Source organism: Carcharodon carcharias, chromosome 10, assembly GCF_017639515.1.
Source record: "Carcharodon carcharias isolate sCarCar2 chromosome 10, sCarCar2.pri, whole genome shotgun sequence".
Classification (NCBI taxonomy): Eukaryota; Metazoa; Chordata; class Chondrichthyes; order Lamniformes; family Lamnidae; genus Carcharodon; species Carcharodon carcharias.
The window spans coordinates 140,443,771-140,683,596 of record NC_054476.1 but is presented as its reverse complement, the minus strand read 5'-3'; the positions used below and the strand labels follow the sequence as shown (position 1 = coordinate 140,683,596).

Genomic DNA, 239,826 nt, shown 5'->3' with positions numbered 1-239,826 from the left:
GGTGAGGGAGACGGGGGGGTGGGAGGGGTGAGGGAGGGAGACGGGGGGCGGTGGGGGCTGAGGGAGGCGGGAAGGGTGAGGGAGATAGGGTGGGGGGGGCGGGAGGAATGAGGGAGACGGGGTGGGGGCAGGAGGGGTGAGGGAGACGGTGGGTGAGGGGTGGGGTGAGGGGTGAGGGGTGGGGTGGGGGGGTGAGGGGTGAGGGGTGGGGTGGGGGGGTGAGGGGTGAGGGGTGGGGTGGGGGGTTGAGGGAGACGGGGGTGGGAGTGCTGAGGGTGGGAGTGGTGAGGGAGACGGGGGGTTGAGGGAGACGGGGAGGTGGGTGGGGATGGGGGTGGGTGAGGGAGATGGGTGGAAGTGGGTGGGTGAGGGAGGTGGGTGGGAATGGGGTGGGTGGGGGGGTGAGGGAGATGGGTGGAGGTGGGTGGGTGAGGGAGGTGGGTGGGAATGGGGTGGGTGGGGGGGTGAGGGAGATGGGTGGAGGTGGGTGGGTGGGGGGGTGAGGGAGACGAGGGGGTGGGTGGGGGGGTGAGGGAGACGGGGGGGTGTGGGGGGGGGAGGGAGACGGGGGGGCGGTGGAGGGGTGAGGGAGATGGGTTGCGGTGGGGGGGTGAGGGAGATGGTGTGGGGGGGCGGGAGAGGTGAGGGAGACGGGTGAGGGAAGGGTGAGGGAGATGGGGGGGGGGTGCAGGAGGAGTGAGGGAGACCGGGGGCCAGGTGTAAGAGAGGGAAGGGAGGATGTGGCAAGGGAGGGGATGGAAAGTAGGAGGTGAGGGGAAGGGGAGGAGAGAGGGTGCAGGAGTTGAGGGGATGAAATGGGGTCAGAGAAAGGGGGAGGAGATGGAAGGGAGAGGGAGGAGGAAATGGCGAGTGGCAGGAAGGGTGAGTAAGTTCCCAGGGAGAACGAGGAGATGCCTGGTGGGGCAGGAGATGGTTGGTTGAGGGGAGTGGAGCAGTATGGGAGTGATGGGGGAGTGTTGGTTCTGGGGAATGTTTGTGGTTTTTGTTGGTTCCTGCTGCAGGGCGTGAGGACTGCTTTTTTTATTCGTTCTCGGTATATGGGCTATCGCTGGCTGGAGCTACATTTATTGCCCATCCTTAATTGCCCTTGAGAAGGTGGTGGTGAGCTGTCTTCTTGAACCGCTGCAGTCCATGTGGTGTAGGTACACCCACAGTGCTGTGGGGGAGGGAGTTCCAGGATTTTGACTCAGCGACAGTGAAGGAACGGTGATATGTTTCCAAGTCAGGATGGTGAGTGATTTTGAGGGGAACTGCCAGGTGGTGTTGTTCCCATGTGTCTGCTACCCTTGTAGAGATTGTGGGTTTGGAAGGTGCTAGCAAAGGAGCTTTCATGAGTTGCTGCAGTGCATCTTGTAGATGGTACACACTGCACTGGTAGCAGATGGAGTGAACGTTTAAGATGGTGAATGGGTGCCAATAAGAGCTTCTTGAGTGTTGTGGGAGCTGCACTAACCAGGCATGTGGAGAGTATTCCATCACACTCCTGACGTGTGCCTTGTAGATGATGGACAGGCTTTGAGGAGTCAGGAGGTGAGTTACTCGTCACAGGCTCCCTAGCCTCTGACCTGCACTTGTAGCCACAGTATTTATATGGCTAGTCCACTTCAGTCTCTGGTCAATGGTAACCCCCAGGATGTTGATAGTGGGGGATTCAGTGGTGGTAATGCCATTGAATGTTAAGGGGCGATGGCTAGATTCTCTCTTGTTGGAGATGGTCATTGCCTGGCACTTATGTGGTGCAAATGTTACTTGTCGTTTGTCAGCCCAAGCCTGGATATTGTCCAGGTCTTGCTGCATTTGGATATGGACTGCTTCAGTATCTGAGGAGTCATGAATGATGCCCAACATTGTGCAATCATCAGCAAATATGCCACTTCTGACCTTATGATGGAAGGAAGGTCATTGATGAAGAAGCTGAAGATGGTTGGGCCGAGGACACTACCCTGAGGAACTTCTGCAGTGATGTCCTGGAACTGAGATGATTGACCTCTAATAACCACAACCATCTTCCTTTGTGCTTGGTATGACTCCAAGCAGCAGAGAGTCTCCCCGCACCCCCCCCCCCCCCCCCCCCCCCCCCCCCCCCGCCCAACCTCCGACTCCCATTGACTCAGTTTTGCTAGGTGTCTCTACTCTTGCAGCTTGCTGCTGACAGACCAATGCTGGAACTAATGCTCAGAATTTAAATCCGCAGCATGATCAGAATGGAAGCTGGAACTCCTGATGCTCTGTCTATGGTCCTGAGACAAGAGGGAAGGCAGGCTATTCAACTGCATCATGCATCTAGACTACATGCTACAGCAGTGTTGGGAATATAGGCAATTAGGACTTAGCAGCAGAAGTATGCCACTCGCCCTTTGAGCATGCTCTGCCATTCATTAAAATCATAGCTGATCTGGTTGTGGTCTCAACTCCACTTGTCTGCCCCCATAACCCTTGAGTCTCCTGTTTATCAAAAATCTGTCTAACTCTGTCTTGAATAAATTCTATGACCCAACTTCCACTGCTTTCTGGGGAAGAGAATTCCACAGACTAACAACCTTCTGAGAGAAAAAAAATTCTCCTCATCTCAGTCTTAATAAGGAGACATATGAATTGGGAGCTGGAGTAGGCCACTTGGCCCCAAGACTCTGCTTCAACTGTCTTTTGAGGAAGAGAGTTCCAAAGACTCATGACACTCGAGAGAAAAAAAAATCTTCATCTCTGTCCTTAATGAGCAATCCCTTATTTTTAAACAGTGACCCCTAGTTCTAGATTCTCCCACGAGGAAACATCCTCTCCACATCCATCCTGTCAAGACCCCTCAGGATCGTAAAGGTTTCAATCAAATTGCCTCTTTTCTAAACTTCAGTGGATACAAGCCTAACCTGTCCAAACTTTTCTCATAAAACAACCCACCCGTTCCTGGTATAGTTTAGTAAACCTTCTCTGAACTGCTTTCAATGTATTTACAGCTTTCCTTAAATAAGGAGACGAATACTCTCCACTGTATTCCAGACGTGGTCTGTTATGATATGGCAGGTGGTAATTGCCGGGCTGACCAAAGGGAAACTTGGTCAAGCTATCACAATGATTTGCAATTTGCATTTTTATTATGAGTAGGTATATGTACTGAAGTCAGAAGTAAAGATTCCACTACCGCTTTTGGAGATTTTAAATATTAAATTAAAACATTTATTAACAAACTTAAACACACAAGATTACAGATACACAGTTAAATTTAGTCTTATATTTCCCAAAAGATTTATATTTAGCTAGACTCACAAATAAACACCCTTTTCAAGGCAACAATCCCTATAGATTGTTAATCTATAAAATATCCATGCACACACTGTTGCTATAGGGGAGATATCTCACAGGCTTCTTTCTTCTCACTGGACAATCGAAATCCAATGCTTGTGACAAAAACTTGCTTTCTGGAACAACCAAACACTTCTCTGGAGTGGCTAGAGGCTGCTTCCTTCACAGATCTGTCTTCACGCAGCACACTCTTCAAGATCTCACATGGCCATCCACTGTACAGCTTCCAATCTTAAATATGTTTTTTTTCTTTTTCATCTTTAAACCCATTATTCTTAACTTTCTTTGGAAGTTACCTTTCCCAGAAGACAAAAAATCTTTCATGTTGTCTTTATGGCCACTACTTTTGGGAAATATAAACTTAATAACTTTGTTTTTTTCATTTATGACCTTTGCCAGTTGTAAGACCTCCTTTTGTCTCTCCTTGAAATTCAACAACTAAAAATTGAACTCCTCATTTATCTCCTCATGCAAATTCCTATTCATGTTGTATTGCACTTTAGTTTGTCCATTTCCATTTCAAAATGCCTGCTTTTACATAACCCTTTGATGAATTAAACCTTGCAGTCTTACTGTCTTCAGTTTAATTAAATCAGTCACACACATACAAATATACACAAAACCACCATAAGCTTCACAGTGTCCCATATTAGAGTTGGAAAAAATGATCTTTACAGGTCTCATCAGTGCACTGTATTACTGAAGCATAACCTTCCTACTTTTACAATCAATACCCCTCACAATAAACGATAACTTTCTTTTAGCTTTCCTAATTACTTGATGTACCTGCATACTAGCCTTTTGTGATTTATGCACTAGGACGCCTAGATCCCTCTGAATCTCAGAGCTCTGCAACCTCTCACCATTTAGATAATATGCTTTTTTTTAATTCCTGCCAAAAAGGGCAATTTCACATTTGCCCACATTATACCCCATTTGCCTGATGTTTGCCCATTCGCTTAATCTATCTATGTTACTTTGTAGCCTCCTTACATCCTCTCCACAACTTACTTTCCTAAGTGTTGTAATAACGGTTCTTTAGTTGTCTCAATGATGAGATCTTGAGATTTGTATATTTAAACATGAATCATCTATTGTTAACCTTTAACTATTTACAGATCCCAGGTTACTCTTATGCATGGTGCCATTCTCTCCATGCAGGCTCCAGAGTGTCCTCTCGAGACTGTTCTCTCTGTGTCTATTACCATGTGACTCTATACATCATACCATGGGCAGTATATTCTCCAATCCCAAATTAACCCTTGCCCTGCCGAGCACCTTAATGTTTCAATGCCATGCACGCACATACAACATCCTAGAACACTACCTACCTTTGTGTCATCAATAGATTTATCAATGATACCTTCAGTCCATTCATCCAAGTCATTTATATAAATTGTAAACATTTGAGGCCCCAACTCTGATCGCTATAGCACACCACTCATTACATCCTGCCAACCCAAAAAAAAGACCCATTTATGGCTACCCTTTGTTTCCTGTTAGCTAGTCGATCTTCTATCCATGCCAATATGTTACCCCCTGCACCATGAACTTATATTTTCCGCAATAAACTTTGATGTAGCACATTATCAAATGCCTTCTGGAAATCTAACTACAGTACATCCACCTATCCAACCTATCAAATCCTCTCAGGATCTTATATGTTTCAATAAGATCACACCTCATTCTTCTAAACTTCAGTGGGTATAGACCAAACCTGTCCAACTTTTCTTCATAAGATAAACCCTTCATCCCAGGAATGAGTTGAGTGAACCTTCTCTGAACTGCTTCTAAAGCAATTATACCCTTTTTCAAATAAGGAGACCAAAACTATACACAGTACTCCAGATGTGGTTCCCCTTTATCCACAGTACATGAGACTCCTTCAAAAAACTCCAATAAATTGGTTAAACATGATTTCCTTTTCACAAAACTCTGTTGACTCTGCCTGATTGCCTTGGATTTTTCTAAGTGCTCTGCCATAACATCTTTAATAATAGCTTCTAACATTTTCTCTATGACAGATGTTAAGCTAACTGGCCTGTAGTTTCCTGCTTTCTGTCTCTACCCCCACCACCCCACCCCCCCTCCCCTCCCCTTCCCTTTTTGAATAAAGGAGTTACATTTGCTATTTTCCAATCTAATGGAATCTTCCCTGAATCCAGGGAGTTTTGGAAAATTGAAACCAACGCACCAACTACCTCACTAGCCACTTCTTTCAGGACCCTGGGATGAAGTCCATCCAGACCTGGGGATTTATCAGCCCGCAGCTCCAATAATTTGTTCACTACCACTTTCCTAGTGATTGTAATTTTCCTGAGTTCTTTCCTTTGTCCCCTGGTTCTAGTCTCCCCCACTAAAGGAAACACACTCCCGGTATCCACTGAATCAATCTCCTCAGGATCTATATGTTTCAATAAGATCACTTCTCATTCTTCTAAACACCAATGGATGGGTACAGGGCCAGCCAGTTCAACCTTTCTTCATAAGATATGCCCCTCATCCCAGCAATGAGTTGAGTGACCCTTCTCTGAACTGCTTCTAATGCAATTATACCCTTTTTCAAATGAAACCAAAACTGTACACAGTATTCCAAATGTGGTCTCACCAAGGCCCTGTACAGCTGCAGTAAAACTTCCCTACTTTTATATCCCATTCCCCTTGCAATAAGTGGTAACATTCCAATTGCCTTCCTAATCTCTTGCTGTACCTGCATACTTACTTTTTGTAATTCATGTACCTGGACACACAGATCCCTCTGCACCACCAAATTCTGCAGTCTCTCTCCATTTAAATAATTTGCTGCTTTTCTGTTCTTCCTGCCAAAATGGACAGGTTCACATTTTCCCACATTATATCCCATCTGCCAAATTTTTGCCCATTCATTTAACCTGTTTGTATCCCTTTTCAGGCTCTCCACCTCCTCTTGACACTTACTTTCCTACCTATCCTGGTGTCAATGGCAAATGACACCAATGTGTCATTTGTTCCCTTTATCCAAGTCATTGATGTAGATTGTAAATAGCTGAGGCCCCAGCACTGATCCCTGTGGCACTCCACTAGTTCCAGCTTGCCAACCTGAAAAATATTCCTTTATCCCTACTCTCTGCTTCCTGTTGGCTAATCAATCCTTCATCCATGCTAATATGTTACCCCCTACACCATCTTATCTTCTGTAGTAACCAATGATGTGGCACCTATAAGCCTTTTGGAAATCTGAGTCCATCTTGCTTGCTACTTCCTCAAAAAGCTCTAATAAATTAATTCAACATGATTTCCCTTTCACAAAGCCATGTTGACTCTGCCTGATCACATTATGATTTTTAAGTATCCTGTTGTAACCTCCTTAATAATGGATTCTAGCAATTCCCTATGACAGAAGGGTCATTCGGACTCGAAACGTTAACTGTGTTCCTCTCCGCAGATGCTGCCAGACCTGCTGAGTTTTTCCAGGTATTTTTGTTTTTGTTTTGGATTTCCAGCATCTGCAGCTTTTACCTTATGACAGATGTTTGGTAACTGGTCCAAAGTTTCCTGCTTTCTATCTCCTTCCTTTCTTGAATAATGGTGTTACATTAACTATTTTCCAATCCACTGGATCCTTCCGGAATCTAAGAAATTTTGGAAGATTATAACCAATGCATCTGTTATCTCTGCAGCCACTTCTTTTAAGACCCCAGTATGTAGACCGTCTGGTCCTGGGAACTTGGTAGCATTTAGGTCTAAGTTTTCCCAGCACCTTTTCCCTGGTGATGGTGATTGTTTTAATTTGCCACTCCCATTCACCTCTTGATTTTCAAGTATCTTTGGGAAGATTTCTAAGCCTACAGTGAAGACAGACACAAATTACCTGTTTAACACCTCCACCATTTCCTTGTTTTCCATTATCAATTCCCCAGAATCACTCTCCAGAGGACCAACACTAGTTATTTTCCTATTTAAATACTTGTGGAAACTCTTACAATCTCTTTTTATATTTCTGGCTAGCTTTCTCTCATTCTCAACTTTCTCCCTCTATTTTTTTTGCTCATTGTTTGTTGGTTCATAAAATCTGACCAGTCTTCTCACCTACCATTAATCGTTGCAGATTTGTACAGTGTTTCTTTCAATTTGATACTATCTTTAACTTCTTTATTCAGCCATAGATGATGCATCCTTCTTAAAGAGTCTTTCTTTCTTACTGGGATAAAACTTTGCTGAGAATTATTAAATATCACCCTAAAACTCTTACACTGCATCTCTACTGTCCTATCTTTTAACCTAGTTTCCCAGTTCACGATAGCTAGCTTTGCACCTTTATTCAGGTATAAAACACTAGTCTTAGACCCACTCTTCCCCCGTTCAAACTGAACATGAAATTCTATCATGTCATGATCGTTGTTACCTAAAGGCTCATTTACCATGAGGTTATTGATTAATCCTGTCTTATTGCACATTCCCAGGTCAAGAATAGCCTGCTCCCTGTTTGGCTGTGGTGCATCTTTTAGATGGTATACACTGCTGCTACTGTGCATCGGTGGTGGAGGGAGTGAATTTTGTGGATTGGGTGCCAATCAAGCGGGCTGCTTTGTTGATGGTGTTAAGCTTCTTGAGTGTTGTTGGAGCTGCACTCATCCAGGCAAGTGGAAAGCATTCCATCACACTCCTGACTTGTGCCTTGTAGATGGTGGAGAGGTTTTGGGGAGTCAGGAGCTGAGTTACTCGTCGCACCATTCCTAGCCTCTGACTTGCTCATGTAGACACTGTATTGATATGGCTAGACCACTTCAGCTTCTGGTCAATGGTAACCCCCAGAATGTTAACAGTGGGGGGATTCACTGATGGTAATGCCATTGAACGTCAAGGGGCAATGGTTGGATTCTCTCTTGTTGGAGATTGTCATTGCCTGGCACTTGTGTGGCGCGAATGTTACTTGCCACTTGTCAGCCCAAGCCGGGATATTGTCCAGGCCTTGCTGCATTTGGACATGGACTGCTTCAGCATCTGAGGATTAACGAATGGTGCAATCAGCAGTGAACATCCCCACTTCTGACTTATGATGGAAAGGAGGTCATTGACAAAGCAGCTGAAGATGGTTGGGCCAAGGACACTGCCCTGAGGAACTCCTGCAATGATGTCCTGGAGCTGAGATGACTGACCTCCAACAATGACAACTAACCTGTCTTTTCAAAATAGCAAATACTCTTCCATGTTCAGGTCCCAACCTTGGTCATCTTGCAACCATGTCTCTGTGGTGGCTGTCAGATCATTAATTTCTATCTGTGCTAACAACTTATCCACTCTGTACGAAAGCTGCCGCATACAGATACAGAGCCTTTAACTTCGATTTTTCCATTTCTGCACTGTCTGGCCTTATCCGCTGAAATTATCCTTACATCAGGGACATGTGGATAACTGGGAATACAGATGCAGCTGATTACACTTTTGGGCAGTAAATAATTCAGGAATCAGCTGCATCACTTTTACAATCTGAAGACTCATTCTCACACACTGCAGATGTGAACTTGAACCATTTTCATTTGTTGGCAAAACAATTGAACAGAAAGCAGAGCAACAATGTTTATTGATCATTTAGGCCATTTAACCTTGAGCATGTTCCATCATTCACTGGGATCATGGATCATCTTTGTCCTAACTTCATATCACCCACCTTCCCTCATCACTGCCCATAACACTTTTGGGTTGACTGGGCCTGTATTCACTGGAGTTTAGAAGAATGAGAGGGGATCCCATTGAAACATATAAAATTCTGACAGGGCTGGACAGACTGGATATTGGGATGATATTTCCTCTGGCTGGAGGTGGGATCTAGAACAAGGGGTCACAGTCTTAGGATATGGGGTAGACCATTTAGGACTGAGATGAGGAGAAATTTCTTCACTAAGAGGGTGGTGAACCTATGGAATTCTCTACCACAGAAAGCTGTGGAGGCCAAGTTAAGAAGGAAATAGATAGATTTCTGAACTCTAAAGGTGCCAAGGGGTATGGGGAGAGAGTGGGAGTATAGCATTGAGATACAGGATCAGCCATGATCATATTGAATGGCAGAGCAGGCTCGAAGGGCTGAATGACCTACTCCTATTCCTATTTTCTATGTTTAACACTTAATACTTCTGGATAACAAAATTCTATTAATCTGTTTTAAAATTAACAATAGATCTAAAATCAATTGCCGCCTCCAAAAGAGAATTTCAAACTCTTTGTGTGCAGAAATGTCCCCTAATTTCGCTTCTAAAAGGTCTGGCTCTAATTTTTGTATGGTGTCCCCTATTCCCAGATTCGCCAACCGGCAGAAATAAATTTCTCTCTACTGATCTTCTCTGTTCGTCCAGTAGCTTGAAAAGGTCAGAGTCAGGCCGAGAGCAGGGCAGGACGGTGGTGAGGGGCCATCTCGGTCTTTTACCGGCACTGGCATCGGTTTTGGTTTTGGTGGGAGCAAGGAGCCGGAAAAAGGCTTAAACACGTTCTAAAATCAGGAAACGATGCAGCAAAAACAGTCTGGAAAAATAAAATACTAAAAAATTCCGTATAAAAAAATGCTGTGCCTGAGCCAAGCCCCACTGATCAGAAGCGAGAGAGGATGCAGGAGAGTGGGGAAAGGGAGCAGAGACAGAGATGCGGGAATGCGGGAGAGACAGAGAATGCGGGAGAGTGGGGAAAGGGAGCAGAGACAGAGATGCGGGAATGCGGGAGAGACAGAGAATGCGGGAGAGTGGGGAAAGGGAGCAGAGACAGAGATGCGGGAATGCGGGAGAGACAGAGAATGCGGGAGAGTGGGGAAAGGGAGCAGAGACAAAGAAGGGGGAATGCGGGAGAGACAATGCGGGAGAGTGGGGAAAGGGAGCAGAGACAGATGCGGGAATGCAGGAGAAACAGAGAATGCGGGAGAGTGGGGAAAGGGAGCAGGGACAGAGATGCGGGAATGCAGGAGAGACAGAGAATGTGGGAGAGTGGGGAAAGGGAGCAGAGACAGATGTGGGAATGCAGGAGAGACAGAGAATGCGGGAGAGTGGGAAAAGGGAGCAGAGACAGAGAAGTGGGAATGCAGGAGAGACAGAGAATGCGGGAGAGTGGGGAAAGGGAGCAGAGACTGAGAAGGGGGAGAGATTGAGAACAAAGACGGATAGAGAGACAGGGAGGGAGAGGGGGAGGGAGGGAGAGGGTCGTGGTAGAGTTTGAGAGAGAATGTGGGACGAGGATGGAGACAGAGAGAGGGAGAGGAAGGGGCAGAGATTGAGAGAGTGTGAGGGAGACTGCACAGAAAACAAATGAGTTAAATCAGACCAAAGGTATTGTCTTTTGTGCAAATATTACGTTGTCAATTTTTATTTATCATGAATTTGTTGCCCACTGAGGGTCAGAATAATCTACAGATGTAAAACAACATATATCAAGCAAAAAGGTTGCTAATAATCAGAGGAGTGTATGAAATGCTAATCACAATTGACAACAACAATTGAGGCATACTCCAGAATCAGGCTCCGGAATCAGATCCTTACACAGCGACGTATCCATCGTACTCCTCCACTGACGGTCCCTGCTTGGTTATGAACTGTTAGCTGCCCCAGCAGAGTCACTTTGCCTACTGAACCACAGCAGATCCAAGAGCAGGAGGTTGGAGCATTTGGTGAATTTCTCACAGCTCCGGGAATAAACAAGACAAATGCACCATGCAAGGGACGGAGTGCGAGGGATGGACAGCCAACAGTGCTTGTACACACAATACATAGGACAGGACTATACAGAGGGTGTGGTCCCCATCTTGCTCCAGGCACACAGCTGTATAAGGGTCACACCTCAGAGGGGAGTCGCTCTGCGATATTTCTTCACTTTGATTTAATTTTGGTCAATGCTCGATTGAGTTGAAGGATTCAGAGGTCATGAACCCTTTCTACACATCAGTGGAATAGTAGAGTGTGTTTCGCTTGAGTTCGGTGATGGAGAGCGGAGGATGCTGCAGGTAATACAAGAGAACCTGGACCTGTGTGAACACAAACAGTGTCAGTGCCCATACCTCATACTGCCCACACCACCCCCATGGGCTCCTCCCCCCTAAACAAAACCCTCTGCGCCTAGGGATTAGCAATAAATTCTGGTCTTGCTAGTGACGCCCACATCTCATGAACAAAGAGAAGATGGTGCTCTGTGCCCATTCAGCCCAGGGTTCTGATACAAGAACTCAGGCACAGCCTGGCTAAAGCTTGCTAACTCATTGCGCCCCATTCTCTGCAGCTTCCTTACCATCTGCTGTTCAATTCTAGTTCTGGCAACTCAGCCTGGTGGCCACCGGGGGCATTACGGTCATGCCTGGTCCAATTCCAATATCAGACATGCACTGACTATTGGGAGCCTTCGGATGGTCAAGAGAAATCAGAACCCTGATGGTCTCATTCCCAAGCTAGACACTGAGGCCAATTTGTAGTCCCAACCCTGATCAGACCACAAACCTCTCCACCACCTCTTACTTTGTGCCTTGCTGAGTCCGGGGACACCTCTCTCCCCATCTTTACCCCCAGGGAGTGGCAGCAAGCCATAGAGGCTTATGTCCATGGTTTTCTCACCCAAACTATGAGAGGGCTCACTGATTTCACGTACCTGTGCCATGACTTCATGAGACCAGATATCGGACACAATGTTGGCATGAGCTTTGTGTTCTGTTTCTGACGGTCTCAGCAGAGTTGGACCAAACACCGTCGCCAGGTTGTGTAGAGACATTTTATTCACAGGTTCCTTCTCTGCAACTCTGCAAACAGTGAAATTATTAAGACCCAACACACACCTCACCCTGAATAAACAGCGAGTGATCCTCACCCTGAATAAACAGCGAGTGATCCTTACCCTGAGTAAACAGTGACTCTGTACAGTTACACAGAGAATGATCCTTACCCTGAGTAAACAGTGACTCTGTACAGTTACACAGTGAGTGAGCCTTAGCCTGCTGAATATACAGTGACTGAGGGTGGGGTGGGGGGGGGGAAGTTTGCTGAGGAGGAGGAATTTACTGAGGGGGGTAGTTTGCTAAGGGGGGTTGCTGAAGTGGGTAGGGACAGGGTTTGCAGGGGGTACAGAGAAGATTTACAAGAATGGTTCCAGGAACTTCAGTTATAAAGTTAGATTGGAGAAGTTAGCACTGTTTTCCTGAGAGGAGATCTGATTTTTAAAAATTCATTCATGGGATGTGGGCTTCGCTGGCGGGGCCATACTTCGTAGCCCTTGAGAAGGTGGTGGTGAGCTGCCTTCTTGAATCGCTGCAGTCCATGTGGTGTAGGTACACCCACAGTGCTGTTAGGAATAGGAGTTCCAGGACTTTGACCTACTGAAAGATAGTAGTATTCAAAATCACGAGGGGTCTAGACAGAGTAGAAAGGGAGAAAATGTTCCCAATTGTGAAAGGATCAGAACAAGAGGAGCACAGATTTAAAGTATTTGGCAACGAAACCAGAACAATAGTAGAAAAATCTTTTTACACAGTGAATGTTTAGGGTTTGGAATGCACTGCCTGAGGGTGTGGTGGAGGCAGGTTCAATTGAAGCATTCAAAACGGAATTAAGACTTATCTGAAAAGGAAGAATGTGCAGGGTTATGGGGAGAAGGCAGGAGAATAGCACTCGGTGAGTTGCTCATTCAGAGAGCTGGTGCAGACATGATGGGCTGAATGGCCTCCTGCTGTACTGTAACAATTCAGTGAGTTTTCTGGGGTGGGGGGAGTTTGCTGTGGGGGGGGATTGTTGAGGGACAGGGTGGCTGAGGAGGTGGGAGTGATGGGTTGCTGAGCAGGCAGGGGGAGGTCGCTGAGAGGGGTCAATGCAGGCCCCAAATCAGCAGCAAATGGAAAGGATGATTTCCTTATTAACCAGGGCAGGGGTTCTATGCAGCCAGCCAGATGCTGTAACCCTGTAACCTCTGGAATAAGATCATAAACAGGAACAGGAGAAGGCCAATCACCCCTCAAGCCTGCCCACCATTCAATAAGATCATTGCTGATCTGATTGTGGCTTTAACTCCATTTCTTGCATGTCCCCCATAACCCTCAACTCCTTGTCTAACTCAGCCTTGAATATAAGTTCAAAGACTCTGATCTCCACTGCTCTCTGGGCTGGAGAATTCCAAAGATTAATGACCTGAGAAAAGAAATTCCTCCTCATCTTTGTCTTCATTGGGAGATCCCTTAAACAGAGCCCCCCTTAATTCTAGATTCCCCACGAGCCCCCTTGAAACCTTATATGTTTCATTAAAGTCACCTTTCATTTTTCTAAACTCCAATGGATACAGGTCCAACCTGCTCAATCTTTCCTCATAAGACAATCTCTTCATCCCAAGAATCAGCTCAGTAAACCTTCACTGAACTGCTTCCAATGCAACTATATCCCTCTTTAAATAAGGAGACAAAAACTGTAGACAGTACTCCAGGTGTGGACTCTCACCTGTAAAGTTGGAGCAAGACTTCCCTACTTTTATATTCCCTCCCCCTTGCAATAAAGGCTAACACTCCATTTGCCTTCCGAATCACTTGCTGTACGTACATGCTAATCTTTTGTGATTCATTTACAAGGACACCCAGATCCCTCGGTACCTCAGCATTCTGCAAAGTCTCTCCATTTAAATAATATTCTGTTTTTTTATTCTTCCTGCCAAAGTGGACAAGTTCACATTTTCCCACATTATACTCCACCTGCCAAATTTTTGCCCACTCACATAACCTATCCAATATTACTTTGCAGACTCTGAATACCCTCCTCACAACTTGCTTTCCTACCTATCTTCACATCATCAGCAAATTTGGTTTCAATACAGTAGGACCCTTCATCCAAGTCATTAACATACTTTATAAATAGTTGAGGCCCTAGCAAACTTCCCTACAGCACCCCACTAGTTACAGTTTGCTAACCTGAAAATTATCCCATTTAACCTGATTCTGTTTCCTGTTTGTTAGCCAACCCTCTGCTCATGTTAGTGTATCACCCCCAACAGCATGAGCTCTTATCTTGTGTAGCAACCTTTTATGTGACACCTTTTCGAATGCCTTTTGGAAATCCAAATACACATCTACAGGTTCCCCTTTCTTCACCCTGCTTGTTACATCCTCAAAGAACTCCAATAAATTTGCCAAACACAATTTTCCTTTCACAAAACCATGTCTCTGCCTGATTGTATTCTGATTTTCTAAATGTCCTGCCCCTACATCTTTAATAACCTCTTTAATCATGTTCCTTATGACAGATGTTAAATTAACTAGCCTACAGTTTCCTGTTTTCTGACTCCCTCCTTTCTTGAATAGTTGTGTTTCATTTGCGGAGCTGGAACCTTTCCAGAATCCAGGGAATTTTGGAAGATTACAACCAATACATCCATTATCTCTGCAGTCACTTCCATTAAAACCCTAGCATGCAGGCCACCAGGTCCAGGGACTTGTCAGCCTTTAGTCCCATTAGTTTTCCCAGTACTTGTTCTCTCGTGATAGTGATTGTTTTAAGTTCCTCCCTCCCTTTTCCCCCCTGTTTTTCTACTATTCTTGGGATACTTTTGTGTATTCAATTGTGAGAATAGATATAAAACACCTGTTCAAAGTCGCTGCCATTTCCTTGTTTCCTATTATTAATTCCCCAATCTCACCCTCTAATGTTTACTTTAGCAATGTTTTTTCCTTTTTATATACTTGTAGAAGCTTTTATTGTCTAATTTTATATTTCTTCCAGTTTTCTCATATTCCATTTCACCCTCTTTATTATTTTTTTTAGCTATCCTTTGCTGGTTTCTAAAATGTTCCCAATCTTTCGGCCTGTCACTAATCTTTGCTGCATTGTACATCTTTCTTGCAATTTTATACTGTCCTTAACTTCCTCAGTTAGCTACGAATGGTGCATCCTTCTCTAGAGTCTTTCTTTCTCAATGGAATATATATTTGTGACCGTTATGAAATATCCCCTAAAATGCCTGCCACTGTATCTCTACAGTATTACCTTTTAACCTATTTTTCCATTTCACTTTAGCCAACTTTGTCTTTATACATTTGTAATTGCCTTTATTTAAGATTAAGACATTAGATTCAGACCCACATTTCTCATCCTCAAACTGAATGTGAAATTCTATCATGTTATGATCACTCTTACCTAAAGGATTCTTTACTATGAGGTCATTAATTAATCTCACTACACATCACCAGGTCTAAAATAGCCTGTCCCCTGGTTCCTTCCAGGAGATATCGTTCCAAGAAACTGTCCTGGAAATATGAACTCATCCTCCAGGCTATCTTTGCCAATTCGATTTGTCCAATCTATATGAAGATTAAAATCTCCCATGATTATTCCAGTACCTTTCTCACAATTCTCCATTATTTCTTCCTGTATACTCTGCCCTACAGTGTAACCATTGTAGAGGGGCCTATAAACCACTCCCACCATTTGTACCCCTGCAACCTTTGTAACGCTGTCCTGTTGCACAGGAGATGGCCCTGAACCCCAAGCAGCTTGTCGAGCCCCAGATGATGAGCACTGGATCCCTGTTTTACCAGTTCTGCTTCCCCCACTGCTATCCAGACTCTGTTATCTGTGATTCCAGTCCTGGTTTTGACTCCTCATTCCCCACCATTTATACATGCCCCCAATGCTGACCACAGCCTGGAGTCTCGCAAAGACATAGCACCAGGAGAGGTTTCTGCAGGTTCACTGTGCCCCTGGCTCTCTGGCCAATCAGCAGGTTCTCCAGCCTGATGCAGGAACTGACAACCACAGAGGATCAATACTGTGGGCTCCAGGACTGAGCACCTCAGTGCATTAAGCAAAGTGCTGCTGTGTTTGTGGTTCCTGATTTATTTATGTGCTATTCCGAGACCCCCTATTAGGTCTTGCTGGGAATGGGGCCGAGTCCCTGTTAGACCTTGCTGTGATGATGAATGTTGCTGAGTTTAACTCTGCTCAGTGGGTAAAACCCTTGGTATCACCGAGTTACCATATTTACAGCACAGAATCAGCTCAATTTGGCATCACCTCTTACCCTCCATCTCACCTGATCTCGTGTCTTTTCATTCCTTTCTCCCTGGTATACTTATCCAGTTTCCCCTTAAAAATATCTATTCACTTCAACCACAAGCTCCACATTCTAATGACTCTCTGGGTAAGGAAGTTTCTCCTGAATTCCTGAACTTTTTAAAATTCATTCACGGGATGTGGGCTTCGCTGGCTGGGCCAGCATTTATTGCCCATCCCTAATTGCCCTAGAGAAGGTGCTGATGAGCTGCCTTCTTCAACCGCTGCAGTCCATGTGTTGTAGGTGCACCCACAGTGCTGTTAGGGAGGGAGTTCCAGGATTTTGACCCAGCGATAATGAAGGAACGGCAAAAATTTCCAAGTCAGGATGGTGAGTGGCTTTGGAGGGGAACTTACAGGTGGTGGTGCTCCCATCCATCTGCTGCCCTTGTTCTTCTAGATGGTAGTGGCCATGGGTTTGGAAGGTGCTGTCTAAGGAGTCTTGGTGAGTTCTTGCAGTGCATCTTGTAGATGGTACACACTGCTACTACTGTGCGTTGGGGTGGAGGGAGTGAATGTTTGTGGATGGGGTGCCAATCAAGCGAGTTGCTTTGTCCTGGACGATGGCAAGCTTCTTGAGTGTTGTTGGAGCTGCACTCATCCAGTCAAGTGGAAAGCATTCCATCACACTCCTGACTTGTGCCTTGTAGATGGTGGAGAGGCTTTGGGGAGTCAAGAGGTCAGTTACTCACTGCAGGATTCCTAGCCGCTGACCTGCTCTTGTAGCCATTGTATTTATATAGCTAGTCCATTTCAATGGTAACCCCCAGGATGTTGATAGTGGGGGATTCAGCGATGGTAATGCCGTTGAATGTCAAGGGGCAATGGTTAGATTCTCTCTTGTTGGAGATGATCATTGCCTGGCACTTGTGTGGCACAAATGTTACTTGCCATTTGTCATCCCAAGCCTGGATATTGTCCAGGTCTTGCTGCATTTGGACATGGACTGTTTCAGTATCTGAGGAGTTGTGAATGGTGCTGAACATTGTGCAATCATCAGCAAACATCCCCACTTCTGATCTTACGATGGAAGGAAGGTCATTGATGAAGCAGCTGAAGATGGTTGAGCCTAGGACACCATCCTGAGGAACTCCTGCAGTGATGTCCTGGAGCTGAAATGACTAACCTCCAACAACCACAGCCAAAATTCCTTTGTGCTAGGTATGACTCCAACCAATGGAGAGTTTTCCCCCTGATTCCCATTGACTCCAGTTTTGCTGGGGCTCCTTGATGCCACACTTGGTCAAATGCTGCCTTGATGTCAAGGGCAGTCACTTTCACCTCACCTCAGGAATTCAGCTCTTTTGTCCATGTTTGAACCAAGGCTGTAATGAGGTCAGGAGTTGAGTGACCCTGGCAGAACCCAAATTAGGGATCAGTGAGCAGGTTATTGCTAAGCAAGTGCCGCTTGATAGCACTGTTGATAACCCCTTCCATTACTTTACTGATGATGGAGAGTAGACTGATGGGGCAGTAATTGTCCTGCTTTTTGTGTACAGGACATACCTGGGCAATTTTCCACATTGCCGGGTAGATGCCAGCATTAGTAGTGACTATCTTATATTGATGTTCCATAGTTCTGGTCTGACTGGCAAGTGAAAGGAGCTTCCCTACCTTTAACCAATCAAACTCTTTTATGATAATGACCTCTGTCAGGTCACGTGCAGTCAGGGTAGAATCAGTGGTGATGGTGCGGGACTTAATGATGGGAGCCTGAGGGTGTGGGGATGCTGCAGCAGAGATGTGGGTGGGCATTCAAGCAAGATCTGTAGGTCACGAGCCATGAACTCAGGGAAGTCATTGCCCTACAACCTGTACACACACACCCGATTGAAGCTAAACACCTCCTGCCATTGATTAAACACTGCTGAGTCCCTGGGAACACAAATCACGTGATTCCCCTGAACTCCTTCCTCAGGTGAGGGGTGACTCAGGATTGGAGTTGGGGTGGCACCGGAGTTGGGAGTTGGGGGTGGGGGGTGTCACGTGATTTGTGTTCCCAGGGACTCAGCAGGGTTTAATCAATGACAGGAGGTGTTTAGCTTCAATCGGGTGTGTGTGTACAGGTTGCAGGGCAATGGCTTCTGTCAGTTGACAGCTCGTGACCTACAGATCTTGCACTTGAGGAAGGAGGGAGGGAGGGAGGTGGAGAGTGAGAGCGAGAGGAGCTTTAGGATTCCATACCTTTTCAGATGATCCAGTAGGAAGAGCAGGGTGTTGAGGTTTGGGTCCGGCAGTGAGCGCAGCAAGTGTAACATACAATTCTCCTTGGCCGCTGGGTCAGACAGTGCTGGGGAAGAGAATGATAGCAGTTATCACAGCAACAGGCCTCTGCCACTAATTCAAGACAAAATCCCAAACCACAGCTAGGCATGTGTCAGCCTGTACCCCAAACTCTATTCAATAGCTAGTATTGGTGTGATATTCAACTACAGCAGCATCACTGCCAAGTCAGGTCTGGACACACACACACACACACACGCACCAGGAGCAGCAACCCTTCCTGGTGCAGGGAACTGAGGACTATTACAGGGCAGTGTGAGGCTTTGAAATCAGATGACAGCACGGGCCAAAGGGGCAGGCCCAGCTGGTCTGACAGTGATCCCTGGAACAGCCTCATCACCCATTCAGACCCGTTTAATTTAATTCCGTCAGTCAGGGTTTTAGCCTCCTTCACTGTGACATTTAGTTTCCGTGTTAATAATCCTGGCAGCCATTCCCAGTGCCAGCGTGGCTCAGTGAATACATCAGAGACCGGAGAACAGAAACCAGGCCAACATTCCCGGGTCAGTGCTGAGGGAGTGCCGCACTGTTGGAGGGTCAGTACTGAGGGAGCACCGCACTGTCGGAGGGTCAGTACTGAGGGAGTGCCGCACTGTTGGAGGGTCAGTACTGAGGGAGCGCCGCACTGTTGGAGGGTCAGTACTGAGGGAGCACCGCACTGTTGGAGGGTCAGTACTGAGGGAGTGCCGCACTGTTGGAGGGTCAGTACTGAGGGAGCACCACACTGTCGGAGGGTCAGCGCTGAGGGAGCACCGCACTGTTGGAGGGTCAGTACTGAGGGAGCACCGCACTGTCGGAGGGTCAGCGCTGAGGGAGCACCGCACTGTCGCAGGGTCAGTACTGAGGGAGCGTCGCACTGTCGGAGGGTCAGCACTGAGGGAGCACCGCACTGTCGGAGGGTCAGCACTGAGGGAGTGCCGCACTGTCGGAGGGTCAGTACTGAGGGAGCGCCGCACTGTCGGAGGGTCAGTACTGAGGGAGCGCCGCACTGTCGGAGGGTCAGTACTGAGGGAGCACCGCACTGTCGGAGGGTCAGTACTGAGGGAGCACCGCACTGTCGGAGGGTCAGTACTGAGGGAGCACCGCACTGTCGGAGGGTCAGTACTGAGGGAGCGCCGCACTGTTGGAGGGTCAGTACTGAGGGAGCGCTGCTCTGTCGGTAGGTCAGTACTGAGGGAGTGCCGCACTGTCGGAGGGTCAGTACTGAGGGAGTGCTGCTCTGTCGGAGGGTCGGTACTGAGGGAGCGCCGCATTGTCGGAGGGTCAGTACTGAGGGAGCGCCGCTCTGTCAGAGGGTCAGTACTGAGGGAGCGCTGCTCTGTCGGTAGGTCAGTACTGAGGGAGTGCCGCACTGTCGGAGGGTCAGTACTGAGGGAGCACCGCACTGTCGGAGTGTCAGTACTGAGGGAGCGCCGCTCTGTCAGAGGGTCAGTACTGAGGGAGCGCTGCTCTCTCGGTAGGTCAGTACTGAGGGAGTGCTGCAGTGTCGGAAGGTGATTGATTGGTGATGTGACCCCACCCATTGGTGATGGGAGGTGATTGCCAATATCTAATTTCACCCCCACCCATCCCCTTCATCGTCCCCTCTCTAACCCTCCTCCCCCTCTCACTCTTGTGCAGGGTATTTAACTTAAACAAACAGCCTGTCGTAATCTTGCATTTGATGTGGTCTACTTGGACTTCAGCAAGGCTTTTGATAAGGTCCCACATGGGAGACTGATAATGAAGGTAAGAGCCCATGGGATCCAAGGCAATTTAGTAAATTGGATCCAGAATTGGCTGAGTGGCAGGAAGCAGAGGGTGATGGTCGAGGGGTGTTTTTGTGACTGGATGCCTGTGTCCAGTGGGGTTCCACAGGGATCAGTGTTGGGTCCCTTGCTGTTTGTGGTATATATAAATGATTTAGACTTGAATGTAGGAGGGTTAATCAGTAAGTTCGCAGATGACACAAAAATCGGTGGGGTGGTAAACAGTGAGGAGGATAGCCTTAGATTACAGGAGGATATAGACGGGCTGGTCAGATGGGCTGATCAGTGGCAAATGGAATTTAATCTGGATAAGTGTGTGGTGATGCACTTGGGCAGAACAAACAAAGCACAGGAATACATGATGAATGGTAGGACCCTGGGAAATACTGAGGATCAGTGGGACCTTGGTGTGCATGTCCACCAGTCCCTTAAGGTAGCGGGACAGATAGATAAGGTGGTTAAGAAGATGTATGGGATATTTGCCTTTATTATCCGAGGCATAGAATATAAGTGCAGGGAAGTTATGCTGGAACTGTATAAAACACTGGTTAGGCCATAGCTAGAGTATTGTGTGCAGTTCTGGAATCTGCATTATAGAAAGGATGTGATTGCACTAGAGAGATTGCAGAGGAGATTTACCAGGATGTTTCCTGGGCTGGAGAGTTTTAGTTATGAGGTGAGATTGGATAGACTGGGGTTATTTTCCCTGAAGCAGAGGAGATTGAGGGGGGACATGGTTGAGGTGTAAAATTATGAGGGGCATAGATAGAGTAGACAGGAAGGAACTTTTCCCCTTGGTGGAAGGATCAATAACTAGGGGGCAGAGATTTAAGATAAGGGGCAGAGGTTTAGAGGGGATTTGAGAAAGAATTTTTTCACCTAGAGGGTGGTGGGAATCTGGAACTCCCTGCCTGAAAGGGTGGTAAAGGCAGAAACCCACATAACATTTAAGAAGTATTTGGATGTGCACTTGCGATGCCATGGTATACAAGGCTATGGACCTAGAGCTGGAAAATGGGATTAGAATAGTTAGGTACTTGTTTGACTGGTGCAGACTCGATGGGCTGAAGGGCCTTTTTATATGCTGTGGATCTCTATGACTAAAGGTCAGTACTTAGGGAGTGCTGTACTGTCGGAGGGTCAGTACTGAGGGAGCGCCGCTCTGTCAGAGGGTCAGAACTGAGGGAGCACCGCCCTGTCGGAGGGTCAGTACTGAGGGAGCGCCGCTCTGTCAGAGGGTCAGAACTGAGGGAGCACCGCCCTGTCGGAGGGTCAGTACTGAGGGAGCGCCGCTCTGTCGGAGGGTCAGAACTGAGGGAGCACCGCTCTGTCGGAGGGTCAGAACTGAGGGAGCACCGCTCTATCGGAGGGTCGGTACTGAGGGAGCGCCGCTCTGTCTGAGAGTCAGTACTGAGGGAGTGCCGCACTACTAGAAATACAGTTGATGGCCTGTTAAACCGAGGCACTATCTGCCCTCTCAGGTAGAGGTAAAACACCTCTCTATTTGTGGAAATGGAGGGGAGATCTGGCCCATATTTATCCCTCAATCAATATCATTCAGTCATTATTACTTTGCTGTCTGTGGGATCTTGATATGTGCATATTGGCTGCCGTGTTTCCCCCATTACAACAGTAACCACACTTCCAAAGTACTTCATTGGCTGTAGGGCATTTTGTGATGTTCTGAATTGTGAATGGTGCTATAGAAATGCAAGTTTTTTCTATCTGAGGTAATCAGCGAGATTGTGTTGTTTGTGGGTAATGGTGAAGGAGGTGTTGCGTATTGGAGTGTTACATGCTGGAGGTGTTGCGTGCTGGAGTGTTGCGTGCTGGAGTGTTGCGTGCTGGAGTGTTGCGTGCTGGAGTGTTGCGTGCTGGAGTGTTGCGTGCTGGAGTGTTGCGTGCTGGAGTGTTGCGTGTTGGAATGTTGTGTGCTGGAATGTTGCATATTGCAGTGTTACATGCTGTAATGTGTGCTGCAGTGTTGCATGCTGCAATGTTGTGTACTGCAATGTTGCTTGCTGTGATGTTGTATACTGCAGTGTTGCATCTGTGATGTTGTGTGCTGCGAGCTGCAGTGTTGCATGTTGCAGTGTTACGATGTTTGCTGTGATGTTGCATATTGCAGTGTTGCATGCTGTGATGTTGCGTGCTGTGATGTGTGCTGCAGTGTTGCGCACTGTGATGTGTGCTGCAGTGTTGCGCGCTGTGATGTGTGCTGCAGTGTTGCGCGCTGTGATGTGTGCTGCAGTGTAGCGTGCTGTGATGTGTGCTGCAGTGTTGCACGCTGTGATGTGTGCTGCAGTGTTGCGTGCTGTGATGTGTGCTGCAGTGTTGCGTGCTGCGATGTGTGCTGCATTGTTGCGTGCTGCGATGTGTGCTGCATTGTTGCGTGCTGCGATGTGTGCTGCAGTGTTGCATGCTGCGATGTTGCATGCTGCGATGATGTGTGCTGCAGTGTTGCGTGCTGTGATGTGTGCTGCATTGTTGCGTGCTGTGATGTGTGCTGCAGTGTTGCGTGCTGTGATGTTGCGTGCTGTGATGTTGCGTGCTGTGATGTGTGCTGCAGTGTTGCGTGCTGTGATGTGTGCTGCAGTGTTGCGTGCTGTGATGTGGCGTGCTGTGATGTGTGCTGCAGTGTTGTGTGCTGTGATGTTGCGTATTGCATTGTTTTGTGTTGCGATGTTGCGTGCTGCGATGTTGTGTGCTGCGATGTTGTGTGCTGCGATGTTTCATGCTGCAATGTTGCATGCTGCGATGATGTGTGCTGCAGTGTTGCCATGATCTATGTTGCCGTGTTCTGTTTTGCCATCTGACTCACCAATCCCTTCCACAAAGGCTGGGTAGAATCTGTCGGTGAGAAGTGGCTCCGGTAACTCTCGGAAATACAGCTTGAGTGTCCCAGCGATGGCATTTATGTCCATGTCACTTAACATCACCAGCACATCCTTGGTATCTGAAAGGACAGGGCATTAAGGTCAGACAGGGTGTGACTAGGGGGTTACACAGGGCATCCCAGGGACCCAGCACCTGATTAATAAACTCCAAGCAGCCGGAACTCTCTCCCACCCTGAAAATTTCAAGCTGGCAGGATCGGCAGCTCTACCCATGTCAGTGGTCCCGACATTCGCTACATCCCTAGGGAGGATCCACTCTCTACAGGCACTCTGAAGGAGAGCGGGGCCAACCTCTGTGTAAAACAACCAACCCTTCCCAATCAACAGTGGTTACTCTGAAGGTGCAGTGGAATTTTATAGCATTGGGCTGGGAACGCTGGTGATTCTTTCACTTACTCATGTCGAAAGCAGCTTTCAGTGTTTGAATATCTGTGGCTACTCCAGAAACCCGATAGATTCCCACTTCCTCAATCCCCCGTTTCTCCACCTCCTCGATGCACTGACGGACAATGTACGGCACCTTCGAGCGTTCCCGCCTAAAACAACAAAAACAATGATTAAAATAGCAACACATCCTGGACTCTGGTTAGTTACACTGGGAATGTCCAGTCAGTTATGGGGGATGTCTCTTTAGTTACAATGAAGTGGCCCATCGGTTACAGGGGGTGGCTGGTCACTTACAGGGGTTCCTATAACAGTGGAATCCAGCCTCACACAAAGTGTACTGAGAGGAAACAGGGTCCAAATCCCTGCCAGACTCTCTGCTGTTTCAAGTCATGCCTAGCACAAAGGAAGATGGTTGTGTTTGTTGGCGGTCAGTCATCTCAGCTCCAGGACATCACTGCAGGAGTTCCTCAGGGTAGTGTCCTCAGCCCAACCATCTTCAGCTGCTTCTTTATTGATCTTCCTTCTATAAGAAGGTCAGAAGTGGGGATGTTCACTGATGATTGCACAATGTTCAGCACCATTTGCGACTCCTCAGATACTGAAGCAGTCCATGTCCAAATGCAGCAAGACCTGGACAATATCCAGGCTTGGGCTGACAAGTGGCAAGTAACATTTGTGCCACACAAGTGTCAGGCAATGACCATCTCCAACAAGAGAGAATCCAATCACCGCCCCTTGATGTTCAATGGCATTACCATCACTGAATCCCCACTATCAACATCCTGGGGGTTACCACTGACCAGAAACTGAAGTGGACTAGCCATATAAATACTGCGGCTATAAGAACCAGGTCAGAGGCTAGGAATCGTGCAGCGAGTAACGCACCTCCTGACTCCCCAAAGCCTGTCCACCATCTACAAGGCACAAGTCACGAGTGTGATGGAATACTCTCCACTTGCCTGGATGTGCAGGTCCTTTAGGGAAGGAAATCTGCTGTCCTTACCTGGTCTGGCCTACATGTGACTCCAGACCCACAGCAATGTGGTTGACTCTTAAAAATGCCCTCTGAGGGGTGGGTAATAAATGCTGGTCCAGCCAGTGAAGCCCACATCCTGTGACTGGATAAAAAAAGACCCTGGGTAGGAGGTTGGGATGAGGAAGGAGGGGACTTACTTTGTGACGACATTAATTTTCACACCAAATACCCCACTCTGTTTTTTTGATGGGGTGCGTTTCAGGCTCAAATCTCGGGTGGTGAATTTCATCGACAATTCCACCTCAATCTGCAACAAATGGAACCCTTAATTCATTAAAATGTCATAGTTACAAGTTCCTCCCACTCTCCCTCCCTCTGCTCCTTTGCAGACGAAGCCAATCAGCATCAATGTCCAGTTCCTGTCCAGTAGATGGACGCTGGGCCAAAGGGCTTGGAGTCCAGACCAGGAGTGCTCTTGGGCTCAGCCCCATCAAGGCATGCCCGGGATTGACCAGTATTTCCTGAACAGATTTCAATCACCTGTCCGAGATGTTGGTCAACAGTCTCCAATGTAACCGTCACTCGCAACGTAACCGTCACTCGCAATCCCGAGTTGCGGATCTGACACGATTGGTGGGTCCGGAAATATGGGTACATGTTCAGAATCTCAGGCATAACAAGCACTCACCCCGTTCATTTCAATCACCGCAGTCTGCCAGTTCCTGCTTTGGGCTGTCTGTGTGTCCAGCTGCCAGAGGAGAGAACAGTTAATGGAAGGTATGGGACGTGACTCTCACCATCCCAGCTTTACAACTACAGGCCGTGGCTCAACCCAGGTCTCAGGCCCCCAGCAACTCCCAACCCAGAGAACAGAATCACAGTGACAGGTCAAACTGGAGGTGACATTCCCATTACTCCCAGGCTGAGAGGGAGGCTTCAAACAGTGGGGTTCGCTGATCCAGGTGGCTCACTCACTGGGCCCTCATTACTGGCTCCGGGTCATCGACTGAGGGCACAGGCTGATAGGAACGACAGGGATGTGGAACGACAGGGACGCGGAACAACGGAAATGTGGACCGACTGAAATGTGGACCAACAGGAAGGCGGACCGGCAGGAACGCGGACTGACAGGAATGCGGACCGACAGGAATGCGGACCGACACGAACGCAGACTGACACACACAGGTAACAGGTAGGGTTAGGGTCAGCTGTGATGCTCCTACAATAACTGCCTGAGACTCTCTGTCTGGGTCCGCAATGCTCGGTAGTGTGAGGTATTGAAGCTTTGGATACCCTTGGCCTGGAGTTTAAATCTGTGCTCAGTCTGAGGAAGATGAAACTCTGGGAATCGGGGGAAAAGTGCAACGAAGTTGGTTCGGGCTGACACATTATTCTGTAATTTTGCATGTTTGTTTCGCTGGCTGCCCAGTTTCTTTGGCAGACAATTTCACTACCTGCCCCCAACCCCAGGAACTGGCTGCAAACTGGCAGTGCCCTCTGCACAAAGCCTGCCCCACACTGCCCCCCATAGAGCTCCTGCAGGGTCTGAGTAGAAGGACATGACAGGAGCTTTCCATTTCCCTGTCTTTCCAAGTTTAACTTTGCTCCACTTTGCTGGAGATACAAACACGCTATTAATCCAGCCCTCAACCATTACAGTCCATAATCCAGGCACAGCAAGATCCCAGGCTCCACACATTTGCCTAAACCACCCCATCCTGTATGTGAATGAGGTTATTCCACAGTGTGTGTGTCTACCCGACAAGGATATCTGTGATTGAGGTGTGAGCCCTGCCTGACTTGCCCCCTCTCTAAACAAGGGGTACTGAGGCCAACCTGAGGCATCTAAGATCAACACAGCCCAAAGGAATGAGCCCCAGGCCCTTTCTCCTCTGATCGGCTCGGATCTGGCTGTCTGGGGGATTGCTGAATGATTGTGAGGGGGGGTCAAAGAACTGTGGAATCATGGGGGTCTGGGGTCAACTCAGGGTCCAGTGCTGGGGAGGGGGGGAGAACCGAGCAAGGGATTGGGGAGGGGGCTGGGGGGGCCGAGCATGGGATTAGATTGAGTGCAGGGAAAGTGCAGTTTTTGCTTTTTATGCTCAGCCATTATCGTTTGGTTTTAGAATTTGGCGAATGGAAGAAAGGTCACAACTAAACACTTCTCAAAGTTGTTTCTGTGGGTAACAGCCTGGTCAATACCAAGAGCAGCAGACCCTGAATCTTGCTGGCCAGTCTAGGGGTGGGGAATGGGGAAGCAGCGTGTGAATCACTGACCGGCAGCTCAGAACAGGAGGAGGCCATTCAGCCCCTCCAACCTGTTCCCCCATTCACTCAGATCACTGATGATCTGTAACCTAACTCCATCTCCTCACCTTTGCCCAATATTCCTGAATACCTCTGGCTAACAAAATACTATCAATCTTAGTTTTAAAATTTACAACTGATCTAGCATCACTTAGTGTTTGTGAGAGAGTTGCAAACTTTTCCCACCCTTTGTAAGAGGAAATGTGTCCTAATCTGACTCCCGACAGGACTGCCTCTATTTTTTGACTCTGCCCCAATCCTAGACTCTCAAACCACTGAATAAGTTTCTTTCTATCTACCCTATTTTGACAACTTAGATCAAATAACTCCTTAAGCTTCTAAATTCCAGGGAACACAACCCTAGTTTGTAGTAATTGCTCCCTGTAATTTAACCTTGAAATCCCAGTCTAGGCTGCACTCCCACACCACCATATCCTTCCCAAGGTATGGTGCCCAGAATTGCTCGCAGTTCTCCAGGTGTGGTTTAACCAGGGCTTTGTATGGCTGAAGCACGATTTCTATTCTCTTGTATTCTAGTCCTCCTGTGGATATAAGGGACAGCATGCCATTCATCTTCTTGATTATTTTCTGTTCATGATGTTTTAATATTCCATGTACACGGACCCCAAAACCACCTCACCCCAGTCCCCCCGTCTAATCCAAAGCGATTTTTTGGACCTCCACTGTTTTGAGCAGGTGAATAGTTTCAGCAGTGACTGTGATTGCCTACCCAATTACAACAGGGTTAACACCAAAACATTGAAGAGTTAAATGTCAAGATGTTTTCCCCTGTTCATCCGGCTCTTGGTCAATAAATCACATCCTATTTCTGACCTTCCATGAGCTGCAAACCACAATTTCTGAAACAGAAGAGTGTAGAATAAACACTGCACTGTCAGTCAGTAGGTAAAGGGTGAAAGAAATGGTTCAGTGTTTTACAACATTACTAATTCAGTTGAACGATGATAGAGAATCAGCGAGGACACTAGACAGAGAGAGTCAGCGAGGACGCTGGACAGAGAGAGTCAGCGAGGACACTGGACAGAGAGAGTCAGCGAGGACACTGGACAGAGAGAGTCAGCGAGGACACTGGACAGAGAGAGTCAGCGAGGGCACTGGACAGAGAGAGTCAGCGAGGGCACTGGACAGAGAGAGTCAGCGAGGGCACTGGACAGAGAGAGTCAGCGAGGGCACTGGACAGAGAGAGTCAGCGAGGGCACTGGACAGAGAGAGTCAGCGAGGGCACTGGACCGAGAGAGTCAGCGAGGACACTGGGCAGAGAGAGTCAGCGAAGACACCGGGCAGAGAGAGTCAGCGAGGACACTGGACAGAGAGAGTCAGCAGGAACACTGGACAGAGAGAGTCAGCGAGGACACTGGACAGAGAGAGTCAGCGAGGACACTGGACCGAGAGAGTCAGCAGGAACACTGGGCAGACAGAGTCAGCGAGGACACTGGGCAGAGAGAGTCAGCGAGGACACTGGGCAGAGAGAGTCAGCAGGAACACTGGGCAGAGAGAGTCAGCGAGGACACTGGGCAGAGAGAGTCAGCAGGAACACTGGACAGAGAGAGTCAGCGAGGACACTGGACAGAGAGAGTCAGCGAGGACACTGGACCGAGAGAGTCAGCAGGAACACTGGGCAGACAGAGTCAGCGAGGACACTGGGCAGAGAGAGTCAGCGAGGACACTGGACCGAGAGAGTCAGCGAGGACACTGGACCGAGAGAGTCAGCGAGGACACTGGACCGAGAGAGTCAGCGAGGACACTGGACCGAGAGAGTCAGCGAGGACACTGGGCAGAGAGATTCAGCGAGGACACTGGACCGAGAGAGTCAGCGAGGACACTGGACCGAGAGAGTCAGTGAGGACACTGGACCGAGAGAGTCAGCGAGGACACTGGACCGAGAGAGTCAGCGAGGACACTGGACCGAGAGAGTCAGCGAGGACACTGGACAGAGAGAGTCAGCAAGGGCACTGGACCGAGAGAGTCAGAGAGGACACTGGACCGAGAGAGTCAGCGAGGACACTGGGCAGAGAGAGTCAGCGAGGACACTGGACCGAGAGAGTCAGCGAGGACACTGCACCGAGAGAGTCAGCGAGGACACTGGACAGAGAGAGTCAGCGAGGGCACTGGACCGAGAGAGTCAGCGAGGACACTGGACCGAGAGAGTCAGCGAGGGCACTGGACCGAGAGAGTCAGCGAGGGCACTGGACCGAGAGAGTCAGCGAGGGCACTGGACCGAGAGAGTCAGCGAGGGCACTGGACCGAGAGAGTCAGCGAGGGCACTGGACCGAGAGAGTCAGCGAGGGCACTGGACCGAGAGAGTCAGCGAGGGCACTGGACCGAGAGAGTCAGCGAGGGCACTGGACCGAGAGAGTCAGCGAGGTCACTGGACCGAGAGAGTCAGCGAGGTCACTGGACCGAGACAGTCAGCGAGGACACTGGGCAGAGAGAGTCAGCGAGGACACAGACAGATAGCTAGCAGATATTCTGGGGTGTAAAGGAATTGGAATTTAAGAGAAACTCTTTCTCCCCGTTTAAGGTTTCTGTTTAAGATTACTGATGTAGCTCAGCTCCAGGAGATTGTCTGCAAGACTGCAAAAAGATGAATGAAACAACCTTTGTTCCCAGTAGTTTATTGCGGACTCGGCCCCACAGTTTGGCTCCAGTGTTTGAGTGCCTCTTGCTCACAGCTTCCTCCAATATACAGGTCTGCTCCAGCTGCTCACACACAGAGTCCAGAATATCCATCCTCCCAATAATTCTAAACAAAACTCACACAGAAAGGCCTCGGCAGGACTGAGCCACAATTACAAACCCTCCCTACTGTGTGGACCAGGGATTCAGGATCCATCCATTCTCATAGTGTCCCAGTTCACAATCTCCCACACTGACAGCTCCCTGTGGACAAAGCCAAGAACACCCGAAGTGCCAGTACAAACTGTTTCACCAGCTAGAATTCAGCCCACACTCAGATCTGGGATGCCTGAGGAATGCCGCAGTCTGCTCCTTGACCAATGGAGTAAGAGAACGAGGATCCAAATTTCCCCACAGAGCGGGTGAATGAGAATCTGAATTTCCCAGCAGAGCGAGCGAGTGAGAATCTGAATTTCCCAGCAGAGCGAGCGAGTGAGAATCTGAATTTCCCAGCACAGTGACCGCAGCAGCCTCACTGACTCCGAGAGGATGGTTGTGGGTCTGACATAAACTGGGAGCAGCCAGCTCCGATCCAGATGGTCTCCACCCCTCCTCTCCTTCTGTCTCTCTGCCTCTCCGTCTCTCCACTTCTCTGCCCCTTTCTCTCAGAGTCTGGCTCTCATTCGCTGAACGCTGTCTGTGATCACTGAGATCTGACCTGAGGTTAAGCAGCAATTGTCAGCTTTAACCCTTTCAGTGCACCAGGAGCTCTGCTATCACTGGGAATGACCTCCTTTCGCTTGGACGGCAGATACTGATTATCTTAAAGATAGATTTTTTTTAATTGATTTTTTTTTGTCTCCCTCTTTATAATTCTGGATAAAACGTTCTAATTTCCACAGCCAAGCTGAGCTGAGCTGAGGGAATGACATTCAATCGGCTGTCAGTGGCTGAAGGACAGAGGCTGATGGTTCCAGCAGAGTCTGTAGCAAAACTTAAACTAAATGTTAGGGTTGGGGGAGGTGGGGGTGGGAGTGGGAGTGGTGGGGATGGGGGGTTGGGGTGGTGGGGGCAGGGGGGTGGGGGGTAGCGGGGAGCAGGGGCGAGGTGTAGTGGGGGTGGGGGTGGGGGGTAGCGGGGGGTGGGGATAGGATGCTGTGGCCGACCCTGACACCATCCTGGGACCAGCAGAACTTTTAAAAACTATTCTTTCACAGGATTTAGGTGTCACTGGCAAGGCCAATATTTGTTGCCCATCCCTAATTGCCCTTGAATTGAATGTCTTGCTAGGCCATTTCAGAGGGCAGTTAAGCGTCAACCACGTTGCTGTGGGTCTGGAGTCACATGTAGGCCAGACCAGGTAAGGTCGGCAGATTTCCTTCCCTAAAGGACATTAGTGAACCAGATGGGTTTTTACAACAATCAATGAGATTTGTAGACCAGCTTTATATTCCTGATTTTATTAATTGAATTTAAATTCCACAAACTGCTGTGGTGGGATTTGACCCTTTGTCCCCAACGTGATAGTTTGGCCTCTAGATTACTAACCAGTGACATTACCATTACAGCACCGTCTCCCCGGACTCTGACTAATTATCCAGGGAATTGTTGGGGAATTTAGGTTCCCTTTAAAAAAGTTAGATATTAAAATCTGGTCTCAGTAAAAGTGACTGTGAAACTACAGAATTCTCATAAAAATCCATCCAGACCCACAACAATGTGGCTGACTCTCAGCTACCCTCTGAAATGGCCACACGCAGTCGTTTCAAAATCTCCAGGAGAAGATCCTGCACCACCCCTCTCAGGGCAATGAGAATGAATACAGGCCTGGTCAATGAGGCCCATAGCAAGATAGTTGATAAAAGCAGAACATAAGAACCCGAGGGTCAGTACTGAGGGAGTGCTGCATTGTCAGAGGGTCAGTACTGAGGGACCGACACACTGTCAGAGGGTCAGTACTGAGGGAGTGCTGCACTGTCAGAGGGTCAGTACTGAGGGAGTGCTGCACTGTCAGAGGGTCAGTACTGAGGGAGTGCTGCACTGTCAGAGGGTCAGTACTGAGAGAGTGCTGCACTGTCGGAGGGTCAACACAGAGGGAGTGCTGCACTGTCAGAAGGTCAGTACTGAGGGAGTGCTGCACTGTCAGAGGGTCAGTACTGAGGGAGTGCTGCACTGTCAGAGGGTCAGTACTGAGAGAGTGCTGCACTGTCGGAGGGTCAACACAGAGGGAGTGCTGCACTGTTGGGGGGGCAGTCCTTCTGTGGGACGTTTAAGCTGGGGCCATATCTGCCCTCTCAGGTACACATAAAAGATCCTGCGGCACTGTTGCTTCATGATGGAGAGTTTGACCAATGTCCTCACCGAAATTTACACCTCAACCATTATCATTATAAACAGATTATTAGTGTACTGCAGTTTGTGGGATCTTACTGTGCAGAAATTGGTGCTGCATTTCCTACATTACAACTGTAACTACTCTGCAGAAATATTTCATAGGCCGTAAAACGCTTTGGGATGTCCCCAAGTCACAAAAGGTGCTATTTAATCACAAGTCTTTTTTTCAGGCTGATTCACATCCTTGTCTGCAAATGTACTTTTACAGCGAGCCTGATGGTTAAAGAGTTAACGATTAATGTGCGGTTGCTGAGGGCGGGGGGAAGGGTACAGACTACACATCAATCTATTCTCGTATGTGAAGTGACCTCCAGGCCACTGATCTCTAACCTCTTTCCATCACAGATTGTTCACCAGGGAATCAGAGGAACAAGCAGGAGAAACTCTCCCATGGAATATTGTTCGGAATTTCCCCGGCCTCAAGGTCCCATCGAGTGAAAATTGGAAAATTGTCGTGAGCCCAAAGGAAAAGATTGTGTGACTGATGGAGCAGCTCCTGTATATACACCCACCTCGATGCCCCACACCCACCTCGATGCCCCACACCCACCTCGGTGTCTCACACCCCCCTGTGCCTCACACACCCCTGTGCCCCACACCCCACTGTACCTCATACCCCCTTGGTGCCCCACACCCCACTGTACCTCACACCCACTCGGTGCCCCACACCCCACTGTACCTCACACTACCCTGTGCCCCACACACCCCTGTGCCTCACACACCCCTGTGCCTCACACCACCCTGTGCCCCACACACCCCTGTGCCTCACACACCCCTGTGCCTCACACACCCCTGTGCCCCATACACCCCTGTGCCCCATACACCCCTGTGCCCCATACACCCCTGTGCCTCACACACCCCTGTGCCTCACACCACCCTGTGCCCCACACACCCCTGTGCCTCACACCCCCCCTGTGCCCCATACACCCCTGTGCCTCACACCCCACTGTGCCCCATACACCCCTGTGCCCCATACACCCCTGTGTCTCACACCACCCTGTGCCCCACACCCCGCTGTGCCTCACACCCCCCTGTGCCACATACACCCCTGTGTGCCACATACACCCCCGTGTCTCACACCCCCCTGTGTCTCACACCCCCCTGTGTCTCACACCCCCCTGTGTCTCACACCCCCCTGTGTCTCACACCCCCCTGTGTCTCACACCCCCCTGTGTCTCACACACCCCCCTGTGTCTCACACACCCCCCTGTGCTCCATACACCCCTGTGTCTCACACCCCCTGTGTCTCACACCCCCGTGTCTCACACCCCCCTGTGCCCCATACACCCCTGTGTCTCACACCCCACTGTGTCTCACATTCCCCTGTGCCTCACACTCCCCTGTGCCCCATACACCCCTGTGTCTCACACCCCCCTGTGTCTCACATTCCCCTGTGCCTCACACCCCCCTGTGTCTCACACCCCCCTGTGTCTCACACCCCACTGTGTCTCACACCCCCTCGGTGCCCCACACCCCCCCTTGGTGCCTCACACACCCCTGTGCCTCACACCCCCCTGTGCCTCACACTCCCCTGTGTCTCACACCCCCTCGGTGCCCCACACCCCCCTGTGCCCCACACCCCCCTGTGCCCCACACCCCCCTGTGCCCCACACCCCCTCGGTGCCCCACACCCCCTCGGTGCCCCACACTCCCCTGTGCCTCACACTCCCCTGTGCCTCACACTCCCCTGTGTCTCACACCCCCCTGTGCCTCACACACCCCTGTGCCTCACACCCCCCTGTGCCTCACACACCCCTGTGCCTCACACCCCCCTGTGCCTCACACACCCCTGTGCCTCACACACCCCTGTGCCTCACACACCCCTGTGCCTCACACACCCCTGTGCCTCACACTCCCCTGTGTCTCACATTCCCCTGTGTCTCACACACCCCTGTGTCTCACATTCCCCTGTGTCTCACATTCCCCTGTGTCTCACATTCCCCTGTGTCTCACATTCCCCTGTGTCTCACACACCCCTGTGCCTCACACACCCCTGTGTCTCACATTCCCCTGTGTCTCACACACCCCTGTGCCTCACACCCCCTCAGTAACCCCCACCCCACCCCTCGGTACCCCACACCCCCCTCGATACCCCACACCGCCCTATGCCTCCCACCCCCTCACTCCCCCGCACTCCCATCACTCCCCGCACTCCCCCGCACTCCCCCACAGACCCCGCACTCCCCCACAGACCCTGCACTCCCCCACAGACCCCGCACTCCCCCACAGACCCCGCACTCCCCCACAGACCCCGCACTCCCCCACAGACCCCGCACTCCCATCACTCCCCAGCAGACCCCGCACTCCCCCACAGCCCCCGCACTCCCCCGCTGCCCCCTCACTCCCATCACTACCCCGCAGACCCCGCGCTCCCCCGCAGCCCCCGCACTCCCCCGCAGCCCCCGCACTCCCCCGCAGCCCCCGCACTCCCCCGCACTCCCCCGCAGCCCCCGCACTCCCCCGCAGCCCCCGCACTCCCCCGCAGCCCCCGCACTCCCCCGCAGCCCCCGCACTCCCCCGCAGCCCCCGCAGCCCCCGCACTCCCCCGCAGCCCCCGCACTCCCCCGCAGCCCCCGCACTCCCCCGCAGCCCCCGCACTCCCATCACTCCCCCGCACTCCCATCACTCCCCCGCACTCCCATCACTCCCCCGCACTCCCATCACTCCCCCGCACTCCCATCACTCCCCCGCACTCCCATCACTCCCCCGCACTCCCATCACTCCCCCGCACTCCCATCACTCCCCCGCACTCCCATCACTCCCCCGCACTCCCATCACTCCCCCGCACTCCCATCACTCCCCCGCACTCCCCGCACTCCCCCGCAGCCCCCGCACTCCCCCGCAGCCCCCGCACTCCCCCGCAGCCCCCGCACTCCCCCGCAGCCCCCGCACTCCCCCGCAGCCCCCGCACTCCCCCGCAGCCCCCGCACTCCCCCGCAGCCCCCGCACTCCCCCGCAGCCCCCGCACTCCCCCGCAGCCCCCGCACTCCCCCGCAGCCCCCGCACTCCCATCACTCCCCCGCACTCCCATCACTCCCCCGCACTCCCATCACTCCCCCGCACTCCCATCACTCCCCCGCACTCCCCGCACTCCCCCGCAGCCCCCGCACTCCCCCGCAGCCCCCGCACTCCCCCGCAGCCCCCGCACTCCCCCGCAGCCCCCGCAGCCCCCGCACTCCCCCGCAGCCCCCAGCCCCCGCACTCCCCCGCAGCCCCCGCACTCCCCCGCAGCCCCCGCACTCCCCCGCAGCCCCCGCACTCCCCCGCAGCCCCCGCACTCCCCCGCAGCCCCCGCACTCCCCCGCAGCCCCCGCACTCCCCCGCAGCCCCCGCACTCCCCCGCAGCCCCCGCACTCCCCCGCAGCCCCCGCACTCCCCCGCAGCCCCCACAGCCCCCACACTCCCCCACAGCCCCCACACTCCCCCACAGCCCCCACACTCCCCCACACTGTCGGAGGGTCAGTACTGAGGAAGCATCGCATTGTTAGCAGCCACGCCTATTAGATGAGCCAAGGTCCCATCTGTCCTGTCAGGTGACTGTAAAATATCCCATTGCCACTGTTTTCCCCCGTGTCCTGGGACCAATATTTATCCCTGAATCAACATCACAAAAACAGGTTATCTGGTCATAATCAGGTAGCGGTGTGCAAACTGGCTGCTGCATTTCCTGTATTGCTACAGTGATGCCACTTCAAAAGTTATTGAGGACCTGAAAGGTGCTATATAAATGCAGGTTCTTTCTGTCTTGAGCCTTGCTGGAGAGCCTGCGATTACACTTTGCTGTGGAATCCAGTATTAAGCTGCAGTGAGTCTCCCGCAGTGTCTCGGAATAGAGAGGTCTCTCCTTCCCTGCTCTGTCTATCTGTTACCATGTATGGTTGTGTGTGTTACAGACGTCCATTCCTTTCAATTCCCAGGAGATAAAAACAATCCACATCCCGGGGCAGTGCCAGGTCTGACATGGGGATGTGGGCGAGTAAAGAGGAGCCAGTGAGTTTCCCGGTCGGATAAGCAGGCAGCTCTTCTCAGTTCCGGCTCACATCCCATGTGACATTTCCGATGTCGAGGAAAAGTATTTCCTTGGATTTGTGCCAATGGGAAGGAAACAATTTATAAAAACAATTATACCTGACAGCAACTTGCCAGCCAGCCGTCTGGAACGACTGGCACCCGCCCACCGTCTGGACCGACCAGCACCCAGCCCCACTGTCTGGAACAGTCCACACCTGCCCCACCGTCTGGAACAACCTGCACCCACCCCGCCGTCTGGACCGACCAGCACCCAGCCCCACTGTCTGGAACGACCAGCACCCACCCCGCCGTCTGGAACAGTCCACACCTGCCCCACCGTCTGGAACAACCTGCACCCACCCCGCCGTCTGGACCGACCAGCACCCAGCCCCACTGTCTGGAACGACCTGCACCCACACCGCCGTCTGGAACAGTCCACACCTGCCCCACCGTCTGGAACAACCTGCACCCACCCCTCCGTCTGGAACAGTTCACACCTGCCCCACCGTCTGGAACAACCTGCACCCACCCCGCCGTCTGGACCGACCAGCACCCAGCCCCACTGTCTGGAACGACCAGCACCCAGCCCGCTGTCTGGAACAGTCCACACCTGCCCCACCGTCTGGAACAACCTGCACCCACCCCGCCGTCTGGACCGACCAGCACCCAGCCCCACTGTCTGGAATGACCTGCACCCACACCGCCGTCTGGAACAGTCCACACCTGCCCCACCGTCTGGAACAACCTGCACCCACCCCGCCGTCTGGAACAGTTCACACCTGCCCCACCGTCTGGAACAACCTGCACCCACCCCGCCGTCTGGAACAGTTCACACCTGCCCCGCCGTCTGGAACAACCCACACCCACACCCGCCGTCTGGACCGACCAGCACCCAGCCCCGCCGTCTGGAACCACCTGCACCCAGCCCCGCCGTCTGGAACGACCTGCACCCACCCCGCCGTCTGGAACGACCTGCACCCACCCCGCCGTCTGGAACAGTCCACACCCGCCCCGCCGTCTGGAACGACCTGCACCCATCCCGCCGTCTGGATCGACCCGCACCCACCCCGCCATCTGGAACAATCCCCCCGGGGAATGATCCACACCCACTCCCGGAACAACAATTATTTTAGTGAGTGATTCTCTGAGATGCAGTTCCTATGGTAAAATCATCTTAAAATTTCATTCAGAGGAACAGGAGGAGGCCATTGAGCTCCTGGAGCCTGTTGTCAGTGTTCAGTGTGACACTCACCTGCAGCTGCCCCTTGCCCATAATTTTATCCACAATTTCATTGTTGTCTTTGTTGAGTTTGATCTTGTCGTACAGCTTCTCATAACAAAGGATCCGCAATGACTGTGAACCTTCCAACTCAATCTCAAACTCCTGTCAACAACAAATCCAACAAAAATTCATTGCATAAGGTAAATAAATCTCTAAACACACCCCATCCCAGGAACTTCAGCCCCTCAGCTCTGTTACAGAGGGGCAGGAGGAGGCCATTCAGCCCCTCAGCTCTGTTACAGAGGGGCAGGAGGAGGCCATTCAGCCCCTCAGCTCTGTTACAGAGGGGCAGGAGGAGGCCATTCAGCCCCTCAGCTCTGTTACACAGCAACAAGAAGAGGCCATTCAGCCCCTCAGCTCTGTTACACAGCAACAAGAAGAGGCCATTCAGCCCCTCAGCTCTGTTACACAGCAACAAGAAGAGGCCATTCAGCCCCTCAGCTCTGTTACACAGCAACAAGAAGAGGCCATTCAGCCCCTCAGGCCTGTTACACAGGAAGGGGAGATCCATTCAGCCCCTTGGGCCTGTTACATAGGGCTAGGAGGAGGCCATTCAGTCCCTCTGGCCTATTACACAGCAACAAGAGGAGGCCATTCAGCCCTTTGGGCCTGTTACAGTGGAACAGGAGGAGGCCAGTCCGCTCCTTCCTGTCTGATCGGCCATTTGATTAGATCAGGGCGTAGCTGCATCTGAACTCCATTTACCCATCTTCCATCTCCCTCTGTATCCTTACCCAATAAAAATCATCCATCTCAGTCTGGAAAGCTCCAATCAACCCCCAGCAGTGACAATGCCAGATTTCTGCTCCCCTCTGTGTGAAGAAATGCTTCCTGACATCCCACTGAACGGCCTGGCTCCAATTTTTAAGGTTCTAATCCAATTGTTCTGGAGCCACCCTCCACCCCAAGGAAAACAGGGAGATTTACCAGATTGGTCCCAGGGATGAGGGACTTCCGTTCATGTGGAGAGAGTGAAGAAGCTGGCACTGTTCTCCTTGCAGCAGGGAAGCTTAAAGGGAGATTTAGTCAAGGCGTTCAAAATCAGGAAGGGATTTTAATCGAGTAAATAAGGAGAAACTGTTTCCAGTGGCAGGCTGATTAGTAGCCAGAGAGTCAGACTTAATGTGACTGGTAAAAAACCAGAGCTGGGAGGAGAATGTTTGTTTTTTACACAGCGAGTTGTTGTGATCTGGAAGGTGCTGCCTGAAAGGGCGGTGGAAGCAGATTCATTAGGAACTTTCAAATGGTTGAAGAGGAAAAGAATTACAGGAGTGTGGAGAAAGAGTGGATGCATGGAACTAATTGGATTCCTCTTTCAAAGAGCTCATATGGGCTTGATGGCCAGTATGGCCTCCTTCTGTACTGTATGATCCCATGCTCCATTGAATCATTTATTTCCCTCAACTAATCAGCCAGAGAGTCAGCACCTTCAGGGGAGGGGGAGAGAGAGTCAGCACCTTCAGGGGAGGGGGAGAGAGAGTCAGCACCTTCAGGGGAGGGGGAGAGAGAGTCAGCACCTTCAGGGGAGGGGGAGAGAGAGTCAGCACCTTCAGGGGAGGGGGAGAGAGAGTCAGCACCTTCAGGGGAGGGGGAGAGAGAGTCAGCACCTTCAGGGGAGGGGGAGAGAGAGTCAGCACCTTCAGGGGAGGGGGAGAGAGAGTCAGCACCTTCAGGGGAGGGGGAGAGAGAGTCAGCACCTTCAGGGGAGGGGGAGAGAGAGAAGAGTCAGCACCTTCAGGGGAGGGGGAGAGAGAGTCAGCACCTTCAGGGGAGGGGGAAAGAGAGTCAGCACCTTCAGGGGAGGGGGAGAGAGAGTCAGCACCTTCAGGGGAGGGGGAGAGAGAGAAGAGTCAGCACCTTCAGGGGAGGGGGAGAGAGAGTCAGCACCTTCAGGGGAGGGGGAGAGAGAGTCAGCACCTTCAGGGGAGGGGGAGAGAGAGAAGAGTCAGCACCTTCAGGGGAGGGGGTGGGGCTGTGGTGCTGCTGAATTTACTGACTGTAACGTGCGAATCTGATTGAACCTTTCAAGCCCAGAGGAAGTTCCAATGAACCAACCAACCTGATCCTGTTGACCTCCCTCACACACCTCGTTCCAGCCTGATCCTGATGACCCCCCTCACATACCTCGTTCCAGTGTGGTTCCGTCGTATCCCTGAACACTCTGGTCTTCGCTTTACTGACAAAATAACCAAAGGAATCGACTTCGAGAGTGCAGTATAAACCTGGAGAGAGAGTAGATTAATAAATTATAGAGAATGTCTTCACTCAAACAGAACCAGGCTAGGGCCAATTTCAAAGAAAGAGATTCACAAAGGCTGATGTCCACCCCACACCTTTTATTAATCTCTGTTTATTTTCTACTGATTCATCATTGGAAGATTGGGTGAGAGAGAGGCCAAAGAGGGGAGGGGAGAGAGAGAGAGGGGGTGACAGGGTGGAGGGATGCTGGGAGAGATCTGAGAAGGCGGGGGGGGGGGGGGGGGGAGATGGGGGCGGGGGGGGAGGAGATGGGCCGAAGGGGAGAGGGAGAGAGAGAAAAGGAAAATAAAGAGAAAGTTGAAAAGTATGAACGGCGATAATGGAGGTGGTCAAAACCCAGGCTAACGGGAATTTCCTGGAAAAACACAACCGTCCACCTGATTGAATAATGAGCAGACACTACTTATCCAATCAGACATGGAGGCTGGACACAGTGAGGACAAGTGACCAATGGATTCACTGTCGTCAAGGTCGCCTGTTGCCAGGGTTGGTGGAATGGTTGAGTTTGAGGAAAGGCTGTGACTCACTGGCCGAGTTTTCGAATCCCTTCGCAGATCGGACGATGACGTGGAGAAAACCGTTCAATCCGGTTGGTTCATCATCTAGAGAGAGAGGTCAATCAGGGGTCAGTCAATGCCTGGGGTTTGGTTCTGATGGAATAAACCATCTAAACACTGAGACAGAGATCATCCACTCTCCTCCCCACCTCCCAAAACCCGGCGAACACCCTCGCAAACCCCCCAACACATAAACTGAGCCCTCCTTCATGACACTGACCCCTCACCCCCCACACTGACCCCTCACCCCCACACCGACTTTTCACCCCGACACTGACCCCTCACCCCCCACACTGACTTTTCACCCCCGACACTGACCCCTCACCCCCCACACCAACTTTTCACCCCGACACTGACCCCTCACCCCCACACTGACTTTTCACTCCCGACACTGATCCCTCATCCCCCCATACCGACTTTTCACCCCCGACACTGACCCCTCAGTGATTCCTCACCACCAACACTGACCTCTCACACCAACTTTTCACCCTTGACACTGACCGCTCACTCCTCAGTGACTCCTCATCCTCGACACTGACCCCTCACCCCTCAGCGATTCCTCACCCCTGACACTGACCACTCAACCCCCACAATGACTTTTCACCCCCGACCAACTGACCCCTTACATCGACTTCTCACCCCCGACACTGACCCCTCACTCCTCAGTGACTCCTCGCCCTTGATACTGACCCCTCACCCTTCAGTGATTCCTCACACCCAATGCTGACCCCTCACACCGATTTTTCACCCCCGACACTGACCCCTCACCGCTCAGTGATTCCTCACCCCCGACACCGACTCCTCACCCCTGACACTGACCCCTCAACCCACACACTGACTTTTCACCCCCAACACTGACCCCTCACCCCCACAACGACTTTTCATCCCTGGCACTGAGCCCTGACCACCCAGTGACTCCTCATCCCCTCACACTGACCCCTCACCTCCCCAGTGACCCCTCACCCCCCACAATGAGAGGTCTCCACCATGAGCCAGCCTCAGGGTGCTGGACACTTACCCTCTTTATTGCTGGTGACGGGAATATTGTGGATGGTTCTCAGCTTCACACACGCACCGGTCAACATCTGTAACTCGAGAGAACTCAACACAAAACCCTGCAGATCTGGGAGGGGTAGAGTTGGGGGTCGGGGGAGAGAAAGGGAGGAGCAGGGGAGAGAGAGGGGAGTGGGGAGAGAAACACTTTAACACGGGATTCATTCATGGCCTCATGTCAATGCAGAGTCAGAGCTGATCCAGCCCCTTGTCAACATAAGACAGGAGTTATACTTTCACCGTCAGCGGGTGACCCACTTTGGGTGGGGGATGGGATGAGAGTCCCAGAATTCAAACTGCGCACCCACAAATTGTCTGCTTGAGGAGATTGGGGCTGGGATTTGGCGTCGGGTCAGATTTTGGGTCGGGATCAGGTTTGGGATCGGAGGCGGGTTTTGGGGTTGGAGTCAGGTTTGGGATTGGAGGTCAGGTTTGGGGTCAGAGGTGGGTTTTGGGGTCGGGGATCAGGTTTGGGTCGCAGGCGGGGTTTGGGGTTGGGGGTCAGGTTTGGGGTTGAGGTCGGGCTTTTGGGTCAGAGGTCAGGTTTGGGGTCAGAGGTGGGTTCTGGGGTCAGTTTTGGGATGGGGGTCGGGCTTTGGGGCTGGGGTCAGGTTTGGGGTTGGAGGTGGGTTTTGGGGTCAGTTTTGGGGTTGGGGTCGGGCTTTGGGGCTGGGGGTCAGGTTTGGGGTCGGGGGTAGCTTTTGGGGTCGGGGATCAGGTTTGGGTCGCAGGCGGGGTTTGGGGTTGGGGGTCAGGTTTGGGGTTGAGGTCGGGCTTTTGGGTCAGAGGTCAGGTTTGGGGTCAGAGGTGGGTTTTGGGGTCAGTTTTGGGGTTGGGGTCGGGCTTTGGGGCTGGGGGTCAGGTTTGGGGTCGGGGGTGGGTTTTGGGGTCAGGTGTCACTCCTTTTGGGTCGTTCAGACATGCTGACCCCTCAATCTCAACCTACCTTTTTTCTGGAGTTTCTCGATCGCCTCTCTCCACTCACTTCGCTCATAATCTGAGGAAAGCAGGAAGAAGAAACTCTGCGATGGAAGAATGAAACTATCAGCTCCACGTAAGCAGCCGGTCCTTGACCCCAACAGCATCACCGACCATCACTGTCCACACTCCCACCCTCACACTCAACCCCTCAGCCTCACCAACTCTCAGTCCAAAACCCACTCACCACACTGTGCCCTTGCTGGCTTGGTCACTCACTGACCCCTCAGTGACCTGGTCACTCACTGACCCCTCAGTGACCTGGTCACTCTCTGACCCCTCAGTGACCTGGTCACTCTCTGACCCCTCAGTGACCTGGTCACTCACTGACCCCTCAGTGACCTGGTCACTCACTGACCCCTCAGTGACCTGATCACAAATTAACCCATCACTAACCTGGTCACTTGCTGAGCCCCAGACATTTGCCGAGCCCAGTCACTGACCGAGCCGGACACTCGCTGATCCGGACACTGACCGAGCCGGACACTCGCTGATCCGGACACTGACCGAGCCGGACACTCGCTGATCCGGACACTGACCGAGCCGGACACTCGCTGATCCGGACACTGACCGAGCCGGACACTCGCTGATCCGGACACTGACCGAGCCGGTCACTCGCTGAGCCTGGACATTGACCGAGCCGGACACTCGCTGATCTGGACACTGACCGAGCCGGACACTCGCTGATCCGGACACTGACCAAGCCGGACACTCGCTGATCTGGACACTGACCGAGCCGGACACTCGCTGATCCGGACACTGACCGAGCCGGTCACTCGCTGAGCCTGGACATTGACCGAGCCGGACACTCGCTGATCCGGACACTGACCGAGCCGGACACTCGCTGATCCGGACACTGACCGAGCCGGACACTCGCTGATCCGGACACTGACCGAACCTGGACACTCGCTGATCCGGACACTGATCTAGCCTGTCACTCGCTGATCCGGACACTGACCAAGCCGGTCACTCGCTGAGCCTGGACATTGACCGAGCCGACACTCGCTGATCTGGACACTGACCGAACCTGGACACTCGCTGATCTGGACACTGATCGAGCCGGTCACTCGCTGATCCGGACACTGACCGAGCCGGAATCTCACTGATCCGGACACTGACCGAGCCGGTCACTCGCCGAGCCCGGACACTGACCGAGCCGGTCACTCACTGATCCGGACACTGACCGAGCCGGTCACTCGCCGAGCCCGGACACTCGCCGAGCCGGACACTCGCCGAGCCGGACACTCGCCGAGCCGGACACTTGCTGAGCTGGTTACTCGCTGAATCGGACACTGACCGAGCCCGGACACTGATCGAGCCCGGACACTGATCGAGCCTGGACACTGATCGAGCCTGGACACTGACCAAGCCAGACACTTGCCGAGCCGGACACTTGCCGAGCCGGACACTGACTGAGCCTGGACACTCGCTGAGCTGGTTACTCGCCGAATCGGACACTGACCGAGCCCGGACACTCGCCGAGCCGGACACTGACTGAGCCTGGACACTCGCTGAGCTGGTTACTCGCCGAATCGGACACTGACCGAGCCCGGACACTCGCCGAGCTGAACACTGACCGAGCCTGGACACTCACTGATCCGGACACTGACCGAGCCTGGACACTGACCAAGCCAGACACTTGCCGAGCCGGACACTGACTGAGCCTGGACACTCGCTGAGCTGGTTACTCGCCGAATCGGACACTGACCAAGCCCGGACACTCGCTGATCCGGACACTGACCGAGCTTGGACACTCGCTGAGCTGGTTACTCACTGAGTTGGACACTCGCTGAGCCGGACACTGACCGAACCTGGACACTGACCGAGCTCGGACACTCGCTGAGCTGGTTACTCGCCGAGTCGGACACTGACCGAGCCCAGACACTCGCTGATCCAGACACTGACCGAGCTTGGACACTCGCTGAGCTGGACACTGACCGAGCCTGGACACTCGCCGAGCCAGACACTGACCGAGCCTGGACACTCGCCGAGCCAGACACTGACCGAGCCTGGACACTCGCCGAGCCAGACACTGACCGAGCCTGGACACTCGCCGAGCCAGACACTGACCGAGCCTGGAGACTCGCTGAGCTGGACACTCACCGAGCTGGACACTTGCCGAGCCGGACACTGACCGAGCCTGGACACTCGCCAAGCCGGACACTGACTGAGCCGGACACTCGCCAACACCAGATACTCGCTGAGCTGGTTACTCGCTGAGTCGGACACTGACCGAGCCTGGACACTCACCAAGCCGGACACTGATCGTGCCTGGACACTCGCCGAGCCGGACACTGACCGAGTCTGGACACTCACCAAGCCGGACACTGATCGTGCCTGGACACTCACCAAGCCGGACACTGATCGTGCCTGGACACTCGCCGAGCCGGACACTGACCGAGTCTGGACACTTGCTGAGCTGGACACTAACTGAGCCTGGACACTTGCTGAGCCGGACACTGACCGAGTCTGGACACTTGCTGAGCTGGACACTAACTGAGTCTGGACACTTGCTGAGCTGGACACTAACTGAGCCTGGACACTTGCTGAGCCGGACACTGACCGAGTCTGGACACTTGCTGAGCTGGACACTAACTGAGCCTGGACACTTGCTGAGCTCTCACCTTTCCGTTCTTGTTATGTATCCTGAAGGGAATGGTGGGCGAGTGCAGGAGAAGCCAGGATTCCTGTTCACACAACTTCTTCTTTAATCGTTCCACAGCTCGACTCTGTCCTTTGGGAGATTTCTAGGAACGGAAAGATAGAGAGAGAGAGAGAGAGAGAGACAGAGGGGGGGAGAGGGGCGGGGGAGAGAGAGAAAGAGACAGAGGGGGAGACAGAGAGAGACGGGGGAAGGGAAAGAGATGGAGAGGGAGAGAGACAGGGGGAGAGAGAGAGACAGGGAGAGAGAGCATCAGCACCACAGTGTCTGAAAAGAAGAATTGCCAAACACGAATTCTATTGCCATCGCCTTGTCTCTGCACCCCAACGTCTCCGTGCCCCCCCCGCCACCCCCTCCCCCCCCACTGCCACCCCCCCCACCCCCCGCCACGTTCCACAGGTGTTGCATCTGCATCCCAAGCAGAATCTTTGCCCCCACCGACAACCCCTCACCCTCCCGATGTGAGACTGACATCACCCCACCCACCTCAGGAACAGGACTGCATCTCCCGGCCGCTGTCAGAGGAAGAGGTTCCCCAGTTGTGAGGGGGTTTGACAGGTTCCTGCTCTGCTCTTTACCTTTTCTCTCTGAATTTCGTTCTTGATGTGAGAAATCTTCATCTTAATTTCCTCCAGGTCGTGCTCAGGTACCGTGTGAATCTGTGGGCTCGGTTCCAAATCCTCCACAGACAGGAAAGTGAGGTCAGCCAGCGGAATATACCACTTACAGTCATACTGCAGCTGTTTCCTGGAAAAGAGTTTATGAGGTCAGAGAGAGAGAGAGATACAAAGCCACAGAGAAAGAGAAAAGGAGAGAGAGAGGGAAAGAGAGAGAGAGGGGAGAGAGAGAGAGAGGGGAGAAAGAGAGGTGGGGAGAGAGAGGGGGAGAGAGAGAGAGAGGGAGAGAGAGAGAGGGGGAGAGAGAGAGAGGGGGAGAGAGAGAGAGGGGGAGAGAGAGAGTGGGAGAGAGAGAGGGGGAGAGAGGGGGAGAGAGAGGGGGAGAGAGATGGGGAGAGAGAGGGGGAGAGAGAGGGGAGAGAGAGGGAAGAGAGAGAGAGGGAGAGAGAGGGGGGAGAGAGAGGGGGGAGAGAGAGACGGGGGAAGAGAAAGAGATGGAGAGGGGAGAGAGAGTGAGGGGGAGAGAGAGGGGAGAGAGAGAGAGGGAAGAGAGAGTGAGGGGGAGAGAGAGGGGAGAGAGAGAGAGGGAAGAGAGAGTGAGGGGGAGAGAGAGGGGGAGAGAGGGGGAGAGAGAGGGGGAGAGAGAGGGGGAGAGAGAGGGGGAGAGAGAGGGGGAGAGAGAGGGGGGAGAGAGAGGGGAGAGAGAGGGAAGAGAGAGAGAGGGAGAGAGAGGGGGGGAGAGAGAGGGGGGAGAGAGAGACGGGGGAAGAGAAAGAGATGGAGAGGGGAGAGAGAGTGAGGGGGAGAGAGAGGGGAGAGAGAGAGAGGGAAGAAAGAGTGAGGGGGAGAGAGAGGGGAGAGAGAGAGAGGGAAGAGAGAGTGAGGGGGAGAGAGAGGGGAGAGAGAGAGAGAAGAGAGAGTGAGGGGGAGAGAGAGGGGGAGAGAGAGAGACAGGCAGACAGAGGGAGAGTGCGAGAGAGACAGAGTGAGTGAGAGAGGGAGAGAGACAGAGAGGGAGAGAGACAAAAGAAAGGGAGAGAGACAAAGAGAGAGAGAGAGACAGAGCAGAGGGAGCCAGAGAGATATGCAGAGAGAGAGAGAGAGAGAGAGACAGGGAGGAAGACAGAGCTCGGGAGGGAGACAGAACGCGAGAGAGAGACAGAGAGCATGAGAGGCATAGGGCGAGCAAGAGACAGAGAATGCGAGACCGAGCGTGAGAGATTCACTAGGCTGATTCATGGGATGAAGGGGTAAACAGGTTAGGCCTTTATTCATTAGAGTTTAGAAGAATGAGGGGTGATCTTATTGAAATGTACAAGGTTCTGAGGGGCTTGACAGGGTAGATGTTGAGAAGTTGTTTCCACTAGTGGGGGAATCTGGAACTAGGGAACACAATTACAGAATAAGGGGACACTCATTTAAAACTGAGATGTGAAGGAATTTCTTCTCTCAGAGGGTAGTGAATGTCTGGAATTCTCTACCCCAGAGAGTTGTGGAGGCTAGATCATTGAAAGTATTTAAAGAGGAGGTAGATAGATTTTTGAAATATCGGGGAGTTGAGAGCTATGAGGAGCTGGCTCGAAATAGGAGTTGAGGCCTGGGGCAGATCAGCCATGATCTTATTGAAAGGCGCGCAGGCTTGAGGTGCTGAATGGCCTACTCCTGCTCCTATTTCTTATGTTCTTTGCGAGAGAGACCATGCACGAGAGAAACAGACAGACAATGGGTGCAAGAGAGCCTATAGGTGAGAGTGGGAGTGATTTGGACAGGGTGACAGAGAGATGTTTAGAGCGGTACACCTTATCGAATGCCTTTCAAAAATCGAAAAATAAATCATCTACCAGACCTGCCCCATCACTCCTCTCTGTTACTGTGTCAGGTTAACAAAGCTGTGTTTTTGCCCACTCATTACCCTCTGCCCTCCACAGTGTACCTCAGGAATATACTCCCCTCTCCACAGTGTACCCCAGGAATATACTCCCCTCTCCACAGTGTACACCAGGAATACCCTCCGCCCCACAACTGTGTGTACCCCAGGAATACCCTCCCCCCTTCACAGTGTACACCAGGAATATCGTAGCCCCCTCCACAGTGTGTACCCCAGGAATACCCTTGCCCTTTACCCAACAGCCTGTTTTTTCAGTTTGCCGCACAGCAGGAGGTCGGTGAAGAGGAAAACGTGTCGCAGTTTCCTGGTTCCCTCTGAAACTTCGACAATAAAACCATCCCTCACCAATTGCCGATTCTGAAACAGAAAGTGAAATAATAATTTCAAGAATACGAACAGGTTCACGTCTTACAATTTTCAGGAAAACCAACCAGCTCAGGTCTTCAGTTCACCTCAGCAATATATCCAGTTACCAGATGTAAATATATAAATAATAGTGCTTCACATTAATACTATGTATTGTTCGCAATTAAACTCTTCCAATGACTGGCTCAGTGTGGGGAGGCAATTACTGACACGGGGATAATTACCGACATGGGGGTAATTAGTGACACGGGGCTAATTACTGACACAGGGTTAATTACCGACACGGGGATAATTACTGACACAGGGCTAATTAGTGACACAGGGCTAATTACTGACACAGGGTTAATTACTGACACGGGGTTAATTACCGACATGGGGGTAATTAGTGACATGGGGTAAATGACTGATGCGGGCTAATTGGTGACACGGGGATAATTACCGACACGGGGATAATTACCGACATGGGGGTAATTAGTGACATGGGGTAAATTACCGACGCAGGCTAATTAGTGACACGGGGATACTTACCGACACGGGGTTAATTACCAACATGGGGTAATTACTGACACGGGGCTAATTAGTGAGATGGGGGTAATTACTGACACGGGGCTAATTAGTGAGATAGGGGTAATTACCGAAACGGGGCTAATTACTGACATGGGGCTAATTAGTGAGATGGGGGAATTACTGACACGGGGCTAATAACCGACACGGAGTAATTACCGACAAGCGTGTAATTGCGGACACAGGTGTGATTACTGACATGCAGTTAATCACCGTCACGGGGTTAATTACCGACACGCTGTTAATCACTGACACGGGGGTAATTACTGACACGCTGTTAATCACTGACACAGGCTTAATTACTGACACGGGGTAATTAGGGGTAATTACTGTCATGGGGTTAATTACTGACAGCGGGTTCATTACTGACACAGGGTTAATTACTGACTCGGGGATAATTACCAACACGGGGCTAATTACTGACTCGGGGCTAATTACCAACAGGAAGGTAATTACTGACTCGAGGTTAATTACAGACATGGGGTAATTACTGACAAAGGAGTAATTAGGGGTTAATTACTGACACAGGGTTAATTACTGACACGGGGTAATTACTGATGCAGTTAATTGCTGACACAGGGGTAATCACTGACGCATTAATTACTGGCACAGATATAATTACTGACAAGGGGTTAATTACTGACAGGGTTAATTACTGACACGAGGTAATTAGATATTAATTACTGACACCGGGTTCATTACTGACTCGGGGTTAATTACTGACACGTGGGTAACTACTGACACGGGATTAATTACTGACAAGGGGTTAACTACTGACAAGGGAGTAATTAGGGGTTAATTACTGACATGGGGTTAGTTACTGACAACAGTAATTAGGGATTAATTACTGACAAGGGGGTAATTACTATCAGGGTTAATTACTAAAACAGAGTTAATTACTGACACCGGGGTAATTACTGACACGGGGGTAATTACCGACGCAGTTAATTGCAGACACGGGGTTATTAACGACGTATTAATTACTGGCACAGGGTAATTAATGACAAGGGGGTAATTATGGGTTAATTACTGACATGGGGTTAATTACTGACAAGAGAGTAATTAGGGGTTAATTACTGACACAGGGCTAGTTACTGATAAGACAGTAATTAGGGACTAATTACTGACAAAGGGGTAACACAGGGTTAATTACTAACAGGGTTAATTACTGACAAGGGTGTAATTACGAACAGGGTTAATTACTAAAACAGAGTTAATTACTGACACCGGGGTAATTACCAACGCAGTTAATTGCAGACACAGGGTTATTAATGACGTATTAATTACTGGCACAGGGTAATTAATGACAAGATGGTAATTAGGGGTTAATTACTGACACATGGTTAATTACTGACATGGGGCTAGTTACTGATACGACGGTAATTAGGGGTTAATTACTGACATGGGGTTAGTTACTGACAAGACGGTAATTAGGGTTTAATTATTGACACAGGGCTAGTTACTGATAAGACGGTAATTAGGGGTTAATTACTGACTCTGTGTTAATTACTGACACGGGGGTAATTATTAATAGGGTTAAGTACTAAAACAGAGTTAATTACTGACATCGGGGTGATTACTGACACGGGGGTAATTACTGACACGGGGTTAATTACTGACACGGGTAATTACTGATGCAGTTAATTGCAGACATGGGGTTATTCATGACGTATTAATTACTGGCACAGGGTAATTAATGACAAGGGGGTAAGTAGGGGTTAATTACTGACGGGGTTAATTACTGACAAAAGAGTAATTAGGGGTTAATTACTGACACGGTTAATTACTGACAAGGGGCTAGTTACTGATAAGACAGTAATTAGGGGTTAATTACTGCCACGGGGTTAGTTACTGACAAGATGGTAATTAGGGGCTAATTACTGACAAAGGGGTAACACAGGGTTAATTATTAACGGGGTTAACTAGGGACAAGGGAGTAATTACTAACAGGGTTAATTCCTAACACTGGGGTAATTACTGACACGGGGATAATTACTGAGCATGGGTTAATTACTGACATGGGGGTAATTACCGACGCAATCAATTGCTGACACGCGGGTAATCACTGACATATTAATTACTGACACAGGGTTAATTACTGACAAGGGAGTAAATTAGGGGTTAATTACTGACACGGGGTTAGTTACTGACAAGATGGTAATTAGGGGTTAATTACCGACACGGGGGTAATTACTGACAAGGGAGTAATTAGGAGTTAATTACTAACACGGGGTTAGTTACTGACAAGACGGTAATTAGGGATTAATAACTGACAAGTGGGTAACACAGGGTTAATTACTGACATGTGGTTAATTGCTGACACGGGCGTAATTACCGATGCGGTTAATTGCTGACATGGGGGTAATCACTGACGGGATTAATTCCTGGCATGGGGGTAATTACTGACAAGGGGGTAATTAGGCGTTAATTCCTGACAGGGTTAATTACTGACACAGGGTAATCACTGACACAGGGGTACTTAGGGGTTAATTACTGACACGGGGCTAGTTACTGACAAGACAGTAATTAGGGGTTAATTACTGACACGGGGGTAATTACTGACATGGTGCTAATTACCGGCACGAGGTTAATCACTGGCACAGGGTTAATCTCTGACCGGGGTAATATCTGCCACGGGCTTATTACTGACACCGGGTTCATTACTGACACGCGGTTAATTACTGACACGGGGTTAATTACTGACAAGGGCGTAACACAGGGTTAATTATCAACATAGGGTTAATTACTGACAAGAGGGTAATTACTAATAGGGTTAATTCCAACACAGGGTTAATTACTGACAAGAGGGTAATTACTGACACGGGGTTAATTACCAACGCGGTTAATAGCTGACATGGGGGTAATCACTGATGTATTAATTACTGGCACAGATGTAATTACTGACAATGGTTAATTACTAACACGGGTTAATTACTGACACGGGAGTAATTACTGACATGGGGGTAATTACCGACATGGGGGTAATTACCGACATGGGGGGTAATTACGGACATCGGGTTAATTACTGATATGGGGGTAATTAGGGGTTAATTACTGACATGGGGGTTAATTACTGTCTGGTTAATTACTGACAAGGGGATAATTACTGACACAGGGTTAATTAGTAACACAGGCTTAATCACTGACAGGGTGGTAATTACCGACAAAGGGTTAATTACTGACATGGGGCTAATTACTGACATGGGGCTAATTACTGATACGGGGGTAATTAGGGCTTTATTACTGACATGAGGTAATTATTGACATGACATTGGGATAATTACTGACACTGAGGTAAATAAATTACCGACTCGAGATTAATTACTGACACTGGAGTAATCACCGACACGGGGTTAATTACAGATATGGGGTAATTACTGACAAGGGAGGAATTAGGGGTTAATTACTGACATGGGGTTAGTTACTGACAAGACAGTAATTAGGGGTTAATTACTAACACAGGGTTAATTACTGACACCAGGGTAATTACTGACACGGGGTTAATTACTGACGCGGTTAATTGCTGACACGGGGGTAATCACTGACATATTAATTACTGGCACAGATGTAATTACTGACAAGTGGCTAATTACTGACACAGGGTTAATTACTGACACGGGGTAATTAGATATTAATTACTGACATTGGGTTAATTACTGACACCGGGTTCATTACTGACTCGGGGTTAATTACTGACACGGGAGTAATTAGGAGTTAATTACTGACATGGGGTTAATTACTGACTCGCGGTTAATTACCGACATGGGGGTAATTACTGACACGGGAGTAATTAGGGGTTAATTACTGACATGGGGCTAGTTACTGACAAGACAGTAATTAGGGGTTAATTACTGACACGGGGTTAGTTACTGACAAGACGGTAATTAGGGGTTAATTACTGACGAGGGGGTAACAGGTTTAATTACTGACATGGAGGTAATTACTAACAGTTATTTACTTACACAGGGTAATTAACGATGTGGTTAATTCTGACACGGGGGTAATCAATGACGGATTAATTACTGACATGGGGGTAATAACTGACATGGTGATAATTACTGGCACGAAGTTAATCACTGACACGGGGTTAATCTCTGACAGGGGTAATAACTGACACAGGCTCATTACTGACACCAGATTCATTAGTGACACGGTTTAATTACTGACATGGGGTTAATTACTGACAAGGGTGTAACACAGGGTTAATTATTAACTTAGGGTTAATTACTGACAAGAGGGTAATTACTAATAGGGTTAATTCCACCACAGGGTTAATTACTGACAAGAGGGTAATTACTAACAGGGCTAATTACTGACATGGGTTAATTACTGACACGGGGGTAATTACTGACATGGGGGTAATTACTGACATTGGGTTAATTAGTGACACGGGGCAATCATTGACATGGGGTAATAACTGACACGGGGGTAATTACTGACATGGGGAAATTACGGACATGGGGGGTAATTACGGACATTGGGTTAATTACTGACACAGGGCAATCATTGACATGGGGTAATTACTGACACAGGGCTAATTACTGACATGGGGGTAACTACTGACACGGGGTAATTAGGGGTTAATTACTGACATGGGGTTAATTACTGTCTGGTTAATTACTGACAAGGGGATAATTACTGACACAGGGTTAATTAGTAACACAGGCTTAATCAGTGACATGGTGGTAATTACCGACAAAGGGTTAATTACTGACATGGGGCTAATTACTGACATGGGGCTAATTACTGATGCAGGGGTAATTAGGGGTTAATTACTGACATGGGGTAATTATTGACATTGGGATAATTACTGACACTGGGGTAAATAAATTACTGACTCGAGATTAATTGCTGACATGGGGGTAATCACTGACGGATTAATTACTTACATGGGGGTAATTACTGACATGGTGCTAATTACCGGCACGAGGTTAATCACTGACGAGGTTAGTCTCTGACGGGGTAATATCTGACACAGGCTCATTACTGACACCGGATTCGTTAGTGACACGGGGTTCATTACTGACACGGGGTTCATAACTGACAAGGGGGTAACACAGGGTTAATTAATAACAGGGTTAATTACTGACAAGAGGGTAATTACTAATAGGGTAATTCCAACACAGGGTTAATTACTGACAAGAGGGTAATTACTAACAGGGTTAATTACTGACAGGGTTAATTACTGACACGGGTGTAATTAGTGACATGGGGGTTAATTACGGACATCGGGTTAATTACTGACACGGGGCAATCATTGACATGGGTAATTACTGACACCGGGCTCATTACTGACATGGGGGTAATTACTGACATGGGATAATTAGGGGTTAATTACTGACATGGGGTTAATTACTGTCTGGTTAATTACTGACAAGGGGATAATTACTGACACAGGTTAATTAGTAACACGGGCTTAATCACTGACACGGCGGTAATTACTGACAAAGGGTTAATTACTGACAAGAGGGTAATTACTGACGTGGGCGTAATTAGTGACATGGGGGTTAATTACGGACATCGGGTTAATCACTGACACAGGGCAATCATTGACATGGGTAATTACTGACACCGGGCTAATTACTGACATGGGGGTAATTACAGACATGGGGTAATTAGGGGTTAATTACTGACATGGGGTTAATTACTGTCTGGTTAATTACTGACAAGGGGATGATTACTGACACAGGGGGGTTAATTAGTAACACAGGCTTAATCACTGACACAGCGGTAATTACCGACAAAGGGTTAATTACTGACATGGGGCTAATTACTGACATAGGGCTAATTACTGATACGGGGGTAATTAGGGATTAATTACTGACATGGGGTAATTATTGACATTGGGATAATTACTGACACTGGGGTAAATAAATTACTGACTCAAGATTAATTACTGACAGGGGAGTAATTAGGGGTTAATTACTGACACGGGGCTAGTTACTGACAAGACAGTAATTAGCGGTAAATTACTGACAGGGTTAGTTACTGAGAAGACAGTAACTAGGGGTTAATTACTAACAAGGGGCTAGTTACTGATAAGACGGTAATTAGGGGTTAATTACAGACAAAGGGGTAACACAGGGTTAATTACTAACACAGTTAATTACTGACACGGGGGTAATTACCGACGCAGTTAATTGCTGACACGGTGGGTAATCACTGACATATTAATTACTGGCACAGGGGTAATTACTGACATGGGGGTAATTACTGACACCAGGTTCATTACTGACATGGGGTTAATTACTGACAAGGGAGTAATTAGGGGTTAATTACTGACACGGGGTTAGTTACTGACAAGATGGTAATTAGGGTTTAATTACTGACGAGGGGGTAACAGGGTTAATTAAAGACAAGGATGTAATTACTAACGGTTAATTACTTACACGGGTAATTACTGACACGGGGTAATTACCGATGTGGTTAATTGCTGACACGGGGGTAATCACTGACGGATTAATTACTTACACGGGGGTAATTACTGACATGGTGCTAATTACCGGCACGAGGTTAATCACTGACACGGGGTTAATCTCTGACAGGGGTAATATCTGACAGGGGTAATATCTGACAGGGGTAATATCTGACACAGGCTCATTACTGACACTGGATTCATTAGTGACACCGGGTTCATTACTCACACGGGGTTCATTACTGACAAGGGGGTAACACAGGGTTAATTACTAACACAGGGTTAATTACTGACAAGAGGGTAATTACTAATAGGGTAATTCCAACACTGGGTTAATTATTGATAAGAGGGTAATTACTAACAGGGTTAATTACTGACACGGGTGTAATTAGTGACATGGGGGTTAATTACGGACATCGGGTTAATTACTGACACGGGGCAATCATTGACATGGGTAATTACTGACACCGGGCTCATTACTGACATGGGGGTAATTATTGACATGGCGTAATTAGGGGTTAATTACTGACATGGGGTTAATTACTGTCTGGTTAATTACTGACAAGGGGATAATTACTGACATAGGGTTAATTAGTAACACAGGCTTAATCACTGACAAGGCAGTAATTACCGACAAAGGGTTAATTACTGACAAGAGGGTAATTACTGACATGGGCGTAATTAGTGACATGGGGGTTAATTACAGACATCGGGTTAATTAGTGACACGGGGCAATCATTGACATGGGTAATTACTGACACCGGGCTAATTACTGACATGGGGGTAATTACAGACATGGGGTAATTAGGGGTTAATTACTGTCTGGTTAATTACTGACAAGGGGATGATTACTGACACAGGGTTAATTAGTAACACAGGCTTAGTCACTGACACGGCAGTAATTACCGACAAAGGGTTAATTACTGACGAGGGTAATTACTGACATGGGCGTAATTAGTGACATGGGGGTTAATTACGGACATCGGGTTAATTACTGACACGGGGCAATCATTGACATGGGTAATTACTGACACCGGGATAATTACTGACACGGGGTAATTACTGACATGGGGTGATTAGGGGTTAATTACTGGCATGGGGTTAATTACTGTCTGGATGATTACTGACACAGGGTTAATTAGTAACACAGGCTTAATCACTGACACGGCGGTAACTACCGACAAAGGGTTAATTACTGACATAGGGCTAATTACTGACACGGGGCTAGTTACTGATAAGACGGTAATTAGAGGTTAATTACTGACATGGGGTTAGTTACTGACAAGACGGTAATTAGGGGTTAATTACTGACACGGGGCTAGTTACTGACAAGACGGTAATTTGGGGTTAATTACTGACACGGGGTTAGTTACTGACAAGATGGTAATTACTAACAGGGTTAATTACTAACACAGGTTAATTACTGACAAGAGGGTAATTACTGACATGGGGGTAATTACGGACATTGGGTTAATTACTGACACGGGGCAATCATTATCATGGGGTATTTACTGACACCAGGCTAATTACTGACACAGGGGTAATTACTGACATGGGTTAATTAGGGATTAATTACTGACACGGGGTTAATTAATGACAAGGGGATAATTACTGACACAGGGTTAATTAGTAACACAGGCTTAATCACTGACACGGCGGTAATAACCGACAAAGGGTTAATTACTGACATGGGGCTAATTATTGATACGGGGGGGTAATTAGGGGTTAATTACTGACATGGGGTAATTATTGACATTGGGTTAATTACTGACACTGGGGTAAATAAATTACTGACTCGAGGTTAATTACTGACACGGGAGTAATCACCGACATGGGTAATTACTGACGGAGGGGTAATTATTGACACGGGGTTAATTACTGACATGGGGTAATTAGGGGTTAATTACTGACATGGGGTTAATTACTGACAAGGGGATAATTACTGACACGGTTAATTAGTAACACAGGCTTAATCACTGACACGGCGGTAATTACCGAAAAAGGGTTAATTACTGACATGGGGCTAATTACTGATATGGGGGTAATTAGGGGTTAATTACTGCCATGGGGTAATTATTGACATGGGGGTAATTACTGACATGGGGCAATCAATGATACGGAAGGAAAGCACTGACACGGGGCAAATCACTGACATGGGTTTAATTACTGACACGTGCGTAATTACTGACACTGGGTAATTACTGACAAGGGGGTAATTACTGACACAGGGTTTATTACTGACATGGGGGTAATTACTGACATGGGGGTAATTAGGGGTTAATTACTGACATGGGGTTAATTACTGTCTGGTTAATTATTGACAAGGGTATAATTACTGACACAGGGTTAATTAGTAACACGGGCTTAATCACTGACACGGCAGTAATTACCGACAAAGGGTTAATTACTGACATGGGGCTAATTACTGACACGGGGCTAATTACTGACACGGGGCTAATTACTGACACGGGGGTAATTAGGGGTTTATTACTGATATGGGGTAATCAATGACATGGGGGTAATTACTGGCACTGGGTAAATAAATTACTGACTTGAGGTTAATTACTGACTTGAGGGGTAATTACTGACTTGAGGGGTAATTACTGACACGGGGCAATCATTGACTCAGGGGCAATCACTGACACAGGGATAATCACTGACAAGGGTGTAATTACTGACAAGGGAAAATTACTGACACGGGGCAATCATTGCCATGGGGGCAATCATTGATATGGGGGTAATTACTGACACAGGCGTATTACTGACACAGGTGTAATTACAGACACAGGATTAATTACAGACACAAGATTAATTACAGACACAGGTGTAATTACTGACACAGGTGTAATTACTGACATGGAGGTAATTACTAACACGGGTTAATTACTGACACAGGAATAATAACTGACACAGGGGTAATTACTGATGCCGGGTTAATTACTGACACGGGAAATTACTGAAGCCGAGTTAATTACTGACATGGGGTAATTACTGACACTGAGGTCATTACTGACACCGTGTAATTACTGACACGGGAGTAATTACTGACATGGAGGTAATTACTAACGGGTTAATTACTGACACGGGAGTAATTACTGACATGGGGTAATTACTGACACGGGGTTCATTACCGACATGGGGTTAATTACTGACGTGGGGTTAATTACTGACATCGGGTTCATTACTGGCACTGGTGTAATTACTGTTACGGGGGTAATTACTGACAGGATTAATTACTTGCACAGGAGTAATTACTAACACTGGGCTAACTACTGACACGGGGGTTAATTACTGACACAGGGGTAATTACTGGCACGGAGGTAATTAGGGGTTAATTACTGACGTGGGGTTAGGTACTGACAAGACGGTAATTAGGGCTTAATTACTGACGAGGGGGTAACAGGGTTAATTACTGACAAGGGTGTAATTACTAACAGTTAATTACTGACACAGGGGTAATTACTGACATGGGGTAATTACCGATGTGGTTAATTGCTGACACGGGGTTAATCACTGACGGATTAATTACTGACATGGGGGTAATTATTGACATGGTGCTAATTACTGGCACGAGGTTAATCACTGACATGGGGTTAATCTCTGACCGGGGTAATATCTGACACAGGCTCATTACTGACACCGGATTCATTAGTGACACTGGGTTCATTACTGATACGGGGTTAATTACTGGCAAGGGAATAACACAGGGTTAATTACTAAAACAGGGTTAATTACTGACAAGAGGGTAATTACTGACAGGGTTAATTACTAACACGGGTTAATTACTGACAAGAGGGTAATTACTGACATGGGGGTAATTACTGACATGGGGGTAATTACGGACATGGGGGTAATTACGGACATTGGGTTAATTACTGACACGGGGCAATCATTATCATGGGGTATTTACTGACACCAGGCTAATTACTGACACAGGGGTAATTACTGACATGGGGTAATTAGGGATTAATTACTGACACGGGGTTAATTATTGACAAGGGGATAATTACTGACACAGGGTTAATTAGTAACACAGGCTTAATCACTGACACGGCGGTAATAACCGACAAAGGGTTAATTACTGACATGGGGCTAATTACTGACATGGGGCTAATTACTGATACGGGGGGTAATTAGGGGTTAATTACTGACATGGGGTAATTATTGACATTGGGTTAATTACTGACACTGGGGTAAATAAATTACTGACTCGAGGTTAATTACTGACACGGGAGTAATCACCGACATGGGGTAATTACTGACGCAGGGGTAATTATTGACACGGGGTTAATTACTGACATGGGGTAATTAGGGGTTAACTACTGACATGGGGTTAATTACTGACAAGGGGATAATTACTGACACAGGGTTAATTAGTAACACAGGCTTAATCACTGACACGGCGGTAATTACCGACAAAGGGTTAATTACTGACATGGGGCTAATTACTGACATGGGGCTAATTACTGACACAGGGCTAATTAGGGGTTTATTACTGATATGGGGTAATCAATGACACGGGGGTAATTACTGGCACTGGGTAAATAAATTACTGACTCGAGGTTAATTACTGAATTGAGGGGTAATTACTGACTTGAGGGGTAATTACCGACACGGGGGTAATTACTGACACGGGGGTAATTACTGACACGGGGCAATCATTGACACAGGGGCAATCACTCACTAACACGGGGATAATCACTGACAAGGGGGTAATTACTGACAAGGGAAAATTACTGACACGGGGCAATCATTGACACGGGGGTAATTACTGACACAGGCGTAATTACTGACACAGGCGTAATTACTGACACAGGTGTAATTACAGACACAAGATTAATTATAGACACAGGTGTAATTACTGACACGGGGGTAATTACTGACATGGAGGTAATTACTGACATGGAGGTAATTACTGACACAGGAATAATTACTGACACGGGGAATTACTGATGCCGGGTTAATTACTGACACGGGAAATTACTGAAGCCGGGTTAATTACTGACATGGGGTAATTACTGACACTGAGATCATTACTGACACTGAGATCATTACTGACACTGAGATCATTACTGACACCGTGTAATTACTGACACGGGAATAATTACTGACATGGAGGTAATTACTAACGGGTTAATTACTGACACGGGAGTAATTACTGACACGGGGTAATTACTGTCGCTGGGTTAATTACTGACGCCGGGTTAATTACTGACACCGGGATCATTACTGACACCGGGATCATTACTGACATGGGTGTAATTACTGGAAAGGGGGTAATTACTGACACGGGGTTCATTACTGACATGGGGTTAATTACTGTCATCGGGTTCATTACTGGCACTGGTGTAATTACTGCTACGGAGGTAATTACTGGCACGGAGGTAATTACTGACAGGATTAATTACTTACACGGGGGTAATTACTAACACTGGGCTAACTACTGACACGGGGGTTAATTACTGACACAGGGGTAATTACTGGCACGGAGGTAATTAGGGGTTAATTACTGACATGGGGTTAATTACCGATACGGGGGGGGGTAACACAGGGTTAATTACTAACACAGGGTTAATTACTGACATGGGGGTAATTACTAACAGGGTTAATTACTGACATGGGGGTAATTACCGACTTGAGACTAATTATTGTCACGGGGGGGGCAATTACAGCACCGGGAGGTAATCGCTGGCATGGGGGTGTGAAGTGCAATCACTGACACCAGGGGGAGGGGTTAATCACCCACACGGGTGAAGTGAGAGGAAACATTCTGAAAGCAAATATCTCCCCACCCTGACACAGAGCAGCATCATCCCTGCACCGTCACTCACCTCTCCCTTTGCCAGTGACACTTGTGTTCGCCGCTCAGAAATTTCCTCATTGATGCTGGACAGGAAATTCTGTGAGATTCGCAGTGCATGCTGCAGTAAGGGATAGTCGGGGTGTTCTGTGGGTGTATGTTTCAGAAGATCCTGCAAACACACATAGCAGCTCCATTACAACAGCACTCATCTCCAGAGTCTCACACAGGGCTCCCGAGGTCAACTCCAGCTTCTGCAGGAATATGCAGCCCATGAGAAGCTTTTCCTGCAAGGCAGCTCTCTCACCCGTAAATCAGCAGATTGTGCACGAAACCCCAACTCCAGAGGCTGAGCAGCAATCCAGATTAACATTTCCAGTGCACTACTGAGGGAACACTGCACTGTCAGAGGGTCATTACTCAGGGAACATCACACTGTCGGACGGTCAGTACTGAGGGAACACCACACTGTGGGAGCGCTGCACTGTCGGAGGGTCAGTACTGAGGGAGCAACGCATTGTCGGAAGGTCAGCACTGAGGGAGCAACGCATTGTCGGAGGATCAGTACTGAGGGAACACCGCACTGTCAGAGGGTCAGTTCTGAGGGAACACCACAATGTCGGAGGATCAGTTCTGAGGGAACACCACAATGACGGAGGGTCAGTTCTGAGGGAACACCACAATGTCGGAGGGTCAGTTCTGAGGGAACACCACAATGTCGGAGGATCAGTACTGAGGGAGCGCTGCACTGTCGGAGGGTCAGTACTGAGGGAGCGCTGCACTGTCGGAGGGTCAGTACTGAGGGAGCGCTGCACTGTCGGAGGGTCAGTACTGAGGGAGCGCTGCACTGTCGGAGGGTCAGTACTGAGGGAGAAATGCTCTGTTGGAGGATCAGTACTGAGGGAACATCACACTGTCGGAGGCTCAGTACTGAGGGAGCGCTGCACTGTCGGAGAGTCAGTACTGAGGGAGCGATGCACTGTCGGAAGGTCAGTACTGAGGGAGTGCTGCACTGTCGGTGGGTCAGTACTGAGGGTGTACCGCACTGTCGGAGGGTCAATACTGAGGGAGTACTGCACTGCGGAGGGTCATTACTGGGGTAACACTGCACCGCCGGTGGGTCATTACTGAGGGAACACTGCACTGTCGGAGGGTCAGTACTGAGGGAGCAATGCACAATTGGAGGGCCAGTACTGAGGGAGCAATGCACTGTTGGAGGATCAGTACTGAGGGAGCGACGCACTATTGGAGGGTCAGTGCTGAGGGAACACCTCACTGTCGGAGGGTCAGTACTGAGGGAGTGCCGCACTGTTGGAGGGTCAGTACTGAGGGAGCAATGCACTGTCGGAGGGTCAGTACTGAGGGAACACCACACTGTCGGAGGGTCAGTACTGAGGGAACACCGCACTCTCGGAGGGTCTGTAGTGAGTGAACACCGCACTCTCGGAGGGTCTGTAGTGAGGGAACATCGCACTGTTGGAGGGTCAGTACTGAGGGAGCAATGCACTGTCGGAGGGTCAGTACTGAGGGAACACCTCACAGTTGGAGGGTCAGTACTGAGGGAACACCTCACTGTTGCAGGATCAGTGCTGAGGGAAAACCACACTGTTGGAGGGTCAGTACTGAGGGAGTGCTGCACTGTTGGAGGGTCAGTACTGAGTGGGTGCCGCACTGTCGGAGGGTCCATAATGAGGTAGTGCCGCACAGTCGGAGCGTCTGTACTGAGGGGGTGCCGCACTGTCGGAGGGTCAGTACCGAGGGAAAACCGCACTGTCAGAGGGTCAGTACTAAGGGTGTACGGCACTGTTGGAGGGTCAGTACTGAGGGAGCGATGCACAGTTGGAGGGCCAGTACTGAGGGAGCCCTGCACTGTCGGAGGGTCAGTACTGAGGGAGCGCTGCACTGTCGGAGGGTCAGTACTGAGGGAGCGCTGCACTGTCGGAGGGTCAGTACTGAGGGAGAAATGCTCTGTTGGAGGATCAGTACTGAGGGAACATCACACTGTCGGAGGCTCAGTACTGAGGGAGCGCTGCACTGTCGGAGAGTCAGTACTGAGGGAGCGATGCACTGTCGGAAGGTCAGTACTGAGGGAGTGCTGCACTGTCGGTGGGTCAGTACTGAGGGTGTACCGCACTGTCGGAGGGTCAGTACTGAGGGAGTACTGCACTGCGGAGGGTCATTACTGGGGTAATACTGCACCGCCGGAGGGTCATTACTGAGGGAACACTGCACTGTCGGAGGGTCAGTACTGAGGGAGCAATGCACAATTGGAGGGCCAGTACTGAGGGAGCAATGCACTGTTGGAGGATCAGTACTGAGGGAGCGACGCACTATTGGAGGGTCAGTGCTGAGGGAACACCTCACTGTCGGAGGGTCAGTACTGAGGGAGTGCCGCACTGTTGGAGGGTCAGTACTGAGGGAGCAATGCACTGTCGGAGGGTCAGTACTGAGGGAACACCACACTGTCGGAGGGTCAGTACTGAGGGAACACCGCACTCTCGGAGGGTCTGTAGTGAGTGAACACCGCACTCTCGGAGGGTCTGTAGTGAGGGAACATCGCACTGTTGGAGGATCAGTACTGAGGGAGCAATGCACTGTCGGAGGGTCAGTACTGAGGGAACACCTCACAGTTGGAGGATCAGTACTGAGGGAACACCTCACTGTTGCAGGATCAGTGCTGAGGGAAAACCACACTGTTGGAGGGTCAGTACTGAGGGAGTGCTGCACTGTTGGAGGGTCAGTACTGAGTGGGTGCCGCACTGTCGGAGGGTCCATAATGAGGTAGTGCCGCACAGTCGGAGCGTCTGTACTGAGGGGGTGCCGCACTGTCGGAGGGTCAGTACTGAGGGAAAACCGCACTGTCAGAGGGTCAGTACTAAGGGTGTACGGCACTGTTGGAGGGTCAGTACTGAGGGAGCGATGCACAGTTGGAGGGCCAGTACTGAGGGAGCAATGCACTGTCGGAAGATCAGTACTGAGGGAACACCGCATTGTCAGAGGGTCAGTACTAAGGGTGTACCGCACTGTTGGAGGGTCAGTACTGAGGGAGCGATGCACAATCGGAGGGCCAGTACTGAGGGAGCAATGCACTGTCGGAAGGTCAGTACTGAGGGAGTGCTGCACTGTCGGTGGGTCAGTACTGAGGGTGTACCGCACTGTCGGAGGGTCAGTACTGAGGGAGTACTGCACTGCGGAGGGTCATTACTGGGGTAACACTGCACCGCCGGAGGGTCATTACTGAGGGAACACTGCACTGTCGGAGGGTCAGTACTGAGGGACCGATGCACAATTGGAGGGCCAGTACTGAGGGAGCAATGCACTGTCGGAGGATCAGTACTGAGGGAGCGACGCACTATTGGAGGGTCAGTGCTGAGGGAACACCTCACTGTCGGAGGGTCAGTACTGAGGGAGTGCCGCACTGTTGGAGGGTCAGTACTGAGGGAGCAATGCACTGTCGGAGGGTCAGTACTGAGGGAACACCACACTGTCGGAGGGTCAGTACTGAGGGAACACCGCACTCTCGGAGGGTCTGTAGAGAGGGAACACCGCACTCTCGGAGGGTCTGTAGTGAGGGAACATCGCACTGTTGGAGGGTCAGTACTGAGGGAGCAATGCACTGTCGGAGGGTCAGTACTGAGGGAACACTGCACTGTCGGAGGGTCAGTACTGAGGGAACACCTCACAGTTGGAGGGTCAGTACTGAGGGAACACCTCACTGTTGCAGGATCAGTGCTGAGGGAAAACCACACTGTTGGAGGGTCAGTACTGAGGGAGTGCTGCACTGTTGGAGGGTCAGTACTGAGTGGGTGCCGCACTGTCGGAGGGTCCATAATGAGGTAGTGCCGCACAGTCAGAGCGTCTGTACTGAGGGGGTGCCGCACTGTCGGAGGGTCAGTACTGAGGGAAAACCGCACTGTCAGAGGGTCAGTACTAAGGGTGTACGGCACTGTTGGAGGGTCAGTACTGAGGGAGCGATGCACAGTTGGAGGGCCAGTACTGAGGGAGCAATGCACTGTCGGAGGATCAGTACTGAGGGAACACCGCATTGTCAGAGGGTCAGTACTAAGGGTGTACCGCACTGTTGGAGGGTCAGTACTGAGGGAGCGATGCACAATCGGAGGGCCAGTACTGAGGGAGCAATGCACTGTTGGAGGGTCAGTACTGAGGGAGCGACGCACTATTGGAGGGTCAGTGCTGAGGGAACACCTCACTGTCGGAGGGTCAGTACTGAGGGAGTGCCGCACTGTTGGAGGGTCAGTACTGAGGGAGCAATGCACTGTCGGAGGGTCAGTACTGAGGGAACACCGCACTCTCGGAGGGTCTGTAGTGAGGGAACATCGCACTGTTGGAGGGTCAGTACTGAGGGAGCAATGCACTGTCGGAGGGTCAGTACTGAGGGAACACTGCACTGTCGGAGGGTCAGTACTGAGCAAACGACGCACTGTTGGAGGGTCAGTGCTGAGGGAACACTTCACTGTCGGAGGGTCAGTACTGAGGGAGTGCCGCACTGTCAGAGGGTCAGTACTGAGGGAGCAATGCACTGTCAGAGGGTCAGTTCTGAGGGAACACCACACTGTGGGAGTGTCTGTACTGAGGGAGCGACGCACTGTTGGAGGGTCAGTGCTGAGGGAATACCTCACTGTCGGAGGGTCAGTACTGATGGAGTGCCGCACTATCGGAGGGTCAGTACTGAGGGAGCAATGCACTGTCGGAGGGTCAGTACTGAGGGAACATCGCACTGTCGGAGGGTCAGTACTGAGGGAGTGCTGCACTGTTGGAGGGTCAGTACTGAGTGGGTGCCGCACTGTCGGAGGGTCCATAATGAGGTAGTGCCGCACAGTCAGAGCGTCTGTACTGAGGGGGTGCCGCACTGTCGGAGGGTCAGTACTGAGGGAAAACCGCACTGTCAGAGGGTCAGTACTAAGGGTGTACGGCACTGTTGGAGGGTCAGTACTGAGGGAGCGATGCACAGTTGGAGGGCCAGTACTGAGGGAGCAATGCACTGTCGGAGGATCAGTACTGAGGGAACACCGCATTGTCAGAGGGTCAGTACTAAGGGTGTACCGCACTGTTGGAGGGTCAGTACTGAGGGAGCGATGCACAATCGGAGGGCCAGTACTGAGGGAGCAATGCACTGTTGGAGGGTCAGTACTGAGGGAGCGACGCACTATTGGAGGGTCAGTGCTGAGGGAAAACCTCACTGTCGGAGGGTCAGTACTGAGGGAGTGCTGCACTGTTGGAGGGTCAGTACTGAGGGAGCAATGCACTGTCGGAGGATCAGTACTGAGGGAACACCGCATTGTCAGAGGGTCAGTACTAAGGGGTACCGCACTGTTGGAGGGTCAGTACTGAGGGAGCGATGCACAATCGGAGGGCCAGTACTGAGGGAGCAATGCACTGTTGGAGGGTCAGTACTGAGGGAGCGACGCACTATTGGAGGGTCAGTGCTGAGGGAACACCTCACTGTCGGAGGGTCAGTACTGAGGGAGTGCCGCACTGTTGGAGGGTCAGTACTGAGGGAGCAATGCACTGTCGGAGGGTCAGTACTGAGGGAACACCGCACTCTCGGAGGGTCTGTAGTGAGGGAACATCGCACTGTTGGAGGGTCAGTACTGAGGGAGCAATGCACTGTCGGAGGGTCAGTACTGAGGGAACACTGCACTGTCGGAGGGTCAGTACTGAGCAAACGACGCACTGTGGGAGGGTCAGTGCTGAGGGAACACTTCACTGTCGGAGGGTCAGTACTGAGGGAGTGCCGCACTGTCAGAGGGTCAGTACTGAGGGAGCAATGCACTGTCAGAGGGTCAGTTCTGAGGGAACACCACACTGTGGGAGTGTCTGTACTGAGGGAGCGACGCACTGTTGGAGGGTCAGTGCTGAGGGAATACCTCACTGTCGGAGGGTCAGTACTGATGGAGTGCCGCACTATCGGAGGGTCAGTACTGAGGGAGCAATGCACTGTCGGAGGGTCAGTACTGAGGGAACATCGCACTGTCGGAGGGTCAGTACTGAGCAAATGACGCACTGTCGGAGGGTCAGTACTGAGGGTGCACCGCACTGTCGGAGGGTCAGTACTGAGGGAGTACTGCACTGCGGAAGGTCGTTACTGAGGTAACACTGCACCGTTGGAGGGTCATTACTGAGGGAACACTGCATTGTTGGAGGGTCAGTACTGAGGGAGCACTGCACTGTCGCACAGTCAGGACTAAAGGAACACCACACTGTTGGATGGTCAGTACTGAAGGACCATGGCAATGTTGGAGGGTCAGTATTGAGGTACTGCCGCACTGTCGGAGGGTCAGTACTGAGGGAGCAATGCACTGTCAGAGGGTCAGTTCTGAGGGAACACCACAATGTCGGAGGGTCAGTACTGAGGGAACACCGCACTGTTGGAGGGTCAGTACTGAGGGAACACCGCACTGTCGGAGGGTCTGTACTGAGGGACTGACGCACTTTTGGAGGGTCAGTGCTGAGGGAGTGCTGCGCTGTTGGAGGGTCAGTACTGAGGGAGTGCTGCACTGTCGGATGGTCAGAGCTGAGGGAGTTCTTCACTGTACTGAGGGAGTGCTCTTCTGTCAGAGGGTCAGTACTGAGGGAGTGCTGCACTGTCGGAGGTGCTGTCATCGAGATGGGATATTGATCAAAGTCCCGTCTGCCCTTTCTGGTGATATATGAGAAAAGCATGGGATGCACCCAATCTTTATCCCTGAATCAACATCGCTGAAACAGATCAGTCAATATGGGATTGGGGAGGATGCAATTCGAGATTTTCCATGAAATTAGAGACAGGTAGGAAGAGAATCATTGCAAGTCCCCTCCTAATCTTAAACTTGTCCGCTTCAACTTTTGTCTCCATAAGTTACACACATGATGAGTCAATCTACCCACACATCACCACACCAACGTATACCATTAGGAAAGACCCAATACTCACATGCAGCACCAGAGTGCTTCGAGTTACTCGATCGATCGGTTTGTACAGCAGAGCTGAAAAACATAAACCAGAGCGAGAAAAATCTTTCACTGTCACTAAAATGCTGCTTGATCAGAGAGTTAATCTGTAACTAACCCCGTGTAGTACCTATCCTGGGAGTGTTTGATGGGGAGAGTGTAGAGGGAGCTTTACTCTGTATCTAACCCTGTGCTGTACCTGTCCTGGGAGTGTTTGATGGGGACAGTGTAGAGGGAGCTTTACTCTGTATCTAACCCCATGCTATACCAGTCTTGGGAGTGTTTGATGGGGATAGTGTAGAGGGAGCTTTACTCTGTATCTAACCCCGTGCTGTACCTGTAGTGGGAGTGTTTGATGGGGATAGTAGAGAGGAAGCTTTACCCTGTATCTAACCTCGAGCTGTACCTGTCCTGGGAATGTTTGATGGGGACAGTGTAGAGGGAGCTTTACCCTGTATCTAACCCTGTGCTGTACCTGTCCTGGGAATGTTTGATGGGGACGGTGTAGGGGGAGATTTACTCTGTATCTAACCCCATGCTGTACCCGTACTGGGAATGTTTAATGGGACAGAGTAGAGGGAACTTCGCTGACAATGATGGTATTTTTTCAGTGCTGACAGTGTTAGTACTGTTCATCAATCAGTGAAATGGTTTTTCTCTAGTTTGTTTCTCAGGATTTAGTGAGATTCTGCTGTTTGAGCTGTGTCTGGCCGCAGTGAGTTACAGATGTTCTGCTCAGTCATTCAAGAGTTAAGTTCAAATGAATGATGGGAGTTTCGTTGCGAGTGAGATAAATGGAATGTGGTCTTTGCAGAGCAACAATGGAGGGGTTCCAGCCACATGGATTGGGCAGATTCACATACACTTCCCTTGCCTGGTAACAAGAGGGTGTTTCAGGGTTATGCATGAACATTCGCACCACATGATTGGGAGGGCACAGTGCACAGATCCCGCCCATTCCCCACAGAGATCCTGCCCATTCCCAGCAGAGATCCCGTCCATTCCCAGCAGAGACCCCGCCCATTCCCAGCAGAGACCCCGTCCATTCCCAGCAGAGATCCCGCCCATTCCCAGCAGAGATCCCGCCCATTCCCAGCAGAGATCCCGCCCTTTCCCTGCAAAGATCCCGCCCTTTCCCTGCAAAGATCCCGCCCATCACCCACAGAGATCCCCCCATTACAAAGGGGTCCCATCCATCACCCGCAGAGATCCCGACCATTACTTGCAGAGATCCCGACCATTACCCGCAGAGATCCTGCCCATTACACACAGATCCCGCCCATTACAAAGTGATCCTATCCACTACCCGCAGAGATCCCGCCCATGACGGCAGGGAACCCACCCATGGCCCGCAGAGGTCCTGCCCATTACCCGCAGGGATCCAGTACATTACCCGCAGAGGTCCTGCCCCTTACAAACAGAGATCCCACCCATTATGCACAGAAATCTTGCCCATTGCCTGCAGAGATCCCGCCCTTTACAAAGAGATCCTGTCCATTACCAGCAGAGGTCCCCCCCATTACAAAATGATTCCCCATTACCTGCAGAGATCCCACCCATGACCCACAGAGATCCTGTCCATGACCCACAGAGACCCCACCCATTACTCCTAAGGACCCCACCTGTTACTCCTACGGACCTCGTCCGTTACTCGCAGAGATCCCACCCATTTCTCAGAGATCCCGCCCATTTCTCAGAGATCCCGCCCATTACTCACAGAGATCCCGCCCATTACTCACAGAGATCCCGCCCATTACTCACAGAGATCCCGCCCATTACTCACAGAGATCGCACCCATTCCTCACAGAGATCCCGCTCATTACACGCAGAGATCCCACCCATTACCCGCAGAGATACTGCCCGTTACACAGAGATCCCACCCATTACAAAGTGATCCTATCCACTACCAGCAGAGTTCCCACCCATTACCCACAGGGATCCCACCCATTACAAGCAGAGATTCCATCCATTACACAGAGATCCTGCCCATTGCACAGAGGTCTCGCCCAATGCCTGCAGAGATCCTTCCTATTACAAAGAGATCCTATCCATTCCCAGCAGAGGTCCCACCCATTACAAAATGATCCCCCTTTACCTGCAGAGATCCTGCCCATTACCCACAGAGATCCACCCTACACCCTGCAGAGATCCCACCCATTACTCACAGAGATCCCGCCCATTACCCGCACAGATCCCACCCATTGCCCGCAGAGATCCCGCCCATTTACCACAGGGATCGAAACCTTTACATGCAGAGATCCTGCCCATTATCCGCAGAGATCCTGCCCATTATCCATAGATATCCCGACCATTATCCGCAGAGATCCCTCCCATTACCAGCAGAGATCCTGCCCATTTCTCGCAGAGATCCTGACAATTAACCGCAGAGATCCCGCCCATTATCCGCAGAGATCACAACAATTAACCGCAGAGATCCCGCCCATTTCTCACAGAGATCCCGCCCATTATCCGCAGAGATCCCGCCCATTATCCGCAGAGATCCCGCCCATTATCCGCAGAGATCCCGCCCATTATCCGCAGAGATCCCACCCATTATCCGCAGAGATCCCGCCCATTATCCGCAGAGATCCCGCCCATTATCCGCAGAGATCCCGCCCATTATCCGCAGAGATCCCGCCCATTATCCGCAGAGATCCCGCCCATTAACCGCAGAGATCCCGTCCATTATCCGCAGAGATCCCGCCCATTATCCGCAGAGATCCCGCCCATTAACCGCAGAGATCCCGCCCATTAACTGCAGAGATCCCGCCCATTATCCACAGAGATCCCGCCCATTATCCACAGAGATCCCGCCCATTATCCACAGAGATCCCGACAATTAACTGCAGAGATCCCGCCCATTTACCACAGTTATCCCGCCCATTATCCGCAGAGATCCCGCCCATAATTCAGAGATCCCGGCCATTAACCGCAGAGATCCCGCCCATAATTCAGAGATCCCGGCCATTAACCGCAGAGATCCTGCCCATTATCCGCAGAGATCCTGACCATTATCCGCAGAGATCCCGCATCCCGCCCATTTCTCGCAGAGATCCCGCCCATTAACCGCAGAGATCCCAACCATTACCCTCAGGGATCTCACTCATTACCTGCAAAGATCTTGCCCGTTGCCCGCAGATATCCCACCCATTACAAAGTGATCCTGTCCAATACCCACAGTGAACTCATGCATTACCCGCAGAGATCCCTCCTCATACACGCAGAGATCCCACCCATGACCCGCAGAGATCCCATCCATTGCCGGCAGAGATCCCGCCCATTTCTCACAGAAATCCACCAATTACCTGCAGAGATACCATTACAGACAGATCCTGCCCATTACACACAGATCCTGCCCATTACACAGAGATCCCACCCATTACACACAGACTTGCACATTATGAAGAGATGCTGCCCAGTACAAAGTGATCCTGCTCACTACTTGCAGAGGTTCCACACATTACACACAGGGATCCCGCCCACTACATGCAGAGATCCGCAGGGATCCTGCCTGTTACAAATAGATCCGCCCATTACAAAGTGATCCTGACCATTACCCACATAGATCCCGCCCATTACATGCAGAGATCCTGCCCCTTTTAGATGCAAAGATCCCACCCATGATCCAAAGAGATCCCGCCCATTAGTTGCAGAGATCCCGCCTATTACAAATAGACCCTGCCCATTACCCACAGGGATCCTGCCCATTACTCAGAGATCCTGCCCATTAACCATTACCCGTGAAATCCTGCACCTTACATACAGAGATCCCACCCATTACCTCCAGAGATCCCACCCACTACCCCAAGAGATCCTGCCCAATACCCACAGAGATCCCACCTATTACCCACAGAGATCCCACCCATTACCCACAGAGATTCTGCCCATTAACCATGGAGATCCTCCACATTACCCATAGAGATTCCACCCATTACCCCCAGAGATCCTGCCCATTACCCATAGAGATTCCACCCATTACCCCCAGAGATCCTGCCCATTACCCACAGAGATTCCGCCCATTACCCACAGAGATTCCACCCATTACCCCCAGAGATCTTGCCCATTACCCACAGAGATTCCACCCATTACCCCCAGAGATCCTGCCCATTACCCATAGAGATTCCGCCCATTACCCCCAGAGATCTTGCCCATTACCCACAGAGATTCCGCCCATTAACCATGGAGATCCTGCCCATTAACCATGGAGATCCTGCCCATTACTCCCAGAGATCCCGCCCATTACCCACAGAGATCCCACCCATTACCCACAGAGATTCCGCCCATTAACCATGGAGATCCTCTGCATTATCCATAGAGATTCCACCCATTACCCCCAGAGATCCTGCCCATTACCCACAGAGATTCCACCCATTACCCCAAGAGATCCTGCCCATTACTCATAGAGATTCCACCCATTACCCCCAGAGATCCTGCCCATTACCCACAGAGATTCCGCCCATTACCCCCAGAGATCCTGCCCATTACCCATAGAGATTCCACCCATTACCCCCAGAGACCCTGCCCATTACCCACAGAGATTCCGCCCATTAACCGTGGAGATCCTGCCCATTAACCATGGAGATCCTGCCCATTACTCCCAGAGATCCCGCCCATTACCCCCAGAGATCCTGCCCATTACCCACAGAAGACCAGCCCAAGACCCGCAGAGGACCCGCCCATTACCCACAGAGATCAAGCCGATTACAAAGTGATCACCCCAACCAACCACAGAGATCTGGCTATTAGCCACAGAGATCACACCTATGACTTGCAGGGATCCCCCCATGACTGGCAGAGATCTCGCCCATTACCCGCAGGGATCCCACCCACTACAAGCAGAATTCCCACCTATTACCCAAAGAGATCCAACACAAGACCCACAGGGATCATGCCCATTATCTGCAGAGATCCTGCCCATTACATACATTCATCCCACCCATTAACTGCAGAGATCACGCCGATTACAAAGTGATCTCCCCAATCACCCACAGAAATCTGGCCCATTGCCGACAGAGATCATGCCTATTAAACGCAGAGATCTTGCCCATGACCCACAGAGATCCCGCCCAAGACCTGTAGAGATCCTGCCCATTGCAAAAGTACACCGCCCAGTACAAAGAGAACCTGCCCATTACCTGAAAAGATCCTGCCCATTACAAAGAAACCCAGCTGATTACCCGCAGAGATCCTGCCCATTATTCAGAGATCCCGCCCATTACTCACAGAGATCCCGCCCATTACCTGTAGAGATCACGCCGATTACAAAGTGATCACCCCAATCACCCACAGAGATCCGGCCATTATCTACTGAGATCCCACCGAAGACCTGCAGAGATCCTGCCCATTACAAAGATACCCTTCCCATAACTCGCAGAGAACCCACCCATTACAAAGAGACCCTGCCCATTACCCTCAGAGATCCTGCCCAGTCCCACAGAGATCCCGCCCATGACCCACAAAGATCCTACCCACTACTTGCAAGATCCCACCCATGACCCACAGAGATCCCACCCATTAGTCACACAGATCCCACCCATTACCTGCAGGGATCACGTCCATTACCCGCAGAGATCTTGCCAATTACAAAGTGATCACCCCAATCACCTGCAGAGATCGGGCCAACTGTCTGCAGAGATCCTGCTCATTACTCACAGAGATCACACCCATTACAAAGAGATCTCACCCTTTACCTGCAGTGATCCCACCTATTTCCCTTAGAGACCACGTCTATGACCCACAGAGATCCACCTCAATATCCACAGAGATCCTGCCCATTACCCGCAGGGGTCCTGCCCATTTCCCGCAGAGTTCCCACACATTACCCGCTGAGATTCCGCCCATTACAAAATGATCCCCCATTATCTGCAGAGACCGTGCCCATACCCGCAAGGATCCCCTCCCCCATTGCCCGCAGGGATCCCGCCCATTACCTGCAGAGGTCCCACGCATGACCCACAGAGATCCCGTCCATTAGTTGCAGAGATCCCCCATTACAAAGAGTCCTCGCCCATTACCCACAGAAATCCTGTCCATTACAAAGTGATCCTGCCTATTATAAAGAGATCCTGCCCGTGACCCACAGAGATCTCACCCATGACTTGCAGCGATCCCGCCCATTACTTGAAGAGATCCCACCCACTATCCGCAGAGATCCTGCCCATTACCTACAGAGATCCCACCCATTACTTGAAGAGATCTTGCCCAATACCCACAGAGTTCCCGCACATTACCCACAGAGATCATGCCTGTGACCCACTGAGATCCCGCCCATTACAAAGAGATCTCGCCCATTACAAAATGATCCCCCATTATCTGCAGAGACCATGCATATTACCTGCAGGGTCCCATGCATCACCCGCAGAGATCCTGCCCATCACCCGCAGAGATCCTGCCCATCACCCGCAGAGATCCTGCCCATTACCCGCAGAGATCCTGCCCATTACCCGCAGAGATCCTGCCCATTACCCGCAGAGATCCTGCCCATTACCCGCAGAGATCCTGCCCATTACCTGCAGAGATCCTGCCCATTACCTGCAGAGATCCTGCCCATTACCTGCAGAGATCCCGCCCATTACATGCAGAGATCCCGCCCATTACATGCAGAGATCCCGCCCATTACCTACAGAGATCCCGCCCATTACCTGCAGAGATCGTGCATATTACCTGCAGAGATCCTGCCCATTACCTGCAGAGATCCTGCCCATTACCTGCAGAGATCCCGCCCATTACCTGCAGAGATCCCGCCCATTACCTGCAGAGATCCCGCCCATTACATGCAGAGATCCCGCCCATTACCTGCAGAGATCCCGCCCATTACCTGCAGAGATCGTGCATACTACCTGCAGAGATCCTGCCCATTACCTGCAGAGATCCTGCCCATTAGCTGCAGAGATCCCGCCCATTACCTGCAGAGATCCCGCCCATTAGCTGCAGAGATCCCGCCCATTACCTGCAGAGATCCCGCCCATTACCTGCAGAGATCCCGCCCATTACCTGCAGAGATCCCGCCTATTGCCCGGTGACCCTGCCCATTACCCGCAGTGACCTGCCCATTACTCGCAGAGACCCCGCCCATTACTCGCAGAGACCCCGCCCATTACTCAGAGACCCTGCCCATTACTCGGAGACCCCGCCCATTACTGAGACCCCGCCCATTACTCACTGAGACCCCGCCCATTACTTGCAGCGATTCCCCGGGTGAGTGATCCTATCAATTATGCAGAGCAGTAAACCTGTGCTCACACGGTCACTGGTCACAATACTCAGAGAAACATTCTGAGTCCAAAGCTCTGAGATGGGTGCAATGAGTCTGGGGCGGACAGCAACTCTGACAGAGCCCCCGACTGCTCAGGGATAGCCGGCCACAGATATCACAACCCCACAGTGACCCCTGTGGAGAATTCACAATCTCACCCAAACACCCTCAGAATGCTGAATATTCCCAATGGGTTCGGATTATTCTCCTTCACATTACAGAAGGTGACTGCAAGGACAAAGGAAATTAGCTCAAATAATCGTAATAAACAGGGTAAATATGTTTGGATGAAGGCAACATAGATCCAGTGACTGAGGGAAGAGGCAGACAGCTGCTATTGTCTTTTGTATCCCTGAGAAATGATTTCTCCCTCGCACAGAAGGAGCCGAATGAATGGAATATGAATGAGGCAGAGATACACAAAGAGACAAATCAGAAACACAGAGCATTTACCATAGCAGCTGCACTTGCAGCAAAGCCTGAGGATCAGCAGCATTTCCATCGCTTCCCTTACTCTCTGTCACTCGGTACTGTACTCACCAAAGCAGTGAGTGGTACCGTTGAATGGATAGATAGGGGGAAGGGGCGGAGGTGAGGGTCTGTACAGAATGCCAGTCAATCTGGCTCATACTTGGGTACAAAACAACAAGGACACAGCAAGTGATGGGGCCACAGCTCGATGCGTGGAAGCAGCGATGCGAGTATGGAAGGTCGGAGAGTGGGAGGGTCGCAGGGTCAGAGCTATAGGGTCGCTACCTTCAAAGCAAATCTACCGAAACTTACCTTCCAGAGTGATAGAGGTGGAACATTCCTTCGAATCCTTGGAGCTTTTGACTTTCAAATCCTTGGAAGAGAGAGAGAGAGAGAGATGGAGAATAGTTGCAGCACAGGCAGGCTCTGAACACACTCTGTGAACTCATTCTCTCAAGTCAGTCAGCCCAGTGACCCCACATGGCTCCACAGCAACTCCCCATACAAACCTCGCTCGAGCTTACCTCAGAAATCTTCTTGAAGTTGTTATTGGCCAGGCTGCATTTTTCAACCGTTTCGATCGCCACTTTATAATTATCCACAAAGGCCTTGTATACACCGAGACTCTCAGCCTAGAGGGAGAGAGAGAGAGAAACAGGGAGAGGGACAAATGAAAGAGAGAGGGGAATGGGATGGAGGGAGAGAGAAAGAGAGAGAGAGAAAGAGAGAGAGAAAGAGAGGAGAGAGAGAGAGGCGGGGGGGGGAGAGGGAGAGTCGGGGGGAGGGAGGGAGAGAAAGAAAGAGTGGGGAGAGACAGAGGGAGGGAGAGAGAGGGAGTGAGAGGGTGAAAAAGGGAGACAAAGAGAGGGAGAGGGAGATAGAGGGGGGAGAGAGAAAAGGAGAGAGAGAGAGATAGAGAGAGAGGTAGAGAGAGGAAGAGAGGGAGAGAGAGAAACGGAGAGAACGAGACAGAGGGAGTGAGGGGGAGAGAGAAGGAGGGAGACAGAGGCAAAGAGTGGGAGAGAGAGGGAGATGGGGGGGGGAGAAAGAAGAGTAGTAGAGAGATAAAGGGAGAAAGAGAGAGGTGAAGAGAGGGAGAGAGAGAGAGAAGCGGAGAGAGGGAGACACGGAGTGAGGGAGACACGGAGTGAGGGAGCGAGAGAGAGAAAGGGAGGGAGAGAGAGAAAGGGAGAGAGAGAGAGAAAGGGAGAGAGAGAGAGAAAGGGAGAGAGAGGGAGGCAGCGCACAGAGAGAGAGCAATGGAGAGAGAGAGGGAGACAGAGGGGCAGAGAGAGGGGACAGAGAGGGTGGAGAGACGGGGTGAGAGGGTGGGAGAGAGAGGGGCAAGAGAGGGGGGAGGGAGTGAGTGGGGAGAGAGAGAAGGGAGGGAGGGAGAGGGTGAGGGTGGAAGAGAGGGAGAGAGACAGAGAGAGGGTGCAAGAGGGAGAGGGGGCAGGAGGAAGCAAGAGGGAGGGAGAGAGGGAGGGAGAGAGGGAGGGAGACAAAGACAGAGAGAGGGGGAGGGAGGGGGAGAGAGAGAGACAGAGTGAGAAATGGCAAGGGAAGTGAGGGAGAGCAAGGGAGGGAGAGACAGAAAGGAAGGAGGGCAGGGAGGGGGAGAGGGAGTGAGGGAGGGGATAGAGAGGTAGAAAAGGAGATAGAGGGAGGGAGGGAAGGACAGAGAGGGAGGGAGAGATAATGGGAGACAGGGAGAGAGACGGAGAGAGAGAGTGAGAGAGTGGGAGGAAGAGAGACAGAAAAAGCAGTCAAACCAGGATCAGATATGGAGAGAGGGAGGTGGCGGGGGGAGGGAGGGGGAGAGATGAAATGGGGTGGGTGGAGTGGAGGGGGAGGAAGAGGAGGAGGGGTGTGGGAGGAAGGGGAGGAAGAGGAAGGAGGAGGGGGAGGAAGAGGAAGGAGGAGGGGGAGGAAGAGGAGGAGGGGAGGGGGAGGAAGAGGAGGAGGGGAGGGGGAGGAAGAGGAGGAGGGGAGGGGGAGGAAGAGGAGGAGGGGAGGGGGAGGAAGAGGAGGAGGGGAGGGGGAGGAAGAGGAGGAGGGGAGGGGGAGGAAGAGGAGGAGGGGAGGGGGAGGAAGAGGAGGAGGGGGAGGAAGAGGAAGAGGAGGAGGGGGAGGAAGAGGAGGAGGGGAGGGGGAGGAAGAGGAGGAGGGGAGGGGGAGGAAGAGGAGGAGGGGAGGGGGAGGAAGAGGAGGAGGGGAGGGGGAGGAAGAGGAGGAGGGGAGGGGGAGGAAGAGGAGGAGGGGAGGGGGAGGAAGAGGAGGGGGAGGAAGAGGAGGGGGAGGAAGAGGGGAGGGGAGGAAGAGGAAGAGAGGAGGGTGGAAGAGGGGAGGGGAGGAAGAGGAAGAGAGGAGGGTGGAAGAGGAGGAGGGGAGGGGGAGGAAGAGGAGGAGGGGAGGGGGAGGAAGAGGAGGAGGGGAGGGGGAGGAAGAGGAGGAGGGGAGGGGGAGGAAGAGGAGGAGGGGAGGGGGAGGAAGAGGAGGAGGGGAGGGGGAGGAAGAGGAGGAGGGGAGGGGGAGGAAGAGGAGGAGGGGAGGGGGAGGAAGAGGAGGAGGGGAGGGGGAGGAAGAGGAGGAGGGGAGGGGGAGGAAGAGGAGGAGGGGAGGGGGAGGAAGAGGAGGAGGGGAGGGGGAGGAAGAGGAGGAGGGGAGGGGGAGGGGGAGGGGGAGGAAGAGGAGGAGGGGAGGGGGAGGAAGAGGAGGAGGGGAGGGGGAGGAAGAGGAGGAGGGGAGGGGGAGGAAGAGGAGGAGGGGAGGGGGAGGAAGAGGAGGAGGGGAGGGGGAGGAAGAGGAGGAGGGGAGGGGGAGGAAGAGGAGGAGGGGAGGGGGAGGAAGAGGAGGAGGGGAGGGGGAGGGGGAGGAAGAGGAGGAGGGGAGGGGGAGGAAGAGGAGGAGGGGAGGGGGAGGAAGAGGAGGAGGGGGAGGAAGAGGAAGAGGAGGAGGGGGAGGAAGAGGAGGAGGGGAGGGGGAGGAAGAGGAGGAGGGGAGGGGGAGGAAGAGGAGGAGGGGAGGGGGAGGAAGAGGAGGAGGGGAGGGGGAGGAAGAGGAGGAGGGGAGGGGGAGGAAGAGGAGGAGGGGAGGGGGAGGAAGAGGAGGAGGGGAGGGGGAGGAAGAGGAGGAGGGGAGGGGGAGGAAGAGGAGGGGGAGGAAGAGGAGGGGGAGGAAGAGGAGGGGGAGGAAGAGGAGGGGGAGGAAGAGGCGAGGGGAGGAAGAGGAAGAGAGGAGGGTGGAAGAGGAGGAGGGGAGGGGGAGGAAGAGGAGGAGGGGAGGGGGAGGAAGAGGAGGAGGGGAGGGGGAGGAAGAGGAGGAGGGGAGGGGGAGGAAGAGGAGCGGGGGGAGGGGGAGGAAGAGGGGGGGGAGGGGGAGGAAGAGGAGGGGGGAGGGGGGAGGGGGAGGAAGAGGAGGGGGGAGGGGGAGGAAGAGGAGGGGGAGGAAGAGGAGGGGGAGGAAGCGGAGGGGGAGGGGGAGGAAGAGGAGGGGGAGGGGGAGGGGGAGGAAGAGGAGGGGGGAGGGGGAGGGGGAGGAAGGGAGGGGGGAGGGGGAGGAAGAGGAGGGGGAGGGGGAGGAAGAGGAGGGGGAGGGGGAGGAAGAGGAGGGGGAGGGGGAGGAAGAGGAGGGGGAGGAAGAGGAGGAGGGGAGGGGGAGGGGGAGGGGGAGGGGGAGGGGGAGGGGGAGGGGGAGGAAGAGGAGGAGGGGAGGGGGAGGAAGAGGAGGAGGGGAGGGGGAGGAAGAGGAGGAGGGGAGGGGGAGGAAGAGGAGGAGGGGAGGGGGAGGAAGAGGAGGAGGGGAGGAGACAAGGAAGGGAATGAGGGGAGAGGGAGAGAGTGGGAGGAATTGGGAGGGAGACAGGTGGGAGGGAGAGGAGGAGGAGGAGGGAAAGGGAGAGGGCAAAGAGGAGAGAGGGAGGGGGTGGAGGGGGGAGGGAGAGGGCAAGGTGCAGTGAGGGAGGGAGAAATAAGAGGGAGGGTGTGGGGGTCAGGGGAGGGAGAGGGAGAGAGGGGATGGGGAGAGAGAGGGGTAGGGGAGGGAGGGTGTGGGGGTCAGGGGAGGGAGAGGGAGAGAGGGGATGGGGAGAGAGAGGGGTAGGGGAGGGGGGGTGGGGACAGAGGGGGGTGGGGACAGAGGGGGGTGGGGGAGAGAGTGGGGTGGGGACAGAGGGGGGTGGGGGAGAGAGGGGGGGTGGGGACAGAGGGGGGTGGGGGAGAGAGGGGGTGGGGGAGAGAGGGGGGTGGGGGGAGAGAGGGGGGTGGGGACAGAGGGGGGTGGGGACAGAGGGGGGTGGGGACAGAGGGGGGTGGGGACAGAGGGGGGTGGGGGAGAGAGGGGGGGTGGGGGGAGAGAGGGGGGTGGGGGAGGGAGGGGGGGTGGGGGAGAGAGGGGGGTGGGGGAGAGAGGGGGGTGGGGGAGAGAGGGGGGTGGGGACAGAGGGGGGTGGGGGAGAGAGGGGGGGTGGGGACAGAGGGGGGTGGGGGAGAGAGGGGGGTGGGGACAGAGGGGGGTGGGGGAGAGAGGGGGGTGGGGGAGAGAGGGGGGTGGGGGAGAGAGGGGGGGTGGGGACAGAGGGGGGTGGGGACAGAGGGGGGTGGGGGAGAGAGGGGGGGTGGGGGGGAGAGAGGGGGGTGGGGACAGAGGGGGGTGGGACAGAGGGGGGTGGGGACAGAGGGGGGTGGGGACAGGGGGGGGTGGGGGAGAGAGGGGGGTGGGGGACAGAGAGGGGGGTGGGGACAGAGGGGGGTGGGGGAGAGAGGGGGGGGTGGGGGGAGAGAGGGGGGGTGGGGGGGAGAGAGGGGGGTGGGGACAGAGGGGGGTGGGGGAGAGAGGGGGGTGGGGGAGAGAGGGGGGTGGGGGGAGAGAGGGGGGGTGGGGGGAGAGAGGGGGGTGGGGACAGAGGGGGTGGGGAGAGAGGGGGGTGGGGGGAGAGAGGGGGGTGGGGGACAGAGGGGGGTGGGGGACAGAGGGGGGTGGGGGACAGAGGGGGGTGGGGGGACAGAGGGGGGGTGGGGACAGAGAGGGGGTGGGGACAGAGGGGGGTGGGGACAGAGGGGGGTGGGGGACAGAGGGGGGTGGGGGACAGAGGGGGGGTGGGGGAGAGAGGGGGGTGGGGGAGAGAGGGGGGGGGTGGGGACAGAGGGGGGTGGGGGAGAGAGGGGGGTGGGGGAGAGAGGGGGGTGGGGGAGAGAGAGGGGGGTGGGGGAGAGAGGGGGGTGGGGGAGAGAGGGGGGTGGGGGAGAGAGGGGGGTGGGGGAGAGGGGGGGGTGGGGGAGAGAGGGGGGTGGGGGAGAGAGGGGGGTGGGGGAGAGAGGGGGGTGGGGACAGGGGGGGTGGGGAGAGAGGGGGGTGGGGGAGAGAGGGGGGTGGGGGAGAGAGGGGGGTGGGGGAGAGAGGGGGGTGGGGGACAGAGGGGGGTGGGGGAGACCTGGGGAGGGATTCAAGTGGGTCTCAGGGAGAATGCGATGCAACCTACAGCCTGGTAACAGGCCCAATAGATCCAAAGGAGTGTTTACACTGCACTCATCCTGTCCGCAGCCTCTCCCTTTGCCCTCTCTCTTCTTCCCTTTCTCCCCATCATCCTCTCTCCGTACTCCCTATCCCCCTCCGTCTCTCATACTCCCCCCTCCATCCTCTCTCCCCTTCCCCGTCCCTCTCACTCTCCCCTTTGAAACTCTCTCCCCACTCCCCTCCCCTGCCTCTCCCACTCTCCCCTCCCCCATATTCACCCCTCCACCCCAACACCCCTGCCCCACCCCTCATACTCCCCCCTCCACCCTCTCTCCCCTTCCCCGTCCCTCTCACTCTCCCCTTTGAAACACTCTCCCCACTCCCCTCCCCCCACATCTCCCACTCTCCCCTCCCCCATATTCACCCCTCCACCCCAACACCCCTGCCCCACCCCTCATACTCCCCCCTCCACCCTCTCTCCCCTTCCCCGTCCCTCTCACTCTCCCCTTTGAAACACTCTCCCCACTCCCCTCCCCTGCCTCTCCCACTCTCCCCTCCCCCATATTCACCCCTCCACCCCAACACCCCTGCCCCACCCCTCATACTCCCCCCTCCACCCTCTCTCCCCTTCCCCGTCCCTCTCACTCTCCCCTTTGAAACACTTTCCCCACTCCCCTCCCCCCACATCTCCCACTCTCCCCTCCCCCCATGCCCCCCTCCACCCCAGCTCCCCTCCCCCACCCTCTCTCTCCTATTCTCCCTCCCCCTTGCCTGTCTCTCCCCTCCCTGGTCTCCCATTTACCAGCTTCTGGAAAAGGTGTCCCACGGAATGCCGGGAATCCCAGTTCTGGATTTTGGGACACAGGCTGTCACAGAATTCCCGGTGAATCTGATGGATTTCCTGCACCTTGTAGAAGATAGTCTCTATCTGCTGATTGGTCAGAACCGGTTGGGAGGTGGTAGCAGCAGCTTTGAGTGGCTTCAGTGGCTGGAATAGAAGGTTCCGGAAAAAAATGGTCACATGGTCAGAAGGATCCTGTGTGTAACTGATGCTTTTTTTATTCATTCACAGGATGTGGGCTTTGCTGGCTGGGCCAGCATTTATTGCCCATCTCGAACTGCCCTTGAGAAGGTGGTGGTGAGCTGCCTTCTTGAACCGCTGCAGTCCATGTGGTGTAGGTACACCCACAGTGCTGTTAGGGAGGGAGTGCTAGGATTTTCACCCAGTGACAGTGAAGGAACGGCGATATATTCCCAAGTCAGGATGGTGAGTGACTTTGAGGGGAATTTCCAGGTGGTGGTGTTCCCATCTATCTGCTGCCCTTGTCCTTCTAGATGGTAGTCGTCATGGGTTTGGAAGGTTTCTACAGTACATCATGTAGATGGTACACACTGCTGCTACTGTATGTTGGTGGTGGAGGGAGTGAATGTTTGTGGATGTGGTGCCAATCAAGCGGGCTGCTTTTCCTGGACAGTGTCAAGCTTCTTGAGTGTTGTGGGAGCTGCACTCATCCAGGCAAGTGGAGAGTATTCCATCACACTCCTGACTTGTGCCTTGTAGATGGTGGATGACTTTGGGGAGTCAGGGAGTGAGTTACTCACCGCAGGATTCCTAGCCTCTGACCTGCTCTTGTAGCCACAGTATTTATATGGCTAATCCAGTTCAGTTTCTGGTCAATGGTAACCTCCAGGATGTTGACAGTGGGGGATTCAGCGATGGTAATGCCAATGAATGTTAAGGGCAATGGTTAGATTCTCTCTTGTGAGAGATGGTCATGGCCTGACACTTGTGTGGCAGGTATGTTACTTGACACATGTCATCTCAAGCCTGGATATTGTCCAGGTCTTGCTGCATTTGGACAAGGACTGCTTCAGTATCTGAGGGGTCGCGAATGGTGCTGGACGGCTTCAAACACTGAGATCAATTCATCATTGAGTAACCTCGCCCCAGACCCCCAACCCACAGCAGGAACCCCAGATATAACCCTCTGACCTTATACCCAGGCTGTGGAACAGGGTTTGGGGAATAAACCCGCATTCTTCTGACTCTAAGTGAGAACCTGAGCCGACGACATCACTCACCCAAGCAGTGACTTCAAGCCCCACTCCAGAGACTCAAGAACAATATTCAGGCTGACATCCCAGTGCAGTACTGAGGGAGTGCTGCACAGTCGGAGGGTCAGTACTGAGGGAGTGCTGCACTATCGGAGGGTCAGTACTGAGGGAGTGCTGCACTGTTGGAGGGTCAGTACTGAGGGAGTGCTGCACTGTTGGAGGGTCAGTACTGAGGGAGTGCTGCACTGTCGGAGGGTCAGTACTGAGGGAGTGCTGCACTGTTGGAGGGTCAGTACTGAGGGAGTGCTGCACTGTCGGAGGGTCAGTACTAAGGGAGTGCTGCACAGTCGGAGGGTCAGTACTAAGGGAGTGCTGCACAGTCGGAGGGTCAGTACTGAGGGAGTGCTGCACTGTCGGAGGGTCAGTACTAAGGGAGTGCTGCACTGTCGGAGGGTCAGTACTGAGGGAGTGCTGCACAGTCGGAGGGTCAGTACTAAGGGAGTGCTGCACAGTCGGAGGGTCAGTACTGAGGGAGTGCTGCACTGTCGGAGGGTCAGTACTAAGGGAGTGCTGCACAGTCGGAGGGTCAGTACTGAGGGAGTGCTGCACTGTCGGAGGGTCAGCACTGAGGGAGTGCTGCACAGTCGGAGGGTCAGTACTGAGGGAGTGCTGCACTGTCGGAGGGTCAGCACTGAGGGAGTGCTGCACAGTCGGAGGGTCAGTACTGAGGGAGCATCGCACTAATTTAGCTGATTTTGGGAACCCATGCGACACTCCCTCTGTTTATGGCTAACCTCCCTTTTTATTACTCCCCCAGCCTGATTCACCCCCCCCCCCTCACTCCCCCAGCCTGTTTCCCCCCTCACTTCCCTGGCCTCTTTAACCATTCACTCCCTCAGCCACTTTAACCCCTCGCTTCCTCAGCCTGTTTCCCCCCTCACTCCCCCGGCCTGTTTCCCCACTCACTCCCCCGGCCTGTTTAACCCCTCACTCCTCTGACCTGTTTAACCCCTCACTCCCCCAGCCTGTAAAACCCCTCACACCCCCGGCTTGCCCCCTCAGTCCCTGGGCCTGTTGCCCCCTCACTCCCCTGGCCTCTTTAACCACTCACACCCCCGGCATCTTTAACCCCTCCCTCTCCCAGCCAGTTTAACCCCTCTGTCCCCGGCCCATTTTACTTCCTCATACTCCCGCCCTGTTCCCAACCTCCCACCTCACTCCCCTGGCCTGTTTAACCCCTCACTCCCCCGGTCTGTATCCCCCCTCACTCCCCCGGCCTGTTTCCCCCCTCACTCCCCCGGCCTGTTTAACCCCTCACTCCCCTGGCCTGTTTAACCCCTCACTCCCCCGGCCTGTTTAACCCCTCACTCCCCCGGCCTGTTTAACCCCTCACTCCCCTGGCCTGTTTAACCCCTCACTCCCCCGGCCTGTTTAACCCCTCACTCCCCCGGCCTGTTTAACCCCTCACTCCCCTGGCCTGTTTAACCCCTCACTCCCCCGGCCTGTTTAAGCCCTCACTCCTCCGGATTGTTTAATCCCTCACTCCCCTGGCCTGTTTCTCTGCTCACTCCCCCGGCCTGTTTAACCCCTCACTCCCCTGGCCTGTTTAACCCCTCACTCCCCCGGTCTGTATCCCCCCTCACTCCCCCGGCCTGTTTCCCCCCTCACTCCCCCGGCCTGTTTAACCCCTCACTCCCCTGGCCTGTTTAACCCCTCACTCCCCCGGCCTGTTTAACCCCTCACTCCCCCGGCCTGTTTAACCCCTCACTCCCCTGGCCTGTTTAACCCCTCACTCCCCCGGCCTGTTTAACCCCTCACTCCCCCGGCCTGTTTAACCCCTCACTCCCCTGGCCTGTTTAACCCCTCACTCCCCCGGCCTGTTTAAGCCCTCACTCCTCCGGATTGTTTAATCCCTCACTCCCCTGGCCTGTTTCTCTGCTCACTCCCCCGGCCTGTTTAACCCCTCACTCCCCCGGCCTGTTTAACCCCTCACTCCCCCGGCCTGTTTAACCCCTCACTCCCCTGGCCTGTTTCTCTGCTCACTCCCCCGGCCTGTTTAACCCCTCACTCCCCCGGCCTGTTTAACCCCTCACTCCCCTGGCCTGTTTAACCCCTCACTCCCCCGGCCTGTTTAAGCCCTCACTCCTCCGGATTGTTTAATCCCTCACTCCCCTGGCCTGTTTCTCTGCTCACTCCCCCGGCCTGTTTAACCCCTCACTCCCCGGGCCTGTTTAACCCCTCACTCTCCGGGCCTGCTTCACACGTCACTCCCCCGGCCTGTTTCCCCCCTCATTCCCCCGGTCTGTTTCCCGCCTCACTCCCCCGGCCTGTTTAACCCCTCACTCCCCGGGCCTGCTTCACACGTCACTCCCCCAGCCTGTTTCCCCCCTCACTCCCCCGGTCTGTTTCCACCCCCGCCCCCCCCCTCACTCCCCAACCTATTTCCGCCCACCCCATCACTCCTCCAGCTTGTCTCCACCCCTCACTCCCCCGGCCTGTTGCTCCCTCACTCCCCCGACCTATTGCCCCATCACTCCCACGAACTGTTTCCATCCCTCACGCTCAGAATCACAGAATCTCACAGTGCAGAAGAGGCCCTTCAGCCCATCGAGTCTGCTCTGACACGTGAAAAACACCTGACCTACCTACCTAATCCCATTTACCAGCACTTGGCCCATAGCCTTGAATGTTATGACGTGCCAAGTGCTCATCCAGGCACTTTTTAAAGGATGTGAGTCAACCCGCCTCCACCACCCTCCCAGGCAGCGCACTCCAGACCGTCACCACCCTCTGGGTAAAAAAGTTTTTCCTCACATTCCCCCTAAACCTCCTGCCCCTCACCTTGAATTTATGTCCCCTTGTGACTGACCCTTAAACTAAGGGGAACAGCTGCTCCCTGCCCGCCCTGTCCATGCCCCTCATAATCTTGTACACCTCGATCAGGTTGCCCCTGAGTTTTCTCTGCTCCAAAGAAAACAACCCAAGTCTATCCAACCTCTCTTCATAACTTAAATGTTTCATCCTAGGCAACATCCCGGTGAATCTCTTCTGCACCCCCTCCAGTGCAATCACATCCTTCCTATAATGTGGCGACCAGAACTGCACACAGTACTCCAGCTGTGGCCACACCAAGGTTCTATACAACTCCAACATGACCTCCCTACTTTGTAATCTACGCCTTGATTGATAAAGGCAAGTGTCCCATGTGCCTTTTTCACCACCCCACTAACATGCCCCTCTGCCTTCAGAGATCTATGGACACACACGCCAAGGTCTCTTTGTTCCTCAGAACTTCCTAGTGTCATGCCATTCATTGAATACTTCCCTGTCAAATTACTCCTTCCAAAGTGTATCACCTCACACTTTTCAGGGTTAAATTCCATCTGCCACTAATCTGCCCATTTGACCTTCCCATCCATATCTTCCTGTAGCCCAAGACACTCAACCTTATTGTTAACCACCCGGCCAATCTTTGTGTCATCCGCAAATTTACTAATCCTACCCCCCACATAGTCATCTATGTCGTTTATATAAGTGACGAACAATAGGGGACCCAACACAGATCCCTGTGTTATGCCACTGGACACTGGCTTCCAGTCACTAAAGCATCCTTCTGTCATCACCCTCTGCCTCCTACAACTAAGCCAATTTTGAATCCACCTTATCAAATTACTCTGTATTCCATGTGCATTTGCCTTCTTTATAAGTCTCCCATGTGGGACCTTGTCAAAGGCTTTGCTGAAATCCATATAAACTACATCAACTGCACTACCCTCATCTACACACCTGGTCACCTCAAAAAATTCAATCAAATTTGTTAGGCATGACCTCCCTCTGACAAAGCCATGCTGCCTATCCATGATCAAACCTTGCCTCTCCAAGTGGTGACAGATTCTCTCCTTCAGAATTTTCTCCAATAGTTTCCTTACCACTGACGTGAGACTCACTGGTCTGTAGTTCCCTGGCTTATCTCTACAACCCTTCTTAAATAGCAGAATCACATTAGCTGTTCTCCAGTCTTCTGGCACCTCCCCCATGGCCAGAGAGGAATTAAAAATTTGGGTCAGAGACCCTGTGATCTCCTCCCTTGCCTCCCTCAGCAGTCTGGGACACAAATCATCTGGACCTGGAGATTTGTCCACTTTTAAGCCTGCCAACACCTCCAATACTTTGTCCCTCCCTATATCAATTTGCTCAAGAACCTCACAGTCTCTCTCCCCGAGTTCCATACCTTCATCCTCATTCTCTTGGGTGAAGATGGATGTGAAGTATTTGTTCAACACTCGACTGATGTCCTGTGGCTCCACCCATAGAATGCCCCCATGGTCCTTAATGGGCCCTACTCTTTCCCTGGTTATCCTCATCCCATTGATATACTTATAGAATATCTTGGGATTTTCCCTACGTTTACCAGCCAGAGCTTTCTCATATCCCCTCTTTGCTCTCCTAATTGCTTTCTTAAGCTCCACCCTGTACTTTCTGTACTCCACTAATGCCTCTGCTGATTTGCTTTCCTTGTACCTGCTAAAAGCTCCTTCCCTCGGTCTGTTTCCCCCGCTCACTCCCCTGGCCTGTTTAACCCCTCACTCCCCCGGCCTGTTTAATCCCTCACTCCCCCGGCCTGTTTAACCCCTCACTCCACCGGCCTGTTTAAACCCTCACTCCCCCGGCCTGTTTAAACCCTCACGCCCCCGGCCTGTTTAACCCCTCGCTCACCCGGCCTGTTTAACCCCTCACTCCCCCGGCCTGTTTAACCCCTCACTCCCCTGACCTGTTCAACCCCCTCACTCCCCCGGCCTGTTCCCACCCCCTCACTCCCCCAGGAGCAGTGTCAGGGTTGGGATCAGGATCGTCATTGGGACCGGGGTTGTTATTGGAGTTGGGTTTGGGCTGTGGGTTGGGTTTTAAATCACCTGGTGACAACATGCTCCAGCACTCGAGCCCTTTAGCAACCCCCCCCCAAGCCTGTCTGTGGTGCGCATGTGCTCTCCAAATGCCGGCAGCATTTGTGAGCCAACGCGGTCGAAGGCCAAGTCTCCGTGGATCTGGGCAGCAGGTGACCAGGTTTGATGAATTCAGCCAGCAGGGAATGAAGCCTCGGCCTGCAGAGCGCTCAGGTTGAGAAACAGGGACCAGGGTCCAAGGCAGCAACTGTTTGCATTGTCAGTAAACCACAAAATTAAAATACCAGGCATTAGATTACCCAGTACCAGACAGGGAACAGAGCAACTGAAAACCAGATTGTCGAGTATGAAGGTGCACAAATGGCCACCCTAATCCTTAGCTGCTCTACATGAGACCCCAGGCACACCACAATGTGGTCAACTCTTAACTGCCCTCTGAAATAGGAGAGCCGGTCATTATTTGATTAAGAAGGTGGTTCACCAGCACTTTCTCAAAGCCAATTATACCAGAGAACATTTGAGATGAAGTGTGAGTGTACATTGTAAATATAAGGGGAAGCGTATTGAGGCATCTCAGGTATTTTACAGAAAGAAGCTTATCTGGAAAAAAAAACATTTGGAAAAAAGAGGCAACTATTGATGGATAATATATGTTGGCCTTGTCAGCAGCACCACATCCTGTCCATGAGCTGTCAAAGGAAAGACACAATGAACGTTTTAATACACACACACACACACACACACATTGAGACAGACAGGCAGACACACACTCACACACACACACACTGAGACAGACAGGCAGACACACACACACAGGCAGGCAGACAGGCACATGCACACACACACACAAACACACACACACACACAGACACAGACACACACTGAGACAGGCAGGCAGACACACACACACACACACTGAGACAGACAGGCAGACAACACACACAGGCAGGCAGACAGGCACATGCACACACACACACAAACACACACACACACACACACACAGACACACACTGAGACCGACAGGCAGACAGACAGACACACACTGAGACAGACAGACAGGCAGACAGACACACACACACACACACACACACACACACACACACAGGCAGACAAACACACACACTGAGACAGACAGGTAGACAAACACACACACACACACACACACAGACAGACACACACACACACACACACATACACATGAACACACGCGAACGCTGTTTGTAATATTTACGTACCAGGAGCAGGGCCTCCAGTTGATTTAAGTAAATCTCCTCACTTGCCAGGATACCAGACAGCACAAAATTCCTCATTTCCAGCCTCTTCTCTGGGTCCACTGCACTCTACAAGACAGACCAATCGCAGGTTCATACCAATCGCACATTTGGAAAATTCCTCAGGGATTGGGAACCTCCTGGAAAACCAGCTGTCAAGGTTTGGAATGAAATGGTGCCACAGTCAAATGCTCTGGTAAGAGACTCAACTCTCAAACTCACTTTTTCAGAAACCCCGTCAATGATTTTCTGTTAATTCTGTAAAGGTAATGATTCCCTAATCATTGTCCCAACAGGAACCTACCCAGGAAAATCCCAATCTCATCCCTCAACTCCGAAAACCACATGCCACTCGTAATCCACTATCCAGCAACGGTCCCATTTCCCTCAGCTCGCCCTCCCCTCCCCACACTTCACGCCCATCCATCTAATCCAAATGCCAGGAAACACAATGCCCTGCGGGAATGCCGCCTGTGAGACTCCAATTCATTCTTCAGTGAGTGGAACAGGATAGAAATTAGCCTCATTCAGCAGTGTAATCTCATTCCTCCCCTCACAAACGCAGTCCTTCACACACACAAACAACGCCAGCCCCTCAAACACGCAAACAACGCCAGCCCCTCACAAACGCAAACAACGCCAGCCCCTCACAAACGCAAACAACGCCAGCCCCTCACAAACGCAAACAACCCCAGCCCCTCACAAACGCAAACAACCCCAGCCCCTCACAAACGCAAACAACCCCAGCCCCTCGCAAACGCAAACAACCCCAGCCCCTCGCAAACGCAAACAACCCCAGCCCCTCGCAAACGCAAACAACCCCAGCCCCTCGCAAACACAAACAACTCCAGCCCCTCAAACACGCAAACAACCCCAGCCCCTCACAAACGCAAACAATGCCAGCCCCTCACAAACAACCCCAGCCCCTCACAAACACAAACAACCCCAGCCCCTCACAAACACAAACAACCCCAGCCCCTCGCAAACACAAACAACCCCAGCCCCTCACAAACACAAACAACCCCAGCCCCTCACAAACACAAACAACCCCAGCCCCTCACAAACACAAACAACCCCAGCCCCTCACAAACACAAACAACCCCAGCCCCTCACAAACGCAAACAACCCCATCCCCTCGCAAACGCAAACAACCCCAGCCCCTCGCAAACACAAACAACCCCAGTCCCTCACAAACACAAACAACCCCAGCCCCTCGCAAACAACCCCAGCCCCTCACAAACACAAACAACCCCAGCCCCTCACAAACGCAAACAACCCCAGTCCCTCACAAACGCAAACAACCCCAGTCCCTCACAAACGCAAACAACCCCAGTCCCTCACAAACGCAAACAACCCCAGTCCCTCACAAACGCAAACAACCCCAGCCCCTCACAAAGACAAACAACGCCAGTCCCTCACAAATGCAAACAACCCCAGCCCCTCACAATCACAAACAACCCCAGCCCCTCACAAACAACCCCAGCCCCTCACAAACGCAAACAGCGCCAGTCCCTCATAAATGCAAACAACCCCAGCCCCTCATAAATGCAAACAACCCCAGCCCCTCTCAAACGCAAACAACCCTAGCCCCTCACAAACACAAACAACCCCAGTCCCTCACAAACGCAAACAACCCCAGTCCCTCACAAACGCAAACAACCCCAGTCCCTCACAAACGCAAACAACCCCAGTCCCTCATAAACGCAAACAACCCCAGTCCCTCATAAACGCAAACAACCCCAGCCCCTCTCAAACGCAAACAACTCCAGCCCCTCTCAAACGCAAACAACCCCAGCCCCTTTCAAACGCAAACAACCCCAGCCCCCCTCAAACGCAAACAACCCCAGCCCCTCTCAAACGCAAACAACCCCAGCCCCTCTCAAATGCAAACAACCCCAGCCCCTCTCAAACGCAAACAACCCAGCCCCTCTCAAACGCAAACAACCCCAGTCCCTCACAAACGCAAACAACGCAGCCCCTCTCAAACGCAAACAACCCCAGCCCCTCTCAAACACAAACAACCCCAGCCCCTCTCAAACGCAAACAACCCCAGCCCCTCTCAAACGCAAACAACCCCAGTGCCTCTCAAATGCAAACAACCCCAGCCCCTCTCAAACGCAAATAACCCCAGCCCCTCTCAAACGCAAACAACCCCAGCCCCTCTCAAACACTAACAATACCAAGCCTTACAACCACAAACCCCTCCCATTTCCATTAACAGAAAGGTCCCTCACCTTTCGTAACTCAAGACTGGAAGGTCCAGACACCAGAACCCCAGCTCCATCCCATTCAAACTCACTCAGGGAAATGGCATCTTCATCCAGGAGTACTTTATCCAGGAGACCTATAACTTCCTCCTCATCTTCCATCATTGGGATCATGTTCAGTGTCCAATGGCAGCAATGTCTGTTCCAGACAGGTATCTCCTAGTGTCTGCACTGGCCTGGCACCAGCGGGCTGCCAGCCAATAGCCAGTTCCTCCACCACCCAATCACATGCAGCATTTCACTGTCTCTCGACCCCAGAGCCTGGGCACCCACAATTCTGGCCCCTCCCCCACTGCCCCCCTCCAGTCACCCGTCAGGAATGGTGAGCTGAGGCCATCCAGCCAGTGCCACTCCCCAGCAACACACCTTATCTCTGAAACTGGTTAATGATTTTTTAAGGGAAGAAAAAAGACAGCCGCAGTCTGAATTTGCTGCATGACGATACTTCCTGATTTTAACTGTTCCTTATTTTTGCTGAGTTTTCACTTTGAACTCAGTGACCATTGCTGGGCTAAGCAGTAGAAATCCCCTGAAAAATTGGCAGCAATGCCAGCCACACAGTGTCTGATCACAGGGCAGCAGTGGGCAGACCCTGAACCAACCCGTTCCCCACCCCCTCCTCTGTGCTCACGGCAGAATGATGCCCTTCTACAACCAGTCAGCAACACCGAGCGACTAGTGGCTGCCGAATCCACCACGACAATTCCTGTCAGATCTTCCGTCTCTGAGCAAGGTTCTAACACGCCCCCCTAACACCTCAGCTATATATAACTGCAGCTCCCAAACTGCACCAATCACACTCTCTGCCAGCATATGGCACTCAATCCAAATGCTGCTCCACTCCTCTCCTGCTGAAAACGGATAAGGTGCAAACTAAACAAAGGGCTGGAGTCAGGCTCTGAACCCACTGGCTTCTCAATCATGAGTAAACTTTTTCTTTAACCCTATAAGTACAGGAGAGAAATGGCGCTCACACCCCTAGAGTCTGTGCTGGCCTACAGAGCAGAAAGGCCCCAGGCTCAAACCCTGGGCCTAAACTGGGTTAGTCAGGGAGAGACAGGTGGAACTGCAGAGCCTGACGATTAGCCAGCAAAATCAGGGCAGGAGGCAGAAAAGCTGATGCACCCCTAAGGAGAATAGCTCAAAACACACTCACTGTCGAACTCCACAATTGAGGCTGTAGTTTGAGGATAATATTGAGGGAGCTTTACTCTGTATCTAGCTCCGTGCTGTACCTGTCCTGGGAGTGTTTGATGGGGACAGTGTAGAGGGAGCTTTACTCTGTATCTAACCCCGTGCTGTACCTGTCCTGGGAGTGTTTGATGGGGACAGTGTAGAGGGAGCTTTACACTGTATCTAACCCCGTGCTGTACCTGTCCTGGGAGTGTTTGATGGGGACAGTGTAGAGGAAGCTTTACTCTGTATCTAACCCCGTGCTGTACCTGTCCTGGGAATGTTTGATGGTGACAGTGTAGAGGGAGCTTTACTCTGTATCTAACCCCGTGCTAAACCTGTCCTGGGAGTGTTTGATGGGGACAGTGTAGAGGGAGCTTTACTCTGTATGTAACCCTGTGCTGTACCTGTCCTGGGAGTGTTTGATGGGGACAGTGTAGAGGGAGCTTTACTCTGTATCTAACCTCATGCTGTACCTGTCCTGGGAGTGTTTGATGGTGACAGTGTAGAGGGAGCTTTACTCTGTATCTAACCCCGTGCTGTACCTGTCCTGGGAATGTTTGATGGTGACAGTGTAGAGGGAGCTTTACTCTGTATCTAACCCCGTGCTGTACCTGTCCTGGGAGTGTTTGATGGTGACAGTGTAGAGGGAGCTTTACTCTGTATCTAACCCCGTGCTAAACCTGTCCTGGGAGTGTTTGATGGGGACAGTGTAGAGGGAGCTTTACTCTGTATGTAACCCTGTGCTGTACCTGTCCTGGGAGTGTTTGATGGGGACAGTGTAGAGGGAGCTTTACTCTGTATCTAACCCTGTGCTGTAGCTGTCCTGGGAGTGTTTGATGGGGACGGTGTAGAGGGAGCTTTACTCTGTATCTAACCTCATGCTGTACCTGTCCTGGGAGTGTTTGATGGGGACAGTGTAGAGGGAGCTTTACTCTGTATCTAACCCCATGCTGTACCTGTCCTGGGAATGTTTGATGGGGACAGTGTAGAGGGAGCTTTACTCTGTATCTAACCTCATGCTGTACCTGTCCTGGGAGTGTTTGATGGGGACAGTGTAGAGGGAGCTTTACTCTGTATCTAGCTCCGTGCTGTACCTGTCCTGGGAGTGTTTGATGGGGACAGTGTAGAGGGAGATTTACTCTGTATCTAACCCCAATCTGTACCTGTCCTGGGAGTGTTTGATGGGGACAGTGTAGAGGGAGCTTTACTCTGTATCTAACCCCGTGCTGTACCTGTCTTGGGAGTGTTTGATGGGGACAGTGTAGAGGGAGCTTTACTCTGTATCTAACCCCGTGCTGTACCTGTCCTGGGAATGTTTGATGGGGACAGTGTAGAGGGAGCTTTACTCTGTATCTAACCCCGTGCTGTACCTGTCCTGGGAATGTTTGATGGGGACAGTGTAGAGGGAGCTTTACTCTGTATCTAACCCCATGCTGTTCCTGTTCTGGGAGTGTTTGGTGGGACTCCCATTTTAAACTTACTCACTACTTCGCTGACTAATTCTCCAGGGAAATTTAAAATTCTCATCCTTGTTTTCATACCTTCCATTTTCTGACCTCATCGAGCTCTCCATCCAATTCTGAGCACCACATACTCGGAAGACATCAAGGCATCAGAGAAGGTGCTGTAGAATTTTACTAGAATGATATTGGGGCTGAAGAACTTCAATTATATGGAGAAGCAGCAGATCTGGGATTATTCCACTTCTGGAGAGGCAGGGGGACAATGTTCAGAATCACAGAATTGTTACAGTTCAGAATGGCCCATTCTGTCTGCACCAGCTCTGCGAATGAGCACTATGACTTCATGCCATTGCTCTGCCTTTTCCCCGTACCCCTGCACATTGTTTCTATTTAAATAATCATCTAATGCCCTCGAGTGCCTTGATTGAATCTGCCTCCACCACACTTCCAGGCAGTGTGTTCCAGACCCGAACCACTTGTTGTGTGAAAAAGTTTTCTCTCACATCGCACTTGCCCCTATTGTAAATCACTTTAAATCTGTGGCCTCTCATTCTTGACTCTTTTATGAGCGGGACCAGCTTCTCCCTATCTACTCTGTCCAGCCCCCTTATGATTTTGAACATTTCTATCAAATCTCCTCTTAGCCTTCTTCTCTCTAGGGAGAACAGTCCCAACTTCTCCAATCTATCCTCGTAGCTGAAGTATCTCATCCCTGGAACCATTCTTGTAAACCTCTTCTGTGCTCTCTCCAATGTGTTCACATCCTCCCTATAAATATGGTTCCCAGAACTGTACACAATACTCCAGCTGAGATCTAACAAGTGTCTTAAATAAATTCAGCATAACCTCCTTGCTCTTGTACTCTAAGACCCCTTAATAAAGCCCAGGATACTATATGCTTTATTAACTGCTCTCTCCAGCTATCCTGCCACCTTCAATGATCTATGCACATGTACACCCAGGTCTTACTGCTCCTGCACCCCCTTCAAAATTTCACCCCTTATTTTATATTGTCTGACACTGTTCTTTCTACCCAAAATGCATCACCTCACACTTCTCCACATCAATTTCATCTGCCACCAATCTGCCCACTCCATCAACTTGTCTACGTCCACTTGAATTTCCACAATTCTCTCAAGTTTCGTATCATCCGCAAACTTTGAAATTGTCCGCTGCACACCAAGATCTAGATCATTAATATATCTCAGGAAAAGCAAGGGTCCCAATACCGACCCCTGGGGAAATGCACTACAAACCTTCCTCCAACCCAAAAAATACCCATTGACCATTACCCTCTGGTTCCTGTCACTCAGCCAATTTTGTATCCATGTTGCTACTGTCCCTTTTATTCCGTGAGCAATAACTTTTCTCACAAGCCTGTTGTGTGGCTCTGTTAAATGTGTTGAAAATGTTAAAGGGCTTTGCCAGTGAAAATAAGGAGAATTCTCTGCGCTATAATAGAGGGGCAATAATCAGAGGAAACAGATTTCAGATAACTGGCAAAGGAACCACAGGCGACATGAAGGAAAAAACCTTCTACACAGCGAGCTGTCGTGACATGGAAGGTGCTGCCTGAAAGGGCGGTGGAAGCGGGTCCAATTGGAACTTTCAAAAGGGAATTGGAGAAATACTTGAAGATAACAGTGTGCAGGACAATGAGGAGCAACTGGCTTGCTCTTTCAAAAATCCGACACAGACACGACAGGGTGAATGGCCTCCTGTTGTGCACCATTCTACCCAACATCACCAACTCAATGTTGACGGCAGCAAATCAGTGAGCTGCCCCTAGGGGGCACTGCCTCCTGAGGCAATGCGAGGCTGGAAATCCAAGATAAAAATGATCTCACTCGTGACGCACTTTCAGATTCAGGAAAACAGGCTTTTCAACAGTTTCAAATGGAATGCGGAGGTGTTGCAGAGGAGAAGGGAGGAGACAAAATGGATGTCAATCACAGCTCCAAAGAGCATGATGGGTAAAAAACACACACAACATCCCTGGGCAGGAGAGTATGAGGTAAAAAGCCCCAGTGTTATACAGTGACAGACCTGTACCCCAGTGTTATACAGTGACAGACCTGTACCCCAATGTTATACAGTGACAGACCTGTCCACACCAGTACTGTACCCCAGAATTATACAGTGACAGACCTGTCCCAACCAGTACTGTACCCCAGTGTTATACAGTGACACACCTGTCCCCACCAGTACTATACCCCAGTGTTATACAGTGACAGACCTGTCCCCACCAATACTGTACCCCAGTGTTATACAGTGACACACCTGTCCCCACCAATACTGTACCCCAGTGTTATACAGTGACAGACCTGTCCACACCAGTACTGTACCCCAGTGTTATGCAGTGACAGACCTGTCCACACCAGCACTGTACCCCAGTGTTATACAGTGACAGACCTGTCCCCACCAGTACTGTACCCCAGAATTACACAGTGACAGACCTGTCCCCACCAGTACTGTACCCCAGTGTTATACAGTGACACACCTGTCCCCACCAATTCTGTACCCCAGTGTTATACAGTGACACACCTGTCTCCACCAGTACTGTACCCCAGTGTTACACAGTGACAGACCTGTCCACACCAGTACTGTACCCCAGTGTTATACAGTGACAGACCTGTCCCCACCAGTGCTGTACCCCAGTGTTATACAGTGACAGACCAGTCCCCACCAATAATGTACCCCAGTGTTATACAGTAACAGACCTGTCCGCACCAGTACCATACCCCAGTGTTATACAGTGACAGACCTGTCCCCACCAATAATGTACCCCAGTGTTATACAGTAACAGACCTGTCCCCACCAGTACTGTACCCCAGTGTTATATAATAACAGACCTGTCCCCACCAGTACTGTACCCCAGTGTTACACAGTGACAGACCTGTCCCCACCAGTACTGTACCCCAGTGTTACAGAGTAACAGACCAGTCCCCACCAGTGCTGTACCCCAGTGTTATACAGTGACAGACCAGTCCCCACCAGTACTGTACCCCAGTGTTATACAGTGACAGACCGGTCCCCACCAGTACCATACCCCAGTGTTATACAGTGACAGACCAGTCCCCACCAGTACTGTACCCCAGTGTTATACAGTGACAGACCAGTCCCCACCAGTACTGTACCCCAGTGTTATACAGTGACAGACCAGTCCCCACCAGTACTGTACCCCAGTGTTATACAGCGACAGACCTGTCCCCACCAGTACTGTACCCCAGTGTTATACAGTAACAGACCTGTCCCCATCAGTACTGTACCCCAGTGTTATACAGTGACAGACCTGTCCCCACCAATACTGTACCCCAGTGTTATGCAGTGACAGACCTGTCCATACCAGTACTGTACCCCAGAATTATACAGTGACAGACCTGTCCCCACCAGTACTGTACCCCAGTGTTATACAGTAACAGACCTGTCCCCACCAGTACCATACCCCAGTGTTATACAGTGACAAACCTGTCCCCACCAGTACTGTACCCCAGTGTTATATAATGACAGACCTGTCCCCACCAGTACTGTACCCCAGTGTTACAGAGTAACAGACCTGTCCCCACCAGTGCTGTACCCCAGTGTTATACAGTGACAGACCTGTCCCCACCATCGTACCCTAGTATTATACAGTGACAGACCTGTCTCCACAACTGTACCCCAGTGTTATACAGTGACAGATCTGTTCCCACCAGTACTGTACCCCAATGTTATACAGTGACAGACCTGTCCCCACCAGTGCTGTACCCCAGTGTTATACAGTGACAGACCTGTCCCCACCAGTACTGTACCCCAGTCTTATACAGTGACAGACCTATCCCCACCAGTACTGTACCAGTGTTATTCAGTGACAGACCTGTCCCCACCAGTACGGTACCCCAGTGTTATACAGTGACAGACCTGTCCCCACTACTGTAACCCAGTGTTATACAGTGACAGACCAGTCCCCACCAGTACTGTACCCCAGTGTTATACAGTGACAGACCTGTCCCCACCAGTACTGTACACCAGTGTTATACAGTAACACACCTGTCCCCACCAGTACTGTACCCGTGTTATACAGTGACAGATGAGTCCCCACCAGTACTGTACCCCAGTGTTATACAGTGACAGACGAGTCCCCACCAGTACTGTACCCCAGTGTTATACAGTGACAGACCTGTCCCCACCAGTACTGTACCCCAGTGTTATACAGTGACAGACCTGTCCCCACCAGTACTATACACCAGTGTAATACAGTGACAGACCTGTCCCCACCATCGTACCCTCGTATTATGCAGTGACAGACCTGTCTCCACAACTGTACCCCAGTGTTATACAGTGACAGATCTGTTCCCACCAGTACTGTACCCCAATGTTATACAGTGACAGACCTGTCCCCACCAGTGCTGTACCCCAGTGTTATACAGTGACAGACCTGTCCCCACCAGTACTGTACCCCAGTCTTATACAGTGACAGACCTATCCCCACCAGTACTGTACCAGTGTTATTCAGTGACAGACCTGTCCCCACCAGTACTGTACCCCAGTGTTATACAGTGACAGACCTGTCCCCACTACTGTAACCCAGTGTTATACAGTGACAGACCAGTCCCCACCAGTACTGTACCCCAGTGTTATACAGTGACAGACCTGTCCCCACCAGTACTGTACACCAGTGTTATACAGTGACAGACGAGTCCCCAGCATTACTGTACCCCAGTGTTATACAGTGACAGACGAGTCCCCACCAGTACTATACCCCAGTGTTATACAGTGACAGACCAGTCCCCACCAATACTGTACCCCAGTGTTATACAGTGACAGGCCAGTCCCCACCAGTACTGTACTCCAGTGTTATACAGTAACACACCTGTCCCCACCAGTACTGTACCCCAGTGTTATACAGTGACAGACGAGTCCCCACCAGTACTGTATCCCAGTGTTATACAGTGACAGACGAGTCCCCACCAGTACTGTACCCCAGTGTTATACAGTGACAGACAAGTTCCCACCGGTACTCTATCCCAGTGTTATACAGTGACAGACCAGTCCCCACCAGTACTGTACCCCAGTGTTATACAGTGACAGACCAGTCCCCACCAGTACTGTACCCCAGTGTTATACAGTGACAGAACAGTCCCCACCAGTACTGTACCCCAGTGTTATGCAGTGACAGACCTGTCCATACCAGTACTGTACCCCAGAATTATACAGTGACAGACTAGTCCCCACCAGTACTATACCCCAGTGTTATACAGTGACAGACCTGTCCCCACCAATACTGTACCCCAGTGTTATACAGTGACACACCTGTCCCCACCAATACTGTACCCCAGTGTTATACAGTGACAGACCTGTCCACCCCAGTACTGTACCCCAGTTTTATGCAGTGACACACCTGTCCCCACCAATACTGTACCCCAGTGTTATACAGTGACACACCTGTCTCCACCAGTACTGTACCCCAGTGTTATACAGTGACAGACCTGTCCCCACCAGTGCTGTACCCCAGTATTATACAGTGACAGACCTGTCCCCACCAATAATGTACCCCAGTGTTATACAGTAACAGACCTGTCCCCACCAGTACCATACCCCAGTGTTATAGTGACAAACCTGTCCCCACCAGTACTGTACCCCAGTGTTATATAATGACAGACCTGTCCCCACCAGTACTGTACACCAGTGTTACACAGTGACAGACCTGTCCCCACCAGTACTGTGCCCCAGTGTTATACAGTGACAGACCTGTCCCCACCAGTGCTGTACCCGTGTTATACAGTGACAGACCTGTCCCCACCAGTACTGTACCCCAGTGTTATACAGTGACAGACGAGTCCCCACCAGTACTGTATCCCAGTGTTATACAGTGACAGACGAGTCCCCACCAGTACTGTACCCCAGTGTTATACAGTGACAGACAAGTTCCCACCGGTACTCTATCCCAGTGTTATACAGTGACAGACCAGTCCCCACCAGTACTGTACCCCAGTGTTATACAGTGACAGACCAGTCCCCACCAGTACTGTACCCCAGTGTTATACAGTGACAGAACAGTCCCCACCAGTACTGTACCCCAGTGTTATGCAGTGACAGACCTGTCCACACCAGTACTGTACCCCAGAATTATACAGTGACAGACTAGTCCCCACCAGTACTATACCCCAGTGTTATACAGTGACAGACCTGTCCCCACCAATACTGTACCCCAGTGTTATACAGTGACACACCTGTCCCCACCAATACTGTACCCCAGTGTTATACAGTGACAGACCTGTCCACCCCAGTACTGTACCCCAGTTTTATGCAGTGACACACCTGTCCCCACCAATACTGTACCCCAGTGTTATACAGTGACACACCTGTCTCCACCAGTACTGTACCCCAGTGTTATACAGTGACAGACCTGTCCCCACCAGTGCTGTACCCCAGTATTATACAGTGACAGACCTGTCCCCACCAATAATGTACCCCAGTGTTATACAGTAACAGACCTGTCCCCACCAGTACCATACCCCAGTGTTATAGTGACAAACCTGTCCCCACCAGTACTGTACCCCAGTGTTATATAATGACAGACCTGTCCCCACCAGTACTGTACACCAGTGTTACACAGTGACAGACCTGTCCCCACCAGTACTGTGCCCCAGTGTTATACAGTGACAGACCTGTCCCCACCAGTGCTGTACCCGTGTTATACAGTGACAGACCTGTCCCCACCAGTACTGTACCCCAGTGTTATACAGTGACAGACCTGTCCCCACCAGTACTATACACCAGTGTAATACAGTGACAGACCTGTCCCCACCATCGTACCCTAGTATTATGCAGTGACAGACCTGTCTCCACAACTGTACCCCAGTGTTATACAGTGACAGATCTGTTCCCACCAGTACTGTACCCCAATTTTATACAGTGACAGACCTGTCCCCACCAGTGCTGTACCCCAGTGTTATACAGTGACAGACCTGTCCCCACCAGTACTGTACCCCAGTCTTATACAGTGACAGACCTATCCCCACCAGTACTGTACCAGTGTTATTCAGTGACAGACCTGTCCCCACCAGTACTGTACCCCAGAGTTATACAGTGACAGACCTGTCCCCACTACTGTACCCCAGTGTTTTACAGTGACGGACCAGTCCCCACCAGTACTGTACCCCAGTGTTATACAGTGACAGACCAGTCCCCACCAGTACTGTACCCCAGTGTTATACAGTGACAGAACTGTCCCCACCAGTACTGTACACCAGTGTTATACAGTAACACACCTGTCCCCACCAGTACTGTACCCGTGTTATACAGTGACAGATGAGTCCCCACCAGTACTGTACCCCAGTGTTATACAGTGACAGACGAGTCCCCACCAGTACTGTACCCCAGTGTTATACAGTGCCAGACCTGTCCACACCAGTACTGTACCCCAGTGTTATACAGTGACAGATCTGTCCCCAGCAGTACTGTACCCCGGTGTCATACAGTGACAAACGAGTCCCCACCATTACTGTACCCCAGTGTTATACAGTGACAGACGAGTCCCCACCAGTACTGTACCCCAGTGTTATACAGTGACAGACGAGTCCCCAGCATTACTGTACCCCAGTGTTATACAGTGACAGACGAGTCCCCACCAGTACTGTACCCCAGTGTTATACAGTGACAGACGAGTCTCCACCAGTTCTGTACCCCAGTGTTATATAGTGACAGACCTATCCCCACCAGTACTGTACCAGTGTTATTCAGTGACAGACCTGTCCCCACCAGTACTGTACCCCAGTGTTATACAGTGACAGACCAGTCCCCACCAGTACTGTACCCCAGTGTTATACAGTGACAGACCCGGCCCCACCAGTACTGTACCCCAGTGTTATACAGTGACAGACCAGTCCCCACCAGTACTGTACCCCAGTGTTATACAGTGACAGACCCGGCCCCACCAGTACTGTACCCCAGTGTTATACAGTGACAGACCTGTCCCCATCAGTACCGTACCCCAGTGTTATACAGTGACACACCAGTCCCCACCAGTACTGTAGCACAGTGTTATACAGTGACAGACAAGTTCCCACCAGTACTGTACCCCAGTGTTATACAGTGACAGACCAGTCCCCACCAGTACTGTACCCCAGTGTTATACAGAGACAGAGCTGTCCCCACCAGTACTGTACCCCAGTGTTATACAGTGACAGACCTGTCCCCACCAGTACTGTATCCCAGTGTTGCAGAGTAATCCTACCATAGCCGCCATGCCATCTGGCGTTGATGATAGTGCATCACTGGTTTCATGGGTCCTGGCACTCAGCTGTGGTGACATCGTGGGAGACTCATCGATAAATGGCATCGTTTCAGAAGCTTCTTCTGTGGCTCTTGGTTCATCCGCAGTGTCCCCATCATAACCGTCCGTGTAATTAAAATCTGGCAAAGGAGAGAGAGAGATTGTGGGTGACCTCAGCACAGTTGCACACAACAGCAGGACCCTCTGACCGTCAGGGTCAGCACTTGGACCTAATGCACGTTCCCCGAATCCCTGCCCCGTTCCCCCCCAACCCCCCATACCCACTGCTCACCAACCTTGAGTCCAGCCTGCATCACACCTTGCTTGCTGCACACTCCCACTCCCTTCCTTGCATTCCCCTTCTCCTGCCTCATAGAAGTTCCAAAAATTGTACTTTTCCTGTGGAACATATTAACTGGGGCCTTGGGGAAAGCTTCATGTAATGAAGGGTTCCTCACAGAAGCTCAATGAGCTAATGTGGTGTATTGAGTGATAGGGAGGGGCCCAGCAACAGCTATTGCACTCTTCCTCACTTTCACCATCAATTCTGTATGAGTGAAGCCAAAAGTGTGTAGCTACCTCTGCTGCTTCCCTCCCTTTCACTAGTTCACCTGACCAAACTCCCTTTCATTCTCCCCCCAGCCCTATCCCTGAGCTCATATCTTTCTCTAGTTTCTCTCTGATCTCCCCTCATGCCATCTCTGAGCCACCTCCTGTTCCCTTGATCCTATTCCCACTAAACTGCCGATCACCCAACTTCCCCTCCTGCTCCCCACATTACCCGATGTTAGTGACGAGTTTCTCTCTTCAGATGTTGTCCGTTTCTCCTTTAAATCTGTCATCATCACCCCTCTGCTCAAAAACTAACACTTGACCCCATCATCTTTGCAAACTCCCATCCCATCTCCCAGCTCCATTTCCACCACAGTCCTTGAACGTGTCGTCACCTCCCAAATCCATTCCCACCATTCCTGGAACTCCGCATTTAATCGCTCCAATCAGGTTTCCGAAACTGCTCTTAGCAAAGTCACAAATGACATCCTTTGTGACTGTGACAAAGGTAAACTTTCCCTCCTTGTCCTTCTTGACTGGTCTGCAGCCTTTGACACAGTCACCACACCATCTTCCTCCAACGCCTCTCCACCATCACCCAGCTGGGTGGGATTGCTCTCGCCTGGGTCCATTCTTGTCTAATCATAGCCAGGGAATCACTTGTAATGGCTTCTCTTCCTGTCCCTGCACCGTTACCTCTAGGGTACCCCAAGGATCTATCCTCACATTTGACCCCACGATGAGCCTCTGACCACATATTCCCCCCATCACTAACATCAGCTATTTCCACCTCCGTAACATCTCACGACATCGCCCCTGTCTCAGTTCATTTGCTGTCGAAGTTCTTATCCGTGCCTTCATTCCTCCTTGACTCAATTATTCCAACACGCTCCTGTCTGCTCTCCCCTCTCCGTAAACTTGAGCTCATCCAAAACTCTGCTGTCCAAGTTCTAACTCACCCCAAGTCCCATTCCTCATATCACTCCTGTGCTCACTGACCTACACTGTCTCCAGGTCAAGTAAGATTTTAAACATCTCATCCTTGGTTTCAAATCCTGCCAGAGCCTCATTTCCCCCTGCCACCCAATCCAGGTATGAGTATGGTAAACCTCTGAACTGCTGCAATGTATTTAATCCTTCCTTAAATAAGGAGACCAATACTGTAGACAGCACTCCAGATGTGGTCTCACCAATGCTCTTTACAACTAAAGCATAACCTCCCTACTTTTGTAATCAATTCCCCTCACCATAACTGAAAACTGATAGGCAGCTCAACAAGGGCAAACTTCTCAAGGGCAAACTAGGGATGGGCAATAAATGCTGGTTCAGCCAGCAAAGCCCACATCCCGTGAATGAATAAAAAAAAATAAATAGCATCTTATTAGCTTTCCTAATTACTTGCTGCACCTGCATACTAGTCCTTTGCAATTCATGCACTAGGACACCCAGATCCCTCTGAATATCAGAGCTCTGCAACCACTCACCATTTAGGTAATATGCTTTTTTTATTTTTCCTGTAAAAATAGACAATTTCCCACTTTCCCACATTATACACCTGTCAGGAAAATATAATAACTTTCATAATGTTATTGGAATTTATTGTAAAGTAGAAATAGTGTTTGTCTGCATGTGTGTGTGTGTGTGTGTGTGTGTGTGTGGGTGGGGAACTTAATTGAATTAGAGATAGCTGGTCTGAAGGCTTTAACGTATCAAGAAGAGGAGCTAGGTTTGAAATGTCAAATAGGTAAACATGGCTGAAGTTTTAGAATGTGAGGTGTAAAGGGAGCATTTGCATTTACAGATAATTTAGAGCAGTGGTTTTCAAAGAGGTGGTAATGTGTTACACCTAACAGAGACTAAACTGAACTGTGTGTTTATTTTTCACAAAGCTTACAGATAAAATTGGTACTGTGAAAGATCTTTATTATTAGAAAAGTAAGAGTTGAAATGACATATCGAAACAAGAGATTTATATTGAAAATGGAGAAATCTGTATAAAGGAGACGAGGTTATGTATAAGGGAAGTAGGAATTCTAAGATCTAACACAAGCGTGAAAAGCCCCCAACATCTAAGCCTCCAGCTGCTGTCTACAAGGAACCGAAGCTAAAGAAAACTCACTTTGAATTCAACTGGCCCGGGTGTGTTGCGTTGCCTCAGTCTGTTTAAATCTGTGTTTTACTGTTGCCTTAATGGGGGTATAACTGGGAGTTAGATTAACTAGGGGAACTAGGAGTTATCATCGTAGTAATTTGTAAATCTATGTATGTGCTTAAAATCATTTTTTTAATCAATAAAGGTTTAATTTAGTTTTGTAAGAAACCTCTAAGACTCAGTGGTCTTATTACTACTGAATTCAAGGCACGCATCTCAAAATAAATACAAATTGTAAAATAATTGTGGCAGTTGTTTCAAGTTTCCTTCTGGGATTTGAACAGCTCAATATTTACCATCCACTATGCCATAACAACTCCATTTGCCAGATCTTTGCCCACTCACTTAACCTATCGATATTCCTTTATAACCTCCTTATGTCCTCTTCACATCTTATTATCCTATCTATCTGTGTCGTCAACAAATTTAGCAGCCAAACCATTTGTCCCTTCATCCAAGTCATTTATATAAATTGTGAAATGTCGAGGTCCCAGCACTGATCCCTGTGACACACCACTCGTCACATCTTGCCAACCAGAAAAAGACCCATTTATGCCAACTTTGTTTCCTGTTAGCTAACCAATCTTCTATCCATGCCAATATGTTACCCCCTACACCATGAACTTTTATTTTCCACAATAACCTTTGATGTGGCCCTTCATCCTGCCTTCTGGAAATCTAAGTACAGGACATCCACCAGTTCACCTTTATCTGCAGCACATCTAATTCTGTGTGTTATGAAATATCCCTTTAAATGTCTGCCACTGAACCTCCAGTAAATCAGTTAAACATGATTTCCCTTTCACAAAACCACGTTGACTCTGCCTGATTGCTTTTTCTAATTGCTCTGCTATAATATCTTTAATAATAGCTTCTAACATTTTGCTTATGACAGATGTTATGCTAACTGACCTGTAGTTTCCTGCTTTCTATCTCCCTCCCTTTTTGAATAAAGGAGTCACATTTGCTATTTTCCAATCTAATGGAACCTTCCCCGAATCTGGGGAATTTTGGAAAATTAAAACCAACCCATCAACTATCTCACTAGCCACTTCTTTTAAGACCATAGGATGAAGTTCATCAGGACCCAGGGATTTGTCAGCCAGCAGCTCCAACAATTTACTCAATAGCATTTCCCAGGTGATTGTAATTTTCCTGAATTACTTCCTCCCTTCCATTTCCTGATTTACAGCTATTTCTGGGATGTTACTTGTATCCGCTATTGTGAAAACTGATGGAAAATACCTGTTCAATTCACCTGCCATCTTCTTATTTTTTATTATTAATTCCACAGACTCATTTTCTCTTGGACCAATGCTCAATTTATTAACTCTTTTCTTATTTAAGTATCTATAGACACTCTTACTGTCTTTATATTACTCACTAGCTTTCTCTCGTACTCTAATTTTTCCCTCATTAATCTTTTTCTCATTCTTTACTGTTCTTTATATTCTTTCCAATCTTCTGACCTGCCATCCGTCTCTGTGTAACTAAATGTTTTTTCTTTAAGTTTGATCTATCTTTAACTTTTTTAGTTAGCCACAGATGGTGGGTTCTCCCCTTGGAATTTTTCTTTCTTATTGGAACATATCTATTCTGTGTATTATGAAATATCCCTTTAAATGTCTGCCACTGAACCTCTATAGACCTATCCCTTAACTTAATTTGCTAGTTCTGCTTTCATGCCCTCATAAGTGGCCTTATTTAAGTTTAAAACACTAGTCTTGGTCCCACTCTTCTCTTCCTCAAACTACATGTAAAATTATGATCACTGCTACCTAGGGATGTCTTTACTAAGAAGTTATCAATTAATCCTATCTTGTTGCTCAATACCAGGTCTAGTATCGCCTGCTCTATGGTTGGCTCCAGAACCTACTGTTCTGAGAAATTATTCCAAAAACACCCTATGAACTCTTCATCTATGCTACCTTTGCCCATCTCATTCTTTCAGTCTATAAGTAGAATAAAACCCACATGATTATTGCTGTACCTTTCTGACAAGCTCCCATTATCTCTTCTTGTATACTCTGTCATCCTGTATAGTTACAATTAGGGGGTCAGTACACCACTCCCAGAAGTGACTTGTCTTTATCGTTTCTCATTTCAACCCAAGCTGCTTCTACATCCTGGTTTCTTGAATTTAGGTCATCCCTCTCTAATGTGCTAATACCATCATTAATTAACAGAGCCACCCCTCTATCTTTTCCTAACTTCCCGTCCTTCCTAAATGTCACATAACCTTTAATATTCAGGTCCCAATCCATGTCATCCTGCAGCCAAGAATCTGTAATGACTAACAGATCATACTTATTTATTTCTATTTGCGCTATCAGTTCATCCGTTTTGTTTTGAATGCTTCGTGCATTACATGCAGGGCCTTTAATTTTGTCCATTTATTATTTTGTAAAGTCTGGCCTTATCTGCTGATTTACTCTTGGGTCTGTACTGTCTGTCCAGTGCCTAGTGAGGGGGATGTTCTGTACCCAGCAAGGGGGATACGGGTTCTGTGCCCAGTGAGGAGGGTGTCTGTGCCCAAGAAGGGGTGGGTTTTCTTTGCCCAGTTAGGGGGGGGTTGTCTTGTGCCCAGGAAGGGGGAGTTCTGTGCCCAATGAGGAGGGTCTGCCAGTGCCCAGCAAGCAGTTGGGCAAGTTCATGCCAGCCCAGGTACTACCAAATGTTCCAACGCCTTGAGTATTGGGTCTGTGGAGGAAGAGTTTCACAGAAAGGATGTTTGTTTTTGAGCTCAGTGACACACAGGGCTCCTCACTATGTTGGACTAACACTCAGAAGCTGCCTTCTGCACCCCCTATCCACTTGCACACACATCTCCATCTGTCTAGATGGATCCATCAATTCAAAATTCAGTTCAGTAATATTTCATGCAAGTCTAATATAAGCCACCAAGGATGGAATATTGACGACAAAACCAGAATAACATAAAAATATCAAAACGAAAGTATGGAGAGCTAGATATAAATAACCAGAAACTTAGACCTGTAGCTGACATAGAGTCAGTATTTACACAAAAAAAAACCACAAACTGAAACACCTCATCAAACCACATTATAGGTGGGAGGGGGAGAAAGAGAGGCAAATAAAAGGAGCTCTACTCTGTATCTAACCCCGTGCTGTACCTGTTCTGGGAGTGTTTGATGGGGACAGTGTAGAGGGAGATTTACCCTGTATCTAACCCTGTGCTGTACCTGTCTTGGGAGTGGATGATGGGGACAGTGTAGAGGGAGCTTTACTCTGTCTCTAACCCCGTGCTGTTCCTGTCCTGGGAGTGTTTGATGGGGACAATGTAGAGGGAGATTTACCCTGTATCTAACCCTGTGCTGTACCTGTCCTGGGAGTGGATGATGGGGACAGTGTAGAGGGAGATTTACCCGTGGTTGCATTGCCGGAGGGTCAGTACTGATGAAGGTCTCAAATGTCTGACACACTGTGAAACTAGTGTGCAAGACTCTGGCCACATTGTTCCACCCCTGTCGGCGTTGGGCATCATGGTGGGTGTGAGCGGATAACATGGTGAGAAGGCTAAAAAATCCGTTTTACGCTGTCATGAAATCAGCTTGTGATCGTTTGCTCCGGCTGTCAGTGGTGGGCCGCCACTCCCACTGTCTAACATCTGGAACCTCATTTCAATGTATTTGCATCTCATCGTCTTGCCTGCCCACCTGCTGGAATCACCCCCAGGCCACCCCCCAACACTGGATCACCCGAGCACATCAACATGTTTGCACACTGTCGTGTTTCACAACACCATTGAAAAGGCGAGCACCTGGCGAGCTGCACTTCAGGGGAACTGGGAGGAGAGTGCACCGTGACATTGTGCAGCGCTCGTGAGGGTCGCCTGTTTGACTTCAAGGAAGAGGCACCGTGCATTCAGGTGAGGGCACATGCAAGTCACCTTTTCCCACTGGCTGGCAGTGCGATGCCGGGGCAAGGGCTGCCCTGCGGTTGATTGTAGTGCAAAGCACGTGCGGTGTAGGGTGAAGGGAAGCAGCCACACATTAGGGAAACCTTGTATAAAGTGAACATTCCTCCACAGCTGAGACAGTTCAGGCGCAGCCACATTGACATGCTTGGAGTCGGGCCTCTAGCTTAACTGCCCACTCAAGCAACGTAGAGGCCTGGAAGTGTCACCAAGCGTCCCAGAGCTTTTCACCCCTCCGGCACAAACTGCAAACTAATGAGTGTTTTAGTGGCCTGCGGAACAATTGAATGACAGGGCACTTTGTGCAATCTCCTTGCAAAAGCTGGCCATGGAGCAGTCACAGGAGGAGGTGTTCACAGCCCCTTGCAATGTCATCATCCCGGTTCGGACCAGTCTCCCCCATGGTTCAAGCTAACAGTGCAGCCTTGCAGTGTGGGTTAGGAGAATGCCTGTGCCTGAGCTGAGAGCACAACATGCAGCTCAATGGGCAAAGCTGCCGCCAATCGGTCAGGTGGAGTGGGGCAGAGGAAGGTGGGGTTTCAGGCAGCCATGCAGCGCACTAAACTCTGGCCATCCAAGTGGTGGCCAGCACTCTCTAGGATCCGTTAAGAGGCCTTCTGACTTAACCAAGAGAGGTTCTTAGTACACCCATGCTAAGCCACATCCTGCAGGAGGAGTACATCAGGAGCATGGAGCCAGGTGAACTAGCTGTCTGCCTCATGGCTTACAGAGAGTGGAGACGAAGGAGAAGAGATCGATGGAGGCGCCAAGCAGGGCAGAGAGAGGGAGCAGCACCCTCAGAAAGAAGAGGCGGCTGGGGCTCCTGCTCACGCTGCCGAAGAGCCACAGCAAGCTGTCGCTGGTTGGCGCCTCGATAGACCCAGGGTCTATAGACGCCGCCTTTCATTTGCAGATGACTGAGAACCAGTATCGCCGAAGACTGCGCATATCTAGGGAACTGGTTGGTCACATATGCCACCTGCTGCAGGATTTGGTGCCACGGGGACATGGAGGGCATCCACTGCCAGTGGCCGTGAAAGTGACCACGGTCAATTTTTACACCAGTGGCTCCTTCCAGGGCTCCACAGGTGACTTGTGTGGAATTTCACACACCTCCACGCACAACAGTCTCCAGGTGGTCATGGGTACCACCTTCAAAAAGGCACAGAACTCTGTGCATTTCACCCAGGATCAGGAAAGCCAGGAAGCAAGAGCGCTGGGAATTGCACAGATCTCAGGTTTCCCACAGGTGCAGGGTGCCATTGACTGCTCTCGCATAGCGCTTAGATCTCCGTGGCAACAAGCAGTCAATTACATCAGCTGCAAAGGCTTTCACTCGCTCGGAGGAGTGCAGTCAGAGTTTGTGGCACCACAGGCAGCTTTGCTGTCCAAGAGGGGATGAAGAAGGAGTCATATTGCCGCCCTGGTGCCAGGGTCAGGGATGTCACAGAGTGACTGCAGGGCATTCTTCTGGAGGAGGGTTATTTTCTATCCATTCATGGGATGTGGGCGTTGCTGGCTAGGCCAACATTTATTGCCCATCCCCAATTGCCTATGTTCAGAGAGCATTTTAAGAGTCAACCACGTTCCTGTGGGTCTGGAGTCACATATAGGCCAGGGTCTATAGACGCCGCCTATCACTCCTGCAGATGACTGAGAACCAGTGTCGCCAAAGTCTGCACATATCTTGGGAACTGGACGGCAGATTTCCTTCCCTAACGGACATTAGTGAACCAGATGGGTTTTTACAACAATCGGCAATGGTTTCACAGTCATCATCAGGCTTTTAATTCCAGATATTTGTTTTCCCCATGGTGGGTGATCAGCCAGGGGTCATTGGCCATGTTGGTATCAATGAATTAGGTAGGAAAGGGGATGAGGTCCTGAAAGCAGATTTTAGGAAGCTAGGAAGGAGATTGAAAAGCAGGACCTGTAAAGCAGTAATCTCAGGATTACTCCCAGTCCCACGTGCAAGCAAGTAGGAGAATTGAGCGAATAAACACGTGGCTGGAAAGCTGGTGTCAGAGGGAGGGCATCAGATTTCTAAGGCATTGGGACTGGTTCTGGGGAAGGTAGGACCTGTACAAGCCAGATGGTCTACACCTGAACAGGACTGGGACGAATATCCTCACAGTGAGATTTGGGAGTTCTGATGGGGAGGTTTAAACTAAATTGGCAGGGGGTGGGAAGGCAAATTCAGAGCAGGGAATGGGAAATGGCGAATTAGTGAATGACTCTGAAAGACAGAAGCAACACAGATTGAATAGTGTACAGCACAGGAATTGGGCAGTGTTAAAAGGCATATATGTAAATGCCAGGAACATAGTAAATAACGCAGATGAGCTGAGGGCACAGATAGACACTTGGCAGCATGATATCACCTCTATAACAGAAACGTAGCTTAAGGAGGGGCAAAAATGGCAGCTCAACATCCCTGGTTATATAATTTTCAGGCAGGATAGAGAGGGGGAGAAAAAAGGTGGGTGTGTAGCATAATTGGTTAAAGAATCAATTACAGCGTTGAGAAAGGATGATATACTAAATGAAGCATCAAATGAGGCCAAATGGGTTGAGCTCAGAAATAAAAATGGGGCAGCCATACTACTAGGAATGTACTATAGACTCACAAATAGTGGAAGGGAGTTACAAGAGCAAATATGTAGACAGATTTCTGAGCGCAAAAACAATAGGGCAGTAATCGTTGGGGACTTCAACTACCCAAATATCATTTCGGATACGCACAGTGTAAAGGGCACAGAGGATGCAAAATTCTTGAACTGTATTCAAGAGAACTTCTTTAGCCGGTATGTAACAAGCCCAATGAGAGGTGTCACAATTCTAGATTCAGTCTTAGGAGATGAAGCTGGGCAAGTGGATGAAGTAGCAGTGGGGGACCATTTTGAAGATAGTGACCATAATTCAGTTAGATTTAGCATCATTATGGAAAAGGACAAAGATAGAACAGGAATAAAAGTTCTAAATTGGGAATGGCAAGAGCTGAGAGATGAGCTGGTGAGAGTGGACTGGATACAGCTATTAGAATGAAAAACTGTGTCAAATCAGTGGGAGGCATTCAAAGGTGAGATTCTCTGGGCATAGTATAGACATGTCCCCACAAAGAAAAAGGGCGGTATTGCCAAACCTAGAGCCTCCTGGTTATCCAGAAACATACATGGTAAGATAAATCATAAAAAGAAAGCTTCAGTTGGTCACAAAAGACTTAATACTGTAGAAAGCCTACAGGAGAATAGAAAGTACAGGAGTGAAGTAAAAATGGAAATTAGGAAAGCAAAGAGAGGATATGAAAAAATATTGACAGGTAAAACCAAAGAAAATCCTAAGATGTTTTACCAGTGCATTAAGAGCAAGAGAATAAGGAAAGTGTAAGGCCTATCAGAGATCAACATGGTAACTGGTGGGTTGATGCAGAAGATGTGGGCAGCATTCTCAATGAGTACTTTATCTCTGTCTCACTAAGGAGAGGATGATGCAGACATTCTAGTTAAAGAGGAGGAGTGTGAAACATTAGATACAAGAAGCATAGTGAAAGAGGAAGTACTGGAGGGACTGACATCCATGAAGGTGGATGAATCACCAGGGCCGGATGGATTGTATCCCAAGCTGTTGAAGGAAGCCAGGAAGGAAATAGCCTCTGAGGATCATTTTCCAATCTTTACTAGATACTGGTGAGGTCCCAGAGGATTGGAGGTCTGCGAACGTTGTACCATTATTTAAAAAGAGTGCAAGGGATAGGCCAGAAAATTATAGGCCGGTCAGTCTGACTTCAATGGTGGGCAAATTATTGGAAATGTTTCTGAGAGACGGGATAAACTTTCACTTAGAAAGGCACGGATTGATCAGGGACAGTCAGCGTGGTTTTGTTAGCGGAAGATCATGACTTAGTAACTTAATAAAATTTTTTGAAGCAGTAACAGGGAGGATTGATGAGGGTAGTGCAGTGGATATTGTCTGCATGGATTTTAGTAAGGCACTTGACAAGGTCCCATGGCAGACTGGTCAGGAATGTGAGATCTCATGGGATACAGGGGAGGGTGGCAAGTTGGATCCAAAATTGGCTCAGTGACAGGAAACACAGGATAATGGTCAATGGATGTTTTTGCAAATGGAAAATGGTTTCCAGTGGTGTTCCACAGGGCTCAGTGTTGGGGCCCTTGCAGTTTGTTGTATATATTAATGATTTGGACATAAATGTGGGAGGTATGGTTGGGAAATTGGCAGATGACACAAATATTGGTCATGTTGTTGATAGTGAAGAGGATAGTTGTTGTCTCCAGAATGATACCAATGGTTTGGTTGAGACAGAGGAGAGGTGGCAAATGGAATTCAATCTGGAAAAGTGTGAGGTAATACATATGGGAGGGCAAACAAGGCAAGGGCATACTCAATAAATGGGAGGACATTGGGAGGGGTAGACGAAGTGAGAGACCTTGGAGTGCATGTCCACAGGCCCTTGAAAGTGGCAGGACAGATGGATAAGGTGGTGAAGAAAGCATATGGAATGCTTTCCTTTATCGGACGAAGTATAGAATACAAGAACAGGGATGTAATGAGGAAATATATAAAATGCTGGTTAGGCCACAGCTGGAGTTTTGTTTACAGTCCTGGTCACCACATTACAGGAAGGACAGAATTACTCTGGAGAGAGTACAGAGGAGATTTACAAGAATGTTGCCAGGGCTTGAAAATTGCAGCTATGAGGAGAGATTGAATAGGTTCAGGCTGTTTTCCTAAGAACAGAGGAGGCTAAGAGGTGACCTAATTGAGGTGTACAAAATTATGAGGGGCCAAGATAGGGTAGACAGGAAAGACTTGTTCCCCCTAGCTGAGGGGTCAATTACCAGGGGGCACAGATTTAAGGTGATTGGTAAAAGGATTAGAGGGGACATGAGGAAAAACTTTTTCAGCTAGAGGGTGGTGGGCATCTGGAATTCACTGTCTAAGTTGGTGGTTGAGGCTGAAATGCTCAACTCATTTAAAAGGTACCTGGATCTGCATCTGAAGCACTGTAACCTGCAAGGCTACGGACCAGGTGCTGGAAAGTGGGATTAAAATGAGCGGCCAGTTTCTTTTTTCTCTTTTTGGCTGACACAGACACAATGGGCTGAATGGCCTCTTTCTGCACTGTAATGTTTCTATGGTTCGCTGAATGTTCAACTGGTCTGCGACCCCAGCAAACATATCCTACAGGTCTGCGCACGATTCCCTAGGAGTGTCCAAGACTCCTACATCCTCAATAGGTCTCAAATCTTTGACATCTTCCAGGGTCCACAGAAGCTGCAGGGTTGGCTTCTTGGGGACAAGGGCTACCCACAGAGGCGGTGGCTGATGACACTGGTGCGGCAGCCTCAGACTGCAGCAGAGCGACGCTATAATGAGGCTCATGCACAGGAGGAGAATTTTGGTAGAGCAGACCATCGGGTTGCTGAAGATGATGTTCCGGTGCCTGGACCAGTCTGGTGGAGCCCTGCAATACAGTCCACAGAGGGTGTCACACATTATCATCGTCTGCTGTACCCTTTACAACCTGGCACTGCAAAGGGGAGATAAGCTGGCTGAGGAAGAGATGGAGGAGCTGGAGGTCTCCTCGGATGAGGAGGACGCTGACGGGGATGAGGGGAGGAGGTCCTCAGAGGCGAGCATGATGGCGATTGTGTTATCCAGTCGAGGCAGGCGTGTGTGGGAGGCTCTCAGAACTGCTAGCTTTGTGGAGGATGATGATGACATGCAGAGAGGAGACCCCACAGATCCTCACATTGCATCTGTGAATGTTTAAATCCAGTCTGGCTTATGGCAGCGCGCACACCCTCTGTGATAAGGCTCCTGTCATGGAGACGCAGTGGATGCCCATAGTCCCTAGATTCCAGGACGGTCTGGCTGATGACACCTCACTTGCGCTCTGTGAACAGGACCATGTCATGGAGATGCAGCGGGGAAACTTTAACTTCCCCTGATTCTATGGCATCCTTCGTGAGCTGAATCCTTCAGGACCACACTGTCACCGGACACAGATGCTGATGTGATTGGGGACGTGGGGGTGGGGGGTGGTGGGGGGTGGTGGTGGTGGTGGTGGTGGTGGTGGTGGTGGTGTTGGTGGTGGTGAGCTGCACCTCTAAGGTACTGGTTGCATACAGTGAGAATGAGGGAACTCTGTGACGCTGGCCCAGGACATTCTGGCAGCAATGATAAGCCCCATCGAGGCACAGGCATGGCTGATGTGTCCAGTGACAGTGAAGGCGCATCATCAGTGTGCAGGGAAGGCTGCAAAAAGCACAGGGAAGAGGCCCTGGACTGAATCACCTGCCTTTATCTTCTGCAGGAACCAAGGTTTTGCATCTGAATGACACAAACACTGCTAATCAGAACAAAGAGCCACAGGCAGGGAGACATCCTTGGGAGTTTATTGACAATAGTGAACATTATTTACAAGTGATTAACACCCGTGCCCAGGCTGTGCAGCTAATTCTCCTTAACTGTCCTAACCCTGCTGCTAGGTCTTGGTGCTCCCTGGACAACCACGGCGGAGGTGGAGACAGCCTGCTGACTGTGACGTCCTGTCTGTGATGACCTTGGCGGGTGTCCTCTGGAGGTCCGGGACCTGGAGGGCCCCGGCCTGCTTTCGGGATCCTGCTGTGTGGCAGTAGCACCCTCCTCGGCCTATGGAGCTGGAGCTGCTGGAGTCACAGGAAGAAGGGATTCCGATGGGCTGGACACTCCTGGAGTCACCTGGATGGATGGCCCCAGGATGTGCACTTACTGATCCTCCTCCCTATGGGTGCCCAAGGGCCTGTGGCTGACTCCTTGAGAAGAAGGGGAAGCTGCAGTGAGATCGAGCTGCCCCGCACACCTCACGTGTTGACACTGCTGGAGGCCAACTATGGCATCAGCAATGGAGTTGAGTCCGTGCAGCAGTGCAGTCCTGGACTAAAATCCTGCCAGTGTTGGCCTTGGTGCGTTGCAATGCCGGCACTATCACCTCAGAGTGAAAGCGGACGGACTCCTCCATCGTGCCTTGCAACCTGAGGGCAGCGGACATCCCTTCCTGATGTTCCTGAGCTTGCCTTTGCAGCTCCAGCAACTGTGACATGACCAAGTCCAGAGACTCGTCATCTGACTCAGACTCAGTAACGTTCTGGCCTCCAGCAGTCCTCTGGATGCTGGGGTCCTGGGCAGTCCCTGCCTCTGCCTGCTGTGGATCAGACAGAGCGATGTGCTCACCAGATTGTGATCCCAAGCTAGGTCCCACTGAGGTGTGTGTCTCTGTGCTGGTGGAGGGTGTGGGCAAGCGCTGTGATGGGTCTTCAATTAGGGTGTCATCACATTCTTCTTCCGAGGTTCCTTCAGAGCTTGGTTTGAGGACCTGGCTCATGGACCTCCTCAGCTGCTTCCCAGATGTGCCAGCGAAAGCAAGGGGAGATAATTAGTACACGGCAGTGGCCTGTGAAAGAGGACACATCACTCACAGGTTGTCTGATGGATGTTGCACCGCTGGATCCTCACTTGGTAGAGCAGCACCGACCTCACCGTCAGCACAGGACCGGTCCCAGTCATCACCGGCCAGCTGGATGGCTCTGATTTCAAAGCTCATGAGGAGCTTGATTTCAGACATTTCTCCACCAGTCTGAGACCTCTCCCTCTTGCTGTGTGCCAGCTTGTCCTGCATGAATAGAGATGGAGAGAGTGTAAGCAGGACGCCTGCAAAGGCCAGATGTCAAGTATGCCTGGCACGTGTGGGTGGTGGGCGGTGCCATGGATGGGACAAGGACATGATCCTCAGGGCAGATGAAGATGAGTGTGAGAGAGTGAATGGTGATGTCCCTTGAACTGGCAGTGAGTGAGATGCCAGTGAATGTGTGATGGTTTGTGAGTTGAAAGTGATGAGAAGAGCGACTTATCCTGGCGGAATGGAGGAGATCATTCATCCTCTTGTGGCACTGGGTGGCTTTCCTCTTTTGCAGGGCGTTGGCACTGACCACCACAGCCACCACCTCCCATGCTGGATTGGTGATCTTACTTGCTGGTCTTCGCCCAGAGTGTGGGTAGAGGGCATCATGGTGGGGCCTCCGCTATGTCCAGTAGGCGCTCGAGGGAGGTGTCGCTAAATCTGGGAGCTGCATGTTTCTTCCCTTTGGCGCCATCAGTTCACAGCAGCTTCCTCACCCTTGAAGAATGCTAGCTCTGTGTAGGGGTGCCCTTTAAATATGGCGTGGGGATTACTGAAGGCCTGAGGTGATGGTGGGGCAGGTGAATCAGAGGCTGCCTCGCCAGCGACCCAGCGTGTTTCCCGGGAATACATTATTAATGAGGCGGGGCACGCTGGGAAGGGGACAATATGGTGGGAAAAGCCACAATTGCAGCCGGCGGGTAAAACGTCTCTTTTCCCACCCGCTACCACACTTAGTGCAAATCTGGGGTGATTCCGCCCTCTGTCTGTCTGTGGTGAATTTTACAGGGCAGGGGTGAGAGGTGTACTGCCTACCACCCGGGGTGAAATGTTTGTTGGTTAATACGCTGCAGGCAGCCTTAACAAGCAGAAAGCAGGTCTTTGTCACTTAGTGGAAGGAGGTCTCACCCTCGAGAGCTGCCAACCAATCAGAAGAGAGTAGTGGGCGCTGCTAGGGCTGTGAGGAGTCCCGGGGAAGACTTGTCAGACACACCAGATACTGGTAAGTCAGACCTTTTTGTTCAGGGAAGCATCAGGCATCCTGGGGTTGTTGGGGGGGGGGGGGGGATGCAAGTGGCTAAAGGGGTGGATGTTGGAGACCAGGTGGGGACACAAAGGGGATGGTATGTACTTGGACACAGTGCACACAGGGAAGCCCCCCCAAAGAATGAATCCCCTACCTTCCCCCCTTTACACCAACTTGGGTAAAACAGTGAGCTGCCCACTTTCCCCCACCTTCCACTGCCCAGCGCATTTTGGCAGCGGAGGCTGATTGAGGATCTTCAGTGGCCATTAACCGGGCACTTAAGGGCCTCAATAGGCTTAAGGACAGCCAGGCTAGTGGGCACCTTACCTGCTACCCACATTGTGGAGATCAGGTTAGGGGTGAGCAGGAAGGCGGTGGGCTGGCCATTTGTCATATTTTGCTTAGCTGAAACAGGTGCAATGTGTGTTCATGTTCTTTCTGCCCACAAAGAACAGGGCCCTGTGTATGTAGCTTCCAGCACACAAATTATGCCTGTTTCAGCTAAACAGCCATTTGCTGATTCATTCCGCAGGACAATGCCTTGACCAATCAGAGTCAAGTTGCCTGGTTTAAATTTCAAATAATGCTTGGCAGTTAACTGTCAGTCACCATCAACCACATTCTCCACGGCAATGCCTCTACCAATCAGAGTCTACATGCCAACCAATCAGCACTCTCTTCTCATACAGTATAGATTATTGCTTTCCTTTCATTTGGTATTCTTGCGAAGTCTCCTGATGAGTGCAAGAAAGAAAGCGTGACAAAAAAAATATTTTTTCAGCAATACTCAAATTTGGAAGTATTCCATTTGGTCGCCACATCCAAATAATTTATAAAGATTATTAACAGCTGTGGCTCAAGCACTAATCCTTGTGGTACCCCAATAGTAACAGCCTGCCATCCTGAGAATGACTGGTTGATTCCTATTCTCGGTTTTCTATCTGCTGACCAAATCTCAATCCTCAGCAGTATATTCCCCCCAATCCCATGTGCTTTGATTTTGTTTACTAACCTCCTGTGTGGTACCTTATCAAAAGCTTTCTGAAAATTCAAATACACCACACTCACTGGTTCCCCTTTATCTATGCTACAAGTAACATCCTCAAAAAAACTCCAACAGGTTTGTCAAGCATGAGTTCCTTTTCATAAATCCATGTTGACTTTGCCCAGTCATATCATTATTTTCTAAGTGTCCAGTTATCACATCCTTTATAATATATTCTAACATTTTCCCTACTACTGATATCAAAATAACAGCTCTGTAATTCTTTGTTTTCTCTCTCCCCCCTCTCCTTAAATAGTGGGGTTACATTTGCTACGTTCTAGTCTGCAGGAACCTTTCCATAATCTATAGGATATTGAAAGGTAACCAACAGTACATCCATTATCTCTCTAGCCACCTTCTTCAGTACTCTGGAATGTAGCTCATCAGATCCAGGGGATTTATCAACCTTCAATCCAATGAATTTTCTGAGTACTATCTCTTTACTAATAATTTCTTTCAGTTCCTCATTTTCACAAACCCCTTGGTTTCCCAGTATTCCTGGGAGATTTTCTGTATCTTCCTCCGTGAAAATAGACACAAAGTAATTGTTTAGTTTCTCTGCCGTTTCCCTATTCTTCATTACAAATTCTCCTGTCTCCACCTGTAATGGACCCACATTTGCCCTTGCCAATCTTTTCCTTTGCACATACCTAATGAAGCTTTTACAGTCTGCCTTTAATTTCCTCACTAGTTTGCATTTGCTTTTCCCTTTCTTTATCAGTTTCTTGGTCCTCCTTTGCTGGATTCTAAATTGCTCCCAATCCTCGGGTTTACCACTTTTTCTGGCAACTTTATAAGCCACTTCCTTTGATCTAACACAATCTTTAACTTCTTTTGTTAGCCACGGTTGATTCACCTTTCCTGTTGCGTTTTTGTGTCTTAGAGGAATGTCTATTTGTTGTAGACCTTGTAATACTAGCCATTGCCTGTCTGCTGTCAAATCTTTTAGTGCGTTTTCCCAATCCACCAAAGCCAACTAGCCCCTAATACCTTCATAATTTCCTTTGTTCAGATTTAAGACCCTAGTTTCAGAATGAACTATATCACTTTCAAACTTAATATAAAGTTCTATCATATTATGGACACTATTTCCTGAAGGCTCCTTTACAGCAAGGTTATTAATTAGCCCTTTCTCATTACACAACACTAAATCCAAAAGAGCCCGATTCCTAGTTGCTCCTCAACATACTGCTCCAGATATCCATCTCGTACACATTCCAGGAATTCATCCTCCACAGCATTAATGCTAATTAAGTTTACCCAGTCTGTGTGTAAATTGAAGTTGCCTATTATTCTGTATTACTCACATTACATGCATCTCTGATTTCCTGATTCATACTGTGCCTAACATTACCACTACAGTTTGGTGGCCAATAAACAACTCCCACCAATGTTTGCTGCCCTTTGCTCTTTCTTAGCTCCACACAAACTGATTCTACATCTCAATCCTTCAATCTAAGATCGTCTCTTACTAATGTACTAATCTCGTCCCTTATTAACAGCACCACCCCTCACCCACTTTTCCTTTTTTCCCATTCTTCCTATATGATGAATATCCTTGAATATTCAGCTCCCAGTCTCGGTCATCCTAGAACCATATCTCTGAAATAGCAATTAAATTATACCCATTTTACCTCATTTTGTTCCTTCACACCCTGAGAATGTGAAAGGCATGACATAAATGCAAGCCGATTGTTCCTGACTCAGATTGCTCATTGCAAAGGGAATCAATGGTCAAAGTTAAATTGGCATTTGCACACAGTGTGGGAGTTGTATCAACAATGTTATGTTATAAAACCCATGAATGAGTTTATATTAAAATATCCTGCGGGAAATTCCTCACTGGCTTGATATGGGCCAGAGCAAATGCCTACTCTATCTTCAGTCTCTGCCAAGTTAGTGTAACAAAGTTCCTGGAGAGCTCACATTACTGGAGCTACAGGGACTCTGGCTGGGTAACTCTGGCAGTCTGATGTCATAGGGCTAAGTTATGATGCACCCTATAGTCTGCCAGATTTCACTGCAGGATTCACAGATGTAAGATGGCGCATGAGCGAGACATGGGGAGTCTCCTGTGGACACCATACACCAGTAAGTGTCATGGCTGTCACAAGAAATGGGAAGAACCAGCTGAGGCTCAGTCTGATGACGCTGCACTGTCACACTGACACAGACACTGAACGGGGATGAAGTGGATTGTTTCTGCTCTCCAATCCAGTGACAATCACATTGCGATGTGCTAAATCAGGGGAGCAACTAAGCAACATTAAACATGCCAACAGCAGACAGCGCTAACAATGAACCATAGGATCACAACAACTTCGACAGCACCTTCCAAACCCACGACCACTACCATCTAGAAGGACAAGGGCAGCAGATAAATGGGAAAACCACCACCTGGAAGTTCCCCTCAAAGTCATTTGCCATGCTGACTTGGAAATAGATCACCGTTCCTTCACTGTCGCTGGGTCAAAATCCTGGAACTCACTCCCTAACAGCACTGTGTGTGTACCTACACCACATGGACTGCAGCGGTTCAAGAAGGCAGCTCACCACCACCTTCTCAAGGACAATTAGGGATGGGCAATAAATGCTGGCCTAGCAAGCGATGCCCACATCCCGTGAATTAATTTAATAAACATTAACTAGATAACACACAGGTGCAGCACTTGACGCATTTAATATCCTCCACTTACACCCCAAACTCCAACTCGCCCAGGCTTCCCCTCACTACACTCCACAAGCTGAGTTTCACCAACTCTTACACATCAGCCCTACAGCCAGCAGGTAGTCTAGGTAACCAATGACAGGCAGCGATAATAACAAGCAGAGAAATTGTGACTGCCTTCAGGAACAATCTTGCCTGTTAGGCATGGAGGTCGGGGAGAATTGGGACTTAGTCAGCTTTAGTCGGGGGATTGTTGTCCGCTCACAGTCAGTCTCCTCCAGGTCAACTGTTACAATATGTGGGATTGCACCATGCAGACTCTAAAACCAAACGCCAAACCGGAGTGGCACCAAAGCAGCAATCTCAGATGACCAGTGGATCAGTCAGCAGCTCAGGCAGTGAGGCTGTACTGAGCAATTCAAGAAAACAATCAGGATTCTGAGCTCTGACTCCTGACCCTAGCAATCCGACCCCGGGCTCCTGAAACACACTGGAAGCCTTGCGTGTAAAACCAGTGAGAGCAGCATCTGGGATTGGGATAGCAGGTGGGAGAGATTCCGGATTGAATTGAGTTGGGATATAGTAGTCCATGGCCAAATAGCACGATGCTGCATTCACTGGAGGCAGCTGACAGGTTTGTAACGGAATCCGACATCACAGAAGATACACCAATCAAATGGGGAGAAAAGAGAGAGCATTGTGAAACATCGTGAACGAACCAGGAGCTGGGAAAGCACAGAGAGACCAGTGCTGTACCCCAGTGTTATACAGTGACAGACCTGTCCCCACCAGTACTGTACCTCAGTGTTATACAGTGACAGACCTGTCCCCACCAGTACTGTACCCCAGTGTTATACACTGACAGACCTGTCCCCACCAGTACTGTACCCCAGTGTTATACAGTAACAGACCTGTCCCCACCAGTACTGTACCCCAGTGTTATACAGTGACAGACCAGTCCCCACCAGTACTGTACCCGTGTTATACAGTATTAGACCAGTCCATACCAGAACTGTATGCCAGTTTTACAGTGACAGATGTGTCCCCACCAGTATTGTACCCCAGTGTTATACAGTGACAGAGCTGTCCCCACCAGTACTGTACCCGTGTTATACAGTGACAGAGCTGTCCCCACCAGTACTGTACCCGTGTTATACAGTGACAGACCTGTCCATACCAGAACTGTAGGCCAGTGTTACAGTGACAGATCTGTCCCCACCAGTACTGTACCCCAGTGTTATACAGTGACAGATCTGTCCCCACCAGTACCGTACCCCAGTGTTATACAGTGACAGACCTGTCCCCACCAGTTCTGCACCCCAGTGTTATAGAGTGACAGACCTGTCCCCACTAGTGTTGTACCCCAGTGTTATACAGTGACAGACCTGTCCCCACCAGTACTCTACCCGTGTTATACAGTGACAGACCTGTCGATACCAGAATTGTAGGCCAGTGTTACAGTGACAGATCTGTCCCCACCAGTACTGTACACCAGTGTTATACAGTGACAGATCTGTCCCCAACAGTACCGTACCCCAGTGTTATACAGTGACAGACCTGTCCCCACCAGTACTCTAACCGTGTTATACAGTGACAGATCTGTCCAGACCAGAACTGTATGCCAGTGTTACAGTGACAGTTCTGTCCCCACCAGTACTGTACCCCAGTGTTATACAGTGACAGATCTGTCCCCACCAGTACTGTACCCCAGTGTTATATAGTGACAGACCTGTCCCCACCAGTACTGTACCCGTGTAATACAGTGACAGACCTGTCCCCAGCAGTGCTGTACCCCAGTGTTATACAGTGACAGATCTGTCCCCACCAGTATTGTATGCCAGTGTTACACAGTGACAGATCTGTCCCCACCAGTACTGTACCCGTGTTATACAGTGACAGACCTGTCTCCACCAGTACTGTACCCCAGTGTTATACAGTGACAGACCTGTCCCCACCAGTACCATACCCCAGTGTTATACAGTGACAGATCTGTCCCCACCAGTACTGTACCCGTGTTATACAGTAACAGACCTGTCTCCACCAGTACTGTACCCCAGTGTTATACAGTGACAGACCTGTCCCCACCAGTACTGTATGCCAGTGTTATATAGTGACAGACCTGTCCCCACCAGTACTGTATGCCAGTGTTATACAGTGACAGACCTGTCCCCAACAGTATTGTATCCCAGTGTTATACAGTGACAGACCTGTCCCCACCAGTACCGTACCCCAGTGTTATACAGTGACAGATCTGTCCCCACCAGTACTGTACCCGTGTTATAAAGTGACAGACCTGTCCCTACCAGTACTGTATGCCAGTGTTATACAGTGACAGACCTGTCCCCACCACTGCACCCCAGTGTTATACAGTGACAGATCTGTCCTCACTAGTGCTGTACCGCAGTGTTATGCAGTGACAGACCTGACCCCACCAGTACTGTATCCCAGTGTTATACAGTGACAGATCTGTCCGCACCAGTACTGTACGCCTGTGTTACACCGACAGACCTGTCCCCACCAGTACTGTACCCAAGTGTTATACAGTGACAGACCTGTCCCCACCAGTACTGTACCCCAGTGTTATATAGTGACAGACCTGTCCCCACCAGTACTGTACCCGTGTTATACAGTGACAGATCTGTCCCCATCAGTACTCTACCCCAGTGTTATACAGTGACAGATGTGTCCCCACCAGTACTGTACCTCAGTGTGATACAGTGACAGACTTGTCCCCACCAGTACTGTACCCGTGTTATACAGTGACAGATTTATCCCCATCATTACTGTACCCCAGTATTATACAGTGACAGATCTGTCCCCACCAGTACTGTACCTCAGTGTGATACAGTGACAGATCTGTCCCCACCAGTACCGTACCCCAGTGTTACACAGTGACAGACCTGTCCCCACCAGTGCTGTACCCTAGTGTTATACAGTGACAGACCTGTCCCCCAGAGTTATAGTGACAGACCTGTCCCCACCAGTACTGTACCCCAGTGTTATACAGTGACAGACCTGTCCCCACCAGTACTGTGCCCCAGTGTTATACAGCGACAGACCTCTCCGCACCACTACCGTACCCCAATGTTATACAATGACAGACCTGTCCCCACCAGTCCTGTACCCCAATGTTATACAGTGACAGACCTGTCCCCACCAGTACTGTACCCCAATATTATACAGTGATTGATCTGTCCCCACCAGTACTGTACCCGTGTTATACAGTGACAGACCTGTCCCCGCCAGTACTGTACCCCAGTGTTATACAGTGACTGATCTGTCCGCACCCGTACTGTACCCCAGTGTTATACAGTGTCAGACCTGTCCCCAGCAGTACTGTACCTGTGTTATACAGTGACAGACCTGTCCCCACCAGTTCTGTACCCCAGTGTTATACAGTGACAGATCTGTCCCCACCAGTACTGTACTCCAGTGTTATACAGTGACAGACCTGTCCCCACCAGTACTGTACCCCAGTGTTATACAGTGACAGACCTGTCCCCACCAGTACTGTACCCCAGTGTTATACAGTGACAGACCTGTCCCCACCAGTTCTGGATCCCAGTGTTATACAGTGACAGACTAGTCCCCACCAGTACTGTACCCCAGTGTTATACAGTGACAGACCTGTCCCCACAAGTACTGTACCCCAGTGTTATACAGTGACAGTCCTGTCCCCACCAGTACCGTACCCCAGTGTTATTCAGTGACAGACCAGTCCCCACCAGTACTGTACCCCAGTGTTATACAGTGACAGACTAGTCCCCACCAGTACTGTACCCCAGCGTTATACAGTGACAGACCAGTCCCCACCAGTACTGTACCCCAATGTTATACAGTGACAAACCAGTCCCCACCAGTACTGTACCCCAGTGTTATACAGTGACAGACTAGTCCCCACCAGTACTGTACCCCAGTGTTATACAGTGACAGACTAGTCCCCACCAGTACTGTACCCCAATGTTATACAGTGACAGACCAGTCCCCACCAGTACTGTACCCCAGTGTTATACAGTGACAGACTAGTCCCCACCAGTACTGTACCCCAGTGTTATACAGTGACAGACTTGTCCCCACCAGTACTGTACCCCAATGTTATACAGTGACAGACCAGTCCCCACCAGTACTGTACCCAAGTGTTATACAGTGACAGACTAGTCCCCACCAGTACTGTTACACTGTTCAGATTTCTGTCTGCTGACACATTCCAGGTTTTGAATGGTATTTTCTGGATTCTATAGCCTTGTGTTAGTCTGAGTTGAAATGGGCACAAGGTAAATATTTGAAATATGAACCTTATAGAACGAAATCCCAGACAGGGGCTGCAGTGTTTATTGATAACACCTTTCAGAAAGATGTGGAGAATCGGGCCCTTGCACGACTCAGTATGGTGGAGACAGGACACAACAAGGCAAGCACAGATCAACAGAGAGAGAGAGAGACAGAAAGACATACTGCTGTAGAGAGTGTCGATCCAGGACAGACGAGGCAAGCCGTGATGGCTGAGGGGTTCCATGTTTAATGGTCTTCTCCTTCAGCGTCAGGTGCAGCAGCTGGTCACACAGCACAGGCTGAGGGTGAGACGAGAAACATGAGGGAGCAGAGAGCAGGTCCACAGCAAACAGAGAGTGAGGAGGAGCTGAGGGAGGGCTGGATGTGAGCGTCAGCAACAAAGCCAAACGACAGCTGTTGTCAGCCACGGCCCAACACCGAGCTAGCGGCAAACAATGGAAGTGCCGGTTTCTGCAGCAGAGCACTGCAGGCAATCCATCAAGAGGCAGCAGTGTGGGAACATGCTGATCTCTTATTAAGAGGCAATGTGAAGTAGGGCTGGTGTCGGGTGCAGCAGCAGCGAGTTCCCACTGTCACAGGAGGGCAGAGCTGCAATCTCAGGGGCCAGACCTCATCAGTTAGAACAGACTGCTCACAGCAAACACACACTGGAGCTGGGAGAGAGAGAGAGAGTGAGAATGAGAGAGAGAGAAAGAGAGAGAGGGGGAGCGACAGATAGACAGAGAGAGAGAGAGAGAGAGAGAGAGCGAAAGTGTGAGAGAGACAGACAGAGAGAGGGAGAGAGGGAGAGACAGACAGAGAGAGGGAGATGCAGCACACAAACCGGCAAAACCATTGGAAATGCAAATCAGCACCGCAATGATGCTCAAATACGGCTCACACACCAACCCAGCCCCCCCCAAACATACACTGTCCCCCCAAAACACACACTGCGCCCCCCCCTCAAACACACACTGTCCCCCACACATACACTGCCCCTGCCCACACTTACAATGCCCCCCCAAACATAAACTGCCCCCCACACATACACTACCCCTCCAAACACACACTGGCAACCCCACACACACTGCCCCCCAGAAAACACACACACATTCCCCCACAAACACACACACACTGCTCCCCCCACACACACACACTGCCCCCCCAAACACACACACACTGCCCCCCCAAACACACTGTCCACCCCACACACACACTGCGCCCCCACACACACACTGCTCCCCCAAACACACACACACTGCCACCCCCCCACACACACACACTGCCCCCCCACACACACACACTGTCCCCCCAGACACACACACTGCCCCCCCCCACACACACACACTGCCCCCCCAAACACACACACACTGCCCCCCCCAAACACACACACATTGTCCCCCCCACACACACATTGTCCCCCCCACACACACATACACTGCCCCCCCAAACACACACTGCCCCCCCAAACACACACACACTGACCCCCCACACACACACTGCCCCCCCCAAACACACACACACTGTCCCCCCCACACACACACACTGCCCCCCCAAACACACACACACTGCCACCCCCCACACACACACTGTCCCCCCCCACACACACTGTCCCCCCCACACACATTCTGTCCCCCCCCACACACACACTGCCCCCCAACACACACACACACTGTCCCCCCAAACACACACACACTGCTCCCCCACACACACACTGTCCCCCCCCCCCACACACACACACACACTGCCCCCCCAAACACACACACACTGCTCCCCCACACACACACTGCCCCCCCAAACACCCACACACTGCCCCCCCACACACACACTGCCCCCCCAAACACACACACACACTGTCCCCACCACACACACACACTGCCCCCCCAAACACACACACACTGCCCCCCCAAACACACACACACTGCCCCCACAAACACACACACACTGCCCCCACAAACACACACACACTGCTCCCCCAAACACACACACACTGCTCCCCCAAACACACACTGCCCCCCCAAACACACACACACACTGCTCCCCCAAACACACATACACACTGTCCCCCCCACCACACACACTGATTCCCCAAACACACACACACACTGATCCCCCAAACACACACACACACTGCTCCCCCAAACACACACACACACTGTCCCCCCCCCCACACACACACACTGTTCCCCCCCACACACACACACACTGCTCCCCCAAACACACACACACACACACACACTGCTCCCACAAACACACACACACTGCTCCCCCAAACACACACACACACACACACACACACTGCTCCCCCAAACACACACACACACACTGCTCCCTCAAACACACACACACACTGTCCCCCCCACACACACACAGACTGCCCCCCCAAACACACACAGACTGCTCCCCCACACACACACTGCCCCCCACACACACAGACACTGCCCCCCCAAACACACACACACTGCTCCCCCACACACACACTGCCCCCCCATACACACACACTGCCCCCCCACACACACACACTGCCCCCCCAAACACACACACACTGCTCCCCCACACACACACACTGCCCACCCAAACACACTGTCCCCCCCACAAACACACTGATCCCCCGCACACACACTGATCCCCCCAACACACACACACTGATCCCCCCCACAGACACACACACTGATCCCCAACAACACACACACACTGATCCCCCCCCCAACACAAACTCACTGATCCCCCCCCACACACACACTGATCTCCCCCCCAACACACACACTGATCCACCCCAACACACACACACTGATCTCCCCCCCAACACACACACACACTGATCCCCCCAACACACACACACTGATCCCCCCCACACACACACACTGATCCACCCCAACACACACACACTTATCTCCCCCCCACACACACACTGATCACCCCCATCACACACACACTGATCCCCCCCAACACACACACACTGATCCCCCCCAACACACACACACTGATCTCCCCTCCAACACATACACACTGATCTCCCCTCCAACACACACACACTGATCCCCCCCAAACACACACACACTGCTCCCCCACACACACATTGCCCCCCCAAACACCCACACACTGCCCCCCCACACACACACTGCCCCCCCAAACACACACACACACTGTCCCCACCACGCACACACACTGCCCCCCCAAACACACACACACTGCCCCCCCCAAACACACACACACTGCCCGCACAAACACACACACACTGCCCCCACAAACACACACACACTGCCCCCACAAACACACACACACTGCTCCCCCAAACACACACACACTGCTCCCCCACACACACACTGCCCCCCCAAACACACACACACACTGCTCCCCCAAACACACACACACACTGTCCCCCCCACCACACACACTGATTCCCCAAACACACACACACACTGATCCCCCAAACACACACACACACTGCTCCCCCAAACACACACACACACTGCTCCCCCAAACACACACACACACTGCTCCCCCAAACACACACACACACTGCTCCCCCAAACACACACACACACTGTCCCCCCCCACACACACACACACTGTTCCCCCCCACACACACACACACTGCTCCCCCAAACACACACACACACACACACTGCTCCCCCAAACACACACACACACACACACACTGCTCCCACAAACACACACACACTGCTCCCCCAAACACACACACACACACACACACACTGCTCCCCCAAACACACACACACACACTGCTCCCTCAAACACACACACACACTGTCCCCCCCACACACACACAGACTGCCCCCCCAAACACACACACACTGCTCCCCCACACACACACTGCCCCCCACACACACAGACACTGCCCCCCCAAACACACACACACTGCTCCCCCACACACACACTGCCCCCCCATACACACATACTGCCCCCCCACACACACACACTGCCCCCCCAAACACACACACACTGCTCCCCCACACACACACACACTGCCCACCCAAACACACTGTCCCCCCCACAAACACACTGATCCCCCCAACACACACACACTGATCCCCCCCACAGACACACACACTGATCCCCAACAACACACACACACTGATCTCCCCCCCAACACACACTCACTGATCCCCCCCCACACACACACTGATCTCCCCCCCAACACACACACACTGATCGCCCCCAACACACACACACTGATCCACCCCAACACACACACACTGATCTCCCCCCCAACACACACACACACTGATCCCCCCAACACACACACACTGATCCCCCCCACACACACACACTGATCCACCCCAACACACACACACTGATCCCCCCCAACACACACACACTGATCCCCCCCAACACACACACACTGATCCCCCCCAACACACACACACTGATCTCCCCTCCAACACATACACACTGATCTCCCCTCCAACACACACACACTGATCCCCCCCAAACACACACACACTGACCCCCCACACACACACACTGCCCCCCCCCACACACACACACTGTCCTCCCAGACACACACACACTGCCCCCCCCCAACACACACAGCCCCCCAAAACACACACACACTGCCCCCCCAAACACACACACACACTGCCCCCCCAAACACACACACACTGCTCCCCCACACACACACACACACTGCCCCCCCAAACACACACACACTGCCCCCCCAAACACACACACACTGCTCCTCCACACACACACTGTCCCCCCCACACACACTGCTCCCCCACACACACACTGTCCCCCCCACACACACTGCTCCCCCACACACACTGTCCCCCCCACACACACACACACCGCCCCCCCAAACACACACACACTGCCCCCCCAAACACACACACACTGTCCCCACACACACACACACACACACACTGCTCCCCCAAACACACACACACTGTCCCCCCCCCCACACACACTGTCCCCCCAAACACACACACACTGTCCCCCCAAACACACACACACTGCTCCCCCACACACACACTGTACCCCCCACACACACACTGTCCCCCCCACACATACACTGCCCCCCCCCCCACACACACACACACTGCTCCCCCAAACACACACACACACTGTCCCCCCCACACACACACACACTGTCTCCCCAAACACACACACACACTGTCCCCCCAAACACACACACACTGCCCCGCCCACACACACACACTGCCCCCCTAAACACACACATACTGCTCCCCCCCACACACACACACTACCCCCCCAAACACACACACACTGCCCCCCCAAACACACACACACTGCCCCCCCACACACACACACACTGCCCCCTCAAACACACACACACTGCCCCCCCAAACACACACACACACTGTCCCCCCACACACACACACACTACCCCCCCAAACACACACACTGCTCCCCCACACACACACTGCTCCCCCACACACACACTGTCCCCCCACACACACACACACTGTCCCCCCACACACACACACTGCCCCCCCAAACACACACACACTGCCCCCCCAAACACACACACACTGCCCCCCCAAACACACACACACTGCCCCCACACACACACACACACTGCCCCCACCACACACACACACTGATCCCCCCCACACACACACACTGCCCCCCTAAACACACACACACTACCCGCCCACACACACACACTGTCCCCCCAAACACACACACACACTGCTCCCCCACACACACACTGTCCCCCCCACACACACACACTACTCCCCCAAACACACACACTGCTCCCCCACACACACACTGCCCCCCCAAACACACACACACTGCTCCCCCACACACACACACATACTGCTCCCCCAAACACACACACACACTGCCCCCCCAAACACACACACACTGCTCCCCAACACACACACACACTGCACCCCCACACACACACTGCCACCCCAAACACACACACACTGCTCCCCCACACACACACTGCCCCCCCAAACACACACACACTGCCCCCCCCCCCACACACACACACTGTCCCCCCACACACACACACACTGCGCCCCCCCACACACACACACTGCTCCCCAAAACACACACACACTGCTCCCCCACACACACACTGTCCCCCCCACACACACACACACACTGCTCCCGCCTACACACACACACTGCTCCCCCCACCACACACACACACTGCTCCCCCCCACACACACACACACACTGCTCCCCCAAACACACACACACACTGTCCCCCCACCACACACACACACTGATTCCCCAAACACACACACACACTGCTTCCCCAAACACACACACACACTACTCCCCCAAACACACACACACTGTCCCCCCCACACACACACACACTGCTACCCCACACACACACACGCACTGCTCCCCCAAACACACACACACTGCTCCCACAAACACACACACATACTGCTCCCCCAAACACACACACACACACACACACTGCTCCCCCAAACACACACACACACTGCTCCCCCAAACACACACACACACTGTCCCCCCCACACACACACACACTGCCCCCCAAAACACACACACACACTGCTCCCCCACACACACACACACTGCTCCCCCACACACACACTGCCCCCCCACACACACACACACTGCCCCCCCAAACACACACACACTGCTCCCCCACACACACACACACTGCTCCCCCACACACACACTGCCCCCCCACACACACACACACTGCCCCCCCACACACACACACACTGCCCCCCCACACACACACTGCCCCCCCCAAACACACACACACTGCTCCCCCACACACACACACACTGCCCACCCACACACACACACACTGCTCCCCCACACACACACTGTCCACCCCCACACACACACACACTGCCCCCCCAAACACACACACACACACTGCCCCCCCAAACACACTGATCCCCCCCACACACACTGATCCCCCCAACACACACACACTGATCCCCCCCCACACACACACACTGCTCCCCCAAACACACACACACACTGCTCCCCCAAACACACACACACACACTGCTCCCCCAAACACACACACAATGCTCCCCCAAACACATACACGCACTGCTCCCCCACACACACACTGTCCCCCCCACACACACACACACAGACTGCTCCCCCAAACACACACACACAATGCTCCCCCCACAACACACACACACTGCTCCCCCCACACACAGACACACTGCTCCCCCAAACACACACACTGCTCCCCCACACACACACTGCCCCCCCAAACACACACACACTGCTCCCCCACACACACACACATACTGCTCCCCCACACACACACACTGCCGCCCAAACACACACTGCCCCCCCAAACACACACACACTGCTCCCCAACACACACACACACACTGCACCCCCACACACACACTGCCACCCCAAACACACACACACTGCTCCCCCACACACACACTGCCCCCCCAAACACACACACACTGCCCCCCCCCACACACACACACTGTCCCCCCACACACACACACACTGCGCCCCCCCACACACACACACTGCTCCCCCAAACACACACACACACAGTCCCCCCCACACACACACACTGTCCCCCCAAACACACACACACACTGTCCCCCCAAACACACACACACTGCTCCCCCACACACACACTGCCCCGCTCACACACACACACTGCCCCCCCCACACACACACACTGCCCCCCCACACACACACTGCTCCCCCAAACACACACACACACACTGCTCCCCCCCACACACACACACACTGCTCCCCCCCCACACACACACACTGCTCCCCCAAACACACACACACACATTCCCCCCCCGACACACACACACTGCTCCCCCCCACACACACACACACTGCTCCCCCAAACACACACACACACTGCTCCCCCAAACACTCACACACAATGCTCCCCCAAACACATACACGCACTGCTCCCCCACACACACACTGTCCCCCCCACACACACACACACAGACTGCTCCCCCAAACACACACACACAATGCTCCCCCCACAACACACACACACTGCTCCCCCCACACACAGACACACTGCTCCCCCAAACACACACACACACTGTCCCCCCCCGACACACACACACTGCTCCCCCAAACACACACACACTGCTCCCACAAACACACACACACTGCTCCCACAAACACACACACACACTGCTCCCCCAAACACACACACACACACACTGTCCCCCCCCCACACACACACACACTGCCCCGCCAAACACACACACAATGCTCTCCCACACACACACTGCCCCCCACACACACAGACACTGCCCCCCCAAACACACACACACTGCTCCCCCACACACACACTGCCCCCCCATACACACACACTGCCCCCCCACACACACACTACCCCCCCAAACACACACACACTGCTCCCCCACACACACACACACTGCCCACCCAAACACACTGTCCCCCCCACAAACACACTGATCCCCCGCACACACACTGCCCCCACCCAACACACACTGATCCCCCCAACACACACACACTGATCCCCCCAACACACACACTGATCCCCCCCACACACACTGATCCCCCCCCCGACACACACACTGATCCCCACCAACACACACACTGATCCCCACCAACACACACACACTGATCTCCCCCCCAACACACACACACTGATCCCTCCCCCCACACACACACACTGATCCCCCCCCACACACACACACTGATCTCCCCCCCAACACACACACACTGATCCCCCCCAACACACACACACTGATCCACCCCAACACACACACACTGATCTCCCCCCCAACACACACACACACTGATCCCCCCAACACACACACACTGCTCCCCCCCACACACACACACTTATCTCCCCCCCACACACACACTGATTCCCCCCAACACACACACACTTATCTCCCCCCCACACACACACTGATCCCCCCCAACACACACACACTGATCCCCCCCAACACACACACACTGATCCCCCCCAACACACACACACTGATCTCCCCTCCAACACACACACACTGATCCCCCCCAAACACACACACACTGCCCCCCCCACACACACACACTGCCCCCCACCACACACACACACTGTCCCCCCACACACACACACACTGCCCCCCCCACACACACACACACTGTCCCCCCACACACACACACACTGCCCCCCCAAACACACACACACTGCCCCCCCAAACACACACACACTGCCCCCCCAAACACACACACACTGCTCCCCCACACACACACACTGCCCCCCCAAACACACACACACTGCCCCCCCCACACACACACACACTGCCCCCCCCAAACACACACACACTGCTCCCCCACACACACACACTGTCCCCCCCACACACACTGCTCCCCCCACACACACACACACACTGCCCCCCAAACACACACACACTGCCCCCCCAAACACACACACACTGCCCCCCCAAACACACACACACTGCTCCCCCACACACACACACACTGCCCCCCCAAACACACACACGCTGACCCCCCCACACACACACACTGCCCCCTCAAACACACACACACTGCCCCCCCAAACACACACACACTGCCCCCCCAAACACACACACACTGCTCCCCCACACACACACTGTCCCCCCCACACACACTGCTCCCCCCCACACACACTGCGCCCCCACACACACACTGCTCCCCCCCACACACACTGCGCCCCCACACACACACTGTCCCCCCCCACACACACAATGCCCCCCCAAACACACACACACTGCCCCCACACACACACACACTGATCCCCCACACACACACACACTGTCCCCCCAAACACACACACACTGCTCCCCCACACACACACACACACTGCCCCCCCACACACACACTGCCACCCCAAACACACACACACTGCTCCCCCAAACACACACACACTGCCCCCCCAAACACACACACTGTCCCCCCACACACACACACTGTCCCCCCACACACACACTGTCCCCCCACACACACACTGCCCCCCCAAACACACACACACTGCTTCCCCAAACACACACACACTGCTCCCCCACACACACACACTGCTCCCCAAAACACACACACACTGCTCCCCCACACACACACACTGTCCCCCCCACACACACACTGTCCCCCCCCCACACACACACACACTGCTCACCCAAACACACACACATACTGCTCCCCCCACAACACACACACACTGGTACCCCCCACACACATACACACACTGCTCCCCCAAACACACACACACACTGTCCCCCCAACACACACACACACTGATTCCCCAAACATACACACACACTGCTCCCCCAAACACACACACACACTGCTCCCCCAAACACACACACACACTGTCCCCCCCCCACACACACACACACTGCTCCCCCACACACACACACACACTGCTCCCCCAAACACGCACACACTGCTCCCACAAACACACACACACACACTGCTCCCCCAAACACACACACTGCTCCCCCAAACACACACACACACTGCTCCCCCAAACACACACACACACAGTCCCCCCCACACACACACACACTGCCCCCCAAAACACACACACACACTGCTCCCCCACACAAACACTGCCCCCCCCCACACACACACACACTGCCCCCCCAAACACACACACACTGCTCCCCCACACACACACTGCCCCCCCACACACACACACTGCCCCCCCCACACACACACTGCCCCCCCACACACACACACTGCCCCCCCACACACACACTGCCCCCCCCAAACACACACACACTGCTCCCCCACACACACACACTGATCCCCCCAACACACACACACTGATCCCCCCCACACACACTGATCCCCCCCACACACACTGATCCCCCCCACACACACTGATCCCCCCAACACACACTGATCCCCCCAACACACACACACTGATCCCCCCCACACACACACTGATCCCCACCAACACACACACACTGATCTCCCCCCCAACACACACACACTGATACCCCCCCACACACACACACTGATCTCCCCCCCAACACACACACACACTGATCTCCCCCAACACACACACACTGATCCCCCCCAACACACACACACTTATCTCCCCCACACACACACACTGATCCCCCCCAACACACACACACTTATCTCCCCCCCACACACACACTGATCCCCCCCAACACACACACACTGATCCCCCCCAACACACACACACTGATCCCCCCCAACACACACACACTGATCTCCCCCCCATCACACACACACTGATCTCCCCCCCATCACACACACACTGATGCACCCCCAACACACACACGCTGATCCCCCCCAACACACACACACTGATGCCCCCCAACACACACACACTGCCCCCCCCACACACACACTGATCCCCTCCCACACACACACACTGATCTCCCCCCCCACACACACACTGATCCCTCCCAACACACACACTGATCTCCCCCCTACACACACACTGATCCCCCCACACACACACACTGATTCCCCCCCAACACACGCACTGATCCCCCCCAACACACACACACTGATCCCCCCCCAACACATACACACTGATTCCCCCACAACACACACACACACTGATTCCCCCCACACACACTGATTCCCCCCCAACACACACACACTGATCCCCCCACACACACACTGATTCCTCCCCAACACACACACACTGATCTCCCCCCCACACACACACTGATCCCCCCACACACACACACTGATTCCCCCCCTACACACACACTGATCGCCCCCCCAAAACACATACTGATCTCCTCCCGCACTCACACACTGATTCCCCCCCACACACACACACGCCGATCCCCCCACACACACTCACACACTGATTCCCCCCCACCACGCACACACACTGATCCCCCACACACACAATGATCCCCCAAACAAACACACACACAGTCCCCCACACACACAGACACTGAACCCCCACACTCACACACAGCCCCCACACACACACACAATGTCCCCCCCACACACACACAATGTCCCCCCCAACACAAACACCCAATGTCCCCCCCCAAACACACACAATGTCCCCCCCCAAACACACTCAATGTCCCCTCCCACACACACAAACACTGATCCCCCCCCAAACACACACACACTGATCTCCCCCCCGACACACACATACTGATCCCCCCCGCAAACACACACACACTGATCTCCCCCCGCCACACACACACACGCTGATCCTCCACACACACACACTGATCCCCCCACCACACACGCACACACACAATGTCCCCCCACCACACACACAATGTCCCCCCGCACACACAAACACTGATTCCCCCCCAACACACACACAATGTCCCCCCCAACACACACACACACTGATCCCCCCCACACACAGACTGATCCCCCCCAACAAACACACACACTGATCCCCACCCCCACACACACACTGATCCCCCCACAACACGCACGCTGATCCCCCCCCACACACACACTGATCCCCCCCCCACACACACACTGAACCCCCCCCGCACAAAGACTGATACCCCCAGACACTCACTGATCCTCCCCACACTCACACACACTGTCCCCCCCAACACACACACTGATCCCCCCCCAACACACACATTGATCCCCCCCACACGTACTCGCTGATACCCCCCACACACACACTGATCCCCCCCCAACACACACACACACTGATCCCCCCAACACACACACACTGCTCCCCCCCACACACACACACTTATCTCCCCCCCACACACACACTGATTCCCCCCAACACACACACACTTATCTCCCCCCCACACACACACTGATCCCCCCCAACACACACACACTGATCCCCCCCAACACACACACACTGATCCCCCCCAACACACACACACTGATCTCCCCTCCAACACACACACACTGATCCCCCCCAAACACACACACACTGCCCCCCCCACACACACACACTGCCCCCCACCACACACACACACTGTCCCCCCACACACACACACACTGCCCCCCCCACACACACACACACTGTCCCCCCACACACACACACACTGCCCCCCCAAACACACACACACTGCCCCCCCAAACACACACACACTGCCCCCCCAAACACACACACACTGCTCCCCCACACACACACACTGCCCCCCCAAACACACACACACTGCCCCCCCCCACACACACACACTGCCCCCCCCAAACACACACACACTGCTCCCCCACACACACACACTGTCCCCCCCACACACACTGCTCCCCCCACACACACACACACACTGCCCCCCAAACACACACACACTGCCCCCCCAAACACACACACACTGCCCCCCCAAACACACACACACTGCTCCCCCACACACACACACACTGCCCCCCCAAACACACACACGCTGACCCCCCCACACACACACACTGCCCCCTCAAACACACACACACTGCCCCCCCAAACACACACACACTGCCCCCCCAAACACACACACACTGCCCCCCCAAACACACACACACTGCTCCCCCACACACACACTGTCCCCCCCACACACACTGCTCCCCCCCACACACACTGCGCCCCCACACACACACTGCTCCCCCCCACACACACTGCGCCCCCACACACACACTGTCCCCCCCCACACACACAATGCCCCCCCAAACACACACACACTGCCCCCACACACACACACACTGATCCCCCACACACACACACACTGTCCCCCCAAACACACACACACTGCTCCCCCACACACACACACACACTGCCCCCCCACACACACACTGCCACCCCAAACACACACACACTGCTCCCCCAAACACACACACACTGCCCCCCCAAACACACACACTGTCCCCCCACACACACACACTGTCCCCCCACACACACACTGTCCCCCCACACACACACTGCCCCCCCAAACACACACACACTGCTTCCCCAAACACACACACACTGCTCCCCCACACACACACACTGCTCCCCAAAACACACACACACTGCTCCCCCACACACACACACTGTCCCCCCCACACACACACTGTCCCCCCCCCACACACACACACACTGCTCACCCAAACACACACACATACTGCTCCCCCCACAACACACACACACTGCTACCCCCCACACACATACACACACTGCTCCCCCAAACACACACACACACTGTCCCCCCAACACACACACACACTGATTCCCCAAACATACACACACACTGCTCCCCCAAACACACACACACACTGCTCCCCCAAACACACACACACACTGTCCCCCCCCCCCACACACACACACTGCTCCCCCACACACACACACACACTGCTCCCCCAAACACGCACACACTGCTCCCACAAACACACACACACACTGCTCCCCCAAACACACACACTGCTCCCCCAAACACACACACACACTGCTCCCCCAAACACACACACACACAGTCCCCCCCACACACACACACACTGCCCCCCAAAACACACACACACACTGCTCCCCCACACAAACACTGCCCCCCCCCACACACACACACTGCCCCCCCAAACACACACACACTGCTCCCCCACACACACACTGCCCCCCCACACACACACACTGCCCCCCCCACACACACACTGCCCCCCCACACACACACACTGCCCCCCCACACACACACTGCCCCCCCCAAACACACACACACTGCTCCCCCACACACACACACTGATCCCCCCAACACACACACACTGATCCCCCCCACACACACTGATCCCCCCAACACACACTGATCCCCCCAACACACACACACTGATCCCCCCCACACACACACTGATCCCCACCAACACACACACACTGATCTCCCCCCCAACACACACACACTGATACCCCCCCACACACACACACTGATCTCCCCCCCAACACACACACACACTGATCTCCCCCAACACACACACACTGATCCCCCCCAACACACACACACTTATCTCCCCCACACACACACACTGATCCCCCCCAACACACACACACTTATCTCCCCCCCACACACACACTGATCCCCCCCAACACACACACACTGATCCCCCCCAACACACACACACTGATCCCCCCCAACACACACACACTGATCTCCCCCCCATCACACACACACTGATCTCCCCCCCATCACACACACACTGATGCACCCCCAACACACACACGCTGATCCCCCCCAACACACACACACTGATGCCCCCCAACACACACACACTGCCCCCCCCACACACACACTGATCCCCTCCCACACACACACACTGATCTCCCCCCCCACACACACACTGATCCCTCCCAACACACACACTGATCTCCCCCCTACACACACACTGATCCCCCCACACACACACACTGATTCCCCCCCAACACACGCACTGATCCCCCCCAACACACACACACTGATCCCCCCCCAACACATACACACTGATTCCCCCACAACACACACACACACTGATTCCCCCCACACACACTGATTCCACCCCAACACACACACACTGATCCCCCCACACACACACTGATTCCTCCCCAACACACACACACTGATCTCCCCCCCACACACACACTGATCCCCCCACACACACACACTGATTCCCCCCCTACACACACACTGATCGCCCCCCCAAAACACATACTGATCTCCCCCCGCACTCACACACTGATTCCCCCCCACACACACACACGCCGATCCCCCCACACACACTCACACACTGATTCCCCCCCACCACGCACACACACTGATCCCCCACACACACAATGATCCCCCAAACAAACACACACACAGTCCCCCACACACACAGACACTGAACCCCCACACTCACACACAGCCCCCACACACACACACAATGTCCCCCCCACACACACACAATGTCCCCCCCAACACAAACACCCAATGTCCCCCCCCAAACACACACAATGTCCCCCCCCAAACACACTCAATGTCCCCTCCCACACACACAAACACTGATCCCCCCCCAAACACACACACACTGATCTCCCCCCCGACACACACATACTGATCCCCCCCGCAAACACACACACACTGATCTCCCCCCGCCACACACACACACGCTGATCCTCCACACACACACACTGATCCCCCCACCACACACGCACACACACAATGTCCCCCCACCACACACACAATGTCCCCCCGCACACACAAACACTGATTCCCCCCCAACACACACACAATGTCCCCCCCAACACACACACACACTGATCCCCCCCACACACAGACTGATCCCCCCCAACAAACACACACACTGATCCCCACCCCCACACACACACTGATCCCCCCACAACACGCACGCTGATCCCCCCCCACACACACACTGATCCCCCCCCCACACACACACTGAACCCCCCCCGCACAAAGACTGATACCCCCAGACACTCACTGATCCTCCCCACACTCACACACACTGTCCCCCCCAACACACACACTGATCCCCCCCCAACACACACATTGATCCCCCCCACACGTACTCGCTGATACCCCCCACACACACACTGATCCCCCCCCACACACACACACAATGTCCCCCCCACACACACACACGCTGATCCCCCCAACGCACACACGCAGATCCCCCCCCACACACACACACACACACACACAGACCCCCCACACACACACACCCTGATCCTCCCCACACACACACAATGACCCCCCTCGACACACAATGCCCCCCCCCGACACACAATGTCCCCCCCCACACACACACACAATGTCCCCACCCACACACACACACACTATGTCCCACCCCACACACACACACTGATCCCCCCCCACACACACACACATACTGATCCCCCCCATACACACACACACTGATCCCCCCCACACACGCACACACACACGCTGATCCCCCCCCCACACACACACACACACACACACACTGCTCCCCCACACACACACACACTGCCCCCCCAAACACACACACACTGCCCCCCCAAACACACACACACTGCCCCGCCCCACACACACACACACACTGCCCCCTCAAACACACACACACTGCCCCCCCCCAAACACACACACACTGCTCCCCCACACACACACTGTCCCCCCCCACACACACTGCTCCCCCACACACACACTGCTCCCCCACACACACACTGTCCCCCCACACACACACACACTGTCCCCCCCCACACACACACACTGTCCCCCCCCACACACACACACACTGTCCCCCCACACACACACACACTGCCCCCCCAAACACACACACACTGCCCCCACACACACACACACTGCCCCCCCAAACACACACACACTGCCCCCCCAAACACACACACACTGCACCCCCCAAACACACACACACTGCCCCCACACACACACACACTGCCTCCCCCACACACACACACTGATCCCCCCCACACACACACACTGCCCCCCTAAACACACACACACTGCCCGCCCACACACACACACTGTCCCCCCAAACACACACACACTGCTCCCCCACACACACACTGTCCCCCCCACACACACACTGTCCCCCCCACACACACACACACTACCCCCCCAAACACACACACTGCTCCCCCACACACACACACTGCTCCCCCACACACACACTGCCCCCCCACACACACACACACTGCCCCCCACATACACACTGCCCCCCCAAACACACACACACTGTTCCCCCCCCCCCCCACACACACACACACACACTGCTCCCCCACACACACACTGCCACCCCAAACACACACAAACTGCTCCCCCACACACACACTGCTCCCCCACACACACACTGCTCCCCCACACACACACACCACTCCCCCACACACACACTGCTCCCCCACACACACTGCTCCCCAAAACACACACACACTGCTCCCCCACACACACACTGTCCCCCCCCCACACACACACACACTGCTCCCCCAAACACACACACACTGCTCACCCCCACACACACACACACTGCTCCCCCAAACACACACACACACTGTCCCCCCACCACACACACACACTGATTCCCCAAACACACACACACACTGCTCCCCCAAACACACACACACACTGCTCCCCCAAACACACACACACACTGTCCCCCCACACACACACACACTGCTCCCCCACACACACACACACACACACTGCTCCCCCCAACACACACACACTGCTCCCCCAACACACACACACACTGCTCCCCCCCCACACACACACACTGCTCCCCCACACACACACACACACACACACACTGCTCCCCCAAACACACACACACACTGCTCCCCCAAACACACACACACACACTGCTCCCCCAAACACACACACACACTGTCCCCCCCACACACACACACACTGCCCCCCAAAACACACACACACGCTGCTCCCCCACACACACACTGCCCCCCCAAACACACACACACTGCTCCCCCACACACACACTGCCCCCCCCCACACACACACTGCCCCCCCAAACACACACACTGCCCCCCCAAACACACACACACTGCTCCCCCACACACACACACACTGCCCACCCAAACACACTGTCCCCCCCACAAACACACTGATCCCCCGCACACACACTGCCCCCCCACACACACACACTGATCCCCCCAACACACACACACTGATCCCCCCCACACACACTGATCCCCCCAACACACACACACTGATCCCCCCCACACACACTGATCCCCCCCCAGACACACACTGATCCCCACCAACACACACACACTGATCTACCCCCCAACACACACACACTGATACCCCCCCACACACACACACTGATCTCCCCCCGACACACACACACTGATCCCCCCCCCACACACACACTGATCTCCCCCCGCCACACACACACACGCTGATCCTCCACACACACACACTGATCCCCCCACCACACACGCACACACACAATGTCCCCCCCGACACACACAATGTCCCCCCGCACACACAAACACTGATTCAACCCCCAACACACACACAATGTCCCCCCCAACACACACACACACTGATCCCCCCCACACACACACACACACAAACAAACACTGATTCACCCCCCAACACACACACAATGTCCCCCCCAACACACACACACACTGATCCCCCCCCCACACACACACACAATGTCCCCACCCACACACACACACACTATGTCCCACCCCACACACACACACTGATCCCCCCCCACACACACACACATACTGACCCCCCCCATACACACACACACTGCTCCCCCACCCACACACACACACACACACTGCTCCCCCCTCCAGACACACACACACACACACACAGACACACTGCTCCCTGCTCCACACATACACACACTGCACCCCCCAACACACACACAATGCTCCCCCCACCACACACACACTGCCCCCCCAAACACACACACACTGCCCCCCCAAACACACACACACTGCCCCCCCCCACACACACACACACACTGCCCCCTCAAACACACACACAATGCACCCCCCAAACACACACACACTGCCTCCCCCACACACACACTGTCCCCCCCCACACACACTGCTCCCCCACACACACACTGCTCCCCCACACACACACTGTCCCCCCCACACACACACACTGTCCCCCCCCACACACACACACTGTCCCACCTACACACACACACACTGTCCCACCTACACACACACACACACTGTCCCCCCACACACACACACACACTGTCCCCCCAAACACACACACACTGCCCCCCCCAAACACACACACACTGCCCCCCCAAACACACACACACTGCCCCCCCAAACACACACACACTGCACCCCCCAAACACACACACACTGCCTCCCCCACACACACACACTGATCCCCCCCACACACACACACTGCCCCCCTAAACACACACACACTGCCCGCCCACACACACACACTGTCCCCCCAAACACACACACACTGCTCCCCCACACACACACTGTCCCCCCCACACACACACTGTCCCCCCCACACACACACACACTACCCCCCCAAACACACACACTGCTCCCCCACACACACACACTGCTCCCCCACACACACACTGCCCCCCCACACACACACACACTGCCCCCCACATACACACTGCCCCCCCAAACACACACACACTGTTCCCCCCCCCCCCACACACACACACACACACACTGCTCCCCCACACACACACTGCCACCCCAAACACACACAAACTGCTCCCCCACACACACACTGCTCCCCCACACACACACTGCTCCCCCACACACACACACCACTCCCCCACACACACACACTGCTCCCCAAAACACACACACACTGCTCCCCCACACACACACTGTCCCCCCCCCACACACACACACACTGCTCCCCCAAACACACACACACACACTGCTCCCCCAACACACACACACTGCTCACCCCCACACACACACACACTGCTCCCCCAAACACACACACACACTGTCCCCCCACCACACACACACACTGATTCCCCAAACACACACACACACTGCTCCCCCAAACACACACACACTGTTCCCCCCCCCCCACACACACACACACACACACTGCCCCCCCACACACACACTGCCACCCCAAACACACACAAACTGCTCCCCCACACACACACTGCTCCCCCACACACACACTGCTCCCCCACACACACACACCACTCCCCCACACACACACACTGCTCCCCAAAACACACACACACTGCTCCCCCACACACACACTGTCCCCCCCCCACACACACACACACTGCTCCCCCAAACACACACACACACACTGCTCCCCCAACACACACACACTGCTCACCCCCACACACACACACACTGCTCCCCCAAACACACACACACACTGTCCCCCCACCACACACACACACTGATTCCCCAAACACACACACACACTGCTCCCCCAAACACACACACACACTGCTCCCCCAAACACACACACACACTGTCCCCCCACACACACACACACTGCTCCCCCACACACACACACACACACACACTGCTCCCCCAAACACACACACACTGCTCCCACAAACACACACACACACTGCTCCCCCAAACACACACACACACTGCTCCCCCAAACACACACACACACTGCTCCCCCAAACACACACACACACTGCTCCCCCAAACACACACACACACACACTGCTCCCCCAAACACACACACACACTGTCCCCCCCACACACACACACACTGCCCCCCAAAACACACACACACGCTGCTCCCCCACACACACACTGCCCCCCCAAACACACACACACTGCTCCCCCACACACACACACTGCCCCCCCCACACACACACTGCCCCCCCAAACACACACACACTGCTCCCCCACACACACACACACACTGCCCCCCCACACACACACACTGATCCCCCCCACACACACTGATCCCCCCCACACACACACACTGATCCCCCCCACACACACACACTGATCCCCCCCACACACACTGATCCCCCCCCAGACACACACTGATCCCCACCAACACACACACACTGATCTACCCCCCAACACACACACACTGATACCCCCCCACACACACACACTGATCTCCCCCCGACACACACACACACTGATCCCCCCCCCCACACACACACTGATCTCCCCCCGCCACACACACACACGCTGATCCCCCCACCACACACGCACACACACAATGTCCCCCCCGACACACACAATGTCCCCCCGCACACACAAACACTGATTCACCCCCCAACACACACACAATGTCCCCCCCAACACACACACACACTGATCCCCCCCCCACACACACACACACACACTCATCCCCCCCACACACACTGATCCCCCCCACACACACACTGATCCCCCCCAACAAACACACACACTGATCCCCCCCAACAAACACACACACTGATCCCCCCACACACACACACTGCTCACCCCCACACACACACACACTGCTCCCCCAAACACACACACACACACTGTCCCCCCACCACACACACACACTGATTCCCCAAACACACACACACACTGCTCCCCCAAACACACACACACACTGCTCCCCCAAACACACACACACACACACACTGCTCCCCCAAACACACACACACACACACACTGCTCCCCCAAACACACACACACTGCTCCCCCAAACACACACACACACTGCTCCCCCAAACACACACACACACTGTTCCCCCACACACACACACACTGCTCCCCCACACACACACACACACACACACTGCTCCCCCACACACACACACACACACACACTGCTCCCCCAAACACACACACACACTGCTCCCCCAAACACACACACACACTGCTCCCCCAAACACACACACACACACACTGCTCCCCCAAACACACACACACACTGTCCCCCCCACACACACACACACTGCCCCCCAAAACACACACACACGCTGCTCCCCCACACACACACTGCTCCCGCCCCCCACACACACACTGCCCCCCCAAACACACACACACTGCTCCCCCACACACACACACACTGCCCACCCAAACACACTGTCCCCCCCACAAACACACTGATCCCCCGCACACACACGGCCCCCCCACACACACACACTGATCCCCCCAACACACACACACTGATCCCCCCCCGCCACACACACACACGCTGATCCTCCACACACACACACTTATCCCCCCCCAAACACACACACACTGATCTCCCCCCCGACACACACATACTGATCCCCCGGCAAACACACACACACGCTGATCCTCCACACACACACACTGATCCCCCCACCACACACGCACACACACAATGTCCCCCCCGACACACACAATGTCCCCCCGCACACACAAACACTGATTCACCCCCCAACACACACACAATGTCCCCCCCAACACACACACACACTGATCCCCCCCACACACACACACACACAAACACTGATTCACCCCCCAACACACACACAATGTCCCCCCCAACACACACACACACTGATCCCCCCCCCCCCACACACACACACACACACTGATCCCCCCCACACACACTGATCCCCCCCACACACACTGATCCCCCCCACACACACACTGATCCCCCCCAACAAACACACACACTGATCCCCCCCAACAAACACACACACTGATCCCCCCCAACAAACACGCACGCTGATCCCCCCCAACAAACACGCACGCTGATCCCCCCCAACAAACACACACACTGATCCCCCCACAACACGCACGCTGATCCCCCCCACACACATACTGATCCCCCCCTCACACACACACTGAACCCCCCCCGCACAAAGACTGATACCCCCAGACACTCACTGATCCTCCCCACACTCACACACACTGTCCCGCCCAACACACACACTGATCCCCCCCCAACACACACACTGATCCCCCCCACACACACACACAATGTCCCCCCCACACACACACACGCTGATCCCCCCAACGCACACACGCAGATCCCCCCCCACACACACACACACACACTGACCCCCCACACACACACACCCTGATCCCCCCCACACACACACAATGTCCCCCCCCCACACACACACAATGTCCCCCCCCCCACACACACACACAATGTCCCCACCCACACACACACACACACTGATCACCCCCCACACACACACACACCCTGATCCCCCCCACACACACACAATGTCCCCCCCCCCACGCGCACACACAATGTCCCCCCCCACACACACATACAATGTCCCCCCCCACACACACACACACTGATCCCCCCCCACACACACACACACACTGACCCCCCCCCACACACACACACACACACACTGATCCCCCCCATACACACACACACTGATCACCCCCACACACACACACACACTGATCCCCCCCCACACACACACACTGACCCCCCCACACACACACACACACACACGCTGATCCCCCCCCCACACACACACACGCACATACTGATCCCCCCACACACACACACACTGATCCCCCCCCACACACACAGTGATCCCCCCCAACGCACACACACTGATCCCCCCCACACACACACACTGATCCCCTCCACACACACACACTGATCCCCCCACACACACACACTGATCCCCCCCACACACACACGCTGATCCCCCCCACACACACACGCTGATGCCCCCCACACACTCACAATGTCCCCCCCCACAAACACACAATGTCCCCCCCACACACACAAGCTGATCCCGCCCCACACACACACACACTGATCCCCCCGACACACACACACACACACACTGATCCCCCCCCACACACACACTGATCCCCCCCACACACACACACACTGATCCCCCGTCCACACACACACACACACACACTGATCCCCCCCACACACACACACAATGATCCCCCCCCACACACACAGTGATCCCCCCCAACACACATACTGATTACCCCCCCACACACACACAATGATCCCCCCCCCACACACACACCGATCCCCCCCAACACGCATACTGATTACCCCCCCACACACACACACTGATCCCTCCCAACACACACACACTGATCCCCCCAACACACACACACTGATCCCCCCACACACACACACTGATTCCCCCCCAACACACACACTGATCCCCCCCCAACACACACACACTGATTCCCCCTCCACACACACACTGATCCCCCCCACACACACACTGATCCCCCCCAACACACACACACTGATCCCCCCCCCAACACACACACACTGATTCCCCCCCAACACACACACACTGATCCCCCCCAAACACACACACTGATCCCCCCCCCAACACACACACACTGATTCCCCCCCAACACACACACACTGATCCCCCCACACACACACACTGATTCCCCCCCAACACACACACTGATTCCCCCCCCAACACACACACACTGATCCCCCCAACACACACACACTGATCCCCCCCACAACACACACACACTGATCCCCCCCCAACACACACACACTGATCCCCCCAACACACACACACTGATCCCCCCCCCAACACACACACACTGAGCCCCCCGACACACACACTGATCCCCCCCCAACACACACGCACTGATCACCCCCCCACACACACACACTGATCTCCCCCCCAACACATACACTGATCCCTCCCCAACACACACACACTGATCCCCCACAACACACACACACTGATCCCCCCCCCACACACACACACTGATCCCCACAACACACACACACAGATCCCCCCCCCACACACACACACTGATCCCCCCAACACACACACACTGATCCCCCCCCAACACACACACACTGATCCCCCCCCAACACACACACACAGATCCCCCCCCCAACACACACACACTGATCCCCCCTCCACACACCCACTGATCCCACCCCCACACACACACACGCTGATTCCCCCCACACACACACAATGTCCCCCCCACAAACACACACCGATCCCCCCCACACACACACGCTGATCCCCCCCACGCACACACACTGATCTCCCCCCACACACACACACTGAACCCCCCCACACACACACACTGATCTCCCCCCACACACACACACTGAACCCCCCCAACACACACACCGATCCCCCCCCAACACACACACTGATCCCCCCCCACACACACACCGATCCCCCCCCAACACACACACTGATCCCCCCCCCACACACACACTGATCCCCCCCCCACACACACACTGATCCCCCCCCACACACACACTAATCCCCCCCACACACACACACTAATCCCCCCCACACACACTAATCCCCCCCACACACACACGCTGATCCCCCCCACACACACACACTAATCCCCCCCACACACACACACTAATCCCCCCCCACACACACACCGATCCCCCCCCAACACACACACTGATCCCCCCCACACACACACACTGATCCCCCCCCCACACACACACTGATCCCCCCCCCCACACACACACTGATCCCCCCCCCACACACACACTAATCCCCCCCACACACACTAATCCCCCCCACACACACACGCTGATCCCCCCCACACACACACACTAATCCCCCCCACACACACACACTAATCCCCCCCACACACACACACACTGATCCCACCCCACACACACAAACTGATCCCCCCCCAACCCACACACACACTGATCCCCCTCCAACATACTGACTTCCCCCCCAACACACACACACACTGTCCCCCACACACACACTGATCCCCTCCACACACACACTGATTCCCCCCACACACACACTGATTCCCCCCCCACACACACACTGATCCCCCCACACACACACACACACTGATCTCCCCCAACACACACACACACTGATTTCCCCCCCACACACACACTGATCCCCCCCCACACACACACTGATCCCCCCACACACACACTGATCCCCCCGACACACACACTGATCCCCCCCAACACACACACTGATCCCCCTCCAACATACTGACTTCCCCCCCAACACACACACACACTGTCCCCCACACACACACTGATCCCCTCCACACACACACTGATTCCCCCCACACACACACTGATTCCCCCCCCACACACACACTGATCCCCCCCCACACACACACACTGATCTCCCCCAACACACACACACACTGATTCCCCCCCACACACACACTGATCCCCCCACACACACACACTGATCCCCCCCCACACACACACTGATCCCCCCACACACACACACTGATCCCCCCACACACACACTGATCCCCCCGACACACACACTGATCCCCCCCAACACACACACTGATCTCCCCCCCAACACACACACACTGATCCCCCCCCCAACACACACACTGATCTCCCCACACACACACTGATCCCCCCCCCAACACACACCCTGATCTCCCCACACACACACTGACTTCCCCCCAACACACACAGATGCTGATCCCCCCCCCCCCACACACACACACACAGATCCCCCCCAACGCACACACTGATCCCCCCCACACACACACACAGATCCCCCCCAACGCACACACTGATCCCCCCCACACACACACACTGATCCCCCCCACACACACACTGTCCCCCACACACACACTGATTCCCCCCACACACACACTGATTCCCCCCACACACACACTGATTCCCCCCACACACACACTGATCCCCCCCACACACACACACTGATCCCGCCCACACACACACACACTGATACCCCCCCCCACACACACACACTGATCCCCCCACACACACACACACTGTCCCCCCCACACACACACACACACACTGATCCCCCCCCACACACACACTGATCCCACCCACACACACACACTGACTTCCCCCCCACACACACTGATTCCCCCCACCCACACACATACAGTCCCCCACCAAACACACTGATGCCCCCCACACACACACACTGATCCCCCCCACACACACACACTGTCTCTCCCCACACACACACACTGATTTCCCCCCTCCACACACACACTGTCTCTCCCCACACACACACACTAATTCCCCCCCAACACATACACTGATCTCCCCCCCAACACACACACTGATTCCCCCCCAACACACACACACTGATTCCCCCCCAACACACACACACTGATTCCCCCCCAACACACACACACTAATCCCCACCAAAACACTCACACTGATCCCCCCCCCACACACACACACTGATCTCCCCCCCAACACACACACTGATCCCCCCCAACACACACACACTGATCCCCCCCCCACACACACACACACTGATCTCTCCCCCAACACACACACTGATCCCCTCACACACACTGACTTCACCCCCCACACACACACTGACTTCACCCCCCACACACACACACTGATCCCCCCCCAACACACTGACTTCCACCCCAACACACACACTGATTCCTCCCCAACACACACGCACTGTCCCCCCTACACACACACTGATTCCCCCCCAGCACACACACTGATTCCTCCCCCACACACACACACTGTCCCCCCTACACACACACTGATTCACCCCCAACACACACACTGATCCCCCCCAACACACACACTGATCCCCCTCCAACATACTGACTTCCCCCCAACACACACACACACTGTCCCCCACACACACACTGATCCCCTCCACACACACACTGATTCCCCCCACACACACACTGATTCCCCCCTCACACACACACTGATCCCCCCACACACACACACACACTGATCTCCCCCAACACACACACACACTGATTCCCCCACACACACACACTGATCCCCCCCCACACACACACTGATCCCCCCACACACACACACTGATCCCCCCACACACACACTGATCCCCCCGACACACACACTGATCCCCCCCAACACACACACTGATCTCCCCCCCAACACACACACACTGATCCCCCCCCAACACACACACTGATCTCCCCACACACACACTGATCCCCCCCCCAACACACACCCTGATCTCCCCACACACACACTGACTTCCCCCCAACACACACAGACGCTGATCCCCCCCCCACACACACACACATAGATCCCCCCCAACGCACACACTGATCCCCCCCACACACACACACAGATCCCCCCCAACGCACACACTGATCCCCCCCACACACACACACTGATCCCCCCACACACACACTGTCCCCCACACACACACTGATTCCCCCCACACACACACTGATTCCCCCCACACACACACTGATCCCCCCCACACACACACACTGATCCCCCCCACACACACACACTGTCTCTCCCCCACACACACACACTGATTTCCCCCCTCCACACACACACTGTCTCTCCCCACACACACACACTAATTCCCCCCCAACACATACACTGATCTCCCCCCCAACACACACACTGATTCCCCCCCAACACACACACACTGATTCCCCCCCAACACACACACACTGATTCCCCCCCAACACACACACACTAATCCCCACCAAAACACTCACACTGATCCCCCCCCACACACACACACTGATCTCCCCCCCAACACACACACTGATCCCCCCCAACACACACACACTGATCCCCCCCCCACACACACACACACTGATCTCTCCCCCAACACACACACTGATCCCCTCACACACACTGACTTCACCCCCCACACACACACAGACTTCACCCCCCACACACACACACTGATCCCCCCCCAACACACTGACTTCCCCCCCAACACACACACTGATTCCTCCCCAACACACACGCACTGTCCCCCCTACACACACACTGATTCCCCCCCCAACACACACACTGATTCCTCCCCCACACACACACACTGTCCCCCCTACACACACACTGATTCACCCCCAACACACACACTGATCCCCCCCAACACACACACTGATCCCCCTCCAACATACTGACTTCCCCCCCAACACACACACACACTGTCCCCCACACACACACTGATCCCCTCCACACACACACTGATTCCCCCCACACACACACTGATTCCCCCCCCACACACACACTGATCCCCCCACACACACACACACACTGATCTCCCCCAACACACACACACACTGATTCCCCCACACACACACACTGATCCCCCCCAACACACACACTGATCCCCCTCCAACATACTGACTTCCCCCCCAACACACACACACACTGTCCCCCACACACACACTGATCCCCTCCACACACACACTGATTCCCCCCACACACACACTGATTCCCCCCCCACACACACACTGATCCCCCCCCACACACACACACTGATCTCCCCCAACACACACACACACTGATTCCCCCACACACACACACTGATCCCCCCCCACACACACACTGATCCCCCCACACACACACACAGATCCCCCCCAACGCACACACTGATCCCCCCCACACACACACACTGATCCCCCCCACACACACACTGTCCCCCACACACACACTGATTCCCCCACACACACACTGATTCCCCCCACACACACACTGATCCCCCCCACACACACACACTGATCCCGCCCACACACACACACACTGATACCCCCCCCACACACACACACTGATCCCCCCACACACACACACACTGTCCCCCCCCACACACACACACACACACTGATCCCCCCCCACACACACACTGATCCCACCCACACACACACACTGACTTCCCCCCCACACACACTGATTCCCCCCACCCACACACATACAGTCCCCCACCAAACACACTGATGCCCCCCACACACACACACTGATCCCCCCCACACACACACACTGTCTCTCCCCACACACACACACTGATTTCCCCCCTCCACATACACACTGTCTCTCCCCACACACACACACTAATTCGCCCCCAACACATACACTGATCTCCCCCCCAACACACACACTGATTCCCCCCCAACACACACACACTGATTCCCCCCCAACACACACACACTGATTCCCCCCCAACACACACACACTAATCCCCACCAAAACACTCACACTGATCCCCCCCCACACACACACACTGATCTCCCCCCCAACACACACACTGATCCCCCCCAACACACACACACTGATCCCCCCCCCACACACACACACACTGATCTCTCCCCCAACACACACACTGATCCCCTCACACACACTGACTTCACCCCCCACACACACACTGACTTCACCCCCCACACACACACACTGATCCCCCCCCAACACACTGACTTCCCCCCCAACACACACACTGATTCCTCCCCAACACACACGCACTGTCCCCCCTACACACACACTGATTCCCCCCCAACACACACACTGATTCCTCCCCCACACACACACACTGTCCCCCCTACACACACACTGATTCACCCCCAACACACACACTGATCCCCCCCAACACACACACTGATCCCCCTCCAACATACTGACTTCCCCCCCAACACACACACACACTGTCCCCCACACACACACTGATCCCCTCCACACACACACTGATTCCCCCCACACACACACTGATTCCCCCCCCACACACACTGATCCCCCCACACACACACACACACTGATCTCCCCCAACACACACACACACTGATTCCCCCACACACACACACTGATCCCCCCCAACACACACACTGATCCCCCCACACACACACACTGATCCCCCCACACACACACTGATCCCCCCGACACACACACTGATCCCCCCCAACACACACACTGATCTCCCCCCCAACACACACACACTGATCCCCCCCCAACACACACACTGATCTCCCCACACACACACTGATCCCCCCCCCAACACACACCCTGATCTCCCCACACACACACTGACTTCCCCCCAACACACACAGACGCTGATCCCCCCCCCACACACACACACACAGATCCCCCCCAACGCACACACTGATCCCCCCCACACACACACACAGATCCCCCCCAACGCACACACTGATCCCCCCACACACACACACTGATCCCCCCACACACACACTGATCCCCCCGACACACACACTGATCCCCCCCAACACACACACTGATCTCCCCCCCAACACACACACACTGATCCCCCCCCAACACACACACTGATCTCCCCACACACACACTGATCCCCCCCCCAACACACACCCTGATCTCCCCACACACACACTGACTTCCCCCCAACACACACAGACGCTGATCCCCCCCCCACACACACACACACAGATCCCCCCCAACGCACACACTGATCCCCCCCAACGCACACACTGATCCCCCCCACACACACACACTGATCCCCCCACACACACACTGTCCCCCACACACACACTGATTCCCCCCACACACACACTGATTCCCCCCACACACACACTGATCCCCCCCACACACACACACTGATCCCGCCCACACACACACACACTGATACCCCCCCCACACACACACACTGCTCCCCCCACACACACACACACTGTCCCCCCCCCACACACACACACACACACACTGATCCCCCCCCACACACACACTGATCCCACCCACACACACACACTGACTTCCCCCCCACACACACTGATTCCCCCCACCCACACACATACAGTCCCCCACCAAACACACTGATGCCCCCCACACACACACACTGATCCCCCCCACACACACACACTGTCTCTCCCCACACACACACACTGATTTCCCCCCTCCACACACACACTGTCTCTCCCCACACACACACACTAATTCCCCCCAACACATACACTGATCTCCCCCCCAACACACACACTGATTCCCCCCCAACACACACACACTGATTCCCCCCCAACACACACACACTGATTCCCCCCCAACACACACACACTAATCCCCACCAAAACACTCACACTGATCCCCCCCCACACACACACACTGATCTCCCCCCCAACACACACACTGATCCCCCCCAACACACACACACTGATCCCCCCCCCCACACACACACACTGATCTCTCCCCCAACACACACACTGATCCCCTCACACACACTGACTTCACCCCCCACACACACACTGACTTCACCCCCCCCACACACACACTGATCCCCCCCCAACACACTGACTTCCCCCCCAACACACACACTGATTCCTCCCCAACACACAAGCACTGTCCCCCCTACACACACACTGATTCCCCCCCAACACACACACTGATTCCTCCCCCACACACACACACTGTCCCCCCTACACACACACTGATTCACCCCCAACACACACACACTGATTCCCCCCCAACACACACACTGATTCCTCCCCCACACACACACACTGTGCCCCCTACACACACACTGATTCCCCCCCAACACACACACTGATCTCCCCCCCAACACACACACTGATTCCCACCCAACACACACACACTGATTCCCCCCCAACACACTGAATTCCCCCCCAACACACACACTGATCCCACCCCAACACACACACTCTGATACCCCCTCCACACACACACTGATTCCCCCCAACACTCACACTGATCCCCCCCACACACACACTGATCCACTCCCCCACACACACACTGATCCACCCCCCCACACACACACTGATCCCCCCCCCCCCACACACACACACACGCTGATTCCCCCCACACACACACAATGTCCCCCCCACAAACACACACTGATCACCCCCACACACACACGCTGATCCCCCCGACACACACACTGATCGCCTCCCCACACACACACACATGCTGATCCCCCCCACACACACACAGTGTCCCCCCCACGCACACACACGCTGATCCCCCACACACACACAGACACTGATTCCCCCACACACATACACACACACTGATCCCCCCCCAACACACACACTGATCCCCCCCCACACACACACTGATCCCCCCCACACACACAGACAATATTCCCCCCACACACACACACTGATCCCCCAAACACACACATGCTGATCCCCCCCACACACACACACTGATCCCCCCCATACACACACACTGATCCCCCCCACACACACACACTGATCCCCCCCCCCCACACACACACTGATCTCCCCCCACACACACACACTGATCCCCCCCCACACACACACTGATTCCCCCCACACACACACACACTGATCCCCCCCCAACACACACACTGATCCCCCCCCCACACACACACTGATCCCCCCCACACACACAATGTTACCCCCCCACACACACGCTGATCCCCCAAACACACACATGCTGATCCCCCCCACGCACACACACTGATCCCCCCCACACACACACACTGATCCCCCCCACACACACACACTGATCCCCCCCACACACACACACACACACACACACACGCTGATCCCCCCCCCACACACACAATGTCCCCCCACAAACAAACACTGATCTCCCCCACACACAAACACTGATCCCCCCCACACACACACTGGTCCCCTCCCCACACACACACATGCTGATCCCCCCCACACACACACAGACAATGTCCCCCCCCACACACATGCTGATCCCCCATACACACACACACTGATCCCCCCAACACACACACACTGATCCCCCCCATACACACACACTGATCCCGCCCACACACACACACTGAACCCCCCCAACACACACACACTGATTCCCCCCCAACACACACACTGATTTCCCCCCCAACACACACACTGATTCCCCCCCAACACACACACACTGAATCCCCCCCAACACACACACACTGATTCCCCCCCAACACACACACACTGAATCCCCCCCAACACACACACACTGATTCCCCCCCAACACACACACTGAATCCCCCCCAACACACACACACTGATTCCCCCCCAACACACACACTGATTCCCCCCAACACACACACACTGAACCCCCCCAACACACACACACTGATTCCCCCCCAACACACACACTGATTTCCCCCCCAACACACACACTGATTCCCCCCCAACACACACACACTGAATCCCCCCCAACACACACACACTGATTCCCCCCCAACACACACACACTGATCTCCCCCAACACACACACAAACTGATCTCCCCCAACACACACACACACTGATTCCCCCTCAACACACACACACACTGATTCCCCCTCAACACACACACACACTGATTCCCCCCAACACACACACTGATCCCCCCCCAACACACACACACTGATTCCCCCCCAACACACACACACTGATCTCTCCCCCAATACACACACTGATCTCCCCGCCAACACACACACACTGATCTCCCCGCCAACACACACACACTGATCTCCCCACCAACACACACACACTGATCCCCCCCCAACACACACACACTGATCCCCCCCATACACACACACTGATCCCGCCCACACACACACACTGAACCCCCCCAACACACACACACTGATTCCCCCCCAACACACACACTGATTTCCCCCCCAACACACACACTGATTCCCCCCCAACACACACACACTGAATCCCCCCCAACACACACACACTGATTCCCCCCCAACACACACACACTGAATCCCCCCCCAACACACACACACTGATTCCCCCCCAACACACACACTGATTCCCCCCCAACACACACACACTGAATCCCCCCCAACACACACACACTGATTCCCCCCCAACACACACACTGATTCCCCCCAACACACACACACTGAACCCCCCCAACACACACACACTGATTCCCCCCCAACACACACACTGATTTCCCCCCCAACACACACACTGATTCCCCCCCAACACACACACACTGAATCCCCCCCAACACACACACACTGATTCCCCCCCAACACACACACACTGATCTCCCCCAACACACACACAAACTGATCTCCCCCAACACACACACACACTGATTCCCCCTCAACACACACACACACTGATTCCCCCTCAACACACACACACACTGATTCCCCCCAACACACACACTGATCCCCCCCCAACACACACACACTGATTCCCCCCCAACACACACACACTGATCTCTCCCCCAATACACACACTGATCTCCCCGCCAACACACACACACTGATCTCCCCGCCAACACACACACACTGATCTCCCCACCAACACACACACACTGATCCCCCCCCAACACACACACACTGATTCCCCCCAACACACACACACTGATTCCCCCCAACACACACACTGATCTCCCCCCCAACACACACACTGATCTCCCCCCCAACACACACACTTATCCCCCCCAACACACACACACTTATCCCCCCCAACACACACACACTTATCCCCCCCACACACACACACTGGTCTCCCCCCCCAACACACACACTGATCCCACCCCCAACACACACACACTGATTCCCCCCCAACACACACACTGATCTCCCCCCCCAACACACACACACTGATTCCTCCCCAACACACACACACTGGCTCCCCACACACACTGCCCCCACCACACACACAATGTCCCCCCACCCACACACACAGTCCCCCCACCCACACACACACACACTGATCCCCCCAACACTCACACACAGTCCCCCCCCCACCAACACACTAATTCCCCCCCCCAACACACACACTGATCCCCCCCCAACACACACACACTGATCCCACCCCAACACACACACACTGATTCCCCCCCAACACACAAACACTGATTCCCCCCCAACACACACACTGATCCCCCCCAACACACACACACTGATTCCCCCCCAACACACACACTGATCTCCCCCCCAACACACACACACTGATTCCTCCCCAACACACACACACTGATTCCCCCCCAACACACACACACTGATTCCCCCCCAACACACACACTGATCTCCCCCCCAACACACACACACTGATTCCTCCCCAACACACACACACTGATTCCCCCTCAACACACACACTGATTCCCCACACACACACTGATCCTCCCCACATACACACTGATCCCCCACACACACACACACACTGATTCCCCCCCACACACACACACTGATCCCCCCCAACACACACACACTTTTCCCCCCACACACACACACTGATCCCCCCCAACACAAACACACTGATCTACCCCCCAACACACACACTGATTCCCCCGCAACACACACACTGATCCCCCCCCAACACACACACACTGATTCCCCCCAACACACACACTGATCTCCCCCCCAACACACACACTGATCTCCCCCCCAACACACACACACTGATCTCCCCCCAAACACACATGCTGATTCCCCCCCAACACACACACACACTGATCTTCCCCCCAACACATACACTGATCCCCACCCAACACACACACTGATCCCCCCCCACGCGCACACTGATCCCCCCCAACACACACACTGATCCCCCCCAAAACACACACGCTGATCCGCCCCCACACACACACACAGTCCCCCACCACACACATTGATCCCCCACACCCACAATGTGCCCCCCCACACACACAATGTCCCCCCCACACACACACACGCTGATCCCCCACACACACACGCTGATCCCCCCTGACACACACACAGTCCCCCACCACACACATTGATCCCCCCCACACACACACTGATCCCCCCCACACACACAATGTCCCCCCCCACACACACACAATGTCGCCCACACACACACACCACACACGCTGATCCCTCCCACACACACGCTGATCCCGCCCCACACACACACAGTGTCCCCCCCACACACACACTGATCCCCCCCCACACACACACACGCTGATCCCGCCCCACACACACACACGCTGATCCCGCCCCACACACACACACGCTGATCCCGCCCCACACACACACAATGTCCCCCACCACACACACACACGCTGATACCCCCCACACACACGCTGAACCCCCCCACACACACACAATGTTCCCCCCCACACACACGCTGATCCCCACCCCCACACACACACACAATGTCCCCCCCACACGCACACAGTCCCCCACCACACACACACACACTGATTCCTCCCCAACACACACACACTGTCCCCCCTACACACACACACTGATTCCCCCCCAACACACACACTGATTCCTCCCCAACACACACACACTGTCCCCCCTACACACACACTGATTCCCCCCCAACACACACACTGATCTCCCCCCCAACACACACACTGATTCCCACCCAACACACACACACTGATCTCCCCCCCAACACACACACTGATTCCCACCCAACACACACATACTGATTCCCCCCCAACACACACACTCTGATACCCCCTCCACACACACACTGATTCCCCCCAACACACACACTGATCCCCACCACACACACACTGATCTCCCCCCCAACACAAACACTGATCCCACCCCCACACTCACACACTGATCCACTCCCCCACACACACACTGATCCACCCCCCCACACACACACTGATCCCCCCCCCCCACACACACACACACGCTGATTCCCCCCACACACACACAATGTCCCCCCCACAAACACACACTGATCCCCCCCACACACACACGCTGATCCCCCCGACACACACACTGATCGCCTCCCCACACACACACATGCTGATCCCCCCCACACACACACAGTGTCCCCCCACGCACACACACGCTGATCCCCCACACACACACAGACACTGATCCCCCCCCAACACACACACTGATCGCCCCCCACACACACACACTGATCCCCCCCACACACACACACTGATCCCCCCCACACACACAGACAATATTCCCCCCCCACACACACACTGATCCCCCAAACACACACATGCTGATCCCCCCCACACACACACACTGATCCCCCCCACACACACACACTGATTCCGCCCCCCACACACACACTGATCTCGCCCCACACACACACACTGATCCCCCCAACACACACACACTGATTCCGCCCCCCACACACACACTGATCTCCCCCCACACACACACACTGATCCCCCCCCACACACACACTGATCCCCCCCACACACACACACACACTGATCCCCCCCCAACACACACACTGATCCCCCCCCCCACACACACACTGATCCCCCCCACACACACAGACAATGTTACCCCCCCACACACACGCTGATCCCCCAAACACACACATGCTGATCCCCCCCACGCACACACACTGATCCCCCCCACACACACACGCTGATCCCCCCCAACACACACACGCTGATCCCCCCCAACACACACACACTGATTCCCCCCAACACACACACTGATCTCCCCCCCAACACACACACTGATCTCCCCCAACACACACACACTGATTCCTCCCCAACACACACACACTGATTCCCCCCCAACACACACACACTGATTCCCCCCCAACACACACACACTGATTCCTCCCCAACACACACACACTGATTCCCCCCAACACACACACACTGATTCCCCCCCAACACACACACTGATCTCCCCCAACACACACACACTGATTCCTCCCCAACACACACACACTGATTCCCCCCCAACACACACACTGATCCCCCCCAAACACACACACTGATCCCCCCCAAACACACACACTGATCCCCCACACACACACTGATCCTCCCCGACACACACACACTGATTCCCCCCACACACACACACTGATCCCCCCCAAACACACACACACTGCTCCCCCACACACACACACACTGCCCCCCCAAACACACACACACTGCTCCCCCACACACACACACACTGCTCCCCCACACACACACTGTCCCCCCACACACACACACACTGCCCCCCCACACACACACACACTGCCCCCCCACACACACACACACTGCCCCCCCACACACACACACACTGCCCCCCCAAACACACACACACTGCCCCCCCAAACACACACACACTGCTCCCCCAAACACACACACACTGCTCCCCCAAACACACACACACTGCCCCCCCACACACACACACACTGCCCCCCCAAACACACACACACTGCTCCCCCAAACACACACACACTGCTCCCCCACACACACACACTGCCCCCCCAAACACACACACACTGCTCCCCCACACACACACACACACTGCTCCCCCACACACACACTGTCCCCCCACACACACACACACTGCCCCCCCACACACACACTGCCCCCCCCAAACACACACACACTGCTCCCCCACACACACACACACTGCCCACCCACACACACACACACTGCTCCCCCACACACACACTGTCCACCCCCCACACACACACACACTGCCCCCCCAAACACACACACACACTGCCCCCCCAAACACACTGATCCCCCCCACACACACTGATCCCCCCAACACACACACACTGATCCCCCCCCCCCCCACACACACACACTGCCCCCCCAAACACACTGATCCCCCCCACACACACTGATCCCCCCAACACACACACACTGATCCCCCCCCCACACACACACACTGCTCCCCCAAACACACACACACACTGCTCCCCCAAACACACACACACACTGCTCCCCCAAACACACACACACACTGCTCCCCCAAACACACACACACACTGTCCCCCCCACACACACACACACTGCCCCCCAAAACACACACACACTGCTCCCCCACACACACACTGCCCCCCCACACACACACACACTGCCCCCCCACACACACACACTGCCCCACCACACACACACTGCCCCCCCCAAACACACACACACTGCTCCCCCACACACACACACACTGCCCACCCAAACACACTGTCCCCCCCACAAACACACTGATCCCCCGCACACACACAGCCCCCCCCCCCACACACACTGATCCCCCCAACACACACACACTGATCCCCCCCACACACACACTGCCCCCCAACACACACACACACTGCTCCCCCACACACACACACTGCTCCCCCACACACACACTGTCCCTCCCCCCAACACACACACACACACTGCCCCCCCAAACACACACACACTGATCCCCCCCACACACAATGATCCCCCCCACACACACTGGTCCCCCCAACACACACACACTGATCCCCCCAACACACACACACTGATCCCCCCAACACACACACACTGATCCTCCCAACACACTCACACTGATCCCCCCCACACACACTGATCCCCACAACACACACATTCTGTCCCCCCCACACACACACTGCCCCCCAACACACACACACACTGTCCCCCCAAACACACACACACTGCTCCCCCCCACACACACACTGTCCCCCCCCCCCACACACACACACACACTGCCCCCCCAAACACACACACACTGCTCCCCCACACACACACACACTGCTCCCCCACACACACACTGCCCCCCCAAACACACACACACTGCCCCCCCCACACACACACTCCCCCCCCAAACACACACACACTGCCCCCCCAAACACACACACACTGTCCCCCCACACACACACACACTGTCCCCCCACACACACACACACTGTCCCCCCACACACACACACACTGTCCCCCCACACACACACTGCCCCCACAAACACACACACACTGCCCCCCCCAAACACACACACACTGCCCCCCCCAAACACACACACACTGACCCCCCAAACACACACACACTGACCCCCCAAACACACACACACTGTCCCCCCAAACACACACACACTGTCCCCCCCACACATACACTGCCCCCCCACACACACACACACACACACTGCTCCCCCAAACACACACACACACAGTCCCCACCCCCCACACACACACTGTCCCCCCAAACACACACACACTGTCCCCCCAAACACACACACACTGTCCCCCCAAACACACACACACTGCTCCCCCACACACACACACTGTCCCCCCCACACACACACTGTACCCCCCACACATATACTGCCCCCCCCACTCACACACACTGCTCCCCCACACACACACACTGTACCCCCCACACATACACTGCCCCCCCCCACTCACACACACACACTGCTCCCCCAAACACACACACACACTGTCCCCCCCATACACACACACTGTCCCCCCAAACACACACACACACTGTCCCCCCAAACACACACACACTGCTCCCCCACACACACACTGCCCCGCTCACACACACACACTGCCCCCCCCACACACACACACTGCCCCCCCACACACACACTGCTCCCCCAAACACACACTGCTCCCCCAAACACACACACACACTGCTCCACCCCACACACACACACACTGCTCCCCCCCACACACACACACTGCTCCCCCAAACACACACACACACAGTCCCCCCCCGACACACACACACTGCTCCCCCCCCACACACACACACACTGCTCCCCCAAACACACACACACACTGCTCCCCCAAACACTCACACACAATGCTCCCCCAAACACACACACGCACTGCTCCCCCACACACACACTGCTCCCCCCCCACACACACACACACACACTGCTCCCTGCTCCACACACACACACACAATGCTCCCCCCCAACACACACACAATGCTCCCCCCACACACACACACTGCTCCCCCAAACACACACACACACTGTCCCCCCCCGACACACACACACTGCTCCCCCAAACACACACACACTGCTCCCACAAACACACACACACTGCTCCCACAAACACACACACACACACACACACTGCTCCCCCAAACACACACACACACTGCTCCCCCAAACACACACACACACACACTGTCCCCCCCACACACACACACACACACTGCCCCGCCAAACACACACACAATGCTCTCCCACACACTCACTGCCCCCCACACACACAGACACTGCCCCCCCAAACACACACACACTGCTCCCCCACACACACACTGCCCCCCCACACACACACACTGCCCCCCCACACACACACTACCCCCCCAAACACACACACACTGCTCCCCCACACACACACACACTGCCCACCCAAACACACTGTCCCCCCCACAAACACACTGATCCCCCGCACACACACTGCCCCCCCCAACACACACTGATCCCCCCAACACACACTGATCCCCCCAACACACACACACTGATCCCCCCAACACACACTGATCCCCCCCCGACACACACACTGATCCCCACCAACACACACACACTGATCTCCCCCCCAACACACACACACTGATCCCTCCCCCCACACACACACACTGATCCCCCCCCACACACACACACTGATCTCCCCCCCAACACACACACACTGATCCCCCCCAACACACACACACTGATCCACCCCAACACACACACACTGATCTCCCCCCCAACACACACACACACTGATCCCCCCAACACACACACACTGCTCCCCCCCACACACACACACTTATCTCCCCCCCACACACACACTGATTCCCCCCAACACACAAACACTTATCTCCCCCCCACACACACACTGATCCCCCCCAACACACACACACTGATCCCCCCCAACACACACACACTGATCCCCCCCAAACACACACACACTGCCCCCCCCCACACACACACACTGCCCCCCACCACACACACACACTGTCCCCCCACACACACACACACACTGCCCCCCCCACACACACACACACTGTCCCCCCACACACACACACACACTGCCCCCCCAAACACACACACACTGCCCCCCCAAACACACACACACTGCTCCCCCACACACACACACTGCCCCCCCAAACACACACACACTGCCCCCCCCCACACACACACACTGCCCCCCCCAAACACACACACACTGCTCCCCCACACACACACAGCTCCCCCCACACACAAACACACACTGCCCCCCAAACACACACACACTGCCCCCCCAAACACACACACACTGCCCCCCCAAACACACACACACTGCCCCCCCAAACACACACACACTGCCCCCCCAAACACACACACACTGCTCCCCCACACACACACACACTGCCCCCCCAAACACACACACGCTGACCCCCCCACACACACACACTGCCCCCTCAAACACACACACACTGCCCCCCCAAACACACACACACTGCCCCCCCAAACACACACACACTGCTCCCCCACACACACACTGTCCCCCCCACACACACTGCTCCCCCCCACACACACTGCGCCCCCACACACACACTGTCCCCCCCCACACACACACACTGCCCCCCCAAACACACACACAATGCCCCCCCAAACACACACACACTGCCCCCACACACACACACACTGATCCCCCACACACACACACACTGTCCCCCCAAACACACACACACTGCTCCCCCACACACACACACACACTGCCCCCCCACACACACACTGCCACCCCAAACACACACACACTGCTCCCCCAAACACACACACACTGCCCCCCCAAACACACACACTGTCCCCCCACACACACACACTGTCCCCCCACACACACACACTGTCCCCCCACACACACACTGCCCCCCCAAACACACACACACTGCTTCCCCAAACACACACACACTGCTCCCCCACACACACACACTGCTCCCCAAAACAAACACACACTGCTCCCCCACACACACACACTGTCCCCCCCACACACACACTGTCCCCCCCCACACACACACACACTGCTCACCCAAACACACACACATACTGCTCCCCCCACAACACACACACACTGCTACCCCCCACACACATACACACACTGCTCCCCCAAACACACACACACACTGTCCCCCCAACACACACACACACTGATTCCCCAAACATACACACACACTGCTCTCCCCACACACACACACACACCGCTCCCCACACACACACACACACCGCTCCCCCCCCACACACACACACACACTGCTCCCCCACACACACACACACACTGCTCCCCCAAACACGCACACACTGCTCCCACAAACACACACACACACACTGCTCCCCCAAACACACACACTGCTCCCCCAAACACACACACACACTGCTCCCCCAAACACACACACACACTGTCCCTCCCACACACACACACACTGCCCCCCAAAACACACACACACACTGCTCCCCCACACAAACACTGCCCCCCCCCCACACACACACACACTGCCCCCCCAAACACACACACACTGCTCCCCCACACACACACTGCCCCCCCACACACACACACTGCCCCCCCACACACACACACTGCCCCCCCACACACACACTGCCCCCCCCAAACACACACACACTGCTCTCCCACACACACACACTGATCCCCCCAACACACACACACTGATCCCCCCCACACACACTGATCCCCCCCACACACACTGATCCCCCCAACACACACTGATCCCCCCAACACACACACACTGATCCCCCCCACACACACACTGATCCCCACCAACACACACACTGATCTCCCCCCCAACACACACACACTGATACCCCCCCACACACACACACTGATCTCCCCCCCAACACACACACACACTGATCTCCCCCAACACACACACACTGATCCCCCCCAACACACACACACTTATCTCCCCCACACACACACACTGATCCCCCCCAACACACACACACTTATCTCCCCCCCACACACACACTGATCCCCCCCAACACACACACACTGATCCCCCCCAACACACACACACTGATCCCCCCCAACACACACACACTTATCTCCCCCCCACACACACACTGATCCCCCCCAACACACACACACTGATCCCCCCCAACACACACACACTGATCTCCCCCCCAACACACACACACTGATACCCCCCCACACACACACACTGCTCCCCCAAACACACACACACTGCTCCCCCACACACACACTGCCCCCCCCACACACACACTGCCCCCCCAAACACACACACACTGCTCCCCCACACACACACACACACTGCCCACCCAAACACACTGTCCCCCCCACAAACACACTGATCCCCCGCACACACACTGCCCCCCCACACACACACACTGATCCCCCCCACACACACTGATCCCCCCAACACACACACACTGATCCCCCCCACACACACACACTGATCCCCCCCACACACACTGATCCCCCCCCAGACACACACTGATCCCCACCAACACACACACACTGATCTACCCCCCAACACACACACACTGATCCCCCCACACACACACACTGATTCCCCCCCTACACACACACTGATCGCCCCCCCAAAACACATACTGATCTCCCCCCGCACTCACACACTGATTCCCCCCCACACACACACACGCTGATCCCCCCACACACACTCACACACTGATTCCCCCCCACCACACACACACACTGATCCCCCACACACACAATGATCCCCCAAACAAACACACACACAGTCCCCCACACACAAAGACACTGAACCCCCACACTCACACACAGCCCCCACACACACACAATGTCCCCCCCACACACACACAATGTCCCCCCCAACACAAACACCCAATGTCCCCCCCCAAACACACACAATGTCCCCCCCCAAACACACTCAATGTCCCCTCCCACACAAACACTGATCCCCCCCCAAACACACACACACTGATCTCCCCCCCGACACACACATACTGATCCCCCCCGCAAACACACACACACTGATCTCCCCCCGCCACACACACACACGCTGATCCTCCACACACACACACTGATCCCCCCACCACACACGCACACACACAATGTCCCCCCACCACACACACAATGTCCCCCCGCACACACAAACACTGATTCCCCCCCAACACACACACAATGTCCCCCCCAACACACACACACACACTGATCCCCCCCACACACACTGATCCCCCCCAACAAACACACACACTGATCCCCCCCCACACACACACTGATCCCCCCACAACACGCACGCTGATCCCCCCCCACACACACACTGATCCCCCCCCCCACACACACACTGAACCCCCCCCGCACAAAGACTGATACCCCCAGACACTCACTGATCCTCCCCACACTCACACACACTGTCCCCCCCAACACACACACTGATCCCCCCCCAACACACACATTGATCCCCCCCACACGTACTCGCTGATACCCCCCACACACACACTGATCCCCCCCACACACACACACAATGTCCCCCCCACACACACACACGCTGATCCCCCCAACGCACACACGCAGATCCCCCCCCACACACACACACACACACACACTGACCCCCCACACACACACACCCTGATCCTCCCCACACACACACAATGACCCCCCTCGACACACAATGTCCCCCCCCGACACACAATGTCCCCCCCCACACACACACACAATGTCCCCACCCACACACACACACACTATGTCCCACCCCACACACACACACTGCTCCCCCCCCACACACACACACACACTGCTCCCCCCGACACACACACACACTGCTCCCCCCCACACACGCACACACACACACTGCTCCCCCCCCCACACACACACACACACACACACACTGCTCCCCCACACACACACACACTGCCCCCCCAAACACACACACACTGCCCCCCCAAACACACACACACTGCCCCCCCCCACACACACACACACACTGCCCCCTCAAACACACACACACTGCCCCCCCCAAACACACACACACTGCTCCCCCACACACACACTGTCCCCCCCCACACACACTGCTCCCCCACACACACACTGCTCCCCCACACACACACTGTCCCACCACACACACACACACACTGTCCCCCCCCACACACACACACTGTCCCCCCACACACACACACACACTGTCCCCCCACACACACACACACACTGTCCCCCCAAACACACACACACTGCCCCCCCCAAACACACACACACTGCCCCCCCAAACACACACACACTGCCCCCACACACACACACACTGCCCCCCCAAACACACACACACTGCCCCCCCAAACACACACACACTGCACCCCCCAAACACACACACACTGCCCCCACACACACACACACTGCCTCCCCCACACACACACACTGATCCCCCCCACACACACACACTGCCCCCCTAAACACACACACTGCCCGCCCACACACACACACTGTCCCCCCAAACACACACACACTGCTCCCCCACACACACACTGTCCCCCCCACACACACACTGTCCCCCCCACACACACACACACTACCCCCCCAAACACACACACACTACCCCCCCACACACACACACTGCTCCCCCACACACACACTGCCCCCCCACACACACACACACTGCCCCCCACATACACACTGCCCCCCCAAACACACACACACTGTTCCCCCCCCCCACACACACACACACACACACACACACACACTGCTCCCCCACACACACACTGCCACCCCAAACACACACAAACTGCTCCCCCACACACACACTGCTCCCCCACACACACACTGCTCCCCCACACACACACACCACTCCCCCACACACACACTGCTCCCCCACACACACACACACTGCTCCCCAAAACACACACACACTGCTCCCCCACACACACACTGTCCCCCCCCCACACACACACACACTGCTCCCCAAACACACACACACTGCTCACCCCCACACACACACACACTGCTCCCCCAAACACACACACACACTGTCCCCCCACCACACACACACACTGATTCCCCAAACACACACACACACTGCTCCCCCAAACACACACACACACTGCTCCCCCAAACACACACACACACTGTCCCCCCACACACACACACACTGCTCCCCCACACACACACACACACACTGCTCCCCCAAACACACACACACTGCTCCCACAAACACACACACACACTGCTCCCCCAAACACACACACACACTGCTCCCCCAAACACACACACACACTGCTCCCCCAAACACACACACACACAGTCCCCCCCACACACACACACACTGCCCCCCAAAACACACACTCACACTGCTCCCCCAAACACACACACACACACACTGCTCCCCCAAACACACACACACACTGCTCCCCCAAACACACACACACACTGTCCCCCCCACACACACACACACTGCCCCCCAAAACACACACACACGCTGCTCCCCCACACACACACTGCCCCCCCAAACACACACACACTGCTCCCCCACACACACACTGCCCCCCCCCACACACACACTGCCCCCCCAAACACACACACACTGCTCCCCCACACACACACACACTGCCCACCCAAACACACTGTCCCCCCCACAAACACACTGATCCCCCGCACACACACTGCCCCCCCACACACACACACTGATCACCCCCACACACACTGATCCCCCCAACACACACACACTGATCCCCCCCACACACACTGATCCCCCCCCAGACACACACTGATCCCCACCAACACACACACACTGATCTACCCCCCAACACACACACACTGATACCCCCCCACACACACACACTGATCTCCCCCCGACACACACACACACTGATCCCCCCCCCCCACACACACACTGATCTCCCCCCGCCACACACACACACGCTGATCCCCCCACCACACACGCACACACACAATGTCCCCCCCGACACACACAATGTCCCCCCGCACACACAAACACTGATTCACCCCCCAACACACACACAATGTCCCCCCCAACACACACACACACTGATCCCCCCCCCACACACACACTCATCCCCCCCACACACACTGATCCCCCCCACACACACACTGATCCCCCCCAACAAACACACACACTGATCCCCCCCAACAAACACACACACTGATCCCCCACAACACACACACTGCTCCCCCAAACACACACACACACTGTCCCCCCCACCACACACACACACTGATTCCCCAAACACACACACACACTGCTCCCCCAAACACACACACACACTGCTCCCCCAAACACACACACACACTGTCCCCCCACACACACACACACTGCTCCCCCACACACACACACACACTGCTCCCCCAAACACACACACACTGCTCCCCCAAACACACACACACACTGCTCCCCCAAACACACACACACACACACTGCTCCCCCAAACACACACACACACTGCTCCCCCCTACACACACACACACTGCCCCCCAAAACACACACACACGCTGCTCCCCCACACACACACTGCCCCCCCAAACACACACACACTGCTACCCCCTACACACACACACTGCTCCCCCCCCCACACACACTGTTCCCCCACAAACACATACAAACACTGCTCCCCCACAAACACACACACTGCCCACCCAAACACACTGTCCCCCCCACAAACACACTGATCCCCCGCACACACACTGCCCCCCCACACACACACACTGATCCCCCCAACACACACACACTGATCCCCCCAACACACACTGATCCCCCCAACACACACACACTGATCCCCCCCACACACACTGATCCCCCCCCAGACACACACTGATCCCCACCAACACACACACACTGATCTACCCCCCAACACACACACACTGATACCCCCCCACACACACACACTGATCTCCCCCCGACACACACACACTGATCCCCCCCCCCACACACACACTGATCTCCCCCCGCCACACACACACACGCTGATCCTCCACACACACACACTGATCCCCCCACCACACACGCACACACACAATGTCCCCCCCGACACACACAATGTCCCCCCGCACACACAAACACACTGATCCCCCCCACACACACACACACACAAACACTGATTCACCCCCCAACACACACACAATGTCCCCCCCAACACACACACACACTGATCCCCCCCCCCCACACACACACACACAAAATGTCCCCACCCACACACACACACTATGTCCCACCCCACACACACACACTGATCCCCCCGACACACACACACATACTGATCCCCCCCATACACACACACACTGATCCCCCCCACACACGCACACACACACGCTGATCCCCCCCCCAAACACACACACACACACACACTGCTCCCCCACACACACACACACTGCCCCCCCAAACACACACACACTGCCCCCCCAAACACACACACACTGCCCCCCCAAACACACACACACTGCCCCCCCCCACACACACACACACACTGCCCCCTCAAACACACACACACTGCCCCCCCCAAACACACACACACTGCTCCCCCACACATACACTGTTCCCCCCCATACACACTGCTCCCCCACACACACACTGCTCCCCCACACACACACTGCTCCCCCACACACACACTGTCCCCCCACACACACACACACTGTCCCCCCCCACACACACACACTGTCCCCCCACACACACACACACTGTCCCCCCACACACACACACACTGTCCCCCCAAACACACACACACTGCCCCCCCCAAACACACACACACTGCCCCCCCAAACACACACACACTGCCCCCACACACACACACACTGCCCCCCCAAACACACACACACTGCCCCCCCAAACACACACACACTGCACCCCCCAAACACACACACACTGCCCCCACACACACACACACTGCCTCCCCCACACACACACACTGATCCCCCCCACACACACACACTGCCCCCCTAAACACACACACACTGACCGCCCACACACACACACTGTCCCCCCAAACACACACACACTGCTCCCCCACACACACACTGTCCCCCCCACACACACACTGTCCCCCCCACACACACACACACTACCCCCCCAAACACACACACTGCTCCCCCACACACACACACTGCTCCCCCACACACACACTGCCCCCCCACACACACACACACTGCCCCCCACATACACACTGCCCCCCCAAACACACACACACTGTTCCCCCCCCCCCCCACACACACACACACTGCCCCCCCACACACACACTGCCACCCCAAACACACACAAACTGCTCCCCCACACACACACTGCTCCCCCACACACACACACTGCTCCCCAAAACACACACACACTGCTCCCCCACACACACACTGCTCCCCCACACACACACACTGCTCCCCAAAACACACACACACTGCTCCCCCACACACACACTGTCCCCCCCCCACACACACACACACTGCTCCCCCAAACACACACACACACTGCTCCCCCAACACACACACACTGCTCACCCCCACACACACACACACTGCTCCCCCAAACACACACACACACTGTCCCCCCACCACACACACACACTGATTCCCCAAACACACACACACACTGCTCCCCCAAACACACACACACACTGCTCCCCCAAACACACACACACACTGTCCCCCCACACACACACACACTGCTACCCCACACACACACACACACACACTGCTCCCCCAAACACACACACACTGCTCCCACAAACACACACACACACTGCTCCCCCAAACACACACACACACTGCTCCCCCACACACACACACACACACACACTGCTCCCCCAAACACACACACACTGCTCCCCCACACACACACTGCCCCCCCCCACACACACACTGCCCCCCCAAACACACACACACTGCTCCCCCACACACACACACACACTGCCCACCCAAACACACTGTCCCCCCCACAAACACACTGATCCCCCGCACACACACTGCCCCCCCACACACACACACTGATCCCCCCCACACACACTGATCCCCCCAACACACACACACTGATCCCCCCCACACACACACACTGATCCCCCCCACACACACTGATCCCCCCCCAGACACACACTGATCCCCACCAACACACACACACTGATCTACCCCCCAACACACACACACTGATACCCCCCCACACACACACACTGATCTCCCCCCGACACACACACACACTGATCCCCCCCCCACACACATACTGATCTCCCCCCGCCACACACACACACGCTGATCCCCCCACCACACACGCACACACACAATGTCCCCCCCGACACACACAATGTCCCCCCGCACACACAAACACTGATTCACCCCCCAACACACACACAATGTCCCCCCCAACACACACACACACTGATCCCCCCCACACACACACACACACACTCATCCCCCCCACACACACTGATCCCCCCCACACACACACACACACAAACACTGATTCACCCCCCAACACACACACAATGTCCCCCCCAACACACACACACACTGATCCCCCCCACACACACTGATCCCCCCCACACACACACTGATCCCCCCCAACAAACACACACACTGATCCCCCCCAACAAACACACACACTGATCCCCCCCAACAAACACACACACTGATCCCCCCACACACACACACTGATCCCCCCCAACAAACACACACACTGATCCCCCCCAACAAACACACACACTGATCCCCCCCAACAAACACACACACTGATCCCCCCACAACACGCACGCTGATCCCCCCCACACACATACTGATCCCCCCCCCACACACACACTGAACCCCCCCCGCACAAAGACTGATACCCCCAGACACACCCTGATCCCCCCCACACACACACAATGTCCCCCCCCCACACAATGTCCCCCCCCCCCACACACACACACAATGTCCCCACCCACACACACACACTGATCACCCCCCACACACACACACACCCTGATCCCCCCCACACACACACAATGTCCCCCCCCCACACGCACACACAATGTGTCCCCCCACACACACATACAATGTCCCCCCCCACACACACACACTGATCCCCCCCCACACACACACACACACTGACCCCCCCCCACACACACACACACACACACACTGATCCCCCCCATACACACACACACTGATCACCCCCACACACACACACACACACTGATCCCCCCCCACACACACACACTGACCCCCCCACACACACACACACACGCTGATTCCCCCCACACACACACACACGCACATACTGATCCCCCCACACACACACACAATGATCCCCCCCCACACACGCAGTGATCCCCCCCAACGCACACACACTGATCCCCCCCACACACACACACTGATCCCCCCCACACACACACACTGATCCCCCCCACACACACACACTGATCCCCCCCACACACACACGCTGATGCCCCCCACACACTCACAATGTCCCCCCCCACAAACACACAATGTCCCCCCCACACACACAAGCTGATCCCGCCCCACACACACACACACTGATCCCCCCGACACACACACACACACACTGATCCCCCCCCACACACACACTGATCCCCCCCACACACACACACACTGATCCCCCCCACACACACACACAATGATCCCCCCCCACACACACAGTGATCCCCCCCAACACACATACTGATTACCCCCCCACACACACACAATGATCCCCCCCCACACACACACCGATCCCCCCCAACACGCATACTGATTACCCCCCCACACACACACACTGATCCCTCCCAACACACACACACTGATCCCCCCAACACACACACACTGATCCCCCCACACACACACACTGATTCCCCCCCAACACACACACACTGATCCCCCCACACACACACACTGATTCCCCCCCAACACACACACTGATCCCCCCCCCAACACACACACACTGATCCCCCCCAACACACACACTGATCCCCCCCCCCACACACACACACTGATTCCCCCCCAACACACACACACTGATCCCCCCAACACACACACGCTGATCCCCCCCCCAACACACACACACTGATCCCCCCAACACACACACACTGATCCCCCCCCCAACACACACACACTGATCCCCCCAACACACACACACTGATCCCCCCCCCAACACACACACACTGAGCCCCCCGACACACACACTGATCCCCCCCCAACACACACGCACTGATCACCCCCCCACACACACACACTGATCTCCCCCCCAACACATACACTGATCCCTCCCCAACACACACACACTGATCCCCCACAACACACACACACTGATCCCCCACAACACACACACTGATCCCCCCCCAACACACACACACTGATCCCCCCCCAACACACACACACTGATCCCCAACACACACACACTGATCCCCCCCCAACACACACACACTGATCCCCCCCCAACACACACACACTGATCCCCCCCCAACACACACACACAGATCCCCCCCCCAACACACACACACTGATCCCCCCTCCACACACACACTGATCCCCCCCCCAACACACACACACTGATCCCCCCTCCACACACACACTGATTACCCCCAACACACACACTGATTCCCCCCACACACACACTGATCTCCCCCCCCAACACACCCACTGATCCCACCCCCACACTCACACACTGATCCCCCCCCCCCACACACACACACGCTGATTCCCCCCACACACACACAATGTCCCCCCCACAAACACACACCGATCCCCCCCACACACACATGCTGATCCCCCCCACACACACACGCTGATCCCCTCCCCACACACACACATGCTGATCCCCCCCACGCACACACACTGATCTCCCCCCACACACACACACTGAACCCCCCCACACACACACACTGAACCCCCCCACACACACACACTGAACCCCCCCCACACACACACACTGAACCCCCCCACACACACGCTGATCCCCCACACACACACAGACACTGATTCCCCCCCACACACACACACACACTGATCCCCCCCCAACACACACACTGATCCCCCCCCCACACACACACTGATCCCCCCCCCACACACACACTGATCCCCCCCCACACACACACTAATCCCCCCCACACACACACACTAATCCCCCCACACACACTGATCCCCCATACACACACACACGCTGATCCCCCCCACACACACACACTAATCCCCCCCACACACACACACTAATCCCCCCCACACACACACACTAATCCCCCCCACACACACACACACTGATCCCACCCCACACACACACACTGATCCCCCCCCAACCCACACACACACTGATTCCCCTCCAACATACTGACTTCCCCCCCAACACACACACACACTGTCCCCCACACACACACTGATCCCCTCCACACACACACTGATTCCCCCCACACACACACTGATTCCCCCCCACACACACACTGATCCCCCCACACACACACACACACTGATCTCCCCCAACACACACACACACTGATTCCCCCACACACACACACTGATCCCCCCCCACACACACACTGATCCCCCCACACACACACTGATCCCCCTGACACACACACATCCCCCCCAACACACACACTGATCCCCCTCCAACATACTGACTTCCCCCCCAACACACACACACACTGTCCCCCACACACACACTGATCCCCTCCACACACACACTGATTCCCCCCCCACACACACACTGATCCCCCCCCACACACACACACACTGATCTCCCCCAACACACACACACACTGATTCCCCCACACACACACACTGATCCCCCCCCACACACACACTGATCCCCCCACACACACACACTGATCCCCCCACACACACACTGATCCCCCCGACACACACACTGATCCCCCCCAACACACACACTGATCTCCCCCCCAACACACACACACTGATCCCCCCCCCAACACACACACTGATCTCCCCACACACACACTGATCCCCCCCCCAACACACACCCTGATCTCCCCCCAACACACACAGACGCTGATCCCCCCCCCACACACACACACACAGATCCCCCCCAACGCACACACTGATCCCCCCCACACACACACACAGATCCCCCCCAACGCACACACTGATCCCCCCCACACACACACACTGATCCCCCCACACACACACTGTCCCCCACACACACACTGATTCCCCCCACACACACACTGATTCCCCCCACACACACACTGATCCCCCCCACACACACACACTGATCCCGCCCACACACACACACACTGATACCCCCCCCACACACACACACTGATCCCCCCACACACACACACACTGTCCCCCCCCCACACACACACACACACACTGATCCCCCCCCACACACACACTGATCCCACCCACACACACACACTGACTTCCCCCCCACACACACTGATTCCCCCCACCCACACACATACAGTCCCCCACCAAACACACTGATGCCCCCCACACACACACACTGATCCCCCCCACACACACACACTGTCTCTCCCCACACACACACACTGATCCCCCCCACACACACACACTGTCTCTCCCCACACACACACACTGATTTCCCCCCTCCACACACACACTGTCTCTCCCCACACACACACACTAATTCCCCCCCAACACATACACTGATCTCCCCCCCAACACACACACTGATTCCCCCCCAACACACACACACTGATTCCCCCCCAACACACACACACTGATTCCCCCCCAACACACACACACTAATCCCCACCAAAACACTCACACTGATCCCCCCCCACACACACACACTGATCTCCCCCCCAACACACACACTGATCCCCCCCAACACACACACACTGATCCCCCCCCCACACACACACACACTGATCTCTCCCCCAACACACACACTGATCCCCTCACACACACTGACTTCACCCCCCACACACACACTGACTTCACCCCCCACACACACACACTGATCCCCCCCCAACACACTGACTTCCCCCCCAACACACACACTGATTCCTCCCCAACACACACGCACTGTCCCCCCTACACACACACTGATTCCCCCCCAACACACACACTGATTCCTCCCCCACACACACACACTGTCCCCCCTACACACACACTGATTCACCCCCAACACACACACTGATCCCCCCCAACACACACACTGATCCCCCTCCAACATACTGACTTCCCCCCCAACACACACACACACTGACCCCCACACACACACTGATCCCCTCCACACACACACTGATTCCCCCCACACACACACTGATTCCCCCCCCACACACACACTGATCCCCCCACACACACACACTGATCTCCCCCAACACACACACACACTGATTCCCCCACACACACACACTGATCCCCCCCCACACACACACTGATCCCCCCACACACACACACTGATCCCCCCACACACACACTGATCCCCCCGACACACACACTGATCCCCCCCAACACACACACTGATCTCCCCCCCAACACACACACACTGATCCCCCCCCCCCAACACACACACTGATCTCCCCACACACACACTGATCCCCCCCCCAACACACACCCTGATCTCCCCACACACACACTGACTTCCCCCCAACACACACAGACGCTGATCCCCCCCCCACACACACACACACAGATCCCCCCCAACGCACACACTGATCCCCCCCACACACACACACAGATCCCCCCCAACGCACACACTGATCCCCCCCACACACACACACTGATCCCCCCACACACACACACTGATCCCCCCACACACACACTGATTCCCCCCACACACACACTGATTCCCCCCACACACACACTGATCCCCCCCACACACACACACTGATCCCGCCCACACACACACACTGATACCCCCCCCACACACACACACTGATCCCCCCACACACACACACACTGTCCCCCCCCACACACACACACACACACTGATCCCCCCCCACACACACACTGATCCCACCCACACACACACACTGACTTCCCCCCCCACACACACTGATTCCCCCCACCCACACACATACAGTCCCCCACCAAACACACTGATGCCCCCCACACACACACACTGATCCCCCCCACACACACACACTGTCTCTCCCCACACACACACACTGATTTCCCCCCTCCACACACACACTGTCTCTCCCCACACACACACACTAATTCCCCCCCAACACATACACTGATCTCCCCCCCAACACACACACTGATTCCCCCCCAACACACACACACTGATTCCCCCCCAACACACACACACTGATTCCCCCCCAACACACACACACTAATCCCCACCAAAACACTCACACTGATCCCCCCCCACACACACACACTGATCTCCCCCCCAACACACACACTGATCCCCCCCAACACACACACACTGATCCCCCCCCCCCCCACACACACACACTGATCTCTCCCCCAACACACACACTGATCCCCTCACACACACTGACTTCACCCCCCACACACACACTGACTTCACCCCCCACACACACACACTGATCCCCCCCCAACACACTGACTTCCCCCCCAACACACACACTGATTCCTCCCCAACACACACGCACTGTCCCCCCTACACACACACTGATTCCCCCCCAACACACACACTGATTCCTCCCCCACACACACACACTGTCCCCCCTACACACACACTGATTCACCCCCAACACACACACTGATCTCCCCCCCAACACACACACTGATTCCCACCCAACACACACACACTGATTCCCCCCCAACACACACACTGATTCCTCCCCCACACACACACACTGTCCCCCCTACACACACACTGATTCCCCCCCAACACACACACTGATCTCCCCCCCAACACACACACTGATTCCCACCCAACACACACACACTGATTCCCCCCCAACACACTGAATTCCCCCCCAACACACACACTGATCCCACCCCAACACACACACTCTGATACCCCCTCCACACACACACTGATTCCCCCCAACACACACACTGATCCCCCCCACACACACACTGATCCACTCCCCCACACACACACTGATCCACCCCCCCACACACACACTGATCCCCCCCAACGCACACACTGATCCCCCCCACACACACACACAGATCCCCCCCAACGCACACACTGATCCCCCCCACACACACACTCTGATCCCCCCACACACACACACTGATCCCCCCACACACACACTGATTCCCCCCACACACACACTGATTCCCCCCACACACACACTGATCCCCCCCACACACACACACTGATCCCGCCCACACACACACACTGATACCCCCCCCACACACACACACTGATCCCCCCACACACACACACACTGTCCCCCCCCACACACACACACACACGCTGATCCCCCCGACACACACACTGATCGCCTCCCCACACACACACACATGCTGATCCCCCCCACACACACACAGTGTCCCCCCCACGCACACACACGCTGATCCCCCACACACACACAGACACTGATTCCCCCACACACACACACACACACTGATCCCCCCCCAACACACACACTGATCCCCCCCCACACACACACTGATCCCCCCCACACACACAGACAATATTCCCCCCACACACACACACTGATCCCCCAAACACACACATGCTGATCCCCCCCACACACACACACTGATCCCCCCCATACACACACACTGATCCCCCCCACACACACACACTGATCCCCCCCACACACACACACTGATCCCCCCCCCCACACACACACTGATCTCCCCCCACACACACACACTGATCCCCCCCCACACACACACTGATTCCCCCCACACACACACACACTGATCCCCCCCCAACACACACACTGATCCCCCCCCCACACACTCGCTGATCCCCCAAACACACACATACTGATCCCCCCCACACACACACACTGATCCCCCCCCCACACACACACTGATCCCCCCCACACACACACACACACACACACGCTGATCCCCCCCACACACACACAATGTCCCCCCCACAAACAAACACTGATCTCCCCCACACACAAACACTGATCCCCCCCAACACACACACTGGTCCCCTCCCCACACACACACATGCTGATCCCCCCCACACACACACAGACAATGTCCCCCCCACACACATGCTGATCCCCCATACACACACACACTGATCCCCCCAACACACACACACTGATCCCCCCCACACACACACACTGATCCCGCCCACACACACACACTGATCCCGCCCACACACACACACTGAACCCCCCCAACACACACACACTGATTCCCCCCCAACACACACACTGATTTCCCCCCCAACACACACACTGATTTCCCCCCCAACACACACACACTGAATCCCCCCCAACACACACACACTGATTCCCCCCCAACACACACACACTGAATCCCCCCCAACACACACACACTGATTCCCCCCCAACACACACACTGATTACCCCCCAACACACACACACTGAATCCCCCCCAACACACACACACTGATTCCCCCCCAACACACACACTGATTCCCCCCAACACACACACACTGAACCCCCCCAACACACACACACTGATTCCCCCCCAACACACACACTGATTTCCCCCCCAACACACACACTGATTCCCCCCCAACACACACACACTGAATCCCCCCCAACACACACACACTGATTCCCCCCCAACACACACACACTGATCTCCCCCAACACACACACAAACTGATCTCCCCCAACACACACACACACTGATTCCCCCTCAACACACACACACACTGATTCCCCCTCAACACACACACACACTGATTCCCCCCAACACACACACTGATCCCCCCCCAACACACACACACTGATTCCCCCCCAACACACACACACTGATCTCTCCCCCAATACACACACTGATCTCCCCGCCAACACACACACACTGATCTCCCCGCCAACACACACACACTGATCTCCCCACCAACACACACACACTGATCCCCCCCCAACACACACACACTGATTCCCCCCCAACACACACACACTGATTCCCCCCAACACACACACTGATCTCCCCCCCAACACACACACTTATCCCCCCCAACACACACACACTTATCCCCCCCAACACACACACACTTATCCCCCCCACACACACACACTGGTCTCCCCCCCCAACACACACACTGATCCCACCCCCAACACACACACACTGATTCCCCCCCAACACACACACTGATCTCCCCCCCCAACACACACACACTGATTCCTCCCCAACACACACACACTGGCTCCCCACACACACTGCCCCCACCACACACACAATGTCCCCCCACCCACACACACAGTCCCCCCACCCACACACACACACACTGATCCCCCCAACACTCACACACAGTCCCCCCCCCACCAACACACTAATTCCCCCCCCAACACACACACTGATCCCCCCCCAACACACACACACTGATCCCACCCCAACACACACACACTGATTCCCCCCCAACACACAAACACTGATTCCCCCCCAACACACACACTGATCCCCCCCAACACACACACACTGATTCCCCCCCAACACACACACTGATCTCCCCCCCAACACACACACACTGATTCCTCCCCAACACACACACACTGATTCCTCCCCAACACACACACACTGATTCCCCCCCAACACACACACTGATCTCCCCCCCCCAACACACACACACTGATTCCTCCCCAACACACACACACTGATTCCCCCTCAACACACACACTGATTCCCCACACACACACTGATCCTCCCCACATACACACTGATCCCCCCCAACACACACACACTTTTCCCCCCACACACACACACTGATCCCCCCCAACACAAACACACTGATCTACCCCCCAACACACACACTGATCTCCCCCCCAACACACACACACTGATCTCCCCCCAAACACACATGCTGATTCCCCCCCAACACACACACACACTGATCTTCCCCCCAACACATACACTGATCCCCACCCAACACACACACTGATCCCCCCCCACGCGCACACTGATCCCCCCCAACACACACACTGATCCCCCCCAAAACACACACGCTGATCCCCCCCCACACACACACAGTCCCCCACCACACACATTGATCCCCCACACCCACAATGTGCCCCCCCACACACACAATGTCCCCCCCACACACACACACGCTGATCCCCCACACACACACGCTGATCCCCCCTGACACACACACAGTCCCCCACCACACACATTGATCCCCCCCACACACACACTGATCCCCCCCACACACACAATGTCCCCCCCCACACACACACAATGTCGCCCCCACACACACATAATGTCGCCCCCACACACACACACCACACACGCTGATCCCTCCCACACACACGCTGATCCCCCCCCACACACACACAGTGTCCACCCCACACACACACTGATCCCCCCCCACACACACACACGCTGATCCCGCCCCACACACACACACGCTGATCCCGCCCCACACACACACACGCTGATCCTGCCCCACACACACACACGCTGATCCCGCCCCACACACACACAATGTCCGCCACCACACACACACACGCTGATACCCCCCACACACACGCTGAACCCCCCCCACACACACACAATGTTCCCGCCCACACACACGCTGATCCCCACCCCCACACACACACACAATGTCCCCCCCACACGCACACAGTCCCCCACCACACACACACACACTGATTCCTCCCCAACACACACACACTGTCCCCCCTACACACACACTGATTCCCCCCCAACACACACACTGATTCCTCCCCAACACACACACTGATTCCTCCCCAACACACACACACTGTCCCCCCTACACACACACTGATTCCCCCCCAACACACACACTGATCTCCCCCCCAACACACACACTGATTCCCACCCAACACACACACACTGATCTCCCCCCCAACACACACACTGATTCCCACCCAACACACACACACTGATTCCCCCCCAACACACTGACTTCCCCCCCAACACACACACTGATTCCCACCCAACACACACACACTGATTCCCCCCCAACACACACACTGATTCCCACCCAACACACACACACTGATTCCCCCCCAACACACTGACTTCCCCCCCAACACACACACTGATCCCACCCCAACACACACACACACTGATCCCCACCCAACACACACACTCTGATACCCCCTCCACACACACACTGATTCCCCCCAACACACACACTGATCCCCCCCACACACACACTGATCTCCCCCCCAACACAAACACTGATCCCACCCCCACACTCACACACTGATCCACTCCCCCACACACACACTGATCCACCCCCCCACACACACACTGATCCCCCCCCCCACACACACACACACGCTGATTCCCCCCACACACACACAATGTCCCCCCCACAAACACACACTGATCCCCCCCACACACACACGCTGATCCCCCCGACACACACACTGATCGCCTCCCCACACACACACATGCTGATCCCCCCCACACACACACAGTGTCCCCCCCACGCACACACACGCTGATCCCCCACACACACACAGACACTGATCCCCCCCCAACACACACACTGATCGCCCCCCCACACACACACTCTGATCCCCCCCACACACACACACTGATCCCCCCCACACACACAGACAATATTCCCCCCCCCACACACACACTGATCCCCCAAACACACACATGCTGATCCCCCCCACACACACACACTGATCCCCCCCACACACACACACACTGATTCCGCCCCCCACACACACACTGATCTCCCCCCACACACACACACTGATCCCCCCCCACACACACACTGATCCCCCCCACACACACACACACACTGATCCCCCCCCAACACACACACTGATCCCCCCCCCCACACACACACTGATCCCCCCCACACACACAGACAATGTTACCCCCCCACACACACGCTGATCCCCCAAACACACACATGCTGATCCCCCCCACGCACACACACTGATCCCCCCCACACACACACACTGATCCCCCCCAACACACACACGCTGATCCCCCCCAACACACACACACTGATTCCCCCCAACACACACACTGATCTCCCCCCCAACACACACACACTGATTCCTCCCAACACACACACTGATCTCCCCCCCCAACACACACACACTGATTCCTCCCCAACACACACACACTGATTCCTCCCCAACACACACACACTGATTCCCCCCCAACACACACACACTGATTCCCCCCCAACACACACACACTGATTCCTCCCCAACACACACACACTGATTCCCCCCAACACACACACACTGATTCCCCCCCAACACACACACTGATCTCCCCCAACACACACACACTGATTCCCCCCAACACACACACACTGATTCCCCCCCAACACACACACTGATCTCCCCCAACACACACACACTGATTCCTCCCCAACACACACACACTGATTCCCCCCCAACACACACACTGATCCCCCCCAAACACACACACTGATCCCCCCCAAACACACACACTGATCCCCCACACACACACTGATCCTCCCCGACACATACACACTGATCCCCCCCACACTCACACACAGCCTCCACACACACACACACACACTGACCCCCCCACACACACACACAATGTCCCCCCCCACACACACACACACTGATCCCCCACCACACACACACTGATCCCCCCCCCACATACACACACTGTCCTCCACACACACACACACTGATCCCTCCCCACACACACACACTGATCCCCCCCCCACACACACTAATTGCCCCCCACCCACCCACACACACACTGATTGACCCCCATCCACACACACACTGATATCCCCTGTACACCCCGACACATACACACGGTACCGACCCCACACACACATTGCTTCCCCCCACACACAGACACTGTCCCCTCCCCTCCCCAACCACACACAAACTGCCCCCTTGTTATTCTTTCATGGGTCTGGCTGTCGGGTAGATTAAGGGGAACCAGAAGATGTAGTATACTTGGATTTCCCAAGGACATTTGATAAGGTGGTGCAAAAAAGGTTAATACACAACATAAGGGCCCATGGTTGGGGGTGATATATTAGCATGGAGGATTGGTTAACAGACAGGAAGCAGAAGGTAGTAATGTAAGGTCCCCTCCCAGTCATTCACTATCCTGACTTGGAAATATATCACTGTTCCTTCACTGTCGCTGGATCAAAATCCTGGAACTCCCTCCCTAACAGCACTGTGGGTGTACCTACACCACATGGACTGCAGCGGTTCAAGAAGACAGCAGCTCACTGCCACCACCTCACATCCTGTAAATGAATAATTTAAAAAAAACGGCATTTTCATATTTTTTCCCTTCCTTCTTTCATGGGCTATGGGCATCACTGGCAAGGCCAGCATTTACTGCCCATCCCTAACTGCCCTTGAACTGAGTGGCTTGCAAGACCATTTCAGAGGGCAATTCAGAGTCAACCACATTGCTGTGTGTCTGGAGTCACATATAACATAGAAACTAGGAGAAGTGGGCCATTCAACCCCTCGAGCCTGCTCCACCAATCAATATGATCATGGCTGATCCTCTATCTCAATGTCACACTCCCGCTCTCTCCCCCATACCCCCTGATGCCTTTAGAATCCAGAAATCTATCTATTTCCTTATTAAAGATATTCAGTGACTTGGCCTCCACAGCCTCTGTGGTAGAGAATTCCACAGGTTCACCACCCTCTTAGTGAAGAAATTTCTCCTCGTCTCAGTCTTAAATGATCTATTCCGTATCCTGAAACTGTGACCCCTTGTTCTAGACTCCCCCACCCCCACCCCTGAAGCCAGAGGAAATATCATCCCTGCATCCAATCTGTCTATCCCTGTCAGAATTTTATACGTTTCAATGAGATCCCCTCTCATTCTTCTAAACTCCATTCAATACAGGCCTAGTCGGCCCAATCTCTCCTCATTTGACAATCCTGCCATCCCAGGAATCAGTCTGGTGAACCTTCACCGCACTTGCTCTATGGCAAGTATATCGTTTCTTAGGTAAGGAGGCACACAATACTCCAGGTGTGGCCTCACCAAGGCCCTGTGCAGCTGCAGTAAGACATCCCTGCTCCTGTGCTTAAATCCTCTCACAATGAAGGCCAACATACCATTGCCTTCATAACTGCTTGCTGCACCCACATGCTTGCTTTTAGCCTATTTTGATCCCTTCCCCCCACCTCACCCCCACTAGGGTTATCGTGTTCATCCTGCTTTTTACCCTCAATGTCCCCGTTAGCACATTCCTCAGCTAACATCACCACAGTCAACAGCCCTTTGTCTTTTTGTCTATGACATCTCTGGCAATCTCTTCTTTGCCTCCACCTATCACTGGCCCTCTATCCAGCTCTACCTGTCCCACCCCCCTCAACCAGCTTATATTCCACCTCATTTCTATTTTTCCTTAGTTCTGATGAAGAGTCATTCGGACTCGAAACGTTAACTGTGTTCCTCTCCGCAGATGCTGTCAAGTCTGCTGAGTTTTTCCAGGTATTTTTGTTTTTGTTTTGGATTTCCAGCATCTGCAGTATTTTGCTTTTATCTTAGTGGTTAATTGACTGTCACTTCTCTTCAAGGAGTGCCTACCTTGAAGAAGTATTGTTCTACTCTCCGACAGGATTTCTGCCTGTCTCTTTTGCCCTGTTCACCTTCATTGCTTTCTATTTCTCTCCTGGTGTTTGACAAGGTGTTTACTAAAACTCGCTTTCACAGCTATATTTCCTTCCTCAGTGATTGTCTCCATCTCCAACTTACCCAACGTGGATTCCAACTTAAGCTCCATCCCTCATGTTTCGAACCCACCCAGGATTACAGGTATCTCCAGGTCATACAACGCTCCTTGGACTGCGGTCCTCGTCGCATCCTGAGATCCACACTCAGTGCCATGCGCCGCCATATGAACACACTCGACCTCTCATTCCAGCAGCACTGACTCACCCTATCTCAAAGCTGTCCTTGCCCCCAGTTTCATTTTATTCTTCGTCTCATCCAATGCCTCAACAAGAAACTTTGTCTCTTTCTTTCAGGTGCAAAGGAACGCAAGCTCCAACAATTCATCGACACCAACACCCATCCAGGACCCTCCACCCCTGCCCATCCCTCTGACCCCATCCCAGCCCCGGCCGTATTTTCACCATACCCACTGACCTTCCCCTCTCTGATGCTGAACGTTCAGTGCTCAGCAAAGGACTCAGTTTCATATTCTTACGCCCTCATCTCAATGAATTTCGGGCTTGGCACGATGCTGAACTCTTCTTCAGCCGTCTTCGTCTCCAGGCTCACTTCTTTGGGCAGGAGTCCTCTCCCCGTTCAACGGATCGTTTTACCCACCTCCAATATTCTCCCTCCACCTGGACCCCTCCCTCTGGATTCTTACCTTCTCTTGATCTTTTCATTGAGAACTGTCAGTGTGACATCAGTCATCTCAATTTCTCTGCTCCTCTCACTCACTCTAATCTGTCTCTTTCTGAACTTACTGCACTCTGTTCTCTCAGGTCCAACCCTGACATTGTCATCAAACCTGCTGACAAGGGTGGTGCTGTTGTTGTCTGGTGTACTGACCTCTACCTCGCAGAGGTTGAGCGTCAACTCGCAGACACTTCCTCCTACCTCTCCCTGGACCATGACCCCACCACTGAACATCAAGCCATTGTATCCAGGACTGCCACTGACTTCATCTCCTCTGGAGATCTTCCCTCCGCAGCTTCCAACCTCATAGTCTCCCAAACTCGGATGGCCCACTTCTACCTCTTACCCAAAATCCACAAACAGGACTGTCCCAGCAGACCAATCGTGTCAGCCTGTTCCTGCCCCACAGAACTCATTTCTCGTTATCTTGACTCCCTTCTCTCTCCCCTTGTCCAGTCCCTTCCCACCTACATCCATGATTCCTCTGACACCCTACATCATATCAACAATTTCCAGTTCCCTGGCCCCAACCGTCTCCTCTTCACCATGGACGTCCAATCCCTCTACACCTCCATCCCCCACTGAGATGGTCTGAGGGTTCTCCGCTCCTTCCTCGAACAGAGGTCCAAACAATCCCCATCCACCACCACTCTCCTCCGTCTGGCTGAACTTGTTCTCTCACTGAACAATTTCTCCTTAAGCTCGTCTCACTTCCTCCAAATAAAAGGTGTGGCTATGGGTGCCCGCATGGGCCCCAGCTATGCCTGTCTCTTTATGGGGTATGTGGAACATTCCTTGTTCCAGTCCTACTCAGGCCCCCTCCCACAACTCTTTCTCCAGTACATCGATGATTACTTTGGTGCTGCTTCATGCTCCTGTATGGACCTGGAAAAATTTATTAATTTTACTTCCAATTTCCACCCCTCCATCACTTTCACATGGTCCATCTCTGACACTTCCCTTCCCTTCCTTGACCTCTCCATCAATTTCTGGTGATAGACTGTCCACCAATATCCATTACAAGCCTACCGACTCCCACAGCTACCTCGACTACAACTCATCACACCCCGCTTCCTGTAAGGACTCCATCCCATTCTCTCAATTCCTTCGCCTCTGTCGCATCTGTTCTGATGATGCCACTTTCAAAAACAGTTCCTCTGACATGTCTTCCTTCTTCCTTAACCAAGGTTTCCCACCCACGGTGGTTGACAGGGCCCTCAACCGTGTCCGGCCCATCTCCCGCGCATCTGCCCTCACACCTTCCTCTCCCTCCCAGAACCATGATAGGGTTCCCCTTGTCCTCACTTATCACCCCACCAGCCTCCGCATTCAAAGGATCACCCTCTGCCATTTCCGCCAACTCCTGCATGATGCCACCACCAAACACATCTTCCCTTCACCCCCACCCCCCGCCGGCATTCCAGAGGGATCATTCCCTCCGGGACACCCTGCTCCACTCCTCCATCACCTCCTACACCTCAACCCCCTTCCACGGCATCTTCCCATGCAACTGCAGAAGGTGCAACACCTGCCCCTTTACTTCCCCCCTCCTCACCGTCCAAGGGCCCAAACACTCCTTTCAAGTGAAGCAGCATTTCACTTGCACTTCCTTCAATTTAGTCTACTGCACTCGCTGCTCCCAATGTGGTCTCCTCTACATTTGAGACACCAAACGCAGACTGGGTGACCGCTTTGCGGAACACCTTCAGTCTGTCTGCAAGCATGATCCAGACCTCCCTGTCGCTTGCCATTTCAACACTCCACCCTGCTCTCATGCCCACATGTCCGTCCTTGGCCTACTGCAATGTTCCAGTGAAGCTCAACACAAACTGGAGGAACAGCACCTCATCTTCCGACTAGGCACTTTACAGCCTTCCGGACTTAATATTGAGTTCAACAACTTTAGATCGTGAACTCTCTCCTCCATCCCCACCCCCTTTCCGATCCTCCCCTTTTTCCAATAATTTATCATTTTTTATATGTATATTTTTTTATATATTTTTCTTTTCCCACCTATTTCCATTATTTTAAAATGTATTTCCATCCATTGTTTTATCTCTACCTTTTAGCCTATTTCGATCCCTTCCCCCCACCCCATTCCACTAGGGCTATCTGTACCTTGCTCATCCTGCTTTCTACCCTTAACGCCATTAGCACGTTCCTTAGATAATATCACCACCGTCAACACCCCTTTGTCCTTTTTTCTTTGATATCTTTGGCAATCTCTTCTTTGCCTCCACCTATCACTGGCCCTCTATCCAGCTTTACCTGTCCCACCCCCCTTCAACCAGCTTATATTCCAGCTCATTTCTATATTTCTTAGTGCTGATGAAGAGTGAAGAGTCATTCGGACTCGAAACGTTAACTGTATTCCTCTCCGCAGATGCTGTCAGACCTGCCGAGTTTTCCCAAGTATTTTTGTTTTTATTTTGGATTTCCAGCATCCGCAGTATTTTGCTCTTATCACTTGCTTTCAGTGATTGGTGTACAAGGACACCCAGGTCCCTTTGTACATCAACATTTCCCTATCTATCACCATTTAAATAATACTCTGCCATTCTGTTTTTCCTACTGAAATGGATAACTTCACACTTATCCATGTAATACTGCATCTGCCATGTATTTGCCCACTCGCTCAACCTGTCTAAATCACCTTGAAGCCTCTTAACACCCTCCTCACCACTCACATTCCCACCAAGTTTTTGCTGTCAGCAAACTTGGAAATATTACGTTTGGTTCCCTCATCCAAATCATTGATATATATTGTGAATAGCTGGGGCCCAAGCACTGACCCCTGCCAGACCCCACTAGTCACTGCCTGCCACTCCAAAAAAGACCCATTTATTCCTACTCTCTGTTTCCTGTCTGCCAACCAATTCTCAATCCATGTAGGGCCAGACCGGGTAAAGATGGCAGATTTCCTTCCCTAAAGGACATTCGTGAAGCAGGTGGGTTTTGTATGACAAACAAAATGGCTTCATGGTCACCGTTACTAAGACTGGCTTTCAATTCCAGATTTTATTAATTAAATTTAAATTCCACCAGTTGCCATGGTGGGATTTGAACCCTTGTCCCCAGAGCGTTAGCCTGGGACTCCGGATTACCAGTCCAGTGACGTTGCCATTTTGCCACCATCTCCCCCTCAGGATCGATAGAGATTGCGACGGAAGCAGTGGGTAAGGACCTTCCTCCGCACTCTGGTGCTCCGGGTCTCGCTGACAGACAGCATTCAGCTTAGTTGTCGGGCTGTACACAGGGGCAGCAGGGTGAGCAGGTCACCATGCCTCTCGACTGTGCAACCTCATCTCCACCGAACAGATCAAGCTTGCAGTGAGATAGAAAATAAAACTGCTTCAAATGATTCCCAAACACTCCGAAATTGTGAAAAAGCATCTGGGATTTTTAATCTGAACTTGTGGAACTGGAGCACTGCGAACACTGCCAATCACATCTCACATTCGTCAGGCTGCAGTAACACTCCCCTCGGTCACAATCCTAGCGCTGACCAGGTATCAGCTCAGCAGCAGTTGCACTTGTTGGAGCTGCTCTCACTGCCCAATACAACTCTGATCCTTCAGCAAACACCAAGTGAATCCAACAAGGACAACTTCATACAGTGCCAATGTTGTAGTAGTAGTGGGTACTGGAGCACAAGGTGGCGTCATGATAATACTCTGGGGACCTGGGTTTGAAGCACACCAGGGCAGATGATGAAATTTGAATTCAATAAAAATATCTGGAATTAAAAGTTGAATGATGACCATGAAACTATTATCGATTGTCATAAAGACTCACCTGGTTCATTAATATTGTTGACTCTTAACTGCCTCAGAAATGGCCACGCAAGACACTCAGTTGTATCAAACTGCTAAAAACCAGTCAATTGATTTGGAAATATATCGCCGTTCCTTCACTGTCGCTGGGTCAAAATCCTGGAACTCCCTTCCTAACAGCACTGTGGGTGTACCTACATGACATGGACTGCAGCGGTTCAAGAAGACGGCTCACCATCACCTTCTCAAGGGCAACTAGGGATGGGCAATAAATGCTGGCCCAGCCAGCGAAGCCCACAGCTCATGAATGAATAAAAAAGAGTGAGAACTCAGCACAATTCTGCCATTAATATGGATAGATGAATTAGGAGGAGTAGGCCATTTGGCCCCTCGAGCCTGCACTGCCATAGAACCATAGAAAAGTTACAGCACAGAAGGAGGCCATTCGGTCCATTGTGTCCATGCCAGCCCGAGGTGCCCTCTCTAATTCCACCTTCCTCTATCTGGCCCATAGCCCTGCAGCTTACAGCACTTAAGGTGCAGATCCAGGTACTTTTTAAAAGAGTTTAGAGTTTCTGCCTCTACCACCAACTTGGGCAGCGAATTCCAGACACCCACTACCCTCTGCGTAAAAAAGTTCTTCCTCATGTCCCCCCTACACCTTCTGCCACTTATCTTGAATCTATGTCCCCTGGTTCTAGAATTCTCCACCAAGGGAAACAATTTTATCCTGTCCACTCTATCTATTCCCCTCATAATTTTGTACACCTCAATCAAGTCACCTCTCAGCCTTCTTCGTTCTAAGGAAAATAACCCCAACCTGTCCAATCTCTCCTCGTAGCTACACTTTTCTAACCCTGGCAACATTCTTGTAAACCTCCTCTGCACTCTCTCCAGAGCTATTACGTCCTTCCTGTAATGTGGTGACCAGAACTGCACACAATATTCCAGTTGTGGCCTCACCAGTGTTTTATACAATTCCAACATTATATCCTATACCTCTTTTATATTCTATACCTCTGCCAATGAAGGAGAGCTTTCCATATGCCTTCTTTACAACCTTGACTACTTGAATTGCTGCCTTCAGGGACCTGTGTACTTGTACGCCAAGATCTCTCACTTCATCTACCCCTCTTAGTATATTCCCATTTATTATGTAATCCCTGCAACTGTTTGACCTCCCTAAATGTATGACCTCACAATTCTCTATGTTAAAATCCATCTGCCACTTTACCGCCCACTCCACCAACCCACCTTTTATGGCTATCCTCTACACTATCCACTACTTGGCCAATCTTTGTGTCATGGCTGATCTGATTGTGGCCTCAACTCCACTTTCCTGTCTACCTCCTCTACCCTTTGACCTCCTTGTCAATCAAGAATCTATCTAACTCAGTCTTAAATATATTCAATGACCCAGACCACACTCCTCTCTGGGGAAGAGAATTCCACAGACTGTTGGCCTTGAGAGAAATATTTCTCCTCACTTCTGTCTTAAATGGGAGACCTTCTATTTTTAACTGTGTTAACTAACTTTTAAACTGAGTGCCTAGTTCTAGTCTCCCCAACAAGGGGAAATACCTTCCGGCATCCACCCTGTCCAATCAGCTCAGGATCACATACGGTTCAATAAAACCACCTCTCGTTCTTCTAAACTCCCACATATCCAACCTTTCTTCATAAGATAACCCCCTCATCTCAGGAATCAGTCAAGTGAACTTTCTCTGAACTGCTTCCATGCATTTATATCCTTTGTTAAGTAAGGAGACCAAAACTGTACACAGTATTCCAGATGTGGTCTCACCAAGACCCCGTACAGCTGCAGTAAAACTTCCCTACTTTTATATTCCATTCCCATTGCAAAAAAACTAACATTCCAGTTGCCTTCCTAATCTCTTGCTGTACCTGCATACTAACATTTTGTGATTCATGTACCAGGACACCCAGATCCCTCTGTACTGTAGAGTTCTGCAATCTCTCCCCATTTAAATAATTTGCTGCTTTTCTATTCTTCCTGCCAAAGTGGACAAGTTCACATTTTCCCACATTACACTCCATCTGTCAAATTTTTGCCCACTCAATTAACCTGTCTATATGCCTTTGCAAACTCCTTATGTCCTCATCACAACTTAGTCATCTATCTACAATTGTGTCATTAGCAATTTAGCAACCATTCAATTGGTACCTCCATATTTTAACAAGTTGAGGCTCTAACACTGATCCCCGTGGCACTTGCCATCCCTCAATCCCAGACCAATTTATACCAATACTCTGCTTCCTGTTAGCTAACCAATCGTCTATCCATGCTAATGTTACCCCCTACGCTATAAGCTCTTACTTTGTCCAGTAACCTTTGATGTGGCATCTCATCGATGCCTTTTGGGAATTAAAATACCACCACGTCTACAGGTTCCCCTTTATCCACCTTGCTTGTTACTTCCTCGAGGAACTCCAATATATTAGTCAAACATGATTTCCCTTTCACAAAACCATGTTGACTCTGCCTGATTGCATTGAGATTTTCTAAGCGCTCCGTTATAACCTCCTTAGTAATAGATTCCAGCATTTTCCCGAAGACAAATATTAAAATAACCGGCCTGTAGATTGTTCCTTTCTGTCTCCCTCCGTTCTTGAGTAGAGGAGTCACGTTCGCTATTTTCAAATCTGATGGGACTTTTCTAGAATTTAGGGAATTTTGGAAATTTCCAACAATGCATCTACTATCTCAGCAGCCACTTATTTTAAGACCCTAGGGTGAAGTCCATCAGATCCTGGGGATCTTTTAGTTCCAATAATTCTCTCAGTCCCCTTTCCTGGGTGATTGTAATTGTTTGTAGTTTCTCCCTCCCTTTCACCTCTTGATTTACAAGTATGTCTTGTAATGATGTTATTTGTGTCTTCTACAGTGAAGACAGACACAATCTATCTGTTCATCACTTCCGCCAATTCCCTATTTATTGATTCCCCAGACTCTCGAGAGGACCTACATTCACTTTAGCAATTAGGTTTTTCTTAAACACTTGTAGAAAATCTTACTAATTGGTTTTATATTTCTAGCCTTCTCTCATACTTTAATTTCTCCTGACTTGCGTATTTTCTAGTCATCTTTTGCTGTTGTTTAAATATTGTCCAGTCTTCTGATCTACCACGAATATTTGCAGAAAACATTAAAGATAGGGCACAAGAACTGAGTGGTTATGGAACAGATTCTGCAGTGGAAGTGCAGTAAATTTCTTCAGCAAGCCGCTGAGACACACGGACACGAGGACTTCAAGTTGAGAACAAGGTGAGTAAAACTCAACATGGCTGCATTCTCTACAATATATACAGGGACTGTTTTTCTCTATAATATACACAGCGGCTGCTATTCACTATAATATATACCGGGGCTGCTATTCCCTATAATATACACAGGGGCTGATATTCTCTGCAATACACAGAGGGGCTGCTATTCTCTACAATATACACAAGGGCTGCTATTCTCCACAATATACACAAGGGCTGCTATTCCCTATAATATACGCCTGGGCTGCTATTCCCTATAATATATACCGGGGCTACTATTCCCCATAATATACACAGGGGCTGCTTTTCCCTATAACATACACCAGGGCTGCTATTCCCTTTAATATACATAGAGGCTGCTATTACCTATAATATACATAGGGTCTGCTATTCTCTACAATATACACAGGGGCTGCTATTCCCTATAACACACACCAGGGCTGCTATTCCCAATAACATACACAGGGGCTGCTATTCTCTGCAATATCCACTGGGGCTGCGATGCTCTAAAATATACACATGGGCTGCTATTCCCTATAAGATACACAGGGGCTGATATTCTCTATAATATACAAAGGGACTGCTATTCCCTATAATATACACAGGACCTGCTATTTTCTATAATATACACAGGTGCTGCTATTCTCTTCTATATACACTGGGGCTGCTATTCACTATAATATACACAGAGACTGCTATTCCCTGTAATATACACAGGGGCTGGTTATTCTCTACAATATATGCAGGGGCTGCTATTCTCTATAGTATACACAGGAACTGCTATTCTGAATAATATATGCAGGGGCTGCTATTCTCTACTAAATACACTGGGGCTGCTATTCTCTACTAAATACACTGGGGTTGCTATTCCCTATAATATACACAGGGGCTGGTTTTTCTCTACAATATACACAGGGTCTGCGATTCTCTATAATATTCACAGGTGTTGCTGTTCTCTGCAATATACACATGGGCTGCTATTCCCTATAATATACACAGGGGCTGCTATTCCCTATTATATACACAGGGGCTGCTATTCCCTATAATATACACAGGGGCTCCTATTCTCTACTATAAACACTGAGGCTGCTATTCTCTACTATATACACTGGGGCTGCTATTCCCTATAATATACACAGCGACTGCTATTCCCTGAAATATACACAGGGGCTGGTTATTCTCTATAATATACACGGGGGGCTGCTATTCTCTACTAAATACACAGGGGCTGCTATTCTCTACTAAATACACTGGGGCTGCTATTCCCTATAATATACACAGCGACTGCTATTCCCTGAAATATACATAGGGGCTGGTTATTCTCTATAATATACACAGGGGCTGCTATTCTCTACTAAATACACTGGGGCTGCTATTCCCTATAATATACACAGAGGCTGCTATTCCCTATAATATACACAGGGGCTGGTTTTTCTCTACAATATACACAGGGGCTGTGATTCTCTATAATATACACAGGTGCTGTTGTTCTCTACAATATACACATGGGCTGCTATTCCCTATAATATACACAGGGGCTGCTATTCCCTATAATATACACAGGGGCTCCTATTCTCTACTATATACACTGGGGCTGCTATTTTCTACTATATACACTGGGGCTGCTATTCTCTATAATATACACAGAGGCTGCTGTTCCATGTAATATACACAGAGGCTGTTATTCCTTATAATATACACAGGGGCTGGTTATTCTCTACAATATACACAGGGGCTGCTATTCTCTATAATACAGAGGGGCTGGTTATTCTCTACAATATACACAAGGGCTGCTATTCTCTATAATATACACAGGGGCTGGTTATTCTCTACAGTATACACAGGGGCTGCTATTCTCTATAATACAGAGGGGCTGGTTATTCTCTACAATATACACAGGGGCTGCTATTCTCTATAATATACACAGGGGCTGGTTATTCTCTACAATATACACAGGGGCTGCTATTCTCTATAATACAGAGGGGCTGGTTATTCTCTACAATATACACAGGGGCTGCTATTCTCTATAATATACACAGGGGCTGGTTATTCTCTACAATATACACAGGGGCTGCTATTCTCTATAATACAGAGGAGCTGGTTATTCTCTACAATATACACAGGGGCTGCTATTCTCTATAATATACACAGGGGCTGGTTATTCTCTACAATATACATTGGGACTGCTATTCTCTATAATGTACACGGGAGCCACTATTCTTTGTAATATAAACAGGAGCTGCTAGTCTCTATAATAGGCACAGGGGCTGCTATTCTCTGTAATACACACAGGGGCTGCTTTCTTTATAATATTCTCTGCAGCTGCTATTCCCTATAATATACTCAGGGACTCCTATTCTCTATAATACAGACAGGGACTGCTATTTTCTATAATATACTCAGGGACTGCTATTTTCTATAATATACTCAGGGACTGCTATTCTCTATAATATACACAGGGACTGCTATTCTTTATAATATTCATTGGGGCTGCTTTTCCAAATAATATACACTGGGCTGCTATACTCTATAATATACACAGAGACTGTTTTTCTCTATAATATACAGAGGGGCTGCTATTCAGTATAATAAATACAGGGACTGCTATTCTGTATAATAAACACAGGGACTGCTATTCTCAATAATATACACAGGGACTGCTATTCTCAATAATATACACAGGGACTGCTATTCTCAATAATATACACAGGGACTGCTATTCCCTATAACATATACAGGGGTTGCTATTCTCCATAATATACACGGGGCCTGCTATTCTTTGTAATATATACAGGGGCTGCTATTCTCTATATTATACACAGGAACTGCTATTCTCCATAATATATACAGGGGCTGGTTTTTCTCTATTATATACACAAGGACTGCTATTCTCTACAATATACGCAGGAGCTGCTTTTCTCGATAATAGACAGAGGGGCTGCTATTCCCTATATTATACAGAGGGGCTGCAATTCTCTACAACATAAACAGGGACCGCTATTCCCTATAACATATACAGGGGTTGCTATTCTCCATAATATACACGGGGCCTGCTATTCTTTGTAATATATACAGGGGCTGCTATTCTCTATATTATACACAGGAACTGCTATTCTCCATAATATATACAGGGGCTGGTTTTTCTCTATTATATACACAAGGACTGCTATTCTCTACAATATACGCAGGAGCTGCTTTTCTCGATAATAGACAGAGGGGCTGCTATTCCCTATATTATACAGAGGGGCTGCAATTCTCTACAACATAAACAGGGGCTGCTATTCCCTATAATATATACCGCTGCTGCTATTCCCCATAATATGCTCAGGGGCTGCTATTCTCTATAATATACACAGGGGCTGCTATTCCCTATAATATACACAGAGGCTGCTATTCCCTATAACGTACATAGGGGTGGCTATTCTCTACAATATACACAGGGACTGCAATTCTCTATAATATACACTGGGGCTGCTATTTTCTACAGTATGCACAGGGGTTACTATTCTCTACAATATACACAGGGGCTGCTATTCTCTGCAATCTACACAGGAACTGATATTCTCTATAAGATGTACAGGGACTGCTTTTCTTTGTAATATACACATGGGCTGATATTCTGTATAATATACACAGCGGCTGCTACTCTATAATATACACAGGGGCTACTATTCTCTATGACATACACAGGAGCTGCTATTCTCTATATCATACACAGGAGCTGATATTCCATACAATATACACAGGGACTGCAATTCTCTATAATATACACAGGGACTGCTATTCTTTATAATATACACAGTGACTGCTATCCTCCACAATATACGCAGGGACTGCAATTCTCCATAATATATGCAGGGACTGCTATTCCCTTTAATATACACAGGGACTGCAATCCTCTATAATATACACAGGGACTGCTATTCTCTATAATATACACAGGGACTGCTATTTTCTGTTATATACACCTGTACTGCTATTCTCCATAAGATGTACAGGGACTGATATTCTTTGTAATATACACATGGGCTGATATTCTGCAAAATAAACACAGGGGCTGCTACTCTCTATAATACACATAGGGGCTGCTATTCTCTATAGCATATACAGAAGCTGAGATTCCAAACAATATGCACAGGGACTGCAATTCCCTATAACATACACAGGGACTGCTATTCTCTATAACATACACAGGGACTGCTATTCTCTATAATATACACAGGGACTACAAATTGTCTATAATATACACAGGGACTACAATTCTCTATAATATATACGGGGACTGCTATCCTCTATAATATACAACAGGGACTGCAATTCTCTATAATATACACAGGGACTGCAATTCTCTATAATATACACAGGGACTGCAATTCTCTATAATATGCACAGGGACTGCTATTCCCCATAATATAAACAGGGACTGCAGGTCTCTATAATATACACAGGGACTGCTAACCTCTATAATATTCACAGGGACTGCAATTCTCTATAATATACACCGGTACTGCAATTCTCTACAGTTTGCACAGGGGCTGCTATTCTCTATAATATACACAGGGGCTGCTATTCTCTATAATATACACTGGGGCTGCTATTCTCTATAATATACACAGGGACTACAAATTGTCTATAATATACACAGGGACTACAATTCTCTATAATATATACGGGGACTGCTATCCTCTATAATATACAACAGGGACTGCAATTCTCTATAATATACACAGGGACTGCAATTCTCTATAATATACACAGGGACTGCAATTCTCTATAATATGCACAGGGACTGCTATTCCCCATAATATAAACAGGGACTGCAGGTCTCTATAATATACACAGGGACTGCTAACCTCTATAATATTCACAGGGACTGCAATTCTCTATAATATACACCGGTACTGCAATTCTCTACAGTTTGCACAGGGGCTGCTATTCTCTATAATATACACAGGGGCTGCTATTCTCTATAATATACACTGGGGCTGCTATTCTCTACAATATACACTGGGGCTGCTATTCTCTACAATATACACTGGGGCTGCTATTCTCTACAATATACACAGGGGCTGCTATTCTCTACAAATTACACAGGGGCTGCTGTTCTCTTTAAGATATACGGGGAATGCTGTTCTTTGTAATATACACATGGGCTGATATTCTGTATAATATACACAGGAACTGCTACTCTCTATAATACACATAGGGGCTGCTATCTCTATAACATACATAGGAGATGATATTCCATGCAATATATACAGGGACTGCTATTCACTATAATGTACACAGGGACTGTTATTCCCTATAGTATACACAGAACTTTCTATTCTCTATAATATACACAGGGACTGCAATTCTCTACAATGTACACAGGGACTGCTATTCTCTATAACATACACAGGGACCGCTATTCTCTACAATGTACACAGGGACTGCTATCCTCTACAATATACGCAGGGACTGCAATTCTCTGTAATATACACTGGTACTGCTGTTCTCTACAGTATGCACAGGGGCTACTATTCTCTATAATATACACTGGGGCTGCTATTCTCTACAGTATGCACAAGGGCTACTATTCCCTATAATATACACTGTGGCTGCTATTCTCTACAAAGAACACATGAACTGATATTCTCTATATCATACACAGGAGCTGATATTCCATACAATATACACAAGGACTGCAATTGTCTATAATATACACAGGGACTGCTTTTCTTTGTAATATACACATGGGCTGATATTCTGTGTAATATACACAGCGGCTGCTACTCTGTAATATACACAGGGGCTACAATTCTCTATAACATACACAGGAGCTGCTATTCTCTATATCATACACAGGAGCTGATATTCCATACAATCTACACAGGGACTGCAATTCTTTATAATATACACAGGGACTGCTATCCTCTACAATATACGCAGGGACTGCAATTCTCTACAATATACGGAGGGACTGCTATTCCCTTTAATATACACAGGGACTGCAATTCTCTATAATATACACAGGGACTGCTATTCTCCATAAGATATACAGGGGCTGGTTTTTCTCTATTATATACACAAGGACTGCTATTCTCTACAATATACGCAGGAGCAGCTTTTCTCGATAATAGACAGAGGGGCTGCTATTCCCTATATTATACAGAGGGGCTGCAGTTCTCTACAACATAAACAGGGGCTGCTATTCCCTATAATATGCACAGGGGCTGCTATTCTCTACAATATACACAGGGGCTGCTATTCCCTATAATATACACAGAGGCTGCTATTCCCTATAACGTACATAGGGGTGGCTATTCTCTATAATATACACAGGGACTGCAATTCTCTGTAATATACACCGGTACTGCTATTCTCTACAGTATGCACACGGACTACTGTTCTCTATAATATACACAGGGGCTACTATTCTCTATAACATACACAGGGGCTGCTATTCTCTATAACATACACAGGGACTGCAATTCTCTATAATATACACAGGGGCTACTATTCTACTATTCTCTATAACATACACAGGGGCTGCTATTCTCTATAACATACACAGGAGCTGATATTCCATACAATATATACAGGGACTGCAATTCTCTATAAAATACACAGGGACTGCAATTCTCTACAATATACACAGGGACTGCAATTCTCTATAATATACACAGGGACTGCAATTCTCTATAATATAAACAGGGACCGCAATTCTCTATAATATACACAGGGACAGCAATTCTCTGTAATATACACTGGTACTGCTATTCTCTATGATATACACAGTGGCTGCTATTCTCTATAATATACACTGGGGCTACTATTCTCTATAATATACACTGGGGCTGCTATTCTCTACAATATACAACAGGCACTGCAATTCTCTATAATATACACAGGGACTGCAATTCTCTATAATATACACAGGGACTGAAATTCTCCACAATATACACAGGGACTGCAATTCTCTATAATATACACAGGGACCGCAATTCTCTATAATATACACAGGGACCGCAATTCTCTATAATATACAGAGGGACTGCAATTCTCTATAATATACAGAGGGACTGCAATTCTCTATAATATACACAGGGACTGCAATTCTCTACAATATACACAGGGACTGCAATTCTCTACAATATACACAGGGACTGCTAACCTCTATAATATACACAGGGACTGCTATTCTCTGTAATATACACAGGGACTGCTATTCTCTACAGTATGCACAGGGGTTACTATTCTCTATAATATACACAGGGGCTGCTATTCTCTACAATCTACACAGGAACTGATATTCTCTATAAGATGTACAGGGACTGCTTTTCTTTGTAATATACACATGGGCTGATATTCTGCATAATATACACAGCGGCTGCTACTCTATAATATACACAGGGGCTACTATTCTCTATAACATACAAAGGAGCTGCTATTCTCTATAACATACACAGGAGCTGATATTCCATGGGATACACACAGTTGCTGCTACTCTCTATAATACACATAGGGGCTGCTATTCTCTATAACATACACAGGAGCTGATATTCCATACAATATACACAGGGACTGCTATTCTCTATAATATACACAGGGACTGCTATTCTCTATAATATACACAGGGACTGCTATTCTCTATAATATACACAGGGACTGCTATCCTCTACAATATACGCAGGGACTGCAATTCTCTATAATATACACAGGGACTGCAATTCTCTGTTATATACACTGGTACTGCTATTCTCTGTTATATACACTGGTACTGCTATTCTCTACAGTGTGCACAGGGGCTACTATTCTCTATGATATACACTGGGGCTGCTATCCTCTATAATGTACACTGGGGCTGCTATCCTCTATAATATACAACAGGCACTGCAATTCTCTATAATATACACAGGGACTGCAATACTCTATAATATACACAGGGACTGCAATACTCTATAATATACACAGGGACTGCTATTCCCTATAATATAAACAGGGACTGCTAACCTCTATAATAGTCACAGGGACTGCTAACCTCTATAATATTCACAGGGACTGCTAACCTCTATAATATTCACAGGGACTGCTAACCTCTATAATATTCACAGGGACTGCTAACCTCTATAATATTCACAGGGACTGCTAACCTCTATAATATTCACAGGGACTGCTAACCTCTATAATATTCACAGGGACTGCTAACCTCTATAATATTCACAGGGACTGCTAACCTCTATAATATTCACAGGGACTGCTAACCTCTATAATATTCACAGGGACTGCTAACCTCTATAATATTCACAGGGACTGCTAACCTCTATAATATTCACAGGGACTGCTAACCTCTATAATATTCACAGGGACTGCTAACCTCTATAATATTCACAGGGACTGCTAACCTCTATAATATTCACAGGGACTGCTAACCTCTATAATATTCACAGGGACTGCTAACCGCTATAATATTCACAGGGACTGCTAACCTCTATAATATTCACAGGGACTGCTAACCTCTATAATATTCACAGGGACTGCTAACCTCTATAATATTCACAGGGACTGCAATTCTCTACAATATACACCGGTACTGCAATTCTCTAAAATATACACCGGTAGTGCAATTCTCTATAATATACACCGGTACTGCAATTCTCTACAGTTTGCACAGGGGCTGCTAGTCTCTATAATATATGGAGCGGCTGCTATTCTCTATAATATACACTGGGGCTGCTATTCTCTGTAACATGCACAGGGGCTGCTATTCTCTACAATATACTCAGGTCTGCTATTCTGTAATATATACACAGTAGCTGCTATTCTCCACAATATACACAGGAGCTGATATTGCATACGATATACACAGGGATTGCAATTCTCTACAATATACACAGGGACTGCTCTTCTCTATAATATACATAGGGTCCGCTATTCTCTGTAATATACACAGGGACTGCTATTCTCTACAGTATGCACAGGGGCCACTATTCTCTATGATATAGACTGGGGCTGCTATTCTCTATAATATACACTGGGGCTGCAATTCTCTATAATTCACACTGGGGCTGCTATTCTCTACAATATACACAGGAACTGATATTCTCTGTAAGATGTACAGGGTCTGCTTTTCTTTGTAATATACACATGGGCTGATATTCTGTATAATATACACAGCAGCTGCTACTCTTATAATATACACAGGGGCTACTATTCTCTATAACATACACAGGAGCTGATATTCTCTATAACATACACAGGAGCTGATATTCCATACAATATACACAGGGACTGCAATTCTCTATAATATACACAGGGACTGCTATCCTCTACGATATACACAGGGACTGCAATTCTCTATAATATACACAGGGACTGCAATTCTTTGTAATATACACTGGTACTGCTATTCTCTACAGTGTGCACAGGGGCTACTATTCTCCATGATATACACAGTGGATGCTATTCTCTATAATATACACTGGGGCTATTATTCTCTAGAATATACACTGGGGCTGCTATACTCTATAACATACACAGGAGCTGATATTCCATACAACATACACAGAAACTGCTATTCTCTATATCATACACAGGGGCTGCTATTCTCTACATCGTACACAGCAGCTGATATTCCCTATAACACAGGCAGGGACTGTTATTCTCTATAATATGCACAGGGGCTGCTATTCCCTTTCATATACACAGGGACTGCAGTTCTCGATAATATACTCAGGGACTGCTATTCACTATAACATACACACAGACTGCGATTCTCCAAAATATACACAGGGACTGCTATTCTCTACAATGTTCACAGGGACAGCCATTCTCTACAGTGTTCACATGGACTGCTATTCTCTACAGTGTTCACAGGGACTGCTATTCTCTATATTGTACAAAGGGACTGCAATTCTCTATTATATACACAGGGGCTATTATTCTCAATAATACACAGGGGCTGTTATTCTCTATAATGTATACAAGGACTGTTATTCTCTTTAATGTACACAGGGGCTGCTATTTGTATAAGATGCACAGTGGTTGCTGTTCCTAAAATATACACTGTGGCTGCTATTTTCCATAATATACACAGGAGCTGCTATTCTCTATAATATATACAGAGGCTACTATTCTCTATAACATACACAGTAGTTGTTATTATCTATAATATACACAGGGGCTGCTTTTCTCTATAATATACACAAATGCTCCTGTTCTCAATAATATACACAGGGACTGCTATTCTCAATAATATACACAGGGGCTGCTATTCTCAATAATATACACAGGGGCTGCTATTCTCAATAATATACACAGGGGCTGCTCTGCTCTATAATATACTCAGGATATTGCTCCTTGAACAGGAGATGTCAGTGTCGAATCTGATTCTATCTTTACTAAATTGCAGAAATGGATTCCCCACAGGGATGATGTGGTAATGGTTAGGTGCATGAATCTGGGCTGATTTTCTCCTCACACCAGCTAACTTATGCCTTGTTCTCTCCAGCATCCTTGGTTCAGTTTATGGAGCCAAGAATATGGTCTTCTGGGGCTGTCCGAGGCCCTCATTCCTTGCCCTGAATGTTACCCAGGAAGGAAGTGCGGACCTGGTTTTTCAGATACGAGATCAGGGTAGGTGTGGGAAGGAGCTGATATAAACCGCAATGCTCCTCTCACATGCCTCTGCACCTGCAGAAAAGACAAGAGATGCTTTTGCAAATTCTGCGGTCATCACTGCTTAACAATTGTTTGACATGGGCTGTGATAAAGTTCACTGCCTATTAGAAATGTAAGTGTCGGTTTAACTGTCAATTGCAATCTGCTTCATGCAATGAGACTTTTGTGTTCCAGTGACCAACGTAACCACACTCACAACATACTCAGTGAGAAGCTAAACTGAGGCACGTCACACCATGTAGGAAGTCAGATCAGCAGCCAAGTTCCTCCCGTCTGGAAGTGCCTGGCGATCAAAGTGGTTTCAATAGCTTCTAACAATATCCATTCATTTAACTGCAAAGTAAAACTCAAACAAAAAGATCAATCAAGGTGCCAAATAGCAAGAAATACCCTGAATAAATCGTGACTCTGTACAGCTTGGCGTGGTGTCCTAAGAGAGTGAGACGAAGATTCCAAGAGGAATTGACAGCTTCTGAATTCAAGGGTGATCACTGCATTAACTCTGAGCTCTATCAGGGATAGCTGCAGGAGCCCTGGGATAATGCTGGGATACTCAGAGATATGAAACGTAACAGAGACAAAGAGCTTGTGTGTGAGTCAGGCGGGTGCCCATGGCTGGGGGGGGCAGCCTCTCGGGATGTGGGACACACTGATTCCCCGGTGATGATGGGATCCCATGGTGAGCGTGTGATTAGTTTGCAGACGTGAGGTTGATTTGATGGGAGAACAGTGGTGGATTGTGACAGAAGCAATTTAAATCCAATCAAACCAAACTTTGGTTTTCGATCTGATCTGCAGTTCAAACCATTAAATAAAAACAAACTGGTGCCCAGGATGGAATCACAGAAACAAGGAAGGAAACATCTGGAAGCTCTCAGCAGGTCCAGCAACATCCATGTGGAGTAGATTTCTTAGGTCAAAGCTCCCTTCTTCAGGACAGTCGTGAACCTCCCGCTGACTATTTCCCCACATTAAGTGATCTGCTCGGTATTTCCACATTTTTATCATCTACAACTAAAGAAGGAACGAACCTGCATTTATATAACACCTTTCACAACAACTGTATTTATATGAAAGCTGATTCAATAGTAACTTCCAAAGGTGAAACGGTATAAATATTTGAAGGAAAACAACTCCATGACAAAGGGCAAAGGGGCGAATGAGATGAATTGGATATCTAGCTGTACCTAAGAAGCAGCACATGCACAAATGGCTTCCTTCTGTACTATATCGTCTGTTCTAGAAAAATGTCCCAAAGTGCTTCACAGGAGCGTTTTCAAATAAAATTTCACAGCGAGCCACTTAACAATATCACAGCAGGTCGCAGCTTTAAAAGAGAGAGGGGGATAGACACGCAGAGGTTTAGGAAGAGAATTTCAAGCTTAGAGCACAGCCAACAATGGTGGAACGATTTAAGCTGCAGATGCTCAAGAGGCCGGAATTGGAGGACCAGAGGGAGCTCAGGGGGTTGCAGAGCTGGGGATTATAGAGGTGTTGTCACTGGGCTAGTACTCCAGAGAGCCAAGGTAATGCTCTGGGGACCCCACATTGGAATCCCACCACAGGAACTTGAATTCAATAAAAATCTGGAATTAAAAGTCTGGTGATCACCGTGGAACCATTGCCGGCCAGTTGTTGTAAAAACCCACCTGGTTCTCTAATGTCCTTTAGGGGAGGAAATCTGTTGTCCTTATCTGGTCTGGTCTATACGTGACTCCAGACCCTGTGTTGACTCTGAAATGGCCTAGCAAACCACTCAGCAAGCTACAAAGTCACAAAAAAGGAATGAAACTGAACAGACCACCCGGCATCAACCTAGGCACCAGAAACAACAATGGCAAACTCAGCCCTGTCGACCCTGCAAAGTCCCCCTTACTAACATCTGGGGACTAGTGCCAAAATTGGGACAGCTGTTTCAGACTAGTCAAGCAACAGCCTGACATAGTCATCCTCACGGAATCATACCTTACAGATACTGTCCCAGGCACCACCATCACCATCCCTGGGCATGTCCTATCCCACAAATCCAGAAGAGGTGGTGGCACAGTGGTATACAGTTGGGAGGGAGTTCCCTGGGAGTCCTCAACATTGACTCTGAACCCCATGAAGTCTCATGGCATCAGGTCAAACATGGGCAAGGAAACCTCCTGCTGATTACCACGTACTACCCTCCCTCAGCTGATGAATCAGTGCTTCTCTATGTTGAACACAACTTGGAGGAAGCACTGAGGGTGGCAAGGGTGCAGAATGTACTCTAGATGGGGGACTTCAATGTCCATCACCAATAGTGGCTCAGCAGCACCACTACTGACTAAACTGTCCAATTCTAAATGACATAGCTGCTAGACTGGGTCTGCAGCAGTGGTGAGGGAACCAACAAGGAGGAAAAATATACTTGACCTCATCCTCACGAACCTGCCTGCCACAGATGCATCTGTCCATGACAATTCAGTAGAAGTGACCACTGCACAGTTGTTGCGGAGACAAAGTCCCACTTTCACATCGAGGATACCCCTCCATCGTGTTGCGTGGCACTACCGCCATGCTAAATGGGATAGATTTCGAACAGATCTAGCAACTCAAGACTGGGCATCCATGAAGTGCTGTGGCCATCAGGAGCAGCAGAATTGTACTCGAACACAATCTTTAACCTCATGACCCAGCATATCCCCCACTCTATCATTACCATCAAGCCTAGTGATCAACCCTGGTTCAATGAAGAGTGCAGGAGGGCATACCAGGATCAGCACCAGGCATACATAAAAATGACATTTCAACCTGGTGAAGCTATAACACAGGACTAAATTGAGGGAAAACTCTTCACTAGTTGGAGTCATACCTAGCGCAAATGAAGATGTTTGTGGTTGTTAGAGGTCAGTCATCTCAGCTCCAGGACATCACTGCAGGAGTTCCTCAGGGTAATGTCCTCGGCCCAAACGTCTTCAGCTGTTTCATCAATGACCTTCCTTCCATCATAAGGTCAGATGTGGGGATGTTCGCTGATGATTGCACAATGTTCAGCATCATTCGCGACTCCTCAGATACTGAAGCAGTTCATGTCCAAATGCAGCAAGAACTGGACAATATCCAGGCTTGGGCTGACACATGGCAAGTAACATTTGCGCCACACAAGTGCCAGGCAATGATCATCTCCAACAAGAGAGAATCTAACGATCACTTCTTGACATTCAACGGCATTACCATTGCTGAATCCCCCAATATCAACATCCTGGGGTTACCATTGGCCAGAAACTGAACTGGACTAGCCATCCAAATAATGCAGCTACAAGAGCAGGTCCGAGGCTAGGAATCCTGTGGCGAGTAACTCACCTCCTGACTCCCCAAAGCCTGTCCACCATCTACAAGGCACAAGTCAGGAGTGTGATGGAATACTCTCCACTCGCCTGGATGAATGCAACTCCAACAACACTCAAGAAGATTGACACCTTCCATGTGATTGGCACCACATCCACAAACATTCACTCCCTCCACCACTGATGCACAGTAGCAGCAGTGTGTACCATCTACAAGATGCACTTCAGGAACTCACCAAGGCTCCTTCGACAGCACCTTCTAAACCCATGACCACTACCATCTGGAAGGACAAGGGCAGCAGATCGATGGGAACACCAGCACCTGGAGGCTCCCCTCAAAGTCACTCACCATCCTGACTTGGAAATATATCACCGTTCCTTCACTGTCGATGGGTCAAATTCCTGGAACTCCCTCCCTAACAGCACTGTGGGTGCACTTACACCACATGGACTGCAGTGGTTCAAGAAGGCAGCTCACCACCACCTTCTCAAGGGCAATTAGGGATAGGCAATAAATGCTGGCCTAGCCAGCGATGCCCACATCCAGTGAATAAATAAAATAAAGGCCCATTAAAAATCCCACACACAGGATATGATGCAGTCTTTTTACACATCAAGCCTGGCCATGGGAAAAGCATGGAAAGCAGCAGTGGAACTGTGTCCCAATGGGAAACTGCAGCCCTGGGATCAGTACAGCAAGAGGGCAATGAATGGGTGAAACCATCGCCCAGAGCAATGTAATGGGGGTGGGTATGTCTGCGGGGTGGTATATGTGTGGCAGGGTGAGGGTGGGGAAGAAAGCGGAGATAGACTAGCAGGCCTCTCTTAGGATCTGCCCACAGTGAGGTTTTGAATCTTGCAATTGGGTGAATTTGTCTCGATCAATTTCAGTGAATCCTTCAGAACTGAGATCACCTCATGACTCTATTCCAAGCCGAACTGACCCAACATCCTTCAATTTTTTTCATTCATTAGCAGGATATGGGTTTCGCTGGCTGGGCCAACATTTATTGCCCATCCCTAATTGTCCTTGAGAAGGTGGTGGTGAGCTGCCTTCTTGAATCGCTGTGTGTAGGCACACCCTCAGTGCTGTTAGGGAGTTCCAGGATTTTGACCCAGCGACAGTGAAGGAACGGCGATATATTTCCAAGTCAAGATGATGAGTGGCTTCAACTCATGTTTGTATCACTTTCATTGTCCTATACTTCACCTAAAAAGAGCAGTAATCTGCAAACTTTACTGGAATACATAGCAGAGAAACAGGCCTTTTGGCCCAACCACTCTGTGCTGTTGTTTACACTCCAAGAGTCTCTTCCTATTCCATCTGCCTCACATGTGGTGTACTTGCCCACATCCCTTGCATGATAACTTTCCAGGTGGCATCTTATCAAAAGGCATTTAATAAGGTGCCATATGGAAAGTTATTATGCAAATTAAGAGCTCATGCTGTAAGGATTAATGTATTATCATGGATAGAGGATTGGTTAGCTAACATGAAGCAGAAAGTAGGGATAAATGTGCCATTTCAGGGTGGCAAGCTGGAACTAGTGGAGTGCCACAGGGATCAGTGCTGAGGCCTCAACTATTCACAATCTACATCAATGATTTGGATAAAGGGAGCGAATGTATGGTAGCTAAATTTGCCGATGACACCAAGATAGATAGGAAAGTAAGTTGTCAAGAGGAGGTGGAGAGTCTGCAAACAGGTTAAGTGAGTGGGCAAAAAATTGGCAGATGGAGTATAATATGGGAAAATGTGAGCTTGTTCACTTTGGCAGGAAGAATAGAAAAGCAGCAAATTATTTAGATGGAGATAGATTGCAGAACTCTACAGTACAGAGGGATCTGGGTGTCCTGGTAGATGAATCACAAAAAGTTAGTATGCAGGTACAGCAAGTGATTAGGAAGGCAACTGGAATGTTGGTGTTTATTGCAACGGGAATGGAATATAAAAGTAGGGAAGAGTTGCTACATTTGTACAGGACCTTGGTGAGATCGCATCTGGAGCACTGTGTACAGTTTTGGCCTCCTTGCTTAAGAAAGGATATAAATGCATTGGAAGCGGTTCAGAGAAGGTTCACTCGACTGATTCCTGAATGGGGGGTGGGGTGGGGGGTTATCTTACGAGGAAAGGTTGGACAGGCTGGGTTTGTATCCATTGGAGTTTAGAAGAATGAGAGGTGACCTTATTGAAACATATATGATCCTGAGGGGACTTGACAGGGTGGATGCTGAAAGGATGTTTCCCTTCTTGGGGGAGTCTAGAAGTAGAGAAGTAGAAAAAAAAGTTAGAGAGTAGTTTAAAAATAAGGGGTCTCCATTTAATACTGAGATGAGGGTCATTCATCTGTGGAATTCTCTTCCCCAGAGAGGAGTGGAGGCTGGGTCTTTGAATATTTTTGAGGCTAAGTCAGATGGATTCTTGATTGACAAGGAAGTCAAAGGGTACAGGGGTAGGCAGGGAAGTAGAATTGAGGCCACAATCAGGTCGGCTGAGATCTTATCTAATGACCTTGGAGATTCAAAGGGCCAAATGGCCTACACCTGTTCCTAATTCATATTTTCATATGTATCCACGTCTTTCAGCTTATCTTTCTATTCCCTTTTCTCTCATCAACCTCTTAAGGGGATCTGAACTATTTGCTTCAACCACTTCCTGTGAAGAAAGATTCATCTGTGGCTCACACAGAAGGTTATGGATAGTATTAGATTAAAAGAAGAGGCTTATAATGTTACAAAGAATAGTAGTAAATCTGAGGATTGGGAGTGTTTCAGAAACCAGCAAAGGGCCACCAAAAAGTTGATTAAAAAGGAAAAAAATAGAGGCTGAGAGTAAACTAGCCAGGAATATAAAAACAGATTGGAAGAGCTTTTTACAAGTATATCAAAAGGAAGTGAGTAGCTAAAGTAAATATTGGCCCTTTAGAGTCAGAAGCAGGAGAAATTATCACGGGGAATAAGGAAATGGCAGAAACATTGAACAAATATCGTGTGTCTGTCTTCACGGTAAAAGACATACCGGAAATAGAGAGTAATAACAAAGAACAAAGAACAAAGAAAAGTACAGCACAGGAACAGGCCCTTTGGCCCTCTAAGCCTGCGCTGATCATATTGCCCATCAACTAAAACATTTTGCACTTCCGGAGTCCATATCTCTCTATTCCCATCTTATTCATGTATTTGTCAAGCTGCCTCTTAAACACCACTATCGTACCTGCTTCCACCACCTCCTCTGGCAGCGAATTCCAGACACTCACTACCCTCTGTGTAAAAAAAACTTGCCATGCACATCACCTTTATAGTTTTCTCCTCTCGCCTTAAATCTATGTCCCCTAGTAATTGACTCTTCCACCCTGGGAAAAAGCTTCTGGCTATCTACTCTGTCCATGCTACTCTTAATTTTGTAAACTTCTATCAAGTCGCCCCTCAATCTCTGTCGCTCTAGTGAGAACAATCCGAGTTTCTCCAACCTCTCCTCACAGCTAATAACCTCCAGACCAGGCAGCATCCTGGTAAACCTCCTCTGCACCCTCTCCAATGCCTCCACATCCTTCTGGTGATGTGGCGATCAGAATTGCACACAATATTCCAAGTGTGGCCTAGCCAACGTTCTATACAGCTGCAGCATGACTTTCTAGCTTTTACACTCAATACCCCTGCCAATGAAGGCAAGCATGCCATATGCCTTCCTGATTACCTTATCCACCTGCGTTGCCACTTTCAGTGACCTGTGGACCTGTACACCCAGATCCCTCTGCCCATCAATGCACTTAAGGGTTCCGCCACTTACTGTATAATTCCTGCCTGTATTAGACCTTCCAAAATGCATTACCTCACATTTGTCCGGATTAAACTTCATCTGCTGTTTCTCTGCCCAAGTCTCCAACCGATCTATATCCCATTGTATCCTTTGACAATCCTCTTCACTATCTGCAACTCCTCCAACCTTAGTGTCATCTGCAAACTTACTAATTAGCCCAGTTCCATTTTCCTCCAAATCATTTATGTATACTACAAACAGCAAAGGTCCCAGCACTGATCCCTGCGGAACTCCACCAGTCACAGCTCTCCATTCAGAAAAGCACCCTTCCACTGCTAATCTCCGTCTTCTATGACCAAGCCAATTCTGTATCCATCTTGCCAGCTCACCTCTGATCCCGTGCGACTTTACCTTCTGTACCAGTCTGCCATGAGGGACCTTGTCTAAGGCCTTACTGAAATCCATGTACATAACATCCACTGCCCTTCCATTGTCAAACACCTTTGTCATTTCCTCGAAAAACTTGATCAAGTTAGTGAGACACGACCTCCCCTTCACAAAACCATGCTACCTCTCACTAATATGCCCATTTACTTCCAAATGGTAGTAAATCCTGTCATGAAGAATATTCTCCAATAATTTCCCTACCACTGATATAAGGCTCACCAACCTGTAATTTCCTGGATTATCCCTGCTACTCTTCTTAAACAATGGAACAACATTGGCCATTCTCCAGTCCTCTGGGACCTCACCCATAGCCAGTGAGGATACAAAGATTTCTGTCAAGGCCTCAGCAATCTCCTCCCTTGCCTCCCTCAGTACCCTGGGGTAGATCCCATCTGGCCCTGGGGACTTATCCACCTTAATATTCTTCAAGATGCCTAAAGCCTCCTCTTTTTTGATCTCAACATGATCTAGGTTATCTACACACTCTTCCCTAGACAAATCAACTGCTAAGTCCTTCTCTTTGGTGAATACTGATGAGAAGTATTCATTTAGTATCTTTCCCGTCTCTTCTAGCTCTACACACAGATTCCCACCTCTGTCCCTGAGTGGGCTTACCCTTTCCCTGGCTACCCTCTTGCTTTTTACATATGTATAAAAGACCTTAAGAACGAGGAAATCATGGTACTTAGTTTCATCAGAGAAAAAGTACTGGGGAAACTTAAGGGACTAAAATCCAATAAATCTCCAGGACCTGATGGTCTATATCATAGGATTCAACAGTCCCAGCAGATTGGAAGTTGGCAAATGTCACACCGCTATCCAAACAAGGAGGGAGTGAGGAAACAGGGAACTACAGGCCAGTTGGCCTGACATCAGTCATCAGGAAAATGCAGGGAACTATTACTTAAGGAAGTCACGCAGAAAATCATAGTTTGATCAGAACAAGTGGTGTTACGAAAGGGAAATAGTGTTTAACAAACATAATAGTTTTTTTGAGGATATAACTAGCAAGATAGGCAAAGACAAACCAGTAGACGTTGTATACTTGGGTTTTCAAAAAGGTATTCGATAAGGAGCCACAGAAAAGATACACCATATAAGGGCTCATGGAGTTTAGGGTAATATATTAACATGGATAGAGGATTGTTTAGCCGAAAGGAAGCTAAGAGTAGGGATAAATGGGACATTATCAAGTTGGCAGGCTGTGACTAGTAGAATGTCACATGAACTAAAGCTAAGGCCTCACCCATTTACCATCTATATTAATGAGTTAGACAAACAGGCTGGGATTAATGTATCAAAATTAGCTGATGATACAAAGCTAGGTGGAAAGGAAATTTGTGAGGACACAAAGAGATTGTAAAGAGATACGGACAGGTTAAAAGAGTGGGCAACAAGATGGCAGATGAAGTATAATGGTGGGGGAAGGGGGGAAGTGTGAGGTTACTCACTTTGGTAGTAAGAATAGAAAAGCCGAATATATTTTATAAGACATGAAACTTGATGTTCAGAGAGACTTGCGTGTACCTATACAAGGGACACAAAAAGTTAGCATGCAGGCACATTAGGAAATTAGGAAAACAAATGTCATGTTGGCCTTTATTGCAATGGGACTGGAGTGCAAGAATAAATAAATATTGCTAAATTTTACAGGGCTTTGGTGAGACTAGACCTGGAGTACTGTGTGCAATTTTTATCTTTACATTTAAGAAAGGAAATGCACTGTAACTTCTCCAGTCCAGAATGCTTGGGACCAAGTCATTTCTGGATGTTGAAATTTTGTGGATTATAGAATGGCATTAGAATGTCTAACCACAAGTGTGTGTGAGAACCAGAAAACAGCATCAATATCAATATTTACCTGAAACATAAAACAGTGATAACATTTTTTCTATTCATTCTTCCATGGGATGTGGGTGTCTTTGGCAAGGCCAACATAGGAACATAGGAGGAGAAGGAGGCCATTCAGCCCCTCAAGCCTGCTCCACCATTCAACAAGATCCTGGCTGATCTCCTACCTCAGTGCCATCTTCCCACATTATCCCCATATCTCTTGATGTATTTGTCATCTAGAAATCTATCGACCTCTGCTTTGAACATACTGAGTGACTGAGCTTCCATGGCCCTCTGGGATAGAGAATTCCAAAGATTCACTTTGCCTCTGACAAAAGAAATCTCTTTTCATCTCCTAATGGCCTATCTCTTATTCCGAGACTGTGTCTCCTGGTTCTCGACCCCCTAACCAGGGGAAACGTCCTTCCTGCATTTACCTTGTCGAGTCCTGTAAGAATTTTGTACACTTCAATGAGGTCACCTCTCATTCTTCTAAACTCTAGAGGATATAGACCCAGTCTCCTCAATCTTTCCTCACAGAACAAACCCAATATCCCAGGAATCAGTCTGGTGAACCTTCGCTGCACTCCCTCTAAGGCACATATATCCTTCCTTAGATAAGGAGACTAAAACTGTACACAGTACTCCAGGTGTGATCTCACAAGGCTCTATACAACTGAAGCAAGACTTCTTTACTCCTGTACTCAAATCCCCTTGCAATAAAGGCCAACATACCATTTGCCTTCCTAATTGCTTGCTGCGCCTGCATGTTAGCTTCCAGTGACTTATGCACAAAAATATCCAGGCCGCTTTTGACATCAACACTTTGCAACCTCTCCCCATTTAAGAAATACTCTGCATTTCTGTTTTTCCTACCAAAGTGGATAACTTCACATTTTTCCACATTATATTCCATCTGCCATGTTCTTGCCTCACTTAGCCTGTCTAATCCCCTTGAAGCCTCTTTGCATCCTCCTCATAACTCACATTTCCATTAAGTTTTGTGTCTTCAGCAAACTTGGAAATGTTACATTTGGTCCCCAGACCTAAATCATTAATATAGATTGTGAATAACTGGGGCCCCAAGCACTGATCCTTGCGGTACCACTAGTCACAGCCTGCCATCCTGAGAATAATCCGTTTAAACCTACTCTGTTCTCTGTCCATTTACCAATCCTCAATCCATGCCAATGTTTCCCCCAATCCCATGTGTTCTAATTTTGCCTACTGACCTCCTGTGTGGGACCTTATCAATAGCCTTCTGAAAACCCAAATACACCACATCCACTGGTTCTCCCTTATCTATTCTGCTATTAACATCCCTAAAAACTCCCAACAGATTTATCAAATGTGATTTCCCTTTCATAAATCTATGTTGACTCTGCCCAATCCTACCATTATTTTCTAAGTGTCCAGTTATCACATCTTTTAGAATAGATTCTAGCATTTTCCCTACTACAGATGTCAGGCTAACAGGTCTGTAGTTCCCTGGTTTCTCTCTCCCTCCTTTTTTAAAATAGTGGGGTTACATTTGCTACCTTCCAATCTGCAGGCAGCGTTCCAAAATCTATAAAATAGTGAAAGGTGATCACCAACGCATCCACTATCTCTACAACCACCTCTTTTAATACTCTGGGATGTCGATTATCAGGTCCAAGGGATTTATCAATTTTCAGTCCCATTAATTTCTCCAGGACTACAACTTTACTAAAGCTAATTTCTTTCAGAACCTCAATCTCATTAGTCCATAAGACCATAAGGAGCAGAAGTAGGCCATTTGGCCCATCGAGTCTGCTCTGCCATTCAATGAGATCATGGCTGATTTGATAATCCTCAACTCCACCTTCCTGCCTTTTCCCCATAACCCGTGATTCCCTTACTGATTAAAAATCTGTCTATCTCAGCCTTAAATATAAATATCCCAGCCTCCACAGCCCCCTGCGGTAAAGAATTCCACAGATTCACTAACCTCTGAGAGAAGAAATTCCTCCTCATCTCTGTCTTAAATGGGCGACCTCTTACTCTGAGATTATGCCCCATGGTCCTAGGCTCTCCCACAAGGTGAAACAACCTCTCAGCATAGATTCTGTCAAGCCCCCTAAGAATCTTATATGTTTCAATAAGGTCACTTCTCATTCTTTTAAACTCCAATGAGTACAGGCCCAACCTACTCAACCTCTCCACATAAGAAAATCCCTCCATCCCCAGGATCAACCTAGTGAGCCTTCTCTGGACTGCCTCCAATGCCAGTATGTATTTCCTTAGATAAGGGGACCAAAACTGTTCACAGTATTCTAGGTGTGGTCTAACCAGTGCCTTGTATAGTTTTAGCAAAACTTCCCTATTTTTATTCTCCATTCCCTTTGAAATAAAGGCCAACATTTCATTTGCCTTCCCTATTACCTGCTGAACTTGTGTGTTAGTTTTTTGTGATTCATGCACAAGAACCCCCAAATCCCTGTGCTGCAGCTTTCTGCAGTCTTTCTCCATGTAAATAATATTCAGCTCCTCTATTCTTCCTGTCACGTGCATAACCTCACATTTTCCCACACATTCCATCTGCCACTTTTTTGCCCACTCACTTAACCTGTCAATATCCCTCTGTAGACTCCTTGTGTCATCCTCACCACTTACCTTCCCATCTATCTTTGTATCATCTGCAAGTTTGGCAACAGTACATTCACGTCCCTCCCTTGGCTCCCCAATATTTTAGGAAGGTTTTTTGTATTTTCCTCCATGAAGACAGACACAAAATATTTGTTTAGCTTCTCTGTGATTTCCTAATGCCCCATTATAAATTCTCCATTCTCTGCCTGTAATAGGCCCAGATTTATTTTTACTAACCTTTTCCTTATACAAATCTATAGAAGCTTTTACGTTCCTCCCTAGTTTACTGTTATATTTTATTTTTGCTTTCCTTATCAATTCCTTGGTTTTCTTTTGCTGAATTTGACAATTCTCCCAATCCTCAGGCTTGCTACTTTTTTCGGCAACTTTAATGCCTCTTCCTTTGATCTGATGGAATCCTTAACTTCTCTCGTTAGATCAGATGGTTAGATCAGTTTTCTTGCTGTCTTTTTGTGCCTTAAAGGAATGTAAATTTGTTGCAAACCATGTATCAATTTTTTAAATGTTAGCTATTCTATGTCTTCCATTATATCTTCTCATGTAGTTCCCCAATATACTACAACTAACTTGCCCCTCATACCTTCGTAGTTTCCCTTTTTTAGACTGAAGACCCTAGTTTCAGATGGAACTGCATCACTTTCGAACCATGTAAAATTCCTACATATCATGGTCACTCTTCCCTAAAGGCTCCTTTACGATGAGTTTATTTATTAGCCCTTTCTCATTGCACAATACTGGATCTAAAATATCCCATTCTCTAGTTGGTTCCTCAACATACTGTTCTAGAAAATCATCTGGTATACATTCCAGGAATATGTCCTCCACAGCATAGTGCAAATTAGTTTTACCCATTCTACATGTAGATTGAAAGTCTATAAATGTTACATGCACCTGATTTATAACATGCCGTACGTTAACATTACTATTTGGAGGCCCACCAATGTTTGCTGCCCCTTGCTGTTTCTTAGCTCCACTCAAACTGATTCTACATCCTGATCTTCTGATCTAAGATTTTCTCTCCCTGATTTACTGATCCCATCCATTATTAACAGTGCTACCCCACCTCCTTTTCCTTTTTGCCGATCCTTCCTAAATGCCAAATATCCTTGAACCTTCAGTTCCCAGTTTGGTCACAGTGCAGCCATGTCTCTGGAGATGGCCGTTAGGTCATATCTTTAATTACCCATCCCTAATTACCCTTGAACTAAGTGGCTTGCTAGGCCATTTCAGCGCGCAGTTAAGAGTCAACCCCATTGTTGTGGGTCTGGAGTCTCATGTAGGCCAGTCCAAGTAAGGATGGCAGATTTCCTTCCCTGAACAACATGAGTGAACCAAATGAGTTTTTACAATTGAAGATGGTGCCATGGTCACCATTATTCCACCATCTGTTGTGGTGGGATTTGAACCTATGTTCACAAAGCATTTGCCTGGGCCTCTAGATTGCTAGTCCAGTGACATTACCACTGCACCAAATGCTGCATCGTTCATGCTTCGGCTCCCCAAGTATGACGGTAAAATGATGCTGAGTTGCTTGGGACTGCTGCAAAGATTTCCAGACAACTGGTGTGTCTGAGCAATAGATTTCTGAATTGGAAGGTGACATTGAATGTATATTGGAGAAGGTACAGTGAAGGCTAACTAGATTGTTCCCGGGATGACAGGGCTGTCTGAGGTAGGGACGGAGAAAAAATTGCATCTACATAATTTAAAGTTTAGAAGAATGAGACGTGATAGAATCGCAGAATATTTACAGCACACAAGGAGGCCATTCAGCCCATTATGTTGGTACTGGCTGTCTAGAGGAGAAATTCACTGTGTGCCACACCCAACCCATTTCCAATAACAAAACATATTTTTCCATTTCAGATACCAATCTATTTCCATTTTAAAAGCCTCAAATTGACATGCCTCCACCACAGAGTCTGGCAGTGCATTCCTGACTCGAACAACACGCTTTCATTAAAAGATTCTCATCAAGTTCCCATTGCTTTCCTTGCAAATTATGCAAAATCAGTGCCTAGTGTACTCCAGTGTTTTACAGTGACAGACCTGTCCCCACCAGTACTGTACCCTTGTTATACAGTGACAGACCTGTCCCCAACAGCACTGTACCCTAGTATTATACAGTGACAGATCTGTCCCCACCAGTACTGTACCCCAGTGTTATACAGTGAAAGACCTGTCCCCACAAGTACTGTACCCCAGCGTTATACAGTAACAGACCTCTCCCTACTAGTTCTGTAACCCAGTATTATACAGTGACAGGCTTGTCCCCACCAGTACTCTAGCCCAGTGTTATACAGTGACAGACCTCTCCTCACCAGTAGTTGTACCCCACTGTTACACAGTGAAAGACCCGTCCCCACCAGTACTGTACCCCAGTGTTATAAAGTGACACACCTGTCTCAACCAGTAATGTAACCCAGTGTTACACAGTGAGAGACCTGTCCCCAGCAGGACAGAACCGCAGTGTTATACAGTGACACACCAGTCTCCAGCAGTACAGTACACCAGTGTTATACAGTGACAGATTGTCCCCACCTGTACTGTACACCAGTGTTATACAGTGACACACCTGTCCCAACAGTACTGTACCCGAATGTTAAACAGTGACAGACCTGTCCACACCAGTACTGTATCCCAGTATTATACAGTGAAAGAAATGGCCCCAACTGTACTGTACCCCAGTGTTATAAAGTGACACACCTGTCTCAACCATTAATGTAACCGTGTTATACAGTGACAGACCTGGCCCCACCAGTACTGTACCCGTGTTATACAGTAACACACCTGTCCCCACCAGTACTGTACCCCAGTGTTATACAGTAACACACCTGTCCCCACCAGTACTCTACCCCAGTGTTATACAGTGACACACCTGTCCCCACTATTACTCTACCCCACTGTTATACAGTGACAGACATGTCCCCACCAGTACTGTACCTCAGTGTTATAAAGTGACACACCTGTCTCAACCAGTAATGTAACCCAGTGTTACACAGTGAGAGACCTGTCCCCAGCAGGACAGAACCGCAGTGTTATACAGTGACACACCAGTCTCCAGCAGTACAGTACACCAGTGTTATACAGTGACAGATTGTCCCCACCTGTACTGTACACCAGTGTTATACAGTGACACACCTGTCCCAACAGTACTGTACCCGAATGTTAAACAGTGACAGACCTGTCCACACCAGTACTGTATCCCAGTATTATACAGTGAAAGAAATGGCCCCAACTGTACTGTACCCCAGTGTTATAAAGTGACACACCTGTCTCAACCATTAATGTAACCGTGTTATACAGTGACAGACCTGTCCCCACCAGTACTGTACCCGTGTTATACAGTAACACACCTGTCCCCACCAGTACTGTACCCCAGTGTTATACAGTAACACACCTGTCCCCACCAGTACTCTACCCCAGTGTTATACAGTGACACACCTGTCCCCACTATTACTCTACCCCACTGTTATACAGTGACAGACATGTCCCCACCAGTGCTGTACCCCAGTGTTATACACTGACAGACCTGCCTCTACCAGTGCTGTACCCCAGTGTTATACAGTGACACACCTGTCCCCACCAGTACTCTACCCCAGTGTTATAGTGACACACCTGTCCCCACCATTACTCTACCCCACTGTTATACAGAGACACACCTGTCCCCACCAGTACTCTATCCCAGTGTTATACAGTGACACACCTGTCCCCACCATTACTCTATCCCACTGTTATACAGGGACAGACATGTCCCCACCAGTGCTGTACCCCAGTGTTATACAGTGACACACCTGTCCCCACCATTACTCTACCCCAGTGTTACACAGTGACAGACCTGTCCCCACCATTACTCTACCCCAGTGTTACACAGTGACAGACTGGTAACTATTAGTGGTTTCCCTCGTCTTCTCAGCCCCTACCTGCTGAACTTCCATCCTCCTGCTCTGAGCTTGTGTATCCGTCGCTTCCTCCGCTGGACGGACGCTTTGAGCCACCAGGAACTCTGAGCAGTTGGTGTCTTTTGAATCTGAGTCTTGAACCCGAAGTGCTGCCGCTGTCCCAGAACCGGTTTACTCTCTGTGCCCTCCGAAGGCCGCTCGGCCCATGCTGATCGGGGATCGGAGAGGCAGAATCCCTTTCACTGTCCACATGTTCCTCGTGTTCCTGATTCATCTCCTCCTGGCCCGGGTTAGTCTCTCCCTGTCCCGGGTCCTCCTCTCCCTGTCCCGGGTCAGTCTCTCCCTGGCCCGGGTTCTCCTCTCCCTGTCCTGGGTCAGTCTCTCCCTCGCCCGGGTCCTCCTCTCCCTGTCCCGGGTCAGTCTCTCCCTGGCCCGGGTCCTCCTCTCCCTGTCCCGGGTTATTTTGTTTCTCTTTCTGGGAGTCGCGGCTACATTTGTATCCCGTGTGCTCGGGGTGAATCCTCTGTCCCTCTGGAAGTTCCAGTGTCCCGGGATTGTCCGGAGTCCCGGCTTTGTCCAGTGTTTCTCCCTTGTCCAGTGTCCCTCCCCTGGGCTCAGTTTTGGCCGCCAGTCGTTCCAGCGCCGTTTGCAGATAAATGACTTTGAATTTCTCCTGGGCCAACTGCTGCTGCCTGGTTCGGAGTCTCTCCTTACTCCGCTCCAGCTCAGACTCCAGCTCCGCCAGGGTCTGGATGTCCATGTGAGGAGCCTGTCCCCCCGGGAACTCCAGCAGCCAGTGCCGCTCAAACTCCTCCGGCTCCCACATCCCCAGGGCCGCCCGATCCGCCACTCGGGGCCGCGGCTCCAGCGCAGTTCACCCCGCTTCCGCCTCCTGAACACCCGCCCTGGCCCCCAGGGCCACCCCCGCTAAACACCCCCGCTAAACACCAAGCACCCTCCCCACCCCCAGCCCTCACCCCAACTACCCTCACCCCCCCCAAACTCCCCTACCCTCCCCCACCCCCACCCCCGTACCCTCACCCCCAAACCTCACTCCCCCCAACCTCCCCTACTCTGCCCCACCCCCAGCCCTCACCCCCTAACCTCACTCACCCCAAACTCCCCTACCCTCAGCCCCCCACCCCCAAACCTCACTCCCCCAACCTCCCCTACCCTCCCTACCCTCAGCCCCCCAACTCCGCTTCCCTCACTCGCCAACCCGCCTCTACCCTAAACCCCACCAACCCCCCTACCCTCACCCCCCAAACCCCCTACACTCACCCACCCCCAAACCTCACTCCCCCCAACCTCCCCTACTCTGCCCCACCCCCAGCCCTCACCCCCTACCCTCACTCCCCCCAACCTTCCCTACCCTCAGCCAATGTACCTTCACCAGCCAACCCCCCCCAACCTCACCCTGCCATCCTCACCGCCCAACCCCCCTTAACCTCAACCCCCTACCCTCAGCCCAACCCCCTACCCTCACCCCACCTACCCTCACTCCCCCCAACATCCCCTACCCTCAGACACCCTACCCTCAAGCCCCCCAATCCTCCCTGCCCTCAGGCCCCCCACCGGTCCTTACCCTCAGCCCTCCAACCCCACTTCCCTCACAACCCAACCCACCTACCCTCACCCCCAACTGCCCCCAACCTGAATCCCCAACCCCCTCTACCCTCACCCCCTACCCTAACGCCCTCGACCTCCCCTACCCAACCCATTCAACACTCCCTGCCCTTAGCCCCCCTCAACACTCCCTACCGTCAACCACCCCTAACCCCCTTCCCTCACACCCAACCCACCTACCCTCAACCCCCTACCATCAACCACCCCTACACTAAACCCCAAACCCACTACCCTAACCCCCTCAACTTCCGGTACCCTAACCCCCCAACAACACTACCCTCACACCTCAATCTCACCTACCCTCACCCCCCCCAACAACTCTACCTTCACACCCTGAACATCCCTACCCTCACACCCACAACCCCCCCTACCCTCACCCCCCAAACCCCCCTACTCTCAGCCCCCAACCCCCCTACCCTTACCCCCAAACCTCCTACCCTAACCCCTCCAACCACCCTACCCTAACCCCTCCAACCACCCTACCCTAACCCTCCCAACCACCCTACCCTAACACCCCCAACCCCTTACACTAACACCACTCAAAGCCTCCCACCCTAACACCCCAACCCTCTCTTCCCTCACACCCCAAACCACCTACCCTCACCCCCCTCACCCTCAAACACCCTACCATCAACCCCCTACCCTCACCCCTCAAACCCGCTACGCTCATTCCCCAAATCCCACTACCCTAAACCCCCCTACCTTAACCCCCTCAACATCCGCTACCCTAACCCCCCCAGCCCCCCTACCCTCACCCTCCAACCGCCCTACCCTCACCCTCCAAACCCCCTACCCTCACCCCCCCAAACCCCCTACCCTCACACCCCCAAACCCCCTAGCCTCACACCCCCAAACCACCTACCCTCACACCCCCAAACCATCTACCCTAACCCCCCAAAATCCCTATCCTCACAACCACAACCCCCCCTACCCTCACCCCCCAAAATCCCCTACTCTCACCCCACCCAACACCCCATAACCTTACCCCTCCCACCTGCCTACCCTAACCGCCCCAAACCCGTAACCTAACCCCCCCAAAGCCCCCCAGCCTAAACCCCCTCCCCTACCCTAACCCCCCACCCTAACCCCACCAACTCCCCGTAAACTAAACCCCCACAATGCCCTCTACCCTCAACACCTACCCTCACCCCACAACCCCACCATACCACCCCTACCCCATCTATCCCGCCAACCCCCAATACCCCCAACAACCCTATCTCTCCCCACCCCCCCATACACATGCAAACCCCAATTCCCTCCCCTGCAACCTCCCCAATCACCCCTATACCCCCATCCTCACCCCCTATATCCCCACTATCCCAAACCCCCTATACCCCCCTATCACCCCCCAAACCCACCACCCCAGCCCCAATCCCCACCCCCTATCCCCACTCACCGTATCGCCCCCTATTCCCAACCCCCACAATACCCAACCTGCTATCCTCAACCCTCACCCCACCTAACCCTCACTCCCCCAACCCCACTACCCTCCCCCACCCCACCCCTCACCCCCAAACCTCACTCCCCCCAACCTCCCCTACTCTCCCCCACCCCCAGCCCTCACCCCACTACCCTCACCCCCCTCAAACTCCCCTACCCTCCCCCACCCCCAGCCCTCACCCCTACCCCCAGCGCTCACCCCTAACCTCACTCACCCCAAACTCCCCTACCCTCAGCCCACCCAACCCTCAGCCCCCCCACCCCAAACCTCACTCCCCCAACCTCCCCTACCCTCCCTACCCTCAGCCCCCCAACAATCCCTACCCTCAGCGCCCCCAACTCCACTTCCCTCACTCGCCAACCCCCCTCTACCCTAACTCCCCCAACCCCCCCTACCCTAAGCCACACCAACCCCCTACCCTAAACCCCACCAACCCCCCTACCCTCACCCCCCAAACCCCCTACTCTCACCCACCAACCCCCCTACCCTCACCCCCCCACATCCCTACCCTCACCCCCCCAACACCCCAACCCTAACCCCCCAACCTAAACCCCACAACCCCCCCCCATCCTAACACCCCAACCCCCCCATCCTAACACCCCCCCAAACTGCCCCCATCCTAACCCCCCCAACCGCCCCCATCCTAACCCCCCAACCTAAACCCCCCTAACCTAACCCCCCCAACACCCTCTACCCTCGCCCCCTACGCTCACCCCCCCAACCCCCCCTTTCCACCCGAATCCCCTCTATCCCCCCAACCCCCGCTAACCCACCATCCCCTCTATACCCCCCAACACCCCCTATATCCCCCCTATCCCCCCCAACATCCCCAACACCCCTAAACCCCCAATCCCCACCTCCCCAACCCACCCATCCCCACCCCCCATATCCCCACCCCCCATATCGCCACTATCCCCAACCCCCACAATCCCCATCTCCCTATCCCCAACCTTCACCCCCTAACCCTCACTCCCCCAACCCCCCATACCCTCAACCACCGTATCTTCACCAGCCATCCACCCCAACCTCACCCTGCCATCCTCACCGCCCAACCCCCCTACCCTCAGCCCAACCCCTACCCTCACCCCACCTATCCTCACTCCCCCCAACATCCCCTACCCTCAGACACCCTACCCTCAAGCCCCCCAATCCTCCCTGCCCTCAGGCCCCCCACCAGTCCTTACCCTCAGCCCCCCAACCCCACTTCCCTCACACCCCAACCCACCTACCCTCACCCCCAACTGCCCCCACCCTCAATCCCCAACCCCCTCTACCCTCACGCCCCTACCCTCACCCCCTACCCTAACCCCCTCAACCTCCCCTACCCTACCCCTTCAACCCTCCCTGCCCTTAGCCCCCCTCAACACTCCCTACCCTCAACCCCCCCCAACCCCCCTTCCCTCACACCCCAACCCAACTACCATCAACCACCCCTACACTCAACCCCAAACCCACTACCCTAATCCCCTGCCCTAACCCCCTCAACCTCCGGTACCCTAACCCCCCAACAACTCTACCCTCACCCCCGAACATCCCTACCCTCACACCCACAACCCCCCTTACCCTCACCCCCCAAACCCCCCTACTCTCAGCCCCCAACCCCCCTACCCTTACCCCCAAACCTCCTACCCTAACCCCTCCAACCACCCTACCCTAACCCCCCAACCCCTTACACTAACACCACTCAAAGCCTCCCACCCTAACACCCCCACCCTCTCTTCCCTCACACCCCAAACCACCTACCCTCACCCTCAAACACCCTACCATCAAACCCCCTACCCTCACCCCTCAAACCCCCTACCCTCATTCCCCAAACCCCATTACCTTAACCCCCTCAACATCCGCTACCCTAACCGCCCCAACCCCCCTAACCTCACAGACCAGCCCCCCTACCCTCACCCTCCAACCCCCTACCCTCACCCTCCAACCCCCCTACCCTCCAAACCCCCTGCCCTCACACCCCCAAACCCCCTACCCTCATACCCCCAAACCACCTATCCTCACCCCCCAAAATCCCTATCCTCACAACCACAACCCCCCCTACCCTCACCCCCCAAAATCCCCTACTCTCACCCCACCCAACACCCCCTAACCTTACCCCTCCCACCTGCCTACCCTAACCGCCCCAACCCCCTAACCTAACCCCCCCAAAGCCCCCCAGCCTAAACCCCCTCCCCTACCCTAACCCCCCCACCCTAACCCCACCTCCCCGTAAACTAAACCCCCTCAATGCCCTCTACCCTCAACACCTACCCTCACCCCACAACCCCACCATACCACCCAAACCCCATCTATCCCGCCAACCCCCAATACCCCCAACAACCCTATCTCTCCCAACGCCCCCATACACCTGCAAACAATTCCCCCCCCCCGCAACCTCCCCAATCACCCCTATCCCCCCCATCCTCACCCACTATATCCCCACTATCCCAAAGCCCCTATACCCCCCTATCACCCCCCAAACCCCCTATCCCAGCCCCAATCCCACCCCCTATCCCCACTCACCGTATCGCCCCCTATTCCCAACCCCCACAATACCCAACCTGCTATCCCCAACCCTCACCCCACCTAACCCTCACTCCCCCAACCCCCACTACCCTCACCGCTCAACCCCCTACCCTCACCTCACACCCTCACCGCGCAACACCCCTTAACCTCACCCTCCAACCCTCACCCCCCAACCCCACTACCGTCCCCCACCCCACCCCTCACCCCCCGTACCCTCACCCCCAAACCTCACTCCCCCCAACCTCCCCTACTCTCCCCCACCCCCAGCCCTCACCCCCACTACCCTCACCCCCCCAAACTCCCCCACCCCCCCCACCCCCAGCCCTCACCCCCACCCCCAGCGCTCACCCCTAACCTCACTCACCCCAAACTCCCCTACCCTCAGCCCATCCAACCCAGAGCCCCCCCACCCCAAACCTCACTCCCCCAACCTCCCCTACCCTCCCTACCCTCAGCCCCCCCCAACAATCCCTACCCTCAGCCCCCCCCAACACTCCCTACCCTCAGCCCCCCCAACACTCCCTACCCTCAGCGCCCCCAACTCCACTTCCATCACTCGCCAACCCCCCTCTACCCTAACTCCCCCAACCCCCCTACCCTTAACCCCACCAACCTCCCTACCCTCACCCCCCAAACCCACTACTCTCACCCACCAACCCACCTACCCTCACCCCCCCAACACCCCAACCCTAACCCCCCAACCTAAACCCCACAACGCCCCCATCCTAACACCCCCAACACCCCCATCCTAACCCCCCCAAACCGCCCCCATCCTAACCCCCCCCCCAACCGCCCCCATCCTAACCCCCCAACCCCCCCAACCTAAACCCCCCCTAACCTAATCCCCCCAACACCCTCTACCCTCGCCCCCTACACTCACCCCCCCTTTCCACCCGAATCCCCTCTATTCCCCCAACCCCCGCTAACCCACCATCCCCTCTATACCCCCCAACACCCCCTATATCCCCCCTATCCCCCCCAACATCCCCAACCCCCCTAAACCCCCAATCCCCACCTCCCCAACCCGCCCATCCCCACCCCCCATTATCGCCACTATCCCCAACCCCCACAATCCCCATCTCCCTATCCCCAACCTTCACCCCCTAACCCTCACTCCCCCAACCCCCCATACCCTCAACCACCGTATCTTCACCAGCCAACCCCCCCAACCTCACCCTGCCATCCTCACCGCCCAATCCCCCCTACCCTCAGCCCAACCCCTACCCTCACCCCACCTACCCTCACTCCCCCCAACCTCCCCTACCCTCAGCCAACGTACCTTCACCAGCTAACCCCCCCTAACCTCACCCTGCCATCCTCACCGCCCAACCCCCCCTAACCTCAACCCCCTACCCTCAGCCCACCCCCCTACCCTCACCCCACCTACCCTCACTCCCCCCAACATCCCCTACCCTCAGACACCCTACCCTCAAGCCCCCCAATCCTCCCTGCCCTCAGGCCCCCCACCAGTCCTTACCCTCAGCCCCCCAACCCCACTTCCCTCACACACCAACCCACCTACCCTCACCCCCAACTGCCCCCACCCTCAATCCTCAACCCCCTCTACCCTCATGCCCCTACCCTCACCCCCTACCCTAACCCCCTCAACCTCCCCTACCCTACCCCTTCAACCCTCCCTGCCCTTAGCCCCCCTCAACACTCCCTACCCTCAACCCCCCCCCAACCCCCCTTCCCTCACACCCAACCCACCTACCATCAACCACCCCTACACTCAACCCCAAACCCACTACCCTAATCCCCTGCCCTAACCCCCTCAACCTCCGGTACCCTAACCCCCCAACAACACTACCTTCACACCTCAACCCCCCCTACCCTCACTCCCCCAACAACTCTACCCTCACCCCCCGAACATCCCTACCCTCACACCCACAACCCCCCCTACTCTCACCCCCCAAACCCCCCTACTCTCAGCCCCCAACCCCCCCTACCCTTACCCCCAAACCTCCTACCCTAACCCCTCCAACCACCCTACCCTAACCCCCCCAACCCCTTATACTAACACCATGCAAAGCCTCCCACCCTAACACCCCAACCCTCTCTTCCCTCACACCCCAAACCACCTACCCTCACCCCCTCACCCTCAAACACCCTACCATCAAACCCCCTACCCTCACCCCTCAAACCCCCTACCCTCATTCCCCAAACCCCACTACCTTAACCCCCCATCAACACCTGCTACCCTAACCCCCCCAACCCCCCTACCCTCACAGACCAGCCCCCCTACCGTCACCCTCCAACCCCCCTACCCTCACCCTCCAAATCCCCTACCCTCACACCCCCAAACCCCCTACCCTCACACCCCCAAACCACCTACCCTCACCCACCAAATCCCTATCCTCACAACCACAACCCCCCCTACCCTCACCCCCCAAAATCCCCTACTCTCACCTCACCCAACACCCCCTAACCTTACCCCTCCCACCCGCCTACCTTAACCGCCCCAATCCCCTAACCTAACCCCGCCAAAGCCCCCCAGCCTAACCCCCCACCCCTCCCTACCCTAACCCCCCCACCCTAACCCCACCAACTCCCCGTAAACTGAACCCCCACAATGCCCTCTACCCACAACACCTACCCTCACCCCACAACCCCACCATACCACCCAAACCCCATCTATCCCGCCAACCCCCAATACCCCCAACAACCCTATCTCTCCCAACCCCCCCATACACCTGCAAACTCCAATTCCCCCCCTGCAACCCCCCAATCACCCCTATCCCCCCCATTCTCACCCCCTATATCCCCACTATCCCAAACCCCCTATACCCCCCATCACCCCCCAAACACCCTACCTCAGCCCCAATCCCCACCCCCTATCCCCACTCACCGTATCGCCCCCTATTCCCAACCCCCACAATACCCAACCTGCTATCCCCAACCTTCACCCCACCTAACCCTCACTCCCCCAACCCCCACTACCCTCACCGCCCAAACCCCTACCCTCACCTCACACCCTCACCGCGCAACACCCCTTAACCTCACCCTCTAACCCGCACCCCCCAACCCCACTACCCAACCCCACAAACCCCCACACCCTCATCCTCAACACCCCTACCTTCATCCCCACAACCACCCTACCCTCATCCCCACAACCACCCTACCCTCATCCCCACAACCACCCTACCCTCCACCCCACAACCACACTACCCTCAACCCCACAACCCCCCTATCCTCACCCCCATAACTCCCCTACTCTCACCCCCACAACCCTTCCTACCCTCACCCCTACAACCCTCACCCCCACAACTCCCCCTACCCTCACTCCCCCAACCCACTCTAACATTACACCTGCCAACCCCCCTACCCTAACCCCCCCAAACTCCCTACACTTACCCCCAACCCTCCTATACTAACACCCCCCGACTCCCCCTACCCTAACCCCCGGCCCCCAACCCTGACCCCCCCTACCCTATCCCCCCCAACCCACCCTACACTAACCTAACCGACCCACCCTACCCTAACCCCCCGACTCCCCTACCCTATCCCCCGACACCCCTCTACCCTAACCACCCCTACCTCCCATACCCTAACCCCCCCGACCCCACATACCCTAACCCCTCCGACCCCCCCTACCCAACCCCACCTACCCTAACCCCCAAACTCACCCTGCCCTAACCCCCCCTGACCCCCCCCATCCTAACCCCTCCGACCCCCCTACCCTAACCCCTCCGACCCCCCTACCCTAACCCCTCCGACCCCCCTACCCTAACCCCCCGACCCCCTTACCCTAACCCCCCGACCCCCCCTACCCTAACCCCCCGACCCCCCCTACCCTAACCCCGCTGACACCCCCAACCCTAACCCCCTCGACGCCCCCTATCCTAACCTCTCCGACCCGCCTACCCTAACCCCCCCACCCTCCCTACCCTAACCACCCCCACCCTCCCTACCCTAACCCCCCTCACCCTCCCTACCCTAACCCCCCGACTCCCCTACCCTATCCCCCGACACCCCTCTACCCTAACCACCCCTACCTCCCATACCCTAACCCCCCCGACCCCACATACCCTAACCCCTCCGACCCCCCCTACCCAACCCCACCTACCCTAACCCCCAAACTCACCCTGCCCTAACCCCCCCTGACCCCCCCCATCCTAACCCCTCCGACCCCCCTACCCTAACCCCTCCGACCCCCCTACCCTAACCCCTCCGACCCCCCTACCCTAACCCCCCGACCCCCTTACCCTAACCCCCCGACCCCCCCTACCCTAACCCCCCGACCCCCCCTACCCTAACCCCGCTGACACCCCCAACCCTAACCCCCTCGACGCCCCCTATCCTAACCTCTCCGATCCGCCTACCCTAACCCTCCCACCCTCCCTACCCTAACCACCCCCACCCTCCCTACCCTAACCCCCCTCACCCTCCCTACCCTAACCCCCTCACCTTCCCTACCCTAACCCCCACGACACTCACCCCGCCTAACCCTCACTCGCCCCAACCACCCCAACCCTCATCCTCCTACCCTCACCCTCCCTACCCACACCCCCAATACTAACCCCCAACACCAACCCCCCTACCCTCACCCCCAACCTTCCCTACCCTCACCTCCCAACCCTCCCCACTCTCACCCCTCAACCCTCACTACCCTCACCCCCAACCCTCAGCCCCTACCCTCACACCAACCCCCCTACCCTCACACCGCAATCTTCCTACCCTCACCCCCAACCCCCTAGCCTCACCCCCACAACCCCCCCTAGCCTCACCACCACAACCCCCTCTATCCTCACCCCCACAACCCCCCTACCCTCAAATCCACAACCCCCCTTACCCTCACTCCCCCAACCCTCCCTAACCTTAGCCCCGCCAACCCCCTACCCTAACCCCCCCCAACCCTCCAATCCTTACCCCCAAACCCTCCTACCCTAACAGCCCCTAACTCCCCCTACCCTAACACCCCCGACCCCCCCCTACCCAAACCCCCTGACCCACCCTACCCTAACCCCCCTGACCCCCCCACCCTTACCCCTGGCCCCCCCTACCCAACCCCACCAACCCCCATACCCTAACTCCCCCAACATCCCCTACCCTAACCCCTCCCAAAGCCCCCCACCATAACACCCCCAACCCTACCTACCCTAACCTTCCCACCCTAACCCCCCTAGCCCCTTACCCTAACCCCCCCAAATCCCCATACCCTAACCCCCCCAACACCCTCTACCCCAACCCCCCCAACTCCCCATACCCTAACCCCCCAACACCCTCTACCCACATCCCCCAACACCCTCTATACTCACCCCCTACACTACCCATGCCAACCCCTCCTAGACTAACACCCCCAACCTCGCCTACGCTAACTCTCCCAATGCCCCCTACCTTGACCCACCAAACCCCCCTCCTACCCTAACCCCCCAAACTCCCCTACCCTCATCCCCACCATCCACCCAACCCCCCTACCCTCACCCCCACAACCCTCACCACCCTACCCTCACCTCACCAACCCCTCCATCCTCACCATCCCTAACTCCCACGATGCTCAACTTCCCAACCCTCCCTATCCGTAACCCCCAACCCACTACCCTTGTCCCCAACCCTAACCCCCTCAACCCCCTGACCCTCACTCCCCAACCCCCCTACCCTCACCCCACAATCCCCCACCATCACCCCCACAACACCCCAACCATCACCCCCACAACCCCCTTACCCTCACCCCCACAACCCTCACCCCCCTACCCTCACCTCACCAACCCCCTCCATCCTCACCATCCCCAACCCCCCTACCCTCAGCTTCCCCAACCCTCTCTATCCTCAGCCCCTCACTCCCCTACCCTCACCCCCAACCTTCTCTACCCTCACCTCCCAACCCTCCCTACTCTCACCCCTCAACTCTCAGTACCCTCATCCCCAACCCTCAGCCCCAACCTTCCCTACCCTCACCCCCCAACCCTCACCACCCTATCCTCACCTCCCCAAACCCCTCCATCCTCACCATCCCCAACACCCTACCCTCAGCTTCCCCAACCCTACCTACCCTCACCCCCAACCCTCCCTACCCTCACCCCACTATCCTCATCTCCCCAACCACCTCCATCTTAACCATCCCCAACTCCCCGACCCTCAGCTCCCCCAACCCCACAAACCTCATCCTCCTACACTCACCTACCCACACCCCCAACACTAACCCCTCCTACCCTCACACCCAACCATCCCTACCCTCACCCCTCACCCCCCAACCCTCACCACATCTACCCTCCCCTCCCCAGCCCTCCCAACCCTCATCCCCTTAAGCCTCACCTCCCCAAACCCCTCCATCCTCATCATCCCCAACTCCCCCTACACTCAGCTCCCCCAACCCTCCCTATCCTCAGCCCTCACCCCCTACCCTCACCCACCAACACTAACCCCCCTACCCTCAACCCCCAACCTTCCCTACCCTCAACCCCCAACCCTCACTACCCTCACCCACCCAACTCTCAACCCTGCCTAACCCTCACTCACCCGAACTGCCCCAACTCTCACCCTCCCTACCCACACCAACAGTAACTCCTCCTACCCTCACCCCCAACCCTCCCTACCCTCACCCCTGCCTAAACCTCACTCACCCGAACTGCCCCAACTCTCATCCTCACTACTCTCACCCTCCCTACCCACACCAACAGTAACTCCCCCTACCCTCACCCCCAACCCTCCCTACTCTCACCACCCAACCCTCAGCCTCCCTACCCTCACCTCCCCAACCCCCTCCATTCTCAACATCCCCAACACCCCCTACCCTAACCCTCCCTACCCTAACCACCACGACCCTCACCCCGCCTAACCCTCACTCGCCCCAACCGCCCCAACCCTCATCCTCCTACCCTCATCCTCCCTACCCACACCCCCAACACTAACCCCCCCTACCCTCACCCCCAACCTTCACTACCCTCACCCCAACCCTCCCTACTCTCACCCCTCAACCCTCACTACCCTCACCCCCAACCTTCACTACCCTCACCCCAACCCTCCCTACTCTCACCCCTCAACCCTCACTACCCTCACCCCCAACCCTCAGCTTCCCTACCCTCACCTCCCCACCCTCAGCCTCCCTACCCTCACCTCCCCACCCTCAGCCTCCCTACCCTCACCTCCCCACCCTCAGCCTCCCTACCCTCACCTCCCCAACCCCCTCCATTCTGAACATCCCCAACACCCCCTACTCTAACCCCACTATCCTAACCCCCTCCAACACTGCTACCCTCACACCCCAACCTGCCTACCCTCACACCCCAACCTTCCTACCCTCACACCCCAACCCCCCTACCCTCACTACCCAACTCCCCAACCCTCACTCCCTCAAACCATCACCCCCAACCTCACCCCCACAACCCCCCTACCTTCACCCCCCACCAACCCGCCTACCCTCACCCCTCCCAACCCCCATACCCTCACCCCCACAACTCCCCTACCGTCACCCCCACAACCCCCCTATCCTCACCCCCCATTCCCCCACCCTCAAATCCACAACACTCCCTACCCTCACTCCCCCAACCCTCCCTACCTTTAGCCCCGCCAACACCTTACCCTAACCCCCAACCCTCCTACGCTTACCCCCCAAAACCTCCTACCCTAAACCCTCGACCCCCCTACCCTAACCCTCCCTACCCTAACCCGCCCGACCCTCACCCCTCACTACACTCACCCCCCAACCCTCAGCCTCCCTACCCTCACCTCCCCACCCTCAGCCTCCCTACCCTCACCTCCCCAACCCCATCCATCCTCACCAGCCCCAACCCCCTACCCTCAGCTTCCCCAACCCTCCCTATTCTCAGCCCCTCACTCCCCTACCCTCACCCCCAACACTAACCCCCCTACCCTCACCCCCAACACTAACCCCCCTACCCTCACCCCCAACCTTCCCTACCCTCACCCCCAACCTTCCCTACCCTCACCCCCAACCCTCCCTACCCTCACCCCACTATCCTCATCTCCCCAACCACCTCCATCCTCACCATCCCCAACTCCCCTACCCTCAGCTCCCCCAACCTCACAAACCTCATGCTCCTACACTCACCTACCCACACCCCCAACACTAACCCCTCCTACCCTCACACCCAACCATCCCTACCCTCACCCCCAATCTTCCCTACCCTCACCACCTCAACACTCCCTACCCTCACCTCCCCAGCCCTCCCGACCCTCACCCCCTTAACCCGCACCTCCCCAAACCCCTCCATCCTCATCATCCCCAACTCCCCCTACACTCAGCTCCCCCAACCCTCCCTACCCTCAGCCCCTCACCCCCTATCCACACCCACCAACACTAACCCCCCTACCCTCAACCCCCAACCTTCCCTACCCTCAACCCCCAACCCTCACTACCCTCACCCCCCCCAACTCTCACCCCTGCCTAAACCTCACTCACCCGAACCGCCCCAACTCTCATCCTCCTACCCTCACCCTCCCTACCCACACCCCCAACACTAACCTCCCTACCCTCACCCCCAACCTTCCCTACCCTCACCCCCAACCCTCCCTACTCTCACCCCTCAACCCTCACTACCCTCACCACCCAACCCTC

At 52.5% G+C, this 239,826-nt stretch overlaps 1 protein-coding gene across 4 annotated transcripts; it reads right to left on the bottom strand.

The window, feature by feature from the left end:
• Positions 1-10,623: 10,623 nt before the first annotated feature.
• abr (ABR activator of RhoGEF and GTPase) lies at positions 10,624-226,610 on the bottom strand. 4 transcript variants are annotated; one of them, XM_041197333.1, is made up of 23 exons: positions 225,755-226,610; positions 101,913-102,091; positions 88,753-88,857; positions 81,361-81,546; positions 75,629-75,736; positions 75,417-75,477; positions 67,362-67,414; positions 60,459-60,599; positions 47,518-47,639; positions 45,356-45,524; positions 44,740-44,862; positions 42,084-42,159; positions 41,103-41,207; positions 40,055-40,129; positions 39,393-39,490; positions 37,239-37,370; positions 25,326-25,385; positions 24,835-24,944; positions 23,671-23,810; positions 23,199-23,333; positions 18,531-18,636; positions 11,917-12,064; positions 10,624-11,302 (listed from the first exon to the last, which is right to left on the bottom strand). In XM_041197333.1, exons 1-23 carry the CDS (start codon positions 226,557-226,559, stop codon positions 11,213-11,215), a joined length of 3,327 nt encoding a protein of 1,108 aa, XP_041053267.1. In that variant the 5' UTR covers positions 226,560-226,610; the 3' UTR covers positions 10,624-11,212. The 4 variants fall into 4 exon arrangements, with proteins under 4 accessions (XP_041053267.1, XP_041053268.1, XP_041053269.1 ...); XM_041197334.1 differs by lacking the exon at positions 225,755-226,610 and adding an exon at positions 125,469-125,647; XM_041197335.1 differs by lacking the exons at positions 101,913-102,091; positions 225,755-226,610 and adding an exon at positions 91,023-91,334.
• Between the last annotated feature and the right edge of the window lie 13,216 nt (positions 226,611-239,826).

Excerpts from the sequence above, each read along its gene's own strand:
- abr (XM_041197333.1), bottom strand. The coding sequence starts at position 226,559 with ATGTGGGAGCCGGAGGAGTTTGAGCGGCACTGGCTGCTGGAGTTCCCG. Across the intron at positions 75,478-75,628 it reads ACTTCAAGAAGATTTCTGAG|GATTTGAAAGTCAAAAGCTC; the intron begins GTAAGCTCGAGC and ends CTCTCTTCCAAG. Across the intron at positions 23,811-24,834 it reads AAAATTAATGTCGTCACAAA|GCGGGAACGCTCGAAGGTGC; the intron begins GTAAGTCCCCTC and ends TTGTTGTTTTAG.